General features: G+C 43.6%; 2 protein-coding genes across 9 annotated transcripts; one reads left to right on the top strand and one right to left on the bottom strand.

The window, feature by feature from the left end:
• The first annotated feature begins 83089 nt into the window (after positions 1-83089).
• On the top strand, positions 83090-158323 carry vipr1b (vasoactive intestinal peptide receptor 1b). Of its 2 annotated transcripts, XM_072254181.1 has the most exons (14): positions 83090-83380; positions 91577-91673; positions 104878-104985; positions 111562-111662; positions 115100-115197; positions 121735-121864; positions 129633-129783; positions 135047-135107; positions 138228-138294; positions 140319-140413; positions 140862-140991; positions 143241-143282; positions 155502-155548; positions 156350-158323. In XM_072254181.1, exons 1-14 carry the CDS (start codon positions 83318-83320, stop codon positions 156435-156437), a joined length of 1278 nt encoding a protein of 425 aa, XP_072110282.1. In that variant the 5' UTR covers positions 83090-83317; the 3' UTR covers positions 156438-158323. The 2 variants fall into 2 exon arrangements, with proteins under 2 accessions (XP_072110282.1, XP_072110281.1); XM_072254180.1 differs by having other exon boundaries at positions 155502-156441.
• Positions 153846-260625, bottom strand: sec22c (SEC22 homolog C, vesicle trafficking protein). 7 transcript variants are annotated; one of them, XM_072254185.1, is made up of 8 exons: positions 260434-260620; positions 245558-245769; positions 239039-239202; positions 234587-234766; positions 227352-227470; positions 220634-220699; positions 196374-196425; positions 156482-156568 (listed from the first exon to the last, which is right to left on the bottom strand). In XM_072254185.1, the coding sequence occupies exons 2-7, from the start codon at positions 245737-245739 to the stop codon at positions 196384-196386; spliced, it is 753 nt and encodes a 250-aa protein (XP_072110286.1). In that variant the 5' UTR covers positions 245740-245769; positions 260434-260620; the 3' UTR covers positions 156482-156568; positions 196374-196383. The 7 variants fall into 7 exon arrangements, with proteins under 7 accessions (XP_072110285.1, XP_072110286.1, XP_072110288.1 ...); XM_072254187.1 differs by having other exon boundaries at positions 196374-196422; XM_072254186.1 differs by lacking the exon at positions 156482-156568 and adding an exon at positions 178283-180758.
• Positions 260626-288358: the final 27733 nt, after the last annotated feature.

The following is a 288358-nucleotide window of genomic DNA, read 5'->3' as shown; positions in this document are numbered from 1 at the left end:
GAATCTACGCCCGGAGTGCTTGTCCCAAACATAGAGGAGGATATCACGGTGACCAGCCGCCGTAGCCATCAGCGACAGCTGGTCCTGGCGTTTCCCTGGAACGAGCATGGCGGTTGGCACCAGCGGGCCCCGGAACCCCACCTTTGATAAAAACACCAAGACTCAGAACAGGTGCCGTCCCTTGGTGTGGGTGTTCGGTGCTCCGCTGCTGGAGTGTGGGAGGGCTGGACTTTCGGCCGTGCTGCAGCACTAATTTCGATGGTGGTTCCGCCTTTTGTCTGGCGCGCCAAAGCACATCTGCGCGGGCAGCCACCCTGCGTGGGTCTCTGAGGTCTTCATCTGCTAGCAGGAGGCAGATGTCTTCTGCCATTTGCTCCAAGAAGATCTGTTCAAAAAGCAGGCAAGGATTATGGCCGTCTGCCAGTGCTAGCATGTCGCTCATCAGGGCTGATGGCGCGCGGTCGCCCAGGCCATCCATATATAGTAACCACATGGCCCGTTCACGGCAGGAGAGGCCAAACGTGCGGATTAACAGGGCCTTGAGTGCCTCGTACCTGTTTGTAGCCGGGGGCGGATGCAGAAAGTCGATAACACGGCCCGCTGTCTCCTGGTCGAGGGCATCCACCACTTAGTAATACCTGGTGGCGTCTGAGACAACTTGCTTGACCTGGAACTGGGCCTCCGCTTGCTCGAACCAGACCAGGGGTTGAGTGGTCCAGAAGGTTGGCAGTTTAAGGGAAAATGCATTCTGCAGAGCCAAGTCGTTCATGCTGGGTCCAAATGCCGTTGGACCGTCGGGGTCACGCTGATACGTGACAAGTGAGAGCAACACACTGAGTCGAGCAGGGTCTGGTTGAACTGTTTACTGTTTTAAATCTGTGCGCGCTTAAGTGCCCGCTCCCAGCATCCCCCACTATTTGCAGGGCAGAAGTGACGTCGGCTTCCGGGCCGAGTTCTGCCCCGCACTCAGAGCCCCCTCAGTTGCCGCTGGCTGCGGACTCGCCCATGACTGCTGGAGCCGGTTCGCTTGCCGCGTGGGCGAGGCGCCACAAGGTATACAGACACTGTGCAGGCAGAAGGGACTAGTTCAGCAAGGTGTCTAATTAGTTTGATACAACATTGTGGGCCAAAGGGCCTGTTTCTGTGCTGTGCTGTTCTGTGCTCTGTTTACTGAGCATCTTCCCCATATTTTCCCCCTGTTCCAGAGTGTTTCACAGCTCATGGAGTTCTTCTGGTGCAGTCATTGCCAAAAGGCAGAGAAACTGGCAACCAATTTACACGCAGTAGTGTCTCACCAACAACTCAATTGGTGTATGAACGGGCATTGGACTGTTCTCCAGGGAGAACTGGCTTGGTCTTCCATTTAGATCTGTGGAGGGGGAATAGGATTACAGGAAAGATGTCAGCAGGGAAGGAAGATGGGCTGACTGGCCTGAGGTACACTGTAGGAATAAAGGGGGTCTTTTCCGATTGGTTGCCGGTGACCAGTGCATTCTGCAGGGGGTGACGTTATGTCCTGGGTATGACTCTAAACTGCAACCGGTGATGAGGCTCTGATTGGGGACTTTCAGAGCTTTGTGGAAAGTGGAGTTACCCCTTAGTCATTCATTGCTCCCAGGGCCGCTCTGACCCGGAACAGTAACACTTGCAAGGGTTCCTGCTCAGGATACGAGCAAAGGCCAATGGCAGATCTGACAGGTTCAGTAACTGAACTTATGATGGAGAAGGCGGATGAGCTAGGACCTCAAATGTCAACGGCTATAGTACAGGCGGATGAACATTTGGGAAGAGAAATGGTGATTTCTTTAGTTCGCCCAATGGAAGGCAATAGCAAACCACCGTTGCTAGATACTAGGTTTCCTAGAATCTATTTGCTAAGAAAACCATGGTCAAACTGACAAAATGTATCGCACAATAACAGCATCAAGAGGATCTTCAAGACAATTCAGAAGATGCTTCGCTCGGTAGGGTTGATTCTGGGCAGCAGGGGATCCCCGACCATCATCAAGCTACTGCTCATAAAATTCAAGTAACACAAAAGAAAATTATTGCCACTTGGAATGTCAGAACCCTATATCAAGCAGGAAGATTGGACAATGTGATAAATGAATGGAAAGACTAAAGATTAACGTCATGGAAATTAGCGAAGTTCTTTGGATAGGTGCTGGAACATGTCAGAATAGAAATAAAACACTAGTTTACTCTTGTGGAACATCCCATACTAATGGAGTAGGAATTCTTATGGATGAAAACATGGCAAAAAGTGTTTTAGGACATTGGGCAATATCAGAAAGAGTGCTCCTTGTTAGATTCAGAGGACAACCATTTGATTTAGCAATTACACAGGTATATGCACCAACAGATGGAACAAATAAGGATATAGATAAATTCTATGAAGAGCTTGAACAAGCAAAGAATGGATGCAAATCAAAAGATATTGTTATTGTCATGGGAGATCTAAATGGACAAGGTGCTGATGGAAATACCATAGGAAAATTTGGACTAAGGGAAAGAAATGAAAGAGGTGAGAAATGGGTAGAATGGTGCAAGATGAATAATCAGGTCATTATGAATACCTACTTTAAAAACCATCCAAGACACTTGTGGAGCTGGAAAAGTCCAGGTGATAACACCAGAAATCAAATTGACTTTATTACTATGATCAGCCATGATCATAATAAATGGCGGTGCAGGCTCGAAGGGCCGAATGGCCTACTCCTGCACCTATTTTCTATGTTTCTATGTTTCTATAAACCAAAGATTTAGAAACTCAGTGACTCAATGCAAAATATATCCAGGTGCAGATTGTAATAGTGACCATAACCCAATAGTATGTCATGTAAAAGTAAAACTTTAAAAACTAAAGAAGCAAAGACCTGAACAATCTCTTGACTACTTGCAATTAATTAGAGAAGAAAACTTAAGACAAAAATTTACAATTGAAGTAAGGTATCGATTTCAAAGTCTAGAAATAGAATCTGTTGAAGATGATAGCAATCATGTAGAAATGAAGTTTAACTCTCTAAAGGATGCCTTGGTAGAATCAGCAAAGTCAGTGATTCCTAAAAAAGAAAAAAGCACAAAGAATAAATGCATGGCAGATGAAATCTAAAATCTAATGGAAGAAAGGAGACATAAGAAAGCAAATTCTATAGAATATAAGTCCTTAGATAAAGTTAAAAGCTTATGTCAAAAAGCCAAAGAAGAATGGTTAAACCAGGAATGTGAGCAAATAGAAAGAATCCCTATTACTGATCCAAAAAGGTCACATCAACAAATCAAGAATATCACTGGTAAAAAGCTCCTCTGTTCTTCAGGTGGATGTTTGAAAGCAAAGGACAGTACCATTATCATGGAAAACAATGAGATTATGAACAGATAGACTGAGTATATTCAGGTATTGTTTGAAGATGATCGAGGCGAAAAACCAGAAATTAAGAAAAACATTGAAGGTCCAAATATTTTAAAATCTGAAGTTCGTAATGCAATAAATAAGATGAAGAAAGGAAAGGCAGCAGGTCCTGATGAATTAGTAATAGAACAAATTATCATCCTTGAAGATTATGGAATTGAAAAACTGACTGATTTAATCAATGACACTTATGAGACTGGAATAATACCAGAAGAGATGAAAAAATTAATATTTATCATTCCTCTTAAGAAACCTGGAGCAATAGAATGTGAATTACATAGGACCATAAGTTTAATGAGTCATAGCACCAAGATACTTCTAAGAATTTTGATGACAAGAGCTAAAAGTAAGATACAAGCTGAAATAGGCAAAGGACAATGTGGTTTTGTGAAAGACAAAGGTGCAAGAAACACAATACTGATGTTAAGGATACTATCAGAATGAGCTATTCAAATGCAAAAAGATTTGTTTGTTTGTTTAATCGACTACACAAAGGCATTTGATAAAGTGAAGCACAATAAGTTATTTGAAATATTACAGAAAACTCTAGATCTAGATTTGAAAGACCTCCGCCTAATCAGAAATCTGTACCGGGAACAAACTGCCGCTGTAAGAATAGATGGAGAAGTGAGTCAGTTTATGAAAATCAAGGGAGGTGTTAGACAAGGGTGTGTTTTTTCCCCTGATTTATTTAATGTGTACAGTGAAACAATATTACAAAAAAATAAAGAGACATCTTGGGAATTAAAGTTGGCGGTGAAAACATCAATAATTTCAGATATGCAGATGATACTGTGTTAATTGCAAGTATGGAGGAAGAACTACAAAACTTAATTGATATAATTGTTGAAGAAAGTGCAAAAATGGATCTACCTATCAATTGCAAAAAGACAGAATGTATGGTGATATCCAAAAAGAAGGAGAATCCTATCTGCAGGCTGAGAATAAACGGGGAAGACATAAAACAAGTACGGAACTTTTGCTACTTAGGAAGCTGGGTGATATCAGATGGCAGGTGCGACATGGACATCAAAAGAAGAATAAGGATGGCAAAAGGCACCTTTACGAGAATGAAGAGTATACTGACCAACACTAATCTAGGCATGACAACCCGCCTCAGAGTACTGAAATGTTACATTTATCCAGTTATGTTATATGGCTCAGAATGTTGGACAATATCTAGTAACATGAGGAAATGAATTGAAGCAGCAGAGATGTGGTTTTTGAGGAGGATGCAAAGAAAATCATGGATGAAACGAATATCTAACGAGGATGCCATGAACAGAGCAAACACAAAAAGAGAAATAATGTATGAGATCATGGAAAGGCAGCGTAACTTCATTGGACGTGATTAGGAAAGAGGAGTTAGAATGCACGGTAATTTTGGGAAAGATCAAAGGGAAGAAAGCAAGAGGAAGACAAAGACAAATGATGATGGAGACAGCAGCCAGAGAACTGGAAATGAATACCAATGAATTGATCCACTTGACCTGAAACAGGAGTGTGTGGGCCATGGCAGTCAAAGCTCAAACTGGGCATGGAACCTGATGATGATGATGATGATGATGTTAGGTCTCACACACAAAATACTGAAGGAACTCAACAGGTCAGGCAGCATCTATTGAAAGGAATAATCAGTCATTAGGACTCTGCCCGAAATGTCGACTGTTTATTCTGCTCCAAAGATGCTGTGTGACCTGCTGAGTTCCTCCAACATTTGTGGGTGTTGCTGAGGATTTACAACAGAGATGAGAGGAACTTCTTCAGCCAGACAGTGATGAGTCTGTGGAATTCATTGCCACAGACGGCTGTAGAGATTTAAAGTGGAGGTTGATAGGTTCTTTATTGACAAGGTTGTCAAAGGTTACGGGGAGAAAGCAGGAGAATGGGGTTGAGAGGGATAATAAATTGGTCATGATCGAAAGTCAGAGCAGACCCGATGGGCTGAATGGCCTAATTCTGCTCCTATGTCTTATGGTCTTATGATTTCCAACATCTGCTGTATCTCTTGTGTTTAAGATTCGGTGCTGGGTCCACTACTTTTCACATGATTTGGATGACGGAATTTGAAGGCTTGTGGCCAAGTTTGCAGGTGGTACGAAGATAGGTTGAGGAAGCAGGGAGCCTGCAGAAGGACTTGAGCAGATTAGGAGAATGGGCAAATTAGTGGCAGATGGAATACAGAGTCGGGAAGTGTATGGTCATGCACTTTGATAGAAGGAATAAAGGAGCAGGCTATTTTCTAAACAGGGAGCGAATTCAGAAATTGGAGATGAAAGGGACTTGGGAGTCCTCGTGCAGGGGTTCCCAGCCTGGGTTCAAGGAACCATCAGTTAATGGAAGGGGTCCATGACATAAAAAAGGTTGGGGACCCCTGCCCTAAAGGTTAACTTGCAGGTTGGGTCGGTGGTTAAGGAAGGCAAATGCAATGTTAGCATTCATTTCGAGAGGGCCTGAACATAAAAGCAAGGATGGAGTGCAGGCTTTAGAAGGCATTGGTCAGACCACACTTGGAGTATCTAAGAAAAGATGTGCTGGCATTGGAAATGATCCCAGGAATGAAAGGGCTGAGGAGAATTTGATGACTCTGGACCTGTACTTGTTGGAGTTTAGAAAGGTGATGAGGGATCTCATTGAAGCCTAGTGAATATTGAAAACCCTAAATACAGCGGACAATGATAGTGGGGAATCTAAGACTAGGGAAAGGACGTCCCTTTAAAACAAAGATGAGGAGGAATTTCTTTAGCCAGAGAGTGGTGTATCTGTAGAATTAGATACAGAAGAGATGCCAGGGGTAAGTTTTTTTATGCACAGAGTGATGAGTGTGTGGAATGGGCTGCCGGTGACGGTGGTGGAGGTGGATACGATAGGGACTAGAAATTAAGAGACTACTGGACAAGTACATGGAGCTCAGAAAATTAGAGGGCTATGGGTAACCCTAGGTAATTCCTAAGGTAAGGACATGTTCCACCCAGCTTTGTGGGCCAAATGGCCTGTATTATGCTGTAGGTTTTCTATGTTTCTAATTCATTACCACAAATGTTTGTGAAGGCCAGGTATTTCAATATTTCAATAGTTCAGTGGTTCCATTTAATATCAGATAAGGTATACAATATACAACCTGAAATTCTTGTTCTTCACAAACATCTATGAAAACAGAAATGCCCCAAAGAATGAGCCACAAGGTAAAAGTGTTAGAACCTCAGAGCCACCCTACTCCCCCTCCCACACACAATTATCAGCAAAGCGTCGACCCTCCCCCTCCTCCACTTACTTCAGCAAAAAATCATCAGCACCCTCCACCCTCCAAGCAAGCAATAGCAAAGCCCCCAAGAAAGACCATGATCTTTCTTGGTCAACAATTAGTACAGCAAAAACTAATTGTTCACCGACAATTTGACATAACACAGGCTCTCTCTCCCTAATAAAGGGACAGAGAGGTGTCACTCAGTGAGACGGGAGACATAAACAAAACAACTCATTGATTTATGGTGTTAAAGTCTGCCATGTCAATTTTTTCCAAGATTCCGACTTGGCAACAAACTCTCCCCCACCATTGAGAGAGAGAGAGAGAGAGCAAACTGATCCACTGTTCCCGATACTCCATTTTCTCCCACAACACTTCAGTCGGTGGCGCTGGCATAGAATCGGCTCGTCCCCACAGCCACAAAAGCCTCAGAACCCCAAAGGTGCGCTCATCCTCTAGGCTGCGCCCTTTGGCTATCAAAAAACTGCTGGTCAGTGAGCCCCGGGAGCGGGACCCTCTGCCACAAAGAACTGAAGTTTGAGCGTAGCTCTAGAGCAGGGTCTTTGGATATAATAAAAGTTTATAGGTTCTTGATTAGTAGTTGAGAGGAACAATAAATCAACCCTGATGGATTGGCAGAGCAGTCTCGATGGGCTGAATGGCTTAATTCTGCTCCTATGCCTTATGGCTTAATGGTCAACTGGATATCAGTAGAGGACCAAATGGACCTCTCGTTAATGAAGAAGTACGGAATTTGAAAACAAAGATCAAAGCAGACCACCTTGGCGACGCTCGGCAGACCTGACAGTGTCTGCGGAGATAGAACTTCATTCACAGATTCATAAAGCTCTACTATCTGGAAACAAACCCTTTAAACTGTCGTGTCTATGTCGGTCAGCTTGCCTATTTATACTCATCTCACTTGCCGCACCTGGAGTACTGCATGCAGTTCTGGTCTCCTCACTTGAAGAAGGATATACTGGCTTTGGAGGCAGTGCAGAGGAGGTTCACTAGGTTGATTCCAGAGATGAGGGGAGAAACATATAAAATTATGAAAGGAATAGATAAGATAGAGGCAGGAAAGTTGTTTCAACTGGTAGGTGAGACTAGAACTAGGGGACATAGCCTCAAGATTCATGGGAGTAGATTTAGGACGGAGATGAGAAGGAACTGCTTTTCCCTGACAGTGGTGAACCTGTGGAATTCTCTGCCCAATGAAGCAGTGGAGGCTACCTTGTCTTAAATATACATAAGACAAGGTTGGATAGATTATTGCATAGTAGGGGAATTAAGGGTTGTGGGAAAAAGGCGGGTAGGTGGAGATGAGTCCATGGCCAGATCAACCATGATCTTACTGAATGGTGGAGCAGGCTCGACGGGCCAGATGGCCGACTCCTGCTCCTATTTCTTATGTTCTTGTGTCCTTGTCTACTTTAATTTCATAACTCACTGTGCCCAACTCCTTCAAGCACCTGCCCAGATGCCTCTTAAGTGCTGTTACTGTTCCTAGTTCCACCACCTCCTCCATCGGATATCAGCTAATTCCATCATTTACCCCACCAATCTCCTTTAAACTTCCTCCTGTCACAACTGCCACGGAATCCGGGTGCTCTTGTAGGTGGGTAGCTGCAAGAAATCAGCTATCATGCACGTAAGAATGTACATTCCAGCCACTTGAGGTTTCTTGGTAATTGTATTTAACTCCTTTTCTTTCAGAATCAGAATCAGGTTTAATATCACCTAATAGTGTCGAGAAATTTGTTAACTTTGTGGCAGGAGTACAATGCAATATATAATAAATATAAAAATAAATAAATAAATTACAGTAAGTATATATATATATTTATATTAAGATTAAAAACAGTGCAAAAACAGAAATAACTTTTTTTTTAAAAAGTGAGGTACATTCATGGGTTCAATATCCATCAGCTGGCAGAAGGGAAGAAGCTGTTCCTGAATCATTGAGTGTGTGCCTTCAGGCTTCTGTACCTCCTCCCTGATGGTAGCAATGAGAAGAGGGCACGTCCTGGGTGATGGGGGTCCTTAATAATGGATGCTGCCTTTCTGAGGCACCGCTCCTTGAAGATGTCTTGGATACTAGTCTCCTTGATGGAGCTGACTAATTTTACAACTTTCTTTAGCTTCTTATGATCCTGTGCAGTAGCCCCCCCCCCATACTAGACAGTGATACAGCCTGTCAGAATGCTCTCCACAGTACATTCGTAGAAATTTTTGAGTGTCTTAGGTGACGTACCAAATCTCTTCAAACTCCTAATGAAGTATAGCCGCTGTCTTGCCTTCTTTATAACTACATCGATATGTTGGGACCAGGTTAGATGTTCAGTGATCTGACACCCAGGAACTTGAGATTGCTCACTCTCTCCACCTCTGATCCCTCTGTGAGAATTGGTTCATGTTGTCTTACCTTACCTTTCCTGAAGTCCAAAATCAGCTCTTTGGTCTCAATGGCGTTGAGTGCAAGGTTGATGTTGCAATTCCACTTAACTAACCAGTATATCTCACTGTTGTACGCCCTCTCGTCTCCATCTGAGATTCTGTATCATCAGCAAATTTATACAATAGATGCCATTTGAGCTATGCCTAGCCACACAATCATGGGTGTGTAGAGGGTAGAGCAGTGGGCTAAGCACATACCCCGAGGTGTGCCAGTATTGAATGCCAGCGAGGTGGAGATGTAATTTCCAATCTACACAGATTGTGGTCTTCTGGTTAGGAAGTTGAGGATCCAATTGCAGAGGGAGATACAGAGGCCCAGGTTTTGTAGCTTTTCGATCAGTTCTGTAGGAATGAAAATGTTAAACGCTGAGCTATAGTCAATGAACAGCATCCTGACATAGGTATTTGTATTGTCCAGGTGGTCTAAAGCCGTGTGAAGAGCCATTGAGATTGCATCTTCCATTGACCTATTGTGGCGATAGGCAAATTGCAATGGGTTCAGGTCCTTGCTGAGGCAGGAGTTCAGTCTAGTCATGACCAACCTCTCAACGCATTTCATCACTGTCAATGTGAGTGCTACCGGGCGATAGTCATTAAGGCAGCACACATTATTCTTCTTTGGCACTGGTATAACTGTTGACTTTTTGAAGCAAGTGGGAACTTTCGCCCATAGCAGTGAGAGGTTGAGAACGTCCTTGAATGCTCCCACCAGTTGGTTGACACAAGTTTTCAGAGCCTTACCAGGTACTCCGTCAGACCTTCTGCCTTGTGAGGGTTCACTCTCTTTAGAGACAGCCTAACATTGGCCTCTAAGATAGAGATCACAGGGTCATCAGGTGCAGCAGGAATCTTCACAGCTGTAGTTATATTCTCCCTTTCAAAGTGTGCATAGAAGGCATTGAGTTCATCTGGTAGTGAAGCATCGCTGCCATTCATGCTTTCTAGTTTTGCATTCATGGGTTTCACTTTGTAGGAAGTAATGTCCTACAAACCCTGCCAGGGTTGTCATGCATCTGATATCACCTCCAACCTCACTTGGAATTGTTTCTCCACTCTTGAAATAGCCCTCCACAAATCATACCTGGTTTTCTGATACAGACCTGGGTTGACAGACTTGAATGCCACAGACCTAGCCTTCAGCAGACGACGCACCTCCTGGTTCATCCATGGTTTTTAGTTTGAGAATGCATAGTAAGTCTTTGTAGTCACACAGTCATCCACACAGATTTTAATGAAGTCGGTAACAACTGCAGCATACTCATCCAGATTTGAAGATGAATCCCTGAATACAGTCCAGTCCACTGATTCAAAGCAGTTCTGCAGGCGCTCCTGTGCTTCCCTTGTCCATACCTTCTTGGTCCTCACTACTGGTGCTGCAGTCTTCAGTCTCTGTCTTACTCAGGGAGTAGAAGTACAGCCAGGTGATCAGACTTCCCGAAGTGAGGACGTGGAATAGCACGGTAGGCATTCTTGATGTTGGTGTAACAGTGGTCCAGTGTGTTGTTTCCTCTGGTACTACAAGTGATTTTTGATGATAATTTCCCATCTTGTCAAGTCTTGATGGCAACACTCCCTGCTTACCTTAGTCTACGGTCCAGGAAAAAAGATTAATAATTTAGACTGACACTATAAATGTGCGGTATTAATTTTGTATTAAGTTACTGCTTCTATGCCAAAGTGATGACATTTGATTTCAGGTTGAGAGTTTTAGTTAGTGGCCCTATTTGTCTAGCATTTATTATTTTTCCTTCTTCTGTACATTTCTAAGCCTGTGTCTCTCCCTCTGACAACACACATCAAAGTTGCTGGTGAACACAGCAGGCCAGGCAGCATCTCTAGGAAGAGGTACAGTCGATGTTTCAGGCCAAGACCCTTCGTCAGGACTAACTGAAGGAAGAGTTAGTACCTCTTACTAACTTTGATGTGTGTTGCTTGAATTTCCAGCATCTGCAGAATTCCTGTTGTTTGTGTTCTCTCCCTCTGAACTTGGGCTATCACCGGCTCGTGTCACCTCCCTCTGCCCTTAGAACCTGAGGAAGGCCAATATCCTTGCAGGTAGGTTTGCTATGGCAGGGGGATGGGAACCAAAGTGAGAGGGCTGAGAATGCGGCAGTTGGTATATAAGTAGGTGCATTGTGTGGGGAGGCTGAGGATGGACAGGTAGATGATAAGGCAAAATTGCAGTCTGTGGGCTGAGGTGAAGTGTAATGCGGAGGCAAAATTGAAAAGGGTGATGAATACAGAACTGAAGGAGTTATATTTGAATGCTTGCAGTGAACAGATAAGGTAGATGATCTTGTAGCGCAGTTAGAGACTGACAAGCATGATGTTGTAGGCATCACTGAGTCGTGGCTGAAAGAAGATCATAGTTGTGAGCTTAACATCCAGGGATACAGCTCTGTCAAAAGGTCAGGCAGGCAGGTAGAAGGGTGGGTGGCTCTGTTGGTTAAGAAATGAAATCAAATCCTTACAAAGAGGTGACATAGGACTGGAAGATGTAGACTCTTTGTGGGTAGAGTTAAGTAAAAGACCCTGAAGGGAGTTATATACAGGCCCCCAAACAGTAGCCAGGATGTGTGGGATATAAATTCCTGTGGGAAATAGGAAAGGCATGTAAAAAGGGCAATGTTATGAAAATCACGGGCAATTTAAACATGCAGGTACATTGGGAAAATTAGGTTGAAGCTGGATTCCAAGAGAAAGAATTTGTAGAATAACTATGAAATGCCTTTTTAGAGCAGGTTGTGGTTGAGCTTAAGGTAAAGGAACACTTGGGAGGCAGTGATCATAATATCATAAAAATGAGAAAGTTTTCAGATGCTGGAAATCCAAAGCAACATACACACACACACAATATGCTGGAGGAACTCAGCAGGTCAGGCAGCATCTATGGAAATGAATAAATGGTCAAAGTTTCGGGCTGAGACCCTTCTTCAGGACTGAAAAGGAAGGGTGAAGAGACCAGAATGAAAAGGTGGAGGGAGGGTACACAGTTACAGAGGACACCAAAATTGATCTCTGAACATTCTGACTGGTCACAGCACCACCTGGCTGGGAGTCTCCAATGTGCAGGATCAAAAGAGACCCCGTAGGGTTGTAGATTCAGCCATAACCACAATGGGCACAATCCTCCCCACCACCGAGAACATCTTCAAAAGACAGAATCCATCACTAAGGACCCTCACCATGCGGGACATACCCTCGGCTCATTACTACGGGAGCCTGAAGACCCACACTCAACGTTCCAGGAACAGCTTCTTCCCCATGCCATCAGACTTCTGAATGGGCCATGAACCCATGAACCCTACACTGCATTTCTTCTTGCATTATTTATTTATGTAACTTACAGTGATTTTTAAAACTTGCATTGTATTGTTGCCACAAAACAAGACACTTCCATGATAATAAACCTGAACCAGATTCTGTTGTAACTAAAGACAAGCTTCTTCACTGTCTTTTAACTTGAGATGCTGCCAAGGCACATTCTGCTCTGCCCTCTCTCTAACTGAAGACCTGCAAAGACACATTCATGGCACTCCATTTGGTAAGCTTTGCAGAGAGGTTAGTAGGGCTGAGAATGTGGCGTCGCAGTGAGGAATTGACGGGAACGCCCCAAGCAACACAGTGAAATTAGGAGCTTCAGATGATACCGGAGAGGAATACATTCCTGTCCTCCCACATGCCAAACTCAGCCAATGAAGCTGCTTCCAGGGGACTGGTGATTGGCAATGTAACAAAAGGCACTGACAACACCTTCAGCTGCCCACCTTAGTCGATCAGTTAACAAAACAATTACAGAGGAATCAAAGAGAGAGACTTACAATTAACTGAACATAATGCTTTCATCTGTCAATTGTATCACCGGGGTTGAAAAGTACTCATCCCAAACTGGAAAGTTGTGAGTGTTCTTGCAGAGACTGAGATACAAAGATCTCCACCATTTGTGTGAAAGCTTTACTAAGGGAGTGCAACTCTCTGGTGCTGCTGTCTATGAGATGAGATACTGTTCATTTCCCTCCATAGATGCTGCCTGACTCATCAATCTAGGAGCTGCTTCTAACCTTTAGGAACTTCTAAACCCTGCCCAATTATCATCAGCATATAACCTGTAGCGTGTGGGCACGTGGCCAAGTGGTTAAGGCATTGGACTAGTGACCTGAAGGTCGTGAGTTCGAGCCCCAGCCGAGGCAGCGTGTTGTGTTCTTGAGCAAGACACTTAATCACACATTGCTCTGCGACGACACTGGTGCCAAGCTGTATGGGTCCCAATGCCCTTCCCTTGGACAACATTGGTATCGTGGAGAGGGGGGACTTGCAGCATGGGCAACCTTGCCCAGGCCTGCGCCCTGGAGAGTGAAGATTTTCCAGGCGCAGATCCATGGTCTCGCAAGACTAACGGATGCCTTTAATAACCTGTAGCACCAGAGGTCCCAAAACACAACCACTGCTAGACTAAGATAAGGAATGCCTACCGTTCCATGCCTAGACTGCATTTCGGTAAATCTGATCACTTGCCTGTCCTCCTCGGGATTAATAGAGTATGTCTATCTATCTATCCTGTCTGCATACAGATATAGGACAGACAGCGAAGCTCCAGAGTTTAGGACAACAAAGAGGTGGTCAACGGAGGAAGAGGAGCAGCCACAGGATTGCTTTGAGTTGGTGGACTGGGTTGTGTTCAAGGACGCATCTCACACATTCGGAGTCTTCCCCAACCCAAAGTCCTGGATGAACCATGGGATCTGCAATCTGCTTAGGGCCCGATCAAAGGCACACAAGTCCAGTGACCAAGAAGGTTACAAGAGACCCAGGACAATCTCCGGAAAGCCATCTCATGGGTGAAGTGGTAATTCCGGGCTAAACTGGAATCAACGAAGGATGCTCGACAGTTGCGGCAGAGATTGAATGCTATAAACTCTTATTAGGCGAAATCAAGCAACGTAAGAACAACAGGGCTTGGCTTCCGGATGAGATCTCTGCCTCTGTGCTCATTTTGACCATCACAACCACACAATCCCCCCCCCCCCCGATGATCCTGTGATTTCAGTCACTGAGACCGACATGGGAAGAGTCTTCAGTAGGGTGAACCCACAAAAAGCATTCGGCCCAGACGGGGTACCTGGCCAAGTACTAAAGACCTGTGCTGATCAATTGGCTGGAGCTTTCACTGGATTTTTAATCTCTCACTTCAGCAGTCTGAGTATCCACTTGCTTCAAGCAAGCTTCAATTATTCCGGTGCCTCAGAAGAGCATGGTGACCTGCCTCAATGACTGTCGTCCAGTAGTACTTACATCCACAGTGATGAAGTGTTCTGAGAGCTTGGTGATGGAACGTATCAACTCCTGCCTGAGAAATGACTTGGACACTCTCCAATTTGCCTTCTGGCAATTTGAGGGAACTTGTCTCTTCCCTCAACCCTGGAACGTTTGGACGGCAAAGATGCATACATCAGGATGCTCTTTATCGACTACAACTTGGCATTCAATTCCATCATCCCCTAAAAACTGATCAATGTTTCAAGACTTTGGCCTCAATACCTCCTTGTGCAATTGGATGCTTGATTTTCTCACCTGGATTGGCAACAACACCTCCTCCATAACCTCATTCAGCTTAGCCCCTGCTCTACTCCTTTTCACACTGATGACTGTGGCTAAGCACAGATCCAATGCTACATTCAAGTTTGCTGATGACACCACTGTTGTAGGCCAAATCAAAGGTGATGAAAAATCAGAATATAGGAGGGAGACTAGCTGAGTGATGCCATAACAACCTATTACTCAATGTCAGCAAGACCAAGGAGGTGATTATTGTCTTCAGGAGGAAGAAGCTGGAGGTCCATGAGCCAGTCCTCATTGGGGATCAGAGGTGGAGAGGGTCAGCAACTTTAAATTCCTGTGTTATCATTTCAGAGGACCTGTCCTGGGCCCAGCACACAAGTGCAATCAGGAGGGAAGCATGGCAGCACCTCTGCTTCCTTCGGAGTTTGCAAAGATTCGACACGACATGTCAAACATCGACAAACTTCTATAGGTGTGTGATGGAGAGTATATTGACTAGCTGGTATGGAAACACCAATGCCCTTGAATGGAAATTCCTACAAAAAGTAGTGGATACAGGCCCAGTCCATCACAGGTAAGGCCCTCCCCACCATCAAGAACATCTACACGGAACATTTTTGCAGGAGAGCAGCATCCATCGTCGGGGACCCCCACCACCCAGGTCATGCTCCTTTCTTGCTGCTGCCATCGGGAAGGTGCTACAGGAGCCTCAGGACTCGCACCACCAGGTTCAGGAACAGGTATTACCCCTCAACCATCAGGCTCTTGAACCAAAGGGGATAATTATACTCACCCCAACACTGAACTGTTCCCACAACCTAGGCACTCACTTTCAAGGACTCTTCATCTACAAACGTTTGTAATTTTTTGATTTATATTGCTTATTTATTTATTATTATTATTTCCTTCTTTTGTACTGTATTTCCACAAGTTGTCGTCTTTTACACACTGGTTGAACGTCCAAGTCAGTGAGGTCTTTCATTGATTCTATTACAGTTATTATTCTATTATGGATTTATTCAGTATGCCCACATGACAATGAATCTCAGGGTTGGACATGGTGACATATATGTACTCTGATAATAAATTTACTTTGAACTTTTAGAACTTCGAACTTCCCCTCAGCCATCAGACCTCTGAACCCATGAACACTAACTCACTTTTTGCTCTCTTTTTGCATTACTTTTTAACTTTTTTATAGATCTTATTGTAACCTGGAGTAATGTTTTACATGTGCAATGTACCACTACCACAAAACAACTAATTCTAAGACAAATGTCAGTGAAAATAAACCTGTTTCTGATTCTGATTCTGACCTGCTGAGCTCCTCCAGCATTTTGTCTGTGCTTTATTAGATATTAAGGCCAGTTTTTTGAAAGCAGCAACATGGCCAGATAGAGCATTGAAGAAGGCATGCAGCATGCTTGCCTTTATCGGTCAGGGTACTGAGTAAAGAGCATATTAACTTTATTTGTCGGATGTATATTGGAACATCGAAGCATACAGAGAAATGAGTTGTTTACGTCAATGACCAAAACAGTCTGAGGAAGTGCTGGGGGCAGCCCACAAGCATTGCTGCGCTTCCAGTGCCAGCAGAGCATGCCCACAACTCACCCACCCGAACCGGTACAGCTTTGGTACATGGGAGGAAACCAGAGCACCTGGAGGAAACGCACGCGGTCACAGGGGGAACAGACAAGCTCCTTACAGACTGCAGCGGGAATTGAACCCTGATCTTTTCCTGTCGGTGCTGTAAACTGTTACGCTAACCATGATGCTACTGTGCCACCTCATGCATAAGTCATGTTGCAACTGTATGAATCTTCAGTGAGGCACACTTTGAGTCCTGTGTTCAGTTCTGAGGGATGCAGAAGAGGTTTACTAGGATGCTGCCTGGATTAGGGTACATGTCTTATGAGGAAAGGCTGAGATGATTAGGGCCTTTCTCTTTGGAGTGAAGGAGGATGAAAGGTAAGTTGATAGAGGTCTCCAAGACAATGACAGGCATCAATAGAGGCTTTTTCCCAGGGTGGCAACATCAATACCAGAGAATATCCTTTTAAGGGGAGTGGAGGAATGTTTAGCAGAGATGTCAGAGGCAGATTTTTTACACAGAGTGTGGTGGGTGTCTGGAACGTACACTAATGGTGCTATGCTAGAGGCTGAAACATTAGAGGCATTCGAGAGGCTCTGATAGGCACGTGGATGAAGGAAAAGTGGAGGTTTATGGGCTACATGGGTGGGAAGGGTTAGTCAGTTAAAAGGTTAGCACAACGTCATGAGCTGAAAGATATGAACTGCGCTCCAATGTTCTATGTTCTATAATACTCCAAGTGCAGCCTATCGAAAGTTTGTACATGATTTCCTGACTCTTGAATCCAACACCCCTAGCAATGAAAGGCCTCTTCCACAACCATGGGAAAAGAGATGATATTAGCAGGAATGAGTTGTCCTTTTGTACATTGCTCATTTGTCCGTCCTATCTTTTGTACATTGGGTGTTTGTCCATCCTGTCTTTTGTACATTGGTCATTTGTCCATCCAGTCTGTTGTACATTGGTCATTTGTTCATCTTGTCTTTTGTCCTTGGTAATGATTTTCCACAGATTCACTACTCCCTGGCTAAAGAAATTGTCATCACCTCTGTTCTAAAGGACGTCCCTCTATTTGAGGCTGTGCCCTCTGGTCCTAGACTCCCCCACTATAGGAAACATCCACTCCACATCCAGCCTGTCTAGGTATTTCAATATTCAGTAGCTTTCAACGAGATCTCTCCTCTTTCATCGAAACTCCAATGAGTAGAGTCCTAAAGCCATCATACCTGTTGGGGTATGGAGCTGAAATTAGGGTCATAGAGTCACTGGAAAATACAGCACAGAAACAGTCCATTTGGCCCATCGAGTCGGTACCAACTATGAAACACCATCCACATGAATTGTATTGTTTCGCTGGAACTCCCACAACATATTTAAATATCACAGTTAGCGCAATGCTTTACAGCATCAGCCGTAAGTTTGGGTTTCAACTGCTACTGCTCTTTGTAAGGAGTTGTATGTGCTCCCCATGGATAAATGGGTTTCCTCTGGGTGCTCCAGTTTCCTCCCACAGCCCAAAGGCATTAGGGTTAAGGTCAGCACAATCCTCGCTGAGTTGATTTGATGCAGAGTGATGCATTTCACTGTATCAACGATCATGTGACAAATAAAACTAATAAAGAAAAGGGAAATCACACTAGTCCTCATAGAGGGATCATTAGTGGAAAGAGTGAACATCTTCAAAGTTCTTGGGTGTCAATATCTCTGATGATCTATCCTGGACCCAACACATTGACGCAGCTACAAAGAAGGCACGGCAGGGACTATATATCATTAGGAGTTTGGGGAGATAGAGTCATAGTCATTAAAAAGTACAACATAGAAGCAGGCCCTTCGGCCCATTTTGTTCATGCTGAAACCATTTAATCTGCCTACTCCCAGCGACCTGCACTGGGACCCTAGTCATCCATACCCCTACCGTCCATGTACCCATCCAAACTTTGCGTTAGCATTGAAATCGAGCTTACATGAGCAGTTGTGCTGGCAGCTCTTTCCACACTCTCACGAACTCCTGAGTGAAGTTTCCCCTCATGTTCCCCTTAAACTTTTTTTACCTTTCACCCTTAACCCATGGTGTAGACTCACCCAAACTCAGTGGAAAATGCCTGCTTGCATTTGCCGTGTCTATATCCCTCATAATTTTGTATACCTCTATCAAATCTCTTCTCAATCTTCTACGTTCTGAGGAATAAAGTTCTAACCTATTCAATCTTTCCTTATAACTTAGGTCCTCCAGAACCGACAGCATCATTGCAAATTTTCTCTGCACTCTTTCAACCTTGCTTACATCTTTCCTGTAGGCAGGTGACCAAAACTGCACACAATACTCCAAATTTGGCCTCACCAATGTCTAATACAACTTCAACATAGCATCCCATCTCCTGTACTCAATACTTTAATTTATGAGGGCCAATGTGCCTAAAGCTTTCTTTACAGTGCTATCAACCTGTGATTCCACTTTCAACTAATTATGGACCTGTAGTCCCAGATCCTTTTGTTCTACCTCACTCTCAGTGCCCTACCATTCACTGTGTAAGACCTACCCTGGTTGGTCCTGCAGAAGTGGAAAACCATAAGGCCATAAGATATAGGAGTAGGATTAGGCCATCTGGCCCATCAAGTCTGCTCCACCATTTCATCACGGCTGATCCAATTTTCTTCTCAGACCCAACCTCCTACCTTCTTGTTGTATCCCTTCGTGCCCTGACAAATCAAGAATCTATCAACCTCTGCCTTAAATACACATAAAGACTTGGCCTCCATGGCTGCCTGTGGCAAAGAATTCCACAGATTCACCACTCTCTGGCAAAAGGAATTCCTCCTCATCTCCATTCTTAAAGGATGCCCCTCTATTCTGAAGCTGTGTCCTCTGGTCTTAGACTCTCCTACTATAGGAAATATCCTCTCCACATCCACTTTATCAAGGCCTTTCACCATTCGATAGGCTTCAATGAGGTCACCTCTCATTCTTCTGAATTCCAGTAAGTACAGACCCAGAGCCATCAAACGCTCTTCTTATGACAAGCCATTCAGTCCAACAGTCATTTTTCTGAACCTCCTTTGAACCCCCCCCCAGTTTCTGCACATCCTTTCGAAGAGAAAGCACCCAAACCTGCTCACAATACTCCAAGTGAGGCCTCACCAGTGCTTTATAAAGTTTCAACATTACATCCTTGCTTTTATATTCTAGTCCTCTTGAAATGAATGCTAACGTTGCATTTGCCTTCCTCACCACAGACTCAACCTGCAAATTAATCTTTTTGGAATCCTGCACAAGGACTCCCAAGTCCCTTTGTACCTCAGTTTTTTTTGTATTTTCTCTCCATTTATAAAATAGTTAACATTTTCATTTCTTCCACCAAAGTGCATGACCATACACTTCCTGACACTGCCATTACACCTGCCATTTCTTTGTCCATTCTCCTAATCTAAGTCCTCTAGAAATCTAAAAACCTTCCTCAAAACTACTTGCCCCTCCATCTACCTTCATATCATCTGCAAACTTTGCAACAAAGCCTTTAATTCCATCATCCAAATCATTGACATATAACGTAAAAAGAAGCCATCCTGACACAGACCCCTGTGTAACACCACTAGTCACTGGCAGCAAGCCAGAAACGGCTCCTTTTATTTTGCTGCAATACCATGGGCTCATAGCTTGTTAAGCAGCCTCGCGCAGTTTTCCAGAACCATTCCAGAATCTAGTGATTCTTGAAAGATCATTGCTAATGCCTCCACGATCTCTTCAGCCACATCTTTCAGAACTCTGGGGTGTACACCATCTGGTCCAGGTGACTTATCTACCTTCAGAGTTTCCCCAAAACCTTCTAGCTAGTTATGGTAGCTTCACGGTTGGGATGGTGTTCTTTTGATGATGATGCTTGCAAGCCTCACCCGTTTCCTCCAAACATAACTATGTCATTATGGCCAAACAGTTTAATTTTTGTTTCATCAGACCAGAGGACATTTCTCCAAAAAGTAAGATCTTTGTCCCCATGTGCACTTGCAAACTGTGGTCTGGCTTTTTTATGGTGGTTTTGGAGCAGTGGCTTCTTCCTTGCTGAGCAGCCTTTCAGGTTATGTCGATATAGGACTCATTTTACTGTGGATATAGATACTTGTCTACCTGTTTCCTCCAGCATCTTCAAAAGGACCTTTGCTGTTGTTCTGGGATTGATTTGCACTTTTCGCGCCAAAGTACGTTCATCTCTAAGAGACAGAATGCGTCTCCTTCCTGAGCGGTTTGACAGCTATGTGGTCCCATGGTGTTTATACTTGCGTACTGTTGTTTGTACAGATGAATGTGGTACCTTCAGGCATTTGGAAATTGCTCTCAAGGATGAACCAGACTTGACATCATTTTCTGACCTCAATCCGATAGAAAATTTGTGGGCAGAATTGAAAAAGCGTGTGTGAGCAAGGAGGCCTACAAACCTGACTCAGTTACATCAGTTCTGTCTGGAGGAATGAAACAAAATTCCAGCAACTTACTGTGAGAAGCTTGTGGAAGGCTACCCAAAACATTTGACCCAAGTTAAACAATTTAAAGGCAATGATACCAAATACTAACAAAGTGTATGTAAACTTCTGACCCACTGGGAAAGTGATGAAAGAAATAAAAGCTGAAATAAATCATTCTCTCTACTATTATTCTGACATTTCACATTCTTAAAATAAAGTAGTGATCCTAACTGACCTAAGACAGGGAATATTTTCTGGGATTAAATGTCAGGAATTGTGAAAAACTGAGTTTAAATGTATTTGGCTAAGGTGTATGTAAACTTCTGACTTCAACTGTATATACTTACTGTAATTCACATTTTTTCTATTATTATGTATTGCATTGTGCTGCTGCCACAAAGACAACAAATTTCACAACATATGATATTAAACCTGTTTCTGATTCTGCTTGATCTTTAATAATTTCACTATGTTTTGATGTACATGTAAATAACAAAGGTAATCTTTAAGCACTTGAGGTGTGAAGCAAATGCTGGTCAACGGGATTAAAGTAAATGACACTTGACGTTGGTGGTCAGCATGGACGTAGTGGGCTGAGCGGCCTGTTTCCCTGTGTAGGATTCTTTGAGCCTGCTGGCCCATGCCCAGGAGTGAATCTAAAAGAAGTCAAATCTAGTATTTGCAATAATTATTCTCCATTTTTCTAATACAAAGGAGAATGACAGCATCTTCTCCCACCAGAATTACTCAATTGCTAGGTTTAGTTCAGAGAGCCATTCATATCCTTCAGAAAGCTATGTCTCATTGTTGTCAGTCTAGTGTAAGGAGCTGAAAGTGTCCCTGTCAACATCGCATTCCTATCTCATTCTTTCACCAGCATCAATCCCACTGGCAGCGTGCGGCCTGAGATTGAAGACGAGCTTAATTTGTCACATGTACATCGAAACATACAGTGAAACATGACGTTTGTGTCAAATCAAATCAGCGAGGATTATTCTAGGGCAGCCCGCAATGCCGTCAACATTGCATGACCACAACTTACTAACCCTCACTCAATCACCTGGGGAACGTGAGGGAAAACTGGAGCACCTGGAGGTCACAGGGAGATCGTATAAACTCCTTACAGAAAGTGGCAGGAAATCAGAATTAGATTTAATATCAAGGCGTATGTCGTTAAATTTCTTGTTATGTGGCAGTGGTACATTACAATACATAGCAATAAAAACTGTGGATTACAATAAGAAACCACCACGGTGGGCTTCACAGCTGAACAGGTGAGAAGACAGCTGAAACGTCTCAACCCAAGCAAGGCTGCGGGACCGGATGGTGTCAGTACCAGGGTGCTCAAAGCCTGTGCCCTTCAGCTATGTGGAGTACTTTGCCATGTATTCAACCTGAGCATGAGGCTCCGGAGGGTTCCTGTGCTGTGGAAGACATCCTGCCTTGTCCCTGTGCCGAAGACGCCGTGCCCAGCGGCCTCAATGACTACAGACCGGTGGCATTGACTTCCCACATCATGAAGACCCTGGAGAGACTTGTTCTGGAGCTGCTCCTACCTAAGGTCAGGCCACACTTAGATCCCCTCCAGTTCGCCTAACAGCCCCGACTAGGAGTTGAGGATGCCATCGTCTACCTGCTGAACCATGTCTACGCCCACCTGGACAAGCCAGCAAGCACTGTGAGGGTCATGTTTTTTTGACTTCTCCAGTGCATTCAACACCATCCGCCCTGCTCTGCTGGGGGAGAAGCTGACAGCGATGCAGGTGGATGCTTTCCTGGTGTCATGGATTCTTGATTACCTGACTGGCAGACCACAGTACGTGTGCTTGCAACACTGTGTGTCTGACAGAGCGATCAGCAGCACTGGAGCTCCACAGGGGACTGTCTTGTCTCCCTTTCTCTTCACCATTTACACCTCGGATTTCAACTACTGCACAGAGTCTTGTCATCTTCAGAAGTTTTCGGATGACTCTGCCATAGTTGGATGCATCAGCAAGGGAGATGAGGCTGAGTACAGGGCGACGGTAGGAAACTTCGTCACATGGTGTGAGCAGAATTATCTGCAGCTTAATGTGGAAAAAGACTAAGGAGCTGGTGGTAGACCTGGGGAGAGCTAAGGTACCGGTGACCCCTGTTTCCATCCAGGGGGTCAGTGTGGACATGGTGGAGGATTACAAGTACCTGGGGATACGAATTGACAATAAGTTGGTCTGGTCAAAGAACACTGAGGCTGTCTACAAGAAGGGTCAGAGCTGTCTCTATTTTCCTGAGGAGACTGAGGTTCTTTAACATCTGCCGGACGATGCTGAGGATGTTCTACGAGTCTGTAGTGGCCAGTGCTATCATGTTTGCTGTTGTGTGCTGGGGCAGCAGGCTGAGGGTGGCAGACACAAACAGAATCAACAAACTCATTCGTAAGGCCAGTGATGTTGTGGGGATGGAACTGGACTCTCTGACGGTGGTGTCTGAAAAGAGGATGCTGTCCAAGTTGCATGCCATCTTGGTCAATGTCTCCCATCCACTACATAATGTACTGGTTGGGCACAGGAGTACATTCAGCCAGAGACTCGTTCCATTGAGATGCAACACAGAGCGTCATAGGAAGTCATTCCTGCCTGTGGCCATCAAACTTTACAACTCCTCCCTTGGAGGGTCAGACACCCTGAAGCCAATAGGCTGGTCCTGGACTTATTTCCTGGCACAATTTACATATTACTATTTAACTGTTTATAGTTTTATTACTATTTATTATTTATGGTGCAACTGTAACGAAAACCAATTTTCCCCGGGATCAATAAAGTATGACTATGACTATGAATGATATATAACACACTTTTCGTCCCTCTTCCCTCCGGGAGAAGGCTCAGGAGCTTGAAGACTCGTACGGCCAGATTTGGGAACAGCTTCTTTCCAACTGTGATAAGACTACTGAACAGATCCTGACCCGGATCTGGGCCGTACCCTCCAAATATCCAGACTTGCCTCTCAGATTTTTTTTGCACTACCTTACTTTTCATTTTTCTATTTTCTATTTATGATTTATAATTTAAATTTTTAATATTTACTATCAATTTGTAATCCAGGGAGCAGGAAGCACAGAATCAAATATTGCTGTGATGATTGTACGTTCTAGTATCAATTGTTTGGCAACAATAAAGTATCAAGTACTGTATATTTAAAAAGTAGTGCAAAAAGAGGAAAGAAGGTCGTGAGGCAGTGTTCGTGGATTCATTGTCCATTCAAAAATCTGTTGGCGGAGGGGAAAAAACATTGAGTGTGTGTCTTCAGGCTCCTGTACCACCTCTTTTATAGTAGCATTGAGAAGAGGGCCTCTCCTGGGTGATGGGGGTCCTTAATCAGTGATCTCTGGCACTGCAAGGCCGTGGCTACACTACCTTGCTGCCTACGAAGTTGTGCCAAACTATTAACCAGCTGCCCACACAGTAACGACTTACTGCCGGGGGAAAAAAACGTTGGTCTGGTTTAAAAGTGAACACAGAACAGCTTTGGTGTGGACAGAGCAGTATAGAGTTAGACTGGGCTTTGGCCCCTCAGGGCAGCACCATGATGACGCAGTTTGCTCAGTGTTTTACAGACCAGCTATCAGGGTTCAATTCCCACCATTGTCTGTGACGAGTCAAAATAGACGACAACCAGCAAGGATGTCACCACTGATCCCTATTATGTACCATCAGTCGCACGTTACCAACCACAGGAGCATCACCCTCTGTCTCCAATTATCAATTATCTCCAATTTGCGAACTTGCCTTGAATCTCATGAGCTCTAACCTTTTGGACCAAACCTCCCTCATAAGGACCTTGTCCAGGGCTTTACCGCATTTCGTGTCAGAAAGAAGGCAGGCTTCATTCATCACGTGTATATCGAAACATAGGGTGAAATGTGTCGCCCAGCGTCAACAACCGACACAACCTAAGGATGTGCAGGGGGCAAGTTGCAAGCGGTACCACCACGCATTTCTCATCACCATCACAGCATGCCCACCATATCCAGCAGGACAACAACACACCAACAGTGAAAAATAAAATACCATAACAAGCCTCTTTCCTCTCTCCCTCGCACCCAACCGCTCACACACGTAGATAGGCCTGCAACCCCAGGGCAGGCCACTTTCCCAGGCACTCTGACAACTTTCTTCACTATAATCCCAAACAGAGATGGCAAAGAAATCGCAGTGCCTTTTCCCTCTAAAGATACATTGGAGAATTCTACAATGAACTGGTTTTTGAAGTTGCTGTTCCTAGTCAAACCAAAACTTACTTTCACACAATGAGCTGTGGATAAGAATGTGACATCCGGGACATGCCATTTTCTCGCTACTCAATGATTCAGGAACAGCTCCTTCCCCTTTGCCATCAGATTTCTGAACGGTTCATGAACCCAAGAATGCTATTTTGTTATTCCTTTTTTATTTGCACTTGTCATTTTTTTGTAATTTGTAGTAATTTTATGCCTTTTGCACTCTGTTGCTGCTGCAAAACAAGTTTCACGTCATCCAATCCAGTAATAATAAACTTGATTCTAATTCATGGTGTACTGCAACATAGAAATATCAGCCCACTGAGTTCACAACCACAGTCAAACACCCATCTACACCAGTCCCACTTTTCCCACCTCCTCCCCCCCCAGATTGCGCCACCCACCCACACAACCATCAACTTATCGCCTGGCAACCCACGCATTCCTGGGATGTGGGAGGGGACAGGACCTTTGGAAGAATATCAAACTTCATACCGACAGCGCAGCAGGTCGGGATCGAACCGGGGTTGCTGACGTAGTGAGGCAACATGTCAACCAGCTGTGCTGCACCAGTTTTGGTGAGGATAAAGACTAGTGATCTTACCTTTTCTGTGGAATTGTCTGCACCCACATGATTCAATGCAATATCCTCACTAAGAGCTGGCAATTTTAAAAGTGCAGAAGTTTTATAGCGTGGAAGTCAAGAACATAGAACACTACAGCAGGCCCTTCAGCTGATAATGCTGTGCCAACCTTATAGCCTAATCTAAAATCAATCTAGCCCTTCCCTGCTACACGACCTTCCATTTTTCTATCACCCACATGCCTATTTAAGGGTCTCTTAGATGTCCCTCATGTTTCTGCCTCTACCACCACCCCTGGCAGGGAGTTCCACGCACCCACCACTCTCTGTAAAAAAAAATTTACCTCTTATGTTCCCTGAATACTTTCCTCAAATCACTTTAAAACTACGCCCCCATAACCCTGGGAAAATGTCCGCTTGATCTAAGCCATCTTGTACATCTTTAGCAAGTCACGTCTCATCATCTTTCACTCCAAAGAGAAAAGCCCTAGCTCACTCAACCTGTAATGTATTGAACTACATCTCTTAGTGAAATGACTCCCCTTAGCACTAATTATTGACTGATAACTTATCCATATGCATTGTTGATCTCTTTCTGCAAAGTGAATATACCAATTAACTTTACCTCTGCATGTGTGCTTTCACTTAACTGATATGCAATTGTGCAGACACAACAAATTTGCGACGGGTACGAACCTGAATGTCAGCAAATATCACCAACAGCACTGGGAGTTACAAGATGACAGAATTCAGAGGAAGGGAGAGAGACAGCGAGAGGAAAGAACGAATCAGTATGGAGAAGGCCGTCATGGACTCTGACAAAGGGAAGTGTGAGTAACAATGCACAGTGAGAGACGCACAACTAGCAAAGTTAAAGTGAAAATAACGTGACAATGGCCTTAATCAGGGAAGTTGATGGATTTGATACCACTAATGAGGACTGGGAATCGTATATCGAGAGGGTTGAACTGTATTGTAATGCAAACAACATGGATGAGGAAAGAAAGCCTCCACGCTTCTTAGCTTAATGGATGCTAAAACGGACAGGCTTTAATGCAATTTAGTAATTCCTAAAAAGCCAGCAAGCAAGATGTTCAATGAAATTGTTGCATATCTAGAAAATCACTTTAGCCCTAATCGCTAGTAATAACTGAGATATTTAGATCTCACAAAAGGAACCAGTCAAAGGATGAAAACATTTCTGAATACATTGCAGAACTGTGCAATCTTTCCCAATACTGTGACTTTGGAGGTAGACTTTCTGATGTATTAAGGGATAGGCTTGTATGTGGCATGCATAGTAAAAACACTCAAAAGAGACTATTGTCAGAAACAGCACTGACCATTGCAGTATCATTGGAGACAGCAGAAAAGGTCACGTCAGAACTACAGAAAAAGAGTTTAGAATGTGAAATACACAAAATGTCCCTGAATGCTGCAAAAAGCCAAAAATGTTATCAATGTGGTAAATCCTCCCATGGTGCAAATGACTGTTTATTCAAAGAAAAAGTTTGCAAAAAGTGTCACAGACAAGGTCACATAGAGAGTCTGCAAGTCATGCAAAAAAAAAAGCATAACCATAAAGAAAAGCCACACAGAGTGAAAAGCTTCAAACACAAAACTAAACAAATGCACAAAATGGCTGAACGTAAAACTGAATCCAACAATATAGAGTCTGACAAAGGTGAGCTGTCATGCTTAGAACTGCATAATGTTACTGAAGCAGATTGCGAAATCATATGGATCACAATAGATGTGTCTGGTGTAAAACTGAAAATGGAGCTGGATGCAGCTTTGTCTGTAATTTCCAAGACTGATGACAACAGACTGTTTTCTAAGCTACCATTAGGAAAGACCTCAGTGGTGCTAAAGAATGTCTCCCAAACTGAAAGTAAATGTGATGTATGGAGGCAAAAAATAACAGTTCAATCTTTGTGTGTCAAAAAGCGGAGGGCCAGCACTTTTCAGACGTGAATGCTTGTGAAAAATCCAATATTTGAGGGTAGTGAGTCTGTGGAATTCATTGCCACAGATGACTGTGAAGGCCAAGATATTGGGTATTTTTAAAGCAGAGGTTGAAAGTGATCAGACAGGGTGTCAAAGATTGTAGTGGCAAAACCAATCCAAAATCAAAACAAAACAATTGTCATTAGCCTGCAACTGCCACAGGGTTGTTATACTTGCATGATGCACCCTCAGCTCCAATGTAATGATTGTTCCAAAGAGCAAATCCTTTATTAGTAATTAGCAAACATACTGATCTCTGCCAGTCCCAAGGCACAGACTGCCACGAAATAAGCAAGGATGTGTAACTTATTCCCCTCACTTTTACCACGCCCCTGGTATGTGACCAGTTACCATAATAAACACAGTAAACATGTAACACAGAATGCAACACACATAGAGAAACGATACATGACTCCTACGAAGGTTACGGGAGAAGGTAGCAGAATGGGGTTGAGAGGGATAATAAACCAGCCATGATGGATTGGTGGTACAGACTCAATGGGCAGAATGGCCTAATATTGCTCCAATGTCTTATAGTCTTATGGATCAAGGACAACTTCTGTCCTACTGTTTGACTCTTGAATGGACCTTTTGTACAGACTGATCTCTCAGCCTACCTCATTGTGGCCCTTGCACCTTATAGCCCATCACCACTGCACTTATTCTGTAACTATAAAACTATATTCTATATTCTGCTAATCCTTTCCGTTTTGTGATAAGACCATAAGATATACAAGCAGAAATAAGCCATTCGGCCCATCGAGTCTGCTCCACCATTCAATAATGGGCTGATCCAATTCTTCCAGTCATCCCCATTCCCCCATGTGGATACGTATGGAATGATCTGTCTGGAGGGCATTCACTTCATCTCAGTATATGTCAAAACAATAAGGCCATTATCCCCGGGCTCTCTGCCGCTGTGAGGTAATGGATCTACTCACTGCGATCCAGAACTATCTCACTCGTCTTTGACTGGGGCTCAGGTCCCACCACCATCCGTAAGGCATTTGTACGTTCTCCCCGTGACCAGCTGGGTTTCCTCCGGGTGATCCGCTTTCCTCCCAAATTCCAAAGACGTATGAGTTAGGGTTAGCACATTGTGGGCATGCTGTGTTGACGACGAACACTTGTAGGCTGCCCTTTTTGATTCGATTTGATGCGAACGATGCATTTCAATGTGTGTTTTAATGTACATGTGACAAATAAAGCTAATCTTTTAACCTTTAATCAGAATGCCTGTGTCGGCTAAAAGGGGGCACCGCGGTAGCGTAGCGGTTAGCACAACGTCATTACAGCTCAGGGTGTCGGAGTTCAGAGTTCAATTCCAGCATCATCCGTAAGGATTCTGTATGGCCTCCTCATGGAACTCCCACAGTCGAAAGATGTGCCAAGTAGGTTAATGTTTTTTTGTAAATTTTCCCATGATTAGGCTAGAGATTATGTTGTGCATTTAATATTTCAATAATATTTGAAGGATCTTGTACATATATCGTTTAACTAAACATTCTTGTTTGTTTAAATAATTAATTACTGGTGATATGTAAAATGTGTTATTCGCCTACATCATCACGTTACCATATGATACGTGAGTGCCTCGCATAAAGTAAAGACCAAGTTACACCCGTATTTCAGACTCCCCTGTCTTCCTTTGAATTAGTTTAATGTTTTGAAGTTGCACAACATAACACTGATGATGAGGTATTTTTAAAAAGAACCCAAGACGGCTACCGACCTGTTGAAACACAGCAAGACGTACGAACTAATAAAAGAATGAGCAAGGAACCCAGCTGCCCAGCAGCCCAGCCCGCGGAGACAGTCGGGTTTTAAGCTAAAAGCAGCACAGCACGGGTTCTTTGAAAGGGAACATACAATCTAGTTATTAAAAGAATCAGAAAATGGAAGAATTCACGAGTTTATAAGGAGTGAGCACTGGGTGATAATAATCATAAAAACAGAGCAGAAATGGCCAGCTATATCGGAAAGATCGATGCATTTGATCACACAATGGATAATTGGCTCTTCAATACTGAACTATTGCAACAGGATTTTGAAGCAAATTGAATAGCCAATAAGGAGCGAGTACCAATTTTGTTGCGTGTGCTGGGTTTTAAGGCATACAGTTTGCTTAACAGTTTGACTGCTCCAACCAAACCATCAGAAATGAGCTTTGCTTCTATTGGAACAGTAACACTGGAGCACTTAGAACCAAAGCCATTGTTGATTGTAGAATGCTTTAGGTTTCAAAAAGAGGGGGAGTCCATTTCAGTGACTGAATTGAAGAGATTGTCTGATCAATGCCATTTTGGTAATGGGCTCAACAGAATAAGAGCTGATTTTTCAGGCTGACACCCTTCATTGGGGATGGAACGGAAGCAGGAAGAAACCAGAACAAGAAGGTGAGGGTGGGGAGGGAGTAGAAGCTAGAAGGTGACAGGTGAAACTAGCTGAGGGGGAAGGTGGATGGGTGGAGGAGGGGTGATGAAGTGAGAAGCTGGGAGGTGATAGGTGGAAAAGGTAAAGGGGGTGTAGAAGAAGGAATCTGATTGGAGAGGAGAGTAGACCATGGGAGAAAGGGATGGAGGAAAGGGACCAGACACAGGTGAGAAGAGAAGAGAGGATCTAGAATGGGAAAAGGAAAAACAGAGAAGGGCAGGAAGGAGAAATTACTGGAAGTTGGAGAAATCAATGTTCATGCCATCAGATTGGAGTCTACCCAGATGGATTATGAGGTGTAGCTCCTTCAACCTGAGAATGGCCTCATCGTGGCAGTAGAGCAAACCATCACTAACATGTCAGAATAAGCATTGGAATTGAAATTAAAATGGAATTGGAATTCACCAGGAACTCCGACAAAGCGTTGTGTTGACAACAAAGTCAATCTACGTTGAGTCACAAGGTTGTAGACGAGGCCGCATCCGCTGCACCAGAAGTCACACTCAAGACAAACAGTACATTTCATTGTACGTTTCAATGTTTCAAACAATTATTGTTAAATGAATCATTTTCATGAAACAGTTAACAGAAAACCAACAATGCCTGTATTCAAAGGCCGCACTGTGAAAAATTAATCTCCTACCTTCACAAAAAGACACTTCCACGTCCTCCCTAATTATTGTCACTCACTGCTTCACATATGATGAATTACTCACCCAAATGACAGCCTCCATTGGAACAGATAAATGAGTAAACTCCAAGTATTATGCAAAAAAGATGATAAAGAAAGTAATAAATATCTGATTTATGCCTGACAAAGATGTCCATCAGGCATTTAGTTGATAAGCTGAATTGGGCCACTTGGTTCAACGCGTCTGCTCTGCCATTCCATCAAGACTGATTTATTATCCCCCTCAACCCCATTTTCCCACCTTCTCTCCGTAAGCTTTAATGCCCTGACTAATCAAGAACTGGTAAACTCTGCTTTAAATATACCCAATGACCTGGTCTCCACAGCCACCTGTGGCAAACAATTCCACAGATCCACCACCTGCCTAAAGAAATTCCCCTTCATCTCTGTTTTAAATGGACATCCCACTATTCTGAGGCTGTGCCCCCTGGTTGCAGATACCCCACAGAAAGGAACATCCCCTCCTCATCCAATCTACCTAGGCCTTACAATATTCAATAGATTTCGATGATATCCCTCTTCATTCTTCTAAACTCCAGCGAGTACAGGCCCAGAGCCACCAAAAACTCCTTATACGTTAATCCTTTCTTTTCCGAAATTGTTCTCGTGAACCTCCTTGGGACCCTCTCCAATGCCAACATATTTTTTTCATAAATAAGGGACTTGAAACTGCTCACGATACTCCAAGTGCGGTCTGACTAATGCCTTCTAAAGCCTCAGCATTACATCCTTGCTTTTATATTCAAGTCTTCTCAAAATGAATGCATTTGCCTTTGTTACCACTGACCCAGTAAATCCTGCACAAGTTCTCCCAAGTCCCTTTGCATTTCAGATTTTTGAAGTTTCTCTCCATTTAGAAAATAGTCGACACCTTTATTCTTTCTACCAATGTGCATGACCATACACTTCCCTATACAATATTCCATCTGCCACTTCTTTGCCCATTTTCCCAATCTGTCCAAGTCCTTCTACATACTCCCTGTTTCCTCAACACTAACTGCCTTTCTTTGTATCGTCTGGAAACCTGACCACAAAACCATCGGTCCCATCATTCAAATCTTTGACATATAACGTGAAAAGAAGCAGTCCCAACACAGACCCCTGTGGAACACCACTAGTCACTGGTAGCCAACCAGAAAAGGCTCCCTTTGTTCCCTCTCTTTGCCTCCTGCCAGTCAGCCAACCTTCTATCCATGGTAGTATCTTTCCTGTAATACCATGGGCTCTTACCTTGTTAAGCAACCTCACGTGCAGGAACTTGTCAAAGGCCTTCTGAAAATCTAAGTACACAACATCCACCGACTCTCCTTCGTCTATCCTGCCTGTTATTTTCTCAAAGAATTCCAACAGATTTGTCAGGCAAGATTTCCCCTTAATGAAACCATGCTGGTTTTGGCCTATTTTATCATGTGCCCCCAAGTACCCCTAAACTACATCCTTAATAATGGACTCCAACATCTTCCCAACCACTGAAGTGAGGTTAACTGGCCTATAATTTCCTTTCTTTTGCCTCCTTCCCTATCCATAATTTTCCAGACCTCCAGAACCATTCCAGAATCTACAGATTCTTGAAAATTACTACTAATGCCTCCACAGTCTCTTCTTTCAGAACCCTAGGGTGTACACCATCTGGTCCAGGTGACTTATCTACCTTCAGACCTTTCGGCTTCCAAGGCACCTTCTCCTTAGTAATAGCAACTACACTCACTTGTGCCACCTGACACTTTTGAATTTTCGCTGTCTTCGATTTACCTTGTCAGCCTCAGTTGCATCATCCTCTTGTTAGAACACTTCTTCTTTGGGATGTATCTATCCTGTGCCTTCCGAATTACCCCCAGGAACTCCAGCCGTTGCTGTTCTGCCATCGTCCCTGTTAAGAGTTCCCTTACAATCGGCTTTGGCCAGCTCCTCCCTCACGCCGCTGTAATTCCCTTTATTCCACTGCAAAACTGATATACTGTATCTGACATTAGTTCCTCCCTCTCAAGCTGCAGGGTGAATTCTATCATCTTATGATCGCTTCCTCTTAAAGGTTCTTTTAGCTTAAGCCCTCTAACTAAATCGAGTTTATTACACAAAACCCAACTCTGAATTATTTTGTTTCCTAGTGGGCTCATCCACAAGGTGCTCTAAAAAGCCATTATGTAGCCATTCTACAAATTCCCTCTCTTGGGATTCAGCACCTATCTGATTTTCCCGATCTACCTGTATATTGAAATCCCTCATGACTATCATAGCACTGCCCTTTTGACGTGACTTTTCTATCTCCTGCTGTAATTCGTAGCTCACACCCTAGCTACGGTTCTGCACTTTCTTCCAGTAACTAACAAAGATAGCATCTTTGGAAATCTTCACCATCTCAATAGAAAATACTCTGTTCCTTTTATTGTCAGGAAGTTGAGATAAAATGATCTGCAAGATTTGTTAGTGCAGGAAGCATCGCTCATGATGTATTGCGTAAAAGGAAGTACTTTGAAGATTAGTGTGTGTTGGAACCATTTAATTCTTAGCTTAGACTGTTTAATTGTTATTTTCTTTGCAGCTCAACAGTTAAATTATCTGCCTATATTTTAAGTGGTTCTTATATGCATATAACAGTTTACTATCTCTCAAGTGGCTAGACAAAGTATAATTCTGGAAAGCCCTGGAGGTTTCTTTAATTCTGAATGATTTGAATAAGTGCTTTCTCATTGATTAACTTGGAACTGCAGTATTTGAATAAATGTTCTCACATTGGATGACTTATCTACAATATGAATAGAGTTTGCCTTATCTCTGTAGTATAAAAATAGCTGTTTCATGCTGGGCATTATCTTAGCATCTTAGTCTCTTTATCTTTCGTTTGCTTTGTTCAATCAACACTTAATAAAACGATTATGAACCAGTAAGTTTTGCGCCTCATTCTTGACTTCTAAAAGAACCTTGGTTTAGCACTCCTAATGAAATATAGACGCTCTCTTACCTTCTTTATAGCCGTATTGATATGTTGGGACCAGGTTAAGTCCTCAGAGATAGTAAAACCCAGGAACTTGAAATTGCTTACTCTCTCCACTTCTGATCCCTCTATGAAGACTGGTGTGTTTTCCCTTATCTTATCCTTTCTGAAGTTCACAATCAACTCTTCAATCTCACTGACATTGAGTGCCAGGTTGTTGCTGCGACACCACTCAACTAGCTGGTGTATCTTGCTGCTGTACGCCCTCTCGTCTCCGTCTGAGATTCTGCCAACAATGGTTGTATCATCAACAAATTTGTAGATGGCTAGGCACAGCCCAAATGCCACACAGTCATGGGTGTGTAGAAACTAGAGCAGTGGACTAAGCACACATCCCTGAGGTGCGCCTGTGTTGATTGTCAGCAAGGTGGAGATGTTATTTCCAATCCACACAGATTGTGGTTTTCAGGTTAGGAAGCTGAGGATCCAGTTGCAGAGGGAGATGAAGAGGACCAGGTTCTGTAGCTTTTCAATCAGGACTGTAGGTGATAAACGCTAAGCTGTAGTCAATAAATAGCATCCTGACATAGGTATTTGTATTGTCCAGGTGATCCAAGGCCATGTGAAGAGCCAATGAGATCACATCCACCATAGAACTATTGTGGCAATAGGCAAATTGCAGTGGGTCCTGGTCCTTGCTGAGGCAGGAGTTGATTCTAGCCATGACCAACCTCTCAAAGCATTTCAGCACCACAGATGTGAGTGCTACTGGACAATAGTCATTAAGGCAGCTCACACTGCTCTTCGTAGGTGCTGGTATAACTGTTGCCCTTTTGAAGCAGGTGGGGACTTCCAACTGTACAGTGAGAGATTGAAAATGTCTTTGAACACTCCTGCCAGTTGGTTGGCATGTTTCCAGAGCCTTACCAGGTACTCCATTGCGATCGTTCACCCTCCTGAAAGACAGACTGATGTCGGCCTCTGAGACAGAGATCACAGGGTCACCGGGTGCAGCAGAGATCCCCACAGCCGTAAAACGTGATTCTACAAGGTTATCATCAACTTTATTATTTTATTTAGAGATACAGCACAGAACCACCCTCCTGGTCCAGCAACCCACCTATTCAATCCCCAGTCTAATCACAGGACGATTTACAATGACTAATTACCCTACTAACCGGTATGTCTTTGGACTGCGGGAGGAAACCAGAGCACCTGGAGGAAACCCATGTGGCCAAGGGGAGAACGTACAAACTCCTTACCAACAGCAGCAGGAATCGAACCCCGATCGCTGGTGTTTTAAAGCATTATGCTCACCACATGCCGCCCAAAGTGAGATTTGTTGTTTTGTGGCAGTAGCACAGTGCAAAGATATAAAGCTCTAAAAAAAATTAAACAAATAGTGCAAAAATGGGGAAAATGAGTTAGCATTCATGTTTTATTTCTGTAAAAGGTGATTTGATAGAGGTGTACAAGATGGTAAGAGGCATAGACAGAGTGGACAGCCACAGACATTTCCCCAGAGTGGAAATGAGAGGGCATCAGTTTAAGGTGATTCAAGGAAAGTACAGGGGGAATGTCAGATGTAAGTTTTTTCACAAAGCGAGTGATTAGTGCGTGGAAGATGCTGCAAGGAGTGGTGATAGAGGCAGGTACAATATATTAGGGACATTTAAGTGACTCTTGGATAGGCAAATGAATGAAAGAAAAATAAAAGATTCAAAAGTTTAAAGGTTCAAAGTTCATTTTATTGTGAAAGTATGGATGCATGACACAACTTTGATATTTGTCTTCTCCAGATAGCCATTAAATTCTGAAAGACCATGGGTGTTGATGAAAGAAAAGACATCAACTGCCCCTCCCGTATGAAAAGAAACAGAACTTACAGACCCCAAAATCCAAACCCCCCCATCCCACCTGCAGCAAAAAACAGTCACAATAACAATCAACGACCCTCTACACATAACGATTCCTGATCCCTGACACTCTCACTCCCAGGAAAGAACAGCAACAGTAGCACCAAATCCCCAACCCCACCTCACACACAAAAACTAACAGATCACCCACCTGCCAATCAGCCACAAGAGAGAAAACACCAGAAAACTGAAGGCAGCCAGTATGTAGTCTAACAGTCACATAAATCGCAGAATATGGGAAACACCTTTCCACCTGCGTATGAGGAGAGCAGCCGCACGAACTCAGCCCTCCCGTAAAGAGTGACCGCCAACCCAGGTCCAAACGCCGCCGATCCGGGTCGAATGCGCCGATCCGTCTGCTGCCCATCTCTGTTAGGAGTCACTTTTGACCACCCCCCCACCTCCGCATTCACCTTGGTGCTTCAATCTTCTTCACGGCTTTGAGATGGAGTCACTTATGACCCCACACCGCATCTCTGCTCTTTCCCCTGAGTCAGTGAAATGTGAAATAATTGGATAGGCTTGCTATCTGGAAGATGTCGCCCAAGGAATCATTGTTCGCTGGCGCCATCTTGACCGGAAGGAAAATGGAAAGCAGTGTAGGAGGGAAGGGTTAAATTGATCTTAGAGTAGGTTAAAAGGCTGGCACAATATTGTGGGCCGAAGGGCCTGTACTGGGCTGTAGTGTTCTTTATTCTGTGGTTCATGGACTGCTCAGAAATCTAATGGTGGAGGTGAAGAAGTAGTTCTTGATTCATTGAGTGAGGGTTCTTCAATTGAATTGACTTTATTTCTTACATCCTTCACACACATGAGGAGTAAAATTCTTCCCATTACGTCTCCATCCGAATGTGCAGTGTGCAATTTGTAGTAATTTGTAATAATTGATATATACAGTAAGATATACAACAGGACAGTCAATATAGCTTAGAAATACAATTGTATCAGCATGAATTAAAACGCAAACAAACGAAGGGTCTCGGCCTGAAACGTCGACTGCACCTCTTCCTACAGATGCTGCCTGGCCTGCTGCGTTCACCAGCAACTTTGATGTGTGTAGCATGAATTAATCAGTCTGAAGGCCTGGTGGAAGAAGCTGTCCCAGAGCCTGTTGGTCCTGGCTTTAATGCTGTCGTACCATTTCCCGGATGGTAGCAGCTTGAACAGTTTGTGGGTGGGGTGAATCGGGTGCCCAATAATTCTTCGGGCCCTTTTTACACACCTGTCACTGTAAATGTCCTGAATAATGGGAAGATCACGACTACAGATGTGCTGGACTATCCACACCACTCTCTGCAGAGTCCTGCAATTGAGGGAAGTACAGTTCCCATACCAGGCAGTGATGCAGCCAGTCAGGATGTTCTCAATTGTGCCCCTGTAGAAAGTTCTTAGGACTTGGGGACTCATACTGAACTTCTTCAACCATCTGAGGTGAAACAGGCACTGTTGTGCTTTTTTCACCACACAGCCGGTATGTACAGACCAAGTGAGGTCCTTGGTGATGTGTATACTGAGGAAGTTGAAGCTGTTCACCCTCTCAACTCCAGATCCATTAATGTCAATAGGGGTGAGCCTGTTTCTGTTCTTCCTGTAGTCCACTACCAGCTCCTTTGCTTTGGTGACATTGAGGGAGAGGTTGTTTTCTTGACACCACTGTGTCAGGGTGATGACTTCTTCTCTGTTGGCTGCCTCGTTATTATTTGAGATAAGGCCAATCAATGTAGTATCATCTGCAAATTTAGTTAGCAGATTGGAGCTGTGGGTGGCGACACAGTCATGGGTATACAGAGAGTAAAGAAGGGGCTGAGGACACAGCCCTGAGGGGCAGAGGTGAGGAAGCCCATTCTTACCACCTGCCGGCGATCTGACAGGAAGTCCAGGATCCAGCTACACAAGGCAGGGTGAAGGCTGAGGTCTCTGAGCTTCTTGTTGAGCCTGGAGGGTATTATGGTGTTGAATGCTGAACTGTAGTCCAAGAACAGCATTCTCACATAAGCATCCTTCTTCTCCAGATGTATAAGGACGGTGCGTAGAGCTGTGGTGTTCTGTCGATCGGTTGTGTCAGCAGGCGAATTGTAGGGGTCCAGTGTGGGTGGTAGCAAGCTGCAGATGTTGTCCTTGACCAGCCTCTCAAAGCATTTGCTTATTATTGAGGTGAGTGTGACACTGACCCCTGCGGCACCCCACTCACCACTGACTGCCAACCGGAGAAACACCCACTTACATCAACTCTCTGCCTTTTATCAGTTAATCAGTCCACTATCCATACCAATACACTTCCTCTGACTCCGTGCATCCGCATCTTATTTATAAGTCTCTTTTGCGGCACCTTATCGAACACCTTCTGGAAATCCAAGTATACGACATCCACCTGCTCCCTTCTATCCACTGCACTCATTATGTCCTCAAAGAACTCTAGTAAGTTTGTCAAACAGGACCTGCCCTTTCTAAATCCATGCTGTGTCTTTCTAATGGAACCACTCCTTTCTAAATGTTTCGCTATTTCTTCCTTAATGACAGCTTCAAGCATTTTCCCAACTACAGATGTTAAGCCAACTGGCCTATAGTTGCCCGTCTTTTGCCTATGTCCTTTCTTAAAAAGTGGCGTGACATTTGCTGTCTTCCAATCTGCCAGGACCTGCCCAGAGTCTAGAGAGTTTTGATAAGTGATTACCAACACGTCTACTATAACCTCCGCCAATTCCTTCAGCACCCTGGGATGCATCCCATCAGGACCAAGGGACTTATCTACCTTCAGGCCCTCTAGTTCGCTCATCACTATCTCTTTAGCGACAGTGATTTTATCGAGATCCTCACCTCCCATTTCGTCCATAACATCCTTCTTTGGCATATTAGACGTGACCTTCACCGTGAAGACCGACACAAAATAGTCGTTCAATGCCTCAGCCATTTAGTTATCACCCAATATCAATTTCACCTTCTCATCTTCCAAGGGACTTACATTGACTTTAGCCACCCTCTTCCGCTTTATATATTTATAAAAACTTTTGCTATCTGTTTTCATATTTTATGCTAATTTACTTTCATACTCTATCTTCCCTTTCCTTATTTCTTGTTTAATTGTTCTCTGTTGCTTTTTAAAGTTTTCCCAATCCTCCAGTCTCTCACTACTCTTTGTGACTTTGTACACATGAGCTTTTAATTTGATACTATCCTTTATTTCCTTAGTTATCCAAGGCTGGCTCTCTCCACACTTACTGTCCTTACTTTTGACTGGAATATACTTTTGTTGAGCACTGTGAAAAATCTCTTTGAATGTATTCCTCCGTTCCTCAACTGTCCTACCAAATAGCCTGTGCTCCCAATCCACATTAGCCAACTCCTCCCTCATCCCATTGTAGTCTCCCTTGTTCAAGCATAATACACTAGTTTTAGATCTAACCATTTCATCCTCCATCTGAATGCAAAATTCAATCATATTATGACCACTCTTTCCAAGAGGACCCCTGACTACAAGATCGTTAATCTTACCTGTCTCATTGCACAGGACTAGATCAAAGATAGTATTTTCCCTTGTAGGTTCCCTAACATGCTGCTAAAGAAAGCTATCATGGATGCATTCTATGAAGTCCTCCTCAAGACTTCCTTGACCAACCTGATTCACTCAACCTATGTGGAAGTTAAAATCCCACATGACAACTGCCCTTCTGTTCTTACAAGCCTCAGTTATTTCTTGGTTAATTGCCTCTGCCACTGCAATATTTTTATTGGGTGGACTATAGGCAAGACCCACCAGTGGTTTTTTTCCCTTTACTATTCTTAATCTCTACCCAGATGGACTCAACATTCTGCTCTGTAGATCTTATATCGTCTCTCACAATTGCCCTGATCTCATCTCTAATGAAGAGCGCTACCCCACGTCCTCTGCCTTCCTGCCTATCTTTCCGTACTACCTGATAACCTTGGGTATTTAATTCCCAGTCATCTCCACCTTGCAACCAGGTTTCTGTAATGGCCACTAAACCATATGCCTTGGCACTGATCTGTGCTACAAGTTCACTAACCTTGTTTCTAACACTACGGGCATTTAGATAAAATGCCCTTATACTCATTGTCTTTTTAGAATCTAGTGACCTATGCGATTTTTGCTTTTTACTTTTATGCACTCTACTCTTACTTTTTTCTTCACTAACTCTAGCTTTGGTCTCTGCATCACTTCCCTCTTCTTTTCCGTGTGGGTTCCCATCCCCCTACCATATTAGTTTAAAGCCTCCCCAACAGCACCAGCAAGCACTCTCCCTAGGATATTGATCCCGGCCCAGCCCAGATGTAGACTGTCCAGACGGTACTGTTCCCACCTCCCCCAGAAGTCATTCCAATGCCCCAAGAATCTGAAACCCTCCCTCCAGCACCACTGTTCAATCCACATATTCATTCTAGCTATCCTGCTATTCCAACTCTGGCTAGTTAGTAACAGAATCATATACAGAATTAGGATCCTATTAGATAGGAACTTGGGAGCGTAAATTGGGAATTCAGGGAAATGCAGATTAGAAACATGGACGTTTATTCTTGTTATCTTGTCTTAGGAAGTTAGGGGTTAGAGCACCCTCTGCCCTGTACCCACTGAGGGAGCATCCAGTACAGAGGCTCTGAAGGCACCGCAACATAAGAATCAGAACTGTGTGTTATTAACCTTCTTAACACCCTGCTGCCACCCTGCACCCAGGTACGCCTGGTCTGAACGCCCTGCCCGCCACCAGGTTCGGATTTGGCCCGAGTGCAGAGTGAGAGACACCGAAGCAGGTCGATAGTTCACGAAACTTTAATGCGAACAGTGTTAAAGGGGGGAAATAAAACAATAAACGCTAGGCCAAACAGGGCTGTTAACTAAAACTCTCAAGTGGGAAACGAAGCCGACACTGCGGCTGAAAAGATAATCTAACTATTAAACGAGTACCGCTAGTCTTCAGAGTCAGTTGACTCCGCAGTCCAATTTCTCAGGGAAGGCCGATGCAAAACAAAAGCAAAGCGTTGCTGTGCTCTGTCCAGGTCTCGACAAGCAGCACGACGACAAGTATGGAGTTAAATACTATCATGATTAAATAACAATTAGCTGACACGTGCAAACTCACAAGCGCAATTGCTGTATCTACTGCGCTGCCGAATCCGTGGTTGTGACACTGCCCCCTTTTCCCACCACACGTCCTAACTCACGAATGTACTGTCATCCTGCGCCGGACACTTTTCACCTTTGATTGTTGCTGTTTTGCATATTTATATGTCTGCTTGCTTTATTATAATACTGCCAGTAACATTAAACATGAGGGTGGTGGGGTGGAGGAGATCCATCTCTACCAAAGGAGATGTAAGGTGCTCCTTCCCTCCGCTAGCCTACAGGTCACCCTTGGGTGTAGCACTTGCTTAGCCCCCCCCCACCCCCCCACCCCCCCACCGATCAGGGTCACATGAAGCCATGGGAGCAGGTGGTGGATGGTCATACGAGCAGCCGGTGCAGATCACAAGTCCTGTTTCTGCGACCACTGACGCCAGGCAGTCAATCTCTGAAGAGTACCAGTAATGGCTGGGGTCACCCATCTTGTAAAGACACTGCCCAGAAGAAGGCAACGGCAAACCACTTCTGTAGAAAAATTTGCCAAGAACAAACAGACCATGATCACCCTCGACATCGGACACGGCACATAATGATGATGATGATGACCACCTCACACTTTATTTCACCCTGACACTCAGCACTAATTTTATTTTGTGACTGTATGTGCTCGATTGTAACTCTTTGAGCTGCGTGTGACTATATGTGGGGTGTTTTGTACCTTGGCCCCAGAGGAATGATGTTTTGTTTACCTGTATACATGTGTATGGTTGAATTAAAATAAACCTGAACTTGAGAAGAACCCAGAGGTGAGTGACAGGCAATGGCGGTGTCCAGCCATGGATTGATTCTGTGCACCTTGGCAGTGAGAGAGGTGAGAAAGAGATGTGTGTTATTGGTCACATGTACATCGAAACATACAATGAAATGTGTCGTGTGCGTCAAATCAAGTGAAATCACTGAGGATTGTATTGGAGGCAGCCCACAAGTTTTTCCACACTTCTGACACCAACACAGCATGCCCACAACTCCCCAACCCTAGCCCATACACCCTTCGGAATGTGGGAGCAAACTGGAGCACCCGGAAGAAACCCGCACGGTCACAGGGAGAACATCCAAACTCCTTACAAAGCAGGGGAGGTGGCTGAATCCCGATCTTACAGCTAGCACTCTAAAGCATTGCGCTAAACATTCTCCATGCAAAGTCCGCTTAGAGAAGACGATGGAGGGCATTAGACAAGAATTAAGGGCAGAGCCCCTTTGAATATTTAGTACTGGTGTCTATTCTGAAATCCAGACACCCAAAACCTTTTGCTACACTCTTAAAGGATAGCCTCCTGCATATACAACAAACCAGAAGATTCAGGGACAAACAGGTCTGTCCTGCACTGTGCACTAAGTAACAGGGATACTAGTAGCAATCACTTGAGTCGGGTATGATGGTCTCCTAAGGGGTTGTCTATTGGTGGGTCCTCAAATGGCTGTCAAGGCCGGTCCGGGATCCACATATTCTGGTGACTGTGCTTAGTGCTTGGTCAGTTGGTTCAGTCTCTCCTTTCACAGCTGCCGCTTGTTCTCTGCAGCCCAGCGGAGGTCGTTCTTATGCAGCTTGAACAGATTGCAAGAGGGCAGAGATACATGCACCTTTAACAACATGCTGTCACCTGCCCCAAGCAGTAAGGCTGATCAACACCTCCAAAGATGCAGAGATACAAAGATTCAAGATATACTTATATACTTAAGTAGGCATGCAGTTAACAACCCTGAAATTTGTCTTCCCTGCAGACAGCCATGAAACAAAAAAAAACCATGGAACCCATTCAAAGAAAACAGCAAACCCCCATGCACAGAAAAAACTAATCGTGCAACCAGTAACAAAAGAAAAAGAAGCAAAGAAACACAAAATATGAGACACAAAATGGAAAGAGTCCAGGCATATTCAGTTCAGCTCAGTTCAGTTCAAACTAGCTCTGTGTCACTTGTTATCTGCAGGCCACCCATATTCAAAGTTGTAATAAACAAAAAGGAATGACCAGAAACCAGAAACATATCATAACGTGAACTATAGGGTCCAATGCACAAACCGTGTCAATTAAACCTCCCCCAAGACTCAGAAGTTTGGCACCATCCTCCAGCAACACCGAGGGAGAGAGTGACCATTCAGAGTTAGGGACCCTACTTTCTTATTTCTCGTCAGTCATCTCATGTACAGCCTCACATCACTTTATGGACGTGCAGTCAATCTATGTACACATGCTATCCATGCATTTATATTTATTGTGTGTTCTTTTCCCATTATTATTATTGTGTTCATCTTTTGTATTATTTTTGTGCGGCATTGGATCCAGAGTATCAATTATTTTGTTCTCCTTACACTTGTGCACTGGAAATGCCATTAAACAATTCTGATCCTTGAATCTTAACAGTAGGAACATTCACCTATTGTTCTCCACTGTGTAGTTTCAATGGGACAGAAGCAGAACATCTATTTAAATTGTGTATGTTTTATTTCTTTAAGGCTAGTTCTTATTTTGGTTAATGCATAATTAAGCTATCCATAATGTCATAACTCCAGAATTACCTCTAACAATCTCCAACAGGTTCATTCTACTGATGTCATCAGGGAAATATCCATGGCAACCACAGTTTAGAGTAAAAAAACATCAAACTGAAATAAATGGAAATGATTTTTTTTACCTCTACCTAGAGCAGTTATCAGAGTAATCACATCATCTATCTTAGTCCTGTTTATACCTTAATAAATTGTCAACCCATCCAGGACCTCTTTGCAACTCCTGTGTTATATTTGTGTCCTAATGATGCAATGATTAATGTCAAATTAACTGTGCATCAGTGTTCCTTCCATTACAATTCAGATTTCAGAGATTTGTTTGATTTAAAGAGCCAACAAAGTCTGGAACTGGAAAGTAATGCAGTCCATCTGCTTGTTTCCAAGTCCACATGCAACCCATAACTTGCCGAAATCTCTCTTTCTTTTCCCAGGGGAAAGCAGGGTAAGAGAAACACAAGAGATTCTGCAGATGTTGAAATCCAGAGTGACACACACACAAATTGTGGAGGAACTCAGCAGGTCGGGCAGCATCCGTGGAAGTGAATGAACAGTCAATGTTTTGGGCTGAGACCCTTCATCAGGACTGGAAAGGAAGGGGGAAAAAGCCGGAACAAGAAGGTGGAGGGTGGGGGGGGGGGGAGGGGATAACTGAAAGGTGATAGGTGAGCCAGGTGGATAGGAAAGGTAAAGAGCTGGAGAAGAAGGAATCTGACAGGAGAGGGGAGTGGACCACGGGAGCATGGGAAGGAGGAGGGGCAGCAGGGGGAGGTGAAAGCCAGAGTGAGGAATGGAAGAAGAGAGAAAGAATTTTTTTTTACCAGAAGGAGGGACAGACCTTCATACTATCTGGTTGGAGGTTACCCAGATGGAATATAAGGTGCTGTTCCTCCAACCTGAGAGTGGGCTCATCGGGGCACAAGAGGAGGCGTGTTGGAATGGGAATGAGGATGAGAAAGCCGTCTCTTTCCCTGCTCTCAGTTTTATGACACCTGGCCATCACTGAGTAGGCCATTCCAAGTTGGGCAGCATGGTAGCACAGCACCTTACAGTACCAGAACCCCGGGTTCAATCCCCGTCACTGCCTGTAAGGGGCTTGTGCATTCTCGCCGTGACCACCTGGGCTCCCTCCGGGTGCTCCGGTTTCCTCCCACAGTCCAAGGGTTTGCCAGTCGGTAAGTTACTTGCTCATTGTAAATTGTCTCGTGATTAGGTTAGGGTTGAATTGGGGGTTGCTGGGTGGTGTGGCTCGAAGGCCCTATTCCACACTGTATCTCAACAAACAAATACATAAATAAATGCTCGTGGCCAAGGACATCTTCAAGAGGCGGTTTCTCAGGAAGGTGGTGTCCATCACCAAGGACCCTCACACCCAGGACATGCCCTCTCCTCATTATTGCCGTCAGGGAGGAGGTATGGGAGCCTAAGGACCCACACTCAATGTTTAAGGAACAGCTTTGTGTCACAGAGTCATAGAATACTACAGGCTCTTCTGCCCATCTAGTCTGTGCTAAACTATTATTCTGCCTAGTCCCATCGACCTGCCATCCATGTGTTTTTCCAAATGTCTCTGAAATGGTAAAATCAAACTCACATCCACCACTTGTGCTGGCAGCTCATTCCACACTCTCACCACTCTGAGTGAAGAAGTTTCCCTTCATGTTCCCCTTAAACATTTCACCTTTCATCCTTAGCCCATGACCTCTAGTTCTAGTCTCACCAAACCTGAGTGGGAAGAGCCTGCTTGATTTACCCTACCTATACTCCTCATAACTTTGTATACCACTATCAAATCTCCCTTCAATCCCCTACACTCCAGCAAATAAAGTTCTAATCTATCCAACTTTTCCCTACAGCCCAGCTTCTTCCCCTCCGTCACCAGAACTTATAAACATGATCTCATTTTTTTTTTGTGCACTAGTTACTTATTTCTGTAGTTTACGGTACTTCTATGTCTTTTGCTCTTGCAAAACAACAAAGTTTATGTAATTCGGTGAGAACAAATCCAATTCTAGAAGGGGGAGAGAAGGTGTCACCTTGTCATCACAGCAAAAGTCCCTCCCACCATTGAGAACACCTACAAGGAGCCATAGGAAAGCAGCATCCACCATCAAGGACCCCCAGCACACAGGCCATGCTCTCATCTCGCTACGATCATCGGAAAGGAGGTACTGGAGTCAGGTCCCACACCACCAGGTTCAGGAACAGTAATGACCCCTCAATCATCAGACTCCTGAACTAGCCTGGATAACCTCACTCACCTCAGCTCAGAACTGACTCCCCAACCTACAGACTCACTTTCATGGACTCTGCAACTCATGTTCTCAATATTATTTGATTACTTGTTTGTTTATTTGTACTTGCACTGTTTGACTTCTTTTGCACACTGCTTTTTTGTCAGTCATTGTTTGTGTGTAACTTTTTGTAGATTCTGTTGTATTTGTTTGTATATGCTGTGAATGCTAGAAAATATATCTCAAGTAGTACAGTGGATTCTGGTTAATTCGGGACCAATACATTTTGGCCCAATTAAGTGGCTACCCCAATTAGCCGAAGTTTCATGGAAATAGTTGAAAAGGTGGAAAAAAGACAAACTGAGTAATAAATTAAGTGTCTAAATGAAATACAGAACAAATTAGAACACTATCAATAGTACTGCAGTACTATAAAACTGTGTATTGGTTCCTAATAGTTATCGACAAAGGAATTCATCCAGTGTACACAATGAACAAAGTCAGTGCAGACACCTCATGCAGATAATGGACTGTCTTCATACAATGCTGTCAACATTGGCATCCTCTAAATCTTCATTTTCATTGTAACATTGAGGATGATTGTCGATACCTTCAAATTCTTAGTGGTTCCTAACTTGCTGAAGTAGAGAAATTATTTCATTTCCACTCCCAGCCGTTTCTGGCACCTCCAACACTGAAAGCTTGAAAACGCAGTGAGCAAAACAGTTCTGAATTGCTTGTTTCTCGTCAACAATCAACATTCAAAGTAAATTTATTATCAAAGTACATATATGTCACCATATACAACCCTAAGATTTATTTTCTTGTGGGCATACATAATAATTCCATAACAGAATAATAGCTATAACAGAATCCGCACCAACTTGGACATTCTACCAGAGTGCAAAGGACAACAAGCTGTACAAATACAAAAAGAAAGAAATAATAAATAAATAAATAAACAAACAAACAAACAAACAAACAATAAATATCAAGAACATGAGATGAAGAGTCTTTGAAAGCGAGTCCATTGATTGTGGGAACATTTCAAAGACAAAAATCACTGCTTTTTGAACAATAATGCAGTCAGCAGATGTAATTTAAAAACTATTTGCCCTAATCACAGTGTAGCACCTAACACGAGTTAGAGCCTGTTCGATAACAGTCTCCTGTCCCAATTAAGCAGCACTATGTCCCGAATAAACAAAAGGAATGTCCTCGATTACTTTTTGTTCCTTTAGAATTGTCCCAAATAAGCGGCTGCCCCAATTAACAGATGGCCCAATTAAGCGCAATCCACTGTATATGATGACGTATACATATTTATTTTGATAATGAACTTACCTTGAACAGATCTTGACATAAAGCTAGCCACCACTGATATTCGCAGACCCTTCTGAGTTCCCAGGGAGACTGGGCATGTTCAGGTTAGTTTGACTGCTGTCATAGGAACAGGAGGAGCTGGAAACATGTAGCAAGTCAGGCAGCACCTGTGAAATGTGGAACAGTTAATATTTACTTGGAGGATTGTGATTAGCTCCTGTGGCCTCATTATGGGAAGTATGTGGGAGCTTTAGATAAGGTGCAGGTGAGATTTAGAAGGATGCAGTATTTTTGTTTTGTACAATTTTAGAGTGAAAAAAGGAAAGGAGCACCATGCAAAAATTTGGGCACCCCAAGAGATTTGAGCTCTCAGATAACTTTTACCAAGGTCTCAGACCTTAATTAGCTTGTTAGGGCTATGGCTTGTTCACAGTCATCGTTAGGAAAGTCCAGGTGATGCAAATTTCAAAGCTTTATAAATACCCTGACTCCTCAAACCTTGTCCCAACAATCAGCAGCCATGGGCTCCTCTAAGCAGCTGCCTAGCACTCTGAAAATTAAAATAAATGACGTCCACAAAGCAGGAGAAGGCTATAAGAAGATAGCAAAGCGTTTTCAGGTAGCCATTTCCTCAGTTCATAACGTAATTAAGAAATGGCAGTTAACAGGAATGGTGGAGGTCAAGTTGAGGTCTGGAAGACCAAGAAACCTGCTCGAAGGATTGCTAGAAAGGCAAATCGAAACTCCTGTATTACTGCAAAAGACCTTCCGGAAGATTTAGCAGACTCTGGAGTGGTGGTGCACTGTTCTACTGTGCAGCGACACCTGCACAAATATGACCTTCATGGAAGAGTCATCAGGAGAAAACCTTTCCTGCGTCCTCACCACAAAATTCACCATCAGAAGTTTGCAAGGGAACATCTAAACAAGTCTGATGCATTTTGGAAACAAGTCCTATGGACTGATGAAGTTAAAATAGAACTTTTTGGCCTCAATGAGCAAAGGTATGTTTGGAGAAAAAAGGGTGCAGAATTTCATGAAAAGAACACCCCTCCAACTGTTAAGCACGGGGGTGGATCAATCATGCTTTGGGCTTGTGTTGCAGCCAGTGGCACGGGGCATATTTTACTGGTAGAGGGAAGAATGAACTCAATTAAATACCAGCAAACTCTGGAAGCAAACATCACACCATCTGTAAAAAAGCTGAAGATGAAAAGAAGATGGCTTCCTAAACACACCTCAAAACCCACAATGGACTACCTCAAGAGGTGCAAGCTGAAGGTTTTGCCATGGCCCTCACAGACCGCCCAACCTAAACGTCATCGAAAATCTGTGGATAGACCTCAAAAGAGCAGTGTATGCAAGACCGCCCAAGAATCTCACAGAACTAGAAGCCTTTTGCAGGGAAGATGCTACACCTTGCCCGAGAATGACCTGCAGACTAGCAGAGGGAAGGAGCTTCCAGTTTGTCATTGAGCCAACTAGGGGACCAGCTATACTGGAGGTGATTAGGGAGATTAATGTAAAAGAACACTTAGGAGGCAGTGATCACAATATGATTGCCTTCAACTTGAAATTTGATAAGGTGAACACGGCGCAGCACATCACACAAACCAACCTTCCGTCCTTGGACTCACTTTACACCGCACGCTGTCGGAGCAGTGCTGCCAGGATAATCAAGGACACGACCCACCCAGCCAACACGCTTTCCGTCCCTCTTCCCTCCGGGAGAAGGCTCAGGAGCTTGAAGACTCGTATGGCCAGATTTGGGAACAGCTTCTTTCCAACTGTGATAAGACTGCTGAACGGATCCTGACTCAGGTCTGGGCCATACCCTCCAAATATCTGGACCTGCCTCTCGGTTTTTTTGCACTACCTTACTTTCCATTTTTCTGTTTTCTATTTATGATTTATAATTTAAATTTTTAATATTTACTATCGATTTGTACTCCAGGGAGTGGGAAGCACAGAATCAAACATCGCTGTGATGATTGTACATTCTAGTATCAATTGTTTAGCGACAATAAAGTATAAAGTCTGATGTAGCAGCATTTCAGTGATATGAGAGAGGAGTTAGCCAAAGAAAATTGGAAGGAGATACTGGCAGGGACGACAGCAGAGTGACAATGGTGTGAGTTTCTCAGAAAAATGCAGAAGGTGCGGGACAGACATATTCCAAAAACGAAGAAACACTCAAATGGTAACTAGTACAACTGTGGCTGACAAGGGAAGTCAAAGCTAACATAAAAGCAAAAATTAGCGGGAAGATAGAGGATTGGGAAGCTTTTAAAAACCTACAGAGAGCAACTAAAAGAATCATTAGGAGGGAAGAGATGAAATATGAAAGCAAGCTAGCAAACAATATCAAAGTAGATAGTAAATCTTTTTCCAAGTATGTAAAAAATAAAAGAGAGATGAGAGTAGATATAGGACTGCTAGAAAATAAGGCCAGAGAAATAACAACGGGGACAAGATGGTGGCAGATGAACTAAATGATTATTTTGCATCAGTCTTCACTGTGGAAGTCACTAGCAGTGTGCTAAATGTTGAAGGGTGTGAAGGAAGAGAAGTCAGTGTGCTTATTTTTACAAGGGAGAAGGTGCTCAAAAAGCTGAAAGACCTAAGGGTACATAAGTCACCCAGACCAAACGAACTGCACCCTAGGGTTCTGAAAGAGGTAGCGGTAGAAATTTTGGAGGCATTAGTAACAATCTTTCAAAAAAAAATCATTGGACTCTGGCATGGTGCCAGAGGACTGGAAAATTGCAAATGTCACTCCACTCTTTAAGAAAGGAGGAAGGCAGCGGAAAGGAAATTATAGACCAGTTAGCCTGACCTCAGTGGTTGGGAAGATGTTGGAGTCAATTGTTAAGGCTGAGTTTATGGAGTACTTGATGACACAGGACAAGATAGAACAAATTCAGCATGGTTTCCTTAAGGGAAAATCTTCCCTGACAAACCTTTTGGAATTCTTTGAGGAGATTACATGTAGGATAGAGAAAGGGGATGCAGTGGATGTTATATATTTGGACTTTCAGAAGACCCTTGACAAGGTGCCATACATGAGGCTGCTTAAAAAGTTAAGAGCCCATGGTATTACAGGAAACTTATTGGCATGGTTAGAGCATTGGCTGATTGGTAGGAGGCAGAAAGTGGGAATAAAAGGATCCTTTTCTGGTTGGCCGCCAGTGACTAGTGGTGTTCCACAGTGGTCAGTGTTGGGACCACTTCTTTTTATGCTGTATATCAGTAATTTACAGTTGAAGTCAGAAGTTTACATACACCTTCGCCAAATACATTTAAACTCAGTTTTTCACAATTCCTGAAATTTAATCCTAGAAAACATTCCCTGCCTTAGGTCAGTTAGGATCACTACTTTATTTTAAGAATGTGAAATGTCAGAATAAAAGTAGAGACAATGATTTATTTCAGCTTTTATTTCTTTCATCACTTTCCCAGTGGGTCAGAAGTTTACATACACTTTGTTAGTATTTGGTAGCATTGTCTTTAAATTGTATAATTTGGGTCAAATGTTTTGATTAGCCTTCCACAAGCTTCTCACAGTAAGTTGCTGGAATTTTGTTTCATTCCTCCAGACAGAACTGGTGTAACTGAGTCAGGTTTGTAGGCCTCCTTGCTCGCACATGCTTTTTCAGTTCTGCCCACAAATTCTCTATCGGATTGAGGTCAGAAAATGATGTCAAGTCTGGTTCATCCTTGAGAGCAATTTCCAAACGCCTGAAGGTACCACGTTCATCTGTACAAACAACAGTACGCAAGTATAAACACCATGGGACCACATAGCCGTCAAACCGCTCAGGAAGGAGACGCATTCTGTCTCCTAGAGATGAACGTACTTTGGCACGAAAAGTGAAAATCAATCCCAGAACAACAGCAAAGGACCTTGTGAAGATGCTGGAGCAAACAAGTAGATAAGTATCTATACCCACAGTAAAACGAGTCCTATATCGACATAACCTGAAAGACTACTCAGCAAGGAAGAAGCCACTGCTCCAAAACCACCATAAAAAAGCCAGACTACAGTTTGCAAGTGCACATGGGACAAAGATCTTACTTTTTGGAGAAATGTCCTCTGGTCTGATGAAACAAAAATTAAACTGTTTGGCCATAATGACCATCGTTATGTTTGGAGGAAAAAGGGTGAGGCTTGCAAGCCGAAGAACACCATCCCAACCGTGAAGCATGGGGGTGGCAACATCATGTTGTGGGGGTGCTTTGCTGCAGGAGGGACTGGTGCACTTCACAAAATAGATGGCATCATGAGGAAGGAAAATTATGTGGATATATTGAAGCAAAATCTCAAGACATCAGCCAGGAAGTTAAAGCTCGATCGCAAATGGGTTTTCCAAATGGACAATGACCCCAAGCATACCTCCAAAGTTGTGGCAAAATTGCTTAAGGACAACAAAGTCAAGGTATTGGAGTGACCATCACAAAGCCCTGACCTCAATCCAATAGAAAATTTGTGGGCAGAACTGAAAAAGCGTGTGCGAGCAAGGAGGCCTACAAACCTGACTCAGTTACACCAGCCCTGTCTGGAGGAATGGAACAAAATTCCAGCAACTTACTGTGAGAAGCTTGTGGAAGGCTACTCAAAATGTTTGACCCAAGTTAAACAATTTAAAGGCAATGATACCAAATACTAACAAAGTGTATGTAAACTTCTGACCCACTGGGAAAGTGATGAAAGAAATAAAAGCTGAAATAAATTATTCTCTCTACTATTATTCTGACATTTCACATTCTTAAAATAAAGAACTGATCCTAACTGACCTAAGACAGGGAATGTTTTCTAGGATTAAATGTCAGGAATTGTGAAAAACTGAGTTTAAACGTATTTGGCTAAGGTGTATGTAAACTCCTGACTTCAACTGCAGATGATAGAATTGATGGCTTTATGGCCAAGTTTGCAGATGATATGAAGACTGGCGGAGGGGCAAGTGGTGTTGAGGAAACAGGTAGGCTGCAGAAGGACTTAGACAGATTAGGAGAATGGGCAAGAAAGTGACAAATAAAATATAATGTTGGAAAATGCATGATCATGCACTTTGGTCGTAGAACTAAATGCGTAGACTATTTTCTAAACGGGGGAAAATCTTAAGATCTGAGACGCAAAGAGACTTGGGAGTCCTTGTGCAGAATACTCTAAAGGTTAACTTGCAGGTTGAGTTGGTGGTGAGGAAGGCAAATACAATGTTATTATTCATTTCAAGAGGTCTAGAATACAAGAGCAGGGATGTGATGCTGAGGCTTTATAAGGCACTGGTGAGGCCTCACCTTGAGGATTATGATCAGTTTTGGCCTCCTCATCTAAGAAAAGATGTGCTGACATTGGAGAGGGTCAGAGGAGGTTCACCAGGAATGAAAGTGTTATCATACAAGGAACGTTTGATAACTCTGGGTCTGTACTCTCTGGAATTTAGAAGGACTTGAGGGAACTCATTGAAACCTTTTGAATGTTGAAAGGCCTAGACAGAGTAGATATGGAAAGGATGTTTCCCATGGTGGGAGAGTCTAGAGCAAGAGGGCACAGCTTCAGGCATGGGGTCAGGAACGACTCCATCTGAAAGCGGCGAGGAAGATTGACACATTGAGGTGAATGCGGAGGGGGTCAGCAGCCGGATTCGGCAGCGTACGGACCTGCGTCAGGGGTCACTCTATGGAAGGACTGAGTTCGTGCAGCTACTCTCCTCATATGCAGATTAATTTTCATTTTCAAAGACGTTCACAACATCACTCCATCAAACATCCAAATTTGTCACAGGGTCCGTTCAACTCGTCAGCAAACTGGACCTCACATATTGGAAACCCCTTCATTCAATAAGATTTGCTACCAGTACTCCCTCTACACAAGATCAACAGGAGAGTAGAATTTTCTGCTGCCAGACCTGCACAGTATTCCTGACATTAATATTTTTAAAGATAGGCTCAATCAAATCGATTTAGGGGATCTAGTCAAAAAAGCTTATTTTACAATTTAACTCCCAAGCCGTTCACACCGACTGCACATTATAACAGCCGTCCGGCAGTGCTTGCACAGTACCAAGCAGAAGATGAAGAAGCAAGGTCTGTACCAAACACCATGACAACAGTCCAACACAGAAACAGGTGCCCTTGGCCCACACTGTCTGTACCAAACACCATGACAACAGTCCAACAAAACACCATGACAACAGTCCAACACAGAAACAGGTGCCCTTGGCCCACAATGTCTGTACCAAACACCATGACAACAGTCCAAACAGAAACAGGTTCCCTTGGCCCACAATGTCTGTACCAAACACAATGACAACATTCCAACACAGACACAGGTTCCCGGGCCCACAGTGCCTGTACCAAACACACTGCAGCGGTATATTAGTATAACAGTCAATGCAATCGGTTTACAGCGCCAGTGATCACAGATAAGGGTTCAATATCTGCCGCTGTCTGTAAGGAGTTTGTACGTTCCCCCCCATATCCACGTGGGTTTCCTCCTTGTGCTCCGGTTTCCTCCCACATTCCAAAGGTGTACAGGTAAGGGTGAGTAAGTTTTGAGCATGCTATATTGGAGGCAGAAGTGTGGAAACACCTGCGGGCTGCCCCCAGCACACCTTCAAACTGCGTTGGGTTTTGGTACAAATAATGTATTTCACTGTACGTTTCAATGTTTCAATGTAGATGTGGCAAATAAAGCTCCTGAACCAGAGGGGAGAACTTCACTCAACATCACTCACCCCATCACTAAAGTGTTCCCACAACCTATGAAGTCACTTTCAGGGGCTCTTCATCTCATGTTCTCAATATTTATTGCTTATTTATTTTTTTTATTTCTTTTTGTATTTGCACAGTTTGTTGTCTTCTGCACTCTGGTTGAACGCCCAAGTTCGATGGTCTTTCATTTATTCTGTTATGGTTATTATTCTATAGATTTATCAAGTATGCAAGAAAGTGAATCTCAGAGTTCTATATGGTGACATATATGTACTTTGATAATAAATTTGCTTTGAACTTTTAACTTTAATCTTTGTCTATGCTTCAATGTCAAATTGAACTGTCTTTCTGCCTGTACGTGATCCATATCTCTCCATTCTTTGTATATTCAGTTGAGTTGCCTATCCGAAAGCCTTTTTAACACCTCTGTTATATTTGTTCCACCACTAACTCTGGCAGACTGTTCCAGACACTCATCACTCTCTGTGCCTCTTTCCCCTCACATCTCTTTTAAACTTTCCTTCTCTCACCTTAAATAACGTGTCCTCTGGTATTTAGCATTTCTACCCTGGGAGGATTCTGACTCTCTATCATATATGAGCCTTTTTATGAATGTCTATCAGGTCTTCCCTCAGCTTCTGACATGCCAAAGACAACCCTAGTTTGTCCAGCCTCTCCCCTAATCGAGGCAGCATCCTGATAAATCTCTTCCGTGGCCTTTCCAAAGCTTTCACGTATATCTCTTAATGGGGTGGCCAGAATTAGACACAATTTTTTTTTTAATTTTTAAAATAAAATAATAATACTAAGTAATTGTTTAAAATCTGTTTTTTTAAATTATGCATTTACAGTACTGTGCAAAAGTCTTAGACACATACAAATAGCTTGGGTGCCTGAAACTTTTACACATTCCTGTATTTATCAACGTGGAGCAGAGAGCGAGTTTGTAAATCTGGCAGGAGCAAAGGATGTTGGGAATGGCGAGTGTGGAGCATCGCGGGAGGGGTGTGGGACAGGTAGCAGGGAAGGAGTGCCAGGGGCGGGGGTGGCACAAGGTGCAGACACACCCAGTGCAGAGACACCAGGCAAGGTCATTTGACTCCAGACAACTGGTTTATTGATCAGTTTTATCATCACTTAGATATAATCAGGAAATTTGTTTTTTTTTGCTATGGCAGCAGTACAGTGCAATACATAAAATTAATACAGAACTGTGCAAAAGCCTTAGGCACCCTAACCACAGTGTATATATGTGCCTAAGACTTTTGCACAGTACTGTCTTTCTCAAGTGTACAAAATAATAAGAGGCATAGATTGATTGGACAGCCAGCGACTTTTTCCCAGAGATGAAAAATCTAAAACAAGGGGACATAATTTTCAGGTGATTGGAGGAAAGTACAGGGGAATGTCAGAGGTAAGTTTTTTTTTCACACATAGACTGGTGGGTGCGTGGACAGTGGAGGTAGTAGAGGAGAATGCAGCTGACGAAGCCGTGAAGACCTGACCCCCGTCCTATCTCCACATGAAGGTTGTTCCTATGGTACCTAATGAGACCCACTCTTTCCCTTGACACCACCTTATTCTTCATATTCTTTTAAGTCACTTTGAAATGTTCCTTAATCTTATCTACCAGTGATATTTCATAGTCCATCTTTACCCTCCCAATCATTTTTTAAATAGCTCACCCAACAACAGATTCTAGAGATGTACAAGGTGATAAGAGGCATAGATCGAGTGGACAGCTAGAGACTTTCATTGATTCTGTTATAGTTATTATTATATGGATTTATTGAGTATGCCCACAAGAAAATGAACCTCAGGGTTGTATAGGTGACATATATATACTGCGTTATTAAACTTACTTTGAGTTTGAACTTTGTGTCACGGCAGAAATGGCTAATATGAAGGGGCATAATTTTAAGATGACTGGAGGAAAGAATAGGGAAGATGTAGGTTCTTTACACAGAGAGTTTGTGGGAGAGGCAGATACATTAAGGGCATTTAAAAGACTCCTAGATAGGCACATGGAAGATAGAAAAATTGAGGGCCATATAGGAGGGGAGGGTTAGAGAATGTTGAAAGGTCAGCACAGCATTGTGGGCCGAAGGGCCTGTAGTGTGCTGTAATGTTCGAAACTGTTCATCATTGACAAAGCTGGCATTTATTGCCCATCACTAGTTGCCCTCAGAGGGTGGTTCAAAGTTTAAAGTTCAAAATAAATTTATTATCAAAGTACATACTACCTCGAGATTCATTTTAATGCAGGCATTCACAGCAGAATAAAGAAATACATAGATCAATGAAAAACTACACACCAAGACTGACAAACACTGTATGTCTAAAAGAAGACTAACTATGCAAACATAAAAAAAACTCTAATAAGAAAAATAGAGGGCTATATGGTAGGGAAATTCTCGCAGTTTCTACAGTAGGTTACATAGTCGTCACAACATAGTGGGCCAAAGGGCCTGTAATGTGCTGTAGATTTTCTATGTTTCTATGTTCTAATAATAATAAATAAGTAAATAAATAATACTGAAAACATGAGTTGTAGAGTCCGTGAAAGTGAGTCCATAGATTATGTTCAGTGACCAGTTCAGAGTTGAGGTGAGTGAAGTTATCCGTACTGGTTCAGGAGCCTGATGGTTGAGGGGTGATAACCTGGTGTTATGGGACCCGTGGTTCCTGTTCCTCCTTCCCGATGGCAGCTGTTGTTAAGAGAGGCCTAGGTGGTGCACCGACTGTGATGAGGCAGGAAGAATATCTTCATTGAGACTTGTATCAAGGCAAAAGAAAACAATGGTATTGTTTGCTATTGATTATTAATAAAGTGATAGTGAGTTATATAATTAAACACTGAGACTATCGATGAGTCATTCATTACTGGCAAATAAACCAAGTTCTTTATTCTGCACACTGGAACTTATGCCTGCTGCCGATTCCAATAAGAGCGATTCTTTACAGAAAGGAACACTCTGCCTCCACGTTGCCCTCTCTGTACCAGACTCTGACTTCCAGCATCTACAGCTGCATGGATTTTAAAGTAATTTGTTTTTAGTGAAGCAACAGGGCGCAAATCAAAGGATTTTCTATAATGTAACACACATAAAAATTGCTGGTAAACGCAGCAGGTCAGGCAGCATCTCTAGGAAGAGGTACAGTCGATGTTTCGGGCCGAGACCCTTCATCAGGACAAACTGAAAGAAGTGATAGTAAGAGATTTTAAAGTGGGAGGGGGAGGGGGAGATCCGAAATTATTCCAGTTAGTCCTGATGAAAGGTCTTGGCCCGAAACGTCGACTGTACCTCTTCCTAGAGATGCTGCCTGGCCTGCTGCATTCACCAGCAATTATGTATGTTGCTTGAAATTCCAGCATCTGCAGATTTCCTCATGTTTGCATTTTCTATAATGTGTTTGACAGCAACCTCTGCACAAGTGGTAAACATAGGAATGGCCAGGCCAATACCATAAGATCATAAGAAATAGGGGCAGAATTAGGCCATTTGGCCCATCAAGCCTGTTTCACCATTCTATGATGGCTGGCTTATTATGCCTCTCAACCCCATTCTCCTGCCTTCTTCCTGTAACCTTGACACCCCAACTAATCGAGAACATATCAACCTCCACTTTAAATATACCCAGTGACTTGGCCTCCACAGCCATCTATGGCAATGAATTTCGTAGATTCACCACCCTCTGGCCAATGCTTTATAATTACATCTTTGATTTTCTATTCCAATCCTCTCCAAGTGAAAAGCAACACACACAAAATGCTGGAGGAACTCAGCGGGCAAGGCAGTATCTATGGAAAAGAGTAAATAGTTGAGTTTTGGGCCAAGACCCTTCTTCAGGAATGAATGGTGACATTGCATTTGCCTTTCTTACCACTCATTCAACCTGCAAGTTAACAGATTACAACAGGAAATAGAAAAGGTGTATCAAAGGGGCAATGTTATGATAGTCAAGGGAGATTTTAACACGCAGATTGACTGGGAAAAAACGATTGGTAATGGATTTCAAGAGAGTGAATTTGTTGAATGGCTCCAAGATGGCTTTTTGAGCAGTTTGTTGTTGAGCCTACTAAGGAATCAGCTGTACTGGGTTAGGCAATATTAATGAATCAGAGGTGATTAGGGAGCTTAAGGTAAAAGAGCCTTTAGGAGCCAGTGATCAAAATATGATTGAGTTCAACCTGAAATTTGATAAGGACAAAGTAAAGTCTGACATAGCTGTACTTTAGTGGAGTAAAGGAAACTACACTGGCAAAAGAGAGGAGTTGGCCAAAGTAAATTGGAAGGAGATGCTGGCAGATAACAGCAGAGCAGCAATGGTGTGCATTTCTGGGGAAATATGAGGAAGGTGCAGGACAGATGTATTCCAAAAATGAAGAACTACTCAAATGGCAAAATATTACAACCGTGGCTAACAAGGGAAGTCAAAGCTAATGTAAAAATAAAAGAGAGGGCATACAACAAAGCAAAAATTAGCAGGAAGATGGAGGATTGGGAAGCTTTTAAAAACCTACAGAGAGCAACTAAAAGAAGTATTAGGAGGGAAAAGATGAAATATGAAAGCAAACTAGCAAACAATATCAAAGTGGATAGTGAAGGTTTTTTCAAGTATGTAAAAAGTAAAAGAGAGATGACAGTGGATATAGGACCGCTAGAAAATGACACAGGAGAAATAATAATAGGGGACAAGGAGATGGAAGATGAACTAAATGAATATTTTGCATCAGTCTTTACTGTGGAAGACACTGGCAGTGTGCCTGATATTGTCGTGTGTGAAGAAAGAGAACTGAGTGCAATTACTATTACAAGGGAGAAGGTGCTCAAATAGCTGAAAGACCTAAAGGTACAGAGGTAACCCAGACCATATGAACCACACCTGAGGGTTCTGAAAGAGGTAGCGATAGGGATATGGAGGTATTAGTAATAATCTTTCAAAAATCATTAGCATAGTACCAGAGAACAGGAAAATTGCAAATGTCACTCCTTTAAAAAAGGAGGAAGGCAGCAGAAAGGAAATTATAGACCAATTAGCCTGACAGTGGTTGGGAAGTTGTTGGAGTCAACTGGATGAGGTTCTGGAGTACTTGGTGACACAGGACAAGATAGGACAAAGTCAGCATGGTTTCCTTAAGGGAAAATCCTGCCTGATGAACCTGTTGGAATTCTTTGAGGAGATTACAAGTAGGATAGATAAATGGGATGCAGTGAATGTTGTATATTTGGACTTTCAGAAGGCCTTTGACAAGGTGCCACACATGAGGCTGTTTACCAAGTTAAGAGCCCATGGTATTACAAGAAAGTTACTAACGTGGTTAGAGCGTTGGCTAATTGGTAGGAGGCAGTGAGTGGGAATAAAATGATCCTTTTCTGGTTGGCTGTCAGTGACTAGTGGTGTTCCACAGGGTCGGTGTTGGGACCACTTCTTTTTATGCTGTTTATAAATGATTTAGATGATGGAATAGATGGCTTTGTTGCCAAGTTTGCAGATGATATGAAGATTAGTGAAGGGGCAGGTAGTGTTGAGGAAACAGATAGGCTGTAGAAGGACTTAGACAGATTAGGAGAATGGGCAAGGAAGAGGCAAATGAAATACAATGTCGGAAAATGCATGGTCATGCACTTTGGTAGTAGAAATAAATGTGCAGACTATTTTCTAGAAGGGGAGAAAATCCAAAAATCTGAGATGCAAAGGGACGTGGGAGTCCTTGTGCAGACAACCTATAGGTTAATTTGCAAGTTGAGTCAGTAGTGAGGAAAAGATGTACTGGCATTGGAGAGGTCCAGAGGTGGTTCACAAGGATGATTCCAGGAATGAAAGGGTTGTCATACGAGGAATGTTTGTTGGCTCTTGGTCTGTACTCATTGGAATTTAGAAGGATGAGGTGCGGTGGGGGGGAGATCTCATTGAAACATTTCAAATGTTGAAAGGCCTAGACAGCAGAGATGTGGAAAGGATGTTTCCCAAGGTGGGGGAGTTTGAGACAAGAGGCACAGCCTCAGGATAGAGGGGCGTCCATTTACAACAGAGATGAGGAGAAATTTCTTCAACCAGAGGTGGTGAATATGTGGAATTTGTTATCACAAGCAGCTGTGGAGGCCGGGTATTTCAGGCAGAAATTGATTGATTCTTGATTGGACACACCATCAAAGGTTACGGGGAGAAGGCCAGGGAGTAGTGTTGAGGAGGGGGAGAAAAGAATCAGCCATGATTAAATGGCGGAGCAGACTCGATGGACCAAATGGCCTAATTCTGCTCCTATGTCTTATGATCTTATGGTCTTAACCTTTAGGGAATCCTGCACAAGGACTCCGAAGTCCCTTTACACCTCAGATTTCTGAATTTTTGCCCCATTTAGAAAATAGTCCATGCCTTTTATTTTTCTCAACCAAAATCTATGACCATACCCTTCCTTGCACAATATGCCACCTGCCACTTCTTTACCCATTCTCCTCATCTGTCTAAGTCCTTCTGCAGACTCCTTGGTTCCTCAACACGCCCGACCAAGCATCTGCAGTCCTATGATCTTTAAAGTATTTTTTTTTAGTGAAGGAACAGGATGGAAATCAAAGAGTCTTCTTTACTGTTGTGTTTCACAGCAATCCCTGCACATCCTCTGGTGGACATAAGGATGATCAGGCCAATGCGTTGCTGGAAATTTTAAACAGATAGAGGCTTTCTTCTACCTGCAAAATGTGAACATACTGTACAACATTACAACACAGTACAGGCCTTTCAGCCCACGATGTGTCAACCTTTTAACCTACTCTAAGATCAATCTAACCCTTCTCTCCAGCACAGCCCTCCATTTCCCTATCATCCACGTGCCTATCTCTCTCAAATGCCCCTGATGTATCTGCCTCTACCTCCACTCCTGGCTGGGCATTTTACACACTCTGTGCAAAAAAAATTTACCATCTTTCATCCCTCTATGCTTTCCTCCAATCACCTTAAAATTATATCTTACCATTATTAACCATTTCCACCCTGGAAAAAGTCTCTGGCTGTTCATTCGATCTGTGCCTCTTATCTTACCTCTAGCAAGTCATCTCTCATCCTCCTTCACTCAAAAGAGAAAAGCCCTAGCTCACTCAACCTTTCCTCATAAGACATGCTCTCTCATCCAGGTAGCATCCTTGTAAACATCCTCTGTGTCCTCTAAAGCTCCCATATCCCTCCCATAATAACCCAACCAGAACTGAGGAGTTTGAGTTGATTTGATTAAAATTCCTGGAGCGAATTGCAAAGTTAATGTTTGAAAATTATTCACAGACAGGTTTAAATATCAAGCTTAAGACAAGAAACTGACAGAAAAGGTGGGATTGCACAAATTGATTTCAGTCAAAGAGTATCGAAAATTCATACTTGTCAAGTCTGAAAAGGCAGACACCTCCCAGTTTCCACCCAGCTAACAGGGATCACCTGGCACGCATTTCCACATCATCACCTGCAGCCTATTTAAACCCAGCTCTCATCCCAGTCTTTGTTCACACATTGAACCAGTCAGCTTCAACTAGTTGCTCCTAGCCTTCAGTTACCTTGTTGCCTGTTGTGCTTAGTAACTTTTCTCTCTTGTTTCGTGGCCTCCTCATGACTTACTATTTTGCAGTTCATGATTAAAGTTATTGCCCACCGCTAAGTTATCTCCAGTGCTCTGTGTTTGGGTCAAGCCTCCTCTACATTTCCTGACAATGTCCTTACTGCTCATCTTGTCCAGTTTATATGCAACTTAAAATTGTTGGCAGAAATGGTCAAGAAACAGTCAGAAAAATTCTTAACTGATTGGATGGTGCATCTCAACCCTTGAGCTAGGCTAGAGAAGGGACAGGGTATATTAGGACATTGTTAAATAGGTTTATTATTGTCAGATGTACCGAGGTACAGAATAGCAATGGCGAAAGAAGCTTTCCAAAAAATGAAGACCATATTAACAGATAGAAAGATGAGCACACACACTAGAAACAGAATACTGCAGTGCTACATTTATTCTATCCTGACTTATGGAAGTGAATGCTGGACCATTTCTCCAGCAATGGAAAAGAGACTAGAAGCAGCTGAATTATGGTTCTACGGGAGAATGTTAAAAATATCATGGACCGCACACACATCAAATGAAGAAATTCTCAGAAGAGCCCAAGCAGTTCGATCACTCATACCAACAATAAGAGAACGACAACTCAGATTCCTAGGACACATCATGCGGAAAGATGAACTAGAAAAACTCATGCTCTCTGGTAAGATCGAGGGGAGCGAACCTAGAGGAAGACCTCGGCTTATGAACATCAAAAGAACAGCCAGGTGGCTACACATCGAGGAAATAGAAGTCATCCAAAAAAACGAAGGATAGGTCTATTTGGAAAACCATGGTCACCAAAGTCCGCATCGGATATGGTACCCAGACAGACCAAGGTATAGTGAAAAGCTTTGTCTTGCATGCCATCGATACAGATCATTTCATTTAAAAAGTTCAAAGCACATTTGCTATCAAATTGTCTATGCATTATACAACCTTGAGAGTTGTCTCCTTACAGGCAGCCAAAAAACAAAGAAACCCCAAAAGAATTCATTAAAAAAACCATCAAACACCCAATGTGCAGTGAAAAAATTTTGCAAACAATAAAAGTAAGCAAAGAGATTCAGAACTTTTATGTTCAGAAGTTTTATGAAAGACACGAGGCCAGACATCACTGCAGCTGGTGCAGACCACAGCCACAGTTCAGCTTGGAGCTGAATAAACGTTGCAGGAGCAGTGAGCAGAATCAGGCAGAACTGGCTTATCCCTTGCCTTCGGTTTCAGTCTCCCGATCTTTTCAATCTGGCCAGGTGCTTAAATCATCCAAACATCGGGTGGTTCCTCACTTCTGCCTCCACTTGTCTCTGCCATGCTTCACCTTCGATTCCACCTCCTCCCGTCTCCACCTCCGCTAGTCTCTGCACGCCTCTCTGTTGTTAGCGGTGATCATTATTAATGGTGGCATCCGTTAGTCTCGCGAGACCATGGATCTGTGCCTGGAAAGTTTTGCGTCCTCTCCAGGGCACAGGCCTGGGCAAGGTTGTATGGAAGACTGGCAGTTGCCCATGCAGCAAATCTCCCCTCTCCACGACACCGATGTTCTCCAAGGGAAGGGCAAGGGCCGATACAGCTTGGCACCAGTGTCATCGCAGGAGTTGCCAGAACGAGGTTGAAAGCAACGTCGGACTGCCTTAGGGACTCCAGCTCCAGATTTGCCCTCAGGGTTCACTCCCGAAGCCTTTCCCATGAGTGGGTATGGCCGCAAGGCAGCAGAGGTTTGAAATCAGAGTTTACCGTCTCTTAGGTGGACTGCCTTCCCAGGCTGACGAGCTCCATCTACCTGAAGCACTGGTTTTAAGGTGCCAGGACCCGCCTTCGCCCCTTCCCCTGTCAGTAGAAACAGTTCCGCCGGGCTTAGAGGCTAAGTCACACGAGAATTATTAACGTGTTATTAATAGGGTGTTCAGTAGTTTTCTCTGTTTTGTATTTTGCCACCGACAAGTAGTTGCTGGGCTTCACCTGCGCCGTCAGTACATTGAGGTAGTACAAAGGAACAACAATAACAGAATCCAGAATAGAGTGTAACAGTTACAGAGACAGTGCAGTGCAGACAGATAATAATGTGCACAGCCAAGACAATGTAGATTGTGAGGTGAAGAGTCTAACGTATCATACTGAAGAACTGTTCAATAGCCTCATAAGGAGGTGTCCTCAAGCCTGGTGGTACTTGCTTTCACAGAACATAGAACATTTCAACACAGTACAGGCCCTTCGGCCCATGATGTCTGGCCAAGTTTTTAACCTATATGATCAACCTGCGCCTTCCCTCCCACATAGCCATCCATTTTTCCATTGTGATCTCATACTTTATCACGATGCACTGCATTTCTTCAGTAGCGCTTACACTTTATTCTGTATCAACCATCCAGACCATCTTCTCACTACTACCATCAGGGAGGTGGATCAGCCGCCTTAGGTCGCACACCAATAGCTTCAGGAATACTTATCAACCTTCAAACCATCAGGCTCCTGAACCAGAGTGGATAACTTTACTCGCCTCAACACTAAACTGATTCTTTGACCTATATGACCCTCTACAACTCATTCTCAGTATTAATTATTTCTATTTGAACAGTTTGTCTTCTTCTGCACATTGGTTGTTTGTCAGTGTTTGCTTATGCATAGTTTTTAAATAATTTCTATTGCATTTCTTTATTTTTCCTATAAATGCCTGCAAGAAAATGAATCTCAGGGTTGTATATTGTAATGTATATGTACCTTGATCTTAAATTTATCTTGAATTTTCTAAGTTTCACCTTATTCTAGCTCAATGCACTGTGCAATGATCTGATCTGCAGGAGTGTGCAAGACAAGCTTTTACTGTATCTCAGAACAGGTGACAATAATAAACCAACTCCAATACCAATCCAGTATCCGTACATCCTCAACTGTATTCAGCCTTGCGCACTGACACATAGCAGAAGCAAGGGAACTCAACCCTGTCAGTCCAAAACTTGAAGGACGGTGTCACCGTCGTCACTGACTATCATCCCCACACAAACTGACCCTCAGAAGAATTTCCTTCAGTGTTTTCTGCGGCGGATCAATAAAGTCAAGAGGAGACATTCTGAATATAGAAAATGCCAGTAAACTTCTCTTACTGACTGCATATTCCACTGAACACTTCCAGTTGGTATTCACCTCCATCTTGTCTCGTCGACTGCAAACCTGTAATTACCCAAAATCCTGCAATAAATCAGAACCACTTTTGGATAGTGCCAAGTCTCACAATGGATTCAGACCTACTTGGTAATTTACAAACCAGTTTGTTCAGACAATTTCTCTCAAATATTGAAGTTATATTGGTTGTAATTGAAGGATTTATGCTAATACACATCTCTTTTTTATCATCTGTGTCTCATTCATTCAATAGCAAGGGTGAGATTATTGACAAATGTCATCAAAATGGTTTGGTGACTCCAAGTCATTTATTTATCAGCTTTGCTCAGTGGCCACTTCATTAGGTACACCTATCGTTAATACAAATATCTAATCAGCCAATTATGTGGCAGCAACTCAATGCATTAAAACATGCAGACATGGTCAACAGGTTCAGTTGTTCAGACGAAACATCAGAATGGAGAAAAACTGAGATCTCCGCGACTTTGACCATGGAATGATTGCTGGTGCCAGACAAGGTGCTATTTCAAGGTCGAAGAGACAATTTCAAATGAGGTTGGAGGCGACATCGGATGTATAACAACTCTGGCAGGGTTTGCGAGACATTACTTCCTACAAAGCGAAACCCTATAGCATGAATGGCAGCGATGCTTCACTACCAGATGAACTCAATGCCTTCTATGCCCACTTTGAAAGGGAGGACACAACTACAGCTGTGAAGATCCCTGTGCACCTCAAGTCCCTGTGATCTCTGTCTCTGCCGACGTTAGGCTGTCTTTAAAGAGAGTAAACCCTCCCAAGGTTGAAGGTTCCGACGGAGTACCTGGTAAGGTTCTGAAAATCTGTATCAACCAACTGACAGGAGTATTCAAGGACATTTTCAACCTCTCACTGCTACAGGGAGAAGTTCCCACATGTTTCAAAAAGGCAACAATTATACCAGTGCCTAAGAAGAATAATGTGAGCTGCCTTAATAATTATCGCCTGGTAGCACTCGCATCTACAGTGATGAAATGCTTTGAGAGGTTGGTCATGACTAGACTGAACTCCTGCCTTAGCAAGGACCTGGACCCATTGCAATTTGCCTATCGCCACAATAGTTCAATGGCAGATGCAATCATGATGGCTCTTCACATGGCTTTAGACCACCTGGACAACACAAACAGCTATGTCAGGATGCTGTTTATTGACTATAGCTCAGCATTTAATACCATCATTCCCACAATCCTGACTGAGAAGTTACAGAACCTGGGTCTCTGTATCTCCCTCTGCAATTGGATCCTCGACTTTAACCGGAAGACCACAATCTGTGCGGATTGGTGATAACATCTCCTCCTTGCTGACGATCAACACTGGTGCACCTCAAGTGTGTGTGCTTAGCCCACTGCTCTACTCTCTATACCCATGACTGTGTGGCTAGGCATAGCTCAAATATCATCTATAACTTTGCTGAATCTCAGATGGTGATGAGAGGGCGTACAGGAGTGAGATATGCCATCTTGGGGAGTGGTGTCGCAGCACAACCTGGCACTCAACGTCAGTAAGATGAAAGAGCTGATTGTGGACTTCAGGAAGGGTAAGATAAAGGAACTCATACCAATCCTCATAGAGGGATCAGAAGTGGAGAGAGTGAGCAGCTTCAAGTTCTTGGGTGCAAGATCTCAGAGGATCTAACCTGGTCCCGACATGTTGATGCAGTTATAAAGAAGGCAAGACCACAACTATACTTCGTTAGGAGTTTGAAGGGATTTGGTATGTCAACAAATACACTCAAAACCTCTTATAGTTGTACCATGGAGAGCATTCTGACAGGCTGCATCGCTGTCTGGTATGAGGAAAGAGGGGCTACTGCACAGCATTGAAAGAAGCTGCAGAGGGTTTTAAATTTAGTCGGCTTCATCTTGGGTACTAGCCTACAAAGTACTCAGGATATCTTCAAGGAGCAGTGTCCCAGGAAGGCAGTGTCCATTATTAAGGGCCCCCAGCACCCAGGGCATGCCCTTTTCTCACTGTTACCATCAGGTGGGAGGTACAGAAGCCTGAAGGCACACACTCAACAATTCAGAAACAGCTTCTTCCCCTCTGCCACCCGATTCCTAAATGGACATTGAAGCTTTGGACACTACCTCACTTTTTTAATATATATTATTTCTGTTTTTGCACGATTTTTAATATGTATACTGTAATTTATTTATTTTTTTTCTCTCTTCTGGATTATGTATTGCATTGAACTGCTGCTGCTAAGTTAACAAATTTTCATGACACATGCTGGTGATAATAAACCTGATTCTGATTCTGAGTATTTCAGAAACTGCTAATCTCTGGCATTTTCAAGCACAACAGTCTCTAGTTTTCAGAGAATACAAAATACAAAAAAAAACTTTCAGTTCTGTGGGCGAAAATGCCTTGTTAATGAGAGAGGTCAGAGGAGAATGTCTAGACTGGTTCAAGCTGACAGGAAGGCGACAGTAACGCAGATAACCACATGATACAACAGTGATGTGCAGAAGAGCATCTCTGAACGCACAACATGTTGAACCTTGAAGAGGATGGGCCACAGCAGCAGCAGACCACACTGGGCTCCACTCCTGTAAAAACTTCACAGTTCAAAGTAAATTTACTATCAATGTGCATATATGTCACCATATACAACCCTGAGATTCATTTTCTTATGGGAATACTCAATAAATCCATAATAGAATAATAACTATAATCTGATCAATGAAAGACCACACTGACTTGAACATTCAACCAGTGTACAAAAGACAACAAACTGTGAAAATGCCAAAAAAAATTATTCTAAATAAATAAGCAATAACCATCAAGAATATGAGATGAATTGAGTTGATTTTATTTCCTACATCCTTCACAAACACGAGGAGTAAAAATCTTTACATTACGTTTCCGTCTAAATGTGCAATGTGCAATCATAGCAATTTATAATAATTCATAATGAATAGAACAGTCAATATAACATAGAAATACACTCAAATCAGCGTGAGTTAATCAGTGTGATGGTCTGGTGGAAAAAGCTGTCCCGGAGCCTGTTGGTCCTGGCTTTTATGCTGCGGTACCATTTCCCAGATGGTAGCAGCTGGAACAGTTTGTGGTTGGGGTGACTCAGGTCCCCAATGATCCTTTGGGCCCTTTTTACACACCTGTCTTTGTAAATGTCCTGAATCATGGGAAGTTCACAACTACAGATGCGTTGGGCTGTCCGCACCACTCTCCTGCGATTAAGGGAGGTACAGTTCCCATACCAGGCAGTGATGCAGCCAGTCAGGATGCTCTCAATTGTGCCCCTGTAGAAAGAGTCATTGAAAGTGAATCCATAGGATGTGGGAGCAGTTCAGTGATGGGGCAAGTGAAGTTGAGTGAAGTTATCCCCTTTGGTTCAAGAGCCTGATGGTTGATGGGTAATAACTGTTCCTGAACCTGGTGTCGATCCTGAGGCTCCTGTACCTTCTTCCTTTCTAAGATAAGGGGCTCAAAACTGCTCAGTGCTCCAAGTGAGGCTTCACCAGTGTTTCATAAAGCCTCATCCTTGCTTTTATATTCTAGTCCTCTTGAAATGAATGCTAACATTGTATTTGCCTTCCTCACCACAGACTCAACCAGCAAATTAACCTTTAGAGCATCCTGTGCAAAGACTTCCAAGTCCCTTTGCACCTCAGGTTTTTGTCTTTACTCTCCATTTAGAAAATAGTTAACCCTTTCATTTCTTCTACCAAAGTACATGACCATACACTTCCCGTCACTGTATTCCATCTGCCATTTCTTTGCCCATTCCCCTAATCTGTTTAAATCCTTCTGTAGCCTCCCTACATCCTCAAAACTACCTGCCCCTCCAGCTATCTTCATATCATCTGAAAACTTTGCAACAAAGCCATCAATTCCATCATCCAAATCATTGACATATAACGTAAAGAAATCAGTCCTAACACAGTCCCCTGTGGAACACCACCAGTCACCAGCGGCCAGTATGAAAAGGCTCCATTTATTCCCACTCTTTGCCTCCTGCCAATCAGCCACTGCTTTATCTGTGTGAGAATCTTTCTTGCAACACCATGGGCTTGTAGCTTGTTAAGCAGTCTCACGTGTGGCACATTGTCAAAGGTTTTCTGAAAATCCAAGTGCACAACATCAACCAAATCTCCTATGTCTATCCAGCTTGTTATTTCTTCAAAGAATCCCAACAGATTTGTCAGGCAAAATTTTTCCTTGAGGAAACCATGCTGGCCTATTTTATCATGTGCCTCCAAGTACCCTGGGACCTCATTCTAAAAAATCAGCTCCAACATCTTCTCAACCACTGAGGTCAGACTAACTGGCCTATAGTTTTCTTTCTTCTACATCTCTCCCTTCTTGAAGAATGGAGTGACATTTGCAATTTTCCAGTCTCCCAGTGTCACAGGGTTCAGATATGGATCAAGTGCAGAGTGAGAGACACTGAAGCAGGTCAATAAATCAGGAGCTTTAATGTGAACAATGTTAAAGGGAAAAGAAAAGAATAAACTCTAGGCCAGACAGGGCTGTTAACTAAAACTCTCAAATGGGAAACGAAGCCGACACTGCGGCTGAAGAGAACTAAGACTAAAACGAATACCGCTAGTCTTCAGAGTCAGTTGACTCAACAGTCCAATTGCTCAGGCAAGGCAGAATCCAAACAGGCGCAAAGCATTGCTATGTCCAAGTCTCGACAAACACTATGACAGAATGAATGGAGTTAAATACTATCACAATGATATAATTAGTTGACGTGCATATTCACGAGCCCAACTGCCATATCCACCGCGCTGCCGAATCAGTGGTTGTGACATCCGGAATCATTTCAGAATCTAGTGATTCCTGAAAAATAATTACTAATGCCTCCATGATCTCTTCAGCCACTGCTTTCAGAACCCTGGGGTGTATACCATCTGGTCCAGGTGACTTATCTACCTTCAGACCTTTCAGTTTCCCAAGAACCTTCTCTCTAGTTATGGTCACACACTTTATGTCCTCTGACACCTGGATCTTCCACCATACTGCTAAGTGCCTTCCACAGTGAAGACTGATATAAAATACTTAATTCAGTTCATCGGCCAATTTGTTGTCCCCCATTACTACCTCTCCACCAATCTTTTCCAGCAGTCTGATGTCCACTCTCAATTCTCTTTTACACTTCACGTATCTGTTGAAAATTTTGGTATCCTCTTTAATATTATTGGCCAGCTTACTTTCATATTCCATCTTTGCCTTCTTAATGAATTTTGGTTTTTAAAAGCTTCCCAATCCTCTAATTTCCCACTAGGTTTTACTCTATTTTATGCCCTCTCTTTGGCTTTTAGACAACACACAAAATGCTGGAGGAACTCAGCAGGCCACGCAGCATCTATGGAGAAGAGTACAGTCGAGGTTTCGGGTCAATACCCTTCAGCAGGACTTTGGCTTTGACTCCTCTTGTTGGTCAGGGTTGTGTCATATTTCCTTTAGAATACTTCTTCCTCTTTGGGATGTATATACCCTGTGCCTTCCAAATTGCTTCCAGAAATTCCAGCCATTGCTGCTCTGCTGTCATCCCTTCTGGGATTCTTTTCCAATCAATTCCCTCTCATGCCTCTGTAATTCCCTTCACTCCACTGTAATACTGATACATCTGACTTTAGCTTCTCCTTCTCAAACTTCAGGGTGAGTTTGATCGTTTGCCCTGAAGGATTCTTCCACCTTAAACTCTCTAATCAATTCTGGTTCATTGCACAACACCCAATTCAGAATAGCTGATCCCCTAGTGGCCTCAGACATAGGCTGCTCCAAAAAGCTATCTCAGGCATTCTAGAAACTCCCCCTCCTATAATCCAGCACCAACCTGATTTTCCCAATCTACCTGCATATTGAAGTCCCCCATAACTATTGTAACATTTCCCTTTAGGCATGCATTTTCTATCTCCCTTAAATATACCCGGTGACTTGGCCTCCACAGCTGCCTGTGGCAATCAATTCCACAGATTCGCCACTCTCTGGCTGAAGAAATTCCTCATCTCTGTTCGAAGTGGACTTCTCTCTGTTCTGCGGTTGTGCCCTCTGGGCCTAGGTTCTCCCAATACAGGAAACATCCTCTTCTCATCCACTCTGTCGAGGCCATTCAACATTTGAGAGGTTAATGAGATCCCCCTCATTCTTCTGAGTTCCCGTGAGTACAGGCCCAGAGCCATCAAGTGCTCCTCATATGACAAGGTACTCAATCCCAGAATCATTTTAATGAACCTCCTCTAAACCCTCTCCAATGCCAGCAAATCCTTTCTTTAATAAGGGGCCCTAAACTGTTTACAATACTACAAGTGAGGCCACAGCAGTGCCCGATAAATGTGATCAGGTCAGTGATGTTGTGGGGATGGAACTGGACTCTCTGATGGTGGTGTCTGAAAAAAGGATGCTGTCCAAGTTGCACGCCATTTTGGACAATGTCTCCCATTCACTACATAATGTACTGGGTGGGCACAGGAGTACATTCAGCCAAAGACTCATTCCACCAAGATGCAGCACAGAGCATCATAGGAAGTCATTCCTGCCTGTGGCCATCAAACTTTACAACTCCTGCCTTGGAGGGTCAGACACCCTGAGCCAATAGGCTGGTCCTGGACTTATTTCATAATTTACTGGCATAATTTACATATTACTATTTAACTATTTATGGTTTTATTACTATTTATTATTTATGGTGCAACTGTAACGAAAACCAATTTCCCCCGGGATCAATAAAGTATGACTATGACTAAAGCCTCAACACTCGACACTCCACATTAGTTCCTACTATCTGACCAAGCAAGGCCACATCTCTGGCCCCCTTACTCTACTCCCTGTACACACACATAGCTGCGTGTCCAGAATCTGCCCTAACTCCATGTACAAGTTTGCAGATGCAGGCTATACAATGATGAATGAGATTACTGGAAGGAGATAGAGGGAGGACTGAGTGACATGTTGTTAAGACAACCACCTTTCCCTCAATGTCAACGAAAGTGATGGTTATTGCCTACAGAGGTGGTAGGGGGCACAGGGTAGATGCACACACTCCGGTTTACATCAACGGTGATGAAGACCAGAGGGTTAACAGCCTCAACTTCCCCAGAGGGAACATCACCCGTCATGGTCCAACCCAACAGCATGGAAGCTCACCAGTGCCTCTATTTTCTTAGGAAGCTAACGTAATTTCGCAGGTCCCCATTGACCCTCGTGGCTTGGTATCACTACTGCTCCGCAGTCAAGCATCAGTGGTCATCTGCACAATGAAAAACTCACCTGCAGCAACGTCAGAGTTGCAGAATTATAGAGCACTATGCCACAGAAACAGGCCCTTCAATCCATCTAGTCTCTGCTGGTCTTCACCCCTGGTCTTCTGCTGATTCCCATCTACTTGCACCTGGTCCATATACCTTCAAACTTCTCTGAACCATGTACCAATTCAAACAGATCTTAAATGTTGCAGTTCAACCCACGTCCACCACTTCCACTGGCAACTTGTTCCACTCTCACACCACCCACCGTCTCAATGAAGAAGTTCCCTTCTCAGATTTCCCTGAGATATTTCAACTTTCACCCGAATCCACCACCACTTTGTATTTATTTTCTTTGTATTTACTGTGAACGCCCACGAGAAAATTAATCACAGTGTAGTTTATAAACACAAGGGATTCTGCAGATGCTGGAAATCCACAGCAACAGCAGGTCAGACAGCATCTACGGAAATGAATAAACAGTTAACGTTTTGAGATGAGTCTCATTTCCATAGATGCTGCCTGACCTGCTGAGTTCCTCCAGCATTTTGTGCGCGTTGCTCAGCGTTGTATGTGGTGAGGTATATCTACTCTGATGATAAATTCACTTTGAACTTTTGAACTTTGAAACCTATGACCTCTAGTTCTAGTCTCAGTCAGCCCAAGGAGGAGAAATCCTGTGTGCCTATACCCCTCATAGGTTTGTGTGCCTCTGTAAGATTTCCCCTCATTCTCCTGCTCCAGTGAGAAAGAAGAGCTGCGGTCTCATAGAATGGCCAAACAGGCAAGATTGACCTACTCATGCTTCTACTTACAGCTTATCTTTTTTATGAGAGTAAATTAGATCAAATTATAAGAGTGCATGCAGAGTGATAACAGTTTCACCACAACCTGTTGCAGCCTGTTCAGTGTGGCCATGTTTGAGTGAAGATACCTCTAGGACCATGCTAGAAAACTGTGAAGATTTTTGCACTGATTTTCCACCCACTCCCAAAGAGAACATTATCAGTTATTAGATGAAAACTGGGCAGATGTCATTTCACAGAAATATTGATTGCCGGGAGCCCAGTGTGGGACAGCCTCGTGACATCCAGTACACAGGCAAATAGCATCTAGAAACCTCAGAACTGAAGGTCTAGAGGGTGGAGCAGAATAGATAAGAGTTGTGAAGCACTTCAGCACAGAAACAGGCCCTTCAACCCATCCTGTACATGCCAAATTGTCTTCCCGCCGAGTCCCGCCATGGCCGCTCCCAAGCCCGTGCTGAGAAGGGAGGAGGGTTGAGCCTCGGGCTAACAACTCAGCCTCATAAAACCAACAACAAAACAGAAACAGCAAGGGCACTGAATTCCATCAGACAGCAAAAGGAGATGCGGAAGGGCTAAGTAGACAAGGTACCAGAACCTGCCTAGACGACCTGCAAAATGGTGCGACTCCTAAGAAGCCGCTGCCAGTGGCTGTTCCTACTGGAAATAGCTGGCCGCTTGATGCACCAATTAAGGTGAGGGAAGAACCAAGTCTAAGTTTAGTCCTATTGACCCACACCTGGTGCATAGCTCTCCATACCCCTCCCATTCGTGTACTTATCCTAACTTCTCTTAAATGTTGCTATCGAATCCGTACGCACCACTTCCTCTGGCAGCCCGTTTCACCGGCAGCCCACTCCATCCTCTGAGTCAAGAAGTTCCTCCTCAAGTTCCTCTCAAATTTTTCACCTTTCGTCCTTAGCCCATGACCTCTAGTTGAAGTCTCACCCAACCTCAGTGGAAAAAGCCTGCTTGCATTTACCCTATCTATACCCCTCATAATTTTGTATACCTCTATCAAATCTCCCCACAGCTGTGAGGTGAAAAAGGCACAACAGCGCCTCTTTCACCTCAGACGGTTGAAGAAGTTTGGTATGGGCCCCCAAATCCTAAGAACTTTCTACAGGGGCACAATTGAGAGCATCCTGACTGGCTGCATCACTGGGAACTGTACTTTCTTCAATCGCAGGGTTCTGCAGAGAGTGGTGCAGAGAGCCCAGCGCATCTGTAGTTGTGAACTTCCCACTATTCAGGACATTTACAAAGACAGGTGTGTAAAAAGGGCCCAATGGATCATTGGGGACCCGAGTCACCCCAACCACAAACTGTTCCAGCTGCTATCATCCGGGAAATGGTACCGCAACATAAAAGCCAGGACCAACAGGCTCCGGGACATGCTCTCCTCTGAAGAGGTGGGAAATTTGGTTTGACAGGAAGGCAGTGTTTCTGTACTTACCTTTGAAACGGAGCAGTCCGATTCAAAGTCTTCAAACAGAATCAGGTCCTTGACAAAGACAGAAATGGCCTTCAGGATGAACGACAAAAAGAGGTTCATGTGGATATAATTCCGGGTGCAGCGTAACTTCCTGCAGAAAGACGAAAGTGGAATTGTAAATCAGATAGCGCATAGGCTCAGCATTCCTCCTGTACCTAACAAAGTGGTCACTGAGTGGCTCGTGGTCTTTTGTTGCGGTAGCCCATCCATTTCAAGGTTCACAGAGTTCAAAGATGCTCGTCTGCACGCCACTGTTGTAACACGGGGTTATTTGGGTTACTGTTGCCTTCCTGTCAGCTTGAACCAGTCTGACCAGAGGGCCTCTGACCTCTCTCATTAACGGGGTGTTTTCACCCACAGATGTTTTTTGTTTTTAGCACCCACAGCGCCAATCTGCTAATTAAATTTGCTGATGATACTACATTGATTGGTCTAATCTCAAACAATAACAAGGTGGCCTACAGAGAAAACGTCATCACCCTGACAACTTCTCCCTCAACGTTACAAAAACAAAGGAGCTGGTTGTGGACTACAGGAGGAATGGAGACAGGCTAACCTCTGTTGACATCAATGGATCTGGGGTTGAGAGAGTGAACAGTTTTAAGTTCCTCAGCATTCACATCACTGAGGATCTCATGTGGTCTGTACATATCGGCTGTGTGATGAAAAAGGCACAACAGCGCCTCCTTCACCTCAGACAGCTGAAGTTTGGTATGGGCCCCCTAATCCTAAGAACTTTCTACAGAGCATCCTGACTGGATGCATCATTACCTGGTATGGGAACTGTACTTCCCTCAATTGCAGGACTCTGCAGAGAGTGGTGCGGACAGCCCAGCATGTCTGTGGATGTGAACTTCCCACTATTCAGGACATTTACAGAGACAGGTGTGTAAAAAGGGCCCGAAAGATCATTGGGGACCCGAGTCACCCCAACCACAAACTGTTCCAGCTGCTACCATCCAGGAAACGGTACAGCAGCATAAAAACCAGGACCAACAGGCTCCGGGACAGCTTCTTCCACCAGACCATCACACTGATTGAGTGTATTTCTATGTTACATTGACTGTTCTATTTATTAAAAATTATTATAAATTACTATTATTGCATATTGCACATTTAGACGGGGCCGTAATGAAAAAATATTTTACTGCTAGTGTATGTGAAGGATGTAAGAAATAAAGTCAATTCAATTCAATTCAATTCAGTCTTCTATGTTATAGGGAATGATGTCCTCTAGACCAAATGTGTCATGTTCTGGTTCAGTCACAAATTAAAGAAAACATCAGTATTTATTAACACTTCTGTTGAACTCCATCTCACTGGGTTACTTCAGAGAGCATTTTTGCATTATGCTCGTGGGGTGGCATGCAGGATTACTGTCCCTGTGTTTAGTGGACCACAAGATATTTTACAACAGTTGCAACACTTTGTGGTCCTCATTCCTAATACAATTCTTTTAAGTACTTACTTATTTAAACAATCTTTAGCTAGAGGACATCCAGTGACCAAACCACCAGCAACACACAAAGCTCTGGAGGGTGTGTATAATTTAAGATTAATTCATGTTTTCTCATGTGAATGCTCTGTGGCTGTGATGCTGCTGCAAGTGAGTTTTTCACTGCCCCTCTGTACACATGGACTTGTGCAAATGACAATAAACTTAACTTTGACTTTGACATACATGGAGCTGGAACCTCTTGTGTGGAGTCACATACTTATTGGATCATATTTAGCTAAGGACAAACTTCTATAGGTGCACCTTGAAAGTTTCCTGACTGGTTGCATCATGGCCTGGTATGGGAACAACTTTGCCCTTGAATGGAAAGGCCTAGAGAAAATAATGGATACAGCCCAGTCCATCATGGGGAAAGCCCTGCCCACCACTGAGCACAGCTACAAGGAGCGCTGTCACAGGAAGACAGCATCTATCATCAAGGAACCCCACCATCCAGGCCATGCTCTCTTCTCGCAGGCAGGAGGTACAGGAGCCTCAGGACCCACACCACCAGGTTCAGGAACAACAATTACCCCTCAACCATCAGGCTCCTGAATCAGCGTGGGTAACTTCACACACCTGGATTTACTTTCAAGGACTCTACAACTCATGGTCTCGATATTTATTACTTACGTATTTATTATTATTTTGTTTTTGTTCCTCTTTTATATTTGCATAATTTGTTGCCTTTTGCACCTGGGTTGTTTATCTGTATTTGTGTGTAGCTTTTCATTGATCCTATTGTGTTTCTTAGCATTCACTGTGAATGCCCGCAAGAAAATGAATCTTGGGTTTGTATATATGGTGACATATCCAGGTATATACTTTAATAATAAATTTACTTTGAACTTTGAAGGGTTACAGTCGAGCTTGGAAGAACATTGAAAACAAGATATCAAAAACACGCTGGAACATCAAGAGTTAATGACAGAAGGCACAGTATATCAGGGATTTAATGTTGCTTTTAAAACCTGAATTTGTTCCAGGTAAGTGTTCATTGTGATGTGAAATTCTGGTAGAACATACAAAATAAATGCCAAGGACCTTGTCATCGTCAAGGATCAACTTTATTCACCATATACATCTACACGTATTATTAATTTGCTGTGGTGTGTTGGTCAGCGTGCAACATTCAACAACCATAACAAATAAAAAACTATATAAAGTTAAAAGTTAAAATACAGATATGGAATAACATGTGCAAAAGAACATAAATACTCGAATGTATTGACAATGTAGACAGGGTTCTAAAAAGCAACACGCACAAGATGCTGCAGTATCTACGGAAAAGAGTAAACAGTTAACATTTCAGGTCAAGTCTGCCTGACCTGCTAACTATTCACACCATCAATGCCTCTTATCATCTTATCTTATACATCTCAGGTCACCTCTCATCCTCCGCCGCTCCAAGGAGATTATAGCTGTAACATTACCTCTCGGCTCTTAAACTCAATCCTACAATTGATGAAGGCCAATGCACCGTATGCCTTCTTAACAACACTGTGAAACTGCACAGCAGCTTTGAGTGTCCTATGGACTCGTACCCCAAGATCCTTCGGATCCTCCACACTGCCATCAATACTATATTCTGTCATCATATTTGACCGACCGAAATGAACCACTTCACACTTGTCTGGGTTGAACTCCATCGCCACTTCTCAGCCCACATCCTATCGATGTCCCGCTGTAACTTCTGACAGCCCTCCACACTATCCACAACACCCCCAACCTTTGTGTCATCAGCAAATTTACTAACCCATCCCTCCACTTCCTCATCCAGGTTATTTATAAAAATCACGAAGAGTAGGGGTCCCAGAACAGATCCCTGAGGCACACCACTGGTGACTGACCTCCACGCAGAATATGACCTGTCTACAACCACTCTTTGCCTTCTGTGGACAAGTCAGCTCTGGATCCACAAAGCAATGTCCCCTTGGATCCCATGCCTCCTTACTTTCTCAATAAGCCTGGCATGGGGTACCTTATCAAATGCCTTGCTGAAATCCATATACTTGGGATATATTCTAGTTACTCAGGATTTCCAGCATCTGCAGAACCTCTTGTGTTTATCAGCATTATAAAAAGTGTTTTTAGATTACAGTGCAGTGTAGTGATGAGGGTAATAGATAGAGAGGGGTGGGGTAGCTAACTAGAAGGGTTGATCAGATTAGCTGACCATAGCTCTCAGAAAGTGATGTCGTGTCATGAAAAAGACAACTGTAGGCCGGGGCACTGAGTGTCAGAGTTGGGTTGTCACGTTGCAGACATACCAAATGCTGACTAGACATCTCAGTACTGCGTACAGTTCTGGTTACCAAGCTACAGGAGGGAAGATGGCAGCACGCTCGGTTGCCTGGATTTTAACAACTTAAAGTACTGCAGGTCCACTCCATCAGCAAGCTTCCCGTTGGTGGAGGAACCTTAGGAGCTGTGCTTAGTGCGGGCCGCGTAGCTGCCTGTGCCAGAGAAACGGAGCGCGAAGGCAGTGTGCAGTCTAACAGCAAGTGATTGTATTGGTTGTTTTTCTTGTGATTTCAAGACCCCTGCTGGACATTGTTAACGTGGAACGCTGCAAGTCTGATTCACTGGTTCATTGGCAGAGGGTGGGGGAGTTGCATGGCCTTGGTCAGAGAGAAGACCCGGCTTCAATTCACGTTATCGCCTATTTACAGCCGCCCAGGAGAGAGGCGTTGGGGTTGGTGCTGCCCCCAGTGTTCACTCTGCAGAAGACAAGCCATACTGTGATCGACTGCTGACCGCTGCACACTTTTGAACTATACATTTGTTTGCATGACCATATTTTACTGATGTATTCTATGTGCTTGCTATCTTCTATGTGCCTCGTGCTGTGTGTGACTGTTCTAACTGTGTTTTGCACCTTGACCCTGGAGGTCACCAGAATGTCTGGAATGGAGGGATGTAGTTATAAAGAGAGATTGGATTCTCACTGGAATATAAGAGACTACAGTCAGGAAGGAGAAGTTGAGGGAACACTCTCATTGAGAGGTCAGCATGGAAAGGGTGAACAGTTTCAAGTTCCTGCGTGCCAACATCTCTGCAGATCTATGCCGGGCCCAGCATCTTGATACAGTCACAGGGAAGGCAGTTTGAGTAGAATTGTGGCTGGGGGTGGGTGGGGGAGGGGGGAATGGAGGAGGAGGAGGGCTAACTGATGGTTGGTCAGATTAACTGGGCACAAGTTCATAGCTCACTGGAAATGATGAAGTGGGGTGATGAAAAAGATAGACCACAATGTCACGAAAGTTTCCACAGGCGCACTGTGGAGAGTATTCTGCCCGGATGCATCACTGCCGGGTATGGTCTAGCCAATGCACAGGATCAGAGAAGCTGCAGAGGGCTGTAAACTCAGACAGCTCCATCACGGGCACCAGCCTCCCCACCATCGAGGACGACCCTCCCCCCATCTTTAGGGACCTGCACCACCCAGAGCTTGTCTTCTTCTCATTACTACCGTCAGGGAGGAGGTACAGGAGCCTGAAGACACACACTCAACGCTTTAGAAACAGCTTCTTCACCTTCACCATCAGATTTATGGATTGTCCATGAGCCCATGAACACTATTTCACTGCTTTGCTCTTTTTTCGCACTACTTGTTTATTATTTTTATACTCCTTTTTGTAACTTACAGTAATTTTTACGTATTGCTCTGTACTGCTGCCGCAAAACAGCAAATTTCATGACATACGTCAGTGATATTAAACCCAGCCCTCTTAAGGCATCTCATCGACTCTTTATTCCTCCTCATAGATGTTACCCTGACCTGCTGAGTTCCTCTGGCATTTTGTGTGAGCTACGCTGGATCTCCAGCATCGGTAGAACCTCCTATGTTGTTGATAATAAACCCAATTCTGATTCCGAGGCTATCAAATTTTTCACCTTTCACCCTTAACCCATGACCTCCAGTTGTAATCTCACCCAACTTCAGTGGAAAAAGCCTACTTGCATTTACCCTATCCATACCCCTCATAATTTTGTATACCTCTATTAAATCTCCCCTCAACCTCATACACTCCAGGGAATGAACTCCTATAAATCAAACGTGTTATGTTCTGATTCTGTCATTGTCTGGTCCGTGAAGTCCGCATGCCGGTTCATGGTCCAGTCCATGGACTCAGGACTCCGGGTCTTCCAGCTGTCCCTTGTTTTGGTTGAGTTAATCATGGGCACCTGATTCCCATCTTGAGGCTTGGAATACAAGTAGCCTTGGGGACGACTGTGAGCTGCTAGTTTGTCTTGTCAAGATCCCCTGGGAGCAACCTGCTGGTGGAAGGCAGGACAGCCTGACTTACCCCACAGAGGTGAGGACAAGAAGAGCCAAACACTGAAGAACGACAGACAGTTCCATCTCTGCATCAGAGTTGCTCCAAGTCACAGTTACGGCCAACATCCTAGGCTGGCTATGGAAACAGTTGGATCCCTACCTAGCTCAGAATGGCTGATGGCCACTCAGCTGGCCCGGGAAACGGCCGAATCCATACCGCAAAGATGGCTCTGACTACCAACAGCAAGACTCCATGGAGCGATGGTTCTCTAACGCGGCCTAAAGATGGCAAGTGGCCGTTCTAGCCTTCCACTGGCAGGTTGCTCCCAGGGGATCTTAACAAGACAAACCAGCAGCCCACAGTTGTCCCCAAGGCTACTTATATTCCAAGCCCCAAGATGGGAATCAGGTGCCTATGATTAACTCAACCAAAACAAGGGCCAGTTGGAAGATCCGGAGTCCTGAGTCCACGGAATGCGGACTTCACGGACCGGACCATGACAGATTCAGTCACAAATTAAAGAAAATATCAGTATTTATTGACACATCTCTTAACTCCATCTCACTGGGACACTTTCGATGGCATTTTTTGCTTTATGCTCTTGGGGCGGGATGCAGGAATCTCATCTCAAAATAGTTAGTGGACCACATCTTACAACAGTCACGACGATGTGTGGCCCTCATTCCTCATATAATTCTTTTAATTCTTTAGTTCTTTAAACAGTCTTTAGCTAGAGGATGTTGAATCTGTGGAATTCATTGCGATGGGCGGCTGTGGAGGTCAAATCATCGGGTTATTTGAAGCAGAGGTTAATAGATTCGTGTAATGGTGTAAAAGGGTGTCAAAGGTTACAGGGAGAATGGGGTTGCAAGAGAAAATAAATCAGCCATGATCAATAGCAGAGCAGATTTGATGGGCCGAATAGCCTAATTCAGCTCCTGTACTGTATCTTACGGTCTATTTTGATTTATGGTCTATACTGCAGCTCAAACTCATAAGACATACCTCCAGCCAAGCTGCTACACATCCGGTAACCACACCACCAGCAACACTGGAGGGCATGTACAATTTAAGTTTAATGTATGTTTTTTCTTGTGAATGCTGTGTATCTGATGCTCTGTGCCCGTGGTGCTGCTGTTAGTAAGTTTTTCATTGCACCTGTGCAGACATGGACTTGTCCAAATTATAATAAGCTTGACACAAACAGGAGAAAATCTGCAGATGCTGGAAATCCGAGCAACACACACAAAAATTGCTGGCGGAACTCAGCAGGCCAGGCAGCATCTATGGAAAAGAGTACAGGCAGCGTTTCAGGTTGAGACCCTTCAGCAGATTAAAAAATAAACTTGACTTTGACTTACATGGAGCTGGCATATTTAGCAGTGGGTTGCAGTCAAGCTAGTGTTGGTGCGTGGCCAAGTGGTTAAGGCGTCAGTCTAGTGATCTGAAGGTCGCTAGTTCGAGCCTCAGCTGAGGCAGCATGTTGAGTCCTTGAGCAAGGCAGTTAATCACACATTGTTCTGCAACGACCCCAGTGCCAAGCTGTATCGGCCCTAGTGCCCTTCCCTTGGACGACATCGGTGGCGTGGAGAGGGGAGACTTGCAGCATGGGCAACTGCCGGTCTTCCATACAACCTTGCCCAGGCCTCAGTCAACATGGAAATCGATGGACAGCTGAAGAAGAAGAACCATATAACCAGACAGAAGACAGTCAAGCTAGGAAGAATATTGAAATCAAAGAATCAAAACTGTACCACAACGTCAAAGATTAGTGACAAAAGATGTGGTAAAGAGGAGCTAAAGATAGTGCCAGAGGGTGACTTCTTCAAGTCTGTCTGTGGAACAGTTTAAACTCTTCTCTTTACCGTCTCTCCTTTCCTTTTCAAGTTGGCTGGGGCTCTGTCAGAGCCTGTGATCTACAGCTGCACTCAAACTGCAGTTCTTCACGGCAGTAGGTTCCTGCTCTTGGAACTCGCCAAGCAATCTAGCAATTTTGATACCTCCAGGTACCAGCCAGGAAGATGTGCGCTTTTATAATGCAGTTCTGCGGACTTGTGGGCAATCTGATTCCTTGCTGGTGTCTCCTACTGATGTGTCACAGGAGATCAGAACATTGAGACCGCAGGTGCAGCTGTTGGAAGCCTCTGCACTTGAGCAATTGCTCTCTCTTTCTCTTGTGATGGTGAGAGAGAGTTTGCTGCTGATTCTTGAGTCGGGGGGCTCAAACTAAAGCAATGCTGCAGACTGTAACATCAAAACAGCAAGCAGTTGGCCTCCACTCTCGCTGGGGCAGGAGTGATACCTTTCTCTTCCTCGCTCGTGAGAGAAAGAAAACCTGTAGGATATCAAACTGTGGGGATCAACAGTGTTTTTTGATGGACTCTAAATCATTGCCTCTTTTGCTTGTGTGGTGGATGGTGGTGGGGGGCTGATGCTTTCTGCTAGCACAAGTGGGAGGAGGGTTGCTGCTTGTGCATGGAAGGAAGAGAGGGGCTTTGGGGCTCTAATGTTGTTCTGTCATTCATTCTTTGGGGTTTTTCTTCTGTTTCGAGGATTTCTGCAAAGAGTAAAAATTTCAGGGTGTATCCTGTACACATTCTCTGACATTAAATGGACCCGCTGAACCAGTGAAATCAGGATTTAATTTTGCTTTTATTAACCTCAATTTCTTCCAAACAAGCGCACTTTGGGAAGTCAAATTCTGGCAGAACATCCACGCAGTGGCCACTTCATTAGGTACCTCTGGACAGAGTGAGTGCAGAGAGCATTTTTATCAAAAATAAAGTTAGGGGTTAAGGGATTATTATCACTGACATTTGTCATGAAATCTGTTGTTTTGTGGCAGCTGGACGGTAAAATACTGTATTTAAAATTACTATAAATTACAAGAAATATAAAACAAAGTAGGGCAACAGCAGAGAGTTGCCCTTCATGGACCTTCAGACAAGTGGTGTGAGCGTGATGCGGGTCTTCAGGCTCACTGATGGCAGTAATGAGAAGAGAGCCCGACTGCATGCCCTGGTGATGGATGCCGCCTTTTGGGGGGGGCACTGCCTGTCGACGATGATGGGGAGCGTGTGTGGGGGGAGGGGAGGCGCGGCATTTCTCATAATAAAGTGTCACCTGTGGGTGAAACGCACGCCCCGGGTCGGTGTTTAAGTCCGCTGTGCCTGGAGGAACCCGAGCCTGAAGGGAATGAGGGCGGAATTTCGGCGTCCGTGGAATCCGGATCAAACGCTCACCTTTCCACCAGGGACGCGGGAGACAAGGGTTGATAGAAGCCGCAGCAACAGGCAGTCTACCGGAGTAACCCAGCCTGGTTCACCACCCCTCTACCGCCCCGCAGACGCTGACTGACCCCCAAACAGTTTGAAGCTCCGCACACCTTGAAATACAACACGCACCGGGGTGCGAGCAGACCGGCTACCTGACTCTCCCGCCCCTTCCCCGCGCTGCCATTGGTGAAGGGCAAGACAGCTTGTTTGCTGATTGGTTATTGCCCCCGTCAACCAATTCCGGGAATAATATAAACAGTATCCGCAGTTAACTTGGGAAGATAACCAGGGAGGCTTTGCATCATTTGGGACTCCTAGAATCTGCATTTTTAGAGTTTATGAAAAAAATAAACTTTTGGTTTGTTTTCCATCTGCAACAGCCCGATTGCAGGAAGGGTGGGTTTGCACGTCAGGGTCACCGGACAAGCGTTCAGGACCCCTCTTAAAAACTCTTCAGCTGGTAGAGTGGGGATCGTGGGGTGATTCCACCGACGCTTCTCCGAGCCAGCGCCGCAAATCCGGGTGCAATTTCGACGTGATGAACTTAGCCCAAGTTTCCGCGTTGTTTGTGACCCTCCTGACCCAGTGTGCCATCCCCGAAGTAAGTCGGCGCCTAAGTTTATATGAAGTTTTTGAAACCGCCGATTAATTGTTTCACACTGTTTTAGTTCATTTATACTGTAATATGGGGATATAGAATTAGGAACTGTATGTTCGGTTCGAGGTACTCTATACTGTATAACGAAGATTGGCAGACTGTAACATTTTAAGAACTCGCCTTAAGCCAATTTCAATAATTTTCTGGGAGGTTTCTAATTACTGTCATCAGCCAATATTTTGGATTGTTTCTAGTTCGCAGAAACGGTGTCTTATTAAGCTATTTAAAAAATCTTTAATTCTGTGTATGCGGGGGATGTTGGTGAGAGGGAGAAACAGGGTTTGTCTTGCGGTTGTTATTTTGTTGCTTGTCGGGTTCCGGTTTGTTTTGTTCCGTCCAGCTGAACGTTGTTAGTGGATGTGCTGTGTTGGCGCCGGAATGCGTTGGCAGCGCTTGTGGGCTGCCCCCAGCGTGTCCTTCGGTTGTGTTGGTTGTTAATGCAAAAACGACGCATTTCTCTGCATGTTGCGATAAATGTGAATCTTTCTCGCACGGAAGAGTTGTTTTCCCTTTTGAGTCGTGTTGATCAATCGGAGAGTGATTCGGGCACAAGAGGAAACGCTGGATGAACGAGTCCGGGCAACATCTGTGGGAAGCTTCGAAGAAGGGAGCCTACCTTGGAATTGGGGTTGGCGTGGAGGGAGGGTGATGGGTTTCAAAGCATAGCTGGTGTGCAGTGTGGGGACACATCCCCACCCTCCGCGCGTGACGAAGAGATAGCTTCAGGGAGCTCGGTGTTAGGGTGGGGCATGTCTCCCGCGGCGTGACCACTCCTGATCTCTATAGCCTGTTTGCCCAGACCCTTGGAGCATCGAGCGTACACTCAATGGGCGCTGTATCAGGTACAGCAGTAGAACCCAGGGTGGTCTTCTACCGCTGTAGCCCATCCCATCCACCTCAAGGTTTGACGTGCTGTGAATTGGAGATGCTCTTGTGACGTGCGGTTATTTGAGTTCCCGTCACGTTCCTGTCACCTTGAACCCCTCTGGCAATCGCCTCTGATCTCTCTCATTAACAAGGCATTTTGCCCACAGAACTGCCGCTGACTGGAGTTTTATGGGTGTTTTTTTTTGCACCATTCTCTGTGAACTCTACAGACGTGTATGAAAATCCCAGGAGATCAGTAGTTTCTGAGATGCTCAAACCACTCTGTCTGACTCCGATCATCAGTCCTCGATCAAAGTCGCTCAGATCACATTTCTTCCCCATTCTGATGTTTGGTCTGAACAACAAGTGAACCTCTTGACCATGTCTGCATGCTTTTATTTATTGAGTTGCTGTCACATGATTGGTTGATTAGATATTTGCATTCACGATAGGTGTATCTAATAAAGTGTCCATAGAGGATAGGGCAGGAACATCCTTTTTTGGTATATTTCATTATGCAGGCCCTGAAATACCAGGCTATAGTGCAAATGGTCAATATACGCTCCACACTACATCTACAGAAAGTTGTCAAAGTTTTAGATGGCATGGCAAAACTTCACAAACTTCCAAGAAATTAGAGGTGCTACCTTGCTTTCTTTCTAATGGCACTTATTGCTGGACCCAGGACGGACCCTCTGAAGTGATAACGCAGAGGAATTTAAAGTTGCTGACCCTTTCCATCTCTGATATGATGAGGACTGACCCATGGAGCTCCAATTTGCTCCTTGTGTAGTCAATCGCCAGCTCTTTGGTTTAGATGGTGTTGAGCGAGAGGTTATTGTGGCACCTTCCGGATTTTCATTCTCCCTCCTCGGTGCTGACTCATCACCTTTGATTCGCCCAACAAGATTCGCGTCCTGTAGCCTGCGCTGGTCCGACAACATCGATAACACGGCCAGGAAAGCTCTGAGCGATCTCTACACCCTCAGGAGGAAGTTATTGATGCACCATCAAAAACATCCTATGTCAGGGCAACACTGACAACACGCTGGAGGAACCCAGCAGGTCGGGCAGCATCCGTGGAAACGATCGGTCAACGTTTTGGGCCGAAACCCTTCGTCAGGACTGAAGAGGGAGGGGGCAGAGGCCCTATAAAGAAGGTGGGGGGAGGGTGGGAAGGAGAAGGCTGGTAGGTTCCAGGTGAAAAACCAGTAAGGGGAAAGATCAAGGGTTGGGGGAGGGGAGGCAGGGAGGTGATAGGCAGGAAAGGTGAAGAAGGAATAGGGGAAAACACAATGGGTAGTAGAAGGAGGCAGAACCATGAGGGAGGTGATAGGTAGCTGGGGGAGGGGGCAGAGTGACATAGGGATAAGGGAAGGGAGGGGGAGGGAATTATTGGAAGTTGGAGAATTCAGTGTTCATACCAGGGGGCTGGAGACTACCTAGACGGTATATGAGGTGTTGCTCCTCCAACCTGAGTTTAGCCTCATCATGGCAGTAGAGGAGGCCATGTATGGACATATCCGAATGGGAATGTGAAGCAGAGCTGAAGTGGGTGGCAACCGGGAGATCCTGTCTGTTGTGGCGGATGGAGCAGAGGTGCTCCCAACCCGGGTCCACAGACCCCTCAGTTAATGAATGGTAAGGGTCTATGGCATGAAAGAATGTTGGAAACCCCTGTCTTCTTGGTAAGACAACTGCTCAGCACATGACTGTAAGAGAGTTGTGGACGCAGATCAGTGCATCATGGAAACCTCCACTGACTCTGCCTACACTTCTTGCTGCCTCGGTAAGGCAGCCAGCATAAGCAAAGGCCCGCCAACCTTGGACATCCTTTCTTCTCAAAGAACACAACAATAATACAAAAAACACAGTGAATATAAATACTTAATATAGTTTATATATGTTGATTGTATGTCCACAAAGTGACGCTGGCACAGGAGTGTCCACACATAAAGTGACTGACAGGAAATGATAAAGTAGTGGTATTTGGGTTAGTGGGTGGAGGTGTTGATCAGCCTTACCGCTTGGGGAAAGTAACAGTTTTTGAGTCTGGTGGTCCTGATGCGGATGCTACACAGCCCCCTCCTTGATGGGAGTGGGACAGACAATCCATGAGGAGGGTGAGTGGGATCCTTCATGTTACTGGCACCTTATGGCAGGTGGGCAGGTCCAGTGATGCACTGGGCAGTTTTAACTACCCATTGTCGAGCCTTCTATGCTGCCGCAGTGCAGTTTCCGTACCGAGCAGTGATGCAGCTCATTAAGATGCACTCTACTGCACCTCTGTACAATGATAACAAGTATGGATATGCATAGTCAAAGGTCAAAAGTAATTTTATTGTCAAAGTACATATATGTCACCATATAGAACCCTGATATTCATTTTATTGCAGGCATACTCTCAAGAAATCCATAATAGAATATAGCGTAGTAGCATAGTGCAGCTCTCTTCAGCCTTATCAAAAAGGAGAGGTGTTGGTGAGATTTCAACATACCAGATACAACTTTGAGATTCACTTGAGCTCTGTACACCAGTGCTTTGAAGTGCCGTGCCATTTGCACACAGCCATTGTCATACGGCGTGGGAACAAGTCCTTTAATTGTTCCAACCAAGATTTTCATTCAAGCTAATCCCACTTGCCTGCCTTCCCTATCTCTGTACCGATCCGAGTACTGGCTAAATGTTAACATACCTGCGCCAACCACTTCCTCTGGTGGCTTATTCCATGCACTCTCCACCCTCTTTTCCCTCGCTCATTAAGCCTCTGCCCTCTTTCTTGGTTCCACAACTCTGGGGAAAATATTGTGCGTATTCACCCTATCTACACCCTTCATGATGTTAAGCATGTCCAGTAGATCACCCCTCCTTCTCCTACTCGCCCATGGAAAAAATGTCCCAACCTGCTGAACCTGTGTCCCTAGCTCATACCTGGATCCTCGTATACATATTACAATATGTACAAGGTATAGTGGGTGGTGTAACACTATTACAGTGCCAGTAAGGTGTTGGGACCACTTCTTTTTATGCTGTATGTCAGTGATTGAGATGACGGAACAGATGGCTTTGATTCCAAGTTTGCAGATGATGCGAAGATTGCTGGAGAGGCAGGTAGTGCCGAGGAAACAGGTAGGCTGCAGATGGACTTGGACAGAATGGGAAGAAAGTGGCAAATGAAATACAGTGTTGGAAAATGCATGGTCATACACTTGGGAAGTAGAGATAAACGTACAGACTATTCTCTACGCAGGGAGAAAATCCAAAATTCCGAGGTGCGAAGGGACTTGGGAGTCCTTACGCAGAACACTCTAAAGGTTAATTTGCAGATTGAGTCGATGGTGAGGGAAAGATGCGCTGGCATTGGAGAGGGACCAGAAGCAGGTCCTCATATGATAACCCTTTCATTCCTGGAATCACCTTTGTGAACTGCTTCTGGATCCTCTCAAGGATGATTCTGGGAATGAAAGGCTTACCATACGAGGAACATTTGATGGCTCTGGGTCTGTACGCTAAAATTTAGAAGGTTAAAGGGGGATCTCATTGAAACCTTTCGAATGTTGAAAGACCTAGACAGAGTAGGTGTGAAAAGGATATTTCCCATGGTGGGGGAGTCTAGGACAAGAGGGCATAGACTCAGGATAGAGGGGTGTCCATTCAAAACAGATGAGGAGAAATTTCTTTAGCCAGAAGGGTGGTGAATTTGTGGAATTGGAGGACAGGTCGTTGGGTGTATTTAAGGCAGAGATTGAGCTTGATTTCCGTTACTGTCTGTAAGGAGTTTGTACGTTCTCCCTCTGACTGCATGGGTTTCCTCCGGGTACTCCTGTTGCTTCCCACATTCCAAAGGTGTATGGGCTAGGGTTGGTGAGCTGTGGGCATGTTATATTGGCACCGGAAGCATGGCGACACTTATGGGCTGCCCCCATTGCGATCCTTGCTGATCTGATTTGAGGCAAACAACACATTTCATTGCATGTTTCGAGGTGCACACAAAGCTAATCTTTTTAAAAATGTATATAATTTTCTCTTACATTTAACCTCCTGAAATTCCCCACCTAACAGTTGTCTAGATTAAACTCCATCTGCCATCTCTTTGCCCATTTTCCAGTGGATCCTTTGACAACTTTCCTCGCTGTCCACAACTCCACCAGTTACTGTCATCTGCACACTTGTTAGTCGAGGATCAACTCTATTCACCAACTCAACAGATTCTGCAGATTCTGAAAACCCAGAATCCCGGAGGAACTTGGCACATCAGGCAGCATCAAACAGTCGATGCTTCTGTCCAAAACCCTTCATTAGGGCTGAAAAGTAAGGGGGAAGACGCCAGAATAAAAAGGTGGGGGGAGGGGAAGGAGGATAGCTGGAAGGTGATAGGTGAAGCCGGGAGGCTGGGAGAGGTAAAGGACTGGAGAGGAAGCGATCTGATAGTTCTCCAATCAGTGGATCCTAGGAGAAAAGGAAGAAGGAGGGGCACCAGGGGGAGGTGATAGGCAGGTGAGAGGTCAGAACACAGAACAGAAGGAGAGGAGTAAAAGAAACAAAAATTACGGAAGGAGAAATCGATATTCATGCCAACAGGTTGGAGGCTACCCAGACAGAACATGAAGATGTTGCTCTTCTACTCTGAGAGTGGCCTCACAGCAGAAGTGGAGGCCATGAAACGACATGTCGGAATGGGAAGGGGGATTGGAATTAAAATGTTTGGCCATGGGGAAAGCTTGCTTGTTGTCGATGGAGTAGAGGTGCTCGTCAAAGCAGTCTCCATGTTTACCTCTGGTCTCGCCGATGTAAAGAGGGCCTCATCGGGAGCACCAACTACAATAGATGACCACAGCAGACTTGAAGGTCAAGTGTTGCCTCTGCTGGAAGGACTGTGTGAGGCCCCTGAATGGAGGTGAGGGAGGAGGTGAATGGACAGGTGTAGCATTTCTGCCACTTGCAGGGGCTAGTGTCAGGAGGGCGATTAGCGGGGAGTGATGAACGGACAAGGGAATCACAGCCAGCGATCCCTGCAGAAATCGGAGAGTGGGGGGGGGAGGGTTAGGTAAAGATATGCTTGGTGGTAGAATCGTGGTGAAGATGGTGGGGAAGTTGCAGAGAATGATATGTTGAATGCGAAGTCTCACAGAGTGGTAGGTAAGGGCATATGCACTTATGTGTATTAGGAATTTGCTGTGGTCTGTTGGCACTACATGCAACAAAAATAAAACAGCTTTCAATAATTATTAAGAAAAAATTATATAACAATAAAGTTCGAAGTTAAAGTAGGGATCTGGAATAAAATGTGCATAATTACAGCACATGTTTACACTGTAAACAGCATTATAAAAAGTGGTCTGAAGTGTTTACAGTTTAGTGACTGAGGTAATAGACAGAGGAGAATAATGAGAACACCGAAATTTTAATGCAAGCCGTTGATATACATTACTGTGCAAAAGTCTTCCGCACATATATATAACTAGGGTGCATAAGACTTTTGCACAGTACTGTGTTTGTCAGTGTGGAGTGGAGAAAGTTTGTCGATCTGGTGGGAGCAAAGGATGTTGGGAATGGCGAGGGTGGAGCGCCACGGGAGGGGTGTGGGGCAGGTGGCAGAGAAGAGGTGCCGGGGTGGGGGTGGTGCGATCGCAGCTTGCATAAACTCACCGTGTAAAGATAAAATTTACTGCGCAAATCCTTTACCAAGTTCAAGGGCAGAGCTGCTGACCAATACAGCCCTTGAGCCATAAGTTAACACTATCTGAAGCAGCCTCTTGCATTAGCTGCCCGCCCACTGGCAATTCTGGTCACCGACCTACAGGAATGACGTCAATAAGATTGAAAAAGTACAGAGAAAACTTACAAAGATGTTGCTGCGACTTGAGGACCTGAGTTTCATGGACTCACTCTCAAGGACTCCAAAACTCATGTTCTCAGTATTACTTATTTACTGTTTATTTATGATTATTATTTACTTTTGTTCTATTTGCACAGTTTGTCTTTGCACCTTGGTCGCTTGTCAATCTTTGTGTGTAGTTTTTCAGTGATTCTATTGTAAATGTCTGCAAGAAAGTGAATCTCAGGGTGTATCTGGTGACATAACACACTTTGATAATAAATTTACTTTGAACTTTGAGTTATAGGGAAAGGTTCAATAGGTTAAGACTTTATTCTCTGGAGTGTGGGAGTATGAGGGAAGATTTGGTGGAAGTATGCAAAATTATGACGTGTATAGATAAGGTAAAAGTATGCAACCTTTTTTCCACTGAGGTTGAATAAAATTAAAACCAGAGTTCATAGGCTAAGGGTGAAATGTGAAATGTGAAATATTTAAGGGAAACCCGAGGGAGAACTACTTCTCTCAAAGGGTGGAACGAGCTACCAGTGGAAGTGGTGGATGGGGGTTTGATTTCAATGTTTAACAGAAGTTTGGATAAGTACGTAGATGGGAGGAGTACAGAAGGCTATGGTCCAGGTGCGGGTCGATGAAACTAGGCAGAATAAGTTTGGCATGGATCACTAGATGGTCTAAATGGCCTGTTCCTGTTTTGTAGTGTTCTATGATTTTGGGTGGTTATGGGCTATAAAATATTTTTTTTGTAATTTATTTTTTATTGAAGTTCATCGTCAAACAAAACTTTCCAAAAGATGTATTTCAGCTACTGTACATATGTATCATATAGTCATATTTTTCACAAATCTCCACATAATATTTATCTGAGGTATACGCTTATAGAAAGGAGAGGAAAGAAAGAACAATCAAAAGAAGAAAACTATGTACAGAGTAGGGAGTAATCTTTTTTTTAGAACATGTTCATTGCCTTGTGAGAATAAAATCAGGCCTATGAGGTGTTATGTAGTTTTTCCCAGTATGAATCAAATTGTTCCAACTTATGATTAACAGATGCTGCTATCTTCTCCATTTTGTAAATGTCCATTGTAATTTCTATCCGTGCGATTAAAATTGGGCTCTCCTGTGATAACCATTTCCTGGTAAGGGTCTTTTTACCAGCCACCAGCAGTATATTCATTAAATATTTATCCCTTTTCAACCATTGAGGTATATACCCAAAATATATGGTCTTACTTTCTAAGGGTATTTCACGTTTAAAGATGTCTTGTAGGGCATTGTGTATCCCACTCCAATAGCCTTTGATAACGGGGCATTCCCAGGAAATATGATAATGGTTTGCATTTTGATTTCACGGGCTAAAAATGTAAAGAAAGCTTTGCTGTGTTTGCCGCAGCCCTGTTGGTGAGTCCTCTACTGATGAAAATGTCGTCTCCAGGTCCTTTCTGAGCATTGTGACTTTTTGCTGAATATTCGATTGCTTGAAGAGGAATGTTACAGTACACTTGCTGGAGAAAACCAGAGCTTGGAGACAGGTGAGGAGAAAACAGCACCTGCGCACAACCAACCACGAAAAATGCTGAAGGAACTCAGCAGGCCAGGCAGCATCTATGGAAAGGAGTAAACAGATGCTCTCTGCCCTGCTGAATTCATAGAAACATAGAAAACCTACAGCATAATACAGGCCCTTCGGCCCACAAAGCTGTGCCAAACATGTCCTTACCTTAGAAGTTACCTAGGGTTACCCATAGCCCTCTATTTTTCTGAGCTCCATGTACCTGTCCAGGAATCTCTTAAAAGACCCTATCGTATCTTCCTCTACCACCGCCGCCGGCAGCCCATTCCACGCACTCACCACTCTCTGCGTAAAAAAAAAAGACAACTTACTCCTGACATCTCCAGCATTTTATGTGTGTTGCTTACATTTATATGGCGTCAAAGTGAAAAGCAGCCAATTAAAGATCTTTTTTAAGAATTCTGGACAAAACAGTAGCAAATTTGCCCAGAAGGTCAAGTAATTTTGTTACCTGGGTTAGTTATGTGGGATTTAACAGCAAATAGCTTCCACCCCTCCACCATCAGATTTCTGAACTTACAATGAACCCATGAATCCACCTCACCCTCAAAATGCTGGAAGAACTCGGCAAGTCAGGCGGCATCTGTGGAAAAGAGTAAACGGTCAACGTCTCGGGCTGAGACCCTTCTTCAGGATGCTGCCCGACCTGCTGAGTTCCCCCAGCAATCTGTGTGTGTTGCATTGGATTTCCCAGATCTGCAGACTTTCTGGTGTTTGTGATACCACCTCACTGTTTGCTCTCTTTTTACAGGACTTCTTTAATGTTGTCTATATCAATTATTTTCTTATTGTAGTTTAGTGTATCTCATGTCTTGCACTCTGCTGCTGCCACTAAACAACAAATTTCACAACATGCAATTTATCATTATCAGTGATAATAAACCTGATTCTGAATGTGACGCTGTAGAAGATGCCTGGATAACATCGTTCTCATTCATTCGTAATGGTTCCAATTCCCCTCCCTCTTCCCACACTGATCTGTCTGCCCTTGGTCTCCTCCACTATCTGCATGAGGATAGACCAGCTAGAGGAACAGCAGAAATCCACATGGACAGTCTGTAACAGTACAGAGGACTGGTGGGCAAGTTTGTGGAGGGGTGCAGGAGGAATCAACTGCTCCTGAATATGGCCAAAACCAGGGAGATGGTGATTGATTTTAGAAGGAGGAACCCTGTTTACATTCCGAGAGAAGACATTGTGGCAGTGGAGGAGTACAAAAACTTGGGTGTTCATTTCGGCAACAGACTTGACTGGAAAACCAACACCAAGGCTGTTTACAAGAAGGGGATGAGCAGACTCTATTTTCTAAAAGAAGCTGAGATCCTTCAATGTGTGCAGCAGGATGTTGGAGATCTTTCACCAGTCTGTTGTAGCAAGTGCAGTCTTCTTTGCGGCTTTATCTTGGGGGAGCAGCATCGATGCTGGTGATGCAAAAAGCCTAAAAAACTCATTGAAAGGGCTGGATCCATCCTTGGCTACCACCCGGTCTCTTTTGAGCTAGTGGTGGAGAGGTCACTAAACAAACTGTTATCCATTATAGACAAACAGGCACATCCTCTCCATGACCTACTGAATAAGCAGTGGAGCACCCTTTCAAACAGGCTCATTCAGCTCCATTGTCACAAGAATTGTTACAGAAAATTTTCTACCAAATGCAATAAGCATAAACAACAGTTCATCTCTGTGCGATAGGAGAATACACATCACAGTGCAATATCTCTGTTTTATTATTTTGTACATTATTATTGCACATTGGTAAATTATTATTGTGTATATTATTATTCTGTACTTTATTATTAGTTTAGTCTGCACACTGCTAAGTGTGTTTTTAAATGTTGCTGCTAAGAATTTCCCACTCAAGATCAATAAAGTACTTATTATTATTATTATTATTATTATTAATAACCTGGCAGTGTGAACATTGACATTTCCAACATCCAGTAAATACTTCCCTCTGTCCCTTTTCCTCTCCTCTCCTGATCAAATTTCAAAAGATCAACATAACATTATTAACAAAAGTACATATGTTATCATACACAACCCTCAGATTCATTTTCTTGCAGGCATTTATAGTAAAAGGAAACAAACTAATAATTATAAATAATCAATAAATATGGAGAACATGAGATGAAGAATCCTTGAATGTGAGTCCATGGGTTGTAGGAACAGTTCAGTGATGGGGCAAGTGAAGTTATTCCCTTGGTTCAAGAGCCTGATGGTTGCAGGTTCCTGAACCTGGTGTGTGGGTGCTGAGGTTCCAGTGCCACCTTCCTGATGGCAGCAGTGAGAAGAGAGCGTGACCTGTATGGTAGAGGTCCTTGATGATGGATGCTTCTTTCCTGGGATGGTGCTCCTTGTAGATGTGCTCGGTGTGGGGAGGCTTTGCCTATCATGGACCGAGCACTTGATGTAGACATTTCTGTTCCTGGGTTTTGGTGTTTCCATGCCTGACCATGATGAAACCAGTTAGGACACCAAGTCTGTCGATGTTTGTCCAAGTTTTGGATGACATACCGAATCTGCAAATCTAAGAAAGCAAAGATTCTGCCCTGCCTTCCTTCCTATGGCACTTGCCGGGCCAAGAGCAGATTCTCTGCGATGATAATGCCAAGGAATTTAAAATTGCTGCTTCTCTCCACTTCTTATCGCAATGAGCACTGCTTCAAGGACTTCCAGCTTCTCCCTCCTGTAATTGATAATCATCTCTTTGGTTTTACTGACGTTCAATGAGAAATTGTTGTTGTGGCCAGATTTTCAGTGTCCCTTCTTTTTAATTTCAACTGTAAAATGATTATAAGCCCAGAGAGTGGGCTAATAATCATTTTATAGTTGAACTTAAAAAGGAAGGAGACTGAAGATCTGCAACTGGGAATGACAGGAGAATTACTAAATGTAAATAAGTACAAAGTTTTAATGCAGGAAGGATCATGAACAAAGCAGATGAGCTTAGAGCGTGGATCAGCACTTGGAGCTATGATGTTGTGGCCATTACAGAGACTTGGATGGCTCAGGAGCAGGAATAGTTACTTAGAGTGTGAGGCTATAGATGTATCAGAAAGGACAAGGAGGGAGGCAAAAGAGGTGGGGGTGTGGCACTGTTGATCAGAGATAGTGTCACGGCTGCAGAAAAGGAGGAAGTCATGGAGAGATTGTCTACTGAGTCTCTGTGGGCGGAAGTTAGAAACAGGAAGAGGTCAATAACTCTACTGTTTTTTTTTATAAGACCATAAGACAAGACATAAGACACAGGAGCGGAAGTCGGCCATTCAGCCCATCGAGTCTGCTCTGCCATTTTATCACGAGCTGATCCATTCTCCTATTTAGTACCACTCCCCCGATTTCTCACCATAACCTTTGATGCCCTGGCTACTCAGATACCTATTGATCTCTGCCTTAAATACACTCAATGACTTGGCCTCCACTGCCGCCTGTGGCAACAAATTCCACAGATTCACCACCCTCTGGCTGAAAAAATTTCTTCGCATCTCTGTTCTGAATGGGCGCTCTTCAATCCTTAAGTCATGCCCTCTCGTACTAGACTCCCCCATCATGGGAAACAACTTTGCCACATTCACTCTGTCCATGCCTTTCAACATTCAGGATGTTTCTATGAGATCTCCCCTCATTCTTCTAAACTCCAAGGAATACAGTCCAAGAGCGGACAAACGTTCCTCATATGTTAACCCTCTCATTCACAGAATCATTCTAGTGAATCTTTTCTGTACCCTCTCCAACATCAGCACATCCTTTCTTAAATAAGGAGATCAAAACTTCCCACAGTACTCCAAGTGAGGTCTCACCAGCGCCTTATAGAGCCTCAACATCACATCCCTGCTCCTATACTCCATTCCTCTAGAAACGAATGCCAACATTGCATTCGCCTTCTTCACCACCGACTCAACCTGGAGGTTAACCTTAAGGATATCCTGTACGAGGACTCCCAAGTCCCGTTGCATCTCAGAACTTTGAATTCTTTCCCCATTTAAATAATAGTCTGCCCGTTTATTTCTTCTGCCAAAGTGCATAACCATACACTTTCCGACATTGTATTTCATTTGCCACTTCTTTGCCCATTCTTCCAATCTATCCAAGTCTCTCTGCAGACTCTCTGTTTCCTCAGCACTACCGGCCCCTCCACCTATTTTCGTATCATCAGCAAACTTAGCCACAAAGCCATCTATTCCATAATCCAAATCATTGATGTACAATGTAAAAAGGAGTGGCCCCAACACGGACCCATATGGAACACCACTGGTAACCGGCAGCCAACCAGAATAGGATCCCTTTATTCCCACTCTCTGTTTCCTGCCAATCAGCCAACGCTCCATCCACATATGTAACTTTCCCATAATTCCATGGGCACTTATCTTGTTAAGTAGCCTCACGTGTGGTACCTTGTCAAAGGCCTTCTGAAAATCCAAATATACAACATCCACTGCATCTCCCTTGTCTAGCCTACTTGTAATTTCCTCAAAAAATTGCAATAGGTTTGTCAGGCAGGAATTTCCTTTAAGGAATCCATGCTGAGTTCTGCCTATCTTGTCATATGCCTCCAGGTACTCTGTAACCTCATCCTTGACAATCGACTCCAACAACTTCCCAACCACCGATGTCAAGCTAACAGGTCTATAATTTCCTTTTTGCTTCCTTGCCCCCTTCTTAAATAGCGGAGTGACATTTGTAATCTTCCAGTCCTCCAGAACCATGCCAGAATCTGTCGACTTTTGAAAGATCATTGCTAATGCCTCCGTAATCTCCACAGCTACTTCCTTCAGAACACGAGGGTGCATTCCATCCGGTCCGGGAGATTTATCTACCTTTAGACTATTCAGCTTCCTGAGTACTTCCTCTGTCGTAATTGTGACTGCGCACACTTCTCTTCCCTGCCACCCTTGAGTGTCCGGTATACTGCTGATGCCTTCCTCAGTGAAGACTGATGCAAAATACTCATTCAGTTTTTTTATAGACCACCCAGTAGTAACAGGGACATCAAGGAGCAGATAGGGAGAAAGGTGTGATAATAACGGGATTGTCGTGACAGGAGATTTTAATTTCCCAAATATTGATTGGCATCTCCCTAGAGCAAGGGGTTTAGATGGGGTGGAGTTTGTTTAGTGTGTTCAGGTAGGTTTCCTGACACAATATGTAGATAAGCCGACGAGAGGCTGTACTTGATCTGGTATTGGGAAATGAACCTGGTCAGGTGTCAGGTCTCGCAGTGGAAGAGCATTTTGGAGATAGTGATCACAATTCTATCTCCTTTACCATAGCATTACAGAGGGATAGGAACAGACAAGTTAGGAAAGCGTTTAATTGGAGTAAGGGGAAATATGAGGCTATCAGTCAGGAACTTGGAAGCATAGTAAATTGGGAATAGATGTTCTCAGGGAAATGTACAGCAGAAATGTGGCAAATGTTCAGGGGATATTTGCATGGAGCTCTGCATAGGGACGTTCCAATGAGACAGGGGAAGGATGGTAGGGTACAGGAACCATGGTGTCCAAAGGCTGTTGAAAATCTAGTCAAGAAGAAAGGAAAAGGTTACGAAAGATTCAAAAAAAAACTAGGTAATGATAGAGATCTAGAAGATTATAAGGTTAGCAGGAAGGAGCTTAAGAATGAAATTAGAGAGCCAGAAGGGGCCATGAGAAGGCCTTGGCGGGCAGTATTAAGGAAAACCTCAAGGCATTCTACAAGTATGTGAAGAGCAAGAGGATAAGACATGAGAGAATAGAACTAATCAAGTGTGACAGTGGAAAAATGTGTATGGAACCAGAGGAGATAGCAGAGGTACTTAATGAATACTTTGCTTCTGTATTCACTATGGAAAAGTATCTTGGCAATTGTAGGGATGACTTACAGCAGATTGAAAAGATTGAGCATATAGACATTAAGAAAGAGGATGTGCTGAAGCTTTTGGAAAGCATCAAGTTGGATAAGTCTCCGGGACCAGATGAGATGTACCCCAGGCTACTGTGAGAGGTGAGGGAGGAGATTGCTGAGCCTCTGGCAATGATCTTTGCATCATCAATGGGGACAGAAGAGGTTCCAGGGGACTGGAGGGTTGTGGATGTTGTTCCCTTATTCAAGAAAGGGAGTAGAGATAGCCCAGGAAATTATAGACCAGTGAGTCTTACTTCAGTGGTTGGTAAGTTGATGGAGAAGATCGTGAGAGGCAGGATTTATGAACATTTGGAGAGGCATAATATGATTAGGAATAGTCAGCATGGCTTTGTCAAAGGCAGGTTGTGCCTTACGAGCCTGACTGAATTTTTTGAGGATGTGACTAAACACACTGATGAAGGAAGAGCCACAGATGTAGTGTATATGGATTTCAGCAAGGTATTTAACAAGGTACTCCATGCAAGGCTTATTGAGAAAGTAAGGAGGCATGGGATACAAGGGGATATTGGTTTGTGGATCCAGAATTGGCTTGCCAACAGAAGGCAAAGAGTGGTTGTAGACAGGTCATATTCTGCATGGAGGCCAGTGACCAGTGATGTGCCTTAGAGATCTGTTCTGGGACCCCTAATCTCTGTGATTTTTTAAAATGACCTGGATGAGGAAATAGAGGGATGGGTTAGTCAATTTGCTGATGACACAAAGGTTGGAGGTGTTGTGGATAGTGTGGAGGGCTGTCAGAGGTTACAGCGGGACATCGATAGGATGTGGGCTGAGAAGTGGCAGATGGAGTTCAACGCAAATAAGTGTGTGGTGGTGAATTTTGGTAGGTCAAATATGATGGCAGAATATAGTATTAAGACTTTTGTATATTTTGTCTTACTATATTAAGAATATAGTAAGACTTTTGGCAGTGTGGAGGATCAGAGGGATCTTGGCGGTCCGAGTCCATAGGACACTCAAAGCTGCTGTGCATGTTGACAGTGTTGTAAACAAGACATTGAGTTGAAGAGCCAAGAGGTAATGTTACAGCTATATAGGACCCTGGTCAGGCCCCACTTGGAGTACTGTGCTCAGTTTTGGTCACCTCACTACAGGAAGGATGCGGGAACTATAGAAAAGGTGCAGAGGGGATTTACAAGGATGTTGCCTGGATTGGGGAGCATGCCTTATGAAAACAGGTTGAGTGAATTCCTTGGAGCGATGGAGGATGAGAGGTGACCTGATAGAGGTGTATAAGACGATGAGAGGCATTGATCATGTGGATAGTTAGAGGCTTTTTCCTAGGGCTGAAATGGCTAACACGAGAGGGTACAGTTTTAAGGTGCTTGGAAGGAGTTACAGAGGAGATGTCAGGGATAAATTTTTTACGCAGGGATTGTTGAGTGCGTGGAATGGTCTGCTGGCAATGGTGGTGGAGGCGGATACGATAGGGTCTTTTAAGAGACTCCCGGATAGGTACATGGAGCTTAGAAAAATAGAGAGCTATAGGTAACCCTAGGTAATTTCTAAAGTAAGTACATGTTCGACACAGCATTGTGGGCCGAAGGGCCTGTATTGTACTGTAGGTTTTCTATGTTTCTAAAGTTTTGTGAAATTGATTCCAGAAGGATCCATCACAAAGACTTCCTACTTTCTTAGAAGTTTGCACAGATACAACATGTCATTTGAAGTTTTGACAAACTTCTATGAATGCACAATGGAGAGTATCCTTACTGGTTGCATCATAGCCTGGCTTGGAAACACCAGATGCCCAGATTTAGAAAGTGGTAGGCACTGCCAGTCCATCACAGGAAAAGCCCACCCCACCATTGAGCACATTTACATGGAGCACTGGCACAAGAGAGCAACATCCATCTTCAGCGACCCCCACCATCTCGGCCATGCTCCCTTCTTGCCGCTACAATGGGGTAGGAGGTACAGGAGCCTTAAGTCCCACACCACCAGGTTCAGGAACAGTTATTACCCCTCAACCATCCGGCTCCCGAACCTGCGTGGATAACTTTACTCACCTCAACTCTGAACTGATTCCAACACAGGCTCACTTTCAAGGACTCAACAGCTCATGTTCTCAGTATTATATAGCTAGGGTGCCTGAGGCCTCTGCACAGTTCTGTGTTTGTCAACATGGAGCAGAGAGAAAGCTTGTAAATCTGGTGGGGGTAAACGATGTTGGGAATGGTGAGGGTGGAGCTCTGCAGGAGGGATCTGAGGCAGATGGCAGACAAGGAGTGCTGGGGGTGGGGATGGTGCAGATGCAGACACACCCAGCCCAGAGACACCAGGCAGGGTCATTTGATTCCAAACAATGATTCACTGATCACAGAATGTCTCTCTGGTGTTTCCCACTCTCTCCCTTCCTCTTTTCCCACTCTCAGTCCACAATAGAGACCCGTATCAGAATCAGGTTTATCATCACTCACATGTGTCATGAAATTTGGTTTTATTTGCATCAGCAGTTCAATGAAATACATAAAATTACTACAGATTAGATTATGAAGACACACAGTCCTCTTTTATTGTCATTTAGTAATGCATGCATTAAGAAATGATACAATATTTCCTCCAATGTGATATCACAAAACACAGGACAGACCAAGACTGAAAAAACTAACAAAAACCACATAATTATAACATATAGTTACGACAGTGCAACAATACCATAACTTGATGAAGAACAATCCATGAGCACAGTAAAAAGTTCAAAGTCTCTCAAATGTCCCACATCCCACGCAGACAGGAGAAGGAAGAAAAACTCTCCCTGCCATGCCCGACCACAGTCCGACTCTGAGTCATCGGAAAACTTCGAGCCTCCGATCAGCTCTCTGACACAGAGTACCAAGCACCATCTCTATCCGAACGATTCGACCTCAATCTCGGTCGCCAACAGCAGGCAAAGCCGGGGATTTTGTGGCCTTCCCTCTGGAAGATTCTCAATCGCGCAGTAACGACAGCAATGAACTTGTGTTTCAGAAATTTCTCCAGATGTTTTTCTCTCTCTCTCTCTCTCTCTCTCTCTCTCTCTCATTATATCTATCTAGCTATATATCTATCTAAAACTTTGACTTTGAATGTTTATCTTACAAAGAGCACAAAATCCTATTGATTTTCCACAGCCAGTATGGATGCACAAGATAACTATGTACATTATTTGCTTACCAATTGTACTGTATATTTGTCTGAGTAAGTCATATTTTTTTTAAATTTTATTTTTATTTGGATAAGGAATTCACAAATATCATGTACTTTTTTCATCCATATAACCTTTTCCATTTTTTTATATGTATAAAACTACAATTATTTATACATTCTTAAGTACACATTGAGATGATATAAAAGGAAAATAAACATTTAAATAGATAATTATGTACTGTGGTAAATCTAACCTATTAGGCTAAGTAATGGAATTAGTTGTTAAGAAAAATGGTAATAATAGTTTCCATATAACCCTTCTGGACCATTTCCACTGGTCCAAAATGTTGTATATAAGCCTATGTATCAACCATTGTAGGTGTTTATATCCTAATTTGTTCATGCTTGCTCCTGCCCGCAGACATAATTATCCAATCCCTATGTATTTATTTACTTAATTTTTTTCATTTTTTTATCGCTTTCCCAAATCTTTCCCTTTACTTGTGTTAATTCTCTATTTTCTCATATTTTAATGTGTCATTAATCCATCTGGCACAGTCAGCTTGGCATAGTTTATTGAGATGGCTCCAGTCTGTCATGGTATTGCCAATCTTGGTAACACTCACACAAAATGCTGGAGGAACTCAGCAAGGCAGGCAGCATGTATGGAGAGGAATAAACAGTTGACGCTTCGGGCCGAGACCCTTCATCAGGACCTGGGAGGAAGAGGGAAGAAGCCAGAGTGTTAACCCTTCTCAGTATTTCCCTGTTACCGTTGTAAAGTCCTCAGTATCTCTTGAGTGTTTGAAGCTGGATGCCTCCCACATAAAGTGAAGGACGTCTGTTTCTTATTAAGAAAACAATATTGATCCAGGTGATGCACACTTGACCTTTTCGGGCCTAGTAAACAGCCTGCGACACGGACGTTGGACACTGGTCTCGCTGACACCTCATGAAAATATATTCCATGTGCTTTGTTTTTGAATTTGAAGAGGGGGGATAAGAGGCTGTGATCAGTCTTGGTGCACGGCTAGAATCACTGATCCTGCTGTTTAGAGGGTGCAGAGTTACTGGCCTAATTGTTCAGGCCAGGCTGTGTAGAATATACAACAGTAGTCCTTACCCTTCCACCCACCACCTTTTTACTCTGGCATCTTACCCCTTCTTTTCCAGTCCTGATGAAGGGTCTCGGCCCAAAACATGGACTATCTATTATTTTCCAAAGGTGCTGCCTGACCTGCGGAGTTCCACCAGCATTTTGTGTGTTCCTCTGCACTAACTGCCCGTCCACCTATCTTTTTATATCAGCTGCAAATATGGGCACAAAACCATCAACTCTGTTGGCCCCAACTACCCAGCTGAAAGCTCCCTCCTTTATCCCAGAGCTTTCTATCAATTATTTCAAGTTTATGACCTTTGCCCCCCATCCAATTTCACCCCTCTGTACCTCTTCATAACGTTATCCACCTTGACTAGTTCTCCCCTCAGCCTCCCCAGTTCCATGAATTTGCTAGGAGTGGTCAGTGGTCCTCACTGCATTGAAACAGTGCTGGAAGAACTCAGCCAGGCAAGCAGCATCTGCAGAAGAGGAGGCAGTCAACGTTTTGGGTCAGGGAGCCTCGCACGTAACAGGGAGAGGGAATGGAGGGTTGGCTTCCAAGCAGGGCCAGGAGGAGGAGGTGGGTGCAAGACAAGAGACTACCTGGAAATGGGCAACCAATATGTCGGCTGAAGTACAAAGTTGGATTCAACATTGGTTTAGCAGGAGAAGCCAGAGAGCATGTGGAACAAGTTGCCAGTGGAAGTGACGGGTGTTTTTTCAATTGTAACACTTAAGAGAAGTTTGGATAGCTACCCGGATGGGAGGGGTATGCAGGGCAATGGTCCTGATGAGGATTGATGGAATGAGGCAGAATAATAGTCTGGCATGGACTAGTAGAAAAACGTTGCATGCCATCCATATAGATAATTTCAATATGACAGTACATTGAGATACATAGAACATGGAACAGTACAACACAGGAATGGCCATTCGGCCCACAAATCAAAAACGCCCAAACACTCATCCCTCCTACCTACACAATGGTCATATCCCTCCATCTTCCTCACATCCACGTGCCTATCCAAACATCTCTTAAAAGCCTCTAGTGTACTTGTCTCTACCACCATAGCAGACAGGGCATTCCAGACATCCACCACTCTCTGAGTAAAAAGAAAACTTAACCCTCACATCCCCCTTGAACCTACCCCCTCTCACCTTCAATGCATGCCCGCTGGTATTTGACATTTCAACCCTGGGAAACAGATACTCTCTGTCCACTCTACCTATGCCTCTCATAATCTTATAAACCTCTAGGGAGGAATCTAAGGTGGGGGCTTATATGGGAGGCAGGGTTTGAGGGTCGGCACAACATTGTGGGCCGAAGGGCCTGTACTGTGCTGTACTATTCTATGTTCTATATGTTCTATCAGGTCTCCCCTCAGCCTCTGGAGCTCCAGAGAAAACAACCCAAGTTTATTCAGCCTCTCATGATAGCAAGTGCCCGCTAAACCAGGCAGCATCCTGATAAGCCTCTTCTGCACCCTCTCCAAAGCCTCAACATCCTTCCTATAGTGGTCCAACCAGAACACTAGGCAATACTCCAGATGTGGCCTAACCAGCTTTATAACGTTGCAACATAACCTCTTGACTTGAGCCTCCTTAACAAGTCTAGTCGCTTTCTACGAATTATGAACCTGGATCCCAAGGTGTCTCTGCAGTACAAGGTAAAACAGTAACAATGCAGAAGAAAGCTTTACAGTTACGGTGTAGGCAGTCAATAAGGTGTAAGGCTCTGACAAGGTAGATTGAGGTTAAGAGTCTATATTATGGTACCAGGGGGTTGTTCAATAGTTGGCGTGTATAGAAACCAATTTCTCCACAATGGGTAATACGATAGTGGAACAAATAAACTGATTCAGCAGTGTGGGGGAAAATATCAAGGATCCAGGAGAGCTTCCTTTTGAACGCGGACTCGGACAATAGGTGTGGCCAAAGTTTTGTCCTGGCAATGCTTGGTGTCTCATCGTTGGCTGGCGGTTAGCTCCAGAGTCTGTAGACAAGGTCCAGCACTGGGCTTGTCCTGGGAGCCGATACAGACAGAAGTCATTTAGAACTTGGAAAATAGAACAGTACAGCATGGAAAAGGCCCTTCAGCCCACAATGTTGTGCTGAACTAATTAAATTACTAATCAAATGGCCAACTAACCTAATCCCCTCAGCCTACATAATGTTCAGATCTTTCCATTATCCTCACATCCATGTGCTTATCTAAACGGCTCTTAAAAACCCCTAATATATTTGCCTCTAGCACCACACATTCCAGGCATCTACCACCTTCTGTGGGGGAAAAGAAAAAACTTGCCCCTCACTCAAATCTTGTTTTAACTTACCCCCCTCTCACCTTAAATGCATGACCTCTGATAGTAAGCATTTCAAGCCTGGGAAAAAGATGCTGTCTGTCTACTCAATCTATGCCTCTGATAATCCTATAAATCTCTATCAGATCTCCCGTCAGTCTCCATCACTCCAGAGAAACAGCCCCAAGTTTGTCCAACCTCTTGCCATTGCACATGGCCTCTGTTATGTTTTGTAACTCCAAAACATAAAACTAGCTGCAAGAAAAAGACGGGGGCCTGGGAAAATGAGTCTTAGTTTCATTTTGCTTTTAGTGAGACACATATCTGTGACATGGTGGTGTGATAACGTACGCCATTCACATACTTTTATATATAAATGTATTGGATTATTTAAATGAACAAGAAGGCTTAATCGAACTCTATACCTACACAACACCAGACAACATCTTGGTGAACCTCTTCTGCACCCTATCCAAAGCCTTGATATCCAACTGAGTACAGTACTCCATATGCGGCCTAAGTAGAATTTTATAAAGCTGTAACAATTTCATTGTGGGTAGGTATTTTACAATCTGTGGGGACGTTCCCCAAATCCAGGACTCCAGCTACAACCTCTGACACCCTCTGATCTTCAGATGGCGCTTTCCAAGTTATTAAACTTAAAACCTGCTTTTGAAGTCTAATAGTTTGAGATCTGAACGATTTTTAAGAGCAACTGTGCTTATTTTCAGGATGCAGAGGAATGTGGGATAGTATCAACTGTTGGCGTCACGCAAGAGTTGGGGAGACGGTTGAAATGCCTTGTCCATGGTTTCCTGGCATTTTCCTGAACACTGAAGGTAACTTAAGATTTGCTGCCTTTTGCCCCTGCATCTCATTGGGTTGTGAAGGCTTGTGCTGCCTTTTGCCCCTGCATCTCATTGGGTTGTGAAGGCTTGTGCTGCCTTTTGTCTCTGCATTTCATTGGCCAGTGACCACTCTTAATACCAAAGGATTAATTAATGTCAGAGGAACGTACACAATGTACATCCTGAAATTCTTTTTCTTCGCAAGCATCCACGAAAACAGAGGAGTGCCCCAAAGAATGAATGACAGTTAAATGTTAGAACTCTAAAGCCCCCCAAATTCCCCCCTCTCACGCATAAGCAACAGCAAAGCAATGACCCCCCCCCACAAGCAAAAAAGCATCAGCACACCCCCCCCCCACCGAGCACTCAAGTGTGCAGCAAAGCATCAATAAAGACACAGACTTGCCGTACCCCAAAGACTACTCGTTCACCCGGTAATTCGACATACCACAGGCTCTCTTTTTCCCTAATAAGGGGAAAAGAGGTGTCCCTGTTTCACACCGAGAGGAGAGACATAACAAAACAACTCACTGATTTATGGTGTTAAAAGTCTTTTGGGTGGCTTTTTCTGAGCTCTATGCCCAAAGAACTCGGGTCTCTGGGCACACAGCCAACAGCCAGCTCGCTGCTTTCGATCTTCCGTGTACTCCCACGACACATCAGGCGGCGGCACCAGCCTCAAATCGGCCCGTCTCCAGAGCCAGAAAATCTGACACCCTGAAGGCACGCTAGTATTCCAGGCCGCATCCTTGGCCTATCGAAAAGCGGCCGGTCATGAGGCTCCTGAGAGCAGGTCCCATTCCCGCAAAGAACCAAAGTCACTGAGTAACTCCAGGTCAGGGTCTTCAAAAGAACCTTGAAAAGGAAAAAAACAGATATCAAATATAGAAATGAAGCTGTTTCCGAAGATGTAAGCGAAGGAGTCGTCATTAAGTGCCATCACCCTCCTGAGCTCCACCCACTCCACCCAGATTAGCTTTATTTATCACATCTACAGTGCGCTGCGCCATTTGCATTAATGACTAACACAACCTCAGGACGTGTTGGGGGGCAGGTGTCACCACGCATTTTGGTGCCAGTGTAGCATGCCCATCATCTTTAGCAGAACAACAAAAAAACAGAACAATAAAACAGCAAAACAAGCCCCCTTCCTTCCTATGACTGGCCCACCCACTCACACACATAGACGGGCCACCTCCAGGGTTGCGGCCTCCATTAGTCGCGCAGGCAACAGCCCTCTGACTTCCCCAATGGACAGAGTCCTGACTGCTTTACCAAGGCAGCGAGAAGTCTAGACAGTCCAGAGGTGGAGGAGAGACGGTTTTCAAAGGCTAGACAGCATCTAGAGGTCGCGCTCAAAGCTCAATAGTTCAAAGTAAATTTATTATTAACTTATACATATGTTACCATATACATGGAGGCACAGCTGGAGATAGAACCTTGCTCTTCATTGCCATGACTGGCATGTTCTCAGGCCTCAGTGCCTTTGCTGTATCTAGTACTCTTGCCTATTACATTGGCAGTGAATTGATTTGCTGGAACACCATTGTAGAACGTCATCAAGGCAGAACCCCACTCTGACTTCCTACAACTGCTTACATAGAACAGTACAGCACAGTGTGAGTTCAGCCCACGACGTTGTGCTGATCTTTTAACCAATCCCAAGATCAACCTAACCCTTCCCTCCCACACAGCTCTCCATTTTCTATCACCCATATGCTGACCTAAGAGTCTCTTAAATGTCCCTGATGTATGTGCCTTTTCCACAGCCCTGCCAGAGCCACCCACGTACCTAACACTCTCTGTGTGAATATAAAGAAAACTTACCTTTGGCATCCTCTGCCTAGAATTTCTTCCAATCTCCTTAAAATTCTGCCTTCTCATTTTAGCCATTTTCACCCTGACAAAAAAAAACCTTTGGCGTCCAAGCAATGCCTCTTATCATCTTGTGCACTTCTATCAAGTCACTTCTCTTCCTCCTTCACTCCAAAGAGAAAAGCCCTTGCTTACTTAACCTATCCTCATAAGACATGCTCTCCAATCCAAGTAGCATCCTGGTAAATCTCCTCTGCACCCTCTCTAAAGCTTCCACATCCTTCCTGTAATGAAGTGACCAGAACTGAATACAATAGTCCCAAGTGTGGTCTGACCAGGGTTTTATAGAGCTGCAATGTAACCCCCTGGCTCTTGAACTCAATCCCCCAACTAATGAAGGCAGACACACCATACACCTTCTTAACAACCCTTTCAAATTGCGCAGAAAGTTTGAGGGATCTATAGGCATGGCCACCAAGATCCCTGTGTTCCTCTACACTGCTAAGAATTCTGTCATTAACCCTGTATTCTGTATTTCCTGGCTGGGATATAAATGACAGTTTTGAAGTTCAAAGATAGTTTATTATCAACGTATGTCCTGTGTATGTCACCATATACTACCCTGAGATTCATATTTTGAGGGCATTCACAATAGAGGCAAGAAATACAATAGAATCAATGAAAAAATACATTAAAATGATTGCCAAACAACCAATGTGCAAATACAAAAAAACTAACTAAATAAGTAATACTGAGAACATAAGTTGTAGAGTCCTTGAAAGTGAGTCTATACGTTGTGTAATCAGTTAGACCATAAGATATAAGAGCAGAAGTAGGCCATTCAGCCCATCGAGTCTGCTCCGCCATTCAATCATGGGCTGATCCAATTCATCCAGTCATCCCCACTCCCCTGCCTTCACCCCATACCCTTTGATGCCCTGGCTAATCAACAACCTATCTATCTCTGTCTTAAATACACCCACTGACTTGGCCTCCACAGCCACTCTTGCCAACAAATTCCACAGATTTACCACCCTCAGTTCAGTGAGGTGAGTGGTTACCCATGCCAGTTCTTCAAAATTCAAAGAAAACTTATTATCAGAGTACATGTTGGTATCACTGACATAGACAGGAAAAGGGAGAAGGTTCTGAAGAGAGATTTCCGGGAGTTAGGAAGGAAGCTGAGAAGCAGGACCTCCAGGGTAGTAATCTCGGGATTGCTACCTGTGCCACGTGCTAGCAAGGGCAAGAATAGTAGGATCAGGCAGATGAATGTGTGGCTGAGAAACTGGTGCAGGGGGCAGGGCTTCAGATTCTTGGATCATTGGGATCCCTTCTGGGGGAAGTATGACCTGTTCAAACAGGACAGGTTACACCTGAACCCGAAGGGGACCAATATCCTGGCGGGAAGGTTTAACAGAGCTGTTAGGGAGGGTTTAAACTAATTTGGCAGGGGGATGGGAACCGGAATGATAGAGTGGAGGAAGGGGAAAACAGAAATAAATCTAAGATAGTGAGAAGTAAAGATGTCAGGAAAGACAGGCAGGTGATGCGGCAAATTTGTAGCCATTGAGATGAGTTGCAGTGAAATCAAAGCAAGAAGTACCAAATACTGGTCTTAAGGTGTTGTAGTTAAATGCACACAGCATAAGGAATAAGGTGGATGATCTGGTCGTACAGCTACAGATTGGCAGGTATGATATTGTGGCCATCACTGAGACGTGGCTAAAGGATGCATGTCTCTGGGAGCTGAATGTCCAAGGATACACGGTGTATTGGAAGGATAGGCAGGTAGGCAGAGGGGGAGGCCTGGCTTTATTGGTAAGAAATGATATTAAATCATTAGAAAGAGGTGACATAGGATCGGAAAGTGCAGAATCTTTATGGGTTGAGCTAAGAAATCGCAGGGGTAGAAGGATCCTGATGGCAGTTATTTATAGGCCTCCAAACAGCTGCAGGGATGTGGACTACAAATTACAACAGGAAATAGAAAAGGCTTGTCAGAAGGGCAGTGTTATGATAATTGTGGGGGATTTTAACATGCAAATGGATTGGGATAATCAGGTCAGCACTGGATCTCAAGAGAGAGAATTTGTACAATGTCTGCGAGATGGCTTTTTAGAACAGCTTGTTTTTGACCCCACTAGGGGATCTGCTGTACTGGATTGGGTACTGTGTAATGAACCGGAGGTGATTGGAGAGATTGAGGTGAAGGAACCCTTGGGGGACCGTGATCATAACATAATTGAGTTCACTGTGAAGTTTGAGAAAGAGAAGCCGAAATTCGATGTGTCGGTATTTCAGTAGAGTAAAGGAAATTACAGTGGCATGAGAGAGGAACTGGCCAAAGTTGACTGGAAAGGGACACTAGCGGGAAAGACAGCAGGGCAACAGTGGCTGGAGTTTATGCGAGAAGCGAGGAAGGTGCAAGACAGACATATTCCAAAAAAGAAGAAATTTTCGAATGGAAAAAGGATGCAACCGTGGCTGACGAGAAGTCAAAGCCAAAGTTAAAGCAAAGAAGAGGGCATACAAGGAAGCAAAAATAAGTGAGAAGACAGAGGATTGGGAAGTTTTTAAAAGCTTACAAAAGGAAACTAAGAAGGTCATTAAGAGGGAAAAGATGAACTATGAAAGGAAGCTGGCAAATAATATCAAAGAGGATACTAAAAGCCTTTTCAAGTATATAAAGAGTAAAAGACAGGTGAGAGTAGATATAGGACTGATAGAAAATGATGCTGGAGAAATTGTAATGGGAGATAAGGAGATGGCAGAGGAACTGAACGAGTATTTTGCATCAGTCTTCACTGAGGAAGACATCAGCAGTATACCGGACACTCAAGGGTGGCAGGGAAGAGAAGTGAGCGCAGTCACAATTACGACAGTGAAAGTACTCAGGAAGCTGAATAGTCTAAAGGTAGATAAATCTCCCGGACCAGATGGAATGCACCCTCATGTTCTGAAGGAAGTAGCTGTGGAGATTGCGGAGGCATTAGCAATGATCTTTCAAAAGTCCATAGATTCTGGCATATTCCCGGAGGATTGGAAGATTGCAAATGTCACTCCGCTATTTAGGAAGGGGGCAAGGAAGCAAAAAGGAAATTATAGACCTGTTAGCTTGACATCGGTGGTTGAGAAGTCGTTGGAGTCGATTGTCAAGGATGAGGTTACAGAGTACCTGGAGGCATATGACAAGATGGGCAGAACTCAGCATGGATTCCTTAAAGGAAAATCCTACCTGACAAACCTATTGCAATTTTTTGAGGAAATTACAAGTAGGCTAGACAAGGGAGATGCAGTGGATGTTGTATATTTGGATTTTCAGAAGGCCTTTGACAAGGTACCACACATGAGGCTACTTAACAAGATAAGTGCCCATGGAATTACAGGAAAGTTACATACGTGGATAGAGCGTTGGCTGATTGGCAGGAAACAGAGAGTGGGAATAAAGGGATCCTATTCTGGTTGGCTGCCGGTTACCAGTGGTGTTCCACAGGGGTCCGTGTTGGGGCTGCTTCTTTTTACATTGTACATCAATGGTTTGGATTATGGAATAGATGGCTTTGTGGCTAAGTTTGCTGACGATACGAAGATAGGTGGAGGGGCTGGTAGTGCTGAGGAAACGGAGAGTCTGCAGAGAGACTTGGATAGATTGGAAGAATGGGCAGAGAAGTGGCAAATGAAGTACAATGTTGGAAAGTGTATGGTTATACACCTTGGCAGAAGAAATAAACGGACAGACTATTACTTAAATGGGGAGAGAATTCAAAGTTCTGAGATGCCACGGGACTTGGGAGTCCTCGTACAGGATACCCTTAAGGTTAACCTCCAGGTTGAGTCAGTGGTGAAGAAGGTGAATGCAATGTTGGCATTCATTTCTAGAGGAATAGAGTTTAGGAGCAGGGATGTGACGTTGAGGCTCTGTGAGGCACTGGTAAGCCCTCACTTGGAGTACTGTGGGCAGTTTTGGGCTCCTTATTTAAGAAAGGATGTGCTGACGTTGGAGAGGGTTCAGAGAAGATTCACTAGAATGATTCCAGGAATGAGAGGGTTAACATATGAGGAACATTTGTCCGCTCTTGGACTGTACTGCTTGGAGCTTAGAAGAATGAGGGTGGACCTCATAGAAACATTTTGAATGTTGAAAGGCACGGACAGAGTGGATGTGGCAAAGTTGTTTCCCATGATGGGGGAGTCTAGTACGAGAGGGCATGACTTAAAGATTGAAGGGCGCCCATTCAGAACAGAAATGTGAAGAAATTTTTTTAGTCAGAGGGTGGTGAATCTATGGAATTTGTTGCCACGGGCGGCAGTGAAGGCCAAGTCATTGGGTGTATTTAAGGCATTGATTGATAGGTATCTGAGTAACTAGGGCATCAAAGGTTATGGTGAGAAGGCGGGGGAGTGGGACTAAATGGGAGAATGGATCAGCTCATGATAAAATGACGGAGCAGACTCGATGGGCCAAATGGCCTACTTCAGCTCCTTTGTCTTATGGTCTTATGGTCTACATATATGAACATCTTTGAGGTTTTTTTTCTTGCAGATGGTTGAAGGGTAACAACTGTTCCTGAACCTGAAGAGAAGAGAGCATGGAGAAGAGAATGTTCCTTTCCCTCTAGCCCCAGTGCTAGACTCCCAAATCCTGTAAAACTTTTGTTTTATCAAGCTGCAGACACGCAATTTGTTGTTGCATCACCGATCAGTCTCTGCCCAAAATGAATTAACCCACACAAACTGTTTGTCTTGCAGCCAATGTCAGCAGGAACTGCACGAGCGAGGGGTGGTCCAATCTCTCGTTGTCCTATTTAACTGCCTGCGAAATTGACAACAGCACTCTACCCAGCGAGCAGGTTTGTCTGCCTCCAGTCAGAGTCTGGCTGAACATTGTCGACCGCCCCTAAGAATCATATTGTTATCAGTGACATATGGTGTGAAATTTGTATTGCAATTATGTATTGATGTACAGAACAATACATGAAAACTACTACAAAATTACAATAAGAATATGTTTTTAAAAGTGCCAACGCAGCTAAATAGTATGGTTCATAGACCATTCAGACATGGTGGTGGAGAGGAAGAAGCTGTTCCTATAATGTTGAGCCTTCGGGCTCCTGTACCACCTCCCTGATGGTAGCAGTGAGAAGGGGACATGTCCTGGCCGTGAGGATTCTTCAAGATGGATGCTGCCTTCTTGAAGCATCGACGTGGAAGAGTGTATCGATGGTGAGGAGCCTAGTGCCCATGACGGAGCTGGTTGAGTTTACAACTCTGCAGCTTCTTCCGATCCTACACAATGGTCCCTCCACACCAGACAGTGATGCAACCAGTCAGAATGCTCTCTACGGTACAGCTGTAGAAACTTGCAAGAGTCTTTGTTGACATACCAAATCTCCTCAAACTCCCAGTGAAATGTGCCTTCTTCACAATTCATCAATGTTTTGGGCCCAGGATAAATCTTCAGAGACGTTGGCACCAAAGATCTTGAAGCCCTTCATCCTTCCCACTGCTAACCCCTTAATAACATCTGTTGTGTATTCCCTTGACTTCATCTTCCTGAAGTCCACAATCAGTTCATTGGTTGTACTGACATTGAGTGCGAGGTTGTTCAGCCAGCTGATCTGTCTCACTCCTTGAATGTGAAATACCCTATCCCTCTGTCAGGATTGTCTGATGTAGGGATAGCTTGTGTGTTACTACATCAGCTAAAGGCAGAGATTCCTAGCGGTGGCTGTTAAAATGCCAAATATATCACTGGAAACGTGGCTCCAGGACAACATCCCATTAACCATCAATCTACAGGCCATGACACTCAGGGACATGGGCTGTATATTTTTTGTGACTGTCTTTCTGCTAACATGCTGTGTGTGATTGTTGGTACGGTGTTTTACACCTTGGCCTGGAAGGAACATTGTTTAGCCTGGCTGTATTCATGGGTATGATTGAATAACAATTCAGTTTGAATTGGAACTTGCAAATAGAGGTTGAAGCAGATCCCCCCCCCCAAAAAAAACCTTCCAAAGGAGAGAGCGGGTGGAGGAGTGATTGAAATGAACACGGATGAGAACAAAGAAATGGATCACATGCAGACAGTTGAGGTTAGTACAGACGTGGTGGAGCTGAAGGTCCCACTCCTGAACTGTGCTATCCCATGTTCCAAACTGGCCATCGGCAGTCAGGTGAGCATGTATCACCTCAGCGGGCCAGGCACCATCAATGGAGACAGTACAGTTGACATTGAAGCACTGGAAAGGAAGTAGGTTTATCCTGATGAAGGGTCTCAGCCTGAACCGTCGACTGTTTATTCCTCTCCACAGATGCTGCCTGACCTGCTGAGTTCCTCCAGCGTTTTGTGTGTTGCTCAAGATTTCCAGCACCTGCAGAGCCTCTTGTCTCTGTATATACACCAGACAGTAAATTTACTCTTCTAAAGGAACCTGGTGGCAAGCTAAAGGCATAACATTCCTTGCATCTTCCCCTCCATGCCCACCCACCCTACCACCACCCTCCACCTTCATCCCCCCCAAAAAAAACCTGGATTAAACCATAAGACCATAAAACACAGGAGCAGAATTAGGCCATTTAGCCCATCAGGTCTGCTGCGCCATTCTTCATGGCTGATCCTTTTCTCCCCTCCTCAACCCCATTCCCCAGCCTTCTCCCCATGACCTTTGATGTCGTAATTGACTTTAAGTTTGCATTTCCCATGGCAGGATTTGAACTCTGTTTCCTGTACTTGGTCCAGACCTCTAGATTACTAACCTAGTTACTACTCCAACACTACCCTCAAGGGGCAGTGGGAGACAGAATGGCTAGGAGGTCGAGGGAGGAAACTTGTGGGTTTAGGACCTCGGCAATGGAATTAACGCCTGCCATTGGTAGGGGGAATACATCTGGCCAGAAAGGGAGGAGAGTATCCAAGTTGATCACACCTTTCCGTTGGATTTGCCCCCTAAACGTACGCCCTTTGGTATTAGACATTTCAACCCTGGGATAACGAGACCTCAGTCAACTCGGTCTATGTCTCTCAGAATCTTACATCAAGTAATCAGTCAGTGGTCTATCAGGTCTCCCCTCTGCCTCCACCACTGCAGAGAAAGCAATCCAACTTTTTCCAACCTCTCCTTGTAGCTCATCCCCTCTAACCCAAACAGCATCCAGTTGAACCTCTTCTGCACCCTCTTCAGAGCCTCCACATCTGACCAGAACAGTAGGCAATGCCCCAGATGCAGCCTGACCAGAGTTTTATAGAGCTACCACATTACTTCCTGACTCTTGAACTCAATACCTCGACGAATAAAGCATGCATTCAAGCTTGCCTCATGCCACGTTTACCAGCTTATTGATTTGTCCAGCTACCTTTAGGGTCTATGAAGGTCTTAAGATTTTTAAATGCAACACATTCTACAGGGAGCAGGTAAGCTGAAAGGAAGCGCAGAGAACAAAGCCTCGTCATTTGTCAGACTACATTTGGAATATTATGAGAAGTTTACCTAAGAATGGATGTGCTGACATTGGAGATGGACTAGAGGAGGTTCACGAGAAGAATCACAGGAGTGAAAGGGTTAGCATACGAAGAGTGTTTGAATGAGGGATGATCTCATTGAACCCTATCAAATATTGAAAGATCTATTATTATGATTATGAGGACATGCAGTCCCCTTTTATCGTCATTTGGTAACGCATGCATTAAGAAATGATAAAAATGTTTTTTCCAGAATTATATCATGAAAACACATGACAAACCGACTTAAAAACTAACAAAAACCACATGATTATAACATATAGTTACAACAGTGCAAAGCAATACCGTAATTTGATAAGAACAGACCATGGCACGGTAAAAGTCTCAAAGTCTCTCGAAAGTCCCATCATCTCACACAGACAGTAAACCTCCAGCGCCGCCAACTTGCCGGTGCAGCATCCTGGAAGCATCTGACCACAGCCATCATCTCTATAATCTAGATAGAGTAGATATGGAGATGACGTTTCCAAAAGTGAAAGAATCTAAGACCAGAGGGCACAGCTTCAGAATAGAAGAACATCCCTTTAGACAGAGATGAGGAGGAATTTCTTTTGCCAGAGGGTGGTGAATCTGTGGAATTCATTGCCACGGATGGTCGTTGAAACCAAGTCATTGTATTGGGTATATTTAAGATGGAGTTCGATAGGTTCTTCATTAGTAAAGGGGGTCAAAAGTTGTGGGGCTGAGCAGGATCAAGATGGATTTTATTTGTGGATGTGTGTGAGGGACAGCATTAATGATGAGAGTGTTTCTTCTACCCCTCAGAAACAGTTATACAGAGTGGTGATGACAAGTTACACCATTGGGCACAGCTTGTCCCTCATCTCCCTGACCGTGGCTATGGTTATCCTTTGCATCTTCAGGTAGGATGTCAATGGCTTTTGTCTTGGGCACAGTTCCACCGCACCCAAAGCAGATCTTTAGGTATGCTCCCTGGACCAGTTTGAGACCCGAGGCCAATGAAAGGCAATGCACGAGTTCGTTCTTCTCTCAAGCAACACACTCACAATTCAGGAGGGACTCAGCAGGTCAGGTAGCATCCACGGAAAGGAATAAACAGTTAACATTTCAGGCTGAAACCCTTCATTAGAGCAAAAAAAAAAAGGGGGAAGAAACCAGAGTAAGAAGGAAGGTGAGGGAAAGGAGTACAGGCCAGAAGGTGATAGCTGAAGTCAGGTCGGTGGGGAGGGGAATGAAGTGAGAAGCTGGAAGGTGATAGGTAGAAGAAGGAATCTAACTGGGGAGGAGACTGAACCATGAAAGAAAGGGCAGGAGGAGTCTCTTAAAGGGGAGTTGATAGGCAGGTGAGGGGAAAATACAAGATGGGAGCCAGAGTGGGTAATGGTAAAGGGAGGGGGGAAGGAGCGGAATTATTGTAAGCTAGAGAAATTAGTGTTCATGCCATTGGACTGGAGGCTAGCCCAGTGGAATATGAGATGTTGCTCCTCCAAACTGATGCTGCCTGACTGAGTTGCTCCAGCATTTTGTGTGTGTTGCTCTGGATTTCCAGTGTCCGCATCTGCAGAATCTCTTGTGTTTGTTCATTTGTTTCTCCACGGCCCCCGATGGAGTTCTTCAGCAATGTTCGAGTGGCTGAGTGGGTTGTCTGTCCTATCTGATGGTGACTTTGAAGCCTGTGCAGGAGAGTTTTGACATAGATAAAACCATCATACTGGGGTAGTTCTACTCCCCCGACCTCAAATTCCGGTTCCAGAGATACGAGCAGTCAACACAACTGGGGGTTTCCTTGGTTGTAGTGGTTGACCATTACTTATTCTCTGTGCCTTGTCATACTCTCAAAGAGCGTTGCAGAATCTCTTTCTGTTAGATCTCATTGTAAACCTCATCCACCCAGTATACCGGGGCTGACTTTACGTGATAGGCCCTCTCTCACCAGGGTATGGGGCTCACCGGCTACCCTCACCTGGTTTAGCCCATCTGTTGAAGTGAGCAGGGGTGTGGCCGCTGTCGCACGCAAACAGCTACTTGGAGTCACAGGTGAAAAGCTGAGTGTCCAGTGGGGACCAAAAGTGAGTGAACTGCCCCAGAACGGGCACAGCAAGACCCCCACCAGAAGTGCTACCCCTCCCTGGACACCCCATATACCCAAACATTGCAGGTAAATGGTAAATTGGTTTCTTATTGTCACATGTACTGGGCTACATTGGGAAAAAAACTTAGTTTTGCATTCTATCCAATTCATTACATCAGCAGAGCAGGGTGGTACAGGGAAAAGCAATAAAGTGTTACAGCTACAGAGAGTGCAGTGCAGGAAGACAGTGAGGTGAAAGAACTTAATAGGGTAGACTGTGAGATCAGGAGCCCCATCTTATCTCACAGTAGGTTCATTGACAGTAGACTTGTAATAGTGAGTTTGAAGCTGACCTTGAGTCTTGTGATGTGTGCTTTCAGGGCGTATGTGTGGAATATTTATGGTAATATTATCTCCTGTGTTGTGTGTGAGTTACAGTACTGTGCTAAATTCTTAGGAACCTGTAAATAGGTCAGGGGCCAAAGATTTTTGCACGGTACTGTATTTATCAATGTGGAGCGGAGAGCGAGTGTGTAACTCTGGCGGGAGCAAAGGATGTTGGGAATGGCGAGGGTGGCAGGGTGCGGGACAGGTGACAGAGGAGGAGGGCCGAGGGTGAGAGGATAGCAAACACACCCAGCCCTGAGACACCAGGAGAGGTCACTTGATTCCATCAATTGGTTTATTGATCATTACAGAATGTCTCTTTGGTGCTTCCCGCTCCCTCCCCTCTCCCTTCCCCTTTTCCCAACCATGATTCCCTTCTCCCTGCCCCCTTCCCACTCTCCGTTCTCAATAGACACCTATATCAGAATGAGGCTTATCATCACTCACATATGAAATTTTTTTTTGTGTGGCAGCAGTACAGTGGAATACATAAAATTACTGCAGTTCTGAGCACAGGTCTAAGGCACCCTAGCTATTTTACACTGTACTGTATTCCAGAGAACTGACATTTGGTGTGAGGTGCATTTACAACGCACGTTAAAATGTAAACGGTATAATGCTATCAATGCTTTATGCCTGAGGAAACCTGGGTGGTGACAGGGAGTTCAGTAGTCTCACGGTCTGGGGGAAGAAGCTAATTGTCCTTGCCCCAAATAAGACCATAAGACATAGTAGCAGAATTAGGCCATTTGGCCCATCAAGTCTGCTCCGCCATTCAATCATGGCTGATCCATTTTCCCCTCCTCAGCCCCACTCCCAGCCTTCTCCCCGTAACCTTTGATGCCATGTCCAATCAAGAACCTATCAATCTCTGCCTTAAATACACCCAACAACCTGGCCTCCACAGCTGCCTGTGGTAACAAATTCCACAAATTCACCACCCATTGGCTTAAGAAATTTCTCTGCATCTGGGTTTTAAATGAATGCCCCTCTATCCTGAGTCTGTGCCCTCTTGTCTTAGATTCCCCCACCATGCGAATCATCCTTTCCACATCTACTCTGTCTAGACCTTTCAACATTCAAGAGGTTTCAATGTGATCCCCCATCAAACTTCTGAATTCCAGCGAGTACAGACCCAGAGCCATCAAATATTCTTCATAGGATAACCCTTTCATTACTGGAATCATCCTTGTGAACCTCCTCTGGACCCTCTCCAATGTCAACACATCTTTTCTAAGATGAAGGGTCCAAAATTGTTCACAATTCTCAAGGTGAGGCCTCACCAGTGCCTTATAAAGCCTCAGCATCACATCCCTGCTCTTGTATTCTAGACCTGTTGAAATGAACGCTAACATTGCATTTGTCTTCCTCACCATCGACTCAACCTGCAAGCTAACCTTTAGGTTGTTCTGCACAAGGGCTCCCAAGTCCATTTGCATCTCAGATTTTTGGATTTCCTCCTTTAGAAAATAGTCCGCTCATTTATTTCTACTACCAAAGTGCATGACCACGTATTTTCCGTCACTATATTTCATTTGCCACTTTCTTGCCGGTTCTCTTAATGTCTAAGTCCTTCTGCATCCTACCTGTTTCCTCAACACTACCTGCCCCTCCACCAATCTTCATGTCATCTGCAAACTTGGCAACAAAGCCAACTATTCCATCATCTAAATCATTTATATACAGCATAAAAAGAAGTGGTCCCAACACTGACCGCTGCAGAACACCACTAGTCACTGACAGCCAACCGGAAAAGTGATCCTTTTATTCCCACTCGCTGCCTCCTGTCAATCAGCCAATGCTCTAACAATGTTAGTAACTTTCCTGTAATACCATAGGTTCTTAACTTGGTAAGCAGCCTCATGTGTGGCACCTTGTCAAAGGCCTTCTGAAAGTCCAAATATACAACATCCACTGCATCCCCTTTATCAATCCTACTTGTAATCTTCTCAAAGAATCCCAACAGGTTTGTCAGGCAGGATTTTCCCTAAAGGACTTTGTACTATCTTGTCCTGTGTCACCAAGTACTCCATCACCTCATCCTTAACAATTGACCTCAGCATCTTCCCAACCACTGAGGTCAGGCTAGCTGGTCTATAATTTCCTTTCTGCTGCCTTCCTCCTTTCATAAAGACTGGAGTGACATTTGCAATTTTCCAGTCTTCTGGCACCATGCCAGAGTCCAATGATTTTTGAAAGAGTATTAGCACTGCCTCCACAATCTCTACTACCACCTATTTCAGAACCCTATTAGTATGGTAATTCCTGCCTGATGGTAGGGGTCAAAGAGATTGTTAGACAGATGGGAGATCAGCACTCCTGATAGATATCTCGGATGGGTGCAAGAGAGACCCCAATGATCCTCTCAGCAATCCTCTCAATCCTTTATAGGATCGTGCTGTCAGATGCCTTGCAATTCCTGTATCAGACGGTGAATTGTACTTTGAGTCTTTGATGCAGCTGGTCTCAATGGTGAATGGAAAAAGGATCAGAGACAAGATGATAATTCGTTCCACCCAGAGGGCAGTGCAGGTGGGAACCATTACTGGAATGTAATCGACAGCTTGTGGCTGGTAGGGTAACAAAACCAGCAGTGGGATGTGTGGGATGTGGAATCAGACTGGAGGTGGCGGTTGTGAAGGGGTTCTTTTTGCACTCCTACCATGGAGATAATGGAATGAGCAATAGAATCTGTGTAAGTCATACGATTCCCTTTTTTTAAATGATCTGGGATCAAGTGTTTTAGGCAGGGCTGTCATTAGTGTGTGTGGAGTGGATAGGTTCATGGAGGGAGCTGTGAGCGGAGCGGGGCAGGGCTCGGGGAGGGATCCGTGGGGCAGGACTCGGAGGGGGCAGTGAGTAAAGAGTGGGGCAGGGCTGTTGAAGACACAGGGCTCAGAGGAGTGGCAGTGGGAGGAAGCAAGACTTGGAGAGTGGGGCAGGGCTCAGAGGGGGGACAGTTTGTCAGAGTGAGACTGGGTGAAGTTACAGTCAGCTTATGTTGTGTGTCAGAAATGTGTGTCCGCAGAGAGTGGGGTAGTTACAGACAGCTGGTGTAGATCTGGGTACTTACAAACATTGCAGAGATAGAGAAGGTAACAGGGCTGGGCTGGGCTGGCTGGCTACCCGGGTAGGCTTTATGGTACAAAGTTGTATTCTGGTGCTCACTTCTTACTGATTTAGCACTGGGTGGTGTGGTAGCGTAGCATTGGCAAAATGATTTACTGCGTCAGCGATCGGTATTCAACTCCCACCGCCGTCTGTCAGGGGTTTGTACCCTGTGACCGAGTGGGCTTCCTCCACGTGCTCTGGTTTCCTCCCACAGTCCAAAGACATACAGGTGACGGGGAGAAGGCCAGAGAACGGGGTTGAGAGGGATAATAAATCAGCCATGATGGAATGATGGAACAGAATCTATGGGCCAAATGGCCTACGACGTATGGTTTTGTGATTAGGGATAGTAATTGTGAGCGTAACATGTTGGTGCAGGAAGCCATCCACAGCACTTCTCGGACTGTGGGCGTTGATGCAAATGATTCATTTTGCAGTATGTTGCGATGTACATGTGACAAATGAACTTGTTTAATCTCTTCCATCAAGATTAGTGAGCAGTGTGGGCAAGCTGACGATCATCAGTCTTTAACGCTGTGACAATGAACTTCCATTTGTCTGCAGTTTCTGCACCCAGTGGTAGCTTTATTTGGTGCCCCTTTATATATGGTCTAGAGGTTGTTTTCGACCAGGGAGAAATATGATCCAGGTGACCCTGACTGTGGAATGATAGTTGCTGCCCAACAGGGTGGTTTCAGTATAGAAGAAACTGCTGATCTGCTGGACTTTCACGTACAATGGTCTCTGGAGTTTACAGAGAATTGAACTGAATTCACTTGATTACTTACATCCTTCACATACATGAGGAGTAAAGCTCTTTACATCTCCATCTGAATGTGCAATTTATAGTAATTTGTAATAAATAGTATGTACAGCAGGACAGTCAATATAGCATAGAAATACAGTTGTATCAGCGTGAATTAATCAATCTGATGGTCTGGTGGAAGAAGCTGTCCCGGAGCCTGTTGGTCCTGGTTTTTATGCTGCTGTACCGTTTCCTGGATGGTAGCAGCTGGAACAGTTTGTGGTTGGGGTGACTCAAGTCCCCAATGATCTTTCGGGCCCTTTTTACACACCTGTCTCTGTAAATGTCCTGAATAGTGGGAAGTTCACATCCACAGACATGCTGGGCTGTCCGCACCACTCTCTGCAGAGTCCTGCAATTGAGGGAAGTACAGTTCCCATACCAGGTAATGATGCATCCAGTCAGGATGCTCTGTAGAAAGTTCTTAGGATTAGGGGGCCCATACCAAACTTCAGCTGTCTGAGGTGAAGGAGGCGCTGTTGTGCCTTTTTCATCACACAGCCGATATGTACAGACCACATGAGATCCTCAGTGATGTGAATGCTGAGGAACTTAAAACTGTTCACTCTCTCAACCCCAGATCCATTGATGTCAACAGAGGTTAGCCTGTCTCCATTCCTCCTGTAGTCCACAACCAGCTCCTTTGTTTTTGTAACATTGAGGGAGAAGTTGTAAGGGTGATGACGTTTTCTCTGTAGGCCACCTTGTTATTGTTTGAGATTAGACCAATCAATGTAGTATCATCAGCAAATTTAATTAGCAGATTGGCATTGTGGGTGCTAAAAACAAAAAACATCTGTGGGTGAAAACACCCCGTTAATGAGAGAGGTCAGAGGCCCTCTGGTCAGACTGGTTCAAGCTGACAGGAAGGCAACAGTAACCCAAATAACCCCGTGTTACAACAGTGGCGTGCAGACGAGCATCTCTGAACTCTGTGAACCTTGAAATGGATGGGCTACCGCAACAAAAGACCACGAGCCACTCAGTGACCACTTTGTTAGGTACAGGAGGAATGCTGAGCCTATGCGCTATCTGATTTACAATTCCACTTTCGTCTTTCTGCAGGAAGTTACGCTGCACCCGGAATTATATCCACATGAACCTCTTTTTGTCGTTTATCCTGAAGGCCATTTCTGTCTTTGTCAAGGACCTGATTCTGTTTGAAGACTTTGAATCGGACTGCTCCGTTTCAAAGGTAAGTACAGAAACACTGCCTTCCTGTCAAACCAAATTTCCCACCTCTTTAGAAGAGAGCATGTCTTTAAGTGGGAATACTTCTGCGTCAAGCCAGTGCTAATTCTAAGGAAAATTCCTGACCTGATCCCGTCCCTGAAGTGTTCCCCTTTTTCCACCTCATGATCTCAATGGAAGTTCTCCTGAAGCAACCACTGGCCACACCGTGATGTCTTTGAACTAACCTAGGATTTAACCGAAGAGACTTGGGTCCAGAATATACAGTCAAAGTCTTAAGAAAATAATTTATTTTATATTATATTTTATACTTTATCTTTCTGCATTTTTTCTATATATTTTATTTTATTTAGAGATACAGTACAATAGCAGGCCCTTCGGCCCATCGAGACCACACCACCCAATTACCCCCATGTGGCTAATTAAACTACTAACCAGTACGTCTTTGGATTGTGGGAGGAAACCAGAGCAGCTGGGGAAACCCTAGCAGTCACGGGGAGGACATAAAACTAGCTGCAACATTACCTCTCGGCTCTTAAACTCAATCCCATGATTGATGAAGGCCAATGCACTGTATGCCTTCTTAACCACAGAGTCAACCTGCGTAGCAGCTTTGAGTGTCCAATGGACTCGGACCCCAAGGTCCATCTGATCCTCCACACTGCCAAGAGTCTTGCCATTAATACTATATTCTGCCATCATATTTGACCTACCAAAATGAATCACCTCACACTTGTCTGTGTCGAACTCCATCTGCCACTTCTCAGTCCAGTTTTGCATCCTATCAATGTCCTGCTGTAACCTCTGACAGCCCTCCACACTATCCACAACACACCCAACCTTTGTGTCATCAGCAAATGTATTAACCCATCCCTCCACTTCCTCATCCAGGTCATTAATAAAAATCACAAAGAGAAGGATCCCAGAACAGATCCCTGAAGCACACCACTGGTCACCAACCTCCATGCAGAATATGACCTGTCTACAACCGCTCTTTGCCTTCTGAGGGCAAGGCAGTTCTGGATCCACAAAGCAATGTCCCCTTGGATCCCATGCCTCTTTACTTTCTCAATGAGCCTTGCATGGGGTACTTTATCAAATGCCTTGCTAAAATCCATATACACTACATCTATGACTCTACCTTCATCCTTGTGCAAAAAATTCAAAAAATTCACATCCTCAAAAAATTCAATCAGGCTCGTAAGGCATGACCTGCCTTTGTCAAAGCCATGCTGACTATATCTAATCATATTATGCCTCTCCAAATGTTCAAAAATCTCAGGATCTTCTCCATCAACTTACCAACCACTGAAGTAAGACTCACTGATCTATAATTTCCTGGGCTATCTCTGCTCCCTTCCTTGAATAAGGGAACAACATCCACAAGCCTCCAATCCTCTGGAACCTCTCCCATCCTCATTGATGAAGCAAAGACCATTGCCAGAGGCTCAGCAATCTCCTCCCTTGCTTCCCACAGTAGCCTGGGGTACATCCCGTCCGGTCCCGGTGACTTATCCAACTTGATGCTTTCCAAAAGCTTCAGCACATCCTCTTTCTTGATATGTACATTCTCAAGCTTTTCAGTCCACTGCAAGTCATCACTACAATCACCAAGATCCTTTTCCATAGTGAATACTGAAGCAAAGTACTCATTAAGTACCTCCGCTATTTCCTCCGGTTCCATACACATTTTTCCACTGTCACACTTGATTGGTCCTATTCGCTCACATCTTATCCTCTTGCTCTTCACATACTTGTAGAATGCCTTGGGGTTTTCCTTAATCCTGTCCACCAAGGCCTTCTCATGGCCCCTTCTGGCTCTCCTAATTTCATTCTTAAGCTCCTTCCTGCTAGCCTTATAATCTTCTAGATTCTATATCATTACCTAGTTTATTGAACCTTTCGTAAGCTCTTCTTGACTAGATTTACAACAGCCTTTGTGCACCACGGATCTTATACCCTACCATCCTTTCCATGTATCATTGGAACGTACCTACTCAACCCCACGCAAATATCCCATGAACATTTGCCACATTTCTTCGGTAAGTTTCCCTAAGAACATCTGTTTCCAATTTATGCTTCCAAGTTCCTGCTTAATAGCCTCATAGTTCCCCTTACTCCAATTAAACATTTCCCTAACTTGTCTGTTCCTATCCCTCTCCAATGCTATGGTAAAGGAGATAGAATTGTGATCACTATCTCCAAAATGCTCTCCCACTGAGAGACCTGACACCTGACCAGGTTCATTTCCCAATACCAGATCTCCTCTTGTAGGCTTATCTATATATTGTGTCAAGAAACCTTCCTGAACACACCTAACTAAGTCTACCCCATCTAAACCCCTCACTCTAGGGAGATGCCAATCAATATTTGGGAAATTAAAATCTCCCACCACACAACCCTGTTATTATTACTCCTTTCCAGAATCTGCCTCCCTATCTGCTCCTTGATGTCCCTGTTACTATTGGGTGGTCTATAAAAAACACCCAGTAGAGTTATTGACCCCTTCCTATTCCTAACTTCCACCCACAGAGACTCCTTGGACAACCCTTCCATGACTTCCTCCTTTTCTGCAGCTGTGACACTATCGCTGATCAACAGTGCCACGCCCCCACCTCTTTTGCCTCCCTCCCTGTCCTTTCTGAAACATCTAAAGCCTGGCACTCGAAATAACCATTCCTGCCCCCGAGCCATCCAAGTCTCTGTAATGGCCACAACATCATAGCTCCAAGTGCTGATCCATGCTCTAAGCTCATCCACTTTGTTCACAATACTGCTCACATTAAAATAGACACATCTCAAATCATTGGTCTGAGTGTGTCCCTTCTCCATCACCTGCCTATCCTCCCTTTTGCACTGTCTGCAAACTTTCTCTATCCGTGAGCCAACCTCCCTTTCCTCCGTCACTTCAGTTCGGTTCCCTTCCCCCAGCAATTCTAGTTTAAACTCTCCCGAATAGCTTTTGCAAACCTCCCTGCCAGGATATTGGTCCCCCTCGGATTCAAGTGCAACCCGTCCTTTTTGTACAGGTCACACCTCCCCAAAAGAGGTCCCAATAATCCAGAAACCTAAATCCCTGCCCCCTGCTCCAATCCCGCAGCCACGCATTTATCCTCACCTCACTCTATTCCTATACTCACTGTCACATGGCACAGGCAGTAATCCGGAGATTACTACCTTTTCAGGCCGGCTTCTCAACTTATTTCCTAACTCCCTGTAGTCTGTTTTCAGGATCTCCTCCCTTTTCCTACCTATGTCATTGGTACCAATATGTACCACGACCTCTGGCTGTTCTCCTTCCCACTTCAAGATATCATGGATGCGATCAGAAACATCCCAGACCCTGGCACCAGGGAGGCAAACTACCATCTGCGTTTCTTTCCTGTGTCCACAGAATCGCCTATTTGACCCCCTAACTATAGAGTCCCCTATCACTGCTGCCTTCCTCTTCCTTTCCCTCCCCTTCTGAGCCACAGGGCCAGACTGTGTACCAGGCAACTCTGTATTGTTGCTTCCACCAGGTAGGCCGTCCCCCCCTAACAGTACTCAAACAGGAATACTTATTTTTAAGGGGGACAGCCACTGGGGTACTCTCTAGCACCTGCTTTTTGCCCTTCCCTCTCCTGACTGTTACCCACTTCTCTGTCTCCTGTGGTCTCAGGATGACTACCTGCCTATAGCTCCTCTCTATCACCTCCTCACTCTCCCTGACCAGACGAAGGTCATTGAGCTGCATCTCCAGTTCCCTAACACGGTCTCTAAGGAGCTGCAGCTCGACGCACCTGGTGCAGATGTGGTCGTCCGGGAGTCTCTAGGACTTCCCACATGTGACACCGAGCACAGAAAACTGGCCTCACACGTATAATCTCTGTCTTTATTTTAAACAGATAACCTACCTGGCTTCAACCCTCTATTGCGAAGCACCGTTGAGCCAAAGCCTTCCTACTCTGTCTCCCACTACTCCATCGCCTGCTCTGTAAATCTGTCTTCTTTTTAAACTCTTCCCGCTGTTCTCACTGGCCAGCCTCCACGTGCTTGTGCAGTCGTGCCCCGTTCAAACTGCCAAAGAAATAACCATTACCTTTCAACTCTGCTTACTTTTAAACTCTTCCCGCTGTTCTCACTGGCTGACCTCCACGCACTTGCGCAGTTGTGTCCCATTCAAACTGCCAAAGAAATAACCTTTCACCCTTAACCCATGACATCTGATTGTAGTCGCACCCAATCTCTGTAGACAAAGCCTACTTGCATTTACCCAATCTATACACCTCATAATTTTGTATACCCCTATCAAATCTCCTCACAGTCTTCTACGTTCCAAGGAATAAAGTCCTAACCTATTCAATCTTCAGTTGTAACTCAATCCTCCAGTCCCAGCAACATCCTTGTAAATTTTCTCTGGGCTCTTTCAATCTTGTTTACATCTTTTCCTTTAGGTAGGTGACCAAAACTGCACACAATACTCCAAATTAGGCCTCACCAATATCTTATACAACTTCAACATAACATCCCATCTCCTGTACTCAATACTTTGATTAATGAAGGCTAATGTGACGTTGTGGCCATTACAGAGACTTAAATGTCTCAGGAGCGGGAATGGCTGCTGAATGTGCCAGGCTTTAGGTGTTTCAAAAAGAACAGAGGATGGGAAAAAAGATGGGGGTGTGGCTTTGCTAATTAGGGATAGTGTCATGGCTGCAGAAAAGGAGGAAGACATGGAGGTATGGTCTACTGAGTCAGTGTGGGTGGAAGTCAGAAACAGGACAGGGGCAATAACTCTACTGGGTGTTTTTATAGACCCTCTAATAGTAACAGGGATATTGAGGAGCAGATAGGGAGACAGATTCTGGCTATCCACATGATTTGCCTCACGACAGCGAACACATCCTCCTCTAACCTGTACAGGGTCCATGAAGTTGATGCGGTTTTGCCCCACTTCTATAGACACTGTGTCCATCTCCTGAATAAATACAGATATAAAATGTTTGTATTTAAGATTGCCCCTATCTCTTTTGGCTCCATACATTGCCATTCTGATCTTCCAGAGGACCAATTTTGTCCCTTGAAACCCTTTTGCTCTTAACATCTCTGTAGAATCTCTTGGGATTCTCCTTCATCTTGACTTCTGGGCAGCTTTCTGTCATCTTTTAGCCTTCCTGATTTCTTTCTTAAGTGTTCTTTTGCATTTCTTGTACACCATAAGCACCTCATTTGTTCATACTTGCCTATCCCTGCTAGGCACCTCCTTTCTTTTTCTCCTAACCAGAACCTCAATATCTCTTGAAAACCAAGGTTCCCTATACTTGTTAACCTTACCTTTTATTCTGACAGGCACACACAAGCTTTGTAGTTTCAAATTCTCTTTTGAAGGCCTCTCACTTACTAAGTACACATTCGGCAGAAAACAGCCTATCCCAATCCACACCTGCCAGATTCTTTCTGTTATCAGCAAAATTGGCCTTTTTCCAATTTAGAACCTCTACCCGAGGACCACACCTATCTTTTTCCTTGACACTAATGACATTATGATCATCAGATGCAAAATGTTCCCCCACACAAACTTCTGTCACCTGTCCTGTCTCGATCCCTAATAGCAGATCCATTATCACGCACTCTCTGGTTGGGACTTCTACGTACTGATTAAGGAAACTTTCTTGAACACATTAGACAAACCTTATCGCATCTAGTCCTTTTACAGTATGGGATTCCCAGTCAATATGTGGAAAGTTAAGATCACCTACTATAACATCCTTATGTTTCTTGCAATAGTCTGTACACTCTCTCTACAAATGTTTTCCTCTAAATCCCTTGGACTGTCGGGTGGTCTTTAACATAGCCCCATTAATGTGGTCATACCTTTCTTATTTCTCAGTTCCACCCATAACGCCTCACTAGACACATTCTCTAGTCTGTCCTGACTGAGCACAACCATGATATTTTTCCTAACTAGTAAGGCCACCCCTCCTTCTTTAATCCCTCCCACTCTGTCATGTCTAAAACAAAGGAATCCTGGAATATTGAGCTGCTAGTCCTGCCCTTTCTGCAACCAAATCTCACTAATGCCTTGGTTCAAAATAGTACAAAAGGAAAAAAAAAATGCAAAATATAGAGTTAGAGTTGCAGGGAAAATGCAGCACAGGTAGACAATGATCAAAAGGTACATCTAATATCAGAAATGTTTACAATATACATCCTGAAATTCTTTTTCTTCACAAATATCCACAAAAACAGAGGAGTGTCCCAAAGAATGAATGGCAGTTAAGTGTTAGAACCCTAAAGCCACTCCCCAGCACCCCTTCCCACGCACAAACAGCAGCAAGGCAATAACCCCCCTCTCCCACCAGCAAAAAAGCATCATTGCCCTCCACCGAGCACTCAAGCGTGCAGCAAAGCATCATCTCCACCGAGATGCAACACAGAGCATCATAGGAAGTCATTCCTGCCTGTGGCCATCAAACTTTACAACTCCTCCCTTGGAGGGTCAGACACCCTGAGCCAATAGGCTGGTCCTGGATTTATTTCCTGGCATAATTTACATATTACTATTTAACTATTTATGGTTTTATTACTATTTAATTATTTATTGTGTAACTGTAACGAAAACCAATTTTCCCCGGGATCAATAAACTATGATTAAAGAGACAGACTTGCAGTACCCAAAGACTACTTGTCCACCCAGTAATTTGACATACCACAGGCTCTCTGTCTCCCCCTAATAAGGGAAAAAGAGATGTCTCCATTTCTCCCGCGACACCCCATTCAGGGGCTCCAGTCTAGAATCATCCCATCTCCAGAGCCACGAAAATCCAGCACCCTGAAGCCACACTAGTTTTCCAGGCTGCATCCTTGGGATATCAAAAAGCGATCAGTCGTGAGACCCTGAGAACTGGTCCCATTCCCACAAAGAACTGAAGTCAGGGTGTAACTCCGGGTCAGGGTCTTCAAAAGAACCTTGAAAAGGGAAAAAAAAAAGAGATATCAGAGATAGAAATAGAGCTGTTTCTGAAGATGCAAGCAAAGGGGTTGCCATTTATCGCCATCATAAATTTGCACTGCCCCTCAATATGTGCCATGTCATGGGCAATCATGGTCTTCTATCTGTCTTTAATCAGCCTTTGGGAAGACCCCCTTTATGCTATTGTTCTTGCTGTTTTCTCTATCCATGACCAAAATTGCTCTGGGCAAATTTTTCTACAGACGTGGTTTTCCATTACTTTCTTCTGGGCAGTGTCTTTACAAGGCAGGTGACCATTATCAATACTCTTCAGAGATTGTCTGCCTGGTGTCAATGGTCACATAACCAGGACTGGTGATCTGCACCGGCTGCTCATACGACCATCCACCACCTGTTTCCATGGCTTCACGTGACCCTGATCGGGAAGGGGGGGGCTAAGCTGGTGCTACTCCTTGCCCGAGGGTGACCTGCAGGCTAACAGACGGAAGGAGCTCCTTACGCCTCCTTTGGTAGAGACGTATCTCCACCCCACCACCCATTGGTCTACCTAGGTCTTTTAATATTCAATAGGTTTTAATGAGATTTCACCCCGCCCCTGCCCCACATTCTTGTAAACTCCCGCAATTGCAGGGCCAGATCTATCGCACATTCCTCATGCAGTAACCTTTTCAGTCCTGGAAACGTTCTCATGAACTTCCTCTGGACCCTCTCCAATGCCGTGTGTGTGTGTGCGTGTGTGCGCATGTGTGTATGTGTGTATGCACTTGCAAGTAACTATTTAAGTTCCACTGTAACACCCTCCTACTTCTGCCTCCAGACTGGCTGTAAACCTGTGATGGTCCTTTTCCATTACTGCATCATGGCAAATAACTTCTGGCTGCTGGTGGAGGGCCTGTACTTGCACACCCTGCTGGTCATTTCCTCCTCGGAGAGGAAGTACATGCGCTGGTACATGCTCCTTGGCTGGGGTAGGTATGGACGTCTACAGACGCATTTGTCTGTGTCACTGGATTACACTGGGTCTCCTTTGCATTTTATTTAAAGACACAGCTCAGTAGCTGGCCCATGCTGGCCACTGACACCCACGTGATTATGTGACCTAGTAATGGGTGCACCTTTGGAATGTGGCAGGAAACCGGAGCACCTGGAGAAAGCCCACGTAGTCATGGGGAGAACATGCCAACGCCTCACAGCAGTGCAATTGAACCCGAGTCGCTGACGCTGAACTAGTGTTATGCTAAATGCTACGTTTCTCTGCCGCCTTCAGGGATTGTAATTGTCGTCAAGGAGGGCACAGTAGCATAGCGATCAGTTACTGTGCCGTCGGTCACCAATCTGGGTTCAATTCCCGCCGCTGTCTGTAGGGAGTTCGTAACTCTCCCGGTGACCACGTGGAGTTTCTCCGGGTGCTCCAGTTCCCTCCCACACTCCAAGGGCGAATGGGTTACTGTCAGTAAGTTGTGGGCATGCTACGCTGGCATCACTGGCAGACTGCCCTCAGCATAACACTGTGACTGGTTATTGAGGCAAATGCTACATTTCACTGTATGTTTGACGTACATGTGACAAATAAAACTCACCTAAATTAATCCTAAATCTGAATTGGTTTACTGTTATTTTATGTACCAAGATAGAGCACTGTGCGAAAGTCTCAGACACATATATGGAGCTAGGGTGCCTAAGACTTTAGCACAGTACTGTAGTAATTTTATATATTGCACTGTACCGTCGCTACAAAAAAAAAACAAATTTCATGACATGTGTGAGTGATGATAAACCTGATTCTGATATGGGTCTCTGTTGTAGACTGAGAGTGGGAAGGGGGCAGGGAGAGGGGAATCATGGTTGAGAAAAGGGGAAGAACATAAGAACATAGGAAATAGGAGCAGGAGTTGGCCATCCGGCCCATCGAGCCTGCCCCGCCATTCAATAAGATCATGGCTGATCTGTCCGTAAACTCAGCTCCACCTACCTGCCTTTTCTCCATAACCCTTAATTCCCTTACTATGTAATAACCTATCTAACTGTTTCTTAATATATTTAGTGAGGAAGCCTCAACTGCTTCCCTGGGCAGAGAATTCCAGATTCACCACTCTCTGGGAAAAGCAGTTTCTCCTCATCTCCGTCCTAAATCTTCTCCCCTGAATCCTGAGGCAATGTCCCTTAGTTGTAGTCTCACCTACCAATGGAAACAACTTTCCTACTTCTATCTTATCTATTCCTTTCAAAATTTTGTATGTTTCTATAAGATCCCCTCTCATTCTTCTGAACACCAGAGAGTATAGTCCCAGGCGACTCAATCACTCTTCATAGGTTAACCCCTTCATCCCTGGAGTCAACCTGGTGAATCTCCTCTGCACTGCCTCCAAAGCCAGTATATCCTTGCTCAAGTAAGGAGACCAGAACTGCACACAGTACTCCAGGTGCGGCCTCACCAGTACCCTGTATAGTCGCAGCACGGCCTCCCTGCTCTTGAATTCAATCCCTCTGGCAATGAAGGCCAGCATTCCGTTTGCCTTCTTAATAACCTGTTGTACCTGCAAGCCAACTTTTTGTGATCCATGCACAAGCATTCCCAAGTCCCTCTGCACAACAGCATGCTGCAATCTTTCACCATTTAGATAATAATCTTCTCTTCTATTATTCTGTCCAAAGTGGATGATCTCGCATTTACCAATGTTGTATTCCAACTGCCAGACCTTGGCCCACTCACTTAACCTGTCTGTATCCCTCTGCAGACTCTCCACATCCTCTGTACAATTTGCTTTTCTACTCAGTTTAGTTTCATCAGCAAATTTTGCTACACTACACTCAGTCCCCTCTTCCAAATCGTCAGGGAAGGGGGAAGGAGCAGGAAACACCAGAGGGACATTTTGTAATGGTCTGTAAAGATCAATAAAACCAATTGCTTGGAATCAAATGATTTTGCCTGGTGTCTCAGGCTTGGGTGTGTCTGCACCCTCGCTACACTCCTGTCCTTGGCACTCCTTCTCTGCCACCTGTCCCACACCCCTCCTGCGGCACTCCACCCTCACCATTCGCAACATCCTTTGCTCCAGCCAGATTTACAAACTTGCTCTTCACTCCACGTTGACAAATACAGTACAGACTATATACATCCGAGCTGTATATATGTGCCTCAAACTTTTTCACAGTGCTGTATGTACTTTGGAAACTTGTACATGCTTTCCAGACATAATTACGTTGAGGTAGCACAAAAGGAAAAAAAATCTGACAGAGCAAAGTACAGTGAGTGTGGGTCACCGCGGGAAGTGTGTGGGACAGATGGCAGAGGAAGAGTGCCAGGGCGGGTGGGGGTTAGTGCGGGTGCAGACACATCCAACCCTGATACAGCAGCCAGGTCGTTTGATTCCAAACAATTGGTTTATTGATTGTTACAGAATGTCTCTCTGGTGTTTCCCTTCCCCTCCCTCTTCCCCTTTTCCCGACCATGATTCCCCTCTCCCTGCCCACTTCCACCCTCAGTCCACAATAGAGACCCTTATCAGAATCAGGTTTATCATCACTCACATTTGTCATGAAATTTGTTGTTTTGTTTATTTGCGGCAGCAATACAGTGCAGCGTTGGCAATACTTGGATACTGCCCTTTTACATAAGCTTCTACATGCAGTCCAGACAGATCATTCCATGCACTGAGGTGGTACTGCCCATTGTTTCAGTTACAGAGAACGTGCAGCAGTGCAAGTTGGTAAATAAGGTGCAGGGTGATCTCAGGCAGACTGAGAGACAACAAGGCCACCTTTGTTGTACAGGAGGTCCATAAGCAATCTGATTAGAGAGGAGAGTGGACCACGGGAGCAGGAGAAGGAAAAGAGGCACCAGGGGAAAGTGCTGGGCACGTGAGGAGAAGAGAAGGGGTAAGAAGGGAGCCAGGTTGGGGAATGGAAAAAGAGAAGAGAGGGCTGGGGAGAAATTACCAGTACTAGAAATTAGCGGAACATCCTCCACCTCTCACCTCCCAGCTTTGCACTTCATCACCCCTCCCCCAACCACCTACCTTCCTCCTCACCTGGTCTCACCTATCGCTTGTCTGCTTGTAGTCCTTCCCTTCCCCCACCTTATTCTGGATTCTATTCCAGTCCTGAAGAAGAGTCTGAGCCTGAAACAGCGACTGCTCCCCTCCATAGATGCTGCCTGACCTGCTGAGTTCCTCCAGCATTTTGTGTGGTTGGCATATATTCAGTGGCCAATTTATTAGATACCTCCTAAATCTGAATTGGTTTACTGTTATGTTATGTACCAAGACACAGCACTGTGCAGAAGTCTCAATAAGGTGACCACTGAGTCTATGTTTTTGGGCTTTTGCTGCTATAGCCCACATCTACTTCAAGGTTCTTCACGTTGGGCGTTCAGCACACCACTGTTGTAACACGTGGTTATTTGAGTTACCTGTCAGCCTGAACCAGTCTGGCCATTCTCCCCTGACCTCTCTCATTAATAAGGCGTTTTCACCCACAGAACTGCCGCTCACTGGATGTTTTTTTCACACCATTCTCTGTAAACTGTACACACCATTGTGCATGAAAGTCCCAGGAGTTTCTGAGATACTCAAACCACCCCATCTGGCACCAACAATCATTCCTCGGTCAAAATCACTTAGGTCACATTTCTTCCCCATCCTGATGTTTAGTCTGAACCTCTTGATGTTTGGTCTGAATGCTTTTATGCATTGACTTGCTGCCACATGATTGGCTGATCAGATATTTGCATTAATGAACAGGTGTACAAGTGCACCTAGTAAAGTGGCCACTGAGTATTTATTCCTGTGATCTAAGGATTGCCGAGTATTTATTACGCATCCTTAATTGTACTTGAAGATGGTGGTGAGACACTTCCCTGAACCACTGCAGTCCTTCTAATGAAGATGAACCTACAGTGTGGTTAGAGTGGGAGAGCTGGGATTGAGAGCTTGCTGTCCACAAAATTCAGTCCCTTGGCATTTCAAAACGAAGTAGTAAATTGGATTCAACATTGGCTTCACAGAAGAAGTCAGAGAGTGGTAGTAGATAGGTACCTGTCTGACTGGAGGCCTGTGACAAGTGATGCCCTGCAGAGATCATTGCTGGGTGCTTTGCTGTTTGTCATCTATAACAATAACCTGGATGATAATGTGGTAAACTGGACCAGTAAATTTGCAGATAACACCAAGATTGGGGGTATAGTGAACAGCGAGTTAGACTATCGAAGATTTGGATCAGCTGGGAAAATGGCAGATGGAGTTTAATGCAGACAAGTGTGATGTGGTGCACTTTGAGAGGACCAACCAGGATAGGAGCAGTAGGGAACTGAGGAGTGTGGTAGAGCAGAGGGATCTGGTAATGCATTAATTTCTTCAAAGTGGTATCACAGAGAGATAGGGTCATAATGAGAGCTTTGGTATGTTGGGCCTCATAAATCAAAGTATTGAGTACTGGAGTTGGGATGTTATGTAGAAGTTGTATAAGACGTTGATAAGACCTACCTTGGAGTTTTGTGTGCAGTTTTGAACACCTACCTACAGGAAACAAATAAATGAGATTGAAAGAGTGCAGACAAAATTTACAATGATGTTGCCAGGACTGGAGGACCCTGAGTTATAGGGAAAGGTTGAGTAGGTTAGGACCCTATTCCCTGGAGCGTAGGAGAATGAGGGGAGATTTGATAGGGGTATACAAAATTATGCGGGATATAGATCGGGTAAATACAAGCACACATTTTCCACTGAGGTTGGGTGAGACTAGAATTAGAGGTCATGGGTTAAGGGTGAGAAGTGAAATATTTCAGGGGAACCTGAGGGGGAACATCTTCACCCAGAGGGTGGTGAGAGTGTGGAACGGGCTGCCAGCGGAAGTGATGGATGTGGGTTCAATTCCAACACTTAAGGAGAGTTTGGATGAGTACACGGATGGGAGTGGTATGAAGAACTATGGCACAGCTATGGGTCGTTGGGACTATGCAGAATAACAGTTCAGCAGAGGCTAGATGGGCCGAAGGTCTGTTTCTGTGCTGTAGTGTTGTGTGACTCTCTATGCATTTGGAAGATGCTGCTGGAGAAGACTGGGAGAGTAACTGCAGTGTATTTTGTAGACGGGGTGTGTAACAACCAGCGTATGCTGTTGTGGGGTGGAGAAAGGGTGGGGGATGGGGTGGAATGTATTTCTCGGGTGTCGATTGGAGTTGTATAAGGTGACTGCTTTGTCCTGAGTGATATCTACTGTATTCGTTGACAGGGTTTCCACTGCTGTTTGTCATCGCTTGGTCCCTCGGTAAATACTACTTGGAAGAGGATAGGTAAGTTTGTATTACCCAACACCACTGAGTTTTGGTGTAGAATATCTGACTGATAGTATCACAGCCTGGTATGGAAACACCAATGCCCAGGAACGGAAAAGCCTCCAGAAAGAGGTGGATACAGCCCGGTCCGTCAGGGGCAAAGCCCACCCCATCACTAAGCACACTTGCAAGGAGCACTGCCACAAGCAAGCAGCGCTCATCATCAAAGACCCCCACCATCCAGGCCAGGCTCTCGTCTCACTACTGCCATCGGGCAGGAGGTACAGAAGCCTTGGGTCCCACAGCACTGCTTATTACCCCTCAACCGTCAGGGTCCTGAACTGATCTACATAACTTCGCTCACCCACAACTCTGATCTGATTCCACAACCTACAGACTCACTTTCAAGGACCCTTTATGACTTGCTTTCAGTATTATTATTTTTTTATTTGCACATAGGTGGTTTGCCAGTCTTTGTCTCTGTGTAGTTTTTCGTTAATGAGTATGGTAGCGTAGTGGTTAGCGTGACGCTATTGTGGTTAGCGTGATGCTATTACAGTTCAGGCGTCAGAGCTTGGAGGTCAATCCTGGCATCATCTGTAAGGAGTCTCTGTACGTCCTCCCTGTGGAATGTGTGCATTTTTTCCGGGTCCTCCGGGTTGCTCCCACAGTCCAAAGACATACCAGGTAGGTTAATTGGTCATTGTAATTTGGTTGTGGTTAAATCGGGGTTGTCAGGGATTGCTGGGAAGTGTGGCTGGAAAAGCTGGAACAGCCCATTGTGCGCTGTACCTCCAAATAAATAATATATAAATAAAATTCTATTTTATGTTTTCCTGTAAATGCCTGCAAGAAAATAAATCTTAAGCTAGTATATGGTAACATATAGAAATGTACAAAAGCCCCTAGACACATGTAAAAAAAATTCAGTAAAGCGAAGGTGCTTTCAAAAACAATGAAATGTTTCTAAATACCAAAAAGTTAACTATAAGGAGCAGTAAGCAGTAAAAAAACTAAATAAAGTCCGTATTTGGTGCCTTTAAAACTCCATCAATTCTCTTGGGTACAGGGTCATGCAGTTTCAAAAGAAAATTGGCTAGTAGGTTGTTCCAAGCATCTTGGAGAACTTGCCACAGTTCTTCTGCAGACTTTGGCTGTCTCACTTGCTTCTACCTCTCCAGGTAATCTTAGACAGCCTCAGTGGTATTGAGATCAGGGCTCTGTGGAGGCCTTACCATCTGAAACCATGTAAAAAATCTAGAGTGCACAGTACTTTGATAATAAATTTACTTTGAGGGAGGGAGTGGGATGTGGGACTGCCTCCAGGCTGAACAGGGAGGAAGGAGTAGAAGGAATGAAGAGTCTGAGAGGAAGTTCTCAAGGAGTATGAACACCTGCAAGGACCCCCCCTTCCTATCCATGTACCTATCCAAACGCCTTTTAAATGTCTTAATTGTTCCTGCCTCGACCACTTCCTCTGACTGCTCATTCCACGTCCTGACCACTCTGTGTGGAAAAAGTAACACCTGAGATACTTCCTCAATCTTTCCCCTCTGGTGTCTGCCTCTCCTACCCTGGGGAAAGGATCGACTGCTCATCTTATCTATCTTCCTCAATATTTTATGAACCTCTGTAGGTCACACATCGGCCTTCCTCTGCTCCAGGGAGTTTAGGAGAATGAGGGGAGGATCTCATAGAAACATTCCAAATGTTAAAAGGCCTGAACAGATTAGGTATGGCAAAGTTACTTCCCATGGTAGGGGAGTCAAGGACAAGAGGGCACAACTTCAGGATTGAAGGACATCCATTTAGAACTGAGATGTGGAGAAATTACTTTAGTCAGAGGGAGGTAAATCTGTGGAATTTGTTGCCACGAGTGGCTGTGGAGGCCATGTCATTTAGTGTATTTAAGGCAGAGATAGATAGGTTCTTGATTAGCCAGGGCATCAAAGGGTATGGGGTGAAAGCAGGGGAGTGGGGATGACTGGAAGAATTGGATTGAATGGCGGGGCAGACTCGATGGGCCAAGTGGCCTACTTCTGCTTCTATATGTTATGGCCTATACGCCGAGTGTTGTGCTCATTTCTGCTCACCTCATTTTAGGGAGGGCGGGAAAATTTAAGAGAGGGTGCAGAGGAGATTTAGCAGGATGCTCTCTGGATTAGAGAATGTGTCTGATGAGGATAGATTGAGTGAGCTAGGGGCTTTTCTCTTTGAAGTGAAAGAGGATGACAGGTGACTTGAAAGAGGTGTACCAGATAAGAGGCATGGATCAAGCAAGCGTACAGCCACGGACCTTTCCCAAGGTCAAATAATAGCTAATGTGGTGGGGAGGGGCATACGTTTGAGGTGATTAGAGGAAAGTATAAAGTTCAAGGTTCAAATTAAATGTTATTATCAAAATACATATGTCACCATGAGGTTCATTTTCTTGTGGGCATACGCAATACATCTACAGAATAATCTGCACAAATAAAGTGTTCAACCAGAGTGCAAAAACAACGAACTGTGCAAATACCACAAGAAATGTTAAAATGAATAAACAGATGATATATATTGAGAACATTGCTTATTTATTATTACTAAGTATAGAAGAGATGTCGAGGGTAAGTTCTTTGCACAGCGACTGATGGGTGTGTGGAGTGCCCTGCCGGGGTGGTGGTAGAGGCAAACACATCAGGGATATTAAAGAAACTCTTACACTCATAGAACACTATAGTACAGAAGCAGGCCCTTCGGCCCATCTAGTGTGTGCCGAACCATTGATCTGCCTGGTCCCATTGACCTGCACCCAGACCATAGCCCTCAATAACCGTCCCATTCATGTATGTATCCAAACTTCTCTTTAATGTCGAAATTGGCCCCACATCCACCACTTGTGCTGACAGCTCATTCCACACTCACCTCCCTCTCAGTGAAGGAATATCTGATGGGCACAGGGATGCTAGAAAAATGGAGGGCTGTGTAGAAGGGAAGGGTTAGATTGCTCTTAGGGTAGGTCAAAAGGCTGGTACAATGTGGGCCCAACAGCCTGTACCATAGAGACCTCTGGCGAGTGTACCCGGTAAATTGGTGTCTGGGGCTTTCTCTGTTTGTGGGCCGTCCTGATTCTAAATGGTCTCTGTTTTCTTTGCTCAGGTGCTGGCAAATCATTAACTCGTCCCTCTGGTGGATCATACGGGCCCCGATTCTTGTGATTATCTTGGTAAGGACGTAGGGGTCATTGTGGCTGGGGGGGGGGGGTATTAAATCCGGGTGTCTGGGGTGGAATCTGCTGATCCTGCACGGCTACAGGGATGGCCTACCGAGCACAAAGCGAACTCCCTGTGATGGGCTGGACACAGCAAGCGGTCAGTGGGGTGGTACCTCGCGTGTAGTGTGGGGAAACACGACATTTAAAAGATTAACTTTACTTGTCACACGTACATCGAAACATACGGCAAACAACCAACAAAGTCCGACTGTTTGCTGGGGGAAGTCTGCAAGTGTTGCCACTCTCCCAGCGCCAACATAGCGTGCCCAGAGCTCACTAACTCCAATCTCAATACCTTTGGAATGTGGGAGGAAACCGGCACCCCTGGAGGAAACGCACACTGTCATGGGGGGAGCACAGAAACTCCTTCTGGCAGAAAGCTTAGTCAGAATGTTTTTCATTCTGAAAAGAGCTCGTGCAGCAGCCGCACCCCAATCTGGATTGCCTTTTAAAGAATTTAGAAACTCAGCATCAGCAGAGGACCAGGACGTATAGGGTGTCAATCCCATTTTAAGAAGCTTATCATAGCCCTCATCGTGAATCTGGGCGCAGAAATCAGAGTGGCAAGTAGGGAATAAGTCTTTAGACGATGAGAAAGGGCCTAGAAAATTATACTGGCCAACTGAACTGAACCTGGGTCTCTGGTATTATGATAGCTTTATGCTATACTATCGTGCTGTGGTGGGGTGAAGATACGTCTCTACCAAAGGAGGTGTAAGGCATTCCTTCCCTCTGCTAGCCTGCAGGTCACCCTTGGGCAAGGTGTGGCACCTGCTTATCCCCACGCTTCCCGATCAGGGTCACATGAAGCCATGGGAGCAGGTGGTGGATGGTGGTACGAACAGCCGATGCAGATCATAAGTCTTGGTTATGTGACCACTGACGCCAGGCAGACAATCTCTGAAGAGAATTGATAATGGCTGGGGTCACCCGTCTTGTAAAGACACTGCCCAGAAGAAGGCAATGGCAAACCACTTTTGTAAAAAAACTTGCCAAGAACAATGATGATGACGGAAAGACGCTGGTGGGCCACCTCATAAGACACGGCACGTAACGAACAAACAATTGAACTGTGCTGTACCGATCACATTGGTAGGAGTCAAAGAACAGTGTGAACAGGGCGAGGTTTCTTTCCCTTAGCAACGGGCACCTGGGGTAGTGGGGGAAGCAGGTACAACAGTGCTGCTTAAGAACCTTTGAAGAGCGACGCAGGACTAGGAAAAGACCCTGAGTTTAATTTGGCATCGTTTTCAGCACAGATGTGGCAAATTAATTTTGGTAAGTTGTCATATGTACTGAGGTACAAAGCAAAGCATTAAAAACAAAGACAGAGTGGAGAGCAGGAGACGCTTTCCCAGGTGGCAACAGCTAACGCAGAGGACAGCTCTTTAAGTGGAGTGGAGGAAAGTTAAGGGGGTGTCTCAGACATAGATTTTTTACACAGAGGTTGCTAAGAGCCTGGAATGGTAGCAGACGCAGGTACGTTAGGGGCAAATAAGAAATTGTTAGGATATGAAAAAAATGGGGGGGACATGTGCGATGTAGGAGGAAGTGTAGGATTGATCTAAAAGTAGGGTAACAGATCGGCACAACATTGTGGGCCGAAGGGCCTGTATTGTGCTGTACTGCTGTATGTTATGAAAAAGCATACTGCAGATGGTGAAAGTCTGAAATTAAAACAAAATGAGGAAAGTACCCAGCAGGTCGAGTAGCATTGAGAAACTGAGTGAAAGTTTCAGGTTGGTATCTCATTAGAACTCTAAACTGACATGTTATTTCCCCCCCTTCCCCCCTCTTCTCTTCCCCTCCCCCTCTCCCTCTCACCCCCTTTCTCACCCCCCTCTCTTCCCCCCACCTCCTCTCTTACCCCCCCTCCAGAACTGAGTGCCCCAGCCAGCTGGGGATTATAGATAAGGGCTCAGCTAATAGGACACCATTCCTGGGTCCCCAGTTCTAACATGCTTTCCCCTCTCTAGATCAACTTCATTCTCTTCGTGTGCATTATCCGCATACTGATACAGAAGTTGCACTCCCCTGACATTGGACTGTGTGAATCCAGCCAGCAGTACTGGTGAGTATTCCTCCAGGCACCCCCCCCCCCCAGGAGTTTGAAACTGCTCACAGTCCCCACTACTGAGCTGTCGATATAAAGCTGGGGGCGGGGGCAGGGGGGAGAGATGCGAGTGCTGAGGGTTCTCCTAAAGTCGATAACATCTCCTTTGTCCTGTTGACATTGAGGAAGAAGTTATTTGCCTGGCACCAGGCCTCGAGTGCTTCCACCTCCCCTCTCATTGTTGTTGGTGATAAGCCCCAATGAGTGTACATCCTGATGGTAGTCACCAACAGCACAGTGAGTCTCTGCAGTCCAAGGGTTCCTCGTCTCGTATAAGCACTTCCCTGAGATTGCTGAGGGACTTGCCGGCACTCCAGTGGCCGCAGGTTTATACTGGCACAGACTCGTGACTCGCCAGAACCCCGGCCGAAGCTGCTGGTTCACTGTGTGAATTGTCTTTCAACAGGAGGCTGTCAAAGTCGACTCTTCTCCTGATACCCCTGTTCGGAATCAATTATATCGTGTTTGCATTCTTCCCTGATAGCTTCAGACCAGAGATAAAGGTGACCTTTGATCTTGCCCTCGGATCCTTTCAGGTAAGGCTCACACCCCATTACCCACTTCCCGTTCTCACCTGAACACCAAACTGATCCCACCCATCATAGATCACCTCCTTCACTGGAATATTTGTCTTCCTCTGACAACCTTTTCAGCCCTGAAACCCTCTGGGAACTCCATACTTGTCTAACTTTAACCTCCTGTTTCCTTCTATGTGCTGTTGATTAGACAGTAGAACTATAAGACACAGGAGAACAACTAGAAACCAATAGGCTCCACTAGTCTCTCCCTGTAATTTTTGACACCATTACTAATCAAGAACCTATCAGCCTCTGATTTAAATATACCCAATGACTTGGCCTCCACAGCCATCCGTGGCAATGAATTCCACAGATTCACCTCCCCCTGGCTAAAGAAATTCCTCCTCATCTCTGTTTCAAATGGACATTCTTCTATTGTGAGGCTGAGCGCTCTGGACAAACACTCTCCCACTATCGGAAACATTTGGGAGGAAACTGGACCACCCAGAATAAGCCCACATGGCCACAGGGAGAACGTGCAAACTCCACACAGACAGAAACAGGAATTGAACCCGCTGGTCTGGTGCAGTAGCAGCATTACGCAATCCACTACGCATTACAACAGCCACATCTTTGGGACGTGAGATGAAATCAGAGTACTCAGGGAGAGGGGGGATCCCACACAGTCACAGGGAGAACATGCAAACTCCACACAGACAGCGCCTGAGATTCATTTTTTTTCTTCAGAACCGGGGTCTCTGGATGTGTGAGATAGCAGCACTACCCCCTGCTCCACTGAGCTGTTGTCCATTCATCTAATGGCAGGTGCACAAGCAATGTGAGAAAACAGTGGGAATATCCAGCCGGCCAGGCAGCATCCATGGAGCACAAATGTTTCTGGTTGAATCTATGTAAGCTAATTCTGTAAATCGCAATGTACAATTAACTCAGCAGTTATTTGTACATCACGTCTTAGTAGGAGCAACTCCTTGTATTCCATCTAGGTAGCCTCTAACCTGAGTGCATGAACATCAATTTCTCCATCTTCCAGTGTTTTTCCCCCTTCCCCTTCCCTCTTCCCCACTCTGGTTCTCCTCTTAACTCCTCTCTTCTCCTCACCTGTCTATCACCTTCATCTCATTAGATTAGATTATGAGGACACGCAGTCCTCTTTTATTGTCATTTAGTAATGCATGCATTAAGAAATGATACAATGTTCCTCCAGAATGATATCACAGAAACACAAGACAAACTGACTGAAAAACTGACAAAAACCACATAATTATAACATATAATTACAACAGTGCAAAGCAATACCGTAATTTGATGAAGAACAGACCATGGCACAGTAAAAAAGAAAGTCTCAAGGTCTCTCAAAAGTCCCATCATCTCACACAGATGGTAGAAGGAAGAAAAACTCTCTCCCTGCCATGAACCTCCAGCGCTGCAAACTTGCCGATACAGCACCCTGGAAGCACCCGACCACAGCCGACTCTTGAGTCCGTCCGAAAACTTCGAGCCACCGACCAGCCCTCCGACACCGAGCACCACGTCTGCCGACGCTTCGACCCCGGCCCCAGCAACAGGCAATAGGCAAAGTCGAGAATTCGGGGCCTTCCCCTCTGGAGATTCTCGATCACACGGTAGCAGCAGCAGCGAAGCGGGCATTTCAGAAGTTTTACCAGATGTTCCTCTGTGCTTCTCACGGCTGTCTCCATCAAATCAGGATTGTGCATGGCCCCTATTTAACCCTCCTTCTTCCTTTTCTCCCATGGTCCACTCTCCTCTTCTATCAGATTCATTTTTCTTCAGACCTTTAGCTCTTCCACCTATCACCTCCAGGCTTCTTACTTCATCCCCCCCCCCCACCCACCCACGTGGCTTCACCTTCTAGCCTGTCCTCCTTCACCTCATTCTTCCCCCACCTTCTTATTCTGGCATCTTCACCCTTCCTCTCCAGTCTTGATGAAGGGTCTTGGCGTGAAACATCTCAACTGTTTACTCAGCTCCATAGATGCTGCCTGGCCTGCTGAGTTTCTCCAGCATTGTGCGTGTGTGTGTGTGTGTGTGTTCGTTCGTTCATTACGTTACTCTGGAATTCCGGCATCTGCAGAATCTCTTGCATTCTTGAATCTTGTTGACCTGGAATTTGAACTATGGATGTGGAGACATTCTGCTTGTTCGTTACTGGGTTCGTGTGATTAATTCTTTGCACAGCAGTGCTTATTTTGTTCAGTGACAGATTACTCTCATTTTGTTCTCCATAGGGTTTTATTGTGGCTGTCCTGTACTGTTTCCTGAATGGTGAGGTAAGATGAGACCGTCCTACATATGCCAAATGTGCACACAAACTACAGCTTGTTTCCTCTGTGTCGAACTTCTGACATCTATTAAGAGACTGGCACATGAATGAAACAAAAATGGAAAACTATGTAGGAGGGAATGAAGGCAGGCTGGAGATACGTCTCTACCAAAGGAGGTGTGAGGTGCTCCTTCCCTCCACTAGCCTGCAGGTCACCCTTGGGCAGGGTGTAGCACCTGCTTATCCCCACCCTTCCCAGTCAGGGCCATGTGAAGCCACGGGAGCAGGTGGTGGATGGTTGTATGAGCAGCTGGTGCACATCACAAGTCCTGTTTACGTGACCACTGACGCCAGGCAGACAATCTCTGAAGAGTATTGATAATGGCTGAGGGAAATGACCCATCTTGTAAAGACACTGCCCAGAAGAAGGCAATGGCAAACCACTTCTGTAGAAAAATTTGCCAAGAACAGTCATGGTGATGAGTAAGACCGTGATCACCCACGTCATACGACATGGCATGTAATGATGATGTCATATGGCATGGCACATATGATGATGTCATACGACTCGGCTCGTGATGCTGACGATGATGAAGCAGGAGGAAAGGCTGAGACTGATATTGGAGTAGACCGAAAAGGCCTCTACAACATCGTGGGCCAAAAGGCCTGTGCTATGTTCTGTCCCTGAGGGGAACTCCTGAAGCCATGACTTTCCAGCAGTAAAGATGCTAGTGAGTGGAGAGACAGAAGATGAGAGAGTTTTTACACAGACAGAGGTGGGTGTGTGGAATGCACTTCTAGCGGTGGTGGAGAGGCAGATTCATTAGGGATATTTAAGAGACCACTAGATAGGCATATGGATGAAAGAAAAATGGAGGCTCTGTGGGAGGGAAAGGTTAGACTTCACTCAGCACGCATCAAAGTTGCTGGTGAACGCAGCAGGCCAGGCAGCATCTCTAGGAAGAGGTACAGTCGACGTTTCAGGCCGAGACCCTTCGTCAGGACTAACTGAAGGAAGAGCTAGTAAGAGATTTGAAAGTGGGGGGGGGGGAGGGGGAGATCCAAAATGATAGGAGAAGACAGGAGGGGGAGGGATGGAGCCAAGAGCTGGACAGGTGTTTGGCAAAAGGGATATGAGAGGATCATGGAATATCCCCTTTGCCAATCACCTGTCCAGCTCTTGGCTCCATCCCTCCCTCTCCTGTCTTCTCCTATCATTTCGGATCTCCCCCTCCCCATCCCACTTTCAAATCTCTTACTAGCTCTTCCTTCAGTTAGTCCTGACGAAGAGTCTCGGCCTGAAACGTCGACTGTACCTCTTCCTAGAGATGCTGCCTGGCCTGCTGCGTTCACCAGCAACTTTGATGTGTGTTGCTTGAATTTCCAGCATCTGCGGAATTCCTGTTGTAAAGGTTAGATTGATCCTGAGTAGGTTAAAGGGTCAGCACAACATCATGGACTGAAGGGCCTGTACTGTGCCATGCTGTTCTATGTTCTATCTTGGTCTCCTTTTCAAGCCAGGAGGGGCCACAAAAAGTCCCTGGCAAGTAGCATTCGGATTTTCTTGGCAAGAAATTCCCAAGGTGTTCTATATATACATCAAGAGCAAAAGGATAACTAGAGAGAGGGTGGGGCCACTGAGGGATAAAATGGGGAGCATTTGCTTGGATGCAGAGGTATAGGTGAGATCTTTAATGAGTACTTTGCTTCAGTATTTACCAAGGAGAAGAATATGGAGGATAGGGAGGTCAGTGTGGAACATATTAATATGCTAAAGCATTTCAAGGTAAAAGAGGAGATAGTGTTGGGTCTCTTAAAGAGCATTAAGGTGGATAAGTCCCCAGACATTGATGGGATAAAACCCAGGTTATTGAGAGAGGCAAGGAAAGAGAATGCTTATTACTTATTTATTATTATTTTATCAGTATTATTTATTTACTTATTGTTATAATTTTTTTGGTATGTGGACAGTTAGTCATCTTTTGCACATTAGTTGCTTGTCAGTCATTATGTAATTTCTCATTGGTTCTGTTGTATTTCTTTGTTCTACTGTAAATGCCTGTCAGAAAAGGGATCTCAGGGTAGAATATGGTGACATACACATACTTTTAATTACTTTGACCTTTTTGCAGTGGTCTGACTAAAATGTCGGCAGTATGTGATTCAGCAAACTTTTGAAGGGAATTAGATAAATGTCCGAAGGAGAAAAATTGGAAGTGTTATGGGAATTTGGCGAGCGAATGGGATTAATCAGATCACACTCTTCAAGAGCTGGGGGAGGCAGAACTCGCCAAATGGGCAACACACACAAAATGCTGGAGGAACTCAACAGAGCCGGCAGCATCCATGGAAATGAATAAAAATAGTAAGCGTTTTGGGCCGAGATCCTTTTATCAGGACAATTTTATAACACAGGAGGCTCAACAAATGGTCTCCTGTGTTGTAAGGTTGATTCAAGGTCAACTTTATTGTCATCTGCACAAACACATGTATGCGCAGATTTAAGGAAACCCTTGCAGCAACATCACAGACACATAGCATCAGAGATGGAACATTCAGAAGAAAAATAGAATTTGTACAAGATAAAACATAAGGATAAAGCCATAGTTCATGGGTCACAGGGTTGCTACGCTGAGTAAGGATTAGGGTCATGCCAGTGGTTCAAGAACCCAACCATCCAGGCCATGCTCTCTTCTCATTACTACCATCAGACAGAGGGTACAGGAGTCTCAGGTCCCACACCACCGGCTTCAGCAACAGTTATTACTCCTCAACTATCAGACTCCTGAACCGGAGGGATAACTTTATTCACTGAACTGATTCCACAACTTACAGACTCATTTTCAAGGACTCCACAACTCATGTTCTCAAATTCGTTTACTGCTTATTTATTTATTGTAATTAAATTATATCTGACAGTTCGTCTGCTTTGACACATTTGCTGTTTGACTGTCTTTGTGTGTGGTTTCCTCTTTGCACTATTTGTCATAGCTTGCACATTTCCCAGTCTTTATTTACATGTAGTTTTTCACAAATCCCATTGTATTTCTTTATTTTCCTGTAAATGCGTACAAGAAAATGAACTCCGGGTAGCGTATGGTGACGTATATGGACTTTGATAATGAATTTACTTTAAACTTGAACTGGCTGAGTGGAAGTATTCCTGAGCATGGTGCTGTAGGACGTCAGGTTTCTGTACCTCCTGCCCGGTGATAGGTGTCAGCAGGTGGCATGGCCCTGATGGAGAAGGTCTTTGATAAGCGTCGCCTTCTTGAGGCAGCACCTCGTGTAGATACTACTGATGATGGGGAGGGAAGTGCCAGGATTATACGCTGGAGCTCAGTCATGTCTGCTCTCTGCAGTCACTGACCCTCCCCTCTAAGTCCACCTCAGCTGTCGCTCAACAGCTGGTCTGGACAACCCTGGGTTGTTCGTCTTCGGGTTAAAACTCCCTTGTGCAAATGCCCGTTCCCAGTCTGAAACCCTCACTTCCCTGTGTACAATGTTTGTAGTCAACATTTAAAAGTGGAACTTCCCTCTGTCAACAGTGACTCAGCCTGCCAAGAACGACAGTCACTGGATAAAGCAACAGCCACACTAACCCCAGACACTTCGATAGAGCCGCTAATACATTCCTACTGAAGCAACACACACAAAGTGCTGGAGGAGCTCAGCAGGTCGGACAGCATCTATGGAAATGAATAAACAGTTGACGTTTCAGGCCAAGACCCTTCGTCAGGACTGAAAAAGAAGGGAGAAGATGCCAGAATAAAAGATGGGGGGGAGGGGAAGGAGGCTAGCTGGAAGGCGATGGGTGAAGCCAGATGAGTGGAAAAGGTCACGGGCTGGAGAAGAAGGAATCTTGTAGGAGACTAGACCAGAGAAGAAAGGGAAGGAGGAGAGGAGCCAGGGGAGGTGATAGGCAGGTGAGAAGAGGTAAAAGACAAGGGTGGGGAATAGAAGAAGAGGGGTGGGGAGGGATTTTTTTTTACTGGAAGGACTGTATACGAAAATGTCGATAACCCTGCACCCTTGGCACATTGGGACCAGGCTGACAGATTTTCCAATCTACGGGATGTTTTTCTATTATTATCCCAACACACTTAATCCATTTTCTTTTAGATATTACACAGATCATGAACACCCAACTATGTACAGTTTTATTATCACTGATTTATATGGCGTGAAATTTGTTGTTTTGCAGAGGCAGTACTGTGCGATGGCACAAAATTACGATAAATTCCAAACCTAATATGTAGTCCAAAGCTGTGGTAGTGTTTATAGATCATTCAGAAAGCTGATGGTGGAGGGGGAGGAACTATCTGTGAATTGTTGAGAGTGCGTCTTCAGGCTCCAAATCTCCCCCCACCCCCCACTGGTAGTAATGAGAAGAGGTGAGGGTCCTCAGTCCCTCTGAGGCTCTGCCTCTCGAAGAAGTATTTAAAGGTGAGGAGTCTAGTGGCAGTGATGGAGCTGGCTGCAGCCTCTTTCTTCCCATGAGTTGGAGCCTTCACACTGGACGGTGATGTAACCAGGCAGAATGCTGCCCACTGTACATCTGTGGAAATTTGGTAGAGTCTTTGGTGGCATACTAACAAAGTAGACCCAAGTCCAGTTGGGATACACAGGACTGTGCATAAGTCTTACACGCACATGCACGTATACACACACACACACACTCTCTCCACTCCACGTTGACAAATACAGTAGGGTGCCTAAGACTTCTGCACAGTACTGTATTTGTCAACGTGGAGGACAAGTTGGTAAATCTGGCAGGAGCAAAGGATTTTGGGAATGGTGGGAGCGGAGCACCACGGGAGGGGCGTGGGACAGGTGGCAGAGAAGGAGTGCCAGGGGTGGGAGGAATGGCGCGGGTGCAGACACACCCAGCCCGGAGACACCAGGAGAGGTCATTTGATTCCAAACAATTGCTTTATTATCATCACAGAAAGTCTCTCTGGTGCTTCCCGCTCCCTCCCCTCTCCCTGACCTCTTCTCACTCTCAGTCCACAATAGAGACCCATATCAAAATCAGGTTTACCATCACTCACATATGCCATGAAATTTGTTTATTTTTGTAGCAGCGGTATGGTGCAATACATAAAATTAATACAGGACTGTGCAAAAAGCTCTACATATGTGCACAGTACTGTATGAGCAAGTGTTTTGAGACCAGTAGGATGGATGGGGATGGTCGTGAAGAAGGGTCTCGGTCCAGAGGGTGGCCTATTTATTACTCTCCATTGATGGTGCCTGACCTGCCAGTTCCTCCGCCATTTTGAGTATATCTGGAGAAGTGGTCTGCTGGCTACTGCAGGCTGCAAGCATCTTTTACTGGAGGAGAACAGGGATTTCTGCCACGCCTTCTTCCCTCAACAACTGTGTGGGGAGAGGATCACAGGAGCAGTGACGAGGGGGGAGCTCTCCCCGTGCCTGCTTGCTCCCCCCTCGTCACTGCTCCTGTGATCCTCTCCCCACACAGTGTTGTTTCACTTCCAACTTGTGAACATCCAGAAACACGGGTTCAAATACCAGCACAGCAGTTGTGGAACTTAAGTTGTTAATAGTCTGGATTTATTTTAAATAAGATTAACAATTAGTCAGACTGAGTAATGATGATAACTACCACACTGAGGACATGGTAAAGTGACAAGCAAGTAAGAAAAGATTGGCCCAAGGACAAATAAAAGATCAGTCAAAGGAGCTGTAAATTAATCATCCAAAATTAACAAAACACAAAGCAGAAAATGTGATTACTTGCAGGTTAAAGTAACTACACTCAGTAGAAACTTTATTAGGTAAACCTGTACACCTGCTTCTTAGTGCAAATATCTAATCAACCAATCATATAGCAGCAATTCAATGCTTAAACGCATGCAGACATAGTCAAGAGGTTCAGTTGGTCAGATCAAACATCAGAATGAGGAAGATATGTGCTCTAACTGACTTTGACTGTGGAATGATTGCTGGTGCCAGACAGTGTGGTTTAACTATCTCAGAAACCGCTCATCTCCTGGGATTTACATGCACAACAGTCTCTAGAATTTACAGAGAGTAGCACAAGAAATAACAACACTTCCAGTGAGCAGCAGTTCTGTGGGCAAAAACGCCTTGTTAATGAGAGAGATCAGAGGAGAATGTTCAGATGGGTTCAAGCTGACAGGAAGGTGACAGTAACTCAAATAACCATGCTTTACAACAGCGGTGTGCAGAAAAACATCTCTGAATGCACAACACATTGAACGTTGAAGTGAATAGGCTACAACAGCAAAGCCCACAAAAATACACTCAGTGGCCACTTTATTAGATATAGGAAGTACAGGAATACAGAATATAATGTATTTAGTAGTTAAGTCAGTAGTGCAAAAATAGAAATAAAAAAATAGTGAGGTAGTGTTCATGGGTTCAATGTCCATTCAGAAAGTGGATGCTAGAGGGGAAGAAGCTGTTCTTGAATCGCTGAGTATGTGCCTTCAGACTTCTGTACCTCCTCCTGATGGTAACCGTGAGAAGAGGGCACATCCTGGGTGGTGGGGGACCTTAAATATCCTCTCCACATCCACTCTATCAAGGCCTTTCACCATTCGATAGGTTTCAATGAGGTCACCCTTCATTCTTCAGAATTAGAGTGAATACAGGCCCAAAGCCATCAAACGCTCTTCATATGACAAGCCATTCAACCCTGGAATCATTTTTGTGAATCTCCTTTGAACCCTCTCCAGTTTCAGCACATCCTTTCTAAAATAAAGGGCCCAAAACTGCTCACAATATTCCAAGTGAGGCCTCACCAGTGCTTTATAAAGTTTCAACATTACATCCTTGCTGTTATATTCTAGTCCTCTTGAAATGAATGTTAACATTGCATTTGCCTTCCCCACCACAGACTCAGCCTGCAAAATAACCTTTCTGGAATCCTGCACAAGGACTCCCAAGTCCCTTTGTACCTCAGTTTTTTTGTATTTTCTCTCCATTTAGAAAATAGTCAACCCTCTCATTTCTTCTACCAAAGTGCATGACCATACACTTTCTGACACTGTATTCCATCTGCCCCTTCTTTGCCCATTCTCCTAATCTAAGTCCTTCTGTCGCCTCTCTACTTCCTCAAAACTACCCGCCCCTCCATCTGTCTTCATATCCTCAGCAAACTTTGCAACAAAGCCATTGATTCCATCATCCAGCTCATTGACATACAGTGTAATGTGAAGAGAATCGGCCCCAACACACACCCCTGTGGAACACTACTAGTCACCGGCAGCAAGCCAGAAAAGGCTCTCTTTTTTCCCACCCCTAGCCTCCTGCCAGTTAGCATCTGCTTTATACATGTTAGAATCTTTCCTGTAAAACCATGGGCTCATAGCTTGTTAAACAGCCTCATGTGTGGCACCTTGTCAAAGCCCTTCTGAAAGTCCAAGTACACAACATCAATTGAATCTCCTTTGTCTATCCTGCTTGTTATTTATTCAAAGAATTCCTACAGGTTTGACAGGCAAGATTTTCCCTTGAGGAAACCATGACGACTATGGTCTATTTTATCATGTGCCTTCAAGTACCCTGAAACCACATCCTTAATAATCAACTCCAACATCTTCCCAACCACTGCGGTCAGACTAACCAGACTATATTTCCTTTCTTCTGCCTCTCTCCCTTCTTGAAGCGTGAAGTGACATTTGCAATTTTCCAGTCTTCCAGAAAGATCATTGCTAATGCCTCCATGATCTCTTCAGTCACCTCCTTTAAAATATTGGGTTGTACACCATCTGGTCCAGGTGACTTATCTAGTTACAGTGCCTCTCTGTTTACAGTAACTTCACACACTTCATGCTCCCTGACACCTAGAACTTCCATCATTCTGCTAGTGTCTTCCACAGTGAAGACTGATACAAAATACTTACTCAGTTCGTCCACCATTTCCTTGTTCCCTATTACTACCTCTCCAGCTTTGTTTTCCAGTGGTCTGATATCCACTCTCACCTCTCTTTTACACTTCATGTATCTGAAGAATCTTTTGACATCCTCTTTAATATTTTTGGCTAGTTTATTTTCATATTCCACCTTTACCATCTTAATGACTTTTTTAGTTGCCTTCTGTTGGTTTTCTAAAAGCTTCCCAATCCTTTAACTTCCCATTAATCTTTGCTCTATTATATGCCCTCTCTTTAGCTTTTACGTTGGCTTTGACTTCTCTTGCTAACCATGGTTGTGTCATTTTTCCTTTAGAATACTTCTTCCTCTTTGTGATGTATATATCCTGTGCCTTCTGAATTGCTTCCAGAAATTCCAGCCATTGCTCCTCTGCCATCATTACTGTCAGTGTTCTTTTCCAATCAATTCTGGACATCTCCTCTCTCGTGCCTCTGTAATTCCCTCTACTCCACTGTAATACTGATACATCGGACCTTAGATTTTCCTTCTCAGATTTCAAGGTGAATTCGATCATATTATGAACTCTTATCCCTAAGGGTTCTTTTACATCAAACTCCATAATCAATCCTGGTTTATTGCACAGCAACCATTTCAGAGTAGCTGATCGTCGAGTGGGTTCAACGATGAGCTGCTCTAAAAAGTCATCTCTTAGGCACTCCAGAAATTCGCCCTCCTGGAATCCAGCACCAGCCTGATCTTCCCAATCTACCTGCATATTGAAGTCCCCCGTGACTATTGTAACATTGCCCGTTTGGCATGCTTTTTCCATCTCCCGTTGTAATTTGTAGGCCACATCCTTACTGTTTGGGGGTCTGTTTACAACTCCTGTCAGTGTTTCTTACCCTTGCAGTTCCTCAGCTCAATCCACAATGTTTCAACCCCTTCCAACCCCATGTCACCTCTTTCTAATAATTTGATTTCAATTTTTTACCAACAAAGCAATGCCTCCCCCTCTGCCTTCCTGCCTTTCCTTTTGATTCAATGTGTATCCTTGGGCATTAAGCCCCCAGTTATAATCTTTCAGCCATGATTCAGTGATGCCTACAACATCATACCTGCCGATCTGTGACTGTGCTACTTGTTCATCTACCTTATTCCGTATACTGTACGTGTTCAAATACAACACCTTCAGTCCTGTATTCACCCTTTTTGATTTTGTCGCACCATGCTCAACCTTTCCCCTAACTAGCTGTTCTGGCATTCTGGTTCCCATCCCCCTGCAATTCTAGTTTAAACCCCACCATGCAGCATTAACAAACCACTAGGATATTAGTCCCCCTCCAGTTCAGGTACAAACCGTTCCTTCTGTGCAGGTTCCACCTTCCCTGGAAGAGAGCCCAATGATCCACAAATCTTATTCCCTCCCTCCTACACCAACTCCTTAGCCATATATTAACTGTATAATCTTCCTAGTTCTGGCTTCACTAGCACATGGCACGGGTAGCCATCCTGAGAGCACAACCCTGGAGGTCCTACCCTTTAACTTAGCACCTGACTCCCTGAACTCCCTATGCAGAACCTCATCACTCGTCCTACCCATGTCATTGGCACCTTCGAGGACCACAACTTCTAGCTGTTTACCCTTCCGCTAAGCTGAGTTCTTCCATCTGAGGTATCCCAGACCCTGGCACCCAGGATACAACATACCATCCAGGAATCTCATTCTCACCCACAGAACCTCCTGTCCGTTCCCCTAACAAATCCCATATCACCACAATGTGCCACTTCTACTTTCTGTGAAGGCTGAGCAAAGCCCATCTCCCACCCCTCATCCTCACCACATTCTACAGAGGATGTATCGAGAGCATCCTGAGCAGCTGCATCACTGCCTGGTTCGGAAATTGCACCATCTCGGATCGCAAGGCTCTGCAGCGGATAGTGAGGTCAGCTGAGAAGATCATTGGGGTCTCTCTTCCCACCATTAGAGACACTTACACGACACACATCCGTAAAGCCAACAGCATTATGAAGGATTCCACACACCCGTCATACAAACTCTTCTCCCTCCTGCCATCTGGCAAAAGGCACCGAAGCATTCGGGCTCTCACAACCAGACTATGTAACAGTTTCTTCCCCAAAGTCATCAGACTCCTCAATACCCAGAGCCTGGACTGACACCAACCTACTGCCCTCTACTGTGCCTATTGTCTTGTTTATTATTTATTGTAATGCCTGCACTGTTTTGTGCACTTTATGCAGTCCTGGGTAGTTTTGTATTCTAGTGTAGTATTGTGTTGTTTTTTACGTAGTTCAGTAGTTTTTGTATTGTTCATGTAGCACCATGGTCCTGAAAAACGCTGTCTCGTTTTTACTGTGTACTGTAGCAGCAGTTATGGTCGAAATGACAATAAAAAGTGACTTGACTTGACTTGACTTTCCCCTTCCTGACTGTCACCCAGTCTGTCCTGCACCTTGGGTGTAACTACCTCTCTGTATGTCCTAATTTGTTATTTATTTGTTTAGTTTTTATTTGTTTCTTTTGTATTTGCACAGTTTGCCTTTTCCACGTTCGTTGTTTATCAGTCTGTGTGTGCAGTTTTTCATTAATTCCGTTGTATTTCTTTGTTCTCCTGTGAATGCCTGCAAGAAGATGAATCTCAGCGTTGTAAATGATGACACAGACATAGTTAGATAATAAATTTACTTTGAGCTTTGTGGAATAAGCAGGCAACGTTCGGGACAAGACCCTTCACCGGGACCTTCCGGTATCTGCAGAATCCTTCATGTCTGAGTGAAGAGATTTCCAATGTGTTTGTTGCTGCTGCATAAAGGTTATTTTCCTGACATTTTGACTGGATAGAGGCTCTTTGAAGTGACGGAGGATGAGAGGCAATTTGATGGAGATGTATAAGGTTCTGACGGTACATTATTATTATGGTTCATTCACTATGTGCTTTGTTGAGGGACATGGGTGGTCATGGTCTTTCCAAGACCATGATTATTCTTGGCAAATTTTTCTACAGAAATGGTTTGCCATTGCCTTCTTCTGGGCAGTGTCTTTACAAGATGGGTGACCCCAGCCATTATCAATACTCTTCAGAGGTTGTCTGCCTGGCGTCAGTGGTCACATAACCAGGACTTGTGATCTGCACCAGTTGCTCATACAACCATCCACCACCTGCTCCCGTGGCTTCACGTGACCCTGATCAGGGGGCTCAGCAGGTGCTACACCCTGCCCAAGGGTGACTTGCAGGCTAGCAGAGGGAACTTAAACTTGAGAGGGATAGAGAGAGTGGACAGCCTGCACCTTTTTCTCAGAATACCAGGAGCCAACACCACAGGACGTCTGTTTAAATGGGGTGGAGTACATTATAAGGACAAAGTCAGCAGTAGTTTTTAAACACAGAGAGTGGTGGGTGGGTGGAATACCCTACCAGGTTAGTGGATGAGGCTGATACATTAGTGACATTTAGATAGACACATGGATGAAAATGTGGAGGGTTGGGGGCTGTGTAGCAGGGAAAGGGTGAGACTGATCATGGAATAGGTTTATATACATCTGTACAACATGTTGGGCTGATGGGTCAATAATGTCCTATGTTCTAATATAATCAGCTGAATAGCTTTCTGATGTTCCTTGTGGAAGATCTATTGAAAAGATGGTCAGGATGTCAAACACCACTTTTTTGGTCAAGAAAGCACAGCACTGTCTGCACTTTTAAGGAGATTGAGACAAGTGATGGCCCCCCCACCCCTAAAAATTCACAAATTTTTTACAGGAGCACCATCAAGGGAGTCCTGACCAGCTGTCTTGTACGGGAATTGCAAGGCGTCTGACCGCAAGTCCCTACAAAGGATTGAGAGACGTGCTGAGATGATCATCAGGGTCTCTCTTCCACCCACCTGAGATACTTATCAGGAGCTCTGTATACGCAGAGCTCTTAGCATTGTCAATGATCCCTCCCGGCCATCCAACCATCTCTTTGATCCCCTACCATCAGGCAAGAGGTGCCATAGCATAAGGACAAGGACTGTTAGGATGGGAAACAGCTTCATCCCCCAGGCCAACAGACTACTGAACTCCCTGCCACCACCCAGGTCTCATCGCTTATGAAGTGCCAGTAGTGTTATACTGCTTACTTTTGTAATTTGTGTCGTAAATGCACCTTATTATTTGTTAATTTACTAGTGGTAATATTACTTAATGTGTAATGTGTGTGAGTTACGTGTACTGTGTTGTGCACTTTGGTCCGAAGGAACGTGGTTTGGGGCACAGTTTGTGTATGATTGATTGGCAATAACCTTGGGGAGGGGCTACAGTCAGAATTGTTCACTGTCGCCTTGTTTTACTGTACGTGTACAGGTTCAGTCCGAGTTGAAGAGGAGATGGAGACGATGGCACATTGATAGGTGTGTGAGTGGAGAAGTGACGTACCACCAGCCTTCCACAGTCAGCAGTGGGGCCTGTTGTACCTCCCAGACCTCCACGTTAACCAATTCCAGCCCCAAGACCCGAGGGTCCATCGTTCAAGCTAAGTTTTCCATTTCCTAGACTGAGGCACCTTGAGACCTCATCCAGTCCTCAAATGCCACATGTCCTGAGAAGGAGCAAAACAATAGACAAACCATATGCCACTAAATTGCTTTGAACCCAGTTTTCTGGGCAAGATACAGACAATGGGGATCGATCAAAACTGCCATGGTAACCTTCAAAGGGGTCAAGACTGGGCAAGATCGCGGCCATCTACCACATGGTTAAACTATTAATGGCTGGACTTTACTCGATCATTAAAGCCAATTGCAAAGTCATGGGCTTGATATGTAACGTTCTTCATGCCAATCTTTCTGTTTTTCTGGATATTGGTAACTGTCCCACTCAAACATAAGATCTGATGTTGGGCTAAGATTTTTTTTTAAAATTCAGACACTGGAAATCAGAACAATGAACAAAAAATGCCAGAATAACTCACTGGTCGAGCAGCATCTGTGGAGAGAGAAAAATAGAGCTGCAAGTTCTTCAGTGAGAAGTTCTGTTTCTATTTCCACAGATGCTGCCTGACCTACCAAGTGATTCCAGTATTTTCTGTTCTTATTTTTGACCTGATAAAGGGGCTGGGAGGACAAATGGATCGGCCAGGATGAAACGATGGGCTGAACGGCCCAACTCTTCTCCTCTATCTTGTGGTCTAATTTATTCTTGTTTCTTCTTAGCACTGCCACTGCCTCGCAACCCCGGAGTTCCAGATTCAGTCACGACCTTGGCTGGTGTTGGTGTGGAGTCTGCATGCTCTCCCCGTGACTGTATTTGTGCGTTCCCACCTCCACCCTCACCACCCCGAGGTCCCCCACTATATTCCAAATGCAAGAGATTCTGCAGGTGCTGGAAGTCTTGAGCAAGATGCTGGAGGAACTCGGCAGGTCAGGCAGCATCTGTGGAGAGGAATAAACAGTCAATGTTTCGGGCCGAGACCCTTCATCATGTCTGGAAAAGAAGGGGAAAGAAGCCAGAGTGAGAAGGTGGGGAGAGGGGGAAGGAGGACAAGCTGGCAGGTGATAGGTGAGACCAGGTGAGAGAGAAGGTTGGTGGTTAGGGGAAGGGGGGCAATGAAGCAAGAAGCTGGGAGATAATAGGTGGAAAAGTGCTGAGGAAGAAGGAATCTGATAGGAGAGGAGAGTGGACCGTGGGTTAACATATGAGGAACGTTTGTCCGCTCTTGGACTGTATTCCTGGGAGTTTAGAAGAATGAGGGGAGGACCTCATAGAAACATTTCGGATGTTGAAAGGCAGGGACAGAGTGGAAGTGGCAAAGTTGGGCCTGTTTCTGTGACTCTATGACTTTAGTAGCAGTAGCAACAAAGTCAGCAGCATTGAGGGTGGAGGGTGGTGATGAGAGGTTCGACATTTGGGGGAATAGACAGGAGGTCCTGACAGGATAGGACGGTGCCAGAGTCGAGGATATTTCCAAGTAGTTCTCAAGGGGGAGGGCGAGCACTCAGAGGTCATTGTGCACATCGGCACCGTACGACATAGGTAAAGGTACGAGGTCTTGTGGAGTGAAGATCTCTCTGGACCAAGGGAGGATGAGAGGTGACTTGGTAGTGATGTGCAAGATGGTTAGAGGCGTAGGTTGAGTGGACAATCAGAGACTTTTCCCAGGGCGGAAATGGCTAACACAAGAGGGCATAACTTTAAAGTGTAAAGGAGAACACAATGATTGTTACTTTGGATCTGATGAAGCATTAAAAAGACTTAAGAAGCATAAAGAACACAATAAAAAATACAATAAATATAATAAAAGCAGTCTGATAAAACACAATGAAGAGATACAAGTAACATACAGCGACACTGGGTTTTGTGGGTGTAGTGGTGGTGGGGTGGCTTAGTGGTTGGAGATGTTGATCAGCCTCACTGCTTGGGGAAAGTGACTGTTTTTGAGTCTGGTGGTCCTGGTGTGGATGCTACGTAGCCTCCTCCCTGATGCGAGTGGGACAGACAGTCTGTGAGCATGGTGGGTGGGGGATCCTTCATGATACTGCTGGAGCTAACATCTTTTACATGAGATTTGAGCTGTCTAGCCTCTTGCCTTGACAAGCCTGACAGACTAAATGCTGGTATTGACGACACCATTTGTTAATTCTCTGCCTGCAGCTATCAATCTTTGTGAAACTATTTTCTATAGTGTGTCTATAGATCAATGTAAAAGTTGTTACTGTGAATTGATCTCATTATCATAACCAAATACAGTTGTCAGGTTCAGTACTTTACCACAAATATATTTTTCACATGTTGCCATGGATACGAACTGTAAAGTTTAAGGCAGAACCATTTTTTATAAAGTGCACCCATTAATGTGGCAGATGTGAGTTAGTGTAGTGGATGCCGCCAGTGTGTATCCAGAACTGGGCACGGATTTGTACATTGGCGACAAGGTAGCGTATTCACTTTATAGCATTAGTGGTCGCTGTTCGGGGTTCGATTCCCAACACTGCCTGAACAAGTTTATCCATTCTGTTCATGAACTGCCTGGATTTCCTCCAGGTTCTCTGAAGATTTGGGTTCGTGTTAGTAATTTGTGGGCATACCATGTTGGCAGCACTTGGGGTCCGCCCCCAACACAATCCTTGCTGAGTGGATTTGACACAAAGGACACATTTCACTGAATGTTTCGATGTACCTGTGACAAATAAAGCCAATCAAATCTCTTTATGATACTGTTGCTATGAAACCCGATTTAGTTGAAAGCTGAACACTACAGATCAGTGCAACACAAAAACAAGCCCTTCGGTCCATCTATTCAATGCTGACATCCTGCACCCAACCATAGCCTTCCCCAACCCTCCCATCCATGTACCTGGGCGCATGGATGTTACTAGACGCTGTGAGTAAGTGGGCGTAGTGTTGTCCATTTAGTACAGAAAGGAGGGAGGCTGTCCCACAACATTCTTCAAATGGGGTTATATGGGTGGAGCTCAGAAACAAAGGGAGAAATCGTAAGATAATCGGGGCAGGAGAAGGCCACTCAGCCCCTCAGACCCGGCCTGCTATTCAACACGATCATAGCTGATCCACATTAATCCTTCAATCGTCCAACAACATAGACCAGGTTTTAGAGCACCACATACACAGATCAGGGTTCGATTCCCACCGACGTATATAAGGAATTTGTACATTCTCCCTGTGACTGTGTGGGTTTCCTCCGGGTGCTCTGGTTTCCTCCCACAGTCCAAACACGTACCGGTTGGTAGGGTAACTGGCCTTTGCAAGTTGTCCTGTGATGAGGCTAGGATTAAATCGGGGAATTGCTGGGTGGTGCGGATCAAAGGGCCAGAAGGACACGTTGGGCGCCGCATCTCAAAAACTCTCATGACCACATGGGTTTCCTCCAGGTGCTGTGGTTTCCTCCCACAGTCCAAAGACGTACAGGTTAGGGTTGGTGAGTTGTAGGCATGCTCTGTTGGTGCCAGAAGCATGGTGATACCTGTGGCCTGCCCCAGCACATTCTCGGCCTATGTTGAAGATTAACGCATTTCAATGTTTCAATACACACGTGACAAATAAAGCTCATCTTTTATCTTCATAACAATCGAACCACCTCCTCCTTAAATATTTCCAATGATCTAAAACTCATTAGAAGTGTTTGTAGTTGCGAATCACAGATTCATGAGCTTCCAATAAAAAATTTCTATGCACCTCAGTTTTAAATTATTGAGCCCCTTCTAAGACCATCAGATATTGGAGCAGAATTGGGCCATTTGGCCCATTGAGTCTGCTCCGCCATTTCATCATGGCTGATCCATTTTCCCTCTCAGCCCCGATCTCCTGCCTTCTCCCTGTATCCCTTCATGCCCTGACCAATCAAGAATCTGTCAACCTTTGCCTTAAATAGACATAAAAGAGCTTTGACCAGCGGCCAATCCAGACATTAGAAAATTTGAATGGAGGGGACTTCAATCGGGTCCTCTGCCCGAGGATAAAAGGCAGTAGCGGGTCAGTACAGTAAAAAAGAGGTTTGACCAGTGACTTCAGCATTTAGGATTGATTAGCAAGAGCAAATTAAAGGAAAGCAAGGGCAAGCACATCGGCCATCGTCTGTGTGGGCAGAATCAGAGTGGTGATTTTGAGGCTTTAGCTCTTCAAGGCTTCACTCAGAAAAGGGACACCTCACAAAGAGAGGCTTCAGTCAGAGAAAGCAAAGGAAAGAAAAGCTCAAGTTTTTTCCTTCTCTATATCTTCTTAGCTAGGTAGAGATGGCAGGCAGGATAGCACAATACTACACTTGCAGGATGTGGGAAGGCAGGGAGACGAGATGGCAGGCAGGATAGCACAATGCTACACTTGCAGGATGTGGGAAGGCAGGGAGACCACAACAACTACAAGAAGTGCATCTAGCTGCAGCCTCTAACAAACTGCGTTAAGGGGTTGGAGCTGGAACTGGACGAACTCGGGGGTTCCAGTGATGTCATCATCCAGAATGGCAGCTTAAATCAATAGCTCCTCTGGAAAAACGCATATATTGCCCCGTTAATCCATCAAATATAAGATCTTTCGAAAATATCTGAATTGATAAGAGAGGCAAGAATGGAGATTTTAAAAAGCATCACTGTGGAGCCTATGGACGAGAGAGGTGCAGTGCACGGCTCTCCTACCCGAACGCAGGCTAGCGAGGCTGACAACGGGCCTCGTTCAGGCAAAGCGGCAAATATGATAATAATTCTGGAAGAGATACGGGAAGTCCAAAAATATATAAAACAGCAACTCAATGATATCAGGTCAGAGCTTGCCAAGGTCAATCAAAAAATAGCGGTGGCAGAGACGTGAATTGAGAAGGTGGAAGATCGCGTGCAAAACGTGGAACAGATACTAAGTAAGACAATAAAAATATTAAGTCAACAAGCAAGTAAACTGATTGACCAGGAGGGAAGATCACAACGGAAAAAATCTGGATATACAATGTTCCCGAAGGAGCGGAGGGATTGTCTATGATGGAGTTTGTAGGAAAGTTGTTACGGGACATGCCGGAGATTCCCTCCACTATGGGGCTTGAAATTGAGAGGGCGCATCGTGCGCTCGTCCCGAGGCCTACTGGAGACAGAGAAGATAAGCCACGCTCAATAGTAATTAGATTCCTTCGATACAATACCAAGGTGGAGATTCTACGAAGGGCCTGCGCTAAGAAGAGGGTGTTTTTGAATGGGAAATTAATATACTTCAATCAAGATTACCCCCCGGCAGCCCTGCAGTCCTGCAGAAACGTAAAGAATACTCTGCAGTGAAGCGAATATTAAAGCAAGGAAAGATTAGATTCCAAAATCCGTACCCTGCTAAACTGCGGGTGTTTTATGAAGATGGTATGCAACTGTATCAGACAGTGGAAGAGGCGACTACAGACATGAGGAACAGAGGGTTGCCCATCAGCATGATCAAACCGAGGGAAAGCCTGGCTGAGCAGTTATCCCGATCTGCTTGGGAAATAGCAAGAGAACCAAGAAAGCAGGGAACGGGTGAGAGAATATCAGGAAGAGACTGTGAGTTTTCCGAAGACAGCCCTCACCCCCTCCAGAAGAGCCATAAGGCTTGGCTAACTTTAAAAGTATTGATAAGATAAACGGAAGCAAAAATAGACGGTGCTATACCTATTTCAAGAAATACTTATTATAATGTGGTTTTTTCTTACTCAATTTTTTAATTCATTCATTCACTCCTTTTTCCCCACCTAAATGAGATTATATATATGGGAGGAATACACAAGGAAATCTTTTCTGTGTAATGGACATAGACTTGTTCACTTACTTTTATGGGTACTGTAATGAGGGCCCCCAACTCACAGGGAGGATGGGCTATCCCCCACGGCTAGACGTTTCCTCTAGCTCACTCACAACATGCTGGAGGACCTCAGCAGGTTGGGCAGCATCTGCGGAAATGATGAGTCGACGTTTCGGGTCAGAACCCTTCGTCAGGACTGTAGAGGGAAGGGGCAGAGGCCCTATAAAGAAGGTGGGGGGAGGGTGGGAAGGAGAAGGCTGGTAGGTTCCAGGTGAAAAACCAGCAAGGGGAAAGATAAAGGGGTGGGGGAGGGGAAGCAGGGAGGTGATAGGCAGGAAAGGTGAAGAAGGAATTGGGGAAAACACAATGGGCATTTTATAGGGCCTCTGCCCCTTCCCTCTACAGTCCTGACAAAGGGTTCTAGCCCAAAACATCGACCGATCTTTTCCACAGATGCTGCCTGACCTGCTGAGTTCCTCCAGTGTGCTGTGAGTGTTGCTTTGACCCCAGCATCTGCAGAGTATTTTGTGTTTACAATCCTCCAGCTCAACCCAGGGTCATCTGCTGGAGCCCTCAGCCTTGGAATCACACCTTCGTTGCCTTTTTCTTTATTATTCGTGTTTCTCGGTTCTTATTTGTTCAGCGATTAGATTGATTAAGTTTTATTCTGCTAATTTCAATGATATATTGACAGATAAATACACATGGCTAAGGACAAAGTAAAATTCATTTCTTTTAATGTCAATGGGCTGTTAAATCCAATCAAACACAGTAAAATTCTATCCAAAATGAAAAAAGAACAAGCCCATGGAGTATATTTACAGGAAACTCACTTAAGTGATAATGAGCATGGAAAACTAAAGAGAATGGGCTTCACTAATTTGTTTTTCTCCTCATATAAATCAGGACATAGGAGAAGAGTTGCTATTCTCATCTCAAGCAAGCTATATTTTGAAAAAGTATTCGAAATGGGAGATAAGGAGGGCAGATATATTCTGGTAAGGGGGAATATAGATGGAAATCCAGTTACTCCATTGAATATATACGCACCCCCAGGAAGTGATATTAGTTTCTTTCAGAAAATTACTAATATTATGGTAACGGAAACAGAAGGTCTCCTGATATGTGGGGGAGACTTAAATTTACAATTACAACCAAAGTTAGACTCTACCAATAGAAAAATCTTACATGAGAGTTAATACACTTTTTGAGGACATTTGGTTTAATTGATATACGGGGGGACCTTTTACCCAACAGAAGGGATCACACTCATTTTGCCCCCCATTCTGTATATACAAGAATAGACTATTTCATAACATTTGGAAAAGACAACGACAAAATAAACACCTGTGGAATTGGGACAATAGATGTAAGTGACTATACATCTATATATTTATCTGTTGATTTTGACCTACAACCAAAGAATACTATTTGGAAACTAAATTTAAGTCCACTCAATGATCCCTACTTTAAAGAACGAATTAAAAAAGAAATTAGTTTTTACTTAGAATTCAATGATAATAGAGAGGTTTCACCTCCCATTCTATGGGATACTCTGAAGGCTGTCTTAAGAGGGAAAATTATAGCGATATCTTCATATAAGAAAAAAATAAGGAATAAAACATTAGAGGAATTACAAAATAGGCTGAAGGAACTAGAAAAAAAATATGAATTGAATTTGGCACAGGATACATAAGAGGAAATTTCAAAAATTAGGAATGAAATTAATAGTTTGGCTACGCAAGAAATCAGGAAAATTTAATGTTTCTGAAACAGAGACATTATGAAAGTGGATCTAAGTCTATGAAAATACTGGCGTGGAAACTGAAGGAAAAAATAGCAAAAAATACAATTCATAGAATTAGGGATCCAAGAACAAAAATGATAAAAAATATGCTAAGTGAAATTCAAGAAGCTTTTGAAGTGTTTTACAGAACTCTATATTCCAAAGTTCCAGGGGGAAGCATAACCCAAATTGACACTTTCCTGAATTCTCCAGAGTTACCCACTTTAAGCGAAGAACAAAATAGAACGATGACTGCTGACATAACTGAAGTTGAACTAAAAGCTGCAATTAGTAGGCTTAAATTAAGCAAGTCACCAGGCTCAGATGGGTATACAGCAGAGTGGTACAAAGAATTTAAAAATGAGTTAACTCCTGTCTTACTCCCCACACTGAACTGGGCTCTAAAAAAGGCACAAATGCCACCCAGCTGGAAGGAAGCGATAATCTCAGTTATACCGAAAGAAGGCAAGGATAAAATGGAATGTGGGTCATTTAGACCAATATCTGTTCTTAATGTAGATTATAGATTATTTACCTCCATCATGGCCAAACGATTAGAAGAGTTCCTACCCACACTGAAACATAATGATCAGACAGGTTTTATATAACAACGCCAAACACAAGACAATATACGAGGGACAATTCACATTATGGATCATATACAAAAAAATAAAATTGAAGCAATAGTGATAAGCGTGGATGCTGAAAAGGCATTTGATTTGGTTAATTGGAATTTTCTTTACAGAGTTTTACATAGATTTGGTTTCCATGAAACAATTATTAAAACTATACAGGCACTATATGATAATCCTACTGCCAGGATTAAAATCAATGGATATTTATCAAATAGTTTTACCCTAGAAAGGGGCATGAGACAGGGTTGTGCATGATCACCGCTACTCTTCGCATTATATCTGGAACCATTAGCTCAATACATCAGACAAAATGAAGATATCAGGGGAATTACTATTAAAGGGACAAAGCATAAATTGGCCTGTTTCACAGATGACATTTTGATCTATCTAGAGCAACCAACATACTCTTTACCTAAACTGATGCAATCCTTTGAACAATATGGTCAATTATCAGGATACAAGATCAACACAGATAAAACCCAATTACTTTCATATAACTATAGCCCACCAAGAGAAATTGGAAGTAGATATCCCTGGGCATGGCAAACAGAGTCTTTCAAATATTTGGGCATCATTATGCCAAAAGATTTGGCAAAATTATCAGAATGCAATTATCAGCCTATATATAAAAAAATTAAGGAAGATATAACAAGATGTAACCTAATTCCTTTTTTTAGTCTCAGTTCAAGGATTGAATCGATTAAAATGAATATATTGCCCAGACTATTATATCTCTTTCAGACCCTACCAATAGAGATTAATCAGAATCAATTCAATGAATGGAACAAAATGTTATCTAGATATATATGACAAGGTAAAAGGCCTAGAGTTAATCTCAAAACTTTGCAATTAGCCAAGGAAAAGGGGGGATGGGGCCTACCTTCTCTTAGAGGTTATTATTTTGCAGCACAGTTGAGAGCTGTGATATGTTGGTGCAACCCATCATATGACGCTCAATGGAAAAACATTGAAGAGGGGATACTACCCATCCCCATACAGGCAATTTTGGCTGATAACAACCTACAAAGGTACACAAATACTATTGATAATCCATGGGTGAAATGGACTCTTAAAATATGGAAAACTACTATAAAATATAAACTAGAGGGAGATATTGCAATTCTTAAATGGTGTACATATGACTCAGATTTTATGTTGAATAAACTGGATGCTAGATTTAAGGACTGGACAGCTAAAGGAATAACAGTTCTTTGCAATATAATGAAAGAAGGAACACTGTTCAGTTTTGAAATGTTTAAAGAGAAACATTTATTAGAAAAACAAGACTTTTATCAGTATCTACAGATGCGACAGTATGTTAATAGGAGAGTTCAAAATGTAACCAAGGCAGGTACATGTTTGATAGAGCTATTTAGAAAAGCATATAATTCAGATAACGGTAGTAGAATAATTTCAAGCGTGTATAAGGGTTTGTCAAATCTTAAAACACATTTGACTTCATACATTAAAACAAAATGGGAGAAGGAAGGAGGGATAATAATATCTGAGGAAGACTGGACAATAATATGGAGGTATCAATGGAAGTGTACCAGTTCACAGAAATGGAAGGAGTTTGGATGGAATAACTTGATAAGATATTTTATTACACCCTTTCTGAAATCCCATCATGATAGTAACCTCCCTGTTTGCTGGAGAAATTGTGGAAGTCAAAATGCAAACCATTATCATATTTTCTGGGATTGCCCCGTTATCAAAGACTATTGGAGTGGGATACACAATGCCCTACAAGATATTTTTAAATGTGAAGTACCCTTAGAAAGTAAGACCATATATTTTGGGTATGTACCTCAAGAATGGTTGAAGAGAGATAAATATTTAATGAATATACTGCTGGTGGCTGGTAAAAGACCCTTACCAGGAAATGGTTATCACAGGAGAGCCCAACTCTAAATGCATGAACAGAAATTGCAATGGACATTTACAAAATGGAGAAGATAACAGCATCTGTTAATCATAAGTTGGAACAATTTGATTCATACTGGGAAAAAATGGTTCAACTACTTAACACCTCATAGGCCTGATTTTATTCTCACAAATCAATGAATATGTTGTAAAAAAAATCACTCCCTACTTGTACATAGTTTTCTCCTTTTGCCTGTTCTTTCTTTCCTCTCTTTTCTATAGGTGTTTACCTCAGATAAATATTATGTGGAGATTTGTGGCAAATATGATTATATGATATATATGTACAATATCTGAAATATACCTTATGGAAATGTTTGTTTGATGATGAACTTCAATAAAAAATAAATTATGAAAAAAAAGGAACTGGATGAACTCCGGATCATTCAGGAGGCTGACGGTGTGGTAGATAAAACACAAAGAGAGGTAGTTACACCCAAGGTGCAGGACACAGGAAACTGGGTGAACGTCAGGAAGGGGAAAGGGGTTAAGGAGTCAGTGTGGAGTACCCCTCAACAACAGGTATATCACTTTGGATTCTGTCATGGGGGGGGTGACCTAACAGAGGAGAGTCGCAGTGGTCAGGTCTCTGGCATTGAGCCTGCCTCTGTGACTCAGAAGAGAATAGGGGAGAAGAGGCACGTTGTGGTGATAGGGGATTTGTAAGTTAGGGGAACGGTTCTGTGGGCGAGAACGAGATTCCCGGATGGTATGCTACACAGGTGCCAGCGTTCGGGATATCTCGGATCGCGTCCTCAGCATTCTGAAGTGGGAGGGTGAACAGCCTGAGTCGCGGTCCATGTAGGTACCAATGACATGGGTAGGACGAGTGATGAGGTTCTGCATGGGGAGTTCAGGGGGTTAGGTGTGAAATTAAAGGGTAGGACCTCCAGTGTTGTGATCTTAAGACTGCTACCTGTGCCATGTGCTAGTGAGGCTAGTACTAGGAAGATTATACAGTTTAATACATGGCTGGGAAATGGTGCAGGAGGGAGAGCATAAGATTTTTGGATCATGAGGCATTCTCCCAGGGAAGGTGGGACCTGTACGGATGGGATGGTTTGCACCTGAACTGGAGGGGGACTAATATCCCAGCGGGAAGGCTTGTTAATGCTGCACGGTAGGGTTTAAACTGGAGTTGCAGGGGGATGGGAACTAGAGTGCCAGAACAGTTAGTGGAGAGGTTGTGCAGGCAGATAAGACCATAAGACACAGGAGCAGAATTAGGCCATCTGGCCCATCGAGTCTGCTCCGTCATTCAATCATGGCTCATCCTTTTTCTGTCTCCTCCTCAACCCCTGTTCCCAGCCTTCACCCTGTAACTTTTGATGTCGTGTCCAATCAAGAACCGATCAATCTCTGCCTTAACTACACCAAATGACCTGGCCTCCTCAGATGCACGTGGCAACAAATTCCACAAATTCACCGCCCTTTGGCTATAGAAGTTTCTCCGCATCTCTGTTTTGAAAGGGCACCCCTCTATCCTGAGGCTGTGCCCTCTTGCCCTAGACTCTCCCACCATGTTTCCACATCTACTCTGTCTGGGGCTTTCAACATTTGAAAGGTTTCAATGAGATTCTGCGCCCCCCCCACCCATCCTTCTGAATTCCAGCGAGTACAGACCCAGAGCCATCAAGCATTCCTCGTATGATAACCCTTTCATTCCTGGAATCATCCTTGTGAACCTCCTCTGGACCCTCTCACCAATGCCAGCACAAGGGGCCCAAAACTGTTCACAATACTCAAGGTGAGGCCTCACCAGTGCCTTATTATGCCTCAGCATCACATCCTTTCTCTTGTATTCTAGACCTCTTGAAATGAATTCCAACATGGCATTTGCCTTCCTCACCACCGACTCAACCTGCAAATTAACCTTCAGGGTGTTTTGCACAAGGACTCCCAAGTCCCTCTGCATCTCAGATTCCTGGATTTTCTCCCCATTTAGAAAGTAGTGTGCACATTTATTTCTACTACCAAAGTGCATGACCATGCATTTTCCAACATTGTATTTCATTTGCCCTTTCCTTGCCCATTCTCTTAATCTGTCTAAGTCCTTCTGCATCCTACCCATTTCCTCAACACTACCTGCCCCTTCACCAATCTTCATATCATCTGCAAACTTGAAAACAAAGTAATTTATTTGATCATCTAAAACATTTATATACATGTGAGGGGTTTCTTCTTTTATGTTACTGTGTAGGCTAATTAAAATGGCTTCTTTGTTATGTTATAATTAAAATGGCTTCTCTGTGATGTTAAATGCTGAGACAGTGGTTCTCTTTCTAGCAGCTTGTTTGGGTTATATTACCGATAAGGAGGATTGTATCCATTTGTTAACCAATTGGGATAGATGTTATTCTTTTTTTGTGTGTCTGTAAACTATTGTGATGCGCGGGTTTTTGGGCAGAAGGCGCGATGAGGAGAGAGAGAGTGGATGCGGTGCTGTGAGCTGGCTGACGGGGCGGACCCCAAGTCTGAGGTCCGGGGTCTTCAGCGAGGAGAGGAGACGAAGACAGACTCGTGTGGAGCGTCTGGTCGACCACCGTGGTTGGTCCTAGGCGGCAGGTCGAGGTGGTCAGAGGGGATCGAATGGTGAAGAGAGGATCATTACTAGAGCTCCAACTGTTTGTGCACGAAGAGATTGAACTTTGATAAGTGTGGCACCTTTTATTTTCCTTTTATATTTTATCTCTATTAATTACATAGTTCCAGTAATATCTATAAATTGTAATTCATTTAATTGAATATGGTGTATTGTCTGTTATTTGGCGGGGTGGGGTACATCACACAGCATCCACACAAACTTAATTACCCAGTTTGGCGAGGCTGAGGGCTGTTTCCCCTAGACGACAGCGAGCCGAGCAACCCTGAGGCTTACCGGGGGCATAAAAACAAGTGGTCCCAACACCAGAACCCCAATCTCAAATAAATCCAATGCTCGTACCATTGGGTTGCAAAGTAGTTTTTTAAAGATTTCTAGAGGTGAGCTTTATTTGTCACCTGTGAATCGAAACAATTCAGTGAAAAGTGTCCCTTGGTGTCATCGGCCAACGCAGTCTGAGGATGTGCTGAGGGAAATCGTGCTTCCGGTGCCAACATAGCATGCCCACAACTTACTAACGCTAACCCGTACATCTCTGGAATGTGGAGGGGAGCTGGAGCACTCAGCGAAACCCACACAGTCACGGGGTGAATCTACAAGCTCCCTCGAGACAGCATTGGGAATTGAACCCCCATCGCTGATCCCTGATCGATGAAGCATTGGAGGAAGCCATGAGATCAGGGTTCAATTCCCACCACGGTCAGTAAGGAGTTTGTATGTTCTTTCCCTGACCACGTGGGTCTTCTCTGACTGCTCCCACTTCCCAAACAACCGACGATACTTTGAAGTTGGTGAAGTAATTGTCCCTTACTCGGTGTGCATTCCTCGAATTGTTATCTCGTCTGTGTAAGCAAGATGGTTCCGGCCACCCTGCCGTGAAGGGAAGCGATGTTCTTCAAAGACCTTTCCTGCGTGGTCAAGGTGCAGGGTTCGTGTAAATCTGTGGCTGGTGCTCTGATTCAGATTTCTCATACTCCGCCAGTCCGTCAGAAGAGAATTGAAAAATAGGGAGCCAACTGAAGAGTGAACTAACTGTCAGTCACTTGTTATTTTGCCCCTACACAATAGCCATGATAACAATCCACTTACTCTCTGCAGCTAGAAATAAGTAACACCGTCACCTACCATTGTGTCTTATCTGAAAGCTTGACAACTCCTTTCCATGCTAAATCCTTAGATAAAATCCTCACCTTGAGAGCCTGCCTATCAGCATATAGAACATTATAGCCCAGTGCAGGCCCTATGACACACCATTTTGTGCCGACTTTTTAATCTACTCCAACATCAACTGCTATCAACCCCCAGCTTCTAGCTTCATTCTCCCCCCACCCACCTTCCCCCTCACCTGGCTTCAACCATCACCTGTCAGCTTGTACTCCTTCCCCTCTCCAAGGGGTGTTTAAGACCAGACAGAGGCACAGCCTCAGAATAGAGGGACGTCCATTTAGAACGGAGATGAGGAGCAATTTCTTTAGCAGAGTGGTGAATCTGTGGAATTCATTGCCACAGGCTGATGTGGAGGCCAAGTCTTTGGGTATATTTAAGACAGAGGTTAATAGATTCTTGTTTGGTCAGGGCATGAAGGGATGCAAGGAGAAGGCAGGAGATTGGGGCTGAGGAAGAAACGGATCAACCATGATGAAATGGCAGAGCAGACTCGATGGACCAAATGGCCTAATTCTGCTCCTATACCTAATGGTCTTACGGTCTCCACCCATCTTCTTATTCCAGCTCCTTTCCACCACCTCCCCCCCCCTTCCTTTCCAGTCCTGATGGAAGCTCTCAGCCCAAAACATGGAGGGTTCTTCCATTTCCATAGATATTGCCTGACCTGCTCAGTTTCTCCAGCATTTCCTGCAATTCAAGAACCCTACAGCCATCAGGCTCCTGAACCAGCATGGATAACTTCACTCACCACAACTCTGCACGGATTTCACAAACTATTGTCCAGTTTAAGACTGTAAGACATAGGAGCAGAATTAGGCCATTCAGCCCATTCCATCACGGCTGATCCCGATCCCACTGTATCCAGAGAGCCGTGCCTGTCACAGCTCAGCGCTGCCCTCTACCTGGTCGGAAGGCACACCACATGCCAGTCAACATTTCAACATTTCACCCCTCCCAACTAATCAATGCACACTTAACCACTGGCCACCGTAATTGGATTAACCCGTCTAGCACCAAGCCGTTGGCCCCCCGGGTGAATCACCTGGGCTGGACCCTCCAGTCCCCTGACCTATAAAGGGTGCAACATATGCTTGGCTTGCTCTCTTTTTTGCCATCCTCGCAGGACCACCAAAACGGCGCTGGAGACACGTGGTGAGCTGTGCAATGAATAGGGTTTTGGGAGCGTTTATTGTTGTCCCTGTAGCAGAGAGCCGTGCCTGCCCATAGTCAAGGGGTGGCAGATATCGTAGTTACTTTTCCCTTGCTTGTATATGTACCTATATTCTGTCCCCACAACGTTTTCCCGTCTATTGTACTGCCGACCCGACTTTTCCCACACTCGTCTATTCTAAGCGCATTTGTACGAATATTGTAGCCGCTTGTGTTGTCTCCAAGCTCTTCTCCCCTTGTAAGTAAACTCCTTATTGTTAAAACTGTGTGTCCAGAATCTTTGCCTTGGAGACCCAAAGAATCACAACACCCACTCCACCCCATTTACCTGCCTTCTTGCCATATCCTTTGATGCCCTGACCAATCAGGAAACTATCAACTTCTACCTTAAATATACGCATGGACTTGGCCTCCACCACAGTCTGTGGCAGAGCATTCCACAGATTCACTACTCTGGCTAAAAAAATTCCTCCTTACCTCTGTTCTAAAATGTCACCCCTTAACCTTGAGGCTGTGCCCTCTAGTTCTGGATACCCCCACCATAGGAAACATCCTCTTCACATCCACCCTATCCAGTCCTTTCAACATTCAGAAGGTTTCAATGAAATCCTCCCACATTCTTCTAAATTCCAGGGAGTACAGGCCCAAAGCTGACAAACACTCCTCATATGTTAACCCCTTCATTCCTGGAATCATCCTTGTGAACCTCCTCTGGACTCTCTCCAATGACAACGCATCCTTTCTGAGATATGGGGCCCAAAACTGTTGACAATACTCCAAGTGCAGTCTGACTAGTGTCTTATAAAGACTCAGCATTACCTCCTTGTTTTTATATTCTATTCCCCTTGGAATAAATGCCAAAATTGCATTTGCCTTCTTTACCACGGACTTAACCTGTAAATTAAACTTCTGGGAGTCTTGCACAAGGATTCCCAAGTCCCTCTGCACCTCTGATGTTTGAAACTTCTCCCCATTCAGATAATAGTCTGCACTATTGTTCCTTTTATCAAAATGTATTGTCATTCGTTTCCCAACACTATTCCATCTGCCACTTTTTTGCCCATTCTTCCAATTTGCCTAAGTCCTGCTGCAATCGCATTGCTTCCTCAGCACCACCAAAATGGGATGTCCCCTGCTGGTGCACTGCCAAATTGACGCACTTGGAGTTGGAGCCGTGCTGGTTAGAGTGAACGATTCGGAGGGGAGAAGATGAGACAGAGGAGTTCTGAGGCCTGTCCAACTAACCTGGGTACAAGGGTGGATCACTGTTAGCGCCGAGCTGATTTGGAAAGGTTGAGAACGGTTTCTTCAGCAGTGAAATCGAGGTCTGAAGCAAATCAATGGGCAGCTTATTCAAGGCTTGAAGCAATTCTCTGCGGTGAGGCCTGGGACCTAACGCGAGGTACAATCCGTTGTTTTGACAATCAAAATGCCGGCCCATATCGACTGGAAAGGCATGGTGTTGAGAGTCGGATGAGCTTGGATCTCTCTGGGCACCGAGCCAATTTGGAGAGGTCGAGAATGGCTCCTTCCGCAGAGAAATCGAGGCCCAGAGTGATTCGCTGGTGGTAGTGCGAGGTTTGGACAATTTAAACACCAGGTAGTCTGGGGGCTTCTCTCTCCACGACGCTGAGGCTGTAAGACTGCCCCTGGTTGCCGTGCTTCATGTCTGCGAACTTTGTGGCAACTTACCTCGCTAATATGATGAGTTGAATATGGAGGCTTTGGGCCTACTCCGGGCTGCTCCAGAGATTTGGATCTAAGGACACTATTTGTTGTTGCTGCTCTATCCTATTGTTTATATAACTTGTTTTATGTGTTCTTTCTCTTTCTCTGTGGGCACTGGGGGGGAGGGGTTGGTCTTTTTTTTTAATTGGGTTCTTTTGGGTTTCTTGCTTTGCGACTGCCTGTACGCAAGCAAATCTCAAGGTTGTATAATTTATACATTCGTTGATGATAACAGCACTTTGAAACTATGCACTCACTTCCAAGGACTCTACAAATCATGTTCTCAGTATTTTTTTGCACAATTTGTCTTTTTTGCACATTGCTTATTTTATCAGTCTTTATGTATAGTTTTCATAAATTCTATTTCTTTATTTTCCTATAAATGCCTGCAAGTAAATGGATCTCGAGGTAGCGTATGGTGACATACAGTTTATGTAAACTTACTTTGAATTTGACTTCGAATTTAACCCTTCTCTCCCACGTAGCCCTCCATTTTTCTTTCATCCATGCGCCTATCTAGGAGTTTCTTAAAAGTCCTGAATGTATCTGCCACTTAACGAGATAATGAGAGGCATTGATCATGTGGATATAACCATATAACAATTACAGCACGGAAACAGGCCATCTCGGCCCTTCTAGTCCATGCTGAACTCTTACTGTCATCTAGTCCCACCAATCTGCACTCGGTCCATAACCCTCCATTCCCTTCCTGTCCATATATCTATCCAAGTTAACTTTAAACGACATCGAACCTGCCTCAACCACTTCTGCTGGAAGCTCGTTCCACACAGCTACCACTCTCTGAGTAAAGAAGTTCCCCCTCATGTTATAGTCAGAGGCTTTTTCCCAGGGCTGAAATGGCTAGCACAAGAGGGTATAGTTTTAAGATGCTTGGAAGTAGGTACAGAGGAGATGTCAGGGGTGAGTTCTTTTACACAGAGAGTGGTGAGTGTGTGGAATGGGCTGCCGGTGACGGTGGTGGAGGCGGAAATGATAGGGTCTTTTAAGAGGCTTCTGGATAGGTACATGGAGCTTAGAAAAATAGAGGGCTATGGGTAAAGCCTAGGTAGTTCTAAGGTAAGGACATGTTTGGCACAGCTTTGTGGGCCAAAGGGCCTGTATTGTGCTGTAGGTTTTCTATGTTCTATGTTCTAAGGCATTCAATAAGGTGCCACATAAAAGACATCCATAAGATAAGGATGCATAGAATTGGGGTGCTGTATTAGCTTGGATAGAGGGTTGGTTAACTTATAGAAATCAGAGTTGGGATACATGCATGTTATTCTGGTTGGCAAACAGTGCTGAACGTTGTACCATAGGGGTCAGTGCTGGGCCTGCAACTGTTCACGATATACATTGATGATCTCGAAGAGGTAGCGAGCGCAGTGTATCTAAGTTTGCTGATGACACTAAATTAAGCAGAAAAGCAAATTGTGCAGAAGATATGGAGAGTATGCGGAGAGATATAGATAAGTGAGTGGGCCAGGGTCTGGCAGATGGAGTACAACGTTGGTAAATGTGAGGCCATCTACTTTGGAAGGAACAATGAAAGAGCAGATCATTAAATGGTAAAAATTGCAGCATGCTTGCTGTGCAGAGGGACTTGGGAGTGCTTGGCATGAATCACAAAAGGTTGGTTTGCAGGTGCAGCAGGCTATCAAGAAGGCAAATGGAGTGTTGGCCTTCTTCACTAGAGGGATTGAATTTAAGAGCAGGGAGGTCATGCTGCGACTATACAGGGTACTGGTGAGGCTGCTCCTGGAGGACTGTGTGCAGTTCTGGTCTCCGTACTTGAAGAAGGATATACCGGCTTTGGAGACGGTGCAGAGGAGATTCACTAGGTTGATTCCAGAGATGAGGGGGTTAGACGATGAGGAGAGACTGAGTCGCCTGGGACTGTACTCACTGGAATTCAGAAAAATGAGAGGAGATCTTATCACAAAATATAAAATTATGAAGGGGATAGATAAGATAGAGGCAAGAAAGTTATTTCCACTGGTAGGTGAGACTAGAACTAGGGGACATAGTCTCAAGATTCAGGGGAGTAGATCTAGGATGAAGATGAGGAGGAACTGATTTTCCCAGAGAGTGGTGAATCTGTGGAATTCTCTGCCCAATGAAGCAGCGGAGGCTACCTCAGTAAATATATTTAAGACAACGTTGGATAGATTTTTGCATAGTTAGGGAATTAAGGGCTATGGTGGAAAGGCAGGTAGGTGGAAATGAGTCCATGGCCAGATCAGCCATGATCTTATTGAATGGAGGAGCAGGATCGAAGGGCTGGATGGCCCACTCCTGCTCCGATTTCTTATGTTCTTATACATGTCAACATATACAATGCTGAGATTCATTTTCTTGCAGGCATACTCAATAAATCCAAGATAGAATAACAGCCATAATAGAATCAATGAAAGACCACACCAACTTAGGTGTTCAATCAGAGTGCAAAAGACAAACAACTGTGCAAATACAAAAAGAGAGAAATAATAATAATAAACAAATAACAATAAATATCAAGAACATGAGATGAAGAGTCCTTGAAAGTGAGTCAATTGGCTGTGAGAGCCTTTCAATGATGGGGCAGACTCCTCCATCTTGCTTCAGCCGATGTACAGGCAGAAGCTAAAACAAGAGGAAGCCATAGTTAAAACCGTCCACTGTTGGTCCAACCAATCTGTCTCAATGCTACAGAACTGCTTTGATGACATCAACTGGAATGTTTTTCGTGATGAGGATGTCTCTGGGTTCACGAAAGGGGTCACAAGCTTCATCCAGAAGTGCATCGAGGATGTTGTCCCTCAGAGATCAGTCAGGATCTATCCAAATCAGAAACCCTGGATCAACAGTTCCATGCAAGCAGCACTTACCGCACGAGACAGAGCTTACATAGCCGGTAACCAACAGGAGCTCAAGAGATGCAGCTACAATCTGCGCAAGGTCATCAAGGCAGTGAAATGACAATACAGGGACAAGATCCAGACACAACTCTTCACCAACAAAACACGCAGCTTATGGCAAGGTCTGCACACCAGCACAGACTTCAAAGCTAAGCACAGTGGTGCTGCCTACATCGCTGCCTCTCTCACAGATGAGATAAATCTATTTTACGCTTGGTTCAATATCACCAACACTGAGCCCCTGAGAAGAGCTGCCACAGCGACCTGCTCCTTGGTCATTCCTGAGGCTGAAGTACGCAGGTGTTTCCAATGAGGGGACAGTCGAAAGGCTGCGGGACCAGTTGGTATCCCAGGGCAGGTACTCGGGATGTGCGTGACACAACTGGCAGGTGTGTTTACAGACATTTTTAATCTCTCCCTCTCCCAGTGTAGAGTGCCCTCTTGCTTCAAAACATCCACCATTGTCCCTGTACCTAAAGAGACCAAGGTAACATGTCTGAATGACTGGCGTCCTGTGCACTCATCTCAATAATAAGCAAATGCTTTGAGAGGCTGGTCAAGGACAACATCTGCAGCTTGCTATCACCCATAGTGGACCCCCTACAGCTCGCCTACTGACACAACCGATCGACAGAATACCACAGCTCTACACGCCATCCTTATACATCTGGAGAAGAAGGATGCTTATGTGAGAATGCTGTTCTTGGACTACAGTTCAGCATTCAAGATCATAATTCCCTCCGGGCTCAACAAGAAGCTCAGAGACCTTGGCCTTCACCCTGCCTTGTGTAGCTTTATCCTGGACTTCCTGTCAGATCGCTGGCAGATGGTAAGAGTGGGCTCCCTCACCTCTGCCCGTCTGACCCTCAACACAGGTGCCCCTCAGGGCTGTGTACTAAGCCCCTTCTTTACTCTCTGTATACCCATGACTGTGTTGCCACCACACAGATCCAATCTGCTAATTAAATTTGCTAATGATACTACATTGATTGGCCTTATTTCAAATAATAATGAGGCAGCCTACAGAGAAGAAGTCATCACCCTGACACAGTGGTGTCAAGAAAATAACCTCTTCCCTCAATGTCGCAAAAACAAAGGAGCTGGTTGTGAACAACAGGAGAAATGGAGACAGGCTGAACTCTATTGAGATCAATGGATCTGGGGTTGAGAGGGTGAACAGCTTCAAGTTCCTCAGTATATAATACATAACTGAAGATCTCTCATGATCTGTACATACTGGTTGTGTGGTGTAAAAAAGCACAAAAGTGCCTCTTTCACCTCAGGACGGTTGAAGTTTGGCACGAGTCCCCAACTCCCAAGAACTTTCTACAGGGGCACAGTTGAGAGCATCCTGACTGGCTGCATCACTGCCTGGTATGGGAACTGTACTGCCCTCAATCGCAGGACTCTGCAGAGAGTGGTGCGGATAACCCAGCGCATCTGTAAATGTGATTTTCCCAAGATTCAGGACATTTACAAAGACAGGTATGTAAAAAAGGCCTGAAGGATCATTGGGGACCTGAGTTACCCCAACCACAAACTGTTCCAGCTGCTACCATCCGGGAAACGGTACCGCAGCATAAAAGCCAGAACCAACAGGCTCCGGGACAGCTTCTTCCACCAGACCAACAGACTGATCAATTCACGCTGACACAATTGTATTTCTATGCTATATTGACAGTCCTGTTATACATACTATTTATTACAAATTACTATAATTTGCACATTGCACTTTCAGGTGGAGACATAATGTAAAGATTTTTATTCCTCATGTATGTTAGGGATGTAAGAAATAATGTTAATTCAATTCAATTCAAGTGAAGCTGAGGAAAGTTATCCCTTTTGGTTCAAGAGCCTGATGGTTGAGGGATAATAACTGTTCCTGAACCTGGTGGTGTGGGTCCTGAGTCTCCTGTACCTGCTTCTCCTGGCAGCAGCGAGAAGAGAGCGTGACCTGGGTGGTGGGGATGCTGCTTTCCTGCATCAACGCTCGGTGTAGATGTTCTTGATGGTGGGGAGGGGGGGCTTTAGCCATGATGGACTGGGCTGTCCCACTACTTTTTGTAGATTTTCCATTCAAGGGCATTGCTGTTTTCACACTAGGCTGTGATGCAGCCAGTCGATATACTCTCCTCCACACATTTATATAGAAGTTTGTCAAGAGTTTTAGATGTCACGCTGAACCTTCGCAAACTCCTAAGGAAGTAGAGGTGCTGCTGTACTTTCTTTGTGCAACATACTGTAAGGTTTTACTCCTGTGTAACATGCTGTAAGGTTTCACTGATAACGTAATGGTTTCTCTGTAGCAGCAATGTTTGAGTTATGACTAGAGATAATGGGGTTTGGAATGCTGATGTTCTTTCATGTAAGTCTGGAAGAGAGATTTTCGTGGTCTTTTGCCGGGGAGAGATGAGGAGAGAAGACCCGAATGGAGAGAGTTGTTAGACCTCAGACGGAGTGGACTTGGAGCGAGGGTCCGAAGGTCAGTGACGATCGGAGGAGGTCGATGGTGGACGAACGACCTTATCAGTGAGCTCCAACGTTACACATTAGACTGTTTCATGAGAATGAGCCCTTTTTCTTTTCTTCTATTTTCTTTACTAACCATATAGTCAAAGTAAGGATTATGAAGCTTAATCATTTCATCGCATATTGTGCACTGTTTGTTATTTCGGGGTACTGATTTGTAACAGGGGACACCGTGCAGCATCCACCCAAACGAGATTTCTTAAGTTTGGCTGGGCCGGGAGACTATCAACCCCTATATTAAGCCGCTAGCCAAAGCGAGAGTTACGTTTGTAATTCCACTTATGTGCTGGGCCTGAAACCAGCACCAAGGACCCTCTCCACCTCTGATACTGTGAGGAGGACTGGTTCATGGACCTTGGGTGGAATCACAGCTCCATCAACCCTAACCCCGGGCACTGATTTAGTGGAGTTTGTACATAGAACATAGAACAGTACAGGCCCTTCAACCCATAAACCCTGCCCCCCATATAAACCCCCACCTCAAATTCCTTCATATACCTGTCTAGTAGTCTCTTAAATTTCACTAGCGTATCTACCTCCACCACTGACTCAGGCAGTGCATTCCATGCACCAACCACTCTCTGAGTAAAAAACCTTCCTCTAATATCCCCCTTGAACTTCCCACCCCTTACCTTAAAGCCATGTCCTCTTGTACTGAGCAGTGGAGCCCTGGGGAAGAGGCACTGGCTATCCACTCTATCTATTCCTCTTACTATCTTGTATACCTCTATCATGTCTCCTCTCATCCTCCTTTTCTCCAAAGAGTAAAGCCCTAGCTCCCTTAAACTCTGATCATAATGCATACTCTCTAAACCAGGCAGCATCCAGTAAATCTCCTCTGTACCCTTTCCAATGCTTCCACATCCTTCCTATAGTGAGGCGACCGGAACTGGACACAGTACTCCATGTGCGGCCTAACCAGAGTTTTATAGAGCTGCATTATTACCTCGCGACTCTTAAATTCCATCCCTCGACTTATGAAGGTTAACACCCCATAAGCTTTCTTAACTACCCTATCTACCAGTGAGGCAACTTCCAGGGATCTGTGGACATGTACCCCCAGATCCCTCTGATCCTCCACACTACCAAGTATCCTGCCATTTACTTTGTACTCTGCCTTGGAGTTTGTCCTTCCAAAGTGTACCACCTCACACTTCTCCAGGTTGAACTCCATCTGCCACTTCTCAGCCCACTTCTGTATCCTGCCAATATCTCTCTGCAATCTTTGACAATCCTCTACACTATCTGCAACACCACCAACCTTTGTGCCATCTGCAAACTTGCCAACCCACCCTTCTACCCCTACATCCAGGTTGTTAATAAAAATCACAAAAAGTAGAGGTCCCAGAACCGATCCTTGTGGGACACCACTAGTCACAACTCTCCAATCTGAATGTAGTCCCTCCAACACGACCCTTTGCTTTCTAAAAACAAGCCAATTCTGAATCCACCTGGCCAAACTTCCATGGATCCCGTGCCTCCTGACTTTCTGAATAAGCCTACCGTGTGAAACCTTGTCAAATGCCTTACTAAAATCCATATAGATCACATCCACTGCACTACCCTCATCTATATGCCTGGTCACCTCCTCAAAGAACTCTATCAGGCATGTTAGACACAATCTGCCCTTCACAAAGTCATGCTGACTGTCCCTGATCAGATCATGATTCTCTAAATGCCCATAGATCCTATCTCTAAGAATCTTTTCCAACAGCTTTCCCACCACAGACGTAAGGCTTACTGGTCTATAATTACCTAGACTATCCCTACTACCTTTTTTGAACAAGGGGACAACATTCGCCTCCCTCCTATCCTCCGGTACCATTCCCGTAGACAACAAGGACATAAAGATCCTAGCCAGAGGCTCAGCAATCTCTTCCCTTGCCTCGTGGAGCAGCCTGGGGAATATTCCGTCAGGGCCTGGGGACTTGTCTGTCCTAATGTATTTTAACAACTCCAACACCTCCTCTCCCTTAATATCAACATGCTCCAGAACATCAACCTCACTCATATTGTCCTCACCGTCATCAAGTTCCCTCTCATTGGTGCATACCGAAGAGAAGTATTCATTGAGGGCCTCGCTCATCTCCACAAACTCCAGACACATCTTCCCACCTTTATCTCTAATCGGTCCTACCTTCACTCCTGTCATCCTTTTGTTCTTCACATAATTGAAGAATGCCTTGGGGTTTTCCTTTACCCTACTCGCCAAGGCCTTCTCATGCTCCCTTCTTGCTCTTCTCAGCCCCTTCTTAAGCTTCTTTCTTGCTACCCTATATTCCTCAGTAGACCCACCTGATCCTTGCTTCCTAACCTCATGTATGCTGCCTTCTTCCACCTGACTAGATTTTCCACCTCACTTGTCACCCATGGTTCCTTCACCCTACCATTCTTTATCCTCCTCACCGGGACAAATTTATCCCTAACATCCTGCAAGAGATCCCTCTCCCTGTGACCTGTGTGCTCCACTTTCTTCCCACATTCCCAAAGCTTTGCTGGCTGGTAGGTTGATTAGGCACTGTGAAGTGAAGTTCACACCACTGAGTTGGAGGCTACTCAGACTGAAAATGAGGTGGCGCACCTCGAACCTGAGAGTGGCCTCATCATGGCAGTAGAGGAGCTCATGGGCCAATATGTCGGAATGAGAATAGGAAGTCAAGTTAAAAATGGCCAACTGGGAGATTCTCCTGGAGCGAAGGTGCTCGACAAAGCGGTCCCCCAGTCTCACTAATGTGCAGAGCAGGAAGAAGGGATTACTGTATATGGATGGTTCTGCACTGGTTGTCACAGAGGGCCTAAAGGCTTGCTCCCATGTTGTACGTTCCCAGGAATCTCCAAGATCGCTGTAAGCACAGGAACTTCCGCAGATACTGGAAATCCAGAGTAACACACAGAGGAACTCAGCAGGTCAGGCAGCATCTATGGAGAGGAATAAACGGTCAACATTTCTAGCTGAGACCCTTGATCAGAACACCCTGACGAAAGCTCTTGGCCTGAAAAGTTGTCTGTTTATCCAAGATTGTTGGCCTGCTTTCAGAGAATTCAGTTGTCTGGCAATAGTGAGTTAAAAGAGTGTTTCAAGGGAGCGGTAAATTTTAAACTAATGTGCGGAAAGAACATTTCAGGAGATGAGTGGTCAATTCTGTGGTATGGCTCCTCAGGGAGGTGAGAAAATCAGTTAGCATTGATTTATTTATTGTAAATTAGATCATTTCAGAGAATGACATTTTACGGAGTGTATGAGTAACTGAGACGATGTGGCCTGCTCATCGTGCTTTGGAGGGACTGATGTATTGGGACATGTGGGAGAGGGAAATTGGTTTTTGATTGGTAGCACAAAGCAGAAGCATGAATGTCAGTAGATAAGACTAAGGTCCTATTAGTATATTCAAGACAAAAGGTAACCTGGGAGAAGTTAGGTCCCCTTAAGGGTCTGAGGGAGCAAAATGTGCGATCACACAGAGTTGGTGTTCGAATTATGAGTGATTTATTTTAAAAAAACACTGTGCCCCAGGAGCCTAGTCAAAGCTGATCTACCTGAGCATGAATTTGTTACATCCACTGTTTTTCTCCAGCCCTGATGAAAGGCCGCGGCCCAAAACGTCAACTGAACTCTGTTCCATAGATGCTGCCTGGCCTGCTGAGTTCCTCCAGCATTTTTTGTGTGTTGCTTTGGATTTCCAGCATCCGCAGGTTTTCTCTTATTTGTGACTGGACAGCTTTTACATCCTCAGTTGATGAGGTTACCAGTAAAATTAGACTTTGATAACATAATGGTGGCTACAGGAGGACTTTATTCAGTAACAAACTAGGTCGTGATTACAAAATAAAATTCACGGGTCCAACAGTAAATCCAATTTTCTTCTACTACAATGGCTACATGCTTTAACACAATTACTGAAGTTCCTGACACTTGGCTACTGCGTTCCACATCTCTACTTCTAGGCTTTGTCTGAGGATCCCTGTTGCCACATTAGCACAATCCATATCCCTATTTACTAGTTATTAGCCCTCACTGTGCTTTCCTCTACAACAGGTCTCTTCTGTGGAAGGTGTGACCTGTACAGAAGGGATGGGTCACACGTGAACCCAAAGGGGACCAATACCCTTGTGGTCAGGTTTGTTAGAGCCATTGGGGAGGGCTTAAACTAATTTGGCAGGGGGGTGGGAACCGGAGTGAGAGGGCTAAGGATGGCGCTGTTGGTTATCATGCCGAGGCGGTGTGCACTGAGACTGAAAAGAAGGACAGATAGATGATAAGGCAAAATTGCAGCCAGTGGGATGAGTTGCAGTGTAAAAAGTGGACAAAGTTGAAAAGGGTGATGGATACAGGACTGAAGGTGTTATATTTGAATGCATGCAGTGTACAGAATAAAGAAGATAGTCTTGTATCACAGTTAAGATTGGCGGGTATCACTGAGTTGTGGCTGAAAGAAAATCATAGTTGAGAGCTTAACATCTAAGGATACACATGGTATCAAAAGTTCAGGCAGGTAGGCAAAGGGGGTGGCATGTCTCTGTTGGTAAAAAATGAAATCAAATCCTTAAAAAGAGGTGACATAGGACCAGAAGATATAGAATCCTTGTGGGTAGAGTTTACAAACTGCAAGGATAAAAAGACCCTGAAGGGAGATATATACAGACCTCCAAACAGTAGCCAGGATGTGGGCTACAAATTACAATGGAAGTTAGAAAAGGCATGTCAAAAGGGCAGTGTTACAATAGTCATGGGGATTTCAATATGCAAGTAGATTGGGAAAATCAGGTTGGTGCTGGATCCAGAGAGAGAATTTGCTGAATGCCTACAAGATGGCTATTTAGAGCAGCTTGTGGTTGAGCCCACTAGGGGATCAACTATTCTAGATTGGGTGTTGTATAATGAACCAGATTTGATAGGGAGCTTAAGGTAAAGGAACACTTAGGAGACAGTGATCATAATTCACCCTGCAATTTGAAAGCGAGAATCTAAAGTGGAGTAAAGAGAATTACAGAGGCATGAGTGAGAAACTGGTCAAAGTTGATTTGAAGGGAACACTAGCAGGGATGATGGCAGAGCAGCAATGGCTGAAGTTTCTGGGAGCAATTCAAAAGTCTCAGGATAGATACAACCTAAAGAAGAAGTAGTATTCTAAGGGCAGGATGGTGCAACCATGGCTGACAAAGAAAATCAAAGCCAACATCAAAGCAAAAGAGAAAGTGCATAATAGAGCAAAAATTAGTGGGAAGTTAGAGGATTAGGAAACTCTTAAAAATCGGAAGGCAACTTTAAAAGGCCATGGGGGGGAGGGATGCTTGCCAACAATATCAATGAGGATACCAAAAGTTTTTCAGATTTATAAAGAGTAAAAGAGAGGCTGGAAAGTGATGTTTGACAGGTAGGAAAGGGAGACAAAGAAATGGTGGATGTGAAAGATACAAGCAGTATGCCAGAAGTTCAACAATATTGGAGGACAGAAGTGAAGGCAGTTGCTATTACTAGGGAGAAGGTGCTTTGGTCTGAAGGTAGATAAGTCACCTGGATCAGATGGATTACATCCTAGGGTTCTGAAAGAGGTAGCTGAAGAGATTGTGGAGGCATTAGTCATGATCTTTCAAGAATCACTAGATTCTGGAATGGTTCTGGAGGACGGGCAAATTGCAAATGTCACTCCACTATTCAAGAAGGGAGCGAGACAGAAGAAATGAAATAATAGACCAGTTAGCTGGATTTCAGTGGGACAACACACAAAATGCTGGAGGAGCTCAGCAGGTCAGAGAGCATCTATGGAAAAGATTAAACAGTCAACGGTTCAGGCCAAGACCCTTCATCTGGACTTCTTGTGTTTGTGAGCCTGACTTCAGTGTTTGGGAAGATGTTGGAGTCGATTGCTAAGGTTATGTTTTCAGGTACCTGGAGGCATATGATAAAATAGGCCAAAACCAGCATGGTTTCCTTAAGGAAAAATCCTGCCTGACAAATCTGTTAGAATTATTTGAGGAACTAACAAGCAGAATAGACAAAGGAGAATCAGTGGATGCTGTATACTTGGATCTTCAGAAGGTCTTGACAAGATAAGAGCTCATGGTATTACAGGAAGGATACTAGCATGGATAGAGGACTGGCTGATTGGTAAGAGGCAAAGTGTGGGAATAAAGGGAGTCTTTTCTGATTGGCTGCTGGTGACTATTGGTGTGCCGTAAGGATCGGTGTTGGGACCACTTCCTTTTATGTTGAACATGAATGATTTGGATGATGGAATTGGTGGCTTTGTGGCCAGGTTTGCAAATGATACGAAGATAGGTGGAGGGGCAGGTAGTTTTGAGGAAGCAGGGAGGCTGCAGAAGGACTGAGACAGATTAGGAGAATGGATAAAGAAGTGGCAAATGGAATACAGTGTCAGGAAGTATATAATCATGCACTTTGTTAGAAGGAATAAAAGCGTAGACTATTTTCTAAACAGGGAAAAAAATTCAAAAATCTGAGATACAAGGCAAATTGGGAGTCCTTGTGTAGGATTCCCAGAAGGTTAATTTGCAGGTTGGGTCAGTGGTGAGGAAGGCAAATGTGATGTTAGCATTCATTTCGAGAGGACTAGAATACGAAAGGAAGGATATAATGCTGAGGTTTTGTAAAGCACTGCTGAGGCCTCACTTGGGGTACTGGGAGCAGTCTGGGGCCCCGTATCTTAGAAAGGATGTGCTGGCACTGGGCAGGATTCAGAGAAGGCTCACAAGAATGATTCCAGGAATGAAAGGCTCATTGTATAAGAAGCAATGATAGCTCTGGGCCTTTACCCATTGGAAATTAGAAGACTTGTGGGTGGGGGGGGGCATGGAATCTCTTTGAATTCTTTGCATATTGAAAGGCCTAGATAGAGTGGATGTGGAGAGGATGTTTCCAATGGTGGGAAACAGAAATAAGGAGGCATTTCTTTAGCCAAAAGGTGGAATTCGTTGCCACGGGCAGCTATGGAGATATATGTATATGTACAGCAGAGGTTGATAGGCCCTTGATTAGTCATGGTGGGAAAGGTTACAGGGAGGAGGCAGAAGAATGGGGTTGAGAGGGAAATGGATCTGCCATTTTTCCATCTTCCCATAACCTTTGATGCCCTTACTAAGAACCTAAGAACCTAAATATACCCAGTGATTTGGCCTCTACACCTGCCTGTGGCAATGAATTCCACAGCTTCACCACCTTCTGGCTAAAGAAATTCCTCCTCAGTTCTGATCTAATGGAACGTTCTGGTATTCAGAGGTAGCGCCCTCTGTCCTAGGCTCCCCCACTATAGGAAACATCATCTCAACATCCATTCTGTCTCAGCCTTTCAATATTCCATTGGTTTCGATGAAAACCTCATCATTCTTCTCAACCCAAACCCAGTGAGTACAGGCCCAGAGCCATCAAATGCTCCTCTTATATTAACCCTTTCATTCCCACGATCACTCTGGTGAACCTCCTCTGGATCGTCTCCAATGTCAGTACATCCTTCCTTAGATAAGGGACTGAAAATTGCTCACAATACTCCATGCAATCTGACCAATGCTTTATAAAGCCTCAGCATTATATCCTTGCTTTTATATTCTAAGTGAATTATTCTCTGGGGCCTGGCCAAGTGTATCCCAAGACATTGTGGAAAGCTCAGGAAGGAAATGTAGGAGCCCTGATTGAGATATGTGTATCTTTCTTAGCCACAGGCGATGTACCAGAGGACTGGAAGCTGCCTAGTGTAATGCCTTTATATAAGAAGGGCTGCAAGGACAGGCCAGGGAGCCACTGAACCAAACATCAGTGGTGGGAAACTTACAGGAGGGGATTCTGAGAGCCAGCATTCAGATACATGTATCACATGTACCTCCAAACATACAGTGAAATGTGACGATTGCGTTAACAACCAACACAATCCGAATATGTGCTGAAGGCAGCCCGCGAGTGTCGCCACACATTCCTTTGCCAAAATAACATGTCCGTTCTGTTCAGCAGAACAACACAAGCAAAATCAACACAACTATTCATAAGACCATAAGATATAGGAGCAGAATTAGGCTATTTGCCCCATCGGGTATGCTCTGCCATTTCACCATGGCTGATCCAATGTTACCCTCAGTCCCAATCTCCTTCCTTCTCCCTGTATCCCTTCATGCCCTGACCAATCAAGAATCTATCAGTCTCTGCCTTAAATATACATAAAGACTTGGCCTTCACAGCTGCCAGTGGCAATGAATTCCACAGATTCACCATTCACTGGCTAAAAAATTTCCTCCTCATCTCTGTTCTAAAAGGATGCCCCTCTATTCTGAAGCTGTGTCCTCTGGTCTTAGACTCTCCCAACATGGGAAGCATCCTCTCCACATCCACTCTATCAAGGCCTTTCACCATTCGATGAGATCGCCCTTCATTCTTCTGAATTCTAGTGAATACAAGCCCAGAGCCAGCAAATACTCTTCATATGACAAGCCTTTCAATCCTGAAATCATTTTCGTAAACCTCATTTGAACCCTCTCTAGTTTCGACACATCCTTTCTAAGTCAAGGAACCAAAAACTGTTCTCAATACTCCAAGTGAGGCCTCATCAAGTCTCACCAAGTAAGACTTTATAAAGTCTCAACATTACATCCTTGCTTTTATATTCCAGTCCTCTTGAATTGAATGCTAACATTGTATTTGACTTCCTCACCACAGATTCAACCTGCAAATTAACATTTAAGGGATCCTACACACAAACTCCCAAGTTCCTTTGCACCTCAGTTTTTTTGTATTTTCTCTCCATTTAGAAAATAGTCAACGCTTTCATTTCTTCTATCAAAGTGCATGATCATACTCTTCCCGACAGTGTTCCACCTGCCACTTCTTTGACCATCCTCCTAATCTGTCTAAGTCCTTCTGTAGCCTCTCTACTTCCTCAAAACTACCTGCCCTCTGCCCATCTTCATATCATCTAAAAGCTTTGAACAAAGCCAACAATTCCATCATCCAAATCATTGACATATAACACAAAAAGAATCAGTTACCAAGAGCACTAGGAAAGGCTCCATTTAATCCCACTCCTTGCCTCCTGCCAATCAGCCACTGCTTTATCCATGCTAGAATCTTTCCTGTAATACCATGGGCTCATAGCTTGTTAAGCAGCCTCAGGTGTGGTACCATGTCAAAGGCCTTCTGAAAATCCGAGTACACAACATCAACCGATTCTCCTTTGTCTATCCTGCTTGTTATTTCTTCAAAGGATTCCAACAGCAAGATTTTCCTTTGAGGAAACCATGCTGACTACAGTCTATTTTATCATGTACCTCCAAGTACCCTGAGACCTCATCCTTAATGATTGACTTCAACATCTTCCCAACCACTGAGGTCAGACTAACTCGCCTATAGTTTCCTTTCTTCTGCCTCTCGCTCTTCATGAAGAGTGGAGTGACATTTGCAAATTTCCAGCCGTCTGGAACCATTCCAGAATCTAGTGATTCTTGAAAGATCATTATTAATGCCTCCACAATCTGTTCAGCCACCTCTTTCACCCTGGGATATACACCATCTAGTCCAGGTGACTTATCTACCTTCAGACCTTTCAGTTTCCCAAGAACCTTCTCTCTAGTTATGGTAACTTCACACACTTCATGCTCCCAGGCACTTTGAACTTCCACCATACTGCTAGTGTCTTCCACAGTGAAGACTGATGCAAATTACTTATTCAGTTTGTTCACAATTTCATTGTCCGCCACTACTACCTCCCCAGCATCTTTTTCCAGCGGTCTGCTGTCCACTCTCGCCTCTCTTTTACAGTTTATGTATCTTGACTACATGGCAGGGGTCACCTGCCGTTGTGACTACCACCCCATCTACAGTATCTGTATTTGCAAAGGAAAGGATTGAATAGTGATAGCGTGGTTTTATATGTGGAAAATCAGGCCTCATGAATTTGATTGTGCTTTTAAAGAAGTAACCAAGAGGATCAACAAAGGCAGGGTAGTAGACGTTGTCTACACAGACCTTAGCAAGGTCTTTGACACGGTGGAATGGTCCATAAGGTTAGATCATGAGCTAGCCAACTGGAGACAAAATTGACTTGGTGGAAGGAGGTTGCAGTGAGGGATTACTTTTCAGATTGAAAGATGCTCTCTTCTCACTATTACCATCGGGTAGAAGGTACAAGAGCCTCAGATCCCACACCATCAGATTCAGGAACATCATCAGGCTCCTGAACTGGTGTGGATAACTTTACTAACCTCAACTCTGAACTGATTCCACAACCTACAGACTCACTTTCAAAGACTCTGCAACACAAGTTCTCAGTATTTATTCACTATTTATTTATTATTTTCACAATTTGTCCTCTTTTGCACGTTGATTTGTCAGTCTTTGTTATGTTTAGCTTTACATAAATCCTATTATAATTCCTTATTTTCCTGTAAATGCCTGCAAGAAAATGAATCTCAAGGTAGTATTTGGTGACATATACGTACTTTGATAATGAATTTACTTTGATTGTCGAACCGGTGGTGTGCCACAGAGATTGGTACGAGAGGAAATTTACAGCAGCCAATCAATCCACCATCTCCAGTCCTTTGAGATGTTGGGAGGAAACCAGAGATCCTGGACAATCCCAAGCAGTGATGGGTGGTAGTGATAACAAGCATCACACAAGATGAGTATGATGTTCTCCTCAGGGGTTGTCTTGGTGGATTCTCTTAATGGAGAATGCCTATGCGTGACTTTGTTTAAGGTGCACGGGCAGCTACCACACGGTTACTGAGAGATCGGGGTCAGGCTCCAGTGGCACGGAAAACAAGACGACTGGGGACCCTTCACTGCTGCAGCCTTCCTCTGCCTTCACTGCTGCTGTGATGTGTCATCACCTTCCACCAGATCCATCGTTGAGATCTTGGTTGGATTGCTCTGTCTGGAACTACTCTGTTGACCTTACTACCAGGACCTAAGGTCCAGGTAGTAAGGTCAACAGAGTGGTTCCAGACAGAGCAATCCAACCAAGATCTCAACGATGGACCTAAGGTCCAGACGACATTGCTCTTGAGATCTCAGGCAGCAGTGATAGGGGACTCAATAGTTAAGGGGTCAGACAGGCGATTCTGTGGACGCAGGAAAGGAACACGGATGGTAGTTTGCCTCCCAGGTGCCAGGGTCTGGGATGTTTCTGATCGCGTCCACGATATCCTGAAGTGGGAAGGTGAACAGCCAGAGGGCGTGGTACATATTAGTACCAACGACATAGGCAGGAAAAGAGAGGAGGTCCTGAAAACAGCCTACAGGGAGTTAGGAAGGAAGTTGAGAAACAGGACCTCAAAGGTAGCAATCTCAGGATTACTGCCTTTGCCACGCAACAGTGAGTATAGGAATAAAATGAGGTGGAGAATAAATACATGGCTGAGAGATTGGAGCAGAGGGCAGGGATTCAGATTTCTGGATCATTGGGACCTCTTTTGGGGCAGGCAGTACCTGTATTAAAATGACGGGTTGCATTTGAATCCCAGGGTGACCAATATCTTGGCAGGGAGGTTTGCAAAGGCTGTTGGGGAGAGTTTAAACTAGAATTGCTGGGGGTTGGGAACAAAACTGAAGAGACAGAGGAAGAGGCGGCTGGCTCACAAATGGAGGAGGCTTGGAGACAGTGTGAGAAGGAGGATAGACAGGTGATAGAGAAGGGACGTGCTCAGACTGATGGTTTGAGGTGTGTCTATTTTAATGCAAGGAGTATTATGAACAAAGCGGATGAGCTTAGAGCGTGGATCAGTACTTGGAGCTATGACGTTGTGGCTATTACGGAGACTTGGATGGCTCGGGGCAGGAATGGTTACTTCGAGTGCCAGGCTTTAGATGTTTCAGAAAGGACAGGGAGGGAGGCAAAAGAGGTGGGAGCATGGCACTGTTGATCAGAGATAGTGTCACGGCTGCAGGTTAGGAACAGGGAAGGGTCAATAACTCTACTGAGTGTTTTTTATAGACCACCCAATAGTAACAGGGATACCGAGGAGCAGATAGGGAGACAGATTCTGGAAAGGTGTAATAATAACATGACTGTTGTGGTGGGAGATTTTAATTTCCCAAATATCGATTGGCATCTCCCTAGAGTGAGGGGTTTAGATAGGGTGGAGTTTGTTACATGTGTTCAGGAAGGCTTCTTGACACAGTATGTAGATAAGCCTATAAAAGTAGGCTGTACTTGATCTGGTATTGGGAAATGAACCTGGTCAGGTGTCAGGTCTCTCAGTGGGAGAACATTTTGGGGATAGTGATCACAATTCTATCTCCTTTACCATAGCATTGGAGAGGGATAGGAACAGACAAGTTAGGAAAGCATTTAATTGGAGTAAGAGGAAATATGAGGCTATCAGGCAGGAACTCGGAAGCATAAATTGGAAACAGATGTTCTCAGGGAAACGTACGGAACTTTGAGCTTGTGTTGCAGCCAGTGGCACGGGGTTGATGGAAGAATGAATTTAATTAAATACCAGCAAATTCTGGAAGCAAACATCACACCGTCTGTAAAAAAGCCGAAGATGAAAAGAGGATGGCTTCTACAACAGGATAATGATCCTAAACACACCTCAAAATCCACAATGGACTACCTCAGGAGGCACAAGCTGAAGGTTTTGCCATGGCCTCTAAACATCATCGAGAATCTGTGGATAGACCTCAAAAGAGTAGTGCAAGATGGCCCAAGAATCTCACAGAACTAGAAGCTTTTTGCAAGGAAGAATGAGCAAAGATCCCCCAAACAAGAATTGAAAGACTCTTAGCTGGCTGCAGAAAGTGTTTACGAGCTGTGATACTTGCCAAGGGGGGTGTTACTAAGTACTGACCATGCAGGGTGCCCAAACTTTTGCTACAGGCCCTTTTCCTTCTTTGTTATTTTGAAACTGTAAAAGATGGAAATAAAGAAGTTTTCTTGCTTAAAATATTAAAGAAATGTGTTATCTTTAACCTTATGCCTTTTGGAAATCAGTTCGTCTTTTACTCACTTAGCTATTCACAGTAACAGAAATTTTAACCAGGGGTGCCCAAACTTTTGCATGCCACTGTATATAGGACCCTGGTCAGACTCCACTTGGAGTACTGTGCTCAGTCGTGGTCGCCTCACTACAGGAAGGATTTAGAAACCATAGAAAGGGTGCAGAGGAGATTTACAAGGATGTTTCCTGGATTGGGGAGCATGCCTTATGAAAATAGGTTGAGTGAACTCGGCCTTTTCTCCTTGGATTGGTGGAGGATGAGAGGTGACCTGATAGAGGTGTATAAAATGATGAGAGGCATTGATCGTGTGGATAGTCAGGGGCTTTTTCCCAGGGCTGAAATAGCTAGCATGAGAGGGCACAGTTTTAAGGTGCTTTGAAATAGGTACAGAGGAGATGTCGGGATACGTTTTTTATGCAGAGAGTGTGAATGCGTGGAATGGGCTGCTGGCGACGGTGGTGGAGGCGGATACGATAGGGTCTTTTAAGAGACTCCTAGATAGGCACATGGAGCTTAGAAAAATAGAGGGCTATGGTTAACCCTAGGTAATTTCTAAGGTAAAGGACATGTTCGGCACAGCTTTGTGGGCTGAGGGCCTGTATTGTGCTGTAGGTTTTCTATGTTTCTGTGTTTCAAAGATTGAAAGTACACTTATTATTGAGGTATGCGTACAGAATGCAATGCTGAGAATCACCCTCCTTCATTCTAAAGAGAAAAACCCTAGCTTGCCTGCTTGACCTATCCACATAAAACATGCTCTCTGATCCAGACAGCATCCTGGTAAATCTCTTCTGTGTCCTCGCTAAACCTTCCACATCCTTCCAATAATGAGGTGACCAGAACTGAACACAATAGTCCAAGTATCGTCTAACCAGCAGGTGGCCGGGTGGAGATGCGTCTCCACCAAAGGAGGTGTAAGCCACTCCTTCCTTTCACCAGCCTGCAGGTCACCATTGGGTTGGGTGACCTAGCCCCCGATCAGGGTCACGTGAAGCTATGGGAGATGATCGTATGAGCAGCTGGTGCCGATTACAAGTCCTGATTATACAAACACTGACGCCAGGCAGACAATCTCTGAAGATTATTGATATTGGCTGGGGTCACCCGTCTTGTAAAGACACTGGTCAGAAGAAGGCAATGGCAAACCACTTCTGTAGAAAAATTTGCCAAGAACAATCATGGTGATGGGACTATGATCGCCCACATCATATGACATGGCACATAATGATGATTATGGTGATGGTGGTCTAACCAGGGTTTTATAGAGCTGCAACATTACTTCATCCTTGCCATCCAAAACATGCCCTCTTCTCACTACTCCAGTGAGGTTCAGGAGCCATCAGATTTCAGAATGGTCCACGATTCCATGAGCCCTACAACATTATTTTGCTCTCTTTTTTCATTGAAATGCTGCCACAAAACAACACACATCAGTGGTAATAAACTTGGTTTTGGTTCTGAAATAGTAACAACATCTCCATGGTCTCTGTATAATTATATACAGTGTACAGCATTTGGATTGGAGCACCACCTGGTGGTTGGAACCTGCCAAGACATTTTATGTTCTCAGCAAACAACAGGAATTCTGCAGATGCTGGAAATTCAAGCAACACACATCAAAGTTGCTGGTGAACGCAGCAGACCAGGCAGCATCTCTAGGAAGAGGTACAGTCGACGTTTCAGGCCGAGACCCTTCATCCTGACTGTACCTCTTCCTAGAGATGCTGCCTGGCCTGCTGCGTTCATCAGCAACTTTGATGTGTGTTGCTTGAATTTCCAGCATCTGCAGAATTTCTGTTGTTTGCGGTTTACATCCATTGTTCAGTTGTCAACATCTATCAATAAAACAAGATCCCAAACAAACCCTGACTCTAAATGCCAGCACCTATGTATGTAAAACACTAAGTTAGGGATAACTAATAATCTGCTTCAAAGATAAACCTACTGTAAAGCTGCCAGGACAGTGAAATGGTGCACTGTAATATGAGAATTACATAGGCAGGAAAAGAACTTTGCATTATAAGCACATCACTAACTCTCAGCAACACGTCAGCACAGTATTTTCTTTTATAACATATTATAACATATTACACCACAGCACAGTGCAGTCTCCTGTGTCAATCTTTAAACCTTCTCTAATTTCAATCTAATCTAATCCATCTGTCCACTCCACAGGAACAGAATTAGGCTATTCAGCCCATCGAGTCTGCTCAGCCATACAATCATGGCTGATTTGTTAACCCTCTCAATCCCATTCTCCTGCCCTCTCCCCCTAACCTTGGTAGTAGGCAGCCGTCGATCCCAGGGGATCATGGGTTTGTGCCTCTGGTGGACTGTGTCCTTTCCAGCGTGCAAGCCTGGGTAGGAAGATTTGAAGAACCGGCTGTTTCCCATGCAGTGGGTTCCCCCTCTCCACATCACTGATGTAGTCCAAGGGAAGGGCAAGTGCCGATTCAGCTTGGCACCAGTGTCGTCGCAGAGGTTGCCAGAGTGAAGTTGTAAACAACATCAAACTGCCTTAGGGACCCCAGCTCCGGATTCCTTCCTCGGGGTTTATCCCAAAGCCTTTCCCATGGATGGGTGTGGCCGCAAGGCAGCGGAGGGTTAAAATCAGAGGTTTCCTTCTCCTGGGCAGGCTGCTGTCCAAGGTTGGCAAGCCCCACCTGCCCAAAGCAACTGGTTTTGAGGCATCTTTGCCCCTTCTCTTGTTAATAAAATCAGTTCCACCAGGCCTAGTAGTTAAGCCACACATGAAGGCCGAGAGTTGGATGGTTGTCAGAGGTTGTTAGAGACGAACGCCGTTTGGAGCACTTTATAGGGTGGGAGCTTATTCCCACTACTATCCCTGGCTATGACAACCTTAGGAACCCCAAAATTTGGATGCTCTGACTAATTAAGAAGCTATCAACTTCCAATTTAAATATGCCCAATGACCTGTCCTCCATAGCCGTCTGTGGCAGAGAATTCCACAGATTCACCACCCTCTGGCGAAAGAAATTCCTCCTCATCTCTGCTCTAAATCAATGCCTCTTATCATCTTGTACACCTCGAACAGGTCACCCCTCACCCTCCTTTAAAGGTAATCACCATTGTTCTGAGATATAAATTAGTAACTACTGTACGAATGGCAGGGAGCACATTGTAGGAAAGGTATAATAAAACTGCCTGCAGTTCTCAGCCGGAGAGGTGAAGTCCATGGAGAGAGAAACAGAATCAATGACCCTTCATGGTAGCAACTTTCAAATCTGTGTCTTTCCCCACAGATGCTGACTGACCTTCTGAGCATTTTCTCTGGGTGCTCTGGATTCCAAAAGACACATGGTTAGGCTTAGTAGGTTATGGGCGCGCTGCATTGGTGCCAAAAGCACGACAACACTTACGGGCTGCCCCCAGCACATCCTCGAACTGTGTTGGTTGTTGACACAAGTGACACATTTCACCATATGTTTGGATGTTACAATGTGTATGTGACAAATAAAGCTGATCTTTATCTCTTTTTATAAAAGCACAAAGCCTTTGATACGTAAGGCAATAACAAAAGTATTACCAATTGGGGATTAGTGCAGTCAACCTTTGTTCCTGTATCTTGTATTCTTATCACGTTCGCCCTGTGATCACGTGGGTTACCTCCGGGTGCTGTTTCCACCCACTTTCCAAAGATGTATGGGTGTCATGAACTCTTCAGACCAGCGCCAGAGAGCATCAGGCCTCAGCGTTCCAATGCACTTAAACACTATTGACTTGTTTTAACTAGAACTTCTTAAGTGACGGCTTTAACTGTTAAGTTTCCTTGTGTTTTTGAGTGCGGATTCCTTGTGCATCCTGTTTTTAGTTTATTGAGATTTGATTTTAATATGCATGGGGTTCCCGTGGCTATATGCACTACTTAAGTTCGTCTCGACTAACATTCATCGTTGAGCCCTGAATTTGGATCCAAGTAAACTAACAGTGTACTTTAGCCCTCTCAAATAAGTGCACTCTAAGTCATTTGTTATTTCTCTGTTATGCTCTTCAAATAAATCCTCATCAATACTTTCTACCCTCAAGTCTCGAGTTTACTCCATGCCTAGGTCTGTTTGTCTGAAGATCTCGTTATAACGGGTTAGGGTTAGTAACTTATGGGCATGTTATGTTGGTGCGGGAAGCATGGCCACACTTGTGGGCTGCTCCCACAGCACCTAGGACTGTGCTGGTCACAGTCACTAATGATGCATTTCACTCTGCACTCAGTGGCCACTTTATTAGGGACACCAGTACGCCTGCTCATCAATGCAAATACCTAATCAGCCAATCATGTGGCAGCAACTCAATGTACAAAAGCATGCAGACATGGTCAAGAGGTTCAGCTGTTGCTCAGATCAAACATCGGAATGGGGTAGAAATGTGACCTGAGTGACCTTGACCATGCAATTATTGTTGCTGTCAGAGACGGTGGTTTGAGCACCTCAGAAACTGCTGAGCTCCTGACATTTTCCCATGCAACAGCCTCCAGAGCTTACAGGAAACGGTGCGAGAAACAAGAATAACATCCAGTGAGTGGCAGTTCTGTGGGTGAAAACACCCAGAGATATCAGAGGAGAATGGCCAGGCTTGTTCATGCTGACAGGAAGGCAACTAACTCAAATAAAGCAACACACATCAAAGTTGCTGGTGAGCACAGCAGGCCACGCAGCATCTCTAGGAAGAGGTACAGTCGACATTTCAGGCCGAGACCCTTCGTCAGGAGGGTTGTTTGTTTAACTCAAATAAACATGTGTTACAACAATGGGGTGCAGAAGCCCATCTCTGAACACACAACACATCGAACTTTGAAGTGGATGGGCTAAAATAGCAGAAGACCATATTCAATGGCCACTGAGTGTATGTTTCGATGCATATGTAATAAATTTAAAAAACGCTAAAACCTAAAGATTAGTTCAAGCTAATTTTGATCCATCAATCTCTTGGTGACTCAGTCTCACAATGGAGAGTACTTCCCAATCCAGAGATCCAAGGACAAAATGTAGGCCGGTAATCAAGAATGCAGCACAGTCATCTTTCGAAAGTGAAGCTGCCTGCTCAGTCATACTGACATAAAAGGTCTTGAAGCCAGTCTCCTTACACAGTAGGTAAGGATCTCTGACAGTTATATGAGTGATTGGGTCATCCCAGATTAGTGCGGTCTCCAACTCACTAAGTGCTGGCTGCAGTATGCGTCACTGAACCAGAAGTCCGGGTGCCGAGGCCGGTGCCGAGTCTGCAAATCGCCGCAGGTCCGCTGGGGAAGTCTAAGCGCAGCGTTTGCAGACCCAAGAGTCCGCGTCAGCTGATGCCGGAGATCTGTCCTGGGGTTAAAGCAGTGAGCAAGTGTGTGGGTCGGAGGGAGGGAGGGAGGAACGGAACTCGGTGTTGTTCTACTGAGCATTGTGGGTGTGCTATGTCGGCACTGGGATGTGTGGCAACACTTGCAGACTGCCTTCAGCACACCCTCGGATGTGTTGGCTGTTAATGCAAATGACACATTTCACTGCATGTTTCGATCTACGTGTGATAAATAAACTTGAATCCTGAATCAAGAAAGAGCATATTAAAGCAGATTGACTTCCTACCTCTCAGGCACTAAACCCATAGCAGGTCAACTTGACTGGAAGAAACCAGCTGCTGCAATAAAAGTAAAGAGAGTTTTTGAATTTATTTTATTTTGAGATACAGTACAATGCACTAACAGACCCTTCTGGCCCATTAGGTTCACGTCCCCCAGTGACCATTAACCTACTCACCTGTACATCTTTGGAATGTGGGAGGAAACCGGGGCACCCAGACGAAACCCACGAAGACATGGGAGTGCGTACTAACTCCTTACACATAATGGCGGAATTAAGCCTGGGTCACTGCCGGTGTGACAGCGTTGTGCTAACCACAGGACAGAAACCAGCCCTGTAACTAACTGTCTGTATCCACCATAAATCAGCCTTTTACACACATCCTACTCTGGTCCCATTTATTTTTCCATATTCCTAGACTCTACCACCCACTACATAAGAGGGGCAATTTTCAGTAATCAATTAACATACGAACCTGGACTTCTTTGGGATGTAGGAGGGAACTAGAGCATCAGGGTGGAACCCACATGTCACAGGGAGAACGGGACACCTCCACACAAACAGCATCAGACGTCAGGAACTTACCGGTCTCATTGGAATTCTACGACAGCTGCCTCACCTTCGAACACAGAGCAGGCCCTCGGGCCAATGATATTATGCCAAATTAATTAAATGCCCCAACTAAACTGACTACAGTGTAAAAGCAAGGATGTAATGTTGAGGCTTTATAAGGCATGGTGATCCTCACTTGCAGTATTGTAAGAACCTTGGACCCTTTATATAAGCAAGGATGTGCTGACTTTGAAGAGGGTTCGAAGGGTTCACAAAAATGATTCCGGGAATGAAGGGCTTACGGTATATGAGGGGCGCTTGAAGGCTCTATACCTATCCAAACTTCTCTTAAACATTGAAATCGAGCTAGCATGCACAACTAGTAGCTCATTCCACACATTCACAACCTCTGAGTGAAAAGTTTCCCCTCATGTTCCCCTCAAGCTTTTCCCCTTTCACTCTTAACACATGACCTCTAGTTGTAGTTCCACCCAGCCTCAGTAGGAAAAGCCTACTTGCATTTACCCTTTCAAAACCCCTCATAATCTTGTATACCTATTGCTTTTATATTCCAGTCCTCTTGAATTGAATGCCAACGTCACATTTGCCTTCCTCACCACAGACTCAACCTGCAAATTAACCTTTAGGGAATTCTGCACAAGGACTCCCAAGTCCATTTGTGCCTCAGTTTTTTATATTTGCTCTCCAGTTATAAAATAGTCAACCTTTTCGTCTACATTTCTGCATGACCATACACTTCCTGACAGTATTCCATCTGCCATTTCTTTACCCATTCTCCTAATCTAAGTCCTGCTGTAGCCTCTCTGTTTCCTCAAAGCTACCTGCCCATTCACCTACCTTCATATTGTCTGCAAACTTTGCAACAAAGCTATCAATTTCATCATCCAAATCATTGACATATAACGTAAAAAGATTCAGTCCCAAAACAGACCCTGCGGAACACCACTAGTCACTGGCAGTCAACCAGAAAAGCCTCCCTTTATTCCCACTCTTTGCCTCCTGCCAATCAGCCACTGCTCATGAGTGCAATTTGTCAAAGGGCTTCTGAAAATCTGAAAACACAACACCAGCCAATTCTCCTTTGTCTATCCTGCTTGTTAATTCGTCAAAGAATTCCAAAAGATTTGTCAGGTAAGATATTCCCTTGAGGAAACCATGCATGACTACAGCCTATTTTATCATGAGTCTCCAAGTACACTGAGACCTCATCCTTAATAATCTACTCCAACATCTTCCTAACCACTGAGGTCAGACTGTGGTTTCCTTTCTTCTGCCCCACCCTTCTTGAAAAGTGGAGTGACATTTGCAATTTTCCAGTCTTCCGGAACCATTCCAGAATCTAGTGATTCTTGAAAGATCATTACTAATGCCCCCAAAATATCTTCAGCCGCCCCTTTCAGAACGCTGAGGCGTACACCATCAGGTCCAGGTGACTTATCTACCTTCAGAGCTTTCAGTTTCCCAAGAACCTTCTCTCTAATAATGGTAACTTCACACACTTCACGACCCCTATCACCTGGAACTTCCATTATGTTGCTAGTGTCTTACATTGTGAAGACTGACGCAAAATTCTTACTCAGTTCGCCCGCCATTTCCTTGCCTCCATTACTACCTCTCCAGCATCATATTCCGCAGTCCAATATCCACTCTCACCTCCCTTTACACTTTACACATCTGAAGAAACTTCTGGTATCCTCTTTAACATTATTGGCTAGCTGACTTTCATATTCCATCTTTACCTTCTTAATGACTTTTTCAGTTGCCTTCTGTTGGTTTTTAAAAGCTTCCCAATCCTCTAACTTCCTACTAATTTTTGCTCTATTAGATGCCCTCTCTTTGGCTTTTATGTTGGCTTTGATTTCTCTTGTTAGCCATTTTTTTTATATATATCAAGTGCAATCATGAACAATAGCCAGATCAGAAATGCTGATCAAGTCAACTAGTTCCCAAAGAGAATTCTGATAGGCCAATCAGATGGTTCACTGCTGCTCAGCAATAGAACACAAAAAAATCATATGTACAATTAAGAAACGTTAAAAAATAGTAGAAATACTGGAGTCATGATGATCATGATGAAGTCTGCTGGAGAGAGACACTTATACACATGCTGTCCTCCATTATTCAAAGAGATTGAAGGATAAGGTTGCAGGGTGACAAAACGTGACAAAAGCACTTGGAACTAAAAACTAATCCATTGTGTCATCTCGCCTTTAGACTTCTTTCTCCTCCTTGGGTTGTATATATTCTATGCCTTCTGAATTGCTTCCAGAAATTCCAGCTATCATCCCTGCCAGTGTTCTTTTCCAATCAATTCTGGCCAACTCCTTTCTCATGCCTCTCTAATTCCCTTTACTCCACTGTAATACTGATACATCTGATTTTAGCTTCATCTTCTCAAATTTCAGGCTGAATTTGATTGCATTATGATCACTTTCCCGTAAGGGTTCTTTTACCTTAAGTTCTCAGGTTCATTGCACAACACGCAATCCAGAATAGTTGATGCCCTAGTGGGCTCAACCATGAGCTGCTCTAAAAAGCCATCTTGTAGACACTCTAGAAATCCCCCCTCCTGGAATCCAGCACCAACTTGATTTGCCCAATCTACCTGCATGTTGAGAACCCCCACAACTATTGTTACATTGCCCTTCCTACTGTTTGCAGGTCTGTATACAACTATAGAGCTATGAACGACATGAAGGAAATCTGGAAGTCGAACCTGACCAGAGGGCTTAAAAAGAGGATCTTCATAGCAGTCATAGAGTCCATTCTCACGTACGGATGCGAGACGTGGACACTCACCAAGACTTTGCGAAAGTCTCTAGATGGTTGCTATACACGAATGCTCCGGATGGCTCTTGACATGTGTTGGCAACAGCACATGAAGAACGTCGAGCTCTATGACGACCTACCGATGTTAACCACTAAAATCGAGGCGAGAAGACTGCAACTAGTGGGGCACTGTCTACGCCATCCCGAGCTACCTGCCAGCCTAGTCATCATATGGGAGCCCAAGCACGGGAGGATGAACTCTGGGCGCCCTCCCAAGACTATGGTCAACACGCTCCTAGAAGACAGCGGCGTGGCTAATGTAGATGAACTGAACACACTGACGAGGGAGAGGGAGAAGTGGAGAGTCCGTCATCGTGCCCGACGCTGGCCCTCTAGGCCTGAGTCGACATAGTAGTAGCATACAACTCCCATCAGGTTCTTTTTACTCTTACAGTTCTTTAGCTCGATCCACAATGATTCAACACCTTCCCACCTCATGTTACCTTGTTCTCATGAATTGATTTTATTTTTTACCGACAGAGCAATGCCACCCTCTCTGCCTTCCTGCCTGTCCTTTCGATTCAATGTGTATCCTTGGACATTAAGCTCCCAGCTATAATCTTCCTTCAGCTGTGATTCAGAGATGCCTGCAACTTCATATCTGCCAATCTGCAACGGTGCTACATGTTCAACTACCTTATTCTATATGTTGCACGCATTCAAATATAAAACCCTTTAAGGGTCCTGTGTTCACCCTTTTCGATTTTGTCTGCCTTTTACGTTGTGACTCATCCTGTTGATTGTGATTTTGCCCTATCATCAGCGTCTCCTCACTACACATTGCCTGTTTGTAGACCAGCTACCTCATCATCAGCACTATCATCTGCCTTTCCTACAATACTTCCTGCATTGAAATAACTGCAGCTCAGGACTATGCTCAACCTTTTGATACCTAACTTTGACTGAGGTCTTACCAACATCTGCCTCCACAACCTCTCCACAAGCTGCTTTTTATGATGTATGTCCATGATTTGGACTATGAGATTAATGGATTTGTGGCTAAATTTGCCGATGATACAAAGATAGGTGGAGGAGCAGGTAGTGTTGAGGAAACAGAGCCTGCAGAGAGATTTAGGGAATGGGCAAAGAACTGGCAAATGAAATACATTGTTGGAAAGTTTTGGGGTCCTTATTTTAGAAAGGATATAGTGACATTGGAGAGGTTTCAGAGAAGATTCACGAGAATAATTCCAGGAATTGAAGGGTTACCATACGAGTAACGTCTGACAGCTCTTGGGCTGTATTCCCTGGAGTTTGTGAAAATGAGGGGGGATCTCATTGAAGCATTCTGAATGTTAAAAAGCCTGGAAGAATTAGATATGGCAAAGATATTTCCCATGGTAGGGGAGTCTAGGACAAGAAGAATAGATAGAGTGGATAGCCAGCGCCTCTTCCCCAGGGCACCATTGCTCAATACAAGAGGACATGGCTTTAAGGTAAGGGGTGGGAAGTTCAAGGGGGATATTAGAGGAAGGTTTTTCACTCAGAGAGTGGTTGGTGTGTGGAATGCACTGTCTGAGTCAGTGGTGGAGGCAGATACACTAGTGAAGTTTAAGAGACTACTAGACAGGTATATGGAGGAATTTAAGGTGGGGGCTTATATGGGAGGCAGGGTTTGAGGGTCGGCACAACATTGTGGGCCGAAGGGCCTGTACTGTGCTGTACTATTCTATGTTTCTATGTTCCTATGTAAGAGGACATGACTTCAGAATTGAAGGATGTCCATTTAGAGCAGAGATGCGGAGAAATTACTTAGTCATAGGGTGGTAAATCAGTGGAATTTGTTGCCATGAGCAGCTGTGGAGGTCAAGTCATTGGGTGCATTTAAGGCAGAGATAGATAGGTTCTTGATTAGCCAGGGCATCAAAGGGTACAGGGAGAAGGCAGGGGAGTGGGGATGACTGGAAGAATTGGATCAGCCCATAATTGAATGGTGGAGCAGACTCAATGGGCCGAATGGCCTATTTCTGCTCCTATATCTTATGGTCTTATGTTCTGGCACTCTGGTTCCCATCCTCCTGCAACTCTAGTTTAAATCCCTCTATGATCCAAAATTCTTATGCCCTCCCTCCTACACCAGCTCCTTAGCCACGTATTAAACTGTATAATCTTCCTAGTTCTGGCCTCACTAGCACTGCACATGGGTAGTAATCCTGAGATCACAACCCTGGAGGTCCTGCCTTTTATCTTAGCACCTAACTCCCTGAACTCTCTATGCAGAACCTCACCACTCTTCCTACCCATGTCAGTGGTACCAATGTGGGCTACAACTTCTGGCTGTTCACCCTCCCATTTAAGAATGCTGAGAATTCAATCTGAGATATCCTGGACCCTGACACCCGGGAGGCAACATTGCATCCAAGTATCTCATTCTCACCCACAGAACCTCCTGTCTATCTCCCTAATGAATCCCCTATCCCCACAACGCGCCTCTTCTCTCTCCACCCTTCCGAGTCGCAGAGCCAGACTCAGTGCCAGAGACCCGATCACTGTGACTTTCCTCTGTTAGGTCACCCTCCTCTCCTGCCACACTCCCAACATTATCCAAAGTGATAGATCTGTTGTTGAGGGGGATGGCCACAGGGGTACTCTGCACTGGCTCCTTAAACCCCTTCCCCTTCCTGACTGTCACCCGGTTTCCTGTGTTCTGCATTTTGGGTGTAACTACCTCTCTACAAGTCCTGTCGCTTCCTCAGCCTCCCAAATGATCCGGAGTTCATCCATTTCCAGCTCCAACTGCTTAACACGGATTGTTAGAAGCTGCAGCTGGATGCACTTCTTACAATTGTAGGGTCAGAGACACTGCCTGCCCACATCCTGCAAGAGGAGCATTCATCTATCCTACCTGGCATCTCCACTGAACTAGCTGAGCAGATATAAAGAAGGGAAGGAAAATTAAAATCTAAACCTTGAGCTTTGCTTTTCTCTGCTTTATCTGACTGAAACCTTGAGGAGCTAAAACCTCAAGATCACCATTCTGACTCTCTCCACTCAGACAATGGCCGCTGCTCTTGTCCCTGCCTTCCTTTAATTTGCTCTTGCTAATCAATCCCAAATGCCGACGGGTCACTGGTCAAAGGTCTTTTTCGCTGTCACGACCCGCTGCTGGCTTTTCTACTTGGGCTGCGGACCTGAAATCCCCTCCTCTCAAAACTTCTGATGTCCGGATTGGTCGCTGGTCAAAGCTCTTTTTGTCTTTGTCTCATACAACTTCAACGTAACATCCCATTTCCTGTACTTAATGTTTTGATTTATGAAGGCCAATGTGCCAAAATACTTTACGAACCTATTCTTTGACACCATTTTCAATGAATTATGGACCTGTATTCCCAGATCCCTTTGTTCCACTGCACTCTTCAGTGCTTCACTGTTTACTGTGTAAGACTTACCCTGGTTAGTCGTACCGAAGTGCAGCACCTTGCACTTGTCTCCATTAAACTGCATTTGCCATTCTTCAGCCTACTTTTCCAGCTGATCCAGGTCTTGCCACAAGCCATGATAGTCTTCCCCACTGTCCACTACACCTTGTGTCATCTGCAAATTTAGCCAGATAGTGGAGAATCTGTGGTACTCGTCGCCACAGGTGGCCGTAGAGGCCAAGTCTTCATGTATATTTAAGGCAGAGGCTGATAGATTCTCAATTAGTCAGGACATGGGCCAAGTCAGGAGATTGTGGCTGAGAGGGAAATGAATCAGCCATAATTAAATGGTGGAGCAGACTCGATGGGCCAAATAGCCTAATTCTTATGGCCGTGTAGTCTAAACGAATCCCTTCTGCCAACACAATGTCCAAATCCCTCAATTTTTCAGCACATTCATGTGCCTATCTAAAGGCCTCTTAAATTGTCTGTCATAAAAAGGATCTAGTGCTTTCCTGGCGTAAAGGATCAATAAATTTTTCTCGGGCTTCCTGTACCTGGCTGGAAGCCCAAGAAGAGTTTAATCGTCCCTATCGTATCTGCCTCCACTACCATCCCTGGCAGCATGCTCCAGACTGCCTCCACTACCATCCCTGGCAGCATGCTCCAGACTGCCTCCACTACCATCCCTGGCAGCATGCTCCAGGCTGCTTCCACTACCATTCTTGGCAGCATGCTCCAGACTGCCTCCACTACCATCCCTGGCAGCATGCTCCAGACTGCCTCCACTACCATCCCTGGCAGCATGCTCCAGACACTACCACCACCATCCCTGGCAGCATGCTCCAGACACTACCACCACCATCCCTGGCAGCATGCTCCAGACTGCCTCCACTACCATCCCTGGCAGCATGCTCCAGACTGCCTCCACTACCATCCCTGGCAGCATGCTCCAGGCTGCTTCCACTACCATCCCTGGCAGCATGCTCCAGACTGCCTCCACTACCATCCCTGGCAGCATGCTCCAGGCTGCTTCCACTACCATCCCTGGCAGCATGCTCCAGACTGCCTCCACTACCATCCCTGGCAGCATGCTCCAGACTGCCTCCACTACCATCCCTGGCAGCATGCTCCAGACTGCCTCCACTACCATCCCTGGCAGCATGCTCCAGACACTACCACTACCATCCCTGGCAGCATGCTCCAGACACTACCACTACCATCCCTGGCAGCATGCTCCAGACTGCCTCCACTACCATCCCTGGCAGCATGCTCCAGACTGCCTCCACTACCACCCCTGGCAGCATGCTCCAGACACTACCACTCCCTGTGTAAAAAGCATACCACACACATCTCCTTTGCTCAATTCAATTTAAACCCTCTGGTGTTGACTTTCAATCCTGGGGAGAGATACTGGCTGTCTATCTATGACTCTTGTACTCTAAAACAAAAATATCAGGACACTTCAATTAATTTATACATATTTATAATATTTTAAACTATGTACCTTTTTATCTTTTAAAAAACTCAGTATTTTCTTTTAAATAAATCTTACTTGATTTCATGTACTTGTGAATGTTAGAATCTCCTTCACTCTGAGGGTGGGCTCATCATGACACAAAAGGAGGCCATGGACCGACATGTCAGAACAGGAATGGGAATTGGTATTAAAATATTTGGCCACTGGGAAGATGGAGTGGGAGTGCTCAAAGTTGTCGCCCAAATTTATGACAGGTTTCACCAATGTAGAGGAGGCCACATTGGGAGTATCAGATACAATAGATAACCCCAGCAGACTCACAGGCAAAGAGTTGCCCCACCTGAAAAGACTGCTTGGGGCCCTGAATGGAGGGAGGAGGTGAATGGGTAGGTGCAGGAATAAGGGAGATTAGTGTTGAGGGACAAATGGACAAGGGAATCACAGAGGGAGCGATCCTGTGGGAAGTGGAGATGGGGAAGGTGGGAGGGAGTAAAGACGTGTTTGGTGGTAGGATCCCTTTGGAGATGGTGGAAGTTGAAGAGAATGATGTGTTGAATGTGGAGGCTCGTGGGGTGGTAGGTAAGGACAAGAGGAACTCTATTACTATTATGGCAGCAGGAAGATGGGGTGAGCACGATGTCTGGGAAAATTAAATAAATAGTGCAGCAAGAGAGAGAAAAAATGTGAAGTGGTGTTCATGGGTTCATTGTCCATTCAGAAATCTCATAGCTGTTCCTGAAACGTTGAATGTGTCTTCAGGCTCCTGTACCTCCTTGACGAGAAGAGGGGTGATTGGGGTTCTTAATGATGGATGCTGCCCTTTACAAGGCATCGCCTTTTGAAGATGCCCTGGATGCTGGGAAGGCTATGATCAGAAAGTACCAACATGCTTGTAGGTAGCTGGTCCATGAACCACCTCACTTATCACTGTCTCTTTGTCTACACTTTCCATACAACTGTGATTCTCTCTTCAGACTTCAAACAAGATGGTGGCTGATGGTGCAGGTTTTAAAGAAAATACATTTTCACAATAGATTTTTTATTTCATTAATAATGTATTGAGAAATTTAGTTTGACATGCAAAAAGATGAGACATGAGAAATGGAGTATATAAAACATTGGACTTGGTTATTATATAACAGTGCAAAAAGTATTAAAATGTTTATGTTTCTAAATATGTAGGCTTTCATCGGACCAATCTGGCAAGACATGATGGCCTTGTTCTGTGATGTACCTCTAAATGGCATATAAATACATTAACATTTAAAAATACCAAATGTAAAATAGAATCTTACAAGGACTTTTCGCCAATGTTGGAGGCTTTCAGATATTTCAGACCCCACTTCACCTTGTTATTCAATTGTAAAGCAAACTCATACCACTTTCCCTCATTTTCCTTTAGGACAATGGTTTCACTGTGAGATGACTACCTCAGTGCATTAATATAGAGTTTTTGTTCCCATTTCTGTTGGGGGGGGGGATTGATGCCATTTCTTTGAACAACTTCCATGGTTTTTCTGTATTTGATGGCTATCTAGAGAAGACAAATCTCAGAGTTGCATTCTGTATACATACTTTGATAATAAAATGAATGTTTAGAGACAGTTAACTTTTTTAAATTCATCCTCCAGGATCTGGGCAAGTCAAACAATTATGTTAATTTGTCATAGAGTTATACAGCACGGAAACAGGCCCTTTGGCACATCTGGTGCATACCAATCAAGATGTCCCATTCAAGCTAGTACCATTTGCCAGCATTTGGCCCGTAACCTTCTAAACTTTCCTATCCACGCTTTTAAAAGTTGTCATTGTGCCTGTGTTGTGCTGCTGTTGCAGAAATCTAATTTTCATGGTTTTTACATCCTGGGTATGCCCTGGCTAAAGATGGCAAATAAGTTTTCCTATGATAATACACTTGATCTTGAATTCCACTTCCCTCTATAGGCGCTGCTTGACCTGCTGTATTTTTTTTTACTACAGATTTTTTCATGTGATTAAACAGTTGTAATTGTTGACAATATCTGAATGTCCATCCCCAACTGCTCTCGATCTGAATGAGTTGCTAAGCGATTTCAGAGAGCATCTAGAACTGGATGTGGAGTCATATATAGACCAGCCTGGATAAGGATGGCAAATATGCTTTCACAAAGGACATTATTAAACTATATTATTCAACACATTTTATAAATAAATTACAGGTTATTAAATTAATTTAAATTCCTCAGCTGCTACGGTGGGATTTGAACCAGGGTCTCTGTTATCTGTCCAGGCCTCTTGGTTTCTAGTCACTATGCAAAGACAATTTACCTTACACCTCCTCCTGCGACGTGGGGTGCTCCAGGGACCTGGGTTCGATCGTGACCTGGGGCACTGTCCGTGCGGTCTAAAGATTCCCGCTGTGACCATATACGGTTTTTCTGTAGGTGCTCTGGTTCCCTCCCACATCCGTAGGGCACAACAGCCACAGCTCATTCACTGGTGGCCAAAGTATATTCCCAGTTTAATGGAAGTATATTCAAAGAATAATAATGCCACTATAACAGTGAAAGTGACATTAGAAAACTTGCAGAATTCTCGTCTGAAATCACATTTTCTGGATAGAGTCAGAGTCACAGAGGACAGAGGGAGGCCGTTCGGCCCACCGGCCCACCACTTCCATGCCAATCTTTTTGACCATCAATTCTAATCCTAAATTTGCCCTCTTTACAGCCATATGCTTCTATGTCTTGCCTATTATGTGCCATCTAAAATGCCTCATAAATGTACCAATGATATCTAATTCCACCACCTCCTCTTTTGGCAATGCTTTCCAGATATCAACCACTCCCTATGTAAAGAAACTTAACTCTCTAATCCCCTTTAAAACTCCTTCCTCTCACTTTTACTAAAAAAATTGAACTACATTTGGTACATAGAGCTTAGAAAAATAGAGGGCTATGGGTAACCCTAGGTAATTTCTAAAGTAAGTACATGTTCAGCACAGCATTGTGGGCTGAATGGCCTGTATTGTGCTGTAGGTTTTCTATGTTCTATGTTCTACACTATCGATGCTTCTCATATTTTTAAATATATTCTCCTATACGGTTAAATAATGGTACAACACAGTATGTCTTGATGGGAAGATAAGTTTCCATAAGACCATAGCATATAGGAGCAGAATACGCCATTCAGAGTTAAGAGTCAGAAATCAAGTTTAAAATTACTGACATATAGCACGTCGTCAATCTGCTCCGCAATTCGATCATGGCTGATTTATTTTTTGTGCCCCACTCTCCTGCCTTCTCCCTGTAACCTTTGATGCCTTGAATAATCAAGAACCTATCAACCTCCATATTAAATATACCCAATAACTTGTCCTCCACAGTCATCTGTGGCAATGAATCATAGATTCACTATTTCCTATTGTATTATTTCACCCAAAAAGTTGATTCTCTGCCTGCATAGATGCTGCCTGAACTGCTGAGTTCCCCCAGCAGTTTGTCTTATGTTCCAGACACTACACTTGGATAGGTTGGGTGAGTGGGCAAATTCATGGCAGATGCAATTTAATGTGGATAAATGTGAAGTTATCCACTTTGGTGGCAAAAATAGGAAAACAGATTATTATCTGAATGGTGGCCAATTAGGAAAAGGGGAGGTGCAACGAGACCTGGGTGTCATTATACACCAGTCATTGAAAGTGGGCATGCAGGTACAGCAGGCAGTGAAAAAGGCGAATGGTATGCTGGCATTTATAGCGAGAGGATTCGAGTACAGGAGCAGGGAGGTACTACTGCAGTTGTACAAGGCCTTGGTGAGACCACACCTGGAGTATTGTGTGCAGTTTTGGTCCCCTAATCTGAGGAAAGACATCCTTGCCATAGAGGGAGTACAAAGAAGGTTCACCAGATTGATTCCTGGGATGGCAGGACTTTCATATGAAGAAAGACTGGATGAACTGGGCTTGTACTCATTGGAATTTAGAAGATTGAGGGGGAATCTGATTGAAACGTATAAAATCCTAAAGGTATTGGACAGGCTAGATGCAGGAAGATTGTTCCCGATGTTGGGGAAGTCCAGAACGAGGGGTCACAGTTTGAGGATAAAGGCAAAGCCTTTTAGGACCGAGATTAGGAAAAACTTCTTCACACAGAGAGTGGTGAATCTGTGGAATTCTCTGCCACAGGAAACAGTTGAGGCCAGTTCATTGACTATATTTAAGAGGGAGTTAGATATGGCCCTTGTGGCTACGGGGGTCAGGGGGTATGGAGGGAAGGCTGGGGCGGGGTTCTGAGTTGGATGATCAGCCATGATCATAATAAATGGCGGTGCAGGCTCGAAGGGCCGAATGGCCTACTCCTGCACCTATTTTCTATGTTTCTATGAAGCGGTAAGGTGAGCCATTCTGCAGATCTAGTGTGAAAGCCTTTCCAGGGAGCGAGCTCTCCAAATTTAGAATCCAAGTCATGCTCCATAAATTGTAGGGCACAAAAGCAAAGAAACAGGCCCTTCAGCTTATCTAGTCCATGCCAAACTGTAATTCTGCCAAGTCCCATCGATGCACGCCTGGTCCATAGCCCTCTATACCCCTAAAAACCATGCACTTATCCAAACTTCTCTTAAATATTGCAATCGAACACGCGTCCCCCACTTCCACTGGCAGCTCGTTTCACACTGGCATGAGCCTTTGAGTGAAGAAGTTCTCCCTCCAGTTCCCCTTAAATTTTGCTCTCTTCATTCTTAACTTATGATCTCTAGTTTTTGTCTCGCCCAACCTCAGTGGAAAAAGCCTGCTTGTAATTACCCTATCTATACCCTTCATGACTTTGTATACCTTTTTGGACCTGCCACAATTCATACATCCTCTCTAAATGCCACCTCAATCATTTATCTTTAATTCAGATCAGCTCTATTCTAATAAATAGCAACTACAAATCCACCTGTTCAGCACTTCCTCATAAGACAATCTGCTTAATCCAGATGTCTCAATGTCCTAGTCTGGTTGACAAACCAGCATCAGGAGACCCCTCCCTTACCAAACCAGTAAAGTGACAAGAAATTATGCAGTTATGGAGAGAGGTCGAGCAAGTTGAGACTTTTTCATGGGAGAATAAAGGATAATCTTATAAAGGTGTATAAAATTATGTGTGGCATAGATAGGGGGAATGCCTACAGTCTGATTCCCAGGGTTGAGGAATCAAGAACTAGAGGGCACAGGTTTTAGGTGACAGGGGAGCAATTTAATAAGAACTTGAGGGGCAATGTTTTCACCCAGGGAGTGCCAGAGGAATTAATTAAGACAGGTACATTAACAACATTTAAAAGTAACTTGGACAGGTACGTGGAGAGGAAAGGTTTAGAGCAGGATTTTCCATCCTGGGGTCCACAGACCTCTTGGTTAATGGTAGGGGACCATGACATAAAAAAGTTTCGGAATCCCTGCTTTAGAGGGATTAATTAAATTAAGGGCATCCGTTAGTCTTGCGAGACCATGGATCTGCACCTGGAAAGTCTTCACTCTCCAGGGCACAGGCCTGGGCAAGGTTGTATGGAAGACCAGCAGTTGCCCATGCTGCAAGTCTCCCCTCTCCACGACACCAATGTTGTCCAAGGGAAGGGCATTAGGACCCATACAGCTTGGCACCAGTGTCGTCGCAGAGCAATGTGTGATTAAGTGCCTTGCTCAAGGACACAACACATTCCCTCGGCTGGACCTTCACGAAGGTCGACTCACGACCTTCAGGTAGCTAGTCCAATGCCTTAACCACTTGGCCACGAGGGATACAGGCCAAACATAGAACTAAATCAGATGGGAATCCTGCTCTAAATCTGAAGTACAATGAAGTGGGAAGAAAGGCCTGTTTCTCTGCTGTATGACTCTATGAATCTAAATGTCAATTGAATGGTTTCATTTTGTGAATGGGTGGTCAAGTTCCATGAGGCCCAGTCAGATCTTCTTTATGTCACCTTGGAGAAAAGAGCAGATTGTGAAGAGAGAGGATGCCCATTGGTACTAGTCTGGGAACACCTGATCCCTTCTGAGGCCTGTTTCATAGCTGGATGGCAGACCAATTAGCAACATCAGGGGCAGTATGGTTTGCCCAGAGAAGAAATGGGTGTCACTCAACCAAAGAATCAAACATAACACGAAGCACCATACAGTCTCTGTGATCACCAGTGGTCACAGCCACCTCAGGAACAACTTTATCACATAGGAGAGAGGGATTCAAGGCACAAGTACTTTGGAAATCAGCCATGATCAAATAGTGGAGCAAACTTGATGTATCTAATGTCCTAATTTTGCTCCTATGCTTTGTGGTCTTATGGAAAGGTGGTGATAGGCTCATTTTAAGGAGTCAAATCATTTTTGGAGAGGAGGAGTGGGCAGGAGGGTGCTGGAAGTGTGTGTCAGATTGATAGGAAATATAAAAGCAATTCAGAACAGACAGATCAGTAGGGTAACTCCCCACCTAGTTGAGAGGTTCCTAAGATGGGAAAGTTGGAACCAACCTCCACTAGTCGCACACTGAAGTAGTCAGCCCTGCAGCGTGAGGTGCACAGTACATAACAAATACATACCACAGGATGCCTCCCCAGTTTACGACAAATATCAAGTAAACCTTTCAAATTCTTAGCTCATAATCAATTCAATAGATACATGAACCAATCACAAAAACCAGTTTTGCATCAAAATGCATGTACCTACTGCCATCTAAAATCAGCACACACATCAGAGACAATAGTGCATTTACACTAATTTGTTAGCTGAGACTTTACATTTGAAATAGATTAAATACAATGAATAAAAGAACTCATTTAAAAACACTAATAGTGCATGCATAATTTGTAAAAGAAAGAACTCAAATGCTCTTTGCATTCAGGGTGGAGGAAGCAAGAAGACTGATCTGGACGTATTTCTCCATTGCCTGGAAGACTCATCCTGGAAAATGCCTACATCTACAGCACACAAACAGCAGTCGTCCAGCTTCTCAAGAGCAGCCAGAAAGGGGCAGAAAACCGTGGCCCGGCCAATTATGTCAGGATGAATACAAATATTTTCTATTCCGCTGCTATCATTCCTGAACTCTGATTTCCCAATCTACCTCATCATGGCCCCTGTACTTTATCTGTCCAATGCACTTTATTTTCTCTGGAACAGCAATGTTATATTCTGCATTGTTTGTCTTTTTACCACCTTGACATATGGTGGAATCTACCTGGACAGCATGCAAACAAAAGCTGTAGCACACATAGAATGTTGGAGGAACTCAGCAGGTCAGGCAGCATCTATAGAGAGGAATAAGCAGATGACGTTTCAGGCTGAGACTCCTCATCAAGACTGAAAAGAAGGTGGGAAGAAGCAAGAATGAGAAATGGAGGGGAGAGGGTGAATAAGTACAAGCTGGTAGATGATAGCTGAGATCAACTGAGGGGGAAGACAGGTGGGTGACGAATTGAGAGGCTGGGAGGTAATAGTTGGACTTGTGCTCATATTATTTTGTGACTGTATGTGCTATCATAACTATATGCATTGTGTGTGACTGTATGTACTGTGTTGTGCATGCTGGCCCCAGAGGAATGATGTTTTGTTTAGCTGTATACATGTGTATGGTTGAATGACAATTAAACTTGAAGAGTTAAAAGGGCAGAAGAAGGAATATGATAAGGGAGGAAAGTGGACAATGGGGAAAGGAAAAGAGAAGGGGCACCAGAGGAAGGTTTCACTGTAGCTCAGTACATGTGACAATAATAAACCAATACCAATTCATCATTTCTTTTACCTCCCAAGGACCTCTGGCTCCCTTCAGATCACCAGGCTACCTGGTGAATGAAACCACCTGGGCCACAATTTCAAGTTTACTGTATGCCATATCATGTGTCATATGACCTGCAACCAACTGGACGAAGCAGTGGACAGCATCTTTTTAGGACTCAGTGCCTTCCGGATGCAACCAGTTACACTGGAGTCACACTGGAACTCCATGATCCTGGCAGAATGGAAGGGTCTTGGCCTGAAACATCGGCTCTTTATTCCTCTCCATAGATGCTGCCTGACCTGCTGAGTTCCTCCACCATTCTGTGTGTGTTACTCAGGATTTTCAGCATCTGCGGAATCTCTCGTGTTTCAAAGGAGGATTTGATTGAGTAATTTTGATACCTTTGTGGAGATTGGCTGGCTTCTGAGCAAACAATTCAGCTTCAAATCGTTCTTAATATATCAATACTTCCAAATTTAACTGAAAGTGAATCCCTTGGCCTCTGCCCCAGAGAATAAAATTACTGCAACATGATTAATGGTGCTGAATTCTAAAGACTTTTTTTTATCCTTCTGGTTAATCAATCTTATTTTGTTTTAAAATCAAGTATTATTATTTGAAACATATATATTAAGACATGGTAACCAACTAGTCTTGTTTCCTTTTAACCCTTGTAACAATATGTTCATCATTAACAGAAGTGATGTATAAGCTAAAGACCTCAGGCTAAACATCAGTTAACATTTTAGGAACAGCTTCCTTCCCTCCACTCTCATATTTCTGAACAGACCATGAACCTATGAACACTGCCTCACTTTTTCAGCTACTTTTTCCAGTATTTCTGATTGTAAAATAGTAATTTTTATGTATTGCACTGCTGCTGTAAAACAATAAATTTCACAACATATGTTAGTGATATTAAACTTGATTCAGAGCTTCCACCTTTGAGCAGAGGTACTATAGGACAATCTAATTACAGCAACAAATTCCCTCCTTCCAGACTCAACCCACCTTTAACTACAGAAGATTCCTCTCTTTCTCCACCCTAAAATTTCAATCATCCTTATCAGAGTCCTTTTGCACTTCTGAAATTGAGTGAGTCAGACACATCCAAGGTATGAACAGATGTCATCCTGTGGAGTGGGTTGAAAGTGCCCAAACTTTTTCTAATCAAAAGCCTTAAAGATCACGAAGGATATGATGGCCATCCCTTCCTATAACCAGCCAACATTAACACTGGATATCATAGCTTCCTATCCAAAATGTAAACAACACACAAAATGCCTGAAGAGCTCAGCAGGTCAGGCAGCATCTATGGAAGGGAATAAACAGTTGACATTTTACGCCAAGACCTTTCATTTGGACTCCTATTCATAGATGCTGCCTGGCCTGCTGAGTTCGTCCAGCATTTTGTGTGCGTTGCTTGAATTTCCAGCATCTGCAGATTTTCTCTTGTTACCTTCTCTTGCTTGTCTCTCACTCATTAGTGTCACTATCCCAGTGATCAAACTGTGGAGTTCCTGAAGAGATTTTCGTTCAGAAATTGTGCCTCTGCAGGGAAAAGTACCCTTGTCATTTTGCAACTCCACCTGCCCACAAGTGGCAGCAGTGCAACACGAACTCAGGTACACAACTACAGCTTGCTAAATGAAGCAACACAATTTACAAAGGGCAGAATGTACAACTTCAAAATAAGAATAGAACATATAATGTTTCCCTGGTCTAAACATCTCCCGCCAGTTAAACACAAAGACTACACTGGGTCACAGCTCTCCCACTGCAAACCATGAGGTATCGATCCAGTTATTCCCCTGGATTTATCACTGCATACCAAATTTTGGACTTGTGAAAATCTTCTTGCAACAAACAAACTTCCATTTGTCTTTCGTTGGACTTGCCATTTTGAGAAGAGGACCAACGTTTTTGGTTCCTTTGGCTTCATTTTGTCTGGGCAGTAACTGTGGCAATGACAATGGCGTCGACATTATCAAACATACTGAAGGCACATTTGAGAGAGCTCAATCACGGAACTTTTCCACCAGCGGAGACAATCAATAGGTCAGACTCCACAGTCAGCAAGTCTCTTGGTGAGCTTCCTGGACAAGATCTGATGTGTGGATAGACAAGCCACTCCTAAGTGGAAGAGGATTTGCCACAAGTTCCTCAGCCCAAATAAATAAAAGTTGCATATACAAATAAGAGCCAGTGCTCCAAGTGCCTTGATCATCCTGGCCGACACATAGAACAGGTACAGGTAACACTGAAAAAGGAATAGATTCAACCATTAAAATGCAAGCTTGGCTTACATACAGATCCACGTTCTGTTCATGCAAGCTACATGAAGCAAAAACTTCAAACGATGACTTCTATAAACATAATCTAAAATAAAAACAAAAAATAAATACAAGAGATTCTGCAAATGCTGGAAATCCAACGTAACACACACAAAATGCTGTAGGAGGAATAAACAGGCAATGTTTAAAGGCGAATGGATAAAGGCGAAGCCTTTTAGGACTGAGATTAGGAAAAACTTCTTCACACAGAGAGTGGTGAATCTGTGGAATTCTCTACCACAGGAAACAGTTGAGGCCAGTTCATTGGCTATATTTAAGAGGGAGTTAGATATGGCCCTTGTGGCTAGGGGGATCAGAGGGTATGGAGGGAAGGCTGGTGCAGGGTTCTGAGTTGGATGATCAGCCATGATCATAATAAATGGTGGTGCAGGCTCGAAGGGCCGAATGGCCTACTCCTGCACCTATTTTCTATGTTTCAGGCCAAGACCCTTGACTGGCAATGGAAAGAAAGGACGAAGTCCCTTTATTTCTCTGTATTCCTCTCTATAAGACACTTTATTCACTCCATATTTGCTGAGCTCTTCCAGAAATGTGTGCGTTAAAAACAAAAAGATACTGAAGAATTTAGTGGGTCTGGCGGGATCTGTGGAAAGTGAGAGAGCTTCTCACTCCACAGATGCTGCCTGACTTACTGAATGCTTCCAGATTTTTGTGTTTCTATTTCAGGTTGCCAGCATTAGTGGGGTTTTTTTTCAAACACAAAATGAAATCTATTTAACACTTATTTCACACTCAGTTTAATTCTGGAAACAAGGCAGTCCATACAGTTGTGCCATTCATTCAATTGTACCATTCAAAGGCTGCCACAGTAGTGTAGGGTTTAGCATGACACTTTACAGAGCCAGTGATTGCGATCAGGGTTCAATTACCACCACTGTCTGCGAGGAGTTTTTATGTCCTCCCCAAGACCATCTGAATTTCCTCTGGGTACTCCGGTTTCCTCCCTCATTCCAAAAACATACTGATCAGGGTTAGTAAATTGTGGGCATGCCACGTTGGTGCCAGAAGCATGGCAACACTTGCGGGCTGCCCCCAGCACAATGCTATCTCCCTGAACCGTCCCACAATGAGGTTAGTTTAATCGCGTTGGGGGTTGTTGGGACGGCATGGCTCAAAGGGCCAGAAGGGCCTGCTTCGTGCTGTATCTATCTGTCTATCAACTAACCAAAAAATAAATAAAACAGCACAGTAATTCAAATCGGCTCTGACTGAGATTAGAGAGATTAGATTTATTTTTCACATGCACATCAAAACATACAGTGAAATGCGTCATTTGCATCAAATCCAATCAGCAAGGATTATGTTGGCGGCAGCCTGCAATTGTCACCACGCTCTGGGTATCAATTTAGCATGCCCACAACTTACTAATCCTAACCCGTACATCTTTGGAATGTGCATACAAAACTCCTCAGACAGTGACAGGAATTGAACCCTGATCTTACAGCTAATGCTGTAAAGCATTCTGCTGAACGCTATGCCACTGTGCCGCCCCTCCTTCCTCCCTTTAAATTAATAACTCGTGGATAATAAGGATGAGGCCTCCACTTCTGTGTAAAACATTTCGTGATATTTGGAAAAGTAGATTTATGGAAGAGGATGAGTTTACTAAACGTCGACTAAACACCACTCAACTAATGCAGCAAGAGCTGTATGGTAGTTTCTTGGCACAAATAACTTCTCAAGACCAGATAAGCTGGATTGCCTTCATCTGCGGCTATGGGAGATGAGGAACTGCAGCTTGCTGTTTCTTACAGGAATGTGGCCCACGACAGCATCCCCATGCATCGGCCTTGCCGCACAGGGAACTGTGCTAATGCTACTTTGTGACTGTATATGCTATCATGACTATATGTGCTAAGTGCTGTGTGTGAGGGGTGGCTAAGTGGAGATACATCTCTACCCAAGGAGGTTACCCTTGGGCAAGGTGCAGCAGCTGCTTACCCCCCTCCCACCCGCCAGCCCCCCCCCCCCCCGGATCGGGGTCACGGGAAGCCATGTGAGCAGGTGGTGGATGGTCATATGAGCAGCTGGTGCATATCACAAGTCCTGGTTATGCAACCAGTGACGCCAGGCAAACAATCTCTTAAGAGTACTGATAATGGCTGGGGTCACCTGCCCTGTAAAGACACTGCCCAGAAGAAGGCAAAGGCAAACAACTTCTGTAGAAAATTTGCCAAGAGCAATCATGGTCATGAAAAGACCCTGATTGCTCACATCTTATCAACAGCACATAATGATGATGTCATATGACATGGAACATAATGATGACATCGTACGACACAGCACATAACGATGATGATGTTGCTATGTGTGACCGCATGTCCTGTGCTTTGCACCTTGGCCCCGGAGGAACCCTGTTTTGTTTAGCTGTATGCATGTGTATGGTTTCATGACAATTAAACTTCAACTTGAATAATTCCAGATACCTGGTAACCCAAGAAAAATACATTGCCCCCCTAGGAAAAATGTTCAATTATGTATTTGAACAGGGCTTTGCTGTGGTATTATATGGAGCAGCGGACACTCAAAGAATGAACAGCCAGGCAGGAAAGCAGCATTACTTGTACTGAATAAATCATATTTTTAATCAAAGGAAGGATTAACTGTTCCTCTCTGTGCAGATGCTGGTTGACCTGCTGTGTCCTTTGGCATTTCCTGTTTTTATTGCAAGTTTCCAGCATCTGCAGGGTTTAGTTCTCAAATCTGACATATATGAGACAAAAGGGAATGGAGATCACTCTGAGGGTTACAAGAAGAGGAGTGGAAGGCAACTTATGTCATATATAACGCCCTGTATAGACAAAATGATCTGTTTCAGTACAATTCTGTGCAAATCAGAAAAATGAAGCCCAGTCCAGAACCTTGCTGTGGCACAGGTACAGCACAGTAGCTCGACGTTTAGTTTAACGCTATTAAAGTGCCTGCAACCTGGGTTTGATTCCTGCCGCTGTCTGTAAGGAGTTTGTATGTGCTCCCCATGACCATGTGGGTTTCCTCCACATTCCAAAGATGTGCAGGCTGGTAGGTTAATTGGTCACAGGGGCTCATTGAGCCAGTATGTCCTGTTACAGTGCTGTATTTCGAAATGAATAAAATTGTGGACAGAATAAAGGGGCTGCTTCTGTGTTGTAATATTTTTCAATTGCAGGGGAAGTCAAAATAAAATGCAATTAGATCATAATTAGGGCAAATAAGCCAGGTACACTGCAGATGAAATGAATAAACTGCAACGATTTTAAAAGCCCAGATTTAAGTTTTAGAAATAGAGCTGCGTCCTAGCTATGGAAATGTTCATAAATTATTGACAGAACAAAAGCTGTCCACACTGACGTCGGCTGCACGTGAACCTACTCCAATTTTCTTTCCCCAACCCCTTCTATTCCTTTCCTCCCCACATGAACATCTCCTTAGATCTACCTCCTGTATTCAACATTCCCACCATAAAAGGATTTTCCTTGAATTCCCTGCTGGATGTGCAAGAATTTAGAAAGATGAAGGATATATATGCCTTTATTTCAAGAGGAGTATGAGGATAATGATGACCTCCTCTGGTAAGACCAGATCAAGAACACTGTACAGATCTGATCTCCTAACCAAAGGAATTAGTGCAAGGAAAGATTACCAGGTGGATTCCTAGGGCTGGGGGGATGGGTGCTGGTGGTTATGCAGACAGGGTCTATACTCTCTAGAGATTAGAAGAATAAGCAGCGATCTCATACTTAGAATTTCAGTAGGGTGACATTTCCCCTCACTCGATGAACTAAACCACAGGTCACAGCCTCGGTCATTCAGAATAGAGATGAGAAGAAATTTCTTCACCCAGACCGTAGTGAATCTTCAGAATTTTCTTCCAAAGAGGGCTTGGAAGCTCAGTTGCTAATGATTAAAAATTATATTATGGGTTCAAGGGTTAGCAGGGTAGGGCAGAGGTGAAGGATCAGCTATAACCTTACTGAATGACGAAGCAAACATGAGGCACCAAATATTGCCATGCTCCTCATGATCTTACTTTTCATTTATGGTTCAGTTTGTTCTTGCCCACAGATGGAGCCATTTCCTTTTTCTCGTCATATTAAACCCTTTCATACTCTTCTGGATCTATGAAGTTAATTTTCAATTATCTCTCTTCAAGAAGTCTTCACAAATCTTTCAATTGTTTATACCAATATCCCTAATCACCTATATCCAACCATGTGGAAGGAGAATTTGGCTATTTTACCACTCCAGATTGTTGTGCCGTGCTTTTAACGTCCATAAGATCATAAGCCATAGGAGCAGAGTTCAGTGCATTTGGCTCATCGAGTCTGCTCTGCCATTCCATCTTGACTGATTTATTATCCCTCTCAACGCCATCCAAATATAACATCTTCAGTCCTGTGTTCATCACCCTTTTCCATTTTGCCCTTGTGTTGCACTTCAACACATTCTACTGACTGCAATTTTATCCTTCCTCACTACACACTGAATCGACTTGTATACCAACTGCCCCATCCTCAGCACTACCACTCCGGTTCCCATCACCCGCCAAATTAGTTTAATCCCTCCCCATTATACAAGATCACGAATAATCATTTATCTCAAAACCATGTCCCTTCATTATACCCATGCCTTGGTTCCACCATTATCCTGAACACTAACAACTGCCATTATATGCATCCAATCACTGGCCAGTCAGAGTACTCCTAATCATATAACTGCAAAGATTCACCATCCTTTAAGTGGAGAAATTTCTCCTTATTTCAGTCCTGACTAGTCTATCCCTTATTCTGAGACCATGACCCCAAGTTCCAAAGGGAATATCCATCCCGTATCTACTCTTTTGAGCTAAGAATTTTGTACTGTATGCTTCAATGAAGTCATCACTCATTTTTCTACATGCTAGACAATTGAGCAAAGAAAAATAAGCTGGAGGAACTCAGCAAGTGGGATAGCATCCATGGAGGGAAATGCACAGCCAGCACTTCACCTGGACTGTAAGAGATGGGGAATATAACCAGTATAAAAAAGGTGAGGGGGTGAAGCAAGAGCTACTCCCCACACCTCCTCCATCTCCCTATCAGCCTTCCCCATCAGGTGGACCCCGGTGAGAAGGAGTGATATGCAGATAGAGGTGGAGGGAAGTGCAGAAATAGCGACAGAAGCTGGGAGGTGATGGGTGGTGGTGATAAAGAGCTGAAGATGATGGTCTCTGATAAGAAAGGAAAGTAGAGCACAGAATCAAATAAGGGAAATGGGGAGAGCAGAACTAATTACTGGGGTCCGGTGGGCATGCTGGGGAGGAACCAGTGGAAGCAGTGATTAGATGATGGGTGGATGGAGTGGGTGGAGGAGGAAATACAAGCAGGTTGATGGATGGCTAAGGTGAGTGTAAAGAGAACTGGGTGGCCCAAACATACTCAATCTCCTCTGCCATCTGAGGAACCAGTCTGGTAACATTTCCCTTCATTCCTTTATTGCATGTAGATGCTTAAGGTGCATAACTTAAAAGTGTTCGGAAGAAATTATGGGGAGCATATCAGAGGTAGGTTTTTTTAAAAACAGAGTGTGTTGGGTGCATGAACCACACTGCCAGGGTGGTGGTAGAGGCAGGTACATTAAGAACTGTTAAGATACTCTTAGATAGGCACATGGACAAAGGATAAATGGAGGGTCATGTGGAATGGAAGAGTTAGATTGACCTTAGTGCAGATTAAAGGGTTGGTCATGGGTCAAAGGGCCTATACTGTATTGTACTGTTCTATATTGTTTCATTGAGAGACCAGAACTGTACACAATGCAACAGCTTTGCTCTTTTCTCTGTAATTGTTGAAAGCTTTTGCACTCAATTCCTCTTAACAATGAAGATTAACATACCATTTGTCTTCCTACCTGCATCCTGTATGCAAACTTCCAATGACTTAATAGCTTAACAGGAATGTAAGGAAAGTAAACTTACCTGAAGTACACAGGTAATGAAAGCTACAAAAAATGCAACAAATGATCCCTTTTCTTCATTACCGTCCTAGTGAAAAACAGAGAGATAATAAACAAAAATCGTTTCCACTGAATTACCTACCGAGAAATACAGTATTCAACAAATGGATAGCCCTTGCCCTAGACCTTCTCATTTCCATTGTTTGCCATGTACCATTGTGACAAGAATCACCATAAGCCAAATAATCAGTTATTATTTTGATAAACTCAGATATCTGTGTGGAAGGACGATGAACAAAACTTAACATGGACAAGGGTAATGCACAGTCCCTACGAACCATATATTAGATGAAGAAGGCAACTCTTAAAGCTTTTAAAATAGCCAACAATAAAATTGAAAAGCATTTCTGTCTGATATTAATTGGTAAAACATTCAATGCAAGTAGAGCACAACCAAAAAATCAAACTGAGTGTTGAATTATAAAGGCAGAGATCCATTAGACCATAAGATACAAGAGCAGAATAAGGCCATTCGGCCCATTGAGCCTGCTTCACCATTCCATCATAGCTGATTTATTATTCCTCTCAACCATCTTCTCCTGCTTTCACTCTGTAGCCTTTGACACTCTAATCAGGTACCTATCAAATTCTGCTTTAAATATACCCAATGACTTGGCTTCCACAGCACTCTGTGACAATGAATTCCACAGTTTCACCACTCCCTAGCTGAAGAAATTCTTTCTCACCTCTGTTCGAAAAGGACGTCTTTCTATTCTGAGGCTCTGCCCTCTGGTCCTAGAGTCCCCTATTATAAGCAACATCCTTCACAAGTCCACTCTAGCTCAGCTTTTCAATGAAAGGCAAATCAGAAGTTATGGTCAAATATCAGAATCGCAATCGCATTTTTTGTCACTGGCACCAGCCATGGAATTCGTTGTTTTGCGGCAGCACTACAGCGCAAGCATAACAAGTTATTTATTTGTTTGTTTGTTTGTTTACTAAGATACAGAGTGGAATAGGCCTTTCCGGCCTTGAGCCACGCCGCCTAGCAATCCCACTGATTTAACCCTAGCCTAATCACAGGACAACTTACAGTGACCAATTAACCTACCAACCAGTACACCTTTGGACTGTGGGAAGAAACTGGAGCACCCGGAGAAAAACCACGTGGTCACAGAGAGAAAGTATAAACTCCTGAAAGGTAATACAAGTTACAATATAAAGATAAGTAAATAGGCTAAAACAGTGAGGTGGTGTTCATGGACCGTTCAGAAATCTGATGGCAGAGCAGTAGAAGCTATTCCTAAAACTGTTGAGTGTAGGTCTTCAGGCTGCTATACCTCCTAACTGATGGTAGTAATGAGGAGAGGGAATATCCTAGGTGGTGGAGGGTCCTTAATGATGGATGTACTTATTGATTACAGCAGCGTGGTAAAATACTAAACCCTATAAAAATGAGCTGGGAAATTGATCCTAATATAACACTTAATATTACAAACTTGTGCTTCCAAAGTGACATTAGATAAGGTTGCATGACAGTGCATTGCTGATCCAGTATTAAAGCTCAATGGACAGAAGTAAACATGAATAAATCTCAGCTAATGAGATGCAATAATTGACATTATGACATTTAAAGGCTCGGAGACTTGTAAATTATAAATATTGATCAAAGTAGATAAGAGAAAGTAAAAATCTTCGGAATCTAAACCAGATCCCATAATGCCCATCTGCATGAAGCAAAACATGTTGAATTTATACCTATCTTGCCAAGCACTGCTCCTTTCACTCATCGTTTTATTTTTAACTCTTCACTTAGATCGATTCAATGAAAAAGATCATCAAAATTAATGCCTGTCTTATTCAATACCCATTCCAAGCTACCACAGCCACCAGGGAACATGAGGAGGAATCTCTTCACTCAGAGGGTGAAACAAGCTGCCGACGGAATTAGTAGTGCAGGTTCAATTGCAACATTTAAGAGAACTTTATTTAAGTAAGTGAATGGCGAGTGGTATGGAGGGCAATGGTCCAGATATAACATATAACCATATAACAGTTGCAGTACGGAAACAGGCCATCTCGGCCCTTCTAGTCCGTGCCATGTGGATCGATGAGACTAGGCAGAATAATGGATCCTCATGGACTAGATGGGTCAAAGGGTCTGTTTCTGTGCTATGGAGTTGTATGACTCCACAGCTGAAATCCGCAATAACAATACCTACAGTGCCCATAAAAAGTATTCACCCCACTTGGAAAATTTAATGTTTTATTGTTTTACAACATTGAATCACAATGGATTTAATTTGGCTTTTTTGACACTGTTCAACAGAAAAACATTCATGTCAAAGTGAAAACAGATCTCTACAAAGTGATCTCAATTAATTACAAATATAAAACACAAAACAAGTGATTGCATAAATATTCATCCTTCATGTCAGTATTTATTAGATGCACATTTGATAGCAATTACAGCCTTGAGTCTGTGTGGATAGGTCTCTATCAGCTTTGCACATCTGGACACCACAATTTTTTCCCCGTTCTTCTTTACAAGACTGCTCAAGCTCTGTCAGATTACATGAGGATCATGAGTGAACAGCCCTTTTCAAATTCAGCTACAAATTCTTAATTGGATTGAGGTCTGGACTCTGACTTGGCCACTCCCGGACATTAACTTTGTTGTTTTTAAGCCATTCCTGAGTAGCTTTGGCTTCATGCTTGGGATCATTGTCCTGCTAGAAAATAATACTTCTCCCAAGTCATAGAAACATAGAAAATAGGTGCAGGAGTAGGCCATTCGGCCCTTCGAGCCTGCACCGCCATTTATTATGATCATGGCTGATCATCCAACTCAGAACCCTGCACCAGCCTTCCCTCCATACCCCCTGATCCCTTTAGCCACAAGGGCCATATCTAACTCCCCCTTAAATATAGCCAATGAACTGGCCTCAACTGTTTCCTGTGGCAGAGAATTCCACAGATTCACCACTCTCTGTGTGAAGAAGTTTTTCCTAATGTCAGTCCTAAAAGGCTTCGCCTTTATCCTCAAACCGTGACCTCTTGTTCTGGACTTCCCCAACATCGGGAACAATCTTCCTGCATCTAGCCTGTCCAATCCCTGTAGGATTTTATACGTTTCAATCAGATCCCCCCTCAATCTTCTAAATTCCAACGAGTACAAGCCTAGTTCATCCAGTCTTTCTTCATATGAAAGTCCTGCCATCCCAGGAATCGATCTGGTGAACCTTCTTTGTACTCCCTCTATGGCAAGGATGTCTTTCCTCAGGTTAGGGGACCAAAACTGCACACAATACTCCAGGTGTGGTCTCACCAAAGCCTTGTACAACTGCAGTAGTACCTCCCTGCTCCTGGACTCGAATCCTCTTGCTATAAATGCCAGCATACCATTCGCCTTTTTCATCGCCTGCTGTACCTGCATGCCCACTTTCAATGACTGGTGTATAATGACACCCAGGTCTCATTGCACCTCCCCTTTTCCTAATCGGCCACCATTCAGATAATAATCTGTTTTCCTATTTTTACCACCAAAGTGGATAACTTCACATTTATCCACATTAAATTGCATCTGCCATGAATTTGCCCACTCACCCAACCTATCCAAGTCACTCTGCACCCTCTTAGCAACCTCCTCACAGCTAACACTGCCGCCCAGCTTCGTGTCATCCGCAAACTTGGAGATGCTGCATTTAATTCCCTCATCCAAGTCATTAATATATATTGTAAACAACTGGGGTCCCAGCACTGAGCCTTGTGGTACCCCACTAGTCACTGCCTGCCATTCTGAAAAGGTCCCATTTATTCCCACTCTTTGCTTCCTGTCTGCTAACCAATTCTCTATCCACATCAATACCTTACCCCCAATACCGTGTGCTTTAAGTTTGCACACTAATCTCCTGTGTGGGACCTTGTCAAAAGCCTTTTGAAAATCCAAATATACCACATCCACTGGTTCTCCCCTATCCACTCTACTAGTTACATCCTCAAAAAATTCTATGAGGTTCGTCAGACATGATTTTCCTTTCACAAATCCATGCTGACTTTGTCCGATGATTTCACCGCTTTCCAAATGTGCTGTTATCACATCTTTGATAACTGACTCCAGCAGTTTCCCCACCACCGACGTTAGGCTAACCGGTCTATAATTCCCCGGTTTCTCTCTCCCTCCTTTTTTAAAAAGTGGGGTTACATTAGCCACCCTCCAATCCTCAGGAACTAGTCCAGAATCTAATGAGTTTTGAAAAATTATCACTAATGCATCCACTATTTCTTGGGCTACTTCCTTAAGCACTCTGGGATGCAGACCATCTGGCCCTGGGGATTTATCTGCCTTCAATCCCTTCAATTTACCTAACACCACTTCCCTACTAACATGTATTTCGCTCAGTTCCTCCATCTCACTGGACCCTCTGTCCCCTACTATTTCTGGAAGATTATTTATGTCCTCCTCAGTGAAGACAGAACCAAAGTAATTATTCAATTGGTCTGCCATGCCCTTGCTCTCCATAATCAATTCACCTGTTTCTGTCTGTAGGGGACCTACATTTGACTTTACCAGTCTTTTCCTTTTTACATATCTATAAAAGCTTTTACAGTCAGTTTTTATGTTCCCTGCCAGTTTTCTCTCATAATCTTTTTTCCCCTTCCTAATTAAGCCTTTTGTCCTCCTCTGCTGAACTCTGAATTTCTCCCAGTCCTCAGGTGAGCCACTTTTTTCTGGCTAATTTGTATGCTTCTTCTTTGGAATTGATACTATCCCTAATTTCTCTTGTCAGCCACAGGTGCACTACCTTCCTTGATTTATTCTTTTGCCAAACTGGGATGAACAATTGTTGTAGTTCATCCATGCAATCTTTAAATGCTTGCCATTGCATATCCACCGTCAATTCTTTAAGTGTCATTTGTCAGTCTATCTTAGCTAAGTCGCAGTTCTCTTGCAGACTGCATCAGATTTTCCTCCAGGATTTCCCTGTATTTTGCTGCATCTATTTTACCCTCTACCTTCACAAGCCTTCTAGAGCCTGCTGCAATGAAGCACCCCCACAGTATAATGCAGCTACCACCATGCTTCGTGGTAGGGATGGCGCGTTTTTGACGATGTGTGGTGTTTGGTTTGTGTCAAACATAGCATTTAGTCTGATAGTTAAAAAGCTCAGTTTTGGTTTCATCCGACTACAGAACCTTCTTCCAGCTGACTTCAGAGTCTCTCACACGCCTTCTGGCAAAATCTAGCTAAGATTTCGTATGCGATTTTTTTCAACAGTGGCGTTTTCTTTGCCACGCTCCCATAAAGCTGCAACTTGTAAAGCACCTAGGCAACAGTTGTTGTATGTGCAGTCTCTCCCATCTCAGCCACTGCAGCTTGTAACTCCTCCAGAGTTGTCATATGTCTCTTGGTGGCCTCCTCGCTAGTCCCCTTCTTGCAAGGTCATTCAATTTTTGAGGATGACCTGCTCGAGACTGATTTACAGCTGTGCCATATTCTTTCCATTTCTTGAGTATTTAACTGTACTCCAAGGGATATTCAGTGACTTCAAAATTTTCTTGTATCCATCTCCTGACTTGTGCTTTTCAATAACTTTTTCGTGGAGTTGCTTGGAATTTTTTTTTGTCTTCATAGTATAGTTTTTGCCAGGATACTAACTCACCAGCAGTTGGACCTTCCAGATACAGGGGTATTTTTAATGCAATCACTTGAAACATTTTGACTGCACACGAGTCTCCAAAAACAGATCTCCATTTAACTAATTATGTGATTTTTCATACCAGTTGGCTGTGTCAGTGTGTCATATTAAAGGTGAATACCTCTGCAATCAATTATTTTGTGTTTTGTATTTGTAATAAATTTAGATCACTTTGTAGAGATGTTTTCACTTTGACACAAAAGAGCTTTTTTCTGTTATCTGTGTCAAAAAAGCCAAATTAAATCCACTGCGATTCAATGTTGTAAAACAATAAAACATTAAAATTTCCCGGGGGGGATACTTTTTGTATGCACTGTATATTAAAATAAACACCAAGTTATGTGACTATCACTTAATTTCTGGGAGAAAAGGTTATCACAAATGACCTGAACTCAAGAGGTTCTGCAGATGCCAGAAATCACTCTCAGGTTGGAGGAGCAATAACTCATTATTCTGTCTGAGTAGCCTCTATCCTGACAGCACGAACATCAACTTCTCTAACTTCCGGTAATTTCTCCCCCCCCTCCCCCTTTCTCCATTCCCCTTCCTGGCTCCCCCTTACCCCTTGTCTTCTCCTCATCTGCCTATCACCTCCTCTGGTGCTCCCTCCTTCTTCCCTTTCTCCTCTCCTATCAGATTCCTTCTTCTTCAGCCCTGAACCTTTTCCACCTATCACTTCGCAGCTTCTCACTTCATCTCCTTTTCCCCCTGCCAGCTATCTCCCTGCCTCACCTGGCTTCACCTATCACCTTCCAGCTTATAGCTTTCCCCTCCTCCCACTTCATTCTGACTTCTTCACCCTTCTTTTCCAGTTCTGATGAAAGGTCTTGGCCTGAAACATCAACTCTTTATTCTTCTCCATACTGTAGATGCTGCCTGACCTGTTGAGTTCCTCCAGCATTTTATTTGTGACCTGGTGAGCTTAGCATATAGTAAACTTTAGTAACTCCTTTAGGCGGTGAGGGAAACGGGATGGAGTAAGAAAAACAGAAAGCAACCAGCTGCTTCAGGTTTTATGTACAGTAGCTGCATTGCATTTACCTGGAAGTTGTGTTCGATGAGATGAACTCCACGGATTAAATTGAGAGCTCCACATACAATATTAAGGATAACCGACAGGATCCCAACTGTACTCACGGGCTCCAGTCTGTAGCTGGGTGCTGAGGGTGAATAAAACAAGATTTACAATTGTATCAGAAACAATCCGCTGCAGTAAATCAGAATCAGGTTTATTATCACTGACATGTCATGAGATTTGTTGTTTTGCAGCAGCAGTATAGTGTAATACATTAAAAATCATAAGTTACAATAAGAAATATTAACAAATACCTAAGGAGTGCAAAAAGAGAGAAAAATAGTGAGACTTCACAGTCCATTCAGGTATCTGATGGAGGCGAGGAAGAAACTGTTCCTAAAACGTTGAGTGTCTCTCTTCAGACTCCTGTACCTCCTCGCTGATGGCAGCAATGAGAAGGAGGCATGTTCTGGGTGCTGAGGGTCTTTTATGATGGATGCCAACTTCTTGACACATCAACTTTGGAAGATGTTCTCGATGGTAGGGAGACTAGTGTCCACAATGGAGCTGGTTGGGTTTACAATCCTCTGCAGCTTCTTCTGAACCTGTGCATTGGAGCCTCCATACCACACAGTGATGCAACCAGTCAGAATGGTCTCCATGGTGTGGGATCTGTGCTCTCCACAGAATGCCCTCTGTAGTGCTGTGTTTACTCAATGATTCAACAGTGTAACTGGCACACTTTAAAGGTAGTTTATATCTGTCCAAGGCAGAAAGCATGTTTACATGCTGAGGTGTAAATTTATTCCTTCTCAAACCCTTCCAAACCTTCCCAATCACTTAACTTTTCTCTTGTTCTGACAGCTCCACCAATGTTCTGTCAACCAATATACTGTATACGCTAGGCCCGGTCGAGTATGCCAGGCATTTTTTTATGCACCCCAAATCCATTCAGGCAGGGTTTGCATCCATCAATAACTAAGAAAGACAAGTTATAATATCAAACAATCCTCATAATTGTCTACAAAATTATGAGGAACTAGATAGGATAAATGTAAGCAGGCTTTTTTCACTGAGGTTGGCTAAGACTACAAACCGGTTAAGGGCGAAAGGTGAAATTTTAAGTGGAACACGAAGGAGAATTTCTTCACTCAGAGATTGGTGGAAATGTGGAACGAGCAGCCAGCAGAAGTGGCTGAAATTTCAACATCGATGGGAGGGGTATGGAGGGCAATGGTTCAGGTATGGTTTAGGCAGATTAGTAGTTTGACACAGACTAGGTAGGCCAAAGGGCCTGTTTCTGCGCTATTGTCTTCTATGACTCTAAACTACTGCTCGACCTCCAGCAAATTGTTTATTGGTCCTAGATTCCAGCATCTGCATCTCCTTTTGACCATAACTGGCACAGTTTAATGGTTGTTTGTCTGTCCAAGGCAGAAGTCAAGGTGTTGATTTATTCCTTCTCAAGCCCCTCCAACCTTCCCAACCATTTAACTTTTCTCTTGTTCTGAAAGCCCTATTTTTTGTCAACCGGTATATATGCTAAGCCCCGATCGAGTGTGCCAGACACTTATCTCACTATGCAAATCGAATCCTACCCATTCACATCAAAATACACCCAGCCAGGGATTGCATCCATCGATAACAAACAGAGACAAGTTGTTAGTAGCAAACAGTCTACTGGAGATACTCAACAGCTTCAGCAGCATCTGTGGGGAGAGAGGAAATGTCAACATTTCAGGGCAAAACCTTGCCTCAGGACAATGCTTTTCACCCCATAGAGTTCCTCTACCTGTTTGGTGCTCCAGATTCCAGCATCTGCCACTTCTTTTGACTTCAATAGTGTGCCTAACATAGAAACATTAACACAGAATCACTTCGTTGGGAACTTCCTCTGGCTTCTTCCCTGTATTTCCATAGACATCTTGCAACATACCTGTAGAAACCTGTAGAAAGTAACCCATTTTCTTAGTCCATGTAATCATTGGGCTCCTGTGATTTGACAGCACACTAAAAACAGAAACTGGGGCCAGGAATGAGAGACATAAGAGAATTCAAATGCCAGAATCTGGAGTAAAATGTAAGCTGCTAGAGGCTACTGTTCTGCTCTCTCTATACCCATAACTGTGTGGCTAGGTAGAGCTCAAATGTCATCTATAAATTTACTGATGAAACAACCATTGTTGGCAGTATTTCAAATGGAGACAAGAGGGTGTACAGGAGCGAGGTATACCAGTTAGTTGAGTGAAGTCACAGCAACAACCTTACACTCAATGTCTGTAAGACCAAAGAGCTGATTGTGGACTTCAGGAAGGGTAAGACGAGGGAACTCGAAATCAATCCTCAGAGAAGGATCAGAAGCGGAGAGAGTGAGCACTTTCAAGTTCCTTGGTGTCAGGATCTCTGAGGATCTAATCCCAACATATCAATGCAGCTATGAAAGAAGGCAAGACAGTGGTTATATTTCATTAGGAGTTTGAAGAGATTTGCAATGTCACCAAAACCACTCACAAATTTCTATAGATGTACTGTGGAGAGTATTCTGACAGGCTACATCGCTGTCTGGAATGGGGGGGGAGCTTCTTCATGGGATCAAAAGAAACTACAGGAAGCCGAAAAATTAGTCAGCTTCATCTTGGGAACTAGCCTCCGTAGTATAAGAAATAGGAGCAGGAGTAGGCCATCTGGCCCATCGAGCCTGCCCACCACTCAATAAGATCATGGCTGGTTTGTCCATAAACTCAGCTCCATCTACCTGCCTTTTCCTCACAACTCTTAATTCCCTTACTATGTAAAAACCTATCTAACTGTTTCTTAAATATATTTAGTGAGGAAGCCTCAACTGCTTCCCTGGGCAGAGAATTCCACAGATTCGCCACTCTCTGGGAAAAATAGTTTCTCCTCATCTCCATCCTAAATCCTCTCCCCTGAATCTTGAGGCAATGTCCCCTAGTTCTAGTCTCACCTACCAATGGAAACAACTTTCCCACTTCTATCTTATCTATTCCTTTCAAAATTTTGTATGTTCCTATAAGATCTCCTCTCATTCTTCTGAACTCCAGAGAGTATAGTCCCAGGCAACTCAATCACTCCTCATAGGTCAACCCTTCATCCCCAGATTCAACCTGGTGAACCTCCTCTGCACTGCCTCCAAAGCCAGTACAGGTATATCCTTCCTCAAGACGTCTTCAAGGAGCGGTGCCTCAGAAAGCTGATGTCCATTAATAAGGACCTCCATCACCCAGGACACGCTCTCTTCTCATTGTTACCATCAGGGAGGAGGTAAAGAAGCCTGAAGGCACAGTGATCCAGAAACAGCCTCTTCCCCTCTGCCATCCGATTCCTAAATGGACATTGAACCCATGAACACTACCTCACCTTTTTTTTGTTTTTATATTATTTCTGCTTTTGTATTATCTTTAACTATTTAATATACATATACACTTACTGTAATTGATTTACTTAATTGTTTCATCTATATTAACCTGTACTGCTACTGCCAAGTTAACAAATTTCGCAACATACGCTGGTGATATTAATCCTGATTGATTCTGAACTCAGCAGGTCAACAGCATCTGCGGAGGGACAGCCGACATTGCAGCTTGAAGCCCTGCATGAGCACTGCCAGTATGAAAGATCTTACCCATTGTAAGTTACTATTTCAATACACTGACAGAACAAATAAACTTATCAATACACTACAGTGTTGCACAAAGGAATTAAAAGCAAAAGCTGCTGTACATGTTCAAAGAACTGAGTTGTCCACTGCTACTCCACAATATGGGGGGGGGGGGGGTGGGGCGGTATATCAGAAGCAAATTCTTTACAGAGAGAGTGATGGTTGTGTGGAATGCCCTGCCAGGGCTGGTAGCAGAGGGAGATACATTAGGAGCATTTAAGAAACTTTTAGACAGACTATGAAGGAACTCTTCTATGTAGGCCAGTCTTTCAAGTTATTTAGGTCTTCTCCTTCCTTTCCCAGGGATGAGGTGTTTAGAGCTTCTGCTAGTGTTTCTGTAGCATTAGGTTTTTATAGGATGGGGTTCCTAGCCCCATGCCCAAACCTTCTCTTTTCACACCCAGGCTTGGGACCATCCACAGCAGGATTAACGGAGTCTTGCCATCACTATAAAAACATCCAAGACATTCACTTGCACTGTGCACCTTTTTGGTACAACAGTACTCAATAAGTCCATGCGACAACACAACAATGGTACTCAATAAGTTTAACTCCATCATTATTCAGCAACTTGTTGATGGGATAGTCCTGCAGTAATTGATATTTTTAGTATCCAGCAGTGACCTGCAATCGTAAAAAAGACGACAGGACAAACAAATACACAAAGTGGCTGCTGTGTCCAAGCCACTGAGGCATTATCAAATAGAAACACATTCTCGGAACTTGAATGCTCTCCCAACTTGTTTTCAGAATTTTTGCAGAACTTTGGTAGAATCCTAATCGAAACTTTATGTCGGAAGGAAAGGTTAGAGTGATCTTAGAGTAGGTTAAAAGGTCAGCACAACATCATGGGCGAAAGGGCCTGTACTGTACTGCTCTATGTCTAATAGGTCTAATATATTCTGGAGAAGTAGTAATAATGGGATCAAAGAATGTGGACACCTTGGTTTCTTAAAAGCACATTCCAAAGCTGAGAAGCAGATGGAGCAGAGGAGTTTCTCTGCAGTACACCCCAAGGAACTGGGAGTTGCAAGACTGAGGTGTTATGTCACCACCACTGCTTGGAGGTGTAATCACAGAATGACAAAATCACAAAGTGACAAAAGCAAATGTTCATCGTTGTTCTCGTGTCCACTAAGTACCACACGTGAAGCTGGCTGAAAATGTATCTACAAAAAAAGACATTGGTAAGGAGTTACACTCCTCAACATACTTTCGGATGGTAACCAACCAAAACATCAAGATGCAGAAGGGCCGCCAAGGGTAGTGGGTACGTTGAACAAGCTGCCATAGCAACTGGTAGAGGCAGATACAATTACAAATTCAACAGACATTTTAGCAATTTGTCAGTCATAGTCATAGAGTTGCGCTAGGCACATTTGCCTGCATCTGGCTGACGTCCCTCAAAACCTTTTCTACCCAATCTAAAAATTTTTTAATTGTGCCTCCTTCACTACTTCCTCTGGCAACTCTTTCTATATACCCACCACGCTGTACGAATTTATTTTCTTTTAGATCCTTTCAATCTTTTCCCTCTCACCTTAAATCTATGTCTATTGTTTTAAACTCCCATACGCCGGAAAAAAATCTATAGCAATCAACCTTATCTATGCTCCTTGAGATTTTATAAACCTTTGTAAGGTGACCTCTCGGTGAAAAAGCAATCTATCCAGTCTCCCCATATAACTCATATCCTCCAGTCCAGTTAACATGGACACACAGAACAGTACAGCACAGTACCAGCCCTTCAGTCCAAGATGCTGATTAAACGTACTCCATGATCAATCTAAACTTTCCCTCAAACACATCTCTCCATTTTTCTTTCATTCATGTGCCTAAGGGTCTCTTAAAGGCCCCAATGTATCTGCCTCCATCACTACTCTTGGCAGTGCGTTCCAGGCATCTATCACTCTCCGCGTAACAAAAAATCTTACCTCTGACATCCCCTCTAATCTTCCCTCCACTCACTTTAACCATATGTCCTCCAGCATTGCCACCCTGGGAAAAAAGTACTGGTTGCCCACCCTATCTATGCTACCCATCTGATAAACTTCTATGAAGTGGCCTCACATCTTCCTTCGCTCCAGAGAGAAAAGCTCTAGCTCATTCTCTACTCCAAGCAACATCCTGGTAAATCTCCTCTGCACACTTTCTAAAGCTTCCACATCTTTATAATGAGGTGACAGAAAAGAACACAAAACTCCAAGTGTGGTCTAACCTGAGTTTTATAGAGCTGCAAATTACCTCGTGGTTCTTGAAGTGAATCCCCCGATGAGTGAAGACCAATACACCATGTGTTTTCTTAGCCCCCCTATCAACTTGTGCCATAACTTTGATCTATGAAATGAGACCCCAAAGATCCCTCTGTTCCTCTACACTGCTAAGAATCCTGTCATTAACTCTGTATTTTGCCTTCAGGTTCGATCTTCCAAAGTGTATCACTTCAGACTTTTCCAGATTGAACTCCATCTGCCACTCCTCAGTCCAGCTCTGCATCCTGTCTTTATCCCATTGTAACATGACAACCTTCTACTCTGTCCACAACTCCATCAACCTTTGTGTCATCTGCAAACTTTCTAACCCACCTTCCTGATCTAAATCATTTATAAAAATCACAAAGCCCCAGAACAGATCCAGCAAAACATCACTATTAATTCACTGATCTCCAGGTAGAATATGCTCCATCTACCTCCACCCTCTGCCTCCTGTAGACAAGCCAATTCCAATTCTATGAGGGCAAATTTCCAGAGATCCCATCCTCCTGACTTTCTGGATGGACTTATCATAGGAAACCTTATTGAATGCCTTATTAAAATCCATATACACCACATCCACCGCTCTACCATCATCAATTTGTTTTAGTACCTCTTTGAAAAACTCAATCAGAATTGTGGGGCACAATCAGCACCTCTCAAAGCCATGTTAACTAACTTTAATAAGACTATGCTTCTCAAAACGCTTTTCTGTACCTAAAAAATACATGGATAGGAAAGGTTTAGACTCTAAGCTTTAGAAGGATATTGACCAAACACAGGCAAACTGGATTAGCATTGACGGACATCTGGGTGAGTGTGAATGAGTTGGGCCAAAGGTCCTGTTCCTACGCTTCTCATGTCATACTCCATCCACACTGTATGCCGTACGGAGACTTCAACATCTTGGAATGCTGAGTGCATAACATATTTAATGCTGAACCAATATGCCCATCACCTAAGACTTCAATACATTCATGGAAAAGTCAAATGAGACTCAATGGAATTTTACAGACCAGCTTTAGTCTTGGGAATGGGCCTATTAACTGATGCAAATTTTGTACTGGGAGTCTGCATGGAACAACTGGATCAAATGGCCTTCAAATGTGTTATAAACACAACAGATGCTAGGAATCCAGGGTCACACACACAAAATGCTGGAGGGACTCAGCAGGCAAGGCAGCACCTATAAAGAGGAATAAACAGTCGACTTTTTGGGCTAAGACCCTGTAAGAGCAATCAGCAAACATTAATGACAAGGTCTCAATCATAGCAATGTAATTAAATGAATATCAGACATTTCATACAGCAGTGTCTGATCTCAGCTTACCAGATCCAGAACATAAATGCAGGTTTCCATTAAGAATCCCATTGGTAACCACAATATCATCCAGATTCACCTGTCGGGGCGGTGTCACCTTCAGCTCCCTCTGGATATTTGTCACACTCATCTTTAAAGATGGGCGGTTTGAATAGTTATAATGCCATTTTATCTTCTGTATCACACTGTCTGCATTTGAACAAAATGTACTTAAGTTTAAACCCATCGAATAACATAACAAGGAATAAGAATAAATGGCTAAATATCTGTCTACATGCATAGTACACTCAGTGGCCAGTTTATTACGTACATCTCTACACTTGTTCATTAAGGCAAATATACGAGGGTTATTGATAAGTTCGTGGCCTAAGGTAGGAGGAGTCATTTTTAGAAAAATAGCACATTTATTTTTCAACATAGTCCCCTCCTACAGTTACACACTTAATCCATCGGTCGTGGAGCAAACAGATCCCTTCTTTGTCTTGGACCTCCAGAAAGTCTTCCACAGCAGGGATGATTGATAAGTTCGTAGCCTAAGGTAGAAGGAGATGAGTTATTAACTTCAAACTTTCTGCATAATCACTCAAAGAGTTGAACTGCATGTGCATGTAACAAAAGCTGTATAACTCATCTCTTTCTACCTTAGACCACGAACTTATCAATCACCCCTGCTGTGAACCACTTTCTGGAGGTCCAAGACACTGACTTCTACAAAGAAGGAATCCGTATGCTCCATGAATGCTAGACTAAGCGTGCAAATGTAGGAGGGGACTGTGTTGAAAAATAAATGTGCTGGGTTTTCTAAAATTGACTCCTTCTAACTTAGGCCACGAACTTATCAATCACCCCTCATATAATGAGCCAATCATGTGGCAGCAACTCAATGCATAAAAGCATGAAGACATGGTCAAGAAGTTCAGTTGTTGTCCAGACCAAACATCAGAATTGGGAAGAAATGTGATCTAAGTGACTTTGACCATGGAATGATTGTTGGTGCCAGACAGGCTGGTTTGAGTATCTCAGAAATTGCTGCTGTCCTGGGATTTTCACACACTACAGTCTCTGTAGTTTAGAGAATGGTGCAAAAAAAAACAAAACATATCCAGTGAGCAGCAGTGCTGCTCACGTCTTGTTAATGAGAGAGGTCAGAGGAAAAACGTCTTGTTAATAACAAAGTTCAGAGGAGAATGGCCAGACTGGTTCAAGCTGGCAGGAAGGTGACAGTAAATCAAATGACCATGCATCACCAGGATGGCAGTTCAAATCAAGGTAATTTCCCACACTTCCTTCGGAAAGAAGGAGGCTATTCAACTCATCAGATATATGCAGGCTCAAGGAGAAATCCCATCACTGCCATTCTCTTATTTCCCTACAATTATTCTCTCTCAGAAGCTAATTAACTTTCCTCAATTCTCCTACTACCATAGTGGCCAATTATAGTAGCCAATTAACTTAATAACTAGTACACAGGGTCAAAGTATTACAGAGTCATTAGCGTGGAAATCGACCCTTCGTTCAAACTGGGACACGCAGACCAAGATTACCAATTTAGCTAGCTCAACATACTTGTGTTTGGCCCGTATCCCTCTAAACTTCTCCTATCCACGTATTCATCCAGACATCTTTTAAATGCCATTATTGGACTTGCTTTCACAAACAAGAGAAAACTGGCAGATGCTAGAAATCCAAGCAACACACACAAAATGCTGGAGGAACTCAGCAGGCCAGGCAGCATCCATGGAAAAGAGTACAGTTGACGTTTTGGGCCGAGACTGGAGAAAAAAAGCTGAGGAGCGAATTTAAAAGGTGGGGAGAAGGGAGAGAGAAATGCAAGATGATAGGTGAAACCTGAAAGGGGAAAGATGAAGCAAACAGCTACGAATGAGATACAGGGCTGGAAAAGGGGGAATCTGATAGAAGAGGACAGAAGGCCATGGAAGAAAGGAAGTGGGGAGGAGCACCAGAGGGAGGCGATTGGTGGGCAAGGAGATAAGGTGAGAGGGGAAAAAGGGGATGGGAAATGGTGAAGAGGTGGGGGGCATTAAATCATTTCCCTCTCACCTTAACCCTATGCTCTCTGCTCCCCGATCTGGAGATTATTAACAATAAAAGATTACAGTGACCAACAAAAGAAGCACGGTAGCATGGCAGTTAGCAGAGCGCTACTACAACACCAGCGACATGGGTTCAATTCTGCCGCCGTCTGTAAGGAGCTTGTATGTTTTCCCCATCATTCTGTGGATTTCCTCCGGCAGCTCCAGCTTCCTCCCACATTCCAAAAGAGCTACGATTAGAAGGTTAATTAGTTACATGGGTGTAACTGGGTGGCATGGGCTTGTTTGGCCACAGTATTGCAAGGGAAAGAAAGAAAGTGAAGGAAAAGAACCAAGAAAAGACAAAAAAGTAACAACATCGTGGTTGTTTCAGACCAAAGCTAGTTCACTAGAGAGATAAAACACATTCCAGTGATAAGAGGTACTCTATGAAATAGTCAGGCTCAAGTGGCATGACACCTGCTACAGAAAAACTAAGAAGCTTCTAGAAAATACAGAATCAGCTATACTCCAATTACTAAAAATTCACTGAACAATTACATATATACAGGTGATTATATATTAAATTATAGGTGTTTATAATAAATTACAAGCAAGCATTAAAAAAACTCTAGGAAAAATAACAGTTTTACACTCCGTTTCCCTCTCGCTCGCAGCTCCTGGAGGAAGGTCCCTGCATTCAAATGGTTTCCCTCCCTTGATGCTGTCAGAGGATGGTGCCAAACTTCTGGGTCTTGGGCAAGGTTTAATCAACACGGTTTATGGATTGGACTCTGTAATTCACATTATGATGTTTTTCTGGTTTCTGGTCACTCCTTTGTTTGTTGCTATTTTGAGCGTTTTTGATCAGGGCATCCTGCAGATAACAAACTGAGCTGAACTGAACATGCCTGGACTCTTTCGATTTTGTGATATATATTCTGTGTTTTTCGCCCGTTGCTGTCTGCATGATTATTTTTTGTGCATGGGGATGGGGGTTGATGTTTTTCTTTCAACGGGCTCCACGCCCGTCTGTGGAAAGACAAAGCTCAACGCTGGATACTGCACACGTATTTTGATAATAAATGTTCTTTGAATGTTAATCCATTAGCGGAAACACAGACAGCACCAGAGATCAGAACAAAATCCAGGATATAGAGCAATGAAGCAGTGCACTATTTAGTATGACACTGTGCCACCCATTTTTTAATAACTATCTACAACTTCAAATCAAAACAGTTTCAGTTCAATTTATATATACACTATGCCAATTAGTGCACTGTTAGATAATTCCACCAAGATCATGTGAAATCAGAGACATACTACGTACTAACTGCATTGAAAATACTACCACTCATTGGCATGGTGAAAGTCTACTTCAACCAGTTACCACAACTTTCAGTCAATAAAAATGGAGAAAATGTAACAGCACAAAATGCTCAGCAGGTCAGGCAACACCTATGGAAAGGAATAAAGAGTCGATGTTTTGGGCCGAGACTGGGTCCTCAGGTGGAGCGAGGCCAGATGGGAAAGGGCTTTATCTACCCCCCAGACCGTGAGACTACCAAATCCCCTGCCACCACCCAGGCCTCACCATGTATAGATAAATAGATAGATAGATAGATAGATAGATATACTTTATTAATCCCAAGGGAAATTTGGTTTCGTTACAGCCGCACCAACCAATTAAGCAAATTAGCAAATAAATAACGTAAATATAGCAATACAAAAAACTCCAACAATCAACCAACAAAATGCAAAACTATGCCAGATGGAAAATAAGTCCAGGACCAGTCTATTGGCTCAGGGTGTCTGACCCTCCACGGGAGGAGCTGCACGTTCGATGGCCACAGGCAGGAACGACCTCCCGTGCCGCCAAGTGTTGTATCACAGTGGGATGTGGCCGAAGTCCAACAGTAAAAAGTTCAATATCCAGTCTGCAAACACGTTCCTCGATCGTAATATGCCCCGGATTGCACCATCCGTTGTTAGCCAGATCAGTAAGCACCCCATTCCTTCACGCCGCTTACTGCTCTCGAAGCACCAGTAGCATTGTACTGTTTACTTCTGACTTGTGTCGTAAACACACCTTTATTATTTGTCAATTTATTTGTGATAATATTACTTTATGTGTTATATGTACTGTGTTGTGCACCTTGGTCCAGAGGAGCTTTGTTTGGATAGCAGTATGCATGTATACGGTTGAAATGACAATAAACTTGAACTTGAAATGTCAACTCTTTATTCCTTTTCGTAGATGCTACCTGACTTGCTGAGCTCCTCCAGTTTTTTGTGTGTTACTCTGGATTTCCAGCATCTGCAGAAACTCTTCTGTTTAAAATGTAACAGCTGTCATTTTAAAGGAGAGTTAATGGAACCAAAATACGCTGATGGAAGTTAAAGCGGAGACCATTGTCAACAAACTTACCAAATTCAAGAAAAGCGTAGGGCCGTGATACCAGCTGGACTTTAGCAACCTCTACAGAAGAAGTAAACTCCATTCCAAGTTCCTCGAGGAAACAAAACGCCATTGTAGTGGGATAGTAGCTACAGCAGATGGTCATGTAGGCAACGCCCTGTGAAGAAGTAAAGCTGGGAGAAAAGCCATTAAATATATATATGGCCAATATCCAGCACAAACATGTGAAATGTTGTCATGTAGCAAATAACATACTGTCATGTCTGAAAAACTTACAATTGAATCACCATCTGGTATGGGGAGGGCAGGGGGAGGGAGGGTGGCACTGCACAGGATCAAAATAACCTGCAGAAAGTTGTGAACTCAGTCAGTCCCATCACGAGCACTCGCCTCTCGCCTCTCCAGATCCAGGACATCTTCAAGAAACAATACCTCAAAAAAGTGGCACCCATCATTAAGGACCCCCATCACCAAAGACATGCCCTCTTCTCTGCTGCCATCAGGGAGGAGGTACAGGAGCCTGAAGGTGCACACTCAGTAATTCAGGAACAGGTTTCTCCTCTCTGACATCAGGTTTCCGAATGGACATTGAACCCATGAACACTATCTCACTACTTTTTTTCTCTCTCTTTACGCAGTACTTATTTAACTTTTTAAATACACAGTATATATACTTCTTACTGTAAATTATTGTTTTTATTACTATGTATTGCAATGTACTGTTGCCACATAACAACAAATTTCACAACATATACCAGTGATATTAAACCTGATTCAGATTCTGATAAATGACCTAATGACTATTCAGATATCACACCCTATTTACCCTGGTCAAACCAATTCCGAAGAGAGGTAAGAGAGGCTCTCCCATTCCCCATATACTTATGAATTACAGGGCAGTATATGGTGACATATACGTACTTTGATAATACATTTACTTTGAACTTTGAACTAGAGTAAAATTAGAGATTTTTGCTGCTATGAACCAGGCCGATTGAGAAATATATAAATAAGAGTCACCACCTTAACTCCAAACCCCACATAATTCACCAGGTTTAATGTAAACATGTTGTCAGGAGCTGGATATTGTTTACTCTTTAATAAAAAGGTAGTTTTGGTTAATGTCTATGCTCCCAACATGGACTGTCCGGAATTTTACAAATCATTATTTAATTTGTTCCCGAATTTGAATGAGTTTTCACTAATTTGGGGCAGGGATCTTACTACTTGTTTATCTCCATCTTTGGACCATTCGGCTCCTTTACAGACCTTACTCAACAAATCTGCAACCTTGATTAACTCATTCCTTTCAGATTCTGGGTCGACGGACATTTGGCGTTTTTTGCGTCCTTAGGAAAAAGATTTTTCTTTTTTTTCACATGTTCATCGTTCCTATTCAAGAATTGATTATTTTTTTTATTGACTGTCGTCTTATTTCTTCAGTGGTTAAATGTGAATATGACTCTATAACCATTTCGGATCATGCTCCACTTAAGCTTTCTATTAAAATACTGGCCAATACACAAAATAATAGACAATGGCGTTTTAATTCGCTGTTGCTTCAGGACTTGGATTTTGTTAACTTTATGAATGAACAGATTGATCTCTTTTTTACAATCAACTATACAGAAGATATTTCTATGAACATCCTTTGGGACACTTTTAAAGCTTATATTCGTAGTCAGATCATCTCGTACTCTGCTGCTTTGAGGAAGACGTTGAAGGAGGAGGAGCTGGTTATTGTGGACAAGATTAAGGAAATTGATAAGATATATGCTACAGTTCCCTCTGAGAAGTTGTATAAACAAAGAACTGAACTTCAAATGGAACACGGTTTATTACTTTCGTCCTCGATTGCAAATCAATTAATGAAAACAAGAAGCAAATTTTATATACATAGTGACAAAGCTGGTAAACTGTTGGCTGATCAGTTGAAGACTAACTATTCTAAATCTCAAATTAATCAGATTTATAATCAAAAAGATCAACTGATATTTGATCAAGCTGAGATTAATCAATCCTTTTTTGATTTTTATTCCTCCTTATATCAATCAGAGTTTCCACGAGACTTTGATATATGTATGACTTTTTAGATAACCTAGATTTCCCTAAGATTTCACATGATATATCTTCTATGCTAGACACTTCCTTTACCACTGATGAGATTAAGAATGTTATTTTCTCTTTGAGCCCCGGGAAAGCTCCTGGTCCTGATGGGTTTACTGTGGAATTTTATAAATGTTTTGCATCTTCATTAATCCCTTGGTTATTCAGGGTTCTGGAGGCCTCATTAAAACTTGGTAAACTTCCCAAATCCTTCTATAGAGCATCGATCTCTTTAATATTAAAGAAGGATAAAGATCCTGCTCAATGCACATCTTACAGACCAATATCCTTATTAAATATTGGCTCTAAAATCTTTTCTAAATTATTAGCAAACAGATTAGAAAAAGCACTTCCTTATATTGTTTCAGAAGACCAAACGGGTTTTATTAAGGGTCGTTACTCTTTTTATAACATTCGCACACTGTTAAACATTGTTTATACCCCCTCACAAAATGATCCTGAGTGCGTCATTTCCTTAGACGCTGAAAAAGCCTTCGACAGAGTCGAATGGCCTTACTTATTTAAGGTGCTTGAAATGTTTAATTTCAACCCAAAATTTATATCCTGGATCAAATTGTTATATCATTCTCCTATGGCCTCAGTCCGTACTAACTCTTTAAGCTCACCTTTTTTCCCTCTTTTTCGAGGTACAACAAGGTTGTCCTCTTAGCCCTTTATTATTTGATATTGCATTAGAACCTCTTGCAATTGCTACTCGAGAATCTCCAAATATTATTGGGATAACTCGGGGTTTAAAGTCCCATAAAGTATCACTCTATGCTGATGACTTTTATATATTTCTAATCCTCAAAAATCTATCCCTGCTGCTTTAGATTTATTAGCACAATTTAATCTTTTTTCAGGTTATAAGTTAAATCTCAGTAAGAGTGAACTTTTCCCGATTAATAAGCAAGTTCCCTTATATCAGAATCTTCCGTTTAAATTGGTTAATAATCATTTTTCATATCTTGGGATTAAAATTACCTGTAAACATAAAGATTTATTTAAGACTAATTTCCTACCCTTAATCGATCACATTACTCAACTTTCATTTAAATGGTCTCCATTATATTTAACTTTGACTGGTCGTATTAATGCTGTTAAGATGTTTACTCTGCCAAAATTTTTATATGTATTTCACTACCGATTTTTGTTCCAAAATCCTTTTTTGATAAAGTTGACTCTAAAATTTCTTCATTTATTTGGCAAAATAAAAACCCGAGATTGGGTAAAATACATCTACAGAAAGCTAAGAGAGATGGAGGTTTGGCATTACCTAACTTTAGATTCTATTATTGGGTAATTAATATTCGACATATGAAATTTTGGTTACTTGATCAAGATGCACTATCCATTCCTAAATGGGTAGTATTGGAATTACAATCTGCTCAAGGTTATGCACTTGGCTCCATTTTAGGTTCTTCTCTTCCTTTTGATTTGAAACTCCACAAACAGGTTTGTAACCCGATAGTTAAATATACCTTACGTATTTGGTTTCAATTCCGAAAATTTTTCGATCTCAATCAATTTGGGCTTGCGATTCCTATTTTAGACAACATATTCTTTCCTCCTTCTTCCACGGACCGTGCCTTTCAAATTTGGAAGACTAATGGTATTTCACGGTTTTTGGATTTATTTTTAGATGGTTCCCTTATGTCTTTTGAACAATTATCTAACAAATATAACTTACCAAGAATACATTTTTTTAGGTATCTCCAAGTTAGAAATTTCCTATGTACTATACTCTCTTCCTTTCCGACGCTACCTCCTACATATATTTTAGATACTATAATTAACCTTAATCCATGTCAGAAAGGTGTAACGGCTATTATTTATAATACTATTATGAAACTTAGGAAAGCTCCATTCGATAAGATTAGGTCAGATTGGGAAAAGGAATTGGGCTTTATTATTTCGGCGGATGACTGGGCGCATATTTTACAACTTCTTCTATCTGTTCTAAACACTCCCTAATTCAATTTAAAGTTGTCGATAGAGCACATATGTCTAAAGATAAATTAGCTCGTTTTTATTCTCATATTAACCCTCTTTGTGACAGATGTCATGGGGAGATAGCTTCCTTAACTCATATGTTTTGGTCCTGTCCTACCTTGGAAACTTTTTGGAAAGACATTTTTAATATTATTTCAAAGGTATTGAATATAGATATTTCTCCTCATCCACTGCTATTTTTGGATTACCTAAAATTTCCAGTAATCTTTCCCCTTCAGCCCGTAGATTGATTGCATTTTTTACTTTAATGGTGAAAAGATGTATTTTACAACATTGGAAGGAGATTAATGCTCCAACTACATTCTTTTGGTTTTCCCAGACAATACTATGTTTGAATTTGGAGAAAATTAGAAGTAGTCTTTATGATCCTTCAGTTAAATTTGAACAGACCTGGAGATCTTTTATTCAACGCTTTCATTTAATATAACTTTTTTTTCTCTTTCTGTCCACATTTACATTCCCCTCTTGATTTTTAACTGTTTTTAATGGAGGTCGGGTTTGAGGACGTGATTGTTTTAAGTTGTTTAACTCTACTTGATACCTAGTTAGCCCATTGCTTTGCTTTGCTTTTTAGATTAGTCGTACAGTGGGTTTTTTTGGGGGGGTTTTTTTTGTTTTTTTTTCCTTTTCCTTATTGACATGTATGAAAATTAGTATACTATTATATTGCCTTGTTATTTTATATCTAAACTGCACTGTTTGTACTAACTTCTTTTTGTGTATTAATATCTCTTGTAAAGTTATATTGCAACAGTGTATCAGTGCCTATATGGTTTACCTTTTGTGTACTAATTCAATAAAAAGATTTAAAAAGGAGCTGGATATCACAGCACCAGCAATTCTGTGTGTAAAGAGTTTTTACGTTCTCCCCATGACTGCATAAGATTCTCCCGGATGCTCCGGTTTCCTCCCACATTCCAAAGGTGCACGGGTTAGTAGGTAAATTGGTCACATTGGTGTAATTCAGCAGCAAGGGCACATTGGGCCAGAAGGGCATGTCACCTCGATGCATCTCCAATAATAAATTAAAAATCTCAAAGCCTGCAAAATATAGCCCGTGGACAGTTACTCAATCTGTTATTTATTTAACTTCTCCACCTGAACTTTGCGAGTAGATAATGTAAAACACATCTAGACAGAGTGGTAAAGAAGCTGTATGGCATGCTTGCCTTTACTGGTCAGGGCACTGTGTGTAAAAGTCAGGAAGTCATGTTGCAGCTGTGTTGAACTTTGGTTAGGCCACATCTGGAGTATGATGGGCAGTTCTGATTGCTCTATTACAAGAAGCACGTCGAGGCTTTGGAAAGGGTGCAGAAGAATTTCACCAGAATGCTGCCTGACTTAGAGAGTATAAACTACACAGACAGGTTAGACAAACTTAGAGTGTAAAGGATAGCAATACACATAAAAGTTGCTGGTGAACGCAGCAGGCCAGGCAGCATCTCTAGGAAGCGGTCTGCCAGGCCTGCTGCGTTCACCAGCAACTTCTAGGTGTGTTGCTTGAAATTCCAGCATCTGCAAAGATTTCCTCATGTTTGCGAGTGTAAAGGATAGAGAGGAGACCTGATAGAGGTTATTAAATTATGAAGTAGATTGGATAGATAGTTTTTTCCCAGGGTAGAAAGTCAAATACATATAGAAGCAGAGAAATCTACCAAAACAAGATCAAGGTGCCAAAAGCAGGACCCATAGATTACTTTAAAAGATAAGTTAATACTGATCAAAATACATAAAAAAATGTTTGAGGAAAAGAAAATACAATCCACTTATTGATACAAAGCTGAAAACCTTATGTTAAAACTAACATGCTTTAGTGACCAAACCCAGCTTCCACGCACCCACTCCCCCACACACAAAGCAATCCATCCCCTCTGGCTCCCACCCAAACCTAACAAAACACACATATTGCTTCCTGAATCACACCTTTACATCTCTGGCTCTATGAAATCATGTCACAATGTGGTATGGAACAGTACCTACAATGACACTCATCCCTGATTGGCTTAGTCCTACTATGTTTGACACTACAAGTCAATACTTCAGATCAAGACCCATGAAATCACAATTGTTGCCTTCAAGATGCTCTGTTTTCACAGAAACTGAAAGTATTTTAGTTTCTGGGTAAGTTTGTCAGTAATTTTGCAGCTGACATGAAGGCTGGTGGTGGTGTAGACAGGGGTGGTGATCGAGACAGATACATTAAGGATATTTAAGATTGGCAAATGGATGATAGGAGAAATGGAAAGCTATGTAGGAGGGAAGGGTTAGGTTGACCTCAGTGTAGGTTAAAAAGTTGGCACATCATGATGCACCAAAGGGCCTGTACTGTTCTATGTTCATTTGCCTCCAAGTCTCACTGTAACAGGCATTCTTTAGATTTACACTGCCTCTTTGCAGTGGCAGACTCACTGTATATGTAGCTGGTTGTTCTTCACGGTTCCACGGCCTGGAAATTGCCCAAGCATTTTGGACACCATCTTCAGATGCGTTTTACATTCTTGCAGATCTCTACTATATTCAAAGTCTGTGGAAGCAGACAGCGGCAACCCATCCTTCACCCGGACAACATAGGCAAATAGGATCATAGACATTGTGTGACCTGGTATTCATGAAGGCTGCAGCTGAAAATAAAAGCAGAAATTAACTTCAGTGAATTGTTCCAAAACTGGAAAAACTCATTGACCAGATAGCATCCACACAGAGAGTTCATAGTTAAGTTCACTGTTCCAAGTAAATTTATAATCAATGTACATATATGTCACTATTTTCTTGTGGGCATTCAGTAGGTACAAAGAAACACAATAGAACCAATGAAAAACTACACACAAAGACAGACAAGCTTGCAAAAAGACTTTACAAATACAAAAGTGAAACATAATAAATAGATAGATAAAATAAATAATATTGAGAACACAAGATGAAGAGTTCTAGAAAGTGAGTCCATAGGTTATGGAATCAATTCAGTGTTGAGATGAGTGAAGCTACCCACACTGGTTCAGGAGCCTGATGGTTGAAGACTGATAACTTTTTCTGAACCTGGTGATGTGGGACCCAAGACTCTTGTACCCTCATCCCGATGGTAGCAGCAAAAAGAGAGCATAGTCTGGATGTTGGGGGTCCTTGATGATGGATGCTGCTTTCTTGTGGAAGCACTCCTTGTAGATGTGCTCAATGGTGGGGAGAGCTTTTCCTGTGATGGACAGGGCTTTATCCACCACTTTTTGTAGGTTTTTCTATACATGTGCATTGGTGTTTCTATATCAGGCTGTGATGCAACCAGTCAGGATAATTTCCACCATGTCTCTATAGAAGTTTGTTAAAAGTTTTAGATGACATGCCAATCTGTGCAAACTTCTAAGAAAGTAGAGGCACTGCCGTGGCTTCTTTGCACTGAAAGATCCTCTGAAATGATAACATCAAGAAATAGCACAGAAAAAGAGAAAGAAGGGAAAGATCAAAGAAGAGCAGTGGAATGTTAGAGTAATTAAATGACAAAAGATGATAATGGTGCATTGTAAACAGGGCAAATAAAAAATAATGCATGGGATGATAGCAACTACGAAGTCTGAGGCAGTATAGTAGTGTAGCCGTTAACATAACACTACTACAGTGTCGGCAATCTGGGTTCAATTCTGCCACTGTCTGTAAGGAGTATGTACTTTCATCCCGTAACTGCCTGGGTTTCTCGTGTTCTGGTTCCCGCTCACATTTCAAAGACATGCAGGTTAATTAGTCAAATGAGTGTTATGGGGCAGCACGGGCTGGTCAGGCCAGAAGGCAATAGCAGAAGTCATTGGATCACAAAGTACTGCAGCACAAAAGTAGGCTCTTCAGCCAATCCAGTCTGTGTCAGGCTGGTGTTCTGCCTAATCCCATCCCACCCAGACAGAAGCCCAGCAGCCTTTTCCCAAAAGCAGACGACATCTAGTTAAAGTGAATGCAGGGATATCAGAGGTAGGATTTTTTGTTTACTACAGGGTGGTAACTGCCTGGAACACTACCAGGAGTGGTGGTAGAGGCTGATGCAATAGGGACGTTTAAGACTCTTAGATACAAGGACAATAGAAAATGGAAGGTAGGAGGGAAGCATTAGATTGATTGTGGAGTATGTTTCACATAACGTTGTGAGCATATGACCCTGCACTGTGTTCTATGAAATTGTAGTAAAACCCATGTATAATCTTCATAGCCAAACACTGGGAGAATTTTCCAGACTGGAACATTACAAATTTTATACCTTTGTTGAAAAAAGGAGTAACTAATTTAACTTTGCTGATGGGGAAGAAGATCAAGAAGTAGTAATCAGAGGGAGAATTAGCAATGATGATCGAGTGTAAATTGATTAGAGAAAGCCAGCACAGATAAAATTGTTAAATACAAGCTGATTTTTTTTTAATGAGGTCCATGATGGAAATGCAACTGACATCATAGATAGACTTTCAAAAGGTATTTGTTATGATGCCGCGGAATATAAAGGTCCACAATACCTTGACTAAAAATAGATTTCTGGATATTAAGGAAATGAAGGACTATGGAAATGGTGCAGGAATATAAATCTGAGTTAGAAGTTCAGCATAATCGTAATGATTGGTCGAGACAACTCAAAAGGCAAGGTACAGTAGCCTATTCTCTTAAGACCATAAGGCACAGAAGCAGAATAACACCATTAGGCCCATCAAGTCTATTCTACCACTCAATCATGGCTGATTTATTTTTCCTTTTAAACCTATTCTCTTGCATTCTCCCCGTAACCTTTGATGCCCTTACTAATTAAGTACCTATCAACCTCCACTTTAAATATACTCAATAACTTAGCATCCACAGCCATCTGTAGCAAAGAATTCAAAGATTCGCCATCCTCTGGCTAAAGAAATTCCTCCTCATCTCTTTTAAAGGGAAGCCCTCCTATTCTGAGGCTGTACCCTCTGGTCCTAGACCGTATTGGAAAAGTTCTCTCAACCTCCACTCTACACAGGCCTTTCAATATTTGGTAAGTTAACCACAGATACTCGTGTGGGGAAATAGCAAAGGATTCATAGCACTGTCTTTTTTTAAAAGAATAATGATTTGCCATAACTAGAGTACTGTAACCAGATCTGATGGCTTAGATGTTTTAAACCAGGTGTGGAATAGTTTTACTAAAATTGTTTCAGAGATAATGAGTTTTGGTTACATGGATGTACTAGAGTTGTATTGTTCTCCTTGAAGAAGGGATGGCATGTGGATCTGATAGAAATACTTAAAATCCTGAGGGGTACAGTCTAAACAGGTACATAGAAACTGTTTCCACTGGTAGAGGGTTAAGGGCGAGGAGACACGGAATGAGGCAATTGGCCAAAGAACCAAAGTGGTGTGAAACAAGTGGGTGGTTTGAGTTGAGAGTGCACTGCTAAGCTTAGGAGTGAGAAAACGTATCAGAAATGAAAATATTTGCAGAACTTTGGAGTTAGAACAGGAAACTGGGACTAACTAGATCATTCTTACATACAGCCAGTATGAATTCAGTGAGGTAAATGGTGGGATTCCTCCAACATTTTGTGAGCACATCGATATTCTGTGACTCTGGGACAGAGTGTGTGCAGTGCCCGAGAACAAAAAACCTGCAGGAGGATACATTTATCCACTAAGCAGGCAGCAATGGCAAAACAAACATAAATAAATCAAAGTGACTCCAAGCAACCGCTTCATCAATTGCAACACTACATGGTAAAATATCCCAAGGTAATTTGCCTTCTGTCAGTGCTTATTGTTACACATCCCTGTGGTGACCTACATGTACAAAGAGGAATAAACAGTCAACATTTCGGGCTGTGACCCTTCATCAGGACTGGAAAGTGAGGGGGAAGAAGCCAGAATAAATATTGACTGTTTATTCCCCTCTATAGATGCTGCCTGACCTGCTGTCTTTCTCCAGTATTTTGTGGGAACATGGCAACACTTCACCCTATCTAATTTAATGACTGGACTCTGTCCACCCAGACAGATTGTATCTGTGCTTTACCGCTGACACTTGGATAAATTAGTTACAGTTAGTTAGTAACACACACAAAATGCTGGAGGAACTCAGTAGGTCAGGCAGCATCTACTGAAATGAATAAACAGTCGATGTTTTGGGCCAAGACCCTTCTTCAGGACTGGAAAGGAAGGAGGAAGATACCATAATAAAAAGGTAGGGGGAGGGAAAGGAGGAAGCCAGGTGAGTAAGAAAGATAAAGGGCTGGAGAGGAAAGAATCTATTATGAGAGTGGACTATAGAAGAAAGAGAAAGAGGAGGGGATCTAGGAGGAGGTGATGGTCAGGTGAAAAGAGGTAAAAGGTCAGAATGGGGAACAGAAGGAAAGGGGAGGGGGAGCGAAAATGTTTATTTTTACTTTTTTTTAACTGGAAGGGGAAATCAATATTCATGCCATCAGGTTGGAGGCCACCCAGACAGAATATAAGGTGTTGCTCCTCCACCCTTTAGTTAGTTAGTATTAGTTAATAGTTATCACTGATTTTAGAAAGTAGTCCAGCACAGTTTACCTGATTTTGGGTGCACAAGGAAATAGTAATTTTTTTTTTAAAACTGCATCTACTAGAAATCTGAAAGAAAACCAAAAAATGCTGGGAAAAAACTCAGGAAATCAGGCGGCCTCTGTGGAAAGAGAAACTCAACATTTTGCATCTAAGATCCTTCACCACAACTAGAAAAAAGAGAAATAGAAATTAGTTTTCAGTAGGAAAGAAGTCTAGAACAGAGGAAATGTCTGTGATAGGATGAGTCAAGATAGTTTCATTGAACCATCTCCACTCATCTGATCAGAGACATTCCCTATAATCTAGACATCCCTGCTCCACCTTCATTCCTACAGCCAGCAACGGTTGGCTTTTTTTGCCAACCATGGGGACAACCTTCAAATTTGTATCTGCCTAGCATCTGAAGAGCCACAGAAGTGAAAAGGAAAACAGACATAACATGATCACAGGTGGTCGCTGTAGCACTGCCTACTACACACTAAGCAAACTAAAATCTGTTTGGAAATCTTGTATACAAGATATTAAGAGGAATAGATAGAGTGGATAGCCAGCGCCTCTTCCCCAGGGCACCACTGCTCAATACAAGGGGACATGGCTTTAAGGTAAGGGGTGGGAAGTTCAAGGGGGATATTAGAGGAAGGTTTTTCACTCAGAGAGTGGTTGGTGCGTGGAATGCACTGTCTGAGTCAGTGGTGGAGGCAAATACACTAGTGAAGTTTAAGAGACTACTAGACAGGTATATGGAAGAACTTAAGGTGGGGTTTATATGGGAGGCAGGGTTTAAGGGTCGGCACAACATTGTAGGCCGAAGGGCCTGTACTGTGCTGTACTGTTCTATGTTCTAATCCAATTAACAGAATCCCACTTTCTCTAAAAAGACAGAACCATTATGTCATATTAAATACTCTATGAATTTGGCCATTCGCAATTAAAGGCCGTCATAAAGAGTTCAGATTCAGATAAAATGAACAGTATTTTTCCCACTTTTGTTAGTAACTACAAAAAGGTAACAAAATCAATATCACTTCTGCACCTTTAAATGGAAAGTACTTAATACAATTGTAAAACCTAATTAAGTCAAGCAAATTGTTCTTTTCCAAGGTTACATAGAAACCCTACAGCACAATACAGGCCCTTCAGCCCACAAAGCTGTGCCAAACATGTTTTACCTTAGAAATTACCTAGGGTCACCCGCAGCCCTCTATTTTTCTGAGCTCCATGTACCTGTCCAGGAGTTTCTTAAAAGACCCTATCATATCCACCTCCGTTTCCTTAAAGATGTTTCAAAACTATATACTGTGCACTCATTTGTCTAACTTTATGAACAAATTATTGCAAAAAAAACAAAGATCTTTTGCATCCAATTTGCTTTTGCTCCTTTTAATCAAAAATTTTCCTCCTTAAACAGTGAGAACTAACATCTTTGCCAGAAATAAGTTAGCGACCAATTTCCATTACAATCCTACTAACTCACAGTGTTATGTCGACTAAACTTCCTCTCTCCCATGCTTCCAAGGATTCTATTCTTTGCCACTTGATAAGACCATCACTGATCTTATAACCCAGTGCCATATTCCTGCACTAATCCTACATCCCTTACTATCCTTCATATCCAGTCTTGGAAAGTCTACAGAAAGTAGTATATTCAGCCCAGTCCATCACAGGTACAGCCCTCCCCATCATTGAGCACATCTACAAGCAGTGCTGTTGCAGGAAAGCATCATCCATTAACAAGAACCCCCATCATCCAGGCCATACTTTCTTCTTGCTGCTGTCACTGGGAAGGTGGTACAGGAGCCTTAGATCCCACACTACCAGATTCAGGAACAGTTATTACCCTTCAACCATTAGACTCATGAACCAGCATGGATAACTTCACTCACCTCAACTCTGAGCTGATTCCACAACCTATGATGAAACATCGACTGTTTACTCTTTTCCACAGATGCTGCCTGGCCTACTGAGTTCCTCCAGCATTTTGTATGTTACCACGACCAATGGACTCACTTTCAAAGACCCGACAACTCATATTCTCAATATTATTTAATTATTTGTTTGTTTTTCCTGTTGTATTTGCATGATTTGTTGTCTTTGCACATTGGTTATTTGTTAGATTTTGTAGCTTTTTATTGATTCTATTGTGTATCCTTGTATCTACTGTGAATGCCCACATGAAAATGAATCTCAGCATTGTATATGGTGACATATATGTATTTTGATAATACATTTATTTTGATTTTTTTTAGCTTTGAATATACTCAATGGCTGAGTCAGAGGAACATAGAGTTACTCAGCATAGAAACAGACCCTTCAGCCAATGTTATTAATTTCAACCAAGATGTTTATCTAATCTTCTTCCATTTTCCAGCACTTCATCACTAAGTTCCAAAGATTCACTACACTCTTAGTGAAGGAATTTCTTCTCAACTTAGTCCTGAATGACAACCCCCTTATTGAGACTGTGAACCCTTGGTCTATTCAATCCAGTGAGGGAAAACATTCTCCCCCATCTACCTTATCAAGCTCCAGAAGAGTCTTAAATGTTTTTCCCAACATCTCCAATGTTTTTTAAGCCATGAACTAATATCATTAAACAAGGGGTCCAAGGACCCCAGGTTGGGAACCCCTGCATTTAAAATGGTAAGGAGCTAAGCTGCTTAATCGCTCATAGATCAGTCTGCTCAAGCACACCCTCTGGAGAACTCTGGACTGCCAGCTCATTCTGAACTAATGAATGAGTCAGATGTTGGAACATTAGTACTGCCAAACAATCAGATGCTGGGTTATCATTCGTAAGACAGTATGTGCCCCAGCCATTCCCTACCAGGCTTTTCAGCATCTACCTGCCAGCCGGCAATGCCATTCAGTTTAGTATTATCATAAAACATGGACACACGTGTGATAGATGATAGCTCATTCAAACCACTAATAATCAAAAGCCTTCTTTATGTCTAAGTATACATCAACTGTTTTCTATGTTCTAACAGCTGCAATGTCAAATTAGTCAGTTATAATCTTTCCTTTCATACTGATTCAGCACAATCCTACTACCATTTTTTTTAAATGCCCTGCTATCAATTTCTCAATAATGGACCCTCGCACTTTCCCTACTACTGCTGACAGACTAAGTGTCTACAGTACCTCGATTTCTCTTCCCATCTCCTTTCTTAAATAATGGGATTATGTCAACTATCTTCCAATCTGTCAGAGTTCCAGAATCCATGGAATTTTAGAAGATGGCATCTTATGGTCTAAAACCCTGAGTGCACATAATCAAGTCCAAGGAATTTATCAACTTTCAATTACATTAATTTCTCTAATACCCGTATTTGTTTCATGAAGCTAATTTTATTCAGCTCCCCATTCATTCAAGACACAGGAAATCAAGAACAAGAGGACACAGATTTTAAGGTGAGAGAAGATTTAATTAAGAGGAGAACTCAAGGGGCTTCTTTTCTTTTAATAGAAATGGTGGTACATATGTGGAATGAGCTTCCAGAGGAAGCACCTGAAACAGTACAATTACAATTTCTAAAAGACAGTTGAACAGATAGGGAAAATGTTTAGAAAGTTACTGCCCAAATACAGGCAAATGGGATTAACTCAGACAGGCATCTTGGTCAACAAGAACAGTTAGGCTGAAGGGCATTTTTCCATGCTATATGACAGTACGATCTCCAAAGGGTTCTGTGTGCCTTCTCCCATAATGTCAGAAAAGAGATTTAATTTCTTCACCATTTCGTTCTGTAGTAATGCATTTTATTCGTTTTTTTATTGATATGCAGTGCGGAACAGGCCCTTTTGGTCCTTCGAGCCACGCCGCCCAGCAACTCCGAATTTAACCTAGCCTAGTCACTGGACAATTTAGAAGGACCAATTAACCTACCCGGAGGAAACCCATGCGGTCACGGGGAGAACATACAAACTCCCTTCAGACAGCAGCAAGAACTAAACCCGGGTCACTGGTACTGTATAGCGGTGTGCTAACCACTACACTACCATACAACAAATGTAACTTTCCAGTGCCATTTGCAAAAGACCCATATCGAACTCCAGTAATATTTTCCTATGTGCATTGCTCTACTCATGTTTACAGCCTTCTTTATATTTCTTACCAGATTACTCTCATATTCTTATTTCTCTTTTCTTACCAATTTCTTGGGCTTCCTTTGCTGAAACTGTTATGATGAGGTTGTATAAGGCATTGGTGAGGCCGAATCTGAAGTATTGTGTTCAGTTTTGGTCACCAAATTACAGGAAGGATATAAATAAGGTTGAAAGAGTGCAGAGAAGGTTTACAAGGATGTTGCCAGGACTTGAGAAACTCAGTTACAGAGAAAGGTTGAATAGGTTAGGACTTTATTCCCTGGAGCGTAGAAGAATGAGGAGAGATTTGATAGAGGTATATAAAATTATGATGGGTATAGATAGAGTGAATGCAAGCAGTCTTTTTCCACTGAGGCAAAGGGAGAAAAAAAACCAGAGGACATGGGTTAAGGGTGAGGGGGGAAAAGTTTAAAGGGAACATTGGGGGGGGGCGGCTTCTTCACACAGAGAGTGGTGGGAGTATGGAATGAGCTGCCAGACGAGGTGGTAAATGCAGGTTCTTTTTTAACATTTAAGAATAAATTGGACAGATACACGGATGGGAGGTGTATGGAAGGATATGGTCCGTGTGCAGGTCAGTGGGACTAGGCAGAAAATGGTTCGGTACAGCCAAGAAGGGCCAAAAGGCCTGTTTCTGTGCTGTAGTTTTTCTATGGTTTTCTATGGTTTCTGTGGAAATCTGCTACTTTTCAACTCAAAATTCAAAGTAAATTTATTATCAAAGTACGTCTATGTCACCACGTATGGTGACCACTAAGAAAAGAGGTTAAAGATAGAATAAGACTTTTGTTTTGGCGGAATAATGTGGCAACATGGGAGTAGGTCTGATGAGACCATTGCAACGAAGGCACAACAGCGCCTCTGCTTTCTTCGAAGTTTATGCAGAAGTTTATGCATGCTATCTAAAACTTTGTCAAACCTCTACAGAGGCACAATGAAGAGTAGCCTGCCCGGTTGCATCACGGCCTGGTATGGAAACTCCAATGCCCAAGAATGGAAAAGCCTACAAAATGTCGTGAATACAGCTCAACTCATCACAGGAAAAGCCTTCCCCACCACTTAGCACATCTACAAGGAGCGCTGTCGCAAGAAAGCATCCCCCCCCGTCCAGGTTGTGCCGTTTCTCGCTGCTGCCATCAGGAAGTACAGGAGCCTCAGGACACACACCACCAGCGTCAGGAACAGTTACTACCCTTCCAGCAGCAGACTCCGGAACCAGAGTGGATAACTTCACTCACCTCAACTCTGAACTGATTCCATAACCTACAGACCCACTTTCAATGATTTTACAGCTTATGTTCTCAGTATTATTTATTAATATTTGTCTTTTATTGTATTTGCATAGTTTGTCTTCTTTTTCACATTGGTTGTTTATCCATCTGTGTTGTGTATGTAGCTTTTCATTGATTCTATTGTATTTCTCTGTTCTACTATGAATGCCTGCAAGAAAATGAATCTCAGGTAGTATATGGTGACATAACCTGTGATAATAAATTCACTCTGGACTTACAGAGAAGTATCTATCGCCCTTGTTAAACTGTCACCTAACACTACCACATTCCTTTCCACTCTGTAAATTTAAATGAACCTGTATCACGGTACTGTGGATAGTTTACACATCCTAACTGTGGACCCTGCGTTCACTGACACAGGCTGCAAGAACAGCTGGACAAGCACAGGGGTGAGCTTCCTCCAACGCTACTTTCCAGATGTCCATACACTTGTCCCTCTTGTCTAGTCAATTTTACAGTCCAATCTAAACAATTGTAATTATCTCCTGGGAAAAAAGTGCTCCAAGTAACTTCACCAGTCTCAATATCAATATCCAGACTGCAACTGAAATTCAAAGACTCTGCGTTTAAATGGTAATCCCCCAGGTTTCCATCAGTTCCCACATACTGCATTTGCAGGAGGCTGGTCATGATATGCATAAACTCTCGTCTTCCAGACAAATCAACCCACTGCAATTCGCCTACCAGTGAAACAGATCAATGGCTGAGGTTGGTGATGAAACCTATCATTTCCTGCCCAAAGAGTGACTTGGATCCATTCTAATTTGCCTACCCTCACAACAGGTCAACAGGAGATGCCATTTCATTGGCTCTTTACTCAACCCTGGAACATCCGAACCTATGGACTCACCAAGGACTCTTCATCTCATATTCTCAATATCTATTGCTTATTTATTTATTATTATTGTTTTTTTTTACTTGCTTCTTTGGATTTACTGTGAATGACCACAAGAAAATGAATCTCAGGGTTTCATATGGTGAAATATGTACTTTGATAATAAATTTACTTTGAACTTTGTGTTTCCATACCAGGCTGTGATGCAGTCAATCAATACACGTTCCACCACACATCTATAAAAGTTTGACAAAGTTTTAGATGATATGCTGAATCTTTGCAAACTTCTAACAAGTTAAGGCACTGCTGGGCTTTCTTCGTAATTGCACTTGTGTGCTGATCCTAAGACAAATCCTCCAACGATAACGCCAAAGAATTTAAAGTTGCTGACCCTCTCCACCTCTGATCATGAACTGGCTCATGAACTTCCAGCTTCCTCCTCACGAAGCCAAAATTCAGATCCTTGATCTTGTTGGCATTGATTGAGAGGCTGCTTTGTGGCAGCACTCAGCCAGATTTTCAAACTCCCTCCTATATGCTGATTTGTCACCACCTTTGATTCAACCTACGAGAATGGTGTTATCAGCAAACTTGAATATGGCGTTGGAGCTGTGCCTAGCCACACAGTCATAAATGTAAAGTGAGTATGGCACACGGCTAAGCGCACAGCTCTGTGGTACACCTGTGCTGATGGAGATTGTGGAGGAGATGTTATCACCAATCCGAACTGACTGGGGAATGATAGTATTGAATACCAAGCCATAGTCAATGAAGAGCATCTTAATGTTTCCATTTTCACTGTCCAGATGTTCAAGGGTTGAATAAAGAGCCGATTAAATGGTATCTGTCCTGGACCCCTGTGATGGCAGGCAAGTTGGAATGGACCCAAGTCACTTCTCAGACAGGAGTTGAGATATCTCATTACCAACCTCTCAAAGCACTTCATCACTGTGGATGTAAGTGCTACTAGGCAATACTCGTTAAGGCAGGTTACCACATTCTTCTTAGGCACCAGTATAATTCAATCCTGCTTGAAGCAGGTGAGTACCTCAGACTACTGAAGTGAGAGGTTAAAAATATCTGTGAGCACTCCAGCCAGTTGATCAGCACAGGTCTTCAGTACTCAGCCAGGCACCCCATCTGGGCCAGATGCTTTCCGTGGGTTCCTCCTCCTCAAGGATGCTCTCATGTTGTCATCAGACTGTCATGGGGGGCCGTGGCAGTTCATGAAGGTGCCTCCATGTTTTGATGGTCAAAGTGAACATAACAGGCATTGAGCTCATCTGGGAGCAAAGCCTTGTTGTCACCTATGCTGCTTGGTTTCACTTTGTAGGAGGTGATGGCACTTCTGGACCAGAAGTGCCACTTCGCATGTTAGATGGTTTTCCGGAGAACGTTCCTGCACCTGGTATCCTCCTTTAACCACCAGACCCGAATACCACTGATCCAGCCCTCGTCAGATTGTGGATTTCATGGTTCATTCAGGGTCTCTGATTGGGGAGTACTCTGAACGACACTGTAGGGACAAACTCATCTACTATTGTTTTTATAAAATCTGAGACAACCTCTGATGAGTTCCTTGAACACGGCCCAGTCCACCAATCTCATAGGCACCCCTCTGCTTCCCTGAAACAGTTGACATTTCAGACTGAAACCCTTCAGCCTGCTGAAGGGTTTCATCCCAAAAAGTTGAATGTTAATTCTTCTCAATAGCTGCTGCCTGACCTGTTAAGTTCCTCCAGTATTTTGTGGCTGCTGTATGTAAGTTTTTCACTGCACCATGTAAACATGTTCTTGTGCACATGGTAATAAACACAACTTCGACTTTATTAGATGGATGGGATTACACCAGAGGTGGTGCAGAGAATATTGCCTACAATGAAGCACTTCATTCACAAGCACAGGCAATATGGGTTGGGTTTGTTTTCTTTGCAGCGAAGGCAGCTTGGAGGACACCTGATAGAAGTAAACTAAAAATTATGAGGGAAATGATAGTGTAAACAGTCAAATATACCTATACTACCTATAGCAGTGTATCTACAAAGAGAAGGCACGTGATTAGCTGGTAGTAAGGAAGGCAAATGCAATGTTAACATTTATTTCAAGAGGGCTAGAATAAAAAAAGCAAAGATGTAATGCTGAGACTTTATAAGGCAGTATTTTGATCAGCTTATTGCACCATTTCTATGAGGAGCATTTGATAGCTCTGGGCTTGTACTCACTGGAGTTTAGAAGAATGAGGGCAAATTGCATTGAAAGCTATCAAATACTGAAAGGACTAGATAGAGTGGACATGGAGAGAATGTTTCCAATAGTGGGGGAAGTCTAGGGCCTCAGAATAGAGGGACATCTGTTCAGAATAAAGATGAGGAGGAATTCCTTTAGCCAGAGGGCAGTGAATGTATGGAATTTATTACTACAGAAGACTGTGTATGTGAAGTCAATGGGTTTATTGGAAGCACAGATTTACAGGCTTTTTTGAGTAGAAAGGGCACCAAAAGTAATGAGAAGACAAGAGATTGAGGTTACGAGGGGAAAAAAATCAGCCATGATTGAATGGTAGAGCAGACTGGATGTGCCAAATGGCCTAATTCTGTTCCCGTGTCTTATGGTTTAAGGTGAGAGGTATAGAGAGGATCTAAGGATGATTATTTCTTCCCCAGTGAGTGATTATTCTGTTCTGCACAGCCTGAGTGGGAAATATAGGCAAATACTCCTTTAATATTTATAGATTATATTCATTAACACAATTACACGGCATTTCACAATTATATTAACTAGATTACAAAATTATATTATTATATGAAAGAAAATTCCAGCAACACGGCAAGAAAGGCTATGTGCATGACAGTATTTCAGTTACTGCACGCCCACTCAAACGTGCAGTTTATAGAGAAAGGTGATAACAAGATATGGAAAGATTGTGAGATGATTTAGTTGGCACATAAACACCAAAGCAGAGCGTTGGGTTGTGGCTCTTGTTCCGAGTTGTACTTTCTATACAATCAGATGACACGTAAAACTCAGGCTCCATATACCCGCTCAGGTGGCTCAATGTAAGGATAGCTTCTTCCCCTCTGTTCATCACATTTCTGAATGAGACCATGAACACTACCTCACTATCCCCCCTTTTCACTATTAATTTATATCCTTGAAAGGAAAATCCTACAAAAAGTAGTGGGAATGGCCCAGTCCATCAAGGGTAAGGCCCTCCCCACCATTGAGCAGATCCACATAGAGCTTTTGCAAGAAAAGGTCATCAAGGATCCCCACTACCTAAGCTATGCTCTTCTCACTGCTGCCCTAAGGAAGGTAGTACAGGAAACTCGGGACTCACACCGCCAGATCATCAACCTTCAACCATCAGGTTCCTGAACAGAGCAAATAAAAGTCACTCAACTTCACTCACCGCAATACTGAATTGTTCCCACACCTATGGACTCTCTTTCGGGGACTCTTGCTCCAATGTTCCCAATATTTATTGCTTATTTATTACTATTATTATTGTTTCCTTGCACTTACTGTGAATGCCTACAAGAAAATGAATCTCAGGGCTGTATACAGTGACATACGTACTTTGATAATAAATTTACTTCGAACTTTATGCAGCTTATGACTTGCACTGTACAGCTGCCACAAAACAACAAATTTCATAACCTTTCTCAGTGATAATAAATCTGATTCTGACTGAGTCTCCAACTGCATCGCAGTCGTGACTCCTTCATAAAACAGCTCGGAATTTCTGAGTTCGCACTGTAACCCCTCTGTCCACTGCAATAAGGAGAGAGAAGAGACCGCAGATGCTGGAATCTGGAGTAACATGGGATGAACAGACTGAAGTGTCAGCCTGCTAAATGTACTTTGAACAGGCGGTGGATTGTTAGCTGCTCCACGGAAAAAAATACTTGCCTAACGCTTGTCCCCCCGATCAACATCATGCCCACAGCCCACGCTCTCATTCCACGCACGCAGCTCGGCTGTGCTAAGAACTCCGGGACATAACCTCTCCACGTTATTACCATCGGGGAAGAGGTACGGGAGCCGAAAGACCCACATTCAAGGATTTAGGAAGTTTCTTTCCCTTTGCCAGCAGATTTCTGAACAGTCTCCGAACACTACCCCACTGTTTTGTGAGAGGGAACTTGATTGAAACACTCAAGATGTTTGCGCATCTTGGTGAGGTGAAAGAGAGAACGGAATTGTATTTCGTTCAGACTCCCCCATCAGATTTCTGAACCCATAAACACTTGCTTGTTCGCTATTTTGAGGCAGAACAACAGATTTTGCGACATGTATCAATGACAATAAACATTCAGATTCTGTCTCGACGGGACGGACAGTCGCTGTACCTCGGGGATATCCTCAGGTGGTTCTTGGGGCCGTGAGGAGACAACAACGTCTGCCCCTTAAAGCCGGTCATTTTCCCAACCGCCAACCCGCCCCATAACGCACTTAAATCACATTTGGCAGGCTGACACTCCAGACCACCAACATTTTCGCTGTCATCCGCTGTGATTTTATTCCAGAGAGCTCACCTGTCGCCTCTTATCGACGCTTCATCGTCGCCGCACATGCGCTCTGGAAGGAGGGGGGAGGGGTGGGACTCAACGTCGCGCATGCGCCAGGGACTGCGGAGCATGCTGGAGTTTGTAGTCCGCCTGCCAAACCAGCCTCACTCCGCAAGCCTTATCTTGTCTTCCGTCACGAGCATCAAAATAATCAGTCGAGTCATAATAAAATCCTTCTGTTTATTTCATAGCACTGTCGCTGATGGTGCTCCTCCTGACATGATCATTCTTCCACCGATTCCGAGGCAGCTACGCCGTCAAGACTTCTCTCTCGCGAGAGCGGAGCTTTCCGGACCGAGTTCTCGAGACAAAGCAGAGCGAGATCTGCGCCGCGTGGGTTTCCGTTGGGTGGCGGAGCGCGGGAAATTCAAATTTGCGGAGAATTAACCGGCGCAGGCTTCAGGAAGGAAAGCGATGCACACAATCCCGCCCCACATCAATGGTCCCAAGCAAGAGAAAATCTGCAGCTGCTGGAAACCCAAGCCGCACGCACAAAATGCTGGAGGAGCTCGTGGATAAGAATTCTGATGAAGGCTCTCGGCCAGAATCGTTGACTGTTTACTCTCTTTTCCATAGATGCTACCTGGCCTGCTGAGTTCCTCCAGCATTTTGTGTAACGTCTACAATGTAGGGGTAGAGAGGGTGGAGAGTTTCAAATTCATCAACTGGTCCTGGTCCAACCCCAGCTGAGAAAGCTCAACAACACTTCTACTTCCTCGGGAGGCTAAAGAAATTCGGAATGTCCCCATCAACCCTTACCAATTTTTATTGATGAGCCATAGAAAGCATTCTGTCTGGACCATCGCAGCATGGTGTGGCACATGACCGCAGGAATCCGCAGAGTTGTACCCACAGCTGAAAAAGGTGGATGGAGTTGATGTGCCCCTGACCGCAAAAAAAACCTGCAAGTTCAGAGAGTTGTGGACTTCACAGAATCCAGCCTCCTCTCCTTTTTTAAGGACCAGCTTTACTTATCAAACATCAAAACATACAGTGAAATGCGCCTTTTGCATCAACGACTATTCTGAATATGTGCTGGGTGAAGCCCACAAGAGGACTCCAGACTCATAGACGCTGTCTGCACTTTCTGCTGCCTCAGTAAAACTGCCAACATAGTTTGTTTTGACATTTTTATTAAACTAAATTCCTAAACTGTGGAATTCAATACCTAAAACTATAAGGGATGCAGATACGGATGCAGATGACAATTTTAAATGCCAGCTCAAAACCTATTTAACCAACATCATTTTGTCTTTTATTTTCATTTTTATTTTTATTCTATTTTCATGTTTGCAATTTTATCCTATTGTAAAGTACGTTGAATTACAGCATCAGTATGAAAAGCACTCTATACAAGTGTCCCCCGCTTTTCGAACGTTCGCTTTACGAGACTTCACTGTTACGAAAGACCTACGTTAGTACCCTGTTTTCGCTTTCAGAAGGTGTTTTCACTGTTACGAAAAAAATTCAGCGCGCGATAAAAGGCAGCACGCCTCAAGCAGCCACTCTCCCGCGGATTCGGAACTGCAATCCAGCCGGCATTGCTTAAACAGGTGCCTGTGAGCAGTCGTTTGCAAAATGAGTTCTATGGTATCCAAAAAGCCTGAAAGAGCTCGTAAGGGTGTTACACTTAGCGTAAAACTAGACATAATTAAGTGTTTCGATCGTGGTGAACTAAGTAAGGACAACGTGAGTTTGGCTTGTGGAAGCTGACGAACATGATGTTGAAGAGGTTTTGGCATCCCATCACCAAGAACTGACAGATGAAGAGCTGATGCAATTGGAAGAAAAAAAGATAACAATCAAAACCAAATGAGTAATGATAAAGTACGACTTTAATTTTGAAAGGGTACGTCGGTTTAGGAGATATTTGCAGGATGGTTTGAGTCCTTATTAAAGAACTGTGTGATAGAAAAATGTGCGAGGCTCAGCAGTCAAGCAAGCCTTCCACATCAGCCACAGCAGACGACGAACCTCGAACTTCGACATCGAGGCGGGCAGAGATAGAAGAAGATGAGCTGCCTACTCTAATGGAGACAGGTGACGAGATGACACCCCAGTGTCCCACCACCCCAACCCCCAGGCCACAGACAGATACCGATTCACGGAGAATGCAAAGGTAGCCGGGGGGGGCACACAGCACATATTTAAGAAAAAAGCCAAAATAAACATGCTAATTAATTAGGTGCCGCCAACACGTAATTGTCGGCCCAGATCAGACACGACGCAATTGGAAATCGGCACTGATCTGGGCCGACAATTATGGGCGGCACCTAATTAATTAGCATGTTTGTTTCAGCTTTTTTCTTAAAGATGTGCTGTGTGCCTCCCGGCTACTGCTGCACCCCTGCGTGCTTCGCGGATCGGTATCGGTTGGGGGCCACTGCACCACCCAGCCTGCGACGACTCAGTCTAACACACCATCATCAGTCTGCTGGGCGCTGTCCCGATTCCAGTAAGTGATAATACACTGTACATACATTATTTCTACTTTATATAGGCTGTGTATTTTTAGGTGTTATTTGGTATGATTTGGCAGCTTCATAGCTTAAAGGTTACTGGAGAGAGTGTTCTTGCCAACAGCGCTTGTGTGAGATTTTCTGCCGGTGGCACTTGCTTGAGATTTTCTGCCGGTGGCACTTGCGTGAGATTTTCGCTACGGAGAACAGTTCAGTAATGATTGTGGAAAAGTATTTCTACCTTATATAGGCTGTGTATTTATCATATCATTCCTGCTTTTACTATGTGTTACTGTTACTTTAGGTTTTATGTGTTGTTTGGCATGATTTGGTAGGTTATTTTTGGGTCTGCGAACGCTCACAAAATTTTTCCATATAAATAAACGGTAATTGTTTCTTCATTTTATGACATTTCGGCTTACGAACTGTTTCATAGGAATGCTCTATCTTCGGATGGCGGGGGAAACCTGTAAATAGTTATTATCCGCGGAGGCGGTGTGAAGTTAAGATGGCGCTAAACGGCAACTCCTTTGCTTGCATCTTCGGAAACATCTCTTTTTCCATTTTTAATATCCTAATTTATTTTTCCTTTTCAGGGTTCTTTTGAAGACCCTGACCTGGAGTTACACACTGACTTCGGTTCTTTGCGGGAATGGGACCCGTTCTCTGAGTTTCAGGATTGGCTGTTTGGCACGCCAAGGGTTCGACCTGAGAGCCCAGCTCAGATTTGAAGGCCTAAGATCTCAGGGCTCTGGAGACGGGCAGATCGAGGGTCAGTGTCATGGCAGGAGACCCATGTGTTGTCGGGAGAGGTCGGAAAAATCTACTGCTGTGCACTCAAAGACCCGAGATCTTTGCGATATTTGAGAATAGAGCTCAGAAAAAGCGACGTAACGGACTTTTAACACCGTGAACCAGCAAGTGTTTGTTATGCCTCCGCACTTGCTGAGAAAATGGAGACACCTCCTTCTCCCTTATTGGGAGAGAGAGAGCCTATGTTGAATGCCGGATGAAACGCAAAGTCTTTGAGGAAACTGCAAGTCTGTGTCTTTGCTATTGCTTTGCTCACACCGAGTGCTCAGTGGTGGTGCCAATGTTTGCTTTTTTTGCCAGTGGGGGGGGGGATTGTTGCTCGCTGCCACTTCCACGCGGGAGGGAGGGGAGCTGGGGGGGAGACTTCGGGGTTATTATGTTTAACTGTCGTTCATCCTTTGGGGCACTTCTCTGTTTTTGTGGATGTTTGCAAACAAAAGGCATTTCAGGATGTATATTGTATACATTTTTCTGACATCAAATTGGACCTTTGAACCTTATCATTATTATTAACATAATCAAAGACCCCACCCATCCCTGACAGTCCCGCTTCACCCCCTACCATCAGGCAGAAGATACAAAAGTCTGAAAGGATGTATCGCCAGACTCAAGAACAGCTTCTACTCTGCTGTTATAAGAATTTTGAACAGTTCCCTAGTGCGGTAAGATGGATTCTTGACCTCACAATCTACCTCTTTATAGCCTTGCACCTTATTGTCTGCCTGCACTGTACCTTCTCTGCAACTGTAATACTTTTTCTGCATTCTGTTACTGCTTTTTCCTTGTACTACTTTGATGTACTGATGTGATGAAATGATCTATGTGGATGGTACATAAAAGATTTTCACTGTCAGTACGTGTAACAATTTACTAGCCCTCTTCTCCTCTCCCCCTTCCTCAGTTGCCTATGAAGAGGCAGAAAATGCTGGAAAATCTCATAATGTTTTATGCCTTATGTTTCATGCCAATGGCCTTTCATGGGAAATAATTAGTCTTGAAAATAAACTGCATCCAGAACAGAAAACATTAGAAATACTCAGCAGGCAGTGGGAGGACCTTCCCCATCAATGACCTTTCATAGGCATGGTGGCATGGTTTCGTAGTAGTTTGTCCAATTGCTTTACAGCACTAGCAGTCACTGATCAGGATTCAGTTCCCAATGGCTGTCTGTAAGGAGCTCTCCCTGTAACCGCATGGGCTTCTTCCAGGTGCTCTTGTTTCTTCCTGTAGTCCAAAGGCGTATGAGTTAGAGTTGTAAGCTTTAGTCATGCTATTTGGTGCCGAAGCATGGTGATACCCAAGGGCTGCCCCCAACACAATCCTCAGACACTGTGTCGGTCGTTATCATAAGCTATGCATTTCACTGTTTCAATGTTTCACTGTACGTGTGACAAATAAAGCTAATTTTTTTTTTAAAAAAATCACTATTCTCAAATACATTTTAAAATGCTTTCAACAGGATAAGTAACCTTGTGTAGTTGCAGGTATAGTATGGGCAATGGGTAAATTACTGTGCACTAATCAATGATTCCTGTCATCCTTTTAACAATCTCTGGCCTCCTACCATCAGACAGGATGTACCACAGCATCATGTATGAAGTGTCAGTAGCGTTAATCTGTTTACTTTTTAACTTGTATTCTATATGCATCTTATAGTCATAGTCATAGTCATACTTTATTGATCCCAGGGGAAACTGGTTTTCGTTACAGTTGCACCATAAATAATAAATAGTAATAGAACCATAAATAGTTAAATAGTAATATGTAAATTATGCCAGTAAATTATGAAATAAGTCCAGGACCAGGATCAGGGTGTCTGACCCTCCAAGGGAGGAGTTGTAAAGTTTGATGGCCACAGGCAGGAATGACTTCCTATGACGCTCTGTGTTGCATCTCGGTGGAATGAACCTCTGGCTGAACGTACTCCTGTGCCCAACCAGTACATTATGTAGTGGATGGGAGACATTGTCCAAGATGGCATGCAACTTGGACAGCATCCTCTTTTCAGACACCACAGTCAGAGAGTCCAGTTCCATCCCCACAACATCACTGGCCTTACGAGTGAGTTTGTTGATTCTGTTGGTGTCTGCTACCCTCAGCCTGCTGCCCCAGCACACAACAGCAAACATGATAGCACTGACCACCACAGACTCATAGAACATCCTCAGCATCGTCTGGCAGACATTAAAGGACCTCAGTCTCCTCAGGAAACAGAGACAGCTCTGACCCTTCTTGTAGACAGCCTCAGTGTTCTTTGACCAGTCCAGTTTATTGTCAATTCGTATCCCCAGGTATTTGTAATCCTCCACCATGTCCACACTATTAATTGTTCATTTATTGGTGGTAATACTTTATGTGTTCTGTGTGTGAGTTTTATGTACTGTACTGTGTTTTGCACCTTGGTCCGGGGAATGTTGTTACAGCTGGCAGTAAGCATGTGTGCGATTGAATGACGATAAACTGAACTTGAATACTGATGACTGAAGCATTTTGGTATTACGAGCACCTGCATTGTTTCCACCTGCAGTCAAATTCCAAAGCTCATACTTGCCTTTCCAGGAACTAATTCCTCAGTGTCATGTTACAGTTTCTGTTTCAATAGTGGCTTGTGGTAAAAGAAACCAGGTAGTAGCAATGTGAATACTTACTTTAAATCTCAGTTTGTGTTTCCTAATTACTAGCCCTAACATGTATACAATACTAATTGTGACTTTAGGACATTCCTAAGGACTTTACCACCAATGGAGTATTTTTCATTTGTAATCTAACAGTAGAAAAGAAAGAAGTTCTCGTCTCGTCACTTGCACCTGTTCTGCTATTTGATAAGATCATGGGTGATCTTTTATTTCTGCCAAAACCCTGCAGTAACAGAGTCATTGGGCGGGTTGTTCATTGATTCTATTATGGTTACTATTCTTTTGGTTTGTTGAGTATGCCCACAAGAAAATCAAACACAGGATTGTATATGGTGACAAATATGTACTTAGATAATAAAATTTACTTTGAACTTTGAAGGACTATAGAGAGCTTGATGAAATGACTGATAGACTATGCTCTAAGAATGAAGAGCCCTTGGGCTTCACCCCTCCACATGGCCCTTAAGCCCGATGGTGGTTGCTGTCCATGCAGCAATTACTGCTGCCTTAACAAGGCCACCATGGATATTATTTACTTGATGGACATTATTTACTTGGATTTCCAGAAGGCGTTCAATAAGATGCTGCATAAAAGACTTATCCATAAGCTAAAGGTGCATAGAGTTGGGGGTAATGTATTAGCATGGATAGAGGATTGGTTAACTAACAGAGTGTTGGGATACATGGGTGTTACCCTGGTTGGTAATCAGTGGTGAGCGGTGTCCCACAGAGGTCAATGCTGGGTTTGCAACTGTTCACAATATACATTAACAATCTGGAACGAGACCGAGTGTAGTGTGTCTAATGACAGTAAATTGAGTGGAAAAGCAACTTGTGCAGAAGATACAGAGAGTCTGTGGAGAGATAGATAGGTCAAGTGACTGGGCAAGGGTCTGGTCGATGGAATACAATGTTGGTAAATGTGAGGTCATCCAATTTGGAAGGAAAAGTGGAAGAGCAGATTATTATTTACGGGTAAAAAAATTGCAGCGTGCTGCTGTGCATAGGGACTTGGGAGTGCTTGTGCATGAATCACAAAAGGTTGGTTTGCAGGTGCAGCAGACTATCAAGAAGGCAAATGGAATGTTGGCCTTCATTGCGAGAGGGATTGAATTTAAGAGCAGGGAGGAACATCATGGCATTCCTGTTTGGTTGAACCCCAAATCATATGGACCCTGGATGTACATTGTTTGTGAAAAGTGGCCTCCTCCCCGCTGGGTCACATGGCTGTCAGGCCAGTGAAGGGGTTACATTTGTGGAGGACCACCATCCGGGAATTTTGAATGCTGTGTGACTGCTGTTCCAGAGTTGATTAAACAGTTTGTGTATTTAAACTTGTGTTTAAACTAGTGATTAAGGTACATTATTACAGACAACACAGGGATTAAGGTTTGGTGCGATTCAAAGAGATTATCCACAAATAATGCTGGTGTTCTGAGTGGGGTAAATATCTGAAGCCCTGATGAGCTGCTAATTAGAGTGCTGAGTTCTGTGAAAGTATTGGGGAAAGTTACACTGTTTGAATGATGATTTGATCAAACGGCAGGTAAGAATACAGTGATGTAACTAAAGTATGATCAGGGCACCTGGACAGGCAGAGCCATGGGAGTCTATATTTTTAGAGAAGGGGGGCATGTAGCTGAGGGTGAAGATGTTAAAGACATCTAGCTGAGGGTGAAGACTTTAAAGACAAGTTGTTCTCGTTTCTGCAGAATGAGGAGAAGGAGTTGTCTGATGTGAAAGGTCTAAGGTCCTTCAGCAGGTGATGAAAATTCTGAGCTGGTTTCGGCAATTACATCACTGGTAGATAAATGTCAAAGTGTTGGCGCGTGGCCAAGTGGATAAGGCGTTCGTCTAGTGATTTGAAGGTCGCTAGTTCAAGCCTTGGCTGAGGCAGCGTGTGTGTCCTTGAGCAAGGCACTTAACCACACATTGCTCTGCAATGACACCGGTGCCAAGCTGTATGGGTCCTAATGCCCTTCTCTCGGACAACATTGGTGGTGTGGAGAGGGGCGACTTGCAGTATGGCAACTGCTGGTCTTCCATACAACCTTGCCCAGGCCTGCGCCCTGAAAACTTTCCAAAGCGCAAATCCATGGTCTCATGAGACTAACGGATGCCTATATACAGGCGGAGAGCCAAAGTTATCGTAGGCTGAGAATATTCTCTGGAGTCAAGCCCACTCCTGATGGGGAGGAAGAAATTGAGACTTGGGCAGAGCAAACATCTCAGTTACTGGATGAGTGGCAGTGCTCAGATAATATGAGAACACAGCAACTGGTAAAGGGTCTAACAGGTCTGGCTACTGAGGTGGTGAGGTCTCTGAAGGCAGAAAACCCAGTGGTCACATCCGTGGGCTGCATGCAAGCGCTAGAAAATGTTTTTGGCATGACAGAGAGACCAGTGGAGCTTATGATGAGGTTAAGCACACATTCCGGGAGAAAAAGAGAGAAATTTTCTGCCTACATTTTCAGTCTAGAGACAGCTGCATTGCTTGTGCCGTAAAGGGGCCATTCAACTGGCTGAGGTAAATTGATCGAGGATGGAGCAAGTGATGAAGAGCGCATGGTCACGCGACATGACTGCTTTAAGCATCCCTATACCTCATAAGACACATTCTCTTCCCTCATTTGTTGAGCTGATCAGACAAGTAAGAAAATATGATAGAGGAGAGGGAGGCCTCCATCAGCAGGACAAAGTCCTCGGTTGTAATCTCTGTTGTTGAAGCAACCCCTGATGCCACACAAGTGGGGGGTTTGCAGGACGTGCTGATAAACCTGCAAGCTGAGGTACCTCGGTTGACGTTGCCTAGTGCTGCCACCAGCCGTGACAAGTCTGATAGGAAACAAGATCCGTAGTAAGCAGAGGAAAATGTTCAGAAAGTAGTTTTAGTGTAGCATCCATTAGTCTCGCGAGACCATGGATCTGTGCCTGGAATGGAGTGTCTTCTCCAGGGCACAGGCCTGGGCAAGGTTGTATGGAAGACCAGCAGTTGCCCATGCAGCAAGTCTCCCCTCTCCACACCACCGGTGTTGTCCAAGGGAAGGGCAAGGGCCGATACAGCTTGGCACCAGTGTCGTCGCAGGAGTTGCCAGAACGAGGTTGAAGGCAATGTTGGGCTGCCTTAGGGACTCCAGCTCCAGATTTGTCCTCAGGGTTTACTCCCCAGGCTTTTCCCATGAGTGGGTATGGCCACAAGGCAGTGGAGGTTTGAAATCAGAGTTTACCCTCTCTTAGGTGGACTGCCTTCCCAGGCTGACGAGCTCCATCTACCCGAAGCACTGGTTTTAAGGCGCCAGGACCCGCCTTCGCCCCTTCTCCTGTCAGTAGAAACAGTTCCGCCGGGCTTAGGGGCTAAGCCACATGAGAAGGCCAGGAGTTGGACTTGGTTGTCAGAGGCTATTTGAGGTGCATGCCATGAGGAACACTTTTAGGTAGTGGGAGCTTATCCCCACTACCACTCCTCGGCTTGAAACTTAACTCAATGGTAATTAAATAGAAAAGGCTGTCGGGAAGCTTCAGAGAGATCCAGTAAGGGAACAGCAAGGCATCTCAGAGAGAACATGCTCCAATCAATGTATCAAAGAAAATACTAAAGTGCAAAACCCTGTTCCTAAAGGCTTAGTGGGACCAAGCTCAGGTGTATCCATACGGATTAAGAGTATTTATGCTAGAGTTCTCAGGTTACTCTACAGGTCCTTTTACAACTTGTATTTGACACACTTACCATTGATGCTACTCAGTGCCCTAGTAATCTGGGGCCTTAGTACTGATGCAAACACGAGGAAATCTGCAGATGCTGGAATTTCAAGCAACACACATAGAAGTTGCTGGTGAACGCAGCAGGCCTGGCAGACCTCTTCCTATAGATGCTGCCTGGCCTGCTGCGTTCACCAGCGACTTTTATCTGTGTTCCTTAGTATTGATGATTATCCATATGATGGTTACTTGTCATTGAAGCTGGAGTTTCTAGAAGCAGATGTTGGAGTAGCTGAGACCCTTGATACATTAGTGTTGGTCTGTTCAGATCCGGTTGAAAAAGGTGAATCTACCGTTATTCTAAGAACAAATACTCCCATTGTGAGAAGATTCATGGGAGCATGCAAGGAGTGAAATGGAGAGATTTTCATTCACTTGGTGTTCAGAGATGCTTTTGAGAAGATACGAGTACCTCCTAAGCATACTGATGAGCATAAGCAAAGAACTGTGTGGTACAACAAACTCAAACCTATCGTGTTACATCCTGGGGAAGTAGCTAGAGTTACGGGGATCTCCAAATTCCCCAGAATGCCTGATGCCAAGTCCCTCAATGTGGATGCTCCAGAGGATCATGAAAAAGAGCCAGGTTTACAGAGGCATGGGAGGACAGGTGGCCAGAATCGATTGGAAAAGAACACTGGCAGGGATGATGTCAGAGCAGCAATGGCTGGAATTTCTGGAAGCAATTCGGAGGGCACAGGATGTATTCATCCCAAAAAGGAAGAAGTATTCTAAAGGCAAGATGACACAACCATGGTTAACGAGAGGAGCCAAAGCCAACAAAAAAGCCAAAGAGACGGCATAAAATAGAGCAAAAAATAGTGGGATGTTAGAGGATTGGGAAGCTTTTAAAGACCAACAGAAGGCAACTAAAAAGTCATTAAAATGGTAAAGATGGAAGATGAAAGTAAGCTAGTCAATAATATTAAAGAAGATACCACTTCCTGTTGGCAGTGGATGGAATAACAGCATTTTAGAGCCGTTCCTAGTTTACTTTACTTTTTCTACTTTCCAACATGATCTGACGCTATGACTATGAGAACTGCTAAAGTTAAAAAAGAAGAAGATTCTTCTACTTCTTTGGATTCTATTGTTGAATTGATGCAAAACCACAGAAAAGAAACATCCGAGGAATTGCATCGATTCAGAAAAGAAACCCCCAAGGAATTTCAGCAATTCAGCAAAGAGTTTCAACAACTTGGCTTTGAAATTAAGCAATTAAGCACAAAATTAGATTCTATTCAAGAAACCCTAACTGAGCACGATGAATGAATAAAAGAGAATGAAGAAATCTTGTCAATTCTGGATGAGAAAATGGATGACATGCAAAACCATTTTGGAAAACAATCCAAAGTTAACAAGGAACTAAGACAGAAGATTATTGATTTAGAAAACAGAAGTAGGAGGAATAACGTACAAATTCTTGGTCTTGAAGAGTTAAGATTTTAATGAGTCAATATTCTGTGTGTCTATATTATTATATATTTTACTTACTTTTTGTGAGTTTTTTTTGATACCAGAATTAATTGTCTCTTTACTATCTGCTGTTTTGACTAGGTTGGAATATTCTAACCTTGTAATTTATCTGGAGCTAAACCAACAGGATTTTTAGGAGGGTGTCATCATTAGTTGTAGGGATCAACTTTCTATAGTCGACTTTCTGTCTTTGGGAGGGGGGAAGGGGTTGTTTTTTTTTCTTGGAAGCTGCTTGGGATTTTTAGCCAAACCTGTTATTTGGTTTTCTCATTTCATAGGTCATTGCTTAGTTTTATTAATCTTCTTAAGGTTTATCCATTTAATTTCTTTTTAAAATAATAAAATGGATTATAATACTAAATTACTTAGTCTTAACGTGAAAGTATTAAATCATCCTTTGAAACGAAATAAGATTTTTGCCTATATTAAAAAACTTAAGGTCCCAATTATTTTCTTACAAGAAACACACGTACGTAATTCTGATTATTAACACCTTTTTAGCCGATGGCGAGGATTTCACTCAAGTTTTCAGGCCAAAGCTAGAGGTGTCTCGATTTTTATAGAGAATACAGTTCCTTTTGTTCAACACAAGCTTGTTTCTGAAACGAGTGGATGATTTGTTACAGTATCAGGGAAACTAGAGGATAAATTGTTGGTAAACAACAGAGATTCTGCAGATGCTGGAAATTCAAGCAACACACATCAAAGTTGCTGGTGAACATAGCAGGCCAGGCAGCATCTCTAGGAAGAGGTACAGTCGACGTTTCAGGCCGAGGGTCTCGGCCTGAAACATCGACTGTACCTCTTCCTAGAGATGCTGCCTGACCTGCTGCGTTCACCAGCAACTTTGATAAATTGTTGGTAATTGCCAATGTCTGTGCCCCAAGTATAGATGATCCAAGATTCTTTGAGCAATTTTTTTCGTTTTTGCCTGATCTGAGTGTGTATTCATTGGTGTTGGCAGGGGACTTTAATTGCTGGTTAGACCCGGTCTGAGATTGATCCTCTTCTAAACCAGCGACACTTAATAAATCAGCTTTGTTTATCCATTCTTTTTTAACAAATTGTGGTATTGTTGATATATGGCGTTTCTTACATCCAACAGATAGAGAATACTCGTATTTCTCCCATGTTCATAATACATATTCCAGAATTGACTATTTTTTTATTGATAACCAAATGATTACATTAGTTCGATCTTGTGAATATAAAGAGATTGCTATCTCTGACCATGCTCCTGTGCTTTTATCCATAAATCTTCCTGGTTTTCCTCAGACAAACAGATTCTGGCGTTTTAATTTAACTCTGTTATCTGACAAGGATTTTTTAAAGTTTTTGGAGAGGCAAATCACTCTTTTTTTTGAAGAGAATACAGTGGAGGAGACTTCTAGCCTTGTCATATGGGATGCCTTTAAAGCATATGTTAGAGGACATATCATTCCTTATACTGCAAGTGTTAAGAAAAAAGCTAATAAAGAGAGAATTAATTTAGCCAATCAGCTGAAACAATTAGATGAAGAATATGCTTTGACCTCAGATACAGCTGTATATAAAAGACGGGTTGAAATTAAAGCTAAATGTGATTTTTTATTAACATACCCTATTGAAACACAACTTTTAAAGGATAAAAGTCAATTTTATATCCATGGGGATAAAACAGGTAAATTATTGGCTAAGCAAATTAAAACTTCTAGTGCTGAATGACAGATTAAAGAAATTTATGAACCTAATGGTACTAGGACAACTGATCATTTAGAAATAAATGATACTTTTAGAGAATATTATTCTAAACTTCATAGCTCTGATCTTCTTAAAATTAATACTATAACGGATAAGCAGAGGGATCTCAGGGTACATGTCCACAGATCCCTGAAAGTTGCCTCACAGGTAGATAGGGTAGCTAAGAAAGCTTATGGGGTGTTAGCTTTCATAAGTCGAGGGATAGAGTTTAAGAGTCGCGATGTAATGATGCAGCTCTATAAAACTCTGGTTAGGCCACACTTGGAGTACTGTGTCCAGTTCTGGTCACCTCACTACAGGAAGGATGTGGAAGCATTGGAAAGGGTACAGAGGAGATTTACCAGGATGCTGCCTGGTTTAGAAAGTATGCATTATGATCAGAGATTAAGGGAGCTAGGTCTTTACTCTTTGGAGAGAAGGAGGATGAGAGGAGACATGATAGAGGTGTACAAGATAATAAGAGGAATAGATAGAGTGGATAGCCAGCGCCTCTTCCCCAGGGCACCACTGCTCAGTACAAGAGGACATGGATTTTAGGTAAGGAGTGGGAAGTTCAAGGGGGATATTAGAGGAAGGTTTTTTACTCAGAGAGTGGTTGGTGCGTTGAATGCACTGCCTGAGTCAGTGGTGGAGGCAGATACACTAGTGAAGTTTAAGAGACTACTAGACAGGTATATGGAGGAATTTAAGGTGGGGGCTTATATGGGAGGCAGGGTTTGAGGGTCGGCACAACATTGTGGGCTGAAGGGCCTGTACTGTGCTGTACTATTCTATGTTCTATAACTTTTTATACCAAATAAGTATCCCTACGCTTTCTGTTGATGACCTAAAACAGTTGGATCAATATATTTCTCATGAAGAAATAGCCAAAGCTGTACGTTCATTGCATTCAGGGAAAGGTCCAGGTCCTGACGGATTTTCTGGAGAATTTTATAAGGCTCTTTCTTCCTTGCTCATACCCCATTTATGTTCAGTTTCTTCAAATTCTTTTAAGGTAGGTAGGTTACCGCAATCCTTTTACGAAGCTTCTATTTTGCTTATCCTTAAAAAGAATAATAGTCCAACTGAATGTTCTTCATGTAGACCAATTTCTTTACTTAATGTTGATGCTAGAATTTGATCTAAAGTTCTGGCCCATAGGATCGAAAATATCTTGCCATCTGTCATTTCTGACGATCAGACGTTTTATTGAAAATCGATATTCTCATTTCAATATTTGTCGATTATTAAATTATCTATTCTCCTTCTAAAGAGATATTGGAGTGTGTGATATCCTTAGACGCTGAGGAGGCTTTTGATCAGGTTGAATGGCATTATTTATCTAAAATTTTAGAAAAATTTAATTTTGGGTCCAACTTTATTCAATGGATTAAATTACTGTATTTATCCCCTTTTGCTCAGGTTCTTACTAACTCTCAGAATTCTAAACCATTTAAACTTCAACGTGGAACCAGACATGGTTGCCCTTTGAGTCCTTTGCTTTTTGACCTGGCTTCAGAACCTTTAGCTACAGTATTGCTTTTCAAGAATCTAACGATATCACTGGTAATTTACGGAAGGGTACTATCCACAAAGTTTCACTTTATGAGGATGATCTATTGCTTTACATTTCTAATGTCGAAACTTCATTACCTTCTGTGCTTTCTTTACTATCTTGCTTTTGTCAATTTTCTGGATATAAACTGAACCTACACAAGAGTGAACTCTTTCCTTTGAATAATTTGCTATTAACTGATATTAACCTTCCTTTTAAAATCGTCAGAAACCAATTCACTTCTTTGGGTGTAACAATTACTAAGAATTATAAATACCTATTTAAAGAAAATTTTCTTACTTTATTAAATTATTTAAAAAGAACATTATCAGGTTGGTCGCCCCTTTCATTATCATTGACTAGCTGAATTAATTCTATTAAAATGAATGTTTTACCTAAATTCATAGACCTCTTTCAAGCATTACCCATCTTTATTCCTAAATCTTTTTTTGACTCTCTGGACTCTATTTTATCCTCCTACATATGGAAAAATAACGTCCTTGACTAAATAAAGTCCATCTCCAGAAAGTTAAGAAGAATGGAGGTTTAGCCTTACCAAATTTTAGGTTTTATTACTGGGCAGCTAATATACAGAATCTCACGTTATGGTTATACTATATTAACCACGAGGACTGACCTGGGTGGGTTTCTTTAGAAGCTAACTCAGTTAATAAATGTTCTATTATCTCCCTATTGGGATCTTCACTTCCTTTATCCCTAAGTAAGATAATTGAAAATGTGGTAGTCAAACATACTTTAAGGATTTGGATACAATTTAGAAAACACTTTGATTTATTGAGATTCTCCCTTTCTAGTCCTATTTTTTTTAATTATTTTTTTAATCCTTCTATGACTGATGTAGTCTTTAAACATTGGGAAGGATGGGGCATTATACGTTTCCAGGATCTGTTTGTGGGAGGAAGTCTTTCTTTGTTTGATGAATTGTCAATTAAATATAGTTTACCAAAAACACATTTATTTTTGGTACTTACAAATTAGAGAATTTCTGCAATATCAATTATATATATTTCCTAATAGACCTGATAAGAACATATTAGATGAAATTCTTAATATGAAACCATTCTATAATGGTTCAATATCTAATATTTATGATATGTTGTTGGGAATGAGAAATGATTGTTTAGACAAGATTAAAAATCTTTGGGAACAAGATTTACAGACCTCAATTTCTGAAGAAACTTGGAATGAGATTTTTAAATTGGTTAATGCTTCATCGCTATGTACTCGTCATTCCCTCCTACCACTTAAAGTGGTTCATAGGGCTTATATGACCAAGGATAAGTTATCTTGTTTTTATAGAGTTATACCTCCCTATTGTGATCGATGTAACAATGGAGAAGCCTCACTTATTCATATGTTTTGGACTTATCCAAGTCTTGTAAAATATTAGAAGGAAATATTTCAAACTTTTTCTGTACTCTTTAAAGTATTTTTTAAGCCTAATCCTTTGACTGTCCTGTTTGGTATTGTTGGAAGGAAGGATATCATTTTGAAGACATCTGATTTGCACATTCTGGCTTTTATCTCTCTTACGGCTAGGAGGGCGCCTCTGTTTAAATGGAAGGATGCTGTTCTGCCTAATCATGCTCAGTGGTCACGGAATGTTATGGCATGCCTAAACTTAGAAAAGATTTGTTCTTCAATTTCTGAATCTAACCAAGATTTTCAAAATTCGTGGGGGCCGTTTTTAAATTATTTTCGTAATCTTTGATTTCTTGTTAAAGTACAGAAGGTGCTTAATAGTATATTTTATTATCTGATAAACTTCTTTTTTCTTTTTTTTCCCAAACAGTTTCGGCTTTGGTAGTGGGTGTAGATCTTTTTTTTTCTTAATAAAATTGTTTATATTCTAATATACGAACTAACCTAATCCATATGAATATAGAGTAAGGAGTTCGTTAATGTGATTCAATATACTGTATCTGGTATTCTTATATTTTGTTTTTTGTTTGATAATATGTATTCTCTTGAACTCTGTATTCTTATATATATAAAAATCAAATCAATAAAAATATTGAAAAAGAAAGAAAGTTTCTTTAGATAAGTAAAGTGTAAAAGAGGTAGAGTGGATATCGAACTGCTGAAAAACGATGCTGGAGAGGTAGTAACGGGGTACAATGAAATGGCGAACGAACTGAGTAAGTATTTTCCATCAGTCTTCACTGTGGAAGATACTAGCAGTATGGTGGAAGTTCCAAGTGTCAGGGATCATGAAGTGTGTGAAGTTACCTTTACCAGGGAGAAAGATCTTGGGAATCTGAAAGGTCTGATGGTAGATAAGTCACCCGGACTAGATAGTGCACACCCCAGAATTCTGAAAGAGGTGGTGAAGAGATTATGGAGGTATTAGTAATGATCCTTCAAGAATCACTAGATTCTAGAATGATTCCAGAAGACTGGAAAATTGCAAATGACACTCCACTTTTCGAGAGGGGAGAGAGGCAGAAGAAAGGAAATTATAAGCCATTTAGTCTGACGTCAGTGGTTGGGAAGATGTTGGAGTCGACTATTAAGGATACTTAATACTCAGGGTACTTGGAGGCACATGATAAAATAAGCTGCAGTCAGCATGGTTTCCTCAAGGGAAAATATTGCCTGACAAACCTGCTGGAATCCTTTGAAGAAATAACAAGCAAGATGGACAAAGGAGTTTCAGTTGATGTTGCGTACTTGGATTTTTAGAGGGCATTTGACAAGGTGCCACACATGAGGCTTCTTAACAAGCTACAATCCTATGGTATTACAGGAAATATTCTAGCATGGATAAACCAGTAGCTAATTGGCAGGAGGCAAAGAGTGGGAATAAAGGGTACATGTCGACCCAGAGCCTGACCTGGAACCAACACCTAGTGGGAGAACTCTGCGCAGAAGGAGAAGAACAGCGAGGCAATCAGCGGAAAGACCCAACCACTGAATGCTGTACGGACTCAGGGGATGAGGAAATGGGGGTGTGGTATGTGTAACTTCATCCAAACTCCCTTGTTGAAGAGATTCCTGAATCTCCAACCCTGACGCAGATGTAGTGGGGAGGTCTAGCGGTGGTCAGGCAAGCGTGATGCTAGACAGTGAGGGGAAGTGGGCTCCAATGTAATTGGAGATGAAGCTGAGCTCAGTCAGGTGACAGGGGACTTGAGTTGCCGGAATACACGGCTGATAGATGGGGAGGCATCCCAGAGTAAACAGGAACAGTCGCAAGAAGTGCTTGAGGCTGAAGATGAGATAAGAAGGTCTCCGCGAGTCAGAAAACCCCCAGAAAGGCTGGCATATGACACACCGGGGAAACAGGGTGTTGCGTCTATCCCAATAGTGAGATATGGTACTGTCATTTACAAATAGATTGGGGGACATGAAATCATGAAATTCATTTGAATACTGTGTTATTAATAGCGGTGAGCAGTATTTACACAGCATTCACTCAAATCAAGGTTCCTTTAATCGGAACATCATAACGTTCCTGTTTGGTTGAACCCCAAATCGTACGGACCCTGGATGTATATTGTTTATGAAAAGTGACCTCCTCACCACTGCGTCACGTGGCTGTTAGCAGAGGTGGCTATCAGGCCAAGTTTGCATACAAGTGTGGCGAGGGAGTGACACAAATAAAGCTAATTTTAATCCTTAGGAGTTAGCAGAGATTCAGCATGACATCTAAAACTTTGACAAACTTCCATAGATGTCTCGTGGAGAGAATATTGACTTACTGTATCATGGTCTGGTACGGAAACACCAATGCCCTTGAATGGGAAATCCTATAAAAATAATGGGTACGGTCCAGTCCATCGCGAATAAAGCTCTCTGAACCAATGAGCACAGCTACATGAAATGCTGTTGCAGGAAGAGGTACCCGTCATCAGGGATCCCTGCCACCCAAGACATGCCCTCTTCTCACTGCTGCCATCAGGAAGAAAGTAGAGGAGCCTCAGGACCCACACCACCAGGTTCAGGAACAGTTACTACCCCTCAACCATCAGGCTCTTGAACCAAGGGAGATACTGTAACTTCACTCAAATTCACTTACCCCATCATTGAAATGTTCCCACAACATATGGACTCAATTTCAAGGACTTTTCATCTCATGCTCTTGATATTTATTGCTTATTTATCTATTCTTACTATTTCTTCTTTTTGTGTTTGCACGGTTTGTTGTCTTCTGCACTCTGGTTGAACGCCCAAGTTGGGCGGTCTTTCATTGATTCTGTTATGGTTCAAATTCTATAGAGTTGAGTATGCCTGCAAGAAAATGAATCTCAGTAATGTATATGGTGACAACAAATAAAATTTACTTAATGATGAAAGAAACTGGAGGATTTTCAATGGAAGATCAAGATCCCCTGTAATTTTTCATAACCTTCTACACTAGTTACACCCATTGCCTAGTTTACTGTCACCTGCAAACTTACAGCCAGTGCCTTGCACATTACCATCCTAATTATTTATACACTGTAAGCTACAAACTACCAAAGTCCCAGCAATGACCACTGTGGCACACCACTGGCTACAGGCCTCCTTTCTGAGAAACTGACCGTAACTCACTAACCCTAACCTATCCTCCTTTGGAACGTGAGAGGAAACCAGAGCACCCGGAGGAAGCCCATGTGGTCACAGGGAGAACACAGAAACTCCTTACAGGCAGCGGCAGGAACAAAATTTGATTTTCATTTTATTATTTTTTTTATTCATTTACGGGGTGTGGGCGTTGCCAGCTAAGCCAGCATTTATTGCCCATTCCTAGTGTTATTTCTGTGAGTTGTGTGACTGTGATCCTTGGTTCTGTGAGCACTTGTAAATATTTCTAATAGTTAGAAAAAGGTTCATTTGCTCTATTTTTCAAACATTAAAATCACACATTTAGTTCTTCTTGAGTTGGAGACCGTGAAAGTTGAAAGTGGATTTTGTCTAATTAAAACCAAACAGCTTACCAGAAAGTAACTTCAGGCAATTTCTATGAACATCTTTCCTGGGCCCAACATATCGATGCAGTTACAAAGAAGACATGCCAGTGGTTATTCTTCAATAGGAGTTTGAGATGATTTGGTATGTCGTCAAAGACTCTAGCAAGTGTCTACAGATACATTGTGGAAAGCATTTTGACTGGTTGCATCACCGTCTGGTATGGAGGCTCAAATGTGCAGGTTGGGAAGAAGCTACAGAGGGTTGTAAACTCAGCCAGCTCCATCTTAGGAATTGGCATCTCCACCAACGGATTACAGGCAAACAAATGATCAGCCAGGCTAATGGAATTATTATTATTATTTATTTAGAGATAGTGTTGGCGCGTGGCCAAGTGGTTAAGGCGTCAGTATAGTGATCTGAAGGTCGCTAATTCGAGCTTCAGCTGAGACAGCGTGTTGTGTCCTTGAGCAAGGCACTTAACCACACATTGCTCTGCGACAACACCGGTGCCAAGCTGTATCGGCCCTAGTGCCCTTCCCTTGGACAACATTGGTGGCGTGGAGAGGGGAGACTTGTAGCATTGGCAACTGCCGGTCTTCCATACAACCTTGCCCAGCTGGACCAACATTTACGTGCCGGGCGGCACCTAATTAATTAGCTAGTTTATTTCAGCTTTTTTCTTAAAGATGTGCTGGGTGCGTCCCGGCTACCGCTGCACACCTGCATTCTTTGCGGCCCGGTATCGGTCCATGGCCCAGAGGTTGGGGACCACTGATCTAGGCCTTTCAATATTCAGTAGCTTTTAATGAGATCCCCCATCATTCTTCTAAACTCCAGTGAGTACAGGTCCAGAGCCAACAAATGCTTGTTTTATGGAATCGAGAAATGATCTCTTAAATTGAGATATGATCTCCGAAGAGCTACTAGGGATGCCATGAGACAGTACCAGTCCAAAATCAGGTCCCGGACTAACCATTAGTTGTGGCAGGGCTCACATGATGTAACATCTACAAGGCAAAGTCAGGCAGCATTGACCACAGTGTATCCCTTCCTGATGAGCTTAACTCGTTCTATGCACATGTTGAATAGAAGAGGCCTCCAGCACACCTGACCTCACAGTCACCATTACAGGCATAAGATTGGTCTTCCAGAAAGTGAACCCGTGGAAAGCATTGGATGGAGTCCCCGGTTGTGTTCTTAGATCTCGCACTGATCAGCTGATGGGGGTATTTGCAGACATTTTTAACCTCTACTTCTTCTGTCTGAGGTTCCTGCCAGCTTTAGGAGGACCACGATCATCCTGTTGCCTAAGAAAATCAAGGTAAACCTGCCTTAACGACTTCTGCCTGGCAGTTCTGACATCCACCATCATGAAGGGCTTTGAGATGCTGGTCTCAATCCCTCTGGTCCAGCCTCCCAGAGAAATTCAACCCACTGCAATTCACCTCCTGCCAAAATAGGTCTACGTCATATCCCTGGTCCTCCACCCTTCTCTGGATCATCTAAACATTAAAAACACCAATGTTAAACTTATATAATGACAGCAAATTGTACTTCAATACTATAATTCCAAAGAAACTCATTTCCAAGACCTGCGGATCAGGCAGCATCTATAGAAATGAATAAACAGTCAACGTTTTGGGCCGAGACCCTTCCTCAGGGCTGGAAAGGAAAGAGGAAGATGCCAGAATAAAAAGGTGAAAAGAGGGGAAGAAGGATAGCTAGAAGGTGATAGGTGAAGCCAGGTGGATAGAAAAAGTAAAGGGATGGAGAGGAAGAGACCTTATAAGAGAGAAGTGCGGACCACAGGAGAATTTTTTTAGCAGAAGGAGAAATCGATATTTATGCCATCAAGTTGGAGGCTACCCAGACAGAATATAAGGTGTTGCTCCTCCACTGAGGGTGGCCTCATCTTGGCACAAGAGGAGGCCATGGACTGATATATCAGAACAAGAATGGGAATTGGAATTAAAATGTTTGGCCACTGAGAAGTTCTGCTTTTGGCAGCTGGTGCGGAAGTGCTCAATAAAGTGGTCCCTCGATTTACGATGGTCTCACCATTGTAGAGGGGGGCCACATCGGGAGCACCGGACACAATAGACAACCGCAGCAGATCTGAGGTGAAGTGTCTACAGGTTCTGGAAATGATGGAGGAACTCAATCCTGATGAAGGGTCTCAGCCCAAAATGGTGACTGTTTATTCCTCTCCATAGATGCTGCCTGACCTGCTGAGTTCCTCCAGCACTTTTTTAATGATTTAATTATTTATTGAAATACAATGCAGAGTAGGGCCCTTCTGTCCATTCGAGCTGTGCTGCCCAGCAATTCTAGCCTAATCACGGAACAACTTACAGTGACTTAATTAACCTACTCAGCAGTAAATCTTTGGACTCCGGGAGGACCCAGAGGAAACCCACAAGGTCACGGAAAGAACATACAAACTCCTCACAAGCAGCAGCAGGAATGTGTGTGGGAAATCTATGTTGCCACCAGTAACGTGACAACACAAATGGGCAGCCCCCAGCACCTATTCTGACCTATTTGGTCATTAATGCATTTCACTGTATATTTCAATGTTTCACTGTTAACATGACATAGACGGTTAATATTATCATTTAAAATCTTAATCTTCATTTACTACGTCCTAGGTCCTGGAGGATGGAGACAAACTTGTCTGGAATCATAGTTTTGAATAATCAGCTTTTCTTGTTAATGTTAAAGTTCATAAATGAGATTTATATAACAGTTGTCATTTTCTCTGGAGTTCTCAGATCATTAACAGACTAAACCCTGCATTTTGAAAGTTCTCACAGTTGCCCTTGGGCAAGTGGTAGTCATTTTGTGCACAGCAAGGACCCACTGTTCTCTTTTACTCTACCTTAGACGTGGTAGTCCCAACAATGAGGCACTAAATCAGACTATACCATGAGGAGGGTTTATTAGATTTAGAACATGCTAAAGGCAGGAGACAGAATTGCTCTTCCCTCAGCTAGAAAATCCTACAGAAAGTAGTGGATACAGCCCAGTCCATCACAGGCAAAGCCCTCCCCACCATTGAGCACATCTACATGAAACGCTGTTGCAAGAAAACAGCATCCATCATCTGGAACCCCCACCATCCAGGTCATGCTCTCTTCTCCCTGCTGATATCAGGAAGAAGATACGGGAGCCTCAGGACTCACACCACAAGGTTCAGGAACAGTTACTACCCCTCAACCATCAGGCCCTTGAACCAGAGGGGATAACTTCATTCAACTTCACTTGCCCCATGATTGAAAGGTTCCCACAACCAATGGACTCACTTTCAAGGACCCTTTATCTCATGTTCTCGATATTTAGTGCTTATTTATTTATTATTATTGTTTCTATTCTTTGTTTTTGCAGTTTGTTTTCCGCACTCTGGTTGAACACCCTAGTTGGGCAGTCTTTCATTGACTCTGTTATGGTTATTACTCCATAGATTTATTGAGTATGACTGCAAGAAAATGAAACTGGTGACATAGATGTTCTTTGATAATAAATTTACTTTGAACTTTTGAGTGGCCTCTGAAACTTGTCACAGGCAAAATGGGCATGCAGCTGTTTTTAAAAACGCAAACACGAGGAAATCTGCAGATGCTGGAATTTCAAGCAACACACAAGAAAGTTGCTGGTGAACACAGCAGGCCAGGCAGCATCTCTAGGAAGATGTACAGTAGACGTTTTGGGCTGAGACCCTGGGCCCGAATCGTCAACTGTACCTCTTCCTAGAGATGCTGCCTGGCCTGTTGTGTTCACCAGCAACTTTGTGTGATGCAGCTGTTTTCACTCCTAACACCTGGTGGCAGTAGTGAGCACAGCACTGCAGAGCTGCCAGCTACATTATCTCATTTTGAAAATCAGCCTTTAAAAAGTTCAAAGTAAAATTATTACAAAAAGTACATATATACTGTATGACCATATACATTCATATGAAATTTGTTTTCTTGCAGGCATTCACAGTAGAACAGAAATAGGGTAGTTAAGAAAGCTTATGGGGTGTTAGCTTTCATAAGTCGAGGGATAGAGTTTATGAGTCGCGATTTAATGATGCAGCTCTATAAAACTCTGGTTAGGCCACACTTGGAGTACTGTGTCCAGTTCTGGTTGCCTCACTATAGGAAGGATGTGGAAGCATTGGAAAGGGTGCAGAGGAGATTTACCAGGATGCTGCCTGGTTTAGAAAGTATGCATTATGATCAGAGATTAAGGGAGCTAGGGCTTTACTCTTTGGAGAGAAGGAGGATGAGAGGAGACATGATAGAGGTGTACAAGATAATAAGAGGAATAGATAGAGTGGATAGCCAGCGCCTCTTCCCCAGGGCACCACTGCTCAATACAAGAGGACATGGCTTTAAGGTAAGGGGTGGGAAGTTCAAGGGGGATATTAGAGGAAGGTTTTTTACTCAGAGAGTGGTCGGTGCATGGAATGCATTGCCTGAGTCAGTGGTGGAGGCAGATACACTAGTGAAATTAAGAGACTACTAGACAGGTATATGGAGGAATTTAAGGTGGGGGCTTATATGGGAGGCAGGGTTTGAGGGTCGGCACAACATTGTGGGCCGAAGGGCCTGTACTGTGCTGTACTATTCTATGTTCTATGTAGAAATGCAATAGAATCAATGAAAAACTACACATAAACTCTGACAAACAACCAACGTGCAAACGAAGGCAAACAGTGAAAATGAAAAAAATTAAATAATACTAAAAACATGAGTTCTCATTGTCAGGAGTACAGGGTCAGAGGTAGAGAAAAAGAGAAACAGTGGGTCCTTGCTGTAATTCTCTGAACAAAATACAGTAATCATTGAAAAGCCTGCAAAAAGTGGTGGATACGGCCCTTCCCACCGTTCAGCGTATCTACATGAAACACTGTTGCAGGAAAGCAGCATCCATTATCCGGCACCCCCACCACCCAAGCCACGCTTTCTTCTCGCAGCTGCCATTCAGCTGGAGGTACAGGAGCCTTAGAGCCCACACCACCAGGTTCATCACCCTTCAAACATCAGACTCCTGAACCAGCGTGGATAACTTCACCCTCCTCAAAATGAATTGATTCCACAACCTATGAACTCAGTTTCAAGGACTCCACAACTCATGTTCTCAATATTATTTATTACTTATTACTGTTTATTTGTATTTATCCAGTTTGTCTTCTTTAGCACAAAGATGTTTTATGTGAACAAACCTCCGGGGCTCCGACACTGGACCCCACCCGATCACTCGTTCCACCTCTTTGCTGTCTGCCTGTTAGCCGGTACCTGCTATTTATTATTGTGGAGATCTGCCCACTCGCCTGAAGTACACGAGAGTCTTGAATAAATGCAAGGAACTCAATCATGTCTTTTAAATTGAATCTGCAATCACTTATTTTATTGCGCATAAATAATGTAAGCTAATTTGCAATGCAAAAGAAAAATTAAGCAGCCCTTCTATTGATTAGTTTCCAGTGTGTTGTTTTCATTTTGAATAAATGAAGCTGGCACGATTTGCTTGTGAGATAGGATCTCTGGAGTTGCTTGATCACGCAGTCAGTGTTAGTTTAATCTTCTCACAGTGGGAAATGACAAAGTGCCAATTATAAATCTCGCCTGATTGTTGTTTCGATTGAAGACATGGGAAGGGAGCACAGAGAGCCTTGTACAATGGACAAGTGGACCATTTCTATCAATTAGTGTTGCCCGACCGGAATTAGAGTAGGCCAGGCAGTGTCAGGATTTGTGATGTTAACCCTTTCACAGAGAGCTCCAGCACAGAGGGAAACTCTTTGGCCCACCTTGCCATGCCACCCACCAGCCACTCATTTAAACTAATCCTACATCAGACTCATGTTTACGAAAACCAGCTTCCCCTCACCGACTTTGTCTACCTCGGTAAAACAGCCACCACCCCCTCTCACCCCTGACATTTTCTCTTCTTCCCTACCCATTAGGCCCTCCAAGAGGACCACAATCTTGTCATTGGGTTTGGAGGCTTGTGTGCCTAAATGACCCACCGAGATCTGTTGGCTGGGATCAGGGTTTCATGCTTTTTCTCTTTACCCTTTGACCTGTTTACCCATGCCAAACAGGTCAAAGGGTAGAGGCCAGACTAAGAGTGGTCCACTAGTCCTCCAGGTTTGCGGATCAGCTCAGGGCTAACAACTCTGACTGGAAAACAAAATTGTTACAGAAAGAGCAATGAAGAATTATTCTACATCTGAGAGTCACAGTATTCCTGAGTCTCCATCCGGGACTTGTGTGACTGACAGTAGTGAAAACCGAGAGGAAGCTACTGGCATGAATGAAGCCCTGAACATCACCAGAGATGGAGGACCTTCATTGCTGCCCTAAACACCAGTGGAATAATGGACATAACAGCAAGCCAAGGGGCAGCAGCTACAAAAGCACGAAAGCACATACCGCCAGGCTCAAGGACAGCTTGTACCCCAGTGCTGTCAGACTCACTAGTGGAGAGTCCCCTTGTATGATAAGATGGATCTCATTATGATCTTGAACCTTATTGTCTACCTGTCCTGCACATCTCTGTAACACTTTATTCTGCATTCTGTAGTTGTTTTTCCTTGTTCAGGTAGATGGGACTATGCAGAAGATTAAGCCAGCACAGGCTAGATGGGCCAAAGGGTATGTTTCCATGCTGTAGTATTCTGTGACTTGATGACTCTACAATCTCAATGCACTGATGAGATGGAATGATCTGTAGAGATGGAATGTAACAGAAAGTTTGTCACCTGCAGACCAGTCAGCATCTGTAGAGAGAGAAACATAAGCTGAGTTAATACTACAATGAAGTTTATGGACCCCGCTCTAACCCTGACTACTTGCACAAGCCAATGACTTCAGGAAAAGCCAGAGAGTTAGAGAGTGAATCAGCACAGATACAGGCCGTTCAACCCTGCTGGTCCATGCTGATCAAGATGCCCTCCTAAGTTCATCTCATTTGCCCATGTTTGGCCCATATCCCTCTTAACCTTTTTTAATGCAATGGACCCCGACTATTAACCAAGGGGTCTGTGGTCCCCAGGTTGGGAACCCCTGCTCTAAACATTTCCTGTCCATGTAACACACAAAATGGTGGAGGAACTCAGCAGGCCAGGCAGCATCCACGGAGAGGAAGAAACAGTCGACGTTTTGAGCGGAGACCCTTCCTCAGATGGAGAGTCTCAGCCCAAAACGTTGACTCCTTATTCCTCTCCATAGGCGCTGCCTGACCATTTTCTATGTGTTACTCTGGATTTCCGACATCTGCAGAATCTCTGGTGTTATGTCCTATCCATGTACCTTTAAAATCTTTTATGAGGGGGCACCACTTTAAAGTGATTGGTGGAAAGTAAAGGAGGGGAAATCAGAGGTGGGTTTTTGTACACACAGAGAGTGGTGAGTGTGTGGAGCACACTGCCAGGGGTGGTGCTAGAGGAAGATATATTAGAGAATGTTAGATAGGCACATGTATGAAAGAAAAAAGGAGGGTTAGATTGATCTTGGAGTAGGTCAAAAGATCAGCAAAACATTGAGGACTGAAGAGCCTATACAGTACTGTGCTGTAATGTTATATGTTCTATGTCCTCAAACATAGTTATTGTAGCTGCCTCAAACACTTTCTCTGGCAGCTCATTCCACATACCAATCAGCCTCTGTGTGAAGGAGTTGCCCCTCGTGTCCCACTTAAATCTATCCCTGCTCACCTTAAACCTTGGCCGTCTAACTTTTGTTCCCCTTTTCCTGGGGGCAGCAATCTGTGCACACTCACCCATTTCTACCCCTCATGATTGTATACACCTCTCTAAGGGGCTCCGTCTCAGTCACGCTCCAGTAGATAAAGTTGTTATGAATTTAATATTTCAGTAATATATAAGTGATCTTGTAAATGCATTGTTTGATTTAGCATTTTTGTTGTCGATATAATTCATTATGGTTATATGTAATAATAGGCGAATTGCATACATTATGATGCTCCATGTGACACGTGCGCACCTCACTTGAAGTAAGCACGAAGTCAGACTCGTATTTTGTTTCCCTTTTAATTCATTTTATGTTTTGGAGTTACAAAACATAACAAAAGTCCTCACCTGCCCAACTTCTCCCTGTAACTAGGCCCCCCACTGAGACCCGGCAACACACTCGTAAATCTTCATCACACTCTTTCCAGAGGGGGAAGGTGCTATAAAGAAAGAGTTAAATGAGTTCCTCCTTGGTAAATGCTAAAATAAGAATGAAGTCTGTAAGACAAAATGGTGTGAGCTTGGAGAGGGATTGTCTTGGAAAGTCCAAGAGAATCAGTCCCCAGCAGTGTTTTGAGAAAGTTAAGGGATTACAAGCCTACAGTTGACAAAGGTGAGAAAGATATTTGTCTGGATAAGGTGATGGTGGTGCAGGTCCCAGTACAAAATGCATGGGAAATTAACAGTGTAGGGGGTATTGAAGGGTATAAAAACAGGCACCTTCTTGGTACAAGGGGAAAGTCTTGTCCTAGGTTGTGACCTGAGCTAAGACTGGGAACAGTACGTCAAGATGAGACAGAGTATGTTGAATCAGAGTTAGAGT

The sequence above is a fragment of the Mobula birostris genome, chromosome 3, assembly GCF_030028105.1.
Source record: "Mobula birostris isolate sMobBir1 chromosome 3, sMobBir1.hap1, whole genome shotgun sequence".
In the NCBI taxonomy this organism is placed as follows: domain Eukaryota; kingdom Metazoa; phylum Chordata; class Chondrichthyes; order Myliobatiformes; family Myliobatidae; genus Mobula; species Mobula birostris.
This window is presented reverse-complemented; position numbering and strand designations above follow the sequence as displayed.

Coding starts and splice junctions, on each gene's coding strand:
- vipr1b (XM_072254180.1), top strand. CDS start 83,318: ATGAACTTAGCCCAAGTTTCCGCGTTGTTTGTGACCCTCCTGACCCAG. Junction 129,784..135,046: donor GTACATGCTCCTTGGCTGGG/GTAGGTATGGAC, acceptor ATTCGTTGACAG/GGTTTCCACTGCTGTTTGTC. Junction 140,992..143,240: donor TTGCCCTCGGATCCTTTCAG/GTAAGGCTCACA, acceptor TGTTCTCCATAG/GGTTTTATTGTGGCTGTCCT.
- sec22c (XM_072254183.1), bottom strand. CDS start 245,739: ATGTCTATGATCCTATTTGCCTATGTTGTCCGGGTGAAGGATGGGTTG. Junction 227,471..234,586: donor GCATTTATGTTCTGGATCTG/GTAAGCTGAGAT, acceptor ATTCACCCTCAG/CACCCAGCTACAGACTGGAG. Junction 220,700..227,351: donor TCATCGAACACAACTTCCAG/GTAAATGCAATG, acceptor GTTTTTCACTAG/GACGGTAATGAAGAAAAGGG.